Source organism: Brassica napus, chromosome A5 (genome assembly GCF_020379485.1).
Source record: "Brassica napus cultivar Da-Ae chromosome A5, Da-Ae, whole genome shotgun sequence".
NCBI lineage: Eukaryota > Viridiplantae > Streptophyta > Magnoliopsida > Brassicales > Brassicaceae > Brassica > Brassica napus.
The window spans coordinates 23,801,118-24,070,389 of NC_063438.1; the positions used below are offsets into that span (position 1 = coordinate 23,801,118).

Consider the following 269,272-nt stretch of genomic DNA (forward strand, 5'->3'; position numbering starts at 1 on the left):
TCAAGCAAAAATTAAAAGTACACTGATGTAAACAGATTCATTTTTATCTGAAATATTATTTAAACTTAAAAATAAATTTTTTTTGAAAAGTTACACTTCAAAAAAAATTTTTAGTATATTATAGGATGCATGTCTTCATAAGAAAAAAAAACTCTTCAATAAACAATGCATTTTCATGTAAAATAAAATTTTAAATAGAGAAAAATTGAAAATAATAAAAAGAAGTATTCATAAACTGTTCAATTGTTACGTGAAAAATACCCCATAACTTAAAATTTATAACCAGTTGGTAAAAAAACACACACATTGAAGGTTCTATGCATGTTCTAAGTTATTATCTTGAACACATTAATTAAAAAATATATGCTACTTTGCATAAATTATATTTTTATATAAAACATCTTCTTATTGCTTTAAAAAAGTTTATACGCCACAAAAGAGAGAAAAAAATATATCCTGACTTTCCATAGACTTTTAAAATGAATAATATTAAGTGAAATGTGAAAATAACCAAAAATTATCAATAAAAATATTTAAATGAAAAAGACACATAAATACATATATTATATATTGTTCAACTAATAATATTTGTAAACAACCTTATTAGTAACATTTATTTTATTTTACTGATTGTTATACCAACAAAATTAGAACTAAAGTCACATGAATTAATTTTTACAGAATAAAAAATTCTTGACCAACAAGATTTTCACTCAAAATGACATTAATAGATTGTTTTTAGCACCATCGTCAATGTATATTATTTTCGTGTATATTATTTATTTAATATCATAAATATTTTTATAAATAGAATTATTATTTTATGTATTCATAATAACTTAGAAGTTCGACTAATTCGGTTAGTGATTTATTTAGAATATTTGAAACATCTTTATTAAACATTATAAAAGAATATTATATAAACCAACAATCAACTCTTCTTGATACCTAATAAATAATCAAATTTAATACTGATATATAAAATATATTTTTCATAGTATTAAATATATTTATATAAAACTTTATGTTCCGGTTATATTTATATTAGAATAAATATTGCATCTTTTAAGGTTTCTTCTTACAATTGTTACATGATCTTTAGTTCCAACCGTTTCCTGAACAAATTTCAATTATTTTTTCATGACATTTAAATAATTTTTTTTATTAAAAGACCATACTAGAATTACTAGTTTGTACTCTTTTTAAAAATTATTAATTATATGTCAATAACAAAATCAGTTACTATTTATATATATATATGTGCTCTTTTTTTGAGAAAAAATATCACGGAAATTGGATACCGTAGCAAAAGTCTGTTGACTTATATTTACTGGTCCCTTCTCATTTGTATGCCATCTAAATTTGTCCAATTCACAGTAACTAAAAGGAAACAATTGTAGTTTTTGGTCAATGTATGTTACATGGATCAAACGTGTGTTCATAATCATGTATATGCACATGGTCTGATAGGAACACCGTAACCGTTGTTGCATAAAGGTTCTGGAAATTAGAAATGTTTCTTCCAATACACTACAAACACACGCTTGAATGTTCTGAATAGATTCATGCACGAATAATATGCTTTTTATATTCAAGAGTTTTAGTTACATGTGCATACGTGAGATAGAATATTATAGATTCTGCGTTTAAGTTGACGGTTTCTAAGTTTTTTTTTTTGAAACTAACGGTTCCTAAGTTTTTAGTATGAAAAGTCACCAATCCTTGATACTAATGTGTGCATGCATAAATAGTTCTGAGAAATTAAATGATATGCAAGCGGTTGACTTTTGTGATTGTTGCGATGTGAAAAGTCACAAATAAAAGTTGTGAGTACCAAGAGTCAGTCGGTGAATTGATTCAACATCAAACTAAATCAAACATGGATCACGATTGCTATCTTTCTTTTTTTTTTAAATAAAATAAAATGTTAGGGTTGAATTAGAACAAGTCTAAGTTAATGTCATGGCTTGATTTCATCACAGGAATCATAAAGTATAATCATCACATCCTTTCTTATGCAGTCGAAGTAATATTGAGATATAAATACTCTGGAGTGTTATCGGTTTTTCAAACAAAATTTACATTTTAGGTTAAGATATATAAGCATAACAAAAAGAGTTCATGTTTATATGTGTTTTCAAAGATCTCTATATGTTCGTTAACAATGAATCTCTCTATTTTCTAGTTTATTTGTGATTTTTGTGATTTTATGGTGTTTAATTTGTTAAAGTCCAAAACTCTTTATATAGAAGATTAAAAATTGCAATGGTTAGTTAATACCAAAAGTTGCAATGATTGATCACCAAGAATTACAATCACCAACAGTTGCAGTGGTTCATCACGAAAAATTGCAATGGTTCATTACTAAAAATTATATGATCAACAGTTGCAATCTTTTATTTAATCAGTTGTAACTGTTCCACCAAATAATTGCAATGATTCACTTAACTAATATAATTATTAAAAAAATCATCCTCATATATTTTAGACATTTAAAAAACTTTAACTAATATAATTATCTATACTATACTAAAAGCAATATATAAAGAGCAGAGAACCTGTCCACGTCATCTAAAAAATTCAACCAATTACAAGTTCCAGTTTTGACATGTCAACTGGATTTACTCAGCAAAATTTTTTGGCGGATCATTCATTTGGGCTAACAAAATATTTAAACGGCCCAAATTAAGCATATAGCCTTCATGTTTTTATTGATATACTTTTCCCCTTTCTTCCACGATCTGCATCCCTAATTGACTTCTTTAGACTCTAACCTCTAGATGACGATTCATTCACTCTTCAGATATTCCTCCTTCGTTATACATACGATCCGACTTACACGATATTTTTAAGTGTTGATTTTGTCCGCGGAGAGGCTTCTCCGTCACTAGATGAAACAGATCTGAGCTTTGAGGTTATAGAAAATATGGCGAGTTAAGAGGTTTCTACGAAAGGAAATCATCGTGGAGGAATAGAGAACTTCTCCACCGCTTTCGCCGGCGGCGAGGCGGAGATAACTCAGTCTAACCGCTCTGTGGGGGCTGAGCGTGTTGGTAAGCCTACGTTTCTGACTTTCATTTGTTTGGTTTTGGTTACAAACTGAGCTGATCTAAGTTTTTTGTTTGCGTAGTCGACCCTGAAGCTGCTCTCTACAAAGAGCTCTGGCATGCTTGTGCTGGTCCTCTCGTGACGGTCCCTCGACAAGATGACCGTGTCTTCTACTTCCCTTAGGGACATATTGAGCAGGTGAGATTTCTTTCCTAGACTCCGATTTGCTTGTGATTTTTTTTTACGTTTGGTTTTAATTTTTTTTGTCGTTTTCTTGATGAGTAGGTGGAAGCATCGAAAAACCAAGATGGCGGAACAGTAGATGCCTCTCTATGATCTTCCTTCGAAGATCCTTTGTCGAGTCATTAATGTTGATTTAAAGGTAGGCTTCACTTTCGTTTGGTAATACGTTTTTTTTTGTTTTTTGAGTGTTTGAATTATAAGCTAACTTTAAGATTTGTCTATGATTTTGCATTAGTGGTGCTTATGCGCAGATTACTCTTTTTCTGGAACCTATTGTAAGTTATATTTTCTTATGTTCATTTAGTTGGAGCGGAGTATAGGATGATCATATTCTTCGAAAATCTGATATATTAATTTTTTTTATCTTCCAGCAAGACGAGAATGCAATTGAGAAAGAGGCACCTCTTCCTCCGCCCCCCAGGTTCCAAGTGCATTCTTTCTGCAAAACCTTGACTGCTTCGGACACAAGTACGCATGGTGGATTTTCTGTGCTTAGCCGACATGCTGATGAATGTCTCCCGCCTCTGGTTGGTGCTTTAGTTATATATTGAAAACCAATATTCCTGAATTTTGTTCCAAAATATGCTTTAATTCAATGTTTCCCTTTGTTTCTTCTTTCAGGATATGTCACTTCAGCCTCCTACTCAGGAGTTAGTAGCAAAAAAATTGCATGGAAATGAGTGGCGTTTTAGACATATTTTCCGAGGTAATGGGAATTTGTATGAGTTGCATTATTCTTTATCTTATTTAATTTTCGTTCCCTTAATCTCTTGCGTCACTAAACTCATACCAGGTCAACAACGAAGGCATTTGCTTCAGAGTGGGTGGAGCGTGTTTGTTAGTTCCAAGAGGCTGGTTGCAGGCGATGCATTTATCTCTCTAATTTTTGTTGGTTTTTGGTTCATGGTATTCTTGATTTGTATCTATATGTTTAGTTGATCTGTAATATCTGGTTCTTCTGCAGGGGTGAGAATGGGGAATTACGTGTGGGTGTAAGGCGTGCAATTCGACAACAGGGAAATGCGAGAAGGTAATGCCTACTCTTCTGAATCCTGTATTTTTTCTTGCTCTGAAACTCCAGTATATTCTCAGTTTATTTGGTTCCCTATATATACGTGGCAGGAAGGCACACAGGTTACAAAGAGAACAGTTTCCTCTTCTTTGTTTCTTTACCAGGAGCGTTGAGATCATATATGATGCAATATTACATATGGTAGCTCAGAAACATTTCCATGAGCTGATCGAGGTAATGAGTTCACCTGCATAGCTGCTAAACCTACCATTTGTCTACTTGCTAACCAAAAAGAGTATTAGTCCTATTATATCTGATGTTGTTTAATATATATGCCCCAGATACAATGGTACCTACAGATGATGTGTGAAAAGCAACTAAAGTTACAAGATACCAGGAGCTCTTCCTCAATGCCTTAATCAAAGCAATGTAATGGCATGTTTACCGCATCAAAATTTGGTTTCAGGACAAACCGTGAACCAAACTGAATCTGCTTTTATATCAGTGAAACTAAGTCCATTTAACCTTCTTTTCTTTTTCAATTCGAGTACAATTAAGAAAATATTTATCTTCGAAAAATGATTACACATAGAATACAGCGAAGAACCTATATATTTTAGATGTTTCTATACTTAGAGGTGATATAAAACGCAAAAGTTAGGAATGTGTAAGAGTTTCAATAAGAGAAAATTTTGTTTAAACAAAGAAAGAGAAGACTACTACAAGAAAACAAAAATAACAAGCCACCACAGATAACCATGAAAGTTTAGTAGAGTAACATATAAGGTTATTTTCGTTTGGCTATACATGTTACGTGGGAATTAGTTTGGGTGATTTGTTGCAACTCAGAGATACAATAATGCCAAATGTGTTATAAAAAAAATATCGTTTCCTTGCTTTAAAGTCCAGAAACACATAGTGAAGATGATTACAAAAACAACTGAAACTTTATATTTATTATAAATATCAAAATAAGTCATTGTTTTGTTTAACACATTGTGACATGCATATCTTAACTTATAAATAATATTAGTTTCATTTACTATACCAGGTAATTTTCTCTTTGCATGTACATAATCTAAAATAAGAACATACAGTAATTGATTAATATTTTACTTAGTTATAATATTTGTTATTTTGGTTAGACATGTTACTTCCATATAAAGTATCTGTCTGGTTTGGTTATTATAGTGTAATGGATTGTATAGACTTTTCTGAGAAGAAAAAAATGAACAGCAAATTAAATTACTCCCTTTTAGGGTATTAGTAATCAAAATCAATTTTTGGTTTCATAATTTCACAAATCCAGTAACTAAAGATCAACGAATTAAATAAAATTAATATATCTACATATTTTTACAATCTTTTACACTAAATTTTAATCCACAATAATAATTTAACTATAGCTATATTCTAAGATATTTTTCTGCTTATAACTAAACATATAAAATAGTAAATAATAATATTTTCCTAAAATTTCAGTGTATTTAACACATACAACTTTATAAAAAAAAATTTTATTTAAAGCAATGAATATTTTAATTATTTTTACTTATTATAATTGTAAAAATTGATTTATAATCGTAAAATAATATATTATACAAGATTAAATACCATATAAATACAAAAATTAACATGATATAAATAATACATATAGCAAAGAAATATGTGATGTTGAGATTAATAACATTTTCTCATAATAATCTAAACATATTTAACAAAAATTATTTCGGATCATAACTACGGATTAACAAATTCTTCATTTATTTCCCATTTGTTCACCATCTCATACATATTTTAGATAGTAAACAAATGTGAGTTTTATTCATTTCTATTCAATTTACTATTTATATTTTTTATAATCTAGAAGCAATATATTGTAATATAGATATTACATACAATGTTATTGGTATAAATCCCGGGCGTAGCCCGGATAAAATTTCTAGTTAAAATAAAAAGACATGATGTTAAGATGAAAAGATACATACTTATATATTTTGCTAACTTCTTTTACATCAAAGCAACTTTTAAGATGGAAAAAAAAACACATTTAAATATGAAAACAGACAACTTTTAACATTTTTTTTTAATTCAAGAATGTTTAGTTACTATAAAATAGTATATTTACAATATATTATGAATAGACAAAACATTACAAAAGACACTCTATTGCATATGAAAAGACACATAATTATAAAAGAGACACTTATTGAGATATTTTAACAACTAATTGAAAATTAATTTGTCTTTTATAATGAGATGACACAATTCTTAACACTGAGAATTGTATAAAGACACTTGTTGATTAAACCAAACCGGTTAACTATGGTGGAGAAGGAGATCGTTATCTGAGAGCAGTTATTGGCGATCATGATGGCGATTGACACAAGGCCACTTTTTCTGCAATTCTCAAGAGAGATTTGACTTTACATATCTCTTTCTGGTTATTTTTTTCTTCTTTTCATGATTCTCAACACCTAAACAATTATTTTTCTCTTTTAAAGATCAAAAGAAACGTGAGTTTCCGTTATGGTATTTCACGATTTTGTTCTTTGTGTTTTGCTCTTCTCTTTGTTAGTGGAGAAGTTCATATTTATTCACAGCGAATGGGATGATAATCACTTCTTCCAATTTGTTGTTACAATCTCCGACATGGTTTTTATGGTCATGGTCGATGACAACACAAGACAAATATTTGTGTTGAAACCAGATTCAAGCGGTAAGGAACTCATCCTAATCGCTTTACTCTGGAAACAATCGCCCTGGAAGCCACCATGGAAAAAGTATATCAAAGATGGAGAGGTACAAAATGATGAACATTCTCATAATCATAATTGAGAATTGTTTATGGTGATGCAACCACAAAGGTATTCAATGCTCGTGAAAGTTATAATTCAAGATATTTATGGGTGGTTTTTCACTGGAGATTCATTTTCTTTGGTGTATGGCGATGTTCTTAGAATCGTTGAAGATTGGCAGATTTTCTTACTATTTCTTTTCAGAGAATCAGTAAAGAGGATTTTCTCTGGCAGAATACTTATAGATTCTATTTGGAATCTGGCCAATGTTATACATCAAAGAAATCTTCAAAGAAGAATTTGGAATTTCATCAAAAAGATGGTAGCCAAATACAAATGGTGTTACATGAAGAGAAACAAGATGGTTCAGAAGAAAATTTCTTCAGTTCTTACTCTTTGTGTTGTAATGTTTTCTAGGTTTAGTTTTGCATTTAGTTGTAATTCTATTATTTTATATATTCTTGTTGTAATTTTACATTTTATTTAAATAAAATAGTTGTTAAAAACAAAATACACTTGTTGATTGAGATTTACCTACTTTGAAAAACTTTTTTTAATAGATGCATTTTGGAAAAACATAATTTTTTAATGAAAAGACACACTCTTATAATTAGAATCCATGACTCTCAAAACTAATAAAGACACTTATTAAAATATTATATATAGTTTTAAAGAAAATTTCAGTAGTTGCATTCCGGAAAAAGTAGAAAGACACTTCTTGATATATTTGTAACTACTTTTTATTTTTACTTTCCTATAATTGCATACTAGAAAATAAATTAATCTCAATTATTTTCCTGAAGAGACACACCTTTTATAATGAGAAGACATGACTCTTAAACCTAATAATTTAAAAAAGACACTTATTAAAATATTATAACTATTTTAAAACAAAATTCCAATAGTTGCATGTTGGAAAAACAAAATTAATTTCAGTTTTTGATGAAAAGATACAACTCTTAGGAATTAATTTCTGCCACTTTTAATTTGTGTTAATCTTCCTCCTTTTTTTTGAAATACGTATTTGTCCAAGAACATAAATCAATGTCTTGATGTCTTGTTTGATGTCCAGGAACATAAATCAATCTTTCTCTTGCACGTGTTTGATGTCTGTTTGATATCTTGTTTGATTTCTGCCACTCTTAATTTTCTTTTCACTGCTTGCTCCAGGAACATAAATCAATCCAATTGACGCTATTTGAATGTCTCTGTAATCCAATCTCTTTTTGAATGGTTAGGAATGTGTGGGTTGAGATGGAATGAATTGCGTTTTATTTTTTGGCCAACGAACAATCCACTTGAACACTTACACCAGCAACTATTGTAGGTTCTGATACCCATCTGTAACCAAGAATAGCAGCAAAGTGTAATATACCTTGGCCACCTTTCTTCCAGGGCTTCCTGCATAAGTTTGTTTTTCATATTCTCTTGGGAGATTCCATTCATTAGCGTCTGATCCAGTTGGTCGTCATTCTCGAAAAGCCGTAAACTAATCTTCTCGCTCACTTGGGACAATAAACTAATCTTCTCTCTGGGTCTAAGTTATCATTAATTGTTTTTATGTCAAAGTTACTAATATGGTAGATATATCCTTCTTTGAAAGTGTATATTGTATTAGCGGATGATCAATAGTAGCTTTTATCAAATCTCCTAAAAAGGATAAAAAATTAAATAGATGAATAAAAAGAATCAAAATTTAAAATAATTATTTAAAGCTTACATTTTTATCGACAAGCAAAAGTTCTTGGCTCAGTGAAATGCTTCATCTCCTTCAAGTTTGTGATTCCCATTTTTGAATCAAGCGAGCAATCAATTCTTGCATTAAATGTTATTTTTTGAAATCCTTCGGTTTTGAATATGAATGTCTAAAGGTAGTGATGTATGAGTCCTGGGGTAAACAAAATTGATTCTAAATAAAATTAAAAAACCAAAATTGATTCTAAAATAATAATGCTGTTGATGTTTTATTTCGATGAATTCTTTTCTACCGTTTTTTAATTTAACGGGGAGTGAACAGTAACAAAATTATAGGTGAAAGGGCAAAGTCAGTCACTTATATAATTGCTGAAGGGCAAAGTCAGTCACTTATTTAATCACCGAAGCATTGTAATTGTTTGTGAAAGGGATGCAACTATTCATCACATTTAGAACGGTTCCTTTATAGTCACTTTTGGATAACACATAATTTTATGGCTTTTATTATATGACCACAATTTTAATCATCTGTAGATAAATATTACATATTTTTCAAGCTAACTTTAAACCATATTTTGCATCAATATTTTTATATTGAAAAGATACAACTCTTAAACCTAATAATTGTAAAAAGACACTTATTAAGATATTTTAACTATTTAAAAAAAATCCAAAAGTTGCATATTAGAAAAACAAAATTAATCTTTTTTTTTTAGAAAAGATTAAGAGATGCAACTTTCATATAGATGAATAATCACATTTTTTCAGTTTAAAGGTGGTTATTTTGAAATAATACTTATATGAGTAGTCACAACTTTCCAATTTAAATAGTCACATCTTTTTAATTTAAAGGTAGTTATTTTTAAATGATACATATATAAATAGTCACAATTTTTCATTTAAATAATTACATCTTTATAATTTAAATACTAACTAATACACAACTCTTGAAACAAATAATGAAATGACACATCTTAATATATAATGAAAAGACACAACTTTTAACAAGAAATAAAATTCCTATTAAACACACAATTTTTCAACATTGTTTGGGTTTGCTATTATTAATTGTTTTTTTCTTTGCCATTTTATTGATTAGTAAAAATTATGCTTTGAGAAGGCATGGACATTGGACTATTTATAGATTTTCAAAAATTTGTTTGAAGAGTCACATCTTTTGAATTAAAAGGTTGTGTCTTTTTGTAATAATACTTATATGAAGAGTCACAACTTTTCAATATAAATGGTTACATTCTTTCAATATAAATAGTTATTTTAAAATTAAAAAACACAACTTTTAATTGTTCAAAAGACACAATCTTTCAACATAAGTGGATTCACAATCTTTGGAATTAATTAGGATTGCTATTATTAGTAGATTACATCTTGTGCCATCGTCATTAAGAGCTTGACTGGTTTCTCCGCTACCACTCGCAAACGCAGCTTTTGCGGTTGGTAGCGGTTGACAGCGTTTCGAAACAATCATACAAACCGCTACAAATCGCTTCAAACCGCTCCGAATTTCTTAAATTCAAAAGCTAGTTCCAGCTAGCGTTTGCGGTTGCGGGCGGTTGCGGGAGGATAATTTTTTTTTCTTTTTTTTTTAAAACCATATAAATACAAAAATAAAAATATTTAATAAATTTTTTAAAATGGAATTATAAAAATACTAAAATATATCTATTATATTTTAATTAATATTATAAAATTTAAAAATAAAAATATTTTCTATAATTTTAAAATTTTAAAACTATAACTTTGAAAATATAATTTACATATTTATTATAATATTATGATTTTTGATATTTTTATAATTATATAAAATGTAAATATTGTTAATTTATTATTTAACCGCTGCTGTATTTGGTAGTTAACCAGTCATAAGTATCCCGCAAACGCACTAATTTCTAACCGCAGAACCAGTCGTACAAATCTCTTAAAACCGCTAGAAACTGCAACCACCCGCATCCGCAAACGCCCGCAGCCGCAACCGCAACCGCATCGTTTGAACCAGTCAGGCCCTAAGTGCAGTTATTTAGTAAATAATTAGGTTTTCACGTTTTTTTTACCAATCGGGCTTTACCAGCCCAACTCGAAAACCACTATAAATAATCATATCTTTGAACCTCAGACCAGGCTACAACTCGGTTCAGTTTACCGCAGCTACCGCATTTTTCATTTCTTTGATATTTTATAACATTATAAAATACAGTTTGTAACTTAAAACACAGAAGCATTACCAAACCTTCGTGTAACATTAAGCACATTTAGCATAAGAATGCATATTACAAATTTGACTCGGTTTACATCCAATTGTGAAATTGAGTTCCGGTTTTGTGTTATGTTTTTTTTTTTGGTAAAAATGTAAAGATATCATTACCAAGCTTTTAAGTTTTTGACAGAATTACAAAGAATAACAAGAAACAGAAAAACAAAAATAAACCTAAACATAACTCTATCTAGCTAAACAAGGGCATACACAAGAAACCAATTCAGCTATGTCCACACTATCCGCTTGCCGCAAAAAAAAAAGAGCCATGTTAAACCGAGAGTCGGAACCCGGTAATTTTGACCTCTTCGATGATCCGCTCTTAAAAATGATGATTTTTCCGAGAACAGCTTGTCGAGGGCTTAAAAAATACGGACTTCCATGGAGTTTATTTTACTAAGTGTACTGCACTTAATATCTTTGTAGTTACAAAATATTCCTAAAATCAATCACCTACCTACTAACTTAGCTTATCACGACCCTAATTTTCAGCTACCACATTAACCACAAATATATCCCCGAATTTTTATTTTCCATATAGTATCACATAGATAGAAAATAAATAATGAATAATTCAAAGAGTTCCATTCTCTTTTTATGATATTTTTCTCTATAAAAAGATAAATAACATTTTTTCTACCGTAAAAAGTCATACAGATCCATTTCATAAGAATATTTTTATTCATATTATAATTTACTTAAATACTCTATTTTAAATATAGAAATAAATTATAATAAATATATACATTAATATAATTACATATATAATTTGATAAAAATATATAATTATAACTTCAGTTATTTGATAATATATATAATAATAAAAATATGATTTATAAATTGATGGAAAAATCTTATATTCGTAATTATTATTTATTTATTAATGTGACATATATTATTTATATATATATATATATATATATAAAAAAGAAATAACTATTACCATATTTCTAAAATCATACCAAAATAAATATTTATGCAAAAAAAATATTTTTGATATAAAATTTATTAGTCATTATTATATTATGAAATTTTGCAAAAATAAAAAATCTGTATATAGAAAATAATCATTGCCATATTTAATTACCAAAAACATAAATTTTAATATACAAAATTTTACATGTCACCGTTAACTTGATGATGTGTCATATTTTTCTTAAACTATGTCATTTTTTCTGTTATGAATATAGTGATGACACATATACAAATCACTTCTCAAATAATCTTTAAGAGATTTCTCCATTTGTGACAAGAGAATGGTCAAAAAAAAGTTTATTTGTTTATATAATCCGTTAGGCATAGATATTCGGGTACCTGTTCAACTACGAATTGTATCTTTTAAATATCAAATTTTTGGATTACAAAATTAGGCTTCATTTGGGTATTATAAATTTTTATGTAGGTTTCGGGTCGGATCTTCCCAAGTTCGTATAGATTCAGTTTTGATGTATATTAAATATGTTCAGATATTTATACTAAAAGTAACCTATTAACCGATTCAGTTTGAATATTTTAAATTCAAATTAAAAATAATCTAAAATAATCTAATAACCAAAAGTAGCCATATTAGCCGATTTCACTTGGGTTCGATTCTGATGAATAAAAACTTAAAATTATTCAAATACTTATACAAATATTTATATGATAACACATATAAAATGTATAATACTAATCAAGAAAAAATATTAAAGTACAAAAAAAAATTCAACACCCGCACTAGTTCAAACGTTAAAAGAAAGACAAAAACACTGCAGATTAAAATGATCAAATCATTATTACAAAAAACAGATATGAACTCGTTTATGTACAGAAAAAAAAAAAAGAAAAACATCCATGCAAGCTCAACCTGTAGAAAGTAACAAAACACACACAACAATGTCTTATCAAAACACACACAAAACAGACCAAACAACTGTCTTCAAGCAACTTTGCGCAGATCACTAGCCCATAAAAAAACATTAACGGGGTTCAAAAACTTTACCTCATCCTGTAATTTGTGATAGTTTCGTTACAATCCCTAACTTAAAAAATTTGGCACACTAACCCCAGTTCAATTGATGATTATCAAGTAGAGACTCGACAAATAAGCAAAAGCGCCATTAGGCTTCTTGAAAACATCCCAAAGCTTTAGTTCCTTCGTGATCCATTGGATGATTCTCCAGATGTACTACCGAGTGCACCAACATTTCCAAGTCTCTCACAAGAATGTGTCGCATCATTAGTTGCGTCTTCATATCTTCGAAAGAACTACTGATCCTCCTACCCATTTGTTCTTTAGAAGCTTCATCGGCTTCTGGTACAACCTCAGCCATCCATTGAGAGTGATCTACGGTTGCTTCGTTTAGCCTGCAAAGAGAAGTTAACAAGAGTGTAATTCAACAACAGCCTTCAAAGATTCTAAATCAAGAACCAAACATCTTCAGTTCCAGTATAGAATTTGCTTCGTTCATGCTTCTAGCTCGAAAGGAAACTTCAACACTGTCCTCATTAATCCTAGCAAGCCCTTCGAGAGAGCCAATGGACAAGCACTTCGAGTGTATCTCTGAATCAGTTGTTTCCGAGTTTAGATTACCAATCCTTATAACCAGAACCGAAGATGGATGGTTTGGTTTCGGGGTGTATCGGAGATAGAAGAGCCAGTTGAGCTAGTTTCCTTTTCCTCCTGGGCCTTGGATTCGTGATCTGGAATTGGAGAAGATGACTCACTCGGTTGGCTTGGAGAAGGAATCCGTAACAATTCTTGCTGGGGAAGAGGCATGTTCTACCATCTTGCCCTGGCCATTAGTCTTTTGATAAGAAGAGGTACGAAGGACAGTTGAGAGCTTTCAATCATTCTTGAATCAAACAACATTTGCTGCTCAAATAAATGACAGGTGTGCTCTCTTAAACTTGAACCCCAAAAAAAGTTTGAATCAATATGTCACACACACACAATCAATTCAGTGTTCTAGTTAAACTCGGTAGTGAAGAATTGATACACTCCCAGAAGCTAAGGTGCATTTTCTTTCCATACAGACAGGGAAAGGATCATGAGCTGAAGTTATCATGTAATCTTATGCAGCATTGCTCCCTCCTGAAATTTTAAAGATCTTCAAAAACATTTATTACATAGTGGAGAAAATGCATCGTTCGCTTCTGGTGCATTTTCTCCTCTATGTAATAAACCTTGTATTTTGATTAGAGGATGACTCTGCACTGTTTTGGTTAGAACAGAAGACTAAACAGAGATTTTTCACAACAATTTGAGTCATCCAATCTCTTGAAACTCCATTGTAGGCATCAGAGAAAGTATAAGAAAAAGATCGGATTCAAGGCTCGATCGTGACTGTTCGAATTAAGAAGGGATTGAACACGAAGAAGACATAACTGAGAGCGTTTCAGTGATACTAAGGAATATCAGAAGTCGCTGCAGACCAAAGAGAAGTGACAAGCCTTAAACTCCATTCTTCTCGTCAAACAAAAATTAGGGTTGAATCGAATCTATTGGGCTTTCGAGCCGTAACATAAGCACAGACAGATCCCATAAACACAGCGTAACGAAGATAACTAATTGAGCAAAAAAAAACACATTTAGGGGGCGACTGGTTTTCCCGCTACCATCCGCAAACGCAGCTTTTGCGGTTAGTAGTGGTTGTCAGCGGTTTGCAACAATCACTCAAATCGCTCTAAACCGTTTTAAACCGCTCCAAATTTCATAAATTCAAAAGTTGGCTGCAGCTAGCGTTTGCGGTTGCGGACGGTTGCGAGAAGGTAAATTTTTTTTTTAAAACAATATATATACAAAAGTAAAAATATTTAATAAAAAATTTAAAATTGAAATTATGAAAATATTAAAATATATCTATTATATTTTAATTAATATTATAAAATTTTATAATAAAAATAATTTCAATAAATTTTAAAAAATTAAAATTATAACTTTCTAAATATAAATTTTATATTTATTATAATTTTATGATTTTTGATATTTTTATAATTATATTAAATGTAAATATTGTTAATTTATTATTTGACTGTTACCGCATTTGGTAGTTAACCAGTCATAAGTCACCCGCAAACGCCTCAATTTTTAACTTCAGTACCAGTCGTACGAATCTCTTAAAACCGCTAGAAACCGCAACTGCCCGCATCCACAAACTCCCGCAACCGCAACCGCAACCGCTGCGTTTGAACCAGTCAGCGAATCGTTGAAAGATGACAGATGTCGCCTATTTAGAGTATGACTGGTTTTCCCGCTACCACCCGCAAACACAGCTTTTGCGGTTAGTATTAGTTGTTGGCGTTTTGCAACAATCGCTCAGACCGCTCCAAACTGCTTCAAACCATTCTAAACCTCTTAATTTTAAAAGCTAGTTTCAGCTAGCGTTTGCATTTGCGGGAAGATAATTTTTTTCTTTTAAAAAAACAATATAATTACAAAAATGAATAATAATTTTAAATTCGAATTATAAGAATACTAAAATATATCTATTATATTTTAATTAATATTGAAAAAAATTAAAATAAAAATATTTTTATAATTTTTAATCATTTAAAACTATAACACTCTAAATATAATTTTTATATTTATTATAATATTATGATTTTTGATATATTTATTATTATATAAATGTAAATATTGTTAATTTATTATTTAACCGCTACTGCATTTGGTAGTTAACTAGTCACAAGTGTCCTGCAAACGTATCAATTTCTAACCGCAGAACGAGTCGTACAAATCTCTTAAAACCGCGAAAAACCGAAACCATCCGCATCCGCAACGCAACCACTACGTTTGAACGAGTCCGGCCTTTAGTGACGTGTCTTGACCGGAGTGAGAGAATATATGTGTTAATAGCTCCGCCCCTGAGGGTTGGAGATTGTTTTGACTTTGTTTGTAATATACTCTCTTTGTTCTTAAACGATCAATATTCTAGTTTTTTCACATATTTTAATAAAACACATTAAATTTGCATAATTTTTTGTGTTTCTCTTCTTTCCACAATTTTAAGCCAATAAAAAATTAATTAGTGCAATTAAAATTTTTGAAGTTTGTAATTAGTTAATAAAACATGCATTGAAAATGTAAAAAATAATTTTTTTAGAAACAAAATTTTTATCTAGAATATGTATCTTTAAGGAACGGAGGGAGTATGTGTGTGCAAACAGCAAGGGAAGATTGGTGGCTGGATCATTTCAAAGTAAAATGAGACATGCTGATGGAAAACATAGCGAGGCTCGTTTTAATCATCATAAAACTAAAAGGAGTCAGAATGGATGATAAAGGGAATGTTTATGTTGCTGACTTTGAACCTAGCCATAATTGGAGATTCAGGTATGCATTCTTATTTTTTGAACAATTATCAAACTTCAATGATGTAAAGAGTCCTTTTTGAACATATTTTTTCACAGGTGTCACTACTATAGCTGGAGGGACTATGCTCAGTTCTGTGCCTTGGAAGAGAGATCAAGGCGTCACCATAGACAGAACCAAAGACAGCAGCATCAGATACGGTGAAGCCTGTAGAGTACAGTATAATAAAGAAGGATTGTTGATTTGTTTCATACTCTAATTTTCTTTTTGTTGCTGTTAAAGAGATTTCTCTCTGTGTTTCCTTTTAAATCCACAGCTTTACTTCAAAATATATATCTAATCCCCAGAAGGAAAAGATGACTTCCTTTGGTAAGAAGATCTGTGGCTGATTGTTTCCTGTTACTTGTTGCATAAGTGAAAGCTGAAAACAAGACGACCAGCAAAGAGTTTTGAGACCATGGTACAGGTATGACACTTGTAGCTCTTCTAGAATTGATCTTGCATTCTAACATTAGGATGTACAAATGAATATATTCAGGGGACTAAAGGTAGAATGAGCAGAAGACAGTTTCGAAAGGGAAAAAGAATAAAAACATAAAGGGCCCTACGGGTTTGAACCGGTGACCTCTTGATCTGCAGTCAAATGCTCTACCACTGAGCTGAGGACCATTTTTGTCGTATCTGTGATAGTTTATATTTCTATTACTTAGAATTTCACCGTAAGAGATTAGGTGATCATGCAAAGACCATTGTGATTTCTCCATGGTTGTCTGGCTTTGAGCATAGCTAACGCATGAATATGATTCTTAATTCACGTTCAGTATTCCATTGTTATCTAAGTAATGTAGAGATTGCTTGAAAATTTTGTAATTTCATACGTGTTTTGTTCGTAATGGAAGTTATTAATCTAACGAATTCGTAGTTTGCCTGTAATCATCCGATTTACTTGCTTGGGTCGCACACCATCCATCCCCTTTCTCAACCTCACTACCCCCTCTTTGATTTCACTCGTCGAATGCATATTTTATATTTATTTGTTCCTTAATAAGTCGAATTATGGAGTCCTACTTAAATGTAGAATCAAACACAATAACAAAAATGTAGTCTATTAGAAACGGACCTTTATTTTATTCAGATTCAAATGTAGAATCAAACACAATAACAAATATGTTATAATGTTGTTTTCCTATATTTAAATGTTTCTTACTAAAGCATATAATTGTAAAGAATCTCATTCCAAGTATCTGGTACGCCAGAGAGACACCAGTGGCTGCAGTCATTGCCGGTTCGGCCGCCTATACCGTAAATGGAAGGGTGACCATCTTTGCGAAGCAATGAAAGCATAGTAATGTCTAGCAATGTCACCGGTTTGGTAATTTTCCCGAGTGCTCTCTTCAAAACTCCAACTTCTGGTGGCAATCCGCCTGGATAACTTGTCCCCCAAAGTGGTTCCGTCTGTCCCGCGCAACTATGTGCCGCTGGTTCACCCCATAGAGATCCACTACCAAACAAACAAAATGAAAGTTTAAAATATCTGATTGATTGCCGATTAAGAAAATGTGTATAACAACTTACTTGTAATGAGATGGTGAAATTCCTTGGAAAAATACTCTAGTTTTGCTAGTATCTACCACGGTATCGACCCATTTGCCCCAAGTTCCAAGTGCGATTTCGAATGCCGCCATGCGGTCCATGTCTTTTGTGAAGTTACTTCCTATTTGAATATAATCCCATCTGCCCAAAACAATTCGAACATAAACTTCTAGTGATTTAATTAAGCCAAGAATAGGCAAAGGTGAAGAATTACGATTTACGGCTCCACCAATGCCAAGTGTTGAAAATCAGTGTATCCATTCCTAACCAATTCTTTCCATCGTTGATCGAATCAAGCTTCATTACGCTCCCAATCTTCTCACTCACTATATCTACCAAATACGGATTCCTATCAAACTTTATTCCAACTCCATACTCCTGAATACATTAAGCATTTATGGTTTAGTTTGGTTTAACTCATCCCGGTTTTCTATTTGAGAGATATATTTTACGTAACCAGAACGAGTGTATTATTATTACCTGGAATGTGAAGGTTGAGATAGTGCCTTCTGTGGTCATAGTATAGGGAGACTTGGGAACAGAAGAGTGTAGCATACATGTCAAAGACTGCCATTGATTTAGGCTAAGAGAATCACCTACAAACATTATCTTCTTCCCTTTATTTTTCTGCAAAAAATCTACTCCATTGAACCTACACAACAAAACAGTAAAATAACGGTGGCTTCTTAAGGCAAGTGTGATAAATGATAATTAACGTTAAAATCAAGAAATTTGCTGGCTTGTGTGTGTGTTATATATTCACAATGATACATTTGATGCAAAACATCTAGAAACAACAACAAAGAAAGAATTAAAAAGGTATTATAGATTAACTGATGATACCATGCTAATTTGCATCCCTGTGGTTGCCATCTGAAGGTAGGGTAGTCGAGATCCGGCCGTCCATTTTTCTTGCAACCGAATTCGCGTCTTATGAATGGACACGTGGAAGGATCGTAGAGAGGGTAGGAAGGATCCTTCACCCACTGTCCCGTGAACATATCACATCCCTTTGCAAGAAGAGGAAGAAGGAGGAGGAGCGACAACACTAACATAGAGCCATAAGAAATGGCGTTATCCTGTAACCCATTTCACCACAGACGAGAGCGAGAGATAAAGAGAGATTCAAATACACACCTGGGATTTTATACACCCATATGTATATATATAATTTTGTTGTTTGTTTTTTTGAGTCAAATACATGAACTATAATGCCATATAATGCGATATTCGTTTTGGTAAGAAATCTTAAAATCAAATATGAACAGTTGTTTGTGTATATCTAGGCTATCAATGCTGACAAATGAATGAAGATGAATAATGCATTCATAATAAAGTTTACCATTTGTAGGAACAATTATTTCTTTTTATTCTTTTTATTGTAGAGAATTAAAGAATAAATTTGTTTCTCACTAAATTTCATATAAAATAGCCATTCCTCATCATTCTTACATAATTTTATTCTTATCCATTATTTTCCTATTTATTTTTAGTATTCATGAGATAGTTACCAGTTAGACCTGTATTCTTTAGAGACATGTATTCTTTAAAGACGTGAACTTTCTATAATGTTTTTTCAGATGTTGATTATAAAATTATAGTAACATAATATTCACGGTCAACAAATTTAATGATATTACCTTTAGTGCAAAATTAAATCATGCTCTGATCGGTTTGTTCGCACCATAAATATTTTGTGAAGACGTTTCTTTGTGTTTTTTTTTTCAGTTTAAAAGGATTTCAATTTGTGCCACCCCGTGAAAAAACTTATTGACCTGCATATTAATATATTTAATCAATTCATTAAGTTTAGTTGAAAATAGTTTTGTATAGAGCAATATTCTAAACGGCAGTATAGATGGATCTTATTAAACAAATACAAGCCAATCATTTGTGAACAGATGTACAGATGTTGTAAGAACTAAGAACTACAACAATATTTTCGTATAACTTATATAATCCAAATTAACTGTTATGGTTAGCAATCAAACATAGTTCCATAGTGTCTCCATGTGGGGTTAGTTAGACTTCGGTCTAAACAGCCCTAGTTAATAAAAGAAACAATAATTTATCTTCACTGGCATTATTTCATCTAAAATTGTCTTGGACATGTTGATTCCCTTCAGCAAAAATATATCTCATATTATGCTTCAAGAAACATAACCTTGTAATTGTCTTAAATACAAATTTATCACAATTCAAAAGTAAATTTTACAAAAAGGAAAACAAAAAGAAAAGACACAATTACTTGCTTCATAGTGTTTTTTTTTTTTGAACATAATACATAACTAAACGGCCCTACAGTTCCAATAAGCAGAATCAGGCTTAAGAGGGTAAAGATCGCTGGCGTTGGCCGTGGAAGTAGAAGACGACGTGAATGGTCCGTCGGTGCTGATAGTCTGATCCAACATATTCATCTCCTCTTCATTTATCATCGCGTACTGCTTCTTCATCGCCCTCACGCTCTCATTATCTTTCTCGCTTCCTTTGTTGAAGGAAGCTTCAAGAAGCTTCTCAACATTCACCGTGGAACTTCCTTCTAGTATGCTCACCACCGTACACATTGACAGTCTTTCCGACGAAACTTGACTGGTGCAGAGAATCCCTATCTGGATCATGGCCATTGCTTCTTCTCTGTTGTAATCTGTTCCAAGCCTCGGGTCTACTAGTTCCACCAGTTTGTCTTGCTCCCTTAGAACGTGTACCTTTGGAAACATACTGAGAGATTCATAGTCATCTTTTTTGTTTCAGAAAAGTATTTAGGATTTAGGGTTTAGATTCGAAAAAATAATAACTTACCTAGTCAAGAAGGTTGAAGGTCTCGACTCTGGATCGTGTGATCGTGTTGCTTCTTCCGTGAACGATTTCTAGGGCAACGAATCCGAAACTGTAGGCATCTGCTTTTATCTGTCAAATGACCTCTTATGGCGTATTCTGGAGCTATGTATCCGCGGCATAAACAAGTTTGCTTTGGTTACAAGAAATCTACATATATAAAGCTGATGAAACTTCTTGTTTGACTCACTATGTTCCTGCGACTCGTGTGCTGATGTGTGTGTTTTCTTCTTCATCAAGCACTGAAATCCGAAATCTTAGCGTTGAGTTCCTTATCCAGCAAGACATTAGTGGCTTTGCTGTCTCCGTGTACAATCTTGAGTCTCGACTCCTCAAAAGTGTGCATAGATTTTTATTATATAATTTGTGTTTAGAAAAGTATTATTTCCTTTTTCTATTTCCTTAAAACGTGTGTAGATGGTATTATCCTTTATATATATATATACATAGAGTCAGGCATGTCAAAGACGAAACTAATAACTTCTGCTTTTGCTTGAACGAGGAAGAAGAATAAGAAGACGAAGATGTGTGGGATATGGTCGTTACCGCAAGAAGTGGCTATGAAGTGCTTGGCTCAGGTATCGAGAGTAGACCTCGCGGCTTTGGCTATGGCCTCCAAGGAACACCGATCTCTCATCGTTTCCCTTGATTTCCGGCTATTGAGATTCCAGATGCGTTGTCTCGAGTCAAACATCTACCTGTGGTTGCACATCTTACCAGAACCGACCCCACGCTGGTTTATCCTCAACCCCGTGCACCGTCGTCTGAAACCCATCCATCTAAAATCCGACAAGGCTCCTCCGGAATCATCGTCCGCTTTCGTGTTGAGGAGTTTTGGGGTGTTTGTTGTCGGTGGACTCGTAAACGGCAAACCCACTTCGGATGTCTCCTTCTTCGATTGTTTCGATAACACTTGGCAGTCTCTTCCGCCCATGAAGATATAGAATCACAAAGCTTTAAGAATCACAATCTTAATAAGAAGTCCCTCTCTTATTTATTCAATCACAAGCTCAAATCACAAGTCACAATAATTTTATGCAACACAATATGCATCTCCGTATATATAGAACTAGATAACTCCTAATTCTATTAGTATTATCACAAAACCATATTCCTAATCTTATAGATAATCATAACACAATAAAGAAAAGGAAACTTATATTCCAAGCTTATCCAACATTCTCCCCCGTAAGCTTGAGCTCATTTTCATTCACGTTCTTGACCCCGATTAAGTTTCTCATTTCAACAAACTTTGTTCTTCCCAACGATTTAGTCAGTATGTCTGCTCTCTGTTCAATGCCCGGTACATGTTTTACCTCGATCTGCTCCTTCTCAACACACTCGCGAATAAAATGAAACCTTCGATGAATGTGCTTGCTTCGGCCATGGAAAACAGGATTTTTCGTAAGTGAAATTGCAGACTTATTGTCCACCTTTAATGTCACCTTCTCGCATGCCTTTCCCATGACCTCGCCAAGCAACTCTTGCAACCATATCGCCTGCTTTGCTGCTTCTGTGGCAGCCATAAACTCAGCCTCGCACGATGACAGAGCAACTATCTCTTGCTTCTGTGAGGACCATGTGATTGGACTATCATCAAGATAAAATACATGACCCGTTGTGCTTTTCCCATCATCTTCGTCAACATTATGTGAACTATCACTGAAGCCAACTATTTCCAGCCTTGAGGATCGAGTGAACATAATACCGTGAGACGTAGTCCCTCGTATATACCTTAGGATTTGCTTCAAAGCTGCACCATGTGACTCCTTTGGTTCTTGCATATATCGACTCAAGAGTCCAACACTAAAGTTCAAATCTGGACGAGTGTGCAGTAAGTAGCGGAGACAACCTATATTTCTTCTGTACTCTGTCTCATCGATGCTTCTTTCAGCCGGTGACTTTGATAACCTCACATTAAAATCCATAGGCACATGACTTGAATTACTCATACCCATACCACTTTCCTCAAGAAGTTTAGTCGCATAACGGCTCTGCTTCAGCGTAATACCACCATCAAATTGATATACCTCAATACCCAAATAGTATGTAAGTTTACCAAGATCACTCATCTCAAACTCAACTGCCATGCTCTCTTTAAACTTGACTATGGCTGATAGAGACGAACCTGTTATGAGTAAATCATCTACATAGACCACAACGATTAACAGGCTTGTTTTGTCCTGCCTTCTGTAGAGAGATGGTTCTTTAGAGCATCGATGAAAGTTCAGACCAACGAGTATCTTGTTAAGCTTGACGTTCCACGCCCGGGGAGCTTGCTTTAGCCCATACAGAGCTTTTCTTAACTTGTACACCTTTCCTTCTTGTCCTGCCACCTCAAACCCTTCAGGCTGAGACACAAATACCTCTTCCTTCAAGTCACCGTGTAAAAAGGCAGTTTTCACATCGAGGTGGTGTATTTCCCAACCGGACGCTGCGGCCAAGGCAATGACAAGACGGATGGTTTCCACTCGAGCTACCGGAGCAAATACTTCGTCATAATCAATTCCATGCTTCTGAACATAGCCTTTGGCTACTAGTCGAGCTTTGTACTTGATAATACTCCCATCAGCGTTCCGTTTCAGTTTAAAAACCCACTTTAATCCGATAGGTTTCACTCCTATAGGCAAGTCAACAAGGATCCATGTATTGTTCTTCTCAATCGAGACTATCTCGTCTCTACAAGCATCGAGCCAGACTTGTAGCTCTTTTGCTTCCGAGAAGCTCCAAGGTTCATCATTGATGATCATAAGAAGCCGTTCGTGTTCTTCCTCAGCAAGAAGAATGTAGTCATCTAGATAGGCGGGTTTGCTACCTATTCTTGTTGATCGCCTTGGCGCAAGCTGAGGCTGCTCATCCTCTGTTTCATCATCATCATCATCATCCTCCACTTCGATTGGAGTGTCATTACCAAGCAAATCTCCTGATTCCTCCGTACCTTGCGCCTCAAGGGAACCCTTTAGTTTGAGTTCGAACCCTCCAAGGTTCCTTTCATTACTCTGTTTCTCTGTATTCCATTTCCAGCTTACATCTTCTGTAAAGATCACGTCGCGATTCACCACAATTCTCATCTTCGATGGGTCTAGGAGCCGGTAAGCTTTGCTCCCGGGTTCAATCCCGAGATGTACTAGACGTCGTGAGCGGTCATCAAGTTTCTTTCTCCCAGTTTTATCTGATACTGCATAACACACACATCCAAAAACCCTTAAGTGATTAAGGTTTGGTTTCTTGGACCGCAAGACTTCATACGGTGTCTTCTCACTAAGTGATCTTGTCGCAAGTCGATTAATCAAATAAGTAGCGTGTCGTACTGCCTCTCCCCATAGGTGATTAGGAACATCCATATGCTTTAATATGCTTCTGGTCATCTCGAGTAACGTACGGTTTCGTCGTTCGACAACGCCGTTTTGTTGAGGCGACCAGGGTGCTGTAAGATGTCTCCGTATACCGTTCTTGTTGCAGAAGTTATCAAACTCGTGAGAGGTGAACTCACCGCCTCTGTCCGTTCTCAGTGTTTGAATCTCAGTTTTTGTTTCTTGTTCGACCATCGTTTTGAACCGCTTGAAGCTTTCGAAAGCTTCACTTTTTTCTTTCATCAAAATAGTCCACATGTAACGGGAGCAATCATCAATAAGAACAAAAACATAACGTTTCTGTCCTGGTGTAGCAGGAGTAATAGGACCGCAAAGGTCTCCATGGATGAGTTCCAGAAGTTGTGTTGCTCGGTATTGAGTTTTCTGCGGAAACGGTTGTCTACTCTGTTTTCCAAGCAAACAGGATGTACATGTTTCTTTCTCGACCATAATCCTTGGAATGCCAGTGACAAGCTCCTTATTTATCATTAATTTCATCGTCTCAGTGTTAACATGACCGAGTCTCGCATGCCACTTTGATGATTCACTCGATGCTATTTGTAAGCATTGTATTTTGTCTGTTTGCAAGGTGACTTTGTATAGACGGTTCCTTGATCGTACAGTCTCGATCATGAGATGTCCATTGCGATCATATAGCATTAGCGTGTCACCTTTTAACCGTACCTCACAGCCAACTTCAGTAGCTTGTCCTAGGCTTACAATATTGCTCTTTAACGCCGGGATGTAGTACACATCGTTTAGTATCTTCTTAGCGCCTCCTTTGAATACAAACCGAATGGAGCCTTTTCCCTTGATATCGACACGGGAATCGTCTCCGAAGCGCACTTTACCAGTTATTTTTTCGTCAATCTTATCAAAGAAGGATAGGTTTCCACTCATGTGGTTGGAAGCTCCGTTATCAAGGTACCACAAGTCTTGATTGTCGAGGTCAGAGTCGAAGATGCTTGGGTTAACCTTTTGTTCGTTGAGATAGACTACCTCATGCATCATCAACTCATCGGCATCTTGTGTATCATCGTCTTTCTTTTCCGTGGTCTCTTGTAGTTTAAGCAGTTTGTCTGGACAATCGTTTGCGTAATGTCCAAGTTTGTCACACTTGAAACAAGTGATGTGAGAGACATCACGTTGAGCACCTTGTCGATAGGCTTCCCGCTGTTGTTGGAAGTTGCTGTATCTACCTCGACCTCGTCCTCCCCGTGAGTTGTATCGACCTCCACGTCCTCGACCTCCACGTCCTCCATACTGTTCGTGTTCTGCATTGGAGTATAGTAGTTTGCTTCGATCATCTTGAAGCTCCTCATCTTCCTCTCCTATTCTTTCTTCATAAGCTTTTAACCTCCCAACTATATCTTCAAAGCTAGTGGCATTGAGATCAAGGACTTGCTCCAATGAAGCAACAATCTGAATGTATCGTCGTCTTGGTAAGCTTTTAAGAAATTTCTTTACGATTTTTGGTTCTTCAATGATCTCTCCAAGTGAGGCAGACTTAGAGGTGATTTCTGATATTTTTCCAACAAATGTATCGATAGTGTCTTCGTCTTTCATCTTAAGTCTATCAAATTCCGCCATTAGAGTTTGTAATCTTGCTTCCTTTACTCTCTCTGCTCCTACATGTCTAGCCTTTATTGCATCCCACACTGCTTTCGCTGTATCTAAATCCCCCACTTGAAGGATCAAAGCTTCTGGTATAGACTGGAATAAAAACGCTATTGCCATATTGTTTTTCTTCTCGTCTTTAACTCCTGGATCAATTGTTTCCCACACTTCGCTGACTTTGAGTGCTATTTTCATTCTCATGGACCAGACAGTATAGTTCGAAGAAGTTAGCATTGGAAACTTTATAGAGGCAGGCCCCTTCTCCTTGTGTAACACGATTTCATCCTTAGCTTCGCTCATGTTTGCTGTTTTGTTTTCTTCAAGCTTTTGTTATATGATGGCTCTGATACCAAATATAGAATCACAAAGCTTTAAGAATCACAATCTTAATAAGAAGTCCCTCTCTTATTTATTCAATCACAAGCTCAAATCACAAGTCACAATAATTTTATGCAACACAATATGCATCTCCATATATATAGAACTAGATAACTCCTAATTCTATTAGTATTATCAGAAAACCATATTCCTAATCTTATAGATAATCATAACACAATAAAGAAAAGGAAACTTATATTCCAAGCTTATCCAACAGAAGATGCCTCGTGCTTCAGCGTCGGCAAACATTATAGACCAGAAGATGTACGTGCTTGGAGGGTGCGGGGATGACGCTGATTCCTCGAACTGGGCAGAAGTGTTCGATCTAGACACCGAAACCTGGGAGTTCTTGTCTGTAACTAGTCCGAGGAAGATGCCCCTCAGTATCCGACAAAGCATGTTGATGTTACAAAAGAATGAGGTTTACGCGGTGGATGAGGATGGTCAAAGCTTCTCCTTCTCACCAAGTGATAACAGTATATCAAACGGAGTAGCAGATTCTAAGCCAGGGTACCGAAGCGATTGGTGTTGGATTGGGGGATTCTTGTTCTGTGGTAGTTCCCGTGGGAAAATACTGTGGTGTTCCCCGTATGAGTTGAATTGGAAGGAAGTGAAGGGTTTGGATGAGCTGTCCGAATATGATATCAGCAAACTCTGCAGAAAGTCTGATAAGAACAAGAACATTGTCGTCTTCTGGAACTCTAGCTCTCTAGGCTCTGAGCCTTTGGAGATTTGGTCTGCCGAGATTTCCCTGGAGTTACGCCACCCACACGAGCTTTGGGGGAAGATTGAGTGGTCTGGTTCTGTCTTCACACTTGATCCTCTCTCGCACTCATACGGTGGCATTAAGCTCTTGTATGCTGTGTCTATCCGTGCCTGAAATTCCTCAGTCCTTGTTTAAAAACTAATCTATTCATTTAATCGCTTTATTTATTTGCTGTCTAATGTTTTTATATAATTTGCAATCCACTCACAAAGCGCTTTTTATTTTGTCGAATTTTCGTAATCTCACTCATCTCTCTCAGGCTCTACTTGAGAGAAATTAGCTACCTTGTCAGTGATTTCTGTTGGAAGATAATAATAGTTAGTACGTGAAAATATATCTGATTAGTTAACACCATTTCGTTAGTGGTTTAAGACTTTAGCTAATAATCTGCTTTTTACATGTTGTAAGAAGGGACTATTGTGTCTTATCTTGTGATGTGATTTGCTTAATACCATGAATGGTTGATGGTTTAAGACTTTAGCTAATGATCTGCTCTCTGCTGTTTATATGTTGTTGGAAGAGACTGCTACCTCTGTCTTGTTTAGTTTGTAGATACTTTCTCTATTGGCGATGGTCAATCTTTTAATAAAGCCTGGTCGGAACGGTGGCTGAGTGCTACCTCTCAAGAACAACCTATGGGACCAGCATCCAAATCCGGCAGTTCTTTAATGGTTACTGATCTATTGCAGCCAAGCGGAGGAGATTGGAACAGAGCCGTAGTGCACCAACTGTTTCCACTTGAAGAGTCAAAGATATTAAGCATAAAATGTCTTGGAACACGTTTTAGGCCGGTCCAAGTGAAATGTTTTAGACCATCTGCAAGAAACATAACCTTCTAATCGTCTTGTTTTTTTAACGCTGGGTAGTACCTTCTAATTATCTTAAACACAAATTTATCACAATTCAAAAGTAAATTTTACAAAAAAGAAAAACAAAAAGAAAACACACAGTTACTTGCTTCATAGTGTTTTTTCTTTTAACATGATGCATAACTAAACGGCCCTAGAGTTCCAATAAGCAGAATCAGGCTTAAGAGGGTAAAGATCGCTGGCGTTGGCCGTGGAAGTAGAAGACGACGTGAATGGTCCGTCCGTGCTCATAGTCTGATCCAACATAGTCATCTCCTCTTCATTTATCATCGCGTAATGCTTCTTCATCGCCCTCACGCTCTCTTCGTCTTTCTCGCTTCCTTTGTTGAACGAAGCTTCAAGAAGCTTCTCAACATTCACCGTGGAACTTCCTTCGAGAATGCTCACCACCGTCGACATGGATGGTCTTTCCGACGAAACTTGACTGGTGCATAGGATCCCTATCTGGATCATGGTCATTGCTTCTTCTCTGTTGTAATCTGTTCCAAGCCTCGGGTCAACTACTTCCATCAGTTTGTTTTGCTCCCTTAGAACGTGTACCTTTGGAAATATATTGAGATTCAGAGTCATCATTTTGTTTCAGAAAAGTATTTAGGGTTTAGAGTCGAAAAAATAATAACTTACCCAGTCAAGAAGGTTAAAGGTCTCGACTCTGGAACGTGTGATCGTGTTGCTTCTTCCATGAACGATTTCTAGGGCCACAACTCCAAAACTATAGACGTCTGCTTTATCTGTCAAATGACCTTTCATGGCGTATTCTGGAGCCATGTATCCGCTGCATAAACAAGTTTGTTTTGGTTATAAGAAATCTTCATAGATCTGAAACTTCTTGTTTGACTCACTATGTTCCTGCCACTCGTGTGCTGATGTGTGTGTTTTCTTCTTCATCAAGCTTAGCAAGACCGAAATCCGAAATCTTTGCGTTGAGTTCCTTATCTAGCAAGACATTAGTGGCTTTGATATCTCTGTGTACAATCTTGAGTCTTGATTCCTCATGAAGATAAGCTAAACCTCTAGCTATTCCAACGCAAATCTTCTGCCTAGTTGGCCAATCTAGTCGTATTTGAGTCTCTTGAGGTCCTTTAAGAAACAAAAGAAATATTTTTACAGACTAACATATGCATTTTAATGCTTTTAGAAAGGGTGCACTAACCAAAAAGTGCTCGAGCGAGACTGTTGTTTTCTAAGTACTCGTAGACTAACAAGAGCTGGTCACCTTCGACGCAACATCCATATAGTTTAACCAAATGTGGATGTTGTAGAGCAGAAATCATAGCAATCTCGTTCAAGAACTCTCTGTTCCCTTGTTTTGATTTTGATGATAGCTGCTTCACCGCCATTACTGTTCCATCTGTCAACGTTCCCTGGGTTCATACAATATACAAAACCTTTAGACAACTACTCTCTCTGTTACCCGAAGATAACTGTTGCAAAAAAATGTATACTTGTTTATGTTTTCAATGCATTTTATATGAATAAATAATAGTAAATTATATTGTTAAAAAAATAATTATATCTATTAATATTCGATTGATTTAGATTTTTAAAAATAGTTAATCGCAAAATAATATATTATTATCAGATTTAATATTTTTTAGTATGCATAAAAGCACACAATATTTATTTTATAAACAAAATATTGTTCATCATTCTATTTTTCTCATAACAACTAGGTGTTTTCCTGCACTATGTGTAGCAATAAAATTTTAAATTTAAATTATATTTAAAAATAAAATTTTGTTAATGTTTTAGATTTTGTTATTTTAAACCAATATTTTAATATAAATACTAATTTAGTTAAACATAAAATTAAGATAAAATAAATAATTTAATTTAATTAAAATTATATTTAAAATCATAATTTAGATAGATTTTTATTTGTTTATTTTGGTTAAGATATATTAAATTAACTTGTATAAAATAAAGTAAAATTGATATAATTTTTCTTGTAACTATCAAAATATAAAAATAAACAGAATTTCTAAAATCTAGATATCAACAAGAAATAAATGATATTACGATTAAAAATAATATCTTTTTATAAAGATTGTATAACATTTCGAAATTTTTAATAATAAAAATTGTATGATTATAAAAATATACTTAAATAATATTTCAATTTTTTAAAAAATATTTCTTAGTTCTATTATCAAATTATTTAATGACATATGTGAATAGATTTATTTTAATGATGATTTATTAGTTATTACCGTATTATCAAAAGTTACAAAAAAATGAGATTAACATTAAATGTAGTATACATGTCACATTTAACCATAAGTCATGTCATCAATTTTAATATCATGTCATATTTTTTGGTGAAAATAATTGTGGAAATGACAGGTGTGAAATCACTTCACAAATAATATTTAAAAGATGTCAACTACTTTATGATACTAACCTTGTGTACAGGACCGAAACCACCTTCTCCAATCTTGTTTGCTGGATCAAAGTTGTTTGTAGCAACTTTGATTTGCCTCAACGAAAAGGAACTTATCTGGAAATCCAAGTTCTTGAAATCTGTTGGTGAAGAAGAAGAATAAAGATATTTAAGTTTGAGAAAAACATATATAGACTTTTAACTCAGTAAGTCTTACTAAGTACTTCCGTTTTTTTTATAGATGATATTTTAATAGTAGATACATAAATTAAAAAATATTTAGTTCTTTACATTTTCTAAACAAAAATATCAACAACTATTCAGCTAACCACAATTTGACCAATATTAAAATAAACTGCATAATATCATTGATAATAGAACATTAATTGTTATTAACTTTTACTTTGTTGAAAACATCATCTAGTTTGGAATAAACAAATTTTCCTAAAACTTCATGTATTTAAAAACAGAAGGAGTACCTTTTTCCATCTGACTCTTGGGTCTTAAGCAACCTCTCCACCATAAAATACCACCGATTAAAAGCACAAGAAACAACGTCGAAGCAACCACAGCACCAACCAACGTGCCAATAGAGCTTCCACCACCACTTCCGGTGCCAGCTTCCTTAGGTGGAATGAAATCTACAACAAGATCATTAAAGATAAATACAAAAAACACTCAAATAATTCTCTCTGTCAGATAGTTTCAAGTTTTGCAAAGTATACTTGGATCTACGGATATAGCTGATATGAGAGCACCATATACACCTCTTGTAGGAAGACCTTGAGTTCCTTTGCCAGCCCAGAACAATCTTATTTCAAGTTTCCCATCTGTAATCATGACCGGGAAACGCATAACCACAGCTCTTCCAACACCTTTTGCCTCATCTACTATATTGAAATCCTTAAGCACAAACTTTCCCTGCACATTACCACACACGCCAGTTGATTTAAAGCATTACAATCTTTTCAAACATTTTTTAGAAAAGTAAAAAGTAAATTACCTGAACGTATATGTCAAAGAATCGTCTCCCCAAACTGCTAAATGTTTGGTTGCCAGTGAACACAATTTCAGCAAAGTGGAGATTAACAGTGTAGTTTCCTTGTCCAAGACAAAATGCGTAGTAAGTGAGGGAAATGGCAGAGAGACGTGCATGTGTATAAAGACTAGGATCTGCTATACTAAGCTCTGACGTATTTGCCCATAAGGTTACTTCATTGGGAGACCGCTCATCATCCAAGAACTTCCCGGTGTTGCTTGAAACCCAACCGTTTCTACTGTCGTAGAAGATTGGTCTATCCGATGTATCAGCATCATACTTAGTCCCATTGATTGTAAGTTCAGAACCACCACAGTTTATATGAAGTCCATAGAAAGCTTAAGAATAACAAAAGTTAAGTCAGATGCGCTACTAAATTTTTAGCGATATGGTTTTGTGCAAAGACTTACTTTTGGGACATTTATAGCTACTCAGACACGAAACGTTTGAGCTGTAGAAAAACATAACAACATAATATCAATATTCTAGTCAGTGTTGGAGAGAAGTAGCCATAGTCTTATGAAATGAAAGTTGGTCTCACTGCTTTAACCATGGCAGAATATTTCCCAGATGTTAATGAGCAAGACGATTTTAAAATAGAAGAAAAAAAGGCTTACTGGTTATTCGCCACTATAGGGCTTGTGCTTGAAAACATATTCCTATGAATGAAAAGAAACAAGAAAATGTAAGATGTATATTGATATTTTAAGGCACGAGAAGTTATGGAATTATATTGTTCTTCTTACACAGCATTCTTCTGACATTCTGCGGTTCTTAGATCATTGGTAAAGTCATTGTAAGTTAGATCACTGCAATATAAATAACGAAACAAAATATTATTTGTGTCACTACAAAATATTGTGTTATATATATATACATATCGTTGAAGAAAACTCACATCTTATCTCCATTGTCTACCATCCAAGTTGGCACTTCCCCACTTAACATGTTACTTGTAAAATATCTGGAAGATTAGAAAACAAAATTCAACTGATCATTTAAATTTCATCCATAGATAGATTTTAAACCAAAAAAGAAGAGAGGAGCAGAGAGTCATACATGTTATCTACGTTGGAAAGAGCTCTATATGTTACTGGAACCCGTCCACTTAGCTTATTAAAGCTAAGATCTCTGAAAAATGAGTCTCGCAATGTCATCTTGAATTTTTTTTCTTCATATTTTATGCTGGGCAAAGGATAAAAGAGTTTACTTACAAGAGCTTTAATGATGTGATCCGTCCAAGATACGCTGGTAACTCTCCTGGAAGATTGCAGTTCCTAAAAATCCTGTAAAGGAACAGCGAGTGGAAGTAGAAGTTAAGCTCAAATGAAGTGGAAAGAAACTATTACTGAATTTGTTTAGTCTTAGACTCAAACTAACAATGTCTCCAACAATTTCATGTTTTGTAGTGGCGGAAATGGAGACTCTGGTCCGCTCAGGTCACTGATCCTCCTACAAAACAAAATTAAGAAAGGAAACAATAAATACTATTGATAATGATTCTACTAAAGGTGACAACAACGAATCACACACGCAAAGTTGGTGTACTTACAAGTCTGTTAACTTTGTAAGAGAACCAATGGTACTAGGAATTGGTCCGGCCAAACCACTTGCTTGAATAACCCTGTTGCATGCAACACAACAACATTTCACTCATTTGTAAGTCACCAATACCCATACAAGAAACTAAAGAATCTGATTACGCAAAAAGAACTGCTTACAGTTTTCCAAGTTTTGTCCAGTTCTGGATCAAATCTGGTATAGTTCCAGTGAACTTGTTGTCACTTATACGGCTACAAATCAAGGTATAATATATGTTAATATTCATATATATATATATATATATATATATATATATGTAATATGCATTACGAAATGAAAGAAAATTAGACTAAGTCTTACAAATCAGTCAATGTTGTAAGTTTGGAGAATGTACTTGGGATGTCTCCACTCAAGTAGTTCGAGCTAAGAAGCCTACAAAGATAAAACATAGCCTCAACACTAGTAAATTCTCTGAAAGTTTCTGTAGCCTGTAAAAGAACTTGGACAAATATTCTTACATTCTGTTAATGTTTGATAGATTCCCAAGCTCTGAAGGTAATTTACCTGAAATCTGGTTGAATTCCAAGGTACTAAAAACCAAATGTTCCACAAAAAAAAATCAAATCAAGACATTATCACCAATGTATGAGTTATCTAAAAATTTTACATTTTTAAGGAGAGAGAGCGATCAAAGAAGTGTACAGGATGATAAGGCTTGTGATGTTTCCAATCTCTTTTGGGATTGGACCAGTTATTCGGTTTCCAAGTAAGGAACTGCATTTCATCATCCAACAAATCAATCTACACATTTATGCACAGATTTAAAGTGTATATGGACAGAGACAAGCATATATACATACAGTTTTTCAAGTGGCAAGGCTCCCCATTCGGGAGGAATTGAACCATTGAGAAAGTTTCTAGACAGATCACTGCAAAAAGAAAGAAAAAAAGTATCAATTAAGTTAGTTAATAAAAGATACTAGTAGTGGCATATATTGTAATAAAGGAAGTGTTCGAGGGATAATATTTGCTATTCTTACATCTCCTGCAGAAAAGGAAGTTCTGCAAACTCTTTAGGAAGAGATCCATTTAGGTTTTGTCCCTTGACAACTCTGTCCAAGATTTAAGAGGAAAAAGAAAGAAGAGCTTTCAAATACTGTTTGCAAAAATATAGGCCTATTTATTTTTAGCCCACTTCTGTTCAGCACGAAAGTTGAAGAAAATAAGTTAAAAATCTGCACCATTTTAATTTTTTTAATATTAAAATTTAGATGAGAAATATATAAAAATTGGCTTTCATTTTATTATTTTTGTATTCCATTTTTATGTTTATTAAAATCTACTTCTCAAAATTAGTCAATGGACTTTCATTCCCATGTTGATAGTGTTAATAACATAATTTATAGAAATTTTGTTGGTCGAAACTTTAATTCATACAAAAATTGCGGGTGACTTATTCTAAAAAAGTTATTTTATATTTTTAATATATTACTTTGTTCAAGTTGTTTGACATACAATAGTGTTTTATTCATGTAACTGACAATCATCTTTCTATTTAAAAATAAATATAAATAACATTTTAGCTATACAATTCACGAATAAAAATTATTTGGTTCGATTTTCAAGATTTTCATATTAAGTGTCGTTTTGGATTTGTGCATACAGATTAAAGAAACAATTAATTATGTATATTTCATATATATAAACATAATTACCAATATACCTAGCCATATTCAACCAATAAAAAAATAAATTACTAAATAAAACTAATAAATTTTGCATTGAAAGTCGAAAAGAACACTTATTTTGTGACGAAAAAAATTTTTTACAGCGACACTTAATATGAAACAGAGGAAGTATTATTTTTTGGTTATATAGAAAAATATGAAGCGTTCAAATATTTATAGAATTTGGTTTGTTTTGAATTGGTTTTTCTGTTTCAGGTAATATACTTGGAAAATGAGACCTCGTACTTCATAAAGTCGAACATGTAGAATGTCAAAAATCATTTATTTATGCTTGATATTAAACCTGATCATGGAAATGGAAATTTTATAAACAAAGATCAGATATTTATTTTTTTTACAAAACAAATATATTTTTTTAAAAGGGAACAAAGAGAGAGAGAGGAACGCACATGTTGGTGACATGGCAAACGGAGGAGGAGCAGTTACAAGTAACATTGTTTTCGAAGTTCTTGTCTGTGTAAGGAGTTCTCCATCCTCCTACGGTTGAAGCGACGTCGCATGGATCTACAGTGAAATCCCAGTTATTTTGGTGTAACCCCTTCGCTACGGCTCTTAAAACGTCCACTGCGACACAGAAAACTAACATCATTATACCAGTGACGAGTGGCGAATACATACGTACGTACGTAACGTGCACCCACTTTAAAATATGTATACCTTCATCTTCAAATCTCTTAGAAACACAAAGAATTATAAGAATAACTTTTCTTATTAGCTTTAGAAACTACTCAAAACTAAAGCTCTCAATATGTTTCACTTAGATCATATGGAACACCTCTCCATTAGACCTATATTTATATGAAAGACAATTCCCTTTAACATGTGTGATATGGAAAACACAACCTAACCTAAATAGAAACTTCCTTTTCCTATTTCTAGGTTTCCTTATTGTGTTTATCTTAACATATTAAACATCTAATAATATGTTAAGTTTCCACAAGCTTGGAATTATCCAACATTCACCCCCTTAATTCCAACTTGAATTAGGGAGATCAATTTCTTGAACTCCGATTAAGCTCCTCATTTGCTTGAACTCAATCATCAAGTAATCATCCTCCACCACACCATGGTGTGCGAATCCACCCATTGAATTCACATCTTTCTCAAGGTTAGACCGGATGCTCTCCTTGCTTCCGTACCGCTTCTTCTTAGAATCGGCCCAGTTCTTGTAGAACCTTCTCATGACCTCTTCACTTAAGTTGCGATGAATCTTGTGGCTGAAGCTCACTGCGATGATAACTCTGGTCACATCTGCCATCTTGCGTACGTGAGCTCTGGGAAGGATGTCAGCCTTCTGCTCAACACCCAACTGATTTATCTCTGGTTCATCTTCAGCCTTTGAGAACCTTGACTCCATTGGTATGTGCGTTGTGTCACACGCTTCCACCTTTGTGTCACACACTCCTCCGTGAGTCATGTTGCACATTCCTACGTGAGTCGTGTTACACACTTCCATCTTTGTGTCACACAGGATTCCTTGAGCTGTGTTGCACACTCCTACGTGAGTCGTGTTACACACTTCCATCTTTGTGTCACACATGATTCCTTGAGCATACCTCTCTTGCTTTATTCTGATTCCGTCGGCTCCTTGAATCACCTCCATGCCAAGGTAGTACGTTAGCTTACCTAGATCTGACATCTCGAACTTCTTAGACATCTCCTCCTTGAATTGCCTAATCATCTTAAGCGAAGTTCCTGTCACAAATAGATCATCAACGTAGATGGCTATGATCAAGACGTCTCCTCCTTCAGTCTTGCAGTACACTGATGGTTCCTTCGTGCACTTCTCAAATCTCATCTCCTTGAGAACCTGATCAAGTTTCACACTCCATGCTCTGGATGCCTGGCGTAACACATGCAACGTCTTGTGTAACACACACACTCGATCCTCTTCTCTTTTCTTCTCAGAACCAGTCGGTCTATCTACAAGCTCCCATATCTTGTTTCTTGTGATAGACTCCAACTCGTCTTCCATAGCTTCAACCCAATCTTCTTCACATGATAGGTTGAACTCATCTGAGGCAATTTCTCCTCCTCTATCGGTGCATCCTAGATTGAACACATCTGAGGCAACCTCTCCTCCTCTATCGGTGCAACCTATATTGAACATAGCTGAGGCACGCTCTCCTCCTCTATCGGTGTGAAATCTTTTGAACCGATAGAATGCCTCACCATTATCTGCTGGCGTTGGTGGTGCACTTATTCCACACAAATCTCCAAGCAATAATCCTAATGGCTTTGATGTACAAACCATGGCCTTAGTCGGGAATGAATCTCTGATTTGCTTCCCTGCGAAACATGTGTCACACACGCCTTCTTCGTGTGTTACACTTGGGAATGAGTGTCTCATTTGCTTCCTTGTGAGACATCTGTCACACACGCCTTCTTCGTGTGTTACACTCTGCATTCCTACGACCATCTCCTTTCTTACCATGTTCATCACTCCATTGCATATATGTCCTTGTCGAGCATGCCACCTCCATGTAGCATCATCGTCCCTGACATGTAAACATTCCGGGTAGCTTATCTCCATAGGGGTCTTGTAGAGACGGTTTGGAGATCTTGTCACACGAACTAGTAACCTTCCATGCGAATCTGTGAGCGTTAAGTAGACATCTTTCATGTTAACCTCACATCCGTTCTCTGTTGCTTGCCCAAGACTCAATATATTGTGCTTCAGATCGGGTATGTAGTATATGTCCTTGAGTGCCTTCTTCTCTCCAGTCTTGCACACAAATGTAACCACACTCTTTCCTACAATGTCAACACACGATCCATCACCAAACTTCACCTTCCCTTTGGTGTTGAGATTCAAACTCGAAAAGAACTCCTTATTCCCTGTCATGTGATTGCTCGCTCCATTATCCAAATACCAGACACTTGCATCGCCTTTGTTGATATCAAGATTCTTCGGAATCACTTTATCTTCGTTCAAAAACACCACTTCGTGTACATAGAGTGCATCAGCCTCTTCTGTCTCGTTTAGGTTGGTTTCTTGATCCTTCTCTATCTTTTCGGGACAGACAGTTGCGTAGTGACCAGGCTTGTCACATCTCCAACATATCAGCTTTGAATGATTCTTCTTCGAGTTGTTATCTTCGGTGTGTGACGCACGGTTTTGGTTGTGTGACCTACCTCGACCTCTGCCTCTACCGTTCCTTCCTCTTCCTCTACCACGAGAATTCTCATAGCCCCTCTGACTATGCTCTTCATTGTTCGAAAACATCAGCTTCCCTTGGTCTTCTTTCTGAGTTTCTTCTCCTACACGCTCCTCGTACGCTTTAAGCCTTCCAACTATGTCTTCAAACCCCGTCGAGTTGAGATCTAGGACTTGCTCAAGTGATGCTACGATCTGGATATACTTGTGTCTTGGAAGACCCTTCAAGAACTTCTTGACCATCTTGGATTCTTCTATGTTTTCTCCCAACGAGGTTGCTTTGGATGATAGGCCCGATATCTTCCCCGCGAAGTCATCGACCGTATCTGCATCATCAATCTTCAACCTATCAAACTCTGTCATCAACGTCTGAAGTCTCGCCTCCCTTACACGATCAGCTCCTAGGTGTCGCGACTTGATGGCGTTCCAGATCTCTTTTGATGCGGTTTGTTCTCCCAACTGGAAAATCAAAGTCTCTGGAACAGATTGAAACAAAAGAGCTATCGCAACATCGTTCTTCTTTTGATCATCTGAACCGGGTTCGATTGTGTCCCACACTTCATGAACACGTAGTAGAACCTTCATCCTCATCGACCAAACTGTGTAGTTTGTCGATGACAACATCGGACATTGGATGGATGTAGATCCAAAGTCCTTCGTGCGTGGAGCCCTAGTCACGTCAGCCATCTTGCCGTCGCGATCTCTTGTTCACAAGCACCAGGATCTTAAGCTACAACTTAAGCTTAGATCGAGTCTCCAACCTGAGGCTCTGATACCAATTCAAATCTCTTAGAAACACAAAGAATTATAAGAATAACTTTTCTTATTAGCTTTAGAAACTACTCAAAACTAAAGCTCTCAATATGTTTCACTTAGATCATATGGAACACCTCTCCATTAGACCTATATTTATATGAAAGACAATTCCCTTTAACATGTGTGATATGGAAAACACAACCTAACCTAAATAGAAACTTCCTTTTCCTATTTCTAGGTTTCCTTATTGTGTTTATCTTAACATATTAAACATCTAATAATATGTTAAGTTTCCACAAGCTTGGAATTATCCAACACATCTTTGGCTAACTTTTGAGAGGAAGCGGAGCCGGAGAGGATGAGAAAGACGAGTACGTAATTGAAGATAAGTTGAGTTAACGACATTTTTCTTCTTCTTTTCTTTAAGACTGTAATTAATTTGGTTATGTGAGGGAAGATAAGATGCGATGAGAGTGAGGTATAAGAAGAAGGGGTTTGTGTATGTGACGACGAATTGGTAAGACTCCAATAGAGACTTTTACTCGCAAAGACATTTGGGGAATAGAAGAGAGAGGGAGAGGGCACAAGAAGATAAGCAAGTCAACATTGTAATTTAATAGGTTAGAGGATTTAAATTTGCAACTTGCACATAAAAATAAGCAAACCTGGCCAGACTGAGAAAAACCAAGGGCCCAAAGCACTAAAATAATTCATTGCTCTTGCTCTGTAGACCGTAGATACTTCTTTACAGATACATTTCTTTAAATTCCGGCAGACGTCTAAATTATTAGGAAGAAAAACACAACAACTATAAAAGGTTGTTTTCGACTTTTCGTTTTATTTTCTTTTGAGACAGACCTATGTGAATATAACTAGTCCACGATTGACTTTATTAAATGTATTTGTTTTTTTAAAAGAGAAAAAGACCAAAATAGCACTAAATCAAGTTTTTGTTCTCAAACTAGCACTCAAGGCCAAAAGTCACAAAAATAGCACTCAAGGGGTGGGGTTTAGGGTTTAGAGTTTAGGGTTTAGAGTTTGATTTTAGGGTTTAGAGTTGAGAAGTGAGGTTTTGGGGATAAGATTTCAAATTTTGAAAAATAAAAAAATTTAAATTTTTCAAAAGTATAAAATGCTATTTTGGTCATTTTAGTTTTTGAGTGCTATTTTTGTGATATAAACTTAGAAAGGTGCTATTTTGGAGATTTGCCCTTTTTAAAATCAATACTATTAAAAGGGAAGAAGTCTAAAAAAATCTACATATAAAAGTTGTTTGGACCATTTCATTTAACTCATTATTTTTTGGTCTTACCTTAAATTTACACTAACAATATGTTACCATATATTTCTCTAACAATAATTAAGTCAATTCTTTTATTTATTTAAATCTCACTCCTAAGTCCTAATTTACTATTACTATATTTATCATTTTGATTTTTAATCGTAAAAGCATTGAGACTAATGTTTTATATTATCACTTTTATCATATAATATATGATTTAAAGCAAGATAAATTACTTATATTATCAGTTTTGCGATAGTATCCGTTATATATTTCTGATAATATATTAATCATTCTAAACATACAATATTTTAAATAATTTTAACAGATCTTAATATTATTTCTTAACTTTTTCTCAGAAAAATATTTCATCAACCATGTTTTTGTACAATAACATTAAAAATATATATCAAAAGGTTGTTGAACATGATATGGACGTAATGGGTCCACATCTGTTCGAGTATTTAAGATCCTAAAAGAATTTGAAATATATGAAAAATCTGAAAAAATCCGAAACACGAAAAGTATTTGAAACTCCAAACAAATACCAAAAAAATTCAAATACCTAAAAATTTAAAATCTTATTCAAAATCTGACACGATGAACTGAAAAATACCCAAAATTTTATCCAAATATCCATTTTTTTTTAATTTAAAAATTTTACCTGAAACAAAACTCTAATTGTATACCAAAAACTTAAAAACAATATCCATAATACCGGAAACATATTCGGAATATCCAAATATACCTAATATACACGTATTTATGATCGAGTTTAGGGTAGGACCCGGACTCAAACAAAGACCTGCAGGTCAAAAAAAACCCAATAGATTATCTTCTCTAGACCTAAACTAAACCTATAATTTTGGGTCGGTTCGGTTTGTTTTTTATCCGGATATAATTCTCATGTCGAAAAGAAACTTACGTAAAAGTGTACATATAAAATCTCAAATAAACTAATTTGTAGATTATAGAGCTGTTAAAAATTATGTTTTTCGATATAATAAAACTTTGTATTATAATATAATCCAACAACTCCGCGCTTTCCAAGCGCGAATCAAAATCTAGTAAAATGTTAAATTTAATACAACTTCTTACATCATTATCATTTGCTGATGTAGAGGTATAGCATATATTTTATTAAATGTATTTGTTGATGTAGACATGTAGTAGTATATGCATTTTGGAGTTTCATAAGAAAAATGATATCCAGTAAAAATATATATTAAGGTGGAGACACAATATATCCCATCTATTAATTAGCCTATAAAAATTTCTAACATGTATATCATAGTTTGTATTTACCTGTTTCTATATTTTCTAAGCATTTATCATATCAAAGAATAGATTTGTCGAAATAATAATTCAAGTTAATTTGGTATGAACCAAAAATTAGAAAATCATCAACACAAAATTATGTTTAACTAGTTTAACCTTGTAATCTTGAATTCTTTTAGTTTCATTGGAAATATTATTGTAATATTATTTTCTATTGTTTCTAAAACTTAATAATTTGAAGAAATATTGCAAATAGTATCAGAGTCATTCAGTGAGCTAAAAGTTTGTTAACATCAGAGTCATTTATTATTAAAATATCACCTTATCATAATTAAAATACAAACGAAAAAATATAATGATTTTAACCATAAAATTCATTAAATAATTTATAAAAGTGGGTGGAATTATATATATACTAAAAAGAAGAAAAATAAAAGAACAAGGACTGAAAAAATAAGAAATGACAGAAAATAATTTCTGGAAAAGTCATTTCAAAATAATATTTAATAAACAATAAATTTTAAGTTTTGGTGTCTGATAGACCGTGACCACTTACCAGTATTGTTATCATCCAGAAATGAATGATGTGAACCAAAGTTCAACACTTCAACTATTATTTAGTAATATTAAAAGAAAAGGAAAATGTCTAACTATCGCTTCTATAGTTAAACCCTTAAAAAATGCATGAGACTTTTTTACGTTAACATTCTAACTTATGTGTATAGTGGTTGATGTGTTTTGAGTTAAAAGTATATTCACTGTCCAAAAGTGATTTTGATATTATGTGATTGAGGCTAAAGTAAAAAAAATTATGTAATAATTGCATATAGTAAGAGTCGAATTGATAAACCATCATATGAATATTAGAAACAAATAAGAAAAAAACAGACACAAATAAAATTTTAAATTGATAAAAATAATTATTCCTTATCAAATTTAGGGAAAAACAAATTTTTATATTATTCTACAATAAAAATGAGAGAGACTAGAAAGAAAAAGTTATTATTTATAAATGATTAAAAATAAGCAATATTGAAGAATACATTATTTATTTTCATTCTTTAGCCACCAATTGGATCCTAAATAAGTTTTTTTTAATCTTCCTAAACTTAATACATTGATTATCATATTGAATGATACCTAACCGTAGGCCTGAGATTTATTATCCGAAATCCGGATTCGATTCGAGATACGCTCCATATTCGTTCTGAAAATAGGATATCCGGGGTGCCCGGATCTGAATCCGGATAGTAAAATCTTGGATCCGTCCAAACCGAATCCGGATCCGGATATCTTAATTTTTAGGTCCGGATATCCAGATCCGTATTTTTAAAATACATTAATTTTTAAATTTCATTAATATTTATATTTTATATCTTAATATTTTTATTTTACATATTAATATTTATACATAAATTAATTTTATAATATTATATTTTAGTTTTTACAATATTATAGACATATATATATTTATAAATCTTGTATTAATATTTAATTTATGTATTATTTTAAAAATTTAGTAATTTAAAAATAAATATTTTTAATTATTTTTACGGATCCGGATCCGAATCCGAATATCCGCGGGTAATAGAATATAGAGACAGATATCCGAAATCCGGATATAGAAAAACTACAAATCCATATTCGGATATTAAATCCACGGATAAAGATCCGAATACCTAAATTTCCCGAATATCCGGATTCGTCCCAGGCATACCTAACAAGAGATGAGTAGATAGAATCGTCGGTGTGTTTGACTTATGAGTGGTACCATAGTGGACTGGTAGTCTGGTATCCTAATTCTTTTTTTCTTTTTGAAACACTCCTAATTCTAATTGTAATCTAGATAGCGCTTTTATGTGTAACAAAAGTGAAGCGTTCTATACTGATTATAATATTTGATTTATTGTATATAGTAGCTTAAAATGAGATTATATTTTGAAAAGTAAAAGTCCAATCATACATCGAATGCAAGGGGAGCAAGGGGAGCAAGGGGAGCGAAAAACAAGATGCTAACAGAAGAACAATAATTTGTCTAACTCGTATCTCTTACAGTGGCGGAGGTAGCATGTTGTGAGGGGTGTCAAATGACCCATGTGGATTTTTGAAAAAAGAAAATTTTACATGTATTTTGAAGTTAATAACTAAGAAAAGGTTACAAATTTTAGCTATTGACCCATATGTTATATGCTTATAATGTAATTGACCCCTCTAGAAAGTCTGGCTGGCTCCGCCACTGCTCTTATCATGTTTTTTTAAACAAACACCTGTTCTATTCAAAACGGTTCAGCGAATCGATCGCCAAACGTATTAGATCGGACATGAAACATTTTTAAAAGGAAACAGCCTAAGAAACAATATGTGTACTATAAAATACTTATAACCCCCACAAAATTACATAAAGGAAAACAGACAAAGATAATTATTTCCTCCATAATTATTATATATTTTGTTTTGCAAAAACATAATTCATAACTAAACTCTAGAGTTCCAGTAAGCAGAATCAAGCTTAAGAGGATAAAGATCGCTGGCGTTGGCCGTGGACGTGGAAGAAGACGTGAATGGTCCGTCGGCGCTGATAGGCTGCTCTGTCATCGCGTAATGCTTCTTCATTGCGCTCATGCTCTCTTCGTCTTTCTTGTTTTCTCTGCGTAAGGAAGCTTCAAGAAGCTTCTCAACATTCACCGTAGAACTTCCTTCGAGCATGCTGACCACCGTTGACATGGACGGCCTTTCCGACGGAACTTGACTGGTGCAGAGAATCCCTATCTGGATCATGGTCATTGCTTCTTCTCTGTTGTAATCTGTTCCAAGCCTCGGGTCAACTACTTCCATCAGTTTGTTTTGTTCCCTTAGAACGTGTACCTTTGGAAATATATGGAGAGTTATGACTTGTTTCAAAATATGTTTAGGGTTTTAGAGGTGTAAAGATAATAACTTACCCAGTCAAGAAGGTTGAAGGTCTCGACTTTGGAACGTGTGATCGTGTTGCTTCTTCCGTGGACGATTTCTAGGGCAACGACTCCGAAACTGTAGACATCTGCTTTGTCTGTCAAATGACCTCTCATGGCGTATTCCGGAGCCATGTATCCGCTGCATAAACAAGTTTGCTTTGGTTACAAGAAATCTAAACAGAACTGAAACTTTTTCTTTTAACAGTAGTTGAGGGACTTACTATGTTCCTGCGACTCGTGTGCTAATGTGTGTGTTTTCTTCTTCATCAAGCTTAGCAAGACCGAAATCCGAAATCTTTGCGTTGAGTTCCTTGTCCAGCAAGACATTAGTAGCTTTAATGTCTCTGTGTACGATCTTGAGTCTTGATTCCTCATGAAGATAAGCTAATCCTCTTGCTATTCCAACGCAGATCTTGTGCCTCGTCGGCCAATCTAGTCGAATTTGAGTCTCTAGAGGACCAAAAAGTGCTCGAGCGAGACTGTTGTTTTCTAAGTACTCGTAGACTAGCAAGAGCTGGTCACCTTCGACGCAACATCCATACAGTTTAACCAAATGTGGATGTTGTAGAGCAGATATCATAGCAATCTCGTTCAAGAACTCTCGGTTCCCTTGTTTTGATTTTGATGATAGCTGCTTTACAGCCATTACGGTTCCATCTGCCAACGTTCCCTGGATTCATACAATATACAAACTTTTAGACAAGTACTTTCTCCGAAAGAATTGTTTTACAAAAAAAAAACCTTTTAAAATTAGTGTTTTTACGGTTCAATGCATTTTATATGAGTTAGTAATACTAAACTGTAATTATTAGAGATAGTTAATCGAATAGAGTTTTATTTAGTAAGCATAAACCACATAATATTTATTTTAGAAACTTATCATTCTATTTTTCTCATAACAATGTCAATTACATATATGATGCTAACCTTGTGTACAGGTCCAAAGCCACCTTCTCCGATCTTGTTTGCTGGATCAAAGTTGTTTGTAGCAACTTTGATTTGTCTCAACGAGAAGGAACTTATCTGGAAATCCAAGTTCTTGAAATCTGTACGTGAAAAAGAATAAGAAGAAACATCATTAAGTTTGGGAAGAAATAGAGACTTCTAACTCAAAATCAATTAATTATTGCTAACAACCTTTTTCCATCTGACTCTTGGGTCTTAAGCAACCTCTCCACCATAAGATACCACCGATTAAAAGCACAAGAAATACCGTTGAAGCAAGTACAGCACCAACCAACGTGCCAATAGAGCTTCCACCACCACTTCCAGTGCCAGCTTCCTTAGGTGGAATGAAATCTACAACAAGATCATTAAAGATAAATTTCAAGAAGCAACAACAAAAAAAACACTCAAATAAATGTGATCTCTCTGTCAGATAGTTTCAAGTTTAGAAAATTTTACTTGGATTTACAGATACAGCTGATATGAGAGCACCATATACACCTCTTGTAGGAAGACCTTGAGTTCCTTTACCAGCCCAGAACAATCTTATATCAAGCTTCCCATCTGTAATCATGACCGGGAAGCTCTTAACCACAGCTCTTCCAACACCTCTTGCCTCATCTACTATATTGAAATCCTTAACCACAAGCTTTCCCTGCACATTACCATGCACACACGCCAGTTGATTTAAAGCATTACAATCTTTTCAAACATGTTTTTAGACAAATTTTAAGTAAACTACCTGAATGTATACGTCAAAGAATCGTCTTCCCAAACTTCTATACGTTTCATCGTCACTGAACATAATTTCAGCGAAGTGAAGATTAACAGTGTAATTTCCTTGTCCAAGACACAATGCGTAGTAAGTAAGTGAAATGGCTGATAGACTTGCATGTGTATAAAGACTAGGATCTGCTATCGTAAGCTCTGACGTATTTTCCCATATGGTTGATCCTCTGGGAGACCGAGCATCTTCCAAGAAGTTCCCGGTGTTGCTAGAAACCCAACCGTTTCCACTGTCGTATAAGATTGGTCTAGCCGATGTATCAGCATCATACTTAGTCCCATTGATTGTAAGTTCAGTACCACCACAGTTTATATGAAGGCCATAGAAAGCTTAAGAATAACAAAAGTTAAATCAGCTGCGCTGCTAGATTTTAGCGATATGGTTTTGTGATATGTATATTAGCTTCAAAGACTTACTTTTGGGACATTTATAGCTACTCAGACATGAAACGTTTGAGCTGTAGCCAATCATAACAACATAATATCAGTATTAGAGAGAAGTAGCCCTAGTCTAGGTTCAGAAGAATGAACTGAGAGTTGGTCTGACTGCCTTCACTATGGCTTACTAGTTATTTGCAAGTAAAGGACTTGTGCTTGAAAACATATTCCTGTGAGTGAAAAAATCCAAGAAATTGTAAGATGTATACTGATAATTTCTAAGGCACGAGAAGTTTGAATTTATTTATTTATCTTCTTACACAGCATTTCGTTGACATTGTGCGGTTGTTGGATCATTAGTAAAGTTATTGTAGTTAAGATCACTGCAATATAAATAACAAAACAAAATGTTATTCGGGTGTGTCTCTACAAAAAAAAAAAATATATATATATATATAGTTAAAGAAAACTCACATCTTCTCTCCTCTGTCTATCATCCAAATTGGTACTTCCCCATTTAACATGTTACTTGTAAAATACCTGGAAGATTAGAAAACGAAATTAACTTTCATTCACAGATAGATTTTAACAAAACAAGAAGAAAGAAGAGAGGAGCAGAGCGTCATACATGTTCTCTACGTTGGAAAGAGCTCTATATTCTACCGGAATTGGTCCACTTAGTTTATTAAAGCTAAGATCTCTGCAAAATGAGTCTCACAATGTCATCTTGAAATTTTTTTTTTCATATTTTATGCAGGCCAAAGAAGAAAAGACTTTACTTACAAGAGTTTTAATGATGTGTTCTGTCCAATATACGCAGGTAACTCTCCTGTAATGTTGCAGTTCCTAAGAATCCTGTAAGCAAACAGCGAGTGGAAGTAGAAGTTAAGCTCAACGATAATGAGAAGAAGCTATTACTGAAATTGTTTAGTCTTAGACTAAAACTAACAATGTCCTCATCAGTGTCATGTTTTGAAGTGGCGGAAATGGAGACTCTGGTCCGCTCAAGTCACTGATCCTCCTACAAAACAAAATTAAGAAAAGAAACCATAAATGTTATTGATAATTTGGCGAAACACGCTTTAAATTTAGAAACTAATGTAATGAACTCCACCCTTTGGGGGCTTTAAGATTTGAATAGAAGGTTGTGTTACAGAAAAAAAAAAAAAGAATCTCACACGTTAAGTTGGTGTACTTACAAGTCTGTTAACTTGCTAAGAGGACTAATGGTACTAGGAATTGGTCCGACTAAACCACTAGCTTGAATAACCCTGTTGCATGCAGCAAAACAACATTTCACTCATTTGTAAGTCACCAAAACCCATACAAGAAACGAAAGAATCTGATTATGCTAAAAGAATTGCTTACAATTTATCAAGGTTTGTCCAGTTCTGGATGAAATCTGGTATTGTACCAGTTAGCTGATTGTCACTTATACGGCTAAAAATCAAGAGAATAATATATATTAATATTCATATATATATATATATATATATATATAAAGTCCGGATCTCCAGCAAAATATGCATTACGAACTAGAAGAATATTAGACTAAGTCTTACAAATCGGTCAATGTTATAAGTTTGGAGAATGTACTTGGGATGTCTCCACTCAAGTTGTTCGAGCTAAGAAGCCTACAAAGATAAAACATAGCTTCAACACTGGTAAATTCTCTGGAAGTTGTGTAGATTGTAAAAGAACTTAGATAATGATTCTTACATTCTTCGAACATTTGGTAGATTCGCCAGCTCTGGAGGTAAATTCCCTGAGATTTGGTTGAATTCCAAGACACTAAAACCCAATTGTTCCACAAAACAAAAACAAATCAAGACACTATCACCAAAATATGAATTATCTGAGACATTTACATTTTTAAAGAGAGAGAGAGATCAAAGAAGTGTACTCACAAGCTCACAAGGCTTGTAATGTTTCCAATCTCTTTTGGGATTGGACCAGTTATTCGGTTTCCAAGTAAGGTACTGCATTTCATCATCCAACAAATCAATCTACACATTCATGCACAGATATAAAGTGTATATGGACAGAGACACGCATATATACATACAGGTTTACAAGTGGCAAGGCTCCCCATTCGGGAGGAATTGAACCATTGAGAAAGTTTCTAGACAGATCACTGCAAAAAGAAAGAAAAAAAAAGTATCAGTTAAATTAGTTAAGAAAGACACTAGTAATGGCATATACTGTAATAAAGGGAATGTTCAAGGGATAATATTTGCTATTCTTACATCTCCTGTAGAAAAGGAAGTCCTGCAAACTCTTTAGGAAGAGATCCATTAAGGTTTTGTCCCTTGACAACTCTGTCCAAGATTTAAGAGGAAAAAGAAAGAAGAGCTTTCAAAATACTATTCATCACGAAAGTTGAACAAAATAAGTTAAAAATCTGCACCATATTTAGTTGTTTTTTCTTTAGTATTTAAATTTAGATGAGAAATAAATGTAAAAATTGGCTTTCAGTTTCATTATACTTTGTTTGTTTTTTATGTTTGTAAAAGTCTATTTCTCAAAACTGCGTCATGGACTTTTTTTATCCTATGTTGACAGTGTTAATAACGTAACACTTAATCATTTATAAGAAAAATTATATTGTCACTCACAATTTTAATTTATACCAAAAATTTGTTTACAAGTCGATGCGAGCAATTTATTATAAAACACATGTAAAATATATTTTAATATAAGTAATATTCTAACTAAATAATTCATGTATTAAAGTATTCGTTCGATTTTCAAAGTTTTTATTTAGTATAACTATTTTGGGTAAAGAAAAATAAAAGTTGTTCAAATATTTATAAATTTTGATTTGCTTAGATTTTTTTTCTGTTTCAAGGTAATATGCTTTGGAAGCTGAGACCTCACACTTAAAAAAAGTCTTTATATTTTTTAATGAAAAATCAACATGTATATATAATGTTCTAAAAATAATTTATCAACTAGATAATTTTTTATACTTATGTATGGATATAAATATTTACAAAATAAATACATTCTAATAATTTATGAATATATATTTTAAATTTAATTTTTGTAATATATGGTAATTAAAATGCATAATTTATTTTAAATAATATTATGTCTTTTACTGACAAAAAAAATTATGTCTTTTAATTAAAAGAATGATTTTGGATATATAATATCTCATCTGTTTGGTTATTATATGGATATATTATGTAATGTCTATTTTTTTCGATGGCAACATTATTTTTGTTCTATATATATTAAAATTTTGGTTAAATTTGTTATTTACATTTAATTTGATTCTTGTCTTAAATTTGTTAATTTATTTTGTTGATTATTTATAATTTAATATATGATTTTCGAGAATAAATTAGTAAAAAACAACTAAAATATATATTGATTTATAAATTACATATGAATGTAAAAAGGAGTTTGAAACCTCATGTACATATATATATGATGTTTTAGCTTAGTGCACAAAGATTAAAAAACTTATTTTTCTCTAAAAACATTTTTAAAGATAGAATTTTAAAATAATTCAACCAATTATAAAAAATACTATAAGATTTAATTGGTTAAATAGTTTCCAATAGAGATAAAGTTAATTTTAAATCTCAAAATGTCTTATATTTTAAAATAACATAAACCTCCTAAAACATCATATAATTTGAAACTGAGTATATATAAAATAATTTAATTGTATTAGTTGGTTAATATTTTTAGGATATTATTTGAGAATTTTATCGTTATTTATTAATATATTGAGTCGTTCAATTATTTATGTGTAGAAGAGGGAATAATAAAGAGGTAGGAACGCACATGCTGGCGACATGGCAAACGGAGGAGGAGCAGTTACAAGTAACAGCGTTTGTAAAGTCACCGTCGGCGTTAGGTATTCTCCAACCTCCTACGGTTGAAGCGACGCCGCATGGATCCACATTGAAATCCCAGTTATTTTGGTGTAAGCCCTTCGCTATGGCTCTTAAAACGTCCACTGCGACAGAAAAAAAAAAACTAACCTCATTATACACTGACGAGAGACGAATACAAAAGTACGTAACGTACACACTCATTAACACATACATATAAATCTTTATACCTTCATCTGTGGCTAACTTTTGAGAGGAAGCGAAGCCGGAGAAGACGAGGGAGACGAGTATGTACATGAAGATAAGCAGAGTTAACGACATTTTCTTTTTCTTTTTTTAAAGACTGTTATTAATTTGTTTGTGTGAGAGAAGATAAGATACGATGAGAGTTAAGTATAAGAAGAACGGGTTTGTCTATGCGACAAGGGACGGTGAATTCAGAAGTCTTGAAAAGAGACGTAGGGGGTCTGAACGGTGACAACATATATTATTTAAACATTATTTGAAAAATATTTTTTGGAAAAATTGTTTAACCGTCATCGTACTTTATTCTCATGAAAAATGATATGATTTAGTACAAAATATTACAAATTTTTTTTATCATGAAATATACAATTTTTATGATGAAAACTTGATTTATGATAAAATTCTTAAATAAAGTTAATGAATAAAATTTTAAATTATGTCAAGAATCCTAAATAAAATATAACTAGTGTTGGCTAATTTTTTTTATTGTAACACATAAATATGTGGAAAATTCTAATTTTACCACAAATTTGATAACGCTTTTCAAATTTACGTTTAAAAATAATTATTTTCATAAATATTTTAAATTTTTGATGAAAAAACTAAATTAACCATCTTAAGCTTGAAATATTTTAAAAAAAATATTTTTGAAAATTGGTAGTCAACTTCTTGTTTTCAAGCAATTTTCTAAATATATTAGTGATGAAAATTAGTTATGGAAATATTTTTAACTGACATATAATTAAATCTGGCTCTATTCCATAAAAAAAATTAATAAAACCAAAAATTATATTAAAACATTGGAAGGGTATAAAGGAAACAATTAAACAACATATCATACGTGTGTGTGATTTTTTTTACCAAAAAGAAACAAACGTGTGTGATCTTTTGATAACCACTCTTATTAAATTACTGAAATTCTACGAGTGAATCTCAATTCTTTTTTTATCCCATTTTTTAGAAAATATCTTAAGATAGCATTAAAAAGAAATATATTTAGCTTTTAACATTTAGACCAAAAATAAATAAATATATATTAGCATAGTACTAAAAATATTGTATCACAAAAACGTCTTCAAAATTAAAATGAGTAAAATAAGTTTCATCAAAAACAATAAAATATACTTATAATCCGATTATTAACTAATGTATATTAAATTTTATATTTTGGAGGGTGGGACTTAGGATTTAAATTTAAATTAAATTTTTTTTTTTGCAAATAAAATTTTAATTTTTTTTTTAATTTTTTAGGATTCAAATTTTCAAATAATAATATTAAAACTTTTAGTTTTTACTTATCATCTTTGAAAATTCTATTTTGTTGTTGTGTAGCTTACTAATCATCAACATGTTTTTTGAATATCAACATTCTAATTTTTCAACCCAACAATTTATCGTTTGATCGAATACTACTAAATCTCGAGGACAAGTCAAAGAGGCCACCTTATTAGACTCGAGACTGAAATAGACTTATTCAAAATTACGAAGAGGTGACTAAGACGATTCTCTTAAACTTTAGTCATTAATTTTTGGGAAATTTGGAAATAAGGAACAGAAAAACTTAGCTATTGTCCCTTTTAGTACAAAATCAAATTTTGTCACTTTTGGATTTTCACTACACTTCTTGTAAATAAAAATTCATATCAATATATTTACAATACAAAAAAATAAAGAAAAATATAAACCATGAAGTTATCAAACATGTGCATATATGAAAAATATTTTTGGATTAAAAAAATATTTAGAATAGAACTTTAAAAATGGACTAAATATGTTAGAATATCAAATCTTCATCTACGACAATTTAGAATATGCATTCTACCTAAGACAAAATGATCTACTATACGTAGAAGGCACAATACACCTAAAAAATTTTGACCTACTAAAACAGAATAACAAATCTGCATTTCCTTTTATGTTCTGTATAAAACAAAAATTTTGACCTACTAAACCAATCTAGCTTAACATGGTATCAGAGCCTGATCCATACAGTCCAATTCGATCCATTATCGATCCAGCCCAAAGTCAGCCCATCGATCCTTGTCCGAGCATTCCGAGATTGATACTCAAAGAGCCATCATCTCGAGGAGGCGTATTAGGGATAAATGTCCCACATCGAATATTGGAAGGGATCCTTAGCAATATATAAGATGGATGGGCCACTCCACTTAGTACCAATTGGTTTTAGGTTGGAAGTCCATCTAGCTTAACATAACATGATGGTCGTTAAAAAAAAAGGGTTTACCTGGTGATGTTCGCAGAGAGCCTGGGTTCAAAAAAAAAAAAGGGTTTATCACGTACATAATCCAAAACACCAGAAAAAATGGTTTTATTGGGTCAAATTTCGTCAAGTTTATAAACATTATTATAAAACGAAATGCTTGATACTACTATATATGTTTTAAATGTCTATTAATTACTATTTACTTTAACCATTTTTATTGCATGACTTTGAACTGGTTTCCTGACTGAAACTGTAAATTTGTGACCACAGTTTTCTAATTTGAAAACCCGACAATATACTCAATATTGAACTGTCTTCTCTAATGTTTTTACCAAAAAAAAAAGTGACAATGTGTATTATTCTACATGCAGACAATATAAACGTGGATTAAAAATATTGTCGGGTTTTTAAAAGAGTAAATTGTAAATTACAGTTTTCATCAATACCTATAAACGTGACAATATTGAACTGTCTTCTCCAAAATAATTTGAGTTTTATATTGTTGATAGGCCCGGCTCAAAGAGTAGTTGGACCACATGCTGCTTGGAACAAGGAGACGCTACAAGCTGGCCTCGCATGGACCTTCACCGGATCCGGATTCAGTTCAGCGGTGGAAGGATCAAGCACCCAAGACTACAACAAATCACCACTGGTGGCCGAAGACTTGCTCTCATCAAGGCAGCGACCCTCGAGATCACTTCTCTAAGGATGTCCTCCGATAATCTAACGCTCATTCGAGCTATCAACATGACATGCAGATTAAGGAAATTCAAAGAATCGTGTGTGGTATCCAAAAAATTTCCTCTGCTTTCGTCAAAATCATTTTTTCTCACATTTCTTGCGACTTTAATAAAAAAGCCGATGCGTTGGCTAAGCAATTCCTTCTTTGTATTTCTGTAGTGGACCTTCTTTTGGGTTGACTTGGGCCTGAAATCTTTCTCTATTAATCAAATGAGTTGTGCACAAAAAAAAAAAATACCTCTGATATAAATTTACCGGATTAAGCTTCATATATCTATCTTGAAGTTATGTTTGTTCTCCAGTAGGCTTTTAGCCTCTTTTTTCTTTCTTTTGTCTCTTGAGCCCCTGTAGACTCGGTTCTAGTTCAAGAGTTTGTTTCCGGACGGTACTTGTATCACATCAGTTTGTGGCTTCATAAAATTAAAGATTATATCTTTGATGGTTGTATTTAAAGAACGGTTGCAAATCTATCCTTAATCTAACAAATTAAGATCTTATTATGTATTCTACTAGATTAAGATCCTAACTTCTTTAAAAATTGGAAAAAGGGCCCTGTGGAAAAGCACTCTCAGTATATGTTCACAACCAACTGATTTTTGATAAAAAAAATTAACACAGTTTTGATATAATTTTTTCAAATTTACTCTTAAGATAATTATTATCATCAATGTTTTAAATTTGTAATAAAATAATTAAATTAATTCTCGTAGATCATTTATACAATGTTTTAAAACAATTTATAAAAAATTTAGAAATCCAACCTCAGCCATTAAATATTAAATTTTAAATAGTAACCATTAAACCATAAACTCAAATGTTAGTATTTTTTAATTAGTTAAATTTCTAAAAATGATAACCAACTTAAGATATTTAATTAATTTCTTATTAAAAAGATAATAAATTTTACAGGCTTATTTTATGATTTTTTAATATTTGGTGGGTTTAAAAACACTATAGAACATTACCAACCCCCATTCTATATTTTCTTTTAAATAGAGTTTAAAATAAAAATGCTTAACAATCATTTTATTTTCTACCTTATAATTGAGTAACAAAAAAAATGATCTGAAATAAAGTGGATCTATTAATGATTGTCTAACTTGCGGTATCTAATTTTCTTTCACACATGTACATGGAAATGTGGCGAAGCAGTCTTTTCACACATATATACATCAGTACATGGGAATAAACTTTGCCTTAGTATGTGTATACAAGGAAAGGGAATCAGAACTCAAAAGAGTTATTAAGCTGGACAGAGAAAGAAGGCTGGCCAATACTTGCTGCAAGAGGAGTATCAGCTCTAACAACTATCCCCGTGCGTCCGTTGTTTCCATTCCATTTCGACCGACCAAACTGCAGTTTCCATCAGAGAAACACAGAGTAGTTAAGTTAGGGTCGTGAAGGAGACAGAAACGGTTCAGGCTTTGACTTCACATAGCAATAAAAAAAAGACAAGCTTAGCTTACAGATACAGAGGCAAATGCTGAAGGATGTGCGTTGAGTGCGTAGCCATATATCAAGTTCAAGTCATCCCTCAGCGAGTGTATCACTTCCGCTTTCACCCCGGGGTTGCTTCCACCAAACGTGGGACATACACTGTTCCGGTTCATGAATCTTGTATTCATTCTTGGTTTAGAGGGGCACATGTTTAGTAAAGAAAAAGCTTTACCTGAGTTGAAGTGTAGGCTTCATTAGTAGTCCGGATCTACGCCATGCCAAGCCTTGAGAAACTTCCAACGCGAATGATTTGTCAGGCAAATATACCATTGGTGTGATTCTAGTTCCACGTTTGTTCTATTCCACGAACAAAGAGGTTTTAAAAAAAAATGAGAATAAGCTCCATCCACAAGGATCATGATGAGTTTTATGATCTCTATACTAACCTTACAAGAGTAACTAAACCTCATATCGCCTGGATACTGACCCTGTGCTTGAAGAAGACCTCCACAGAGAGGCACAAAGGTACTCACTGTCAACCCCTCGCCGGATACATAAGTCAGTTGCCCGTTTGGGAACTGCAAATCCATAAAGGACTGTCCAAAGACAACAAGTTCAGGAAAAGTAAGAACATAACCACACCTCCAAGGAACAAAAGAGTGGCTTACGCAAGACAAAGGGTTGAGACATAGCATTGACATCATAAGCCATCTTCTATGCTTTGACCATATAGCTGGGCAAAGTGAATGCATACCTTTCTGCAAACAAACTTAAGTAAGTTTTGGGATAAAATTCGAAAGAGAGAGGAACTCTTACTGAAGTGTGTGAAGTTTATTAAGCATATACCTTCCTGTCATATCCATACCAGAGCAAGTGTTGTTTTGATAAGTGCAACGGTAAGAGAAGAGTTGAATCACGTAGGAAGAGAATCGGTCCAAGCTGGAGAAGAAAAAGAGAGGAAGTCCCATCACTTGCAGTAGAACTCGAACTCGAGGCTTCAAGTCTCCATATGTCTCCCCTGGCTGCCAATGAATGTTCCATACCATTTGTCCTACTATCATAACTTGATGATATATCAATCTTCCCCTGCATTCACCGAGAGAAATCTACAGTTACTCAATCAAGAAGCAGACAAAGAGAACAAAGCAGACAAGTATACCTTTGATCTTCCAAGGAAACCACCTGTTCTTAAATAAGAATCTGCAACTTCCTCTTCAGACATGGTAACAGAATCATCCGTCTTAGAAAAACCTGTCTCTTTCAACCGTTCTGCAGCAACATAAGCCCTATGGCTCCTTATACTCTTACCACTAAGCTTGCTATCTTCGTGCACAAACGGTATAGGTAACCTCCTAAAGAACTGCTGGACCATGAGGTTCAAACCAGAACCGAAATCAACACCAGCTTGACCTATCTTACTCCCAGCATCAAGAACCGCCGCAACACCGTTGATGGGTTGGTTAATAATACCGAAACTATAATCTCTAATAGCGTCGAAATGTTGACTCGGGAACTCGAGATCGAAAGGTTTCGGCTTTTGATGATGGTGAGGCCACGGGAAGGAAGGTGGGCTAATCTGAATCAAACCCGTGAAGCCCTGAGCGAGCCGGTCGGCTAAATCTAGCCCTTGTCGTTGAACCTCTTCCCAAGCTTCGAAAGATCTCTCCACCGACATGTTTGTTTAAATCCTCATGCGAATCAAATCAGTGGGAGAAAGGTTTGAACTTTACCTAAGGATCGAAAACAGGGGAAACAGAGCAGACACAGATTCACCGCTTTGAAAGCAATAAGCTTTGGCTATTGATGATGATGATGATAGGCTTCCTTAAAAAGATCAAATCTTTTGTCCCTTCGTTGACCAAAACCATACGCAAGTCTTCTTCTTTGTTACGGAACCATTTTTTACTTTATGATATAACCGGGATGGATTCGGGTGCAGGACCGGATCGGTTTGCCAAACACAATTGAGATGTTTGAGATCATAACAAAATACTACTTGAGATTTTGAAAACTGTTTTTTTTTTGTACATACATGTATATTTTGCTTTAGTACTTTACAAATTCTTTTGTAGAATTTGATCTTTTTTTTTGTATTCGAAGTGGACATAAAAAAAAAAGAAACAATATTAGAATCGGTTTGGTACGGTTTAGCCAAATCCGAACCTAAGCTTCTTTTGGCCCTTTGGCCGCTGATTTATCCTTAAGATCTCCGACACTGACCTATATAAGACACATGTAACCAAGACTATAAGGATTGTGTTTTACCTCGACGGCGTTGACAAGTGTAATATACACAAGGAATGTTTATGAGTATAGTGACGTCTTAACTAATATAACTATATTTTTTTTTCTATATTTATTTTAATTTGTACTCTAAGACCTGAGACAAATAAAAAAAAAACTCAAAACTAATAGTGAAAACATAGATTTCTTATTGTTTTGTTTTTAATAATTAAATTTAGTTTACTTAATTATAAACTTTTTTGATAATTTTAACAGATTGAATGAACCTTTAAAACAACACACAAAAATTATAGATCCATGGATCCGGTAGAGTAGAAGATGAATGTAACCGTAGTCCAGAACCACATTTTTTTGTAGAGTATCTATCATATGCATGTATATCAAACTATATGTGGACATTAGAACATACTTTAGAATGTAACCGGTTTTTATCGGTTCTTTTGTCCACCCTTAGTAGTAGTAAGCAAATACCGGTTTAACTAGCCTAAACCAATAGAGAAATGTCAGAAATTGGAGTAAACTGATTAAAGGAAATTATAAACAGACAAAAAACAAAACAAAACAAAAGAAGGAAATTCAAGGAATGTTTACATATTTCATTTTTATGTACCAAACTATATTGTAAACTTCCTCCATGAGGATCCCCTTGCTTCATCAATATAAAGGAATCTTTGTCGAAAAAAATAATAAGTAAATTCAAATTATCAGCTGATCCTAATTAATATTGAAAAAATAATTTTCATAAATATAAAATTATAGAAAGGAAAATTATAAACCGATAAAACAAAAAGAAAGGAAAATTTTAAGTTTAATCATAATTAATATTGGGAAAAGAATTCTCATAGATATAAAACATTACTCCGATCCGACCAAACTCTTTTTAATCTTTTTTTTTTAGCAACCCGACCAAACTAAACTCTTTTAATCAAATTGAATCAATGGAGGAAGAAAGATGGGAATCATCGCCACCTCCGGCCAAGAAGATGAAAGTGTCTCCGTCGTCGTCTGGGTTATGGTCGCTGCCAGATGAGGTGGCAGTTAACTGTCTGGCTCAGATCTCAAGATTCGACCTGGCGGCCTTAGCAATCGCCTCAAAGAGCCACCGGTCTCTCGTGTCTTCCCCTGAGCTCTTGGAACTGAGACGGCAGAAGGGTTGCACCGAGACGTGTTTCTACGTATGCATGCGCGTCTCTCCCGACCCGAGCCGCCCACCACGTTGGTTCATCCTCAGCCCTCACCATCGCCTGAACCCGATCCCGTGGAACCCCTCCCAGGCCTCGGAATCGTCCTCCTACGTGGCGGTGGACGGAGGGATCTACGTTTTGGGTGGACTCATAGACGGCCGCCACCGCACTCGAGATGTCTGGTTCCTAGATTGTTTCTCCCACACGTGGACACGCGTCCCGTCCATGAAGATGCCTCGTGCTTCCGCATCAGCGAACCTCGTCGACGGGAGGATATACGTTTCTGGAGGGTGTGTAGAGGAGAAAGCTAATCCCATAAACTGGTCAGAGGTTTTCGATATAAAGACCCAAACGTGGGGTCACTGGTATCTCCCCAAGTTGCGATTCAGTATCTGCCAGAGTGTGGTGATAGAGGAGGAGAAGAAGGTTTACGTTGTTGACGAGGGGCGTCGAAGCTTCTACTTGTTGCCGAGTGAGTGTTTGTTTTGGAGGTTAAACAAAACAATTTGCGACTTTATTCCGGGAACCAGAAACGATTGGTGTGCTATAGGGAAGCTTTTGTTCTGTCGTGGTACTACTTGCGGGAGGATACTGTGGTGTGAGCCTAATGAGTTGCGTTGGAAACCAGTCAAGGGTCTGGAGGTATATGATATATGCAGACTCAGCAGCAACTCTGCTGGAAACATTGTCATCTTCTGGAACTCCCATCTTCGTCAGACTTGGCTTTGGTCTGCTGAGATTTCCTTGCGGAGGGAACAAGAAGAGATTTGGGGTAAGATGGAATGGTCCGATGCTGTCTTCAAACTTGATACTCTCTCACCCTCATCTGTCTTATACTCTGCTTCTGTTCTTGTGTCGGCTAAATGAATCTATGCATTATATTGATTTAACTTATAACATTGTGTAACAAACCTCAAGTTTAAAGCAAAGGGTTAAAGCATCAATATTGTTTTTTTATTGTTCTGTCTTCATCCATCTTCTTTTATCTTGACATGAAAACAAAAAGAATTACAATAGGAACAGGAATCTATAGTGATATAAAATAAAACTCAGATAAATCTGTAATAATATTAATGTAAACAAAGATGTGTTTTGTCGTAGAGTACCAAAAAGGAGTAAATGAATTACATGATAAATCAAATCAAATTATAGTAGAATCATGAGATACAGTGAAACTACCTGCAGGATAATATAACAATGAACAGAGAAAGATGAAGTGTGTAGTGTATTCTTAACGAGAGGCTCTTACGTTCTCTTGTTGGGTTCGAAGACGTATTTGATCAACGAATCTTTGATGGAAAGCAACTCTGGAAACTCCTTGCTGAGCTTAGCACCATCCATCTCGTTGTTGCTCCGTGGCGCAACAATGACCTTAGCCTGTTCTTCCAAGGTGAAGTTGGACCATTTGAAACCAGGCTCGATGTAGCTCTTGTACATCTCTAGTATCTCGTTGTGGCTCACCACTCCTGGATTGGTGAAGTTCCATATTCCCTTAAGGTTCCTCTTCGCCATCTCGATTGAGATTGGTAAGAGTTCGTCTAGTATGGTCATGCTGTTCGGGATGTTCACCACTTTGTTGTAACGAGAGATCTTGGTGATGAAGTTTCGTGGGTTGTTCAGGTCGGATGAGATTGGCATACGCACTCTCAAGGTGCATACGTTGTCGAATTCTCTTAGAAGCTCTTCCACCTGGTGAAAAATGAAAACAGAGAATTTTATAGACAGAGTTTCCAGAGATTGAGGATGAAAATGTGATTTGGTTATGTGATAGTTTATTATTACCATTGCCTTTGTTTTTGAGTAGAAGGAACCGGTGAAGTTCGGTTTGTCTTCTTCCTTGAAGCCAATCCCTGAACCTTCTGGATGTGCAGCGTCATACTCAAATATACAACCGGTGGCAAAGTTCATCATCAACAGACCATTCTCTCTGCAAACATCTGCCAGAGTCAAAGTACCAGCAACGTTCACTCGGATGGTCTCTGTTTTGTGAGACTCACACCAGTCAACATTGGGTCTGCCCGTTAAACCGGCTGCATTGAAGACATGAGTAGGTTTGACTCTACGAATATCCGCCACAAGAGAAGCTCTGTCCTCTAGCCTCCCTTTCCCATACTCGTACGCAATCCCTTGCTTCTCACAGAGCTTTCCTAGAAGACCACCGAGCCACCCAGTTTTACCATAGATGAGGAACTTAAAGGACGTTTTGTTGTCTCCAGAACCACCAGTCTTGGGGGGAGTAACCACCGTGAACGTCTGATTACCATCAGCATCCTTGCGCTCGTCACCACTATCACAGAGTCTATCACCAGGCATCATCAGCATCCTTGGATGAGGAAGCAGAGCTCCAGAAACATCTCCCCACCACTCAGGGTTCGCAGTGTACCACTCCATAGTCTTCTTCAACCCTTCCTCCCAAGTGGTTCGCTCCGCCCACCCCAGTTTCTTCAGCTTCTGGTCATCGAGGAAGTACCTCTGGTCATTAAAAGGCCGGTTCTCCACAAACTGAATGGTGGAGTCAGGGTTAATCCCAAAGAGCTTGGAGATATCATTAGCCACATCAATCACTCTCCTCTCTTTCGTCGTCCCAATATTATACACATGGTTAACCTCCCCTTTGTGCAAAACAACCTCAAACGCCTCAGCAACATCTTCACAGTATAAATAACTCCTCACATTAGACCCATCTCCGTGAATCGGAAGCGGCTTCCCACTCATAGCCAACAGAATAAACTTAGGAATCAACTTCTCAGGAAACTGATTCGGACCATAAACATTATTCCCACGAGTAGTTATCACCGGCAACCCATAAGATCTCCCATACGCCATCACAAGCATCTCAGCACCCGCCTTAGTAGCAGAATACGGATTAGTCGGAAGCAACTGAGAAGCTTCATGATTCCCCACGGAAGCATCCTCATCAGTCTCTCCATAAACCTCATCAGTACTCACATGAATAAACCTCCTGATCTGCCCAGTGACTTTACAAGCCTCCAAAAGCACATGGGTCCCGTAGATATTGTTCTTGGTGAACTCAAAGCTGTTACCGAAGGAGTTATCAACATGGGTTTGAGCTGCGAAGTGCATGATGGTGTCGATGTTCTCGGTGATGAGAAGGTAGTTGACGAGGTCGGCGCTGGCGATGTCGCCCTTGACGAACTTGAAGTTGGGGGAGGATTTGGAAGGGTTGAGGTTCTTGAGGTTGGAGCAGTAGTCGAGCTTGTCGAGGACCACGATCTTGTAGTCGGGGTAGGTGCGGACTAGCCTGTTTGCCACGTGGGAGGCGATGAATCCCGCCGCTCCGGTGATGAGGATGTTCTTGGGCTTATATGTAGCCATTGCGATGTGAACAATTATAATAATATCTGCAACATCAGAAACCATGTAATTTCATCGAACAGGTGGAGTGCAAACATAATCATCATGATCCATGAAACAGATCTATACTCATTAGTACGAAAAGATACAGCTAATAGCGAAATCCAGATCGGAAAAAGTTAGATCCAGATCCACAAGTATGACGAATGTAGTAATCAAATGAGAAGCAGATCCAATGGCAAAACGATTAACCAATAAAAAATAGCATCGATAAAAGCGGCACGACGTCGTACGTTCACGAATTAGCTCAGAGATCATAGAGAAAGAGAGTTGGGGGGGACGTACCGAGTCGATTCGGATCAAGATCAACCTAAGCTTGAAGAAGAAGAAGATCTCGAGATGTGGAGAGATGAGAGGAATAAATATAAGAGTGAAGAAGAGGAGGAGGAGAAAGGATCTAACGAGCGTCTCAGAAAACACTGTGCGCCCCTTCTTTTTTTAATTTTGAGAAAGTTACGGAGAGCCACCGACAAATTACTAAATTGCAATTACTAACTACGGTTCAATTTTTTTACGCCACGGTCAATTTTTTTTTCTCTTAATTTACCATCCGAAAGTATATAGGCAACGCAGAAATTTCAACGTGTCCGCTTGAGTTCCGGTTTCCCATGCAATTTCTCGTCTCTTTTCTTTGAATTTGACTACGAGTCTTATCTTTGTTATGTTACGTTAAAAAATTAAAGAGAGGACTTTAAATAAAATGGTATAAGCGTAATGTTAAACTAACAGAAAGAAGAAAAACAAAATGCAATAACATCACGTTACGTAAAAAGTTTGATTGGGCCTTTAGATACTCAACCCTAACGATAACGAGGCCGTCGCCTTCGAGGCTTATTTATCGCTGATTAATTTGACGTTCATAACAAAACAAAAACAAAAGAGAGTACACTTTTTGTCAACGAAAGCAGAGTACATTAACAGTTTGATGTTTGGGAAGATATATTTGAAACGGGCTCAAAAGTAGACCTTTTATTGTCTTTTTAATGTACCAAAAGAGAATTAGTTGAGGATCATTACTGGTGGCCCAAATGGCACATTACGCATGAAGTTGAGCTTTCTTCATTTCCCTCGTATCCATTTAAGTATCTTCCACATGTATATATGTGTTTTGTTTTCCCTTATTACGGATGAAATTAATCGTGAGTAAGAAGCACTATGACGTTTACAAATCAATAATATATTAAGAATACATATTCTTGATGTTACGTACCGATCCATATTTTCCTCTTAGAGCATCCGCAATGGGAATCCTTAAGGGGAAGTCCTTAGGAAAAAAATAATTAAATAATCGGTAGACCCCACCAAAAGCTAAGGATTCAATCCTTAAAATTCCTAAATAAGGACTCTTTCTTAGTGAATCCTTGCACTATTTGCGGGTCCCGACGACATGTGGCGACCCGCAATTGGTTGATATTTATTTTTTTTATTTAAAAAAGAAAAAATAAATAATAATATTTAAAAAATCAAAATACACTTTTTCTAAGGACTCCCCTTAGAGTAACACCATTGCGGGTGCTCTTACAGTTGCGTAATGTTAGCTAAATCATATTTATATGGTATTAAAAATGTTTTTGCGTAAGCTGACAACTAAGACCTGATTGTTTCTCTGCTTCTGCATTTTTGCCTTGCGTTTCTAAGTGATGATAGTTAAAGTATTAGACTCACACAAAATTGCAAACGAAAATGCAGGATATAAAGCATGGGACTACTTCGTTTGCTGAAGACTATGAGTTGCTAAATAAAGTCAAATCCACTGAATACATACATCACAGTTGCAAAGATATTTGATGAAGAACAAAAGAAGAAATATATTTGATGAATTAAATTATTAAAGTACTCGTAATATTTGCGTACAGTCTTAGATTTTTGAAAGAAAAGATTAACTAGTTGTCCCACGCTTTGTATATAGATAGCTTGATTCATGAGCGACATTGCTTAGTCAACTAGTCATTGATTATTACATGAGATAATTTTATACTTTTCCTATTTCATTTTAATTGTTATAAAATATATTTTTTGTTTTAAAATAATTGGTATTTTAAAATTTCAATGCAAAATTATGAGTTTTATATGTTATATGATTTTTTATTCGTTGAAATGTTGTTAGGTGCATATGAATATTATTTTAAAAATATAAAAAAAAAAATATTTTTTTAGTATGGGTACAAATCGAAAACGATAATTGAACTGAGAGAATACTAATTAGTTTTGTATTCTTTAGTTGGTCAAAGAATTATTAGCTAAGACGAAAAGACAATAATCTGATGATTTATTGGATAAGGATTAAATTCCGACTTTACACGTACGGTTTTATCCGAAAGAAAAACAGCAAGTCTGCAACGTTCAAATATACATGCAAAATGAATTTATTCACAAGTGGGCGTTTTCTAAACAATTGTTTTCTTAATATTTTATTTTATTATATTATGCTTAATATCAATAACATCATCTCCAACCCACCTCTTTTTTTTTTTCTATACTAAGTGTTTTGCCCGCACATGCAAGCAAAAACTTCTTATAAATACTTATTAGTTTATGTTTTATTAATCTAAAACTAACATAATAAGTTATTATTTATGGTTTTAAATAGTTAAATCAAACATCAAAGTATTTATATATGTCAAATATTTTTTTATCAAAATATATGCTTACTATTGTGTTATTTTTTTTTAAAACACTCATATCTTAAAAATAGTTTAGAAAATATATTTATATAATTTTTTTGCTTGACTAATATTTAATTATCAATTGTTTTTTTATCTTAACTTTTTTAACTTTTATAATAAAATATTGTTTTCAGATAGCAACACAATATAAATAAGAGTAATATCATATTTTTATAATTCTATTATATTATTTTATACTCAATTATTTAATGTAACATATAACATATAAACTTTATACTATTAAAATAAAATTCATTTTTAATTATATATAAAATTCAGTAAAGATATTGTTTAAAATTTGTTTTTAATATAACATAGAAATTTAATATTATTAACATTCGTTTTTAATTATATACAAGATTCATTAAGAATAAATTTAAATTAATATATTAATGACTCATCTAATAATAAATAATAAATCAATGATTTAGCTAAAACTTAATAAAAACATGACAAATAAGCAAAATTACCATAAATCAAGGAGAACATGACAAATAAGCAAAATCACTTCATAAATAAGTATAATTTTTTTTTTTAAAAGTGAGAAATTCTATTATAGAAATAAAATGCTCCAAAGAATAAAATATATAGATATGTTATTTTCACTTTTAAATATAGAGACAAAAAGTAATTTTTTTTATTTTTCCTCTAAAATAGAGAAATTTTATTATAAAATTATACATTGGAGAAATTTTACTTCTATTATTGATATATTTATTTTAAAAGAAAATATAGAAGTTTACATTAGAGATGTTCTAAAAACGTCTGAAAAATCAAAAGATGGTTAGATAAACGCCGCATATATATGAATATGATATTTTTCAAAAAAAAAATACCGAATATGAATAATTAAGTTCAAATATGAATATTTAGTTTTAGAAAATATATATTCGATAACGTGTTTCAAGTATAGTTTTTGTCAGGTCAAAAGTTCATAAACGCAATTGATTTTGTCGTAGTTATACACTTTTATGTCCATGGGCCATGGCTGTGTGATTATTAAAGTCAAGAATCAAATTCTTGTATAACCAAAAAAGGCTATAAGAGATAAGGTCAAGATTCAAGAAGAGCATTAAAATGCTAGTATTTAATAAATAAGCATACGTATGAATGGCGTTTGAGTACAAGCTTTCAATCATATTACTGCAGCTGATCTAATATTCATAAACTCAGTGTCCTATTTTACCAAAAGAAAAAAAAACTCAGTGTCCTATTTTCATATTCATCAACCCTCGTCACGAAAGTATGTTAACAGACTTGGTCAAGATGTTCAAGCACAAACTTTCAAACCATAGACAAAATGAGTAGTAAAGATAAAAGCGAAGCCATTGAACTACATGTTCTTACACCTAGTTTTAAACGATAAAACATAACATGTGGTTCTATCAGATTATTCACTGCATGCTCAATCATAAAGCGCGTTCTAAAACTTGTCACTCGGGTCTTAAGTGGCCTCGGATTACTAGATATATAGAATTGAGAATTTGCACTAGATAAAAAAAATGAATATAAATTAGCTAACAGGTAATGGCACTGTATAAATTGTGGTAATACCAAGCGTGTCCCTAATATAAGACCTGTTACACGTTACACGTGAGCTGAACACACTGTTTATTACCACAAATGCAAAAAACTGAGGAGAGAAAGAGAGAGAGAGAGAGTGTGATAATAATGCAAAGAATCAAGAATGCTCAACTACTATTTTTCTTTCCTGCAAAAACCCAAAGCGCTTAGATACATTTTATATGTTAAAAGATCGTCTCGTTTTAAAAAGTTAAACTCATTCTCTAGTTGTGTCTAAAATTTATAGAATTTATAACCGGTTATAGGTCTGATGTTTCGGTTTTATAGAATTTATAACCGGTTACTGATTCCAATATGAACTTCATGCAACATATGTGTCTAATATAGGATCGCAATAAATTATTGCTCTTAAATCCGGTTTCAATATGTATGTACGCCAACTATGTCAAATTATAACCGGTTGCCCCTAATATACGACCTGTTACACGTTACACGTGAGCTGAACACACTGTTAATTACCACAAATGCAAAGAACTGAGGAGAGAAAGAGAGATAGAGAGTGTGATAATAATGCAAAGAATCAAGAATGTTCAACTACTATTTTTCTTTCCTGCAAAAATCCAAAGCACTTAGATACATTTTATATGTTAAAAGATCGTCTCGTTCTAAAAAATTAAACTCATTCTCTAGTTGTGTCTAAAATTTATAGAATTTATAACCGGTTATAGATCTTATGTTTCGGTTTTATAGAATTTATAACCGGTTACTGATTCCAATATGAACTTCATGCAACATATGTGTCTAATATAGGAGCGCAATAAATTATTGCTCCTAAATCCGGTTTCAATATGTATGTACGTCAATTATGTCAAATTATAACCGGTTGCCCCTAATATACGACCTGTTACACGTTACACGTGAGCTGAACACACTGTTAATTACCACAAATGCAAAGAACTGAGGAGAAAAAGAGAGAGAGAGTGTGATAATAATGCAAAGAATCAAGAATGTTCAACTACTATTTTTCTTTCCTGGAAAAACCCAAAGCACTTAGATACATTTTATATGTTAAAAGATCGTCTCGTTCTAAAAAGTTAAACTCATTCTGTAGTTGTGTCTAAAATTTATAGAATTTATAACCGGTTATAGATCTGATGTTTCGGTTTTATAGAATTTATAACCGGTTACTGATTCCAATATGAACTTCATGCAACATATGTGTCTAATATAGGATCGCAATAAATTATTACTCCTAAATCCGGTTTCAATGTGTATGTACGTCAACTATGTCAAATTATAACCGGTTTTCTACATATATTGCTCTTCCTCTCCACTTGCAATCAAAATACATTTTGTTCTTCAACCCCGGTAACAGGTAAACATTTTCGTCTCAGTTCGAGGAGAATATTGGCAGCACAACACAATGGTTACATGGTTATGCAAATATTTAAAAATAATGCATAGATCTGCAATCATTTGAACCTGGCTATAAATTGTTCATTACCTTTCACAAAAATAGATTTTTTATATTTTTGTATAAAGTTAATCAAATAATATAAAATACTGACCGTTAAAAACAAATGTTAACAAACTTTCTAACTTTATTGCGAATTTGTATTTATGGATGGAAATGTTAAAAACAAAAACAAAAGTTTTGTTTACGCATCCCCTTGGAGTTGTCATTCTCGGAACTTTATCAAGTGATTCAGAGCCAGACACACACATGCATTGGATCACTAATAGAACACATCAACAGACGAGCCAGCAAATGTTACTATTTTATTATTTAAGAATTATTAATGTGTAGGAGAACGTGACTGTGGAATGTAAGCCACAGAAAAAACTCTCAAAACACAATCCAAGGATGGAAAATTTTGAGTGGACAGCGATGATCATAGATAAACGAGTGGGGTTCAGCGTCGACAGAGAGCAACTTTTTGAGCTCAAGTTCAATCGATAAGACATTTACTTTAAGCGCCCCTTGGACATCGTTTTCACATGTTGCAAATCTAGCGATTTCTAAATATTCGTGAAAATGAAATATCCAAAGACAATATGACAAAGTAAAATCAGTACGAACGAGTTACCTAGCAATCACACAAAAGCAGTTATTTTATTTTAAATGACTGAAACCAGATTTATATAAATTTTAATCTCAAAATAAACATATACATAAATGTTGTTAACCTGCTGTCATCTTCTCTTGAAAAATCATCCCGTTTATTTTACAATGTCGTAATTTATGTTTTCGAGAGTAGATAATTTTCTCTAATTATTGTAATCAATCAAGTTGAGAAGTAATTAAAAATAAGTTGTGTTAAAAAAATGAGTAAGCAAGTAACATGATGTAATTTTTTAGATAGTTTGGGGATTTGAAACCCTTAGCCCGTCCAAATCTTTTACATTCTATTTCTAACAGAGACAAATTATATTTGAAGCATAAACAATCAATGAGATCAAGCAGGTGTTAATACTCAAATATCAATTTATACAGTAGAAATATTTGATAGATTATATGAACATGTTTATAATGTTTGTACTTTGTTTAACAACTATGCAACTTCACGTCACTTTTTAGTTTTGTTTTAATGTATCGCAAGATGGTAGAAAAGTACACAGCTAAATCTGGACCGCATATATATAGTCGTATGCATTCAATCTTTTGGTCCTTACTCAAGAAACTCTTCTTCCCTCTACAAATCTTATTTATTACTTCTGACTCCATAAGAGCAGAACAGAGCAAAGAATAAAAAGCTGAAGCTTTGATCTTCTAAAGGAAAATCAAGGGGACTTTGACAGAGAAGCTTTCCTATGGATGTCTTTGCTTTCCAAGGTTCTTTCTCCATGTGGAAAGATGTTGCCGGAATCGCAGGTAAATACTTTAACCAGATTTTAATTGTGTCCACTGTGTTTCGTTTTGGTAAGTTTTAAAGCTACTTTTTTTTGCTGAACAAAGTTTTAAGCTACTTTAGGGACAGGAACTTTTTTTTTAGTTTAGTCAATATGTAGTCAATATGTATATTGGATCTGGCTTTATTGCCATGGATATGCCCAAATCAAGAGATATGTTTAACCTTTTGTTTTGTCTTTGCTTTTTCTTCTTTCTCACTGAAAAGATCCAAATGTTGTCTGTGATCATTTTCCTACAAGAAAAAAAAAAGAGATATGCTTATTGATGCTTTGCTATATTTATTACTGTTTTGCATCTGTTACCTCACTTATTACTGTTGCATCTTTGTTCTGTTTCAGGCAACATATTTGCATTTGGACTATTCATTTCACCAATGTGAGTTCTTCTTCTTCTTCATTTACTTATCTTGTTCCTTCCTTGTAGTAAAACATTGTTTTCCTTGTAGTAAAATATTGTGCGTGTGTTTTTAATTCTCAGGCCAACGTTTAGGAGAATATTGAGGAACAAATCAACCGAGCAATTCTCTGGTTTACCATACATTTACTCTCTCTTAAACTGCTTGATCTGCCTTTGGTACGGCTCACCTTTCATATCCCAAAGAAACCTCATGCTTGTGACTGTGAACTCCGTTGGAGCCACTTTTCAGCTTTGTTACATTATCCTCTTCATCATGCATACAGACAAGAAGAATAAGGTTCCTTGATTGACTCTTCACACAAAAAAATCTGACTCGCTTTCATTTATCGTTCTAATCAAGATCTTGATCATGGCAGATGAGGATGCTTGTTCTGCTTCTTGTGGTGTTTGCTGTGGTTGGATTGATTGTAGCTGGAAGTTTACAGATACCTGATAAGCTCGCACGATGGTACTTTGTTGGGTTCTTGAGCTGCGCTTCTCTTGTCTCCATGTTCGCCTCGCCTTTGTTTGTTATTGTAAGTTCACACAAACGTCAACCAAATATTTTTCATGTGTTCAGCTTTCTGACTTGACTGGTCTTTTGTAGAACTTAGTGATTCGGACTAAGAGCGTTGAGTTTATGCCGTTTTATCTCTCTCTATCAACGTTCTTGTTGAGTGGTTCCTTCCTCCTTTACGGGTTATTCAATAGCGACGCCTTTGTTTACGTAAGTTGTGCTCTTCAGTAAGTGAGGTTGCAACTTGTGTTGTCTCTCTGAGTAGTATTAACGAATCTTTATTGTTTTTTTTGTTTGAAAACTCAGACACCAAATGGAATAGGAACGATTCTTGGCATTGTGCAGTTGTCTTTGTACTGTTACTACCACAGGAGTTCTATAGAAGAAGAAACAAAAGAGCCTTTAATTGTTTCTTATGTGTGAGATCAATGGTGGGAAAAAAAGAAAACAAGAATGTGGATACATACAAGATTCTTTGTTGTTTTATATTATTGTCTATACATTGTCTAGCACCTTGTGTCTATATCTACCGGCTTTCGTTATCTCATGGCGTGAAGATGTTTATCCTCTCGGCTTCTGTCATGATCGAAAGATGGAGATCTCTTCTCAGTTTTGATGGCTCATTTGCTGAAGATTATCTGAGACCACAGGAAAGAATTTCGTTTTTTTTTGTGTGATGGAAATCTCTGGTGCTTGGTATATAATATATCTGAAGAACATTTGTCCATATGATTTTATTTGTCTTAGAAGATTATTCTATTTGTTTGTCCATACGATTTTACATCTTTTTGTCAGAAATATAGAATAAACTTTGCATATTCTTGTAGAGAAAATTGTTTTGTCCATAAGGCCATCCGAATTGGTGAATTTCTCAAATGATAGATCCTGGCATGAGTCTCTCTGCTTTTATGAGAAACACCATAACTAAATATTAATATAACTGATAAGAAATTTTAACGAGAGATTCACCAATGCGAATGTCCTAAGATTTTGTTTTGCTTTGGCCTATACACACAAAAGGATTAAGATTTCCATCTACATAACATAAGACATTGTTTACACAAACATGTAATGTTTCTGCGTTCTCGAAATCTTACATTTTCATGGGGTTTAAACTTGTTATACACAAAACTCAAGAGACTTGCATAGAAAGCAACTATCAGAGCAATTGGTTATGCACGAAAGTTCAAGAGACTTACCATATAACTCTGTTTAACCTGCAAAATAGCAACACGTTACAACGCATTAACAGCTAATCCATATATCGCATAGAACATTACTGTTCTTAGTTGTTAATGCGTTGTACTTGTAAGTGAGACAATATGAAATCGATTTAATCATATGTTAAACTTTTTTTTATTTAGCTAAATCATATTTCTGATGATAGTAGTATGTAGTACTGCTAATCTGTAGTGTTCATCTTTTGATTTACTTATATCCTTCTGGTTGTCTACGATAACTAATCATTTTGTATGATTTCATTAGTTTCAGGTATCGTTTGTGTCTGGGAACATGATCAAGTACACGCGAGGTAATTAGCAGCTTGGTCTTTAGATATGAACATGTTTATTTGATTATACTTGTTTCTGAAGTTCCTAATGTCTGTTATGGTTCTTTTCCAACAGGCTGCGGGTCACAACGACTCGCTTCTTTGGAGACGAATCTATTCCCAAGTGGTATGATCAGATTCTACAATGAGCATAGACATATGAGGCTTGGCACTCATAACATGTCATTTAGGTTAGATTTGCACATTTTATATTATGGTTATGTTAAGGATTCAGCTCAGAGATTACACAACAACTAAAAGATATTACATGGTTGTATATTTGGATAATCAAGATCCACCCCTCTGCTCTCACTCTTTTGATCTTTCCCTAATGCACCTAGATTAGTTTATAAACTTCTAATGCAGATACTAGAACTTGTAAGGAGCTCTATGGGAAATTTATGAAGTTAATCAACAAGAAAACAACCTGTCCTGAAGAGAGTGCAAGTATGTGACTTCCAATTTCATGCATCAAGATTGTTCTGTGTTGTTATTTGCTTACATAAATCTGTAACATGGTTTTTCTGTGTTTTTGTTTTCTTACAAAAACTGATACTTTTAAATTAAAAATGTATTAAGTGAAAGAATACATAAAGACTTTACAGCATATCTTTAAGAATGAGTATTATAAAAATGTGTTACTAAAATCTATTTGAATGTGTATAATTTTTTTTATATCGGCTAGAAGATATATTGTCTGAGTTTCTGTAAAATAAAAACGCACATAAAAAAATTGGGACCGAACTAGAAAACCAAACGATCATATCTAAACATATTATCATTCAAGAATTCATTCACTTCCCTTAACTTTATAAGGCTTTCTATAAGAGGGGTTCCTCTTTCCATTTCCATCAAATGATCCGGCCTTCCATAAAGAATTAATAAATTGAACATCAAATAATTATGCGCTTTCAAAATGCGGATCAAAATCTAGTAGTTGTATTTAAAAAGCACGAAACATCACGTATAAACTAAATTGGTTTGTTTTATCTTATGAAATAAATATAGTACAGAGTACAGTATCTTGTAGGGAACTAGGGATACAAAGTTTTAATAAGATCATCACGAGCCACACAAAGTTTGTTCAAAGATTTTTATGGACCTATAGTATCACGAATTAAAAGATAAAGGATCAATTTGAAAACCTTCCGAAGTAAGGGGGTGAAAAAGGAAAATACGGCGATATAATTAGGAAACATTACTATTTTGTTAAACGACCTTCGCTCGATCCCACACTTCCGGCGAACTAGAATCTGAGCAATCGGAGTTCCTAAACACTTCTCCGGAACCCTAATTTATTCTCTCCAACGAGACAAAGCCAGCGCGTGATTTCGACTCTCCTTTCGCGAGATCAGCAATGTCCGGTAGAAATCGCGGATCGTACGGCGGCTTACAACCTCCGATCAACCAACCGCCTTTCGTCAGAGGCTTAGGAGGACACGCACCTCCTCTTCCTCATCCCTCTCGTCCCTTAGACGACAACAGGGAACTCCCCCAATTCAGAAACCACCATCCTCAACACCATCATCACTCAATCATCGAAGACCGAATCGCATCCCAAAACCAAGACGTGCAAGGCCTTCTCGCCGACAACCAGAGGCTCGCCGCGACGCACGTGGCGCTGAAGCAGGAGCTGGAAGTAGCGCAGCACGAGCTGCAGAGGATGATGCATTATATCGACTCGCTGCGAGCCGAGGAAGATATAATGATGAGGGAGATGTACGATAAGTCTATGCGGTGCGAGGTGGAGCTGCATCAGGTCGAGGCCTTGCGCGCTGATGTTCAGAAGGTTAGGGCGGATATCAAGGAGTTTACTGCGAGCAGGCAGGAGCTGACGAGTCAGGTTCATTTGATGACTCAAGATTTGGGGAGGCTTACGGCTGAGTTGCAGCAGATACCGACTTTGACTGCGGAGATTGAGAACACTAAGCAAGAGCTGCAACGCGCGAGGTTTGAAGTTTCTCTTTTTAAAGTTGATGCCTTTGTTCGTGTTTTGAGTTAGTGTTGTTTTGTAGAGCGGCGATTGATTACGAGAAGAAAGGGTATGCGGAGAATTACGAGCACGGGAAAGTTATGGAGCAGAAGCTAGTTGCGATGGCTCGGGAATTGGAGAAGCTTCGAGCTGAGATTGCTAACTCGGAGAGTAGAGCTCATGCTACTGGTCCTGTTGGGAATCCTGGTATGGTAAACTTTGAATAACTATGAATCATCACAGTGTCAGTTGGTTTCAGAAGCTAGAAGGAAGAATAGCTACTAGCAGTCTACAGTTGAATGCGTTAGTATTAATACAAAAATGTTGTTTTTTTATATCAGGTGGAGTTGGTTATGGTGGTGGGTATGGAAACCATGATCCTGCTGGGTATGCTGTGAATCCTTATCAACCTAACTATGCCATGAATCCAGTAAGTTACATTTTTTTTATACATTTCTTGTGGGAATCGCTTGTTTGGTTTTTGACCAAGAGAGAGCATTGCTTGGGAGGGTATAGTAACCTTGAAGATAATATAGCTGAATTTACCATAGTTCTGTTTAAGCAGTTTAATACATTTGTTTGAACTTTGGATCCTTGGATAAGAACAAAGGTACATTAGCCCTAAGGTTCAAGCAAGTCAATCTGAGCTAACCAGAAGTAGCTCAATGTACATATTAGACCAATCCCGAGTCACTCATCAATGGAGATGTTGATGAAACGTGTGACAGAATATCTATCTGAACGACCGCTATCTTCACATATCTCATGTTCTTGTAGTTCTAGGTGCAAACATATTACACACACACAAATTTATAGTAATGTGCTCATATGATGGTTCAGGCACAAGCACAGGGAGGCGTGGAAGGCTATTATCCTCCTCCATATGGAGCAGCACCCACTGCCTGGGCTGGCGGCTATGATCCGCATCAGCAACAACAACAGTATTATCCACAACAAGGACAAGGACAGTGATGAAAATGTCAAAGTCGTCTATTTCCCGACAACAACTCATAAATTTTAAAAACAAAGCAAGCCTCCCTTTTGTAATCTTTCCTGTGTTATTTTTGGGTGTATAAGCAAAATTCAGAACAAACCAATGTATTAAAGTTTTTAATTATGAAAAAAAGAACGAAATCCTACAGTGTTTTTTTAAACAAGCCCATTAGTATCTGAAAAGGGCCCAATTTAAAGCCCACTGGAAATCACCTCCCCAGTCCGCACATTTAAGTTTGGCGGGTAAATTTCTAAATTTTAATTTCGGTTTTATGAGGAAAACAATTTTCAAAGGGAATAAAAGTTTCAGAAAAGTGGCGGGTATTTGTTTCCCACTCACGTTTCATTAAAACGCCATAACCAAAAACAATACAGGCGGCAAAGTAATGATTTCGATCTCCCTTTTTAATATCTCTGCGATCTACCAGACTGTTCACAAAACACAATCCCTAATCCTTCATTAGAGATCTGAAGCAGAAGAAGAAAGCAATGGATGCTCAGTATCAGAACTTGCCTCCTCTCAAAAGGCTAAGATTGATGCAGCGAGATCTCGAACTTGCTCATCAACAACATCAGCTACAAAGCCAACCTGAGGTGAAGCCGTCGCAGTTACCGGCGAAGAAGAGGAAACACTCTCGTGTTGATTACGACGACGACTGCGAGAACTCCTCCCCCGCTTACCGTTGTCTCCCGGCGAAGAAGAGGATCTGGGCGATCGATCCAGATCTGCTCTCCGGTACTCCCTTTTCACCTTTCGATCTGAATGTTGAGTATACGCCTTGCGTAGACGAGGACGGAATCGAGAAGAAGAAGAATCCATCTCCTTTGGTTGAATCCAATCCACAAGAGGATGATGATGATAAAGAGAATATCGATCCTCTATCGATACCTGAAGACGAAGATGGTATCATGTGTGGTGTATGTCAAAGCACAGATGGTGATCCCTCGAATCCAATCGTCTTCTGCGACGGTTGCGACTTAATGGTCCACGCTTCTTGCTATGGTAACCCTCTGGTTAAGGCCATACCGGAAGGCGATTGGTTTTGCAGTCTATGTACCGAGTCAACGTCATTGAAGAAGAAGAGAGAGAAGCCTTTTTTCTCTTGCTGCTTGTGTACGACCAAAGGTGGAGCCATGAAGCCCACTAAGGATGGTCGTTGGGCCCACATCACTTGCTCGCTGTTCGTGCCGGAGGTTTACTTTGAGGATCCTGAAGGGAGGGAAGGGATTTGTTGCAGCGAGATTCCGAGTAGGAGGTGGAAAGAGAGGTGTTATTTGTGCAAGGTTAGGCGCGGGTGTGTTATCGAGTGTTCGGAGATGAAGTGTGAGTTGGCGTTTCATGTTAGTTGTGGGTTGAAGGAGGAGCTTTGTATTGAGTACCGTGAAGGTAGGAGGAGTGGTGGTATTGTTGTTGGTTTCTGCAGTGAGCATACTAAACTTTGGGAAAGGGTAAGACTTGCATCGTATTTATCTGTTCTGTTGAGTTGTGTGTATCTATGTGTAGGGCTTAGTTTTGATGATTGTTTTTGTTTGTCAGCAACAGGAAAGTGGAAAGTACAAGATTGTTGCCAGAGATTAAGATAACAAGTAGGAGAATACTGGAAGGCCAACTCTGAGAAGCCTCATTTGATGTTTTTGATTGTTTTAGAATTTTGTTTTTCTTGTTTCATAGTTATCTGATCAGTGACTAGCTGGTGTTCTTCATGCTTGTCAAGTTTGTGTTTTTTTCTTCTTTTTTTTTCTTCTGGAGGCTATGTTATGTTCTGTGTTGACTTGTTTTAAGCTGCACAAGGCTAAAACTTGGTCAATCTATTTATACCTCGTTGTATCTTTTCTCGTTTATGTCATAATAACATTTTCTTTTGGAAGATGGATCAGGATGTTTGGTCATGTTCTGCTCTTAACTCAGCTAAACAAAATCATTGTGACTGTACATCAAAAACACTTTTAATGAAATACATCCTTATTATTAAACTGAAAATCAAAGTACAAATTCTATTGTTAAGGTGTTTAGGTATGTATATCTATCAATTTTCTTAGTGATAATTTGGTAAGCGAGTTATATCTCTTCTGGTTCTTGTCATGAGGATCATAACCAGATTCATTTCGAGTTTTCGACCAAATAGATGAGGATATTGACTATGTTCTGCTCTTAACTCGGACTCAACTTGATGGAAGTTCAGTGACTTTGGTGTCCTAGTCAAGTTTAGCAGATTGCACTAGGCCTTAGATCTTGGCAAGCAAGTGCCTCACAACTCAAAGAGGTAAGGTAATGTATCTTCGAGAACATGTTAGCCAAATTAAAACTACCAAAAGACCTCTTTATTCAAATTTTCCTACATAATGGCTACAATAAATCTTCTGAGCAACTAAACGGCAATGTCAAAATTAATTGCGTTGGTTTACCCGAAAACTGATAACCTAACCGGAATCTCGTACCGATAATGCGTTTGTGCCGCCGTCTTTAAACAAAGAAAAACAATTTTCTCCGACAGAGCTGCAACACCGAACTAATCTGATTGTCTTAGCTACGCAAAGTTCAATTCCAGTAAGATTAACTAATCAGAACCCTAGTATAACAGGGTTTCAATAAAGCGTAGTAGTGTTGACAAAAGCAATAGAACCCAGAAGAAACCGATCTAAATTTTTTTCAAAAAGCTGGAAACTTTCTCTTCCACGCAGATTTGTTTCCTAATCTTCTCATTTACGGTTCCCGAGAACTTTCAAGAACCCTAAGAAACGAAAACCCAGAAGAACATAACGGAGGAAACCCCAAAAAACGAAAACACAGAAGAACAGATGAAGAAGACGAAATCGATTTTGAAAGTTTTTTAGAAAAAAAAAATTTGGACCATTTCTCGATTTGTGCGTGTCATCCTTGCGCAGGGGCCATGCTAATCTTCTCTGTATCGTTCCAATTTTATCGGATGTCCCCGAAGGGACAATCACTCTTGTGACTCCATCGCTATATAAACGCAGCTCCTTCTCTTCCCCTGAGCGATGTGGGACTTTTAAGTTGTTAACTGTCGTCTTATACAGTTTAAATGGGCCTATTTATCATAAGTCCTCTCTTTCTATTAATTGTACTAAGCCCATTAACGTTATCTTCCATATTCTCTTACCACCTTGTCCAAGTAGATTTTATGCTGTATAGAACGCTCAATTTCAAATACTAGAATCTGAAACTAGTAGTCACATGAGCTCAAGCCAGAGCATTGCTGCGGTTATTATGTATTGATGTCTAATGTATATGTAGATGCTGAGAAATACGAGCAAGTTTTGGACGTTAGAGACATGATGAAACAACGGAATGTGAAGAAGAAACCAGGTTACATTTCACATGTAACGTAGTAATAGTGGCCTCGAAGACTACAACTAATTTTAGGTAAGACATAAGATCCTTATGTCAAAGCATCATAACCATAAGATCAACCTTTGAGTTATAATATATTTACTAATAATGTTGTGAGATAGACAATCGTTTCCGGACTTGAGAGAATCCAGGAACCAACAACAACTTGAGGTCATGCTAAAAATTGTTTGGCCATTACTATGTCATATGAGAAAAAGGCACAAGAGCACTGAAACTTTTTTTTATTACACAATCTCTCAAATGTGTTCAAGTCAGGGCTTGATCGAATAATAATTTACATTATACAATGACTAACATTGGGAGAGAGTTTCTGAGCAATCAAATAACCTGAGACACCCAACAAATCTGCTAAGTTCTTTAAGACATGCCGTACCCAACCGTGCCTACGCTCCGGTGCGCTGCAACTGCAACCGCGGCGGCTCCAGCAGGACCATACTGGGATTGTGCATGCAGCAGCTTAGCATCAATACCCACCTTATGCTGTGTTTGTTGCACATAAGGGTTTGGGTTCAGCTCAGCTGGCTTGCATTGGGTGGGAACAAACTGCGGTTTTGCTTGAGACGCAGCAGCTTCTGTACCAAGGCGCTTCTCTTGGTTCATGGCGGTGTTGGGATTAAAGAAACAGTTAGGAGATACGGTCTGTTGTGGAGCGGTTCTGTAATAAGATGTCCTTGCATCATAGGAGGACAAGTCTTTGAGGTTCCTGTTATTCTCATAAGTTAGAGATGATGACTCCACAGCACGGCCTGGTCTACCTGAAGGTATCCTTGGAGGAGGTCCTAAAGGTTTAGATGAAGTGGACGGAACTACATTTCTTGAAGGCTCAAAAGAGACACGTCGACTCTCTGGAGGTTGAGCATTGGAGGTCGTCACTACACCAGGGTGAACTGTAGACCTACAGAGATGAATGAAGATGCAGAGATTAAATCACAAGCCCCATACTAAATAAAAAAAGACCTATATGGTGAACGTACCGTGGAAGTGAAGCATGCTTTCTCTCTGGAGGTATGATTGGCCCACTTTTGCCGCTATTTTCTTCTAAGTAAGCAAACTGTTTCCTCAGATGACCAATGGCGCTGCCAATATCAGAATCAATCGATCAGCCAAGAAGATAACTAAGAGAGAGTTTAAGGTCTTAAAAGAGGAAGTAAGTAAGAACCTAGGGTATAAGAAACTTGAGCCTTCAGAACCGTTCATATAATCCTTAAGCAGCTGAGGATGGTACTCTAGTATCTCCCTGTATATCAGCTCTCTAATGTCATCCTTTGTCAACCTTCTTCTTTCAAACTCAAACTCCATCTTCGATATTGGCTGACAAAAAGGCTCTCTCTCAACCTTTGCTAGACCCTTAAAGTAAGGATCAGCCAGCGCCTCTGTAGCAGTGGGCCTATCCTTTGGATCAAAAGCCAACAGTCTTTGCAATAGCCGCAACGCTGAAGGATCTGCATTAGGAAACTTTTGAGTAAAAGGGACAAGACTCTTCTTCCTCATTTCGCCCAAGTATTTTCTAGCTTTTTCGTTTCGAACCTGCGTCAAAAGAGCCATCATTAGTACTACTTCTACATTGCATTCTCTCAGCAAACAAAAAAAAGAAGGAAACATACTCCTGCAATGGTCTCAGACTTTGGTGTCCCGAGAAGATCGGTAATCAGCTCTAACTGATGGACAACACTTTTCCCAGGAAACAAAGGCTTCCCTAATAACACCTCGGCAAAGATGCAACCAATGCTCCAAATGTCAATAGCTGGTGTATACTGCAAATGGATACAAAACTACAATGAGCATAGCCTGACACAAAGTGGTAGTTGGCAATGGCCACAGCTCTTAACTTATAGAGTACCTTAGAACAGAATGAGCCACAAAGCTCAGGAGCCCTGTACCATCTTGTAGCAACATAATCCTGAAACAAGAAAGAGAAGGAAAAATTCAAACACACTGGAGAGATTTTACCAAAACTGAATATATAATTAAGAGAAAGGTGCAGACCGTCCAAAAGACTGTTGTGGGCGTATCATTAAACGACACTCTCGCTAATCCAAAGTCACAAACTTTCAACTTGCAATTAGCATTAGCCAGAATATTCTTCGGTTTAAGATCACGATGATAAACATTAGCTGCAGAACACAAAAACAGAATCCAGTTTAATTAAGTTTTTACTTAAAAAATAGTCCAAGAAAGAATCAGACAATCCCCATCCCCACCTGTATGCATATACTTTAACGCACGAAGCATCTGATAAAGAAAAAACTGATGATGCTCCTTAGTCAAGTCATCATTAGCTTTGATGACTTGGTGCAGATCCGACTCCATGAGCTCGAACACGACGTAGATGTCTTTAAACTCTCTCTTGGAAGGCGGAAGCATGATGCTTTTGATCTCGACTATATCCGGATGCCTCAGGAGACGGAGAAGCTTCACCTCGCGGAGGATGCGGAGCGCGTCGGAGATGTGTTCGAAGACGTCGTTGATCTTCTTTATCGCGACTTTCTCTCCCGTGTGGGTGTCGATGGCCGCGCAGACAACTCCGTAGCTTCCTTTCCCGATCACTTCGAGGGTCTGGTAACGGTTCGCGTCGCCGTACTCGGTGAAAAAGTCCACCTCTTTCATGTTCTGTAAGTAAAGAAAGTTAATCAAGAATCCAAGAAAACAACTCGAATCCATCAAAAGGACAAAACTTGAGAAACCAACCTTCTTCACGTGACCTTGTTGCATCGTTCTGAGCAGACAATTAGTATAAAGGTGAGAACTTTGGACCGACCCAGATGAAAATACAGCTCAACAACCTTATCGTCTTCCTCAGATTCAAAAACCCTTTCGAAAATGGCAATTCTTGGAATCACACAAAACCCTAACGATGCTCAAGATCCAGAGATTGGAGAAGAAGAAGAGACGATAGAGAAAGGCCGAAGATGAGAGATGTTTGTTTGGTTTGGTTTTATTATAAGTAACAGATTGTGATTTTCTGTTTCCGTGTTTTCTAATTATAGCAATTTTCGTGGTACTTATTTGCGTACGAGAGGACAGGTCACGCTCACGCGGAACAGACAATGGTATTCTTGTAATTTTGTTGCAACTCTGAGCCGTGTTTTGTTTTGGTTTGGGTAGGTCCACTGTCGGTGATCTCTTCCGGCAACCACCACCCCCCATGGACCGTTTTACTATTTAAATATTTCTCTGTTGCAGCAACCCTCAAACTATTTATTAATCAAAATTTAGTCTCTCTTTTTATCGTGTGATTAATTTAGTCCCTATGAGTTTTGTTTTAATTAATTCTTGGTAATATATTGCTTTCCAGCTATTTTTTTTACCAAAAAGTTGTTCGCTTGATCTCTGTCATTGATGATGTTTCAGTCAATAAATTTGATGTGTATACCCGTAAGTTTTACCTAATCATCGTTAACGTTTCACGTGTGTACACATGGACATGGTACTGTTTATATAGAATAGCATAAAACATAAACAAAGGTTTTGTGTTTGCCAGAAGTCGTCTAAAAAATATTATAATAATACTAGTAATTACGATAATGACTAATGATAATGAGTATTGCAAGCGACCTGCGGTTTTTGCCGCTAGAACGTTAAGATCAAATAAAATAACATTGCAAATCCATTGGTCTCTCTGACTCTCTCTCTCTAAAGAAACAAATGAATGATAAAAACATTAGAATACTTGTGAAAATAACAGATTTATTGATATATAAGGTCAATTATGAAAATTGTCGTTCGTTTCTAACTTTTGTACTTTTACTATATCTGATAAGTGTAGATATAGAGCCGTAAAACTTGCCTAACCATCATTAACGTTTCATGTGCATATACATGGCGCTCTTTATATATCTATATATATCATAAACACATAAATAAACGTTTTGGGTTAGCCTGAAGCTGTCTACAAATTCTATGATAGTGTTAGCAATTACGATTGATTTCATATTAAACAAACGAGAAGACTTGAGTGTCAAAAAATAAAGTAGGATAATGACTATCGACCCTGCCTCCCATTGGTCTCTGACTCTCTCCCTCTTTCTTTCTCTCTTTCTATAAGGGAACAAAATGAATGATAAAAACATTGGAATAAATAATATATTAATTGATATATAAGGTCAGTTATGCATACTCATTTCTATCTTCTTTTTTTTTCTATCTTTCTTTTTGCGTAAAAATGTTTCTTTGATTGATCGGAATCAAAGAAATATGCCTGAGTTATCTGTTTTATATATATTTGTACTTAATTATATAATTTCAGGTATATTTTAACATATGGGTGAGATGCAAAGTCGGTCCATTAGCTAAAAGCATGAGAAAGACAGATTTACACAGCACGGATGAACAAGAATCTCACATCTGTAAGCCACACAAAATTAGTATCATTTAAATAACAATGTGGGGAGAGGTGTCACAATATTTATACATTTAAACTAAAGTTTATCTTTCATTTTTCATCACACTTTCTTCGTTGTGGTGACAATTTCTTTAATAATATAAAATTTACCAAGTCCACTGGTCTTTATTTGTTTTAATATGTCAATAAGCTATTAATATATTATCATACTATACAGTATTGGAAACGTGTAAAGTCGGTCTCTCTATATCACTGCAAAAAGAAACAAGACATGATAAAGCCTCCCTAACCAAAAATGTTCCATACATTTAATAATTTCTTTTGAAAAAATGTCACGTTGATACTAATTAAAATTTTGAGATTTTCAAGTTTAGTTTTCAACATGACATATAAGTCAATCCAAACATTTTGTTGACGACCTGACATAATATTCTTGAAGTTCTTTTAGTACGGCTTTTGAAAAGATAGATTGTGTCGCTTCACATATTCATTTTAGGGTAACCGTGAAGTATTTTCAGATTTCTATTTGAAACAGATAAAAACAAAAATAAATCAACAAGTAGATCAGAAAATTCTCTACAATCGAGAGTAGTGCCGTTTAATTTAAACACTGCAGAGGACAGGAATTTCTCCGCCGTGCAGATTTAGTTTTTTTTTTTTTTTTTGATAAAAGGCTTTTAGTGCAGATTTAGTTTCTTGATTTGTTTGGTAGCCTTCAAAAAGAATCAACGAACCTAATTTGTAGTTCAATATTAAAAACACATCCTTCTCAACACATTATTATGCCAATAAGTTTGTGTCACCTATTACATCAAATAAAGGAGAGTATCTTTTAACGCATAACACCAAAACAACTTTTCGATATTTTTAGACCAGAAAACAGAGGACCATAAGTTTAATATAAACAATTCTCTAAGATTCAGTCTGATATTGTCTTTTATTATACCAAATAAATATGATAGAGTTGATAAAAGAAGACAATAGAGGATGCTGCATCATCCAAATAAATAATGCATGGTATAGTGGTCCAGTGGGAGTGGCACAAGAAGTTGCATGTGGTTAAGGGCACATTCACACTCGTGTATGTCTTTAGCTTGTCCAAAAGGCATATTCGTTTATTAAACAGAGAACCCCACACAAATGCATATTAAAGTTCTACTGAGAGAATCAAAACACATTAAGATGATGAAATGTTGACGTGACTAACAAGGAAACGCGGGCCTCAGAGTATGGGTGCCGACTTGAGGAAGTGCCTGAATAGATAAAGGTCTATCATGTCGTATATATGTAAATCATCTTAAACTCCCTTCTAATCTAAGGATACCAAGATAAAAGAGACGTGAGTCCACGAATTCAATAAATTTATTATACCTTTCTGGCTTCATGCCTTTGATAAAACAGGGTCCTAACAGCTTCCAGAGTTGTAAGATGACTCAGAATTACGTTAAGAATGCTCTCAGGCAATTCACTGAAGTTGTCCCTAAGGTTCTCACTACATAGCTGAGTCTTCGTGGAAGATGGAGGAACCGTCTCTACATGGGATGATGCATTGAATTAATTCCCTGATACAGTCGAAAATAAAAACATCAAAGAAAAATGCAAAAAATGTTAGTGAACAAAAATAAAAGAGAAACAATGTAGTTTTGATGTAATTAAAAACATGCAATGTAATCTTCAAACATCATGCAAAATACCAAGTCTAAAAGCTATTGTAAAAGCATATGAATCGAAAGAGACTTTAAAGATTAGAGAAAAATGTACGGACTCTTCAACTCGGCATGAACCTGTCTCATTCTTTCCACAGCTCTATCTGAAGACTCCAATATATTTCTTGAGCTGTCTTCATATTTCTTCATCCGTTTCTCTTGCTTCCTCTTCCCAGGTTTCTTCCCATGGAATCCATGGCAAAGTTTCTTAAACGCTTCTTTTTCAGTCATTATCCTGCCACATTCATCCACCCTATCAATCCTAATATCCTTAAACGCATCTTTAAATCTGTTATCCTTACCATGATTAATGTCTCTAACACGTACATGGTGCTTGCTGCTGCTTTTGATCTCCTTGAAAGTTCCTTGCTCTCTGAGAAGCTTTAACGCGCCAGATAATCCTGTACCGACATCAACCTCACGCATCACTCCGTCTCCAACCCTAGAATGATCATGGGAACCATGATGATCGATCTCTTCATCAGGTTTAGAACAAACCCTTTGATCAAACACATCTCTTCGTCTCTCTGATGATTCAAATTAACCTCTTTTTCTCATCTTTTATTGAAGAACCAAGATCCTGATGATTAGCTTCAAATTCTTTCTTCCTAGAAGCAATATTAATAACCAGTTTCTTGTTCTTCCTCATCGAATTCTTCTTCATATCAATATTGAGATGAGACATTCTTATGAAAATCCCACACAATTGTGAAATAATAATCCCCTATAGAATCCAAACCATAATTATTCTATATGCCTTGTGACATATATATAGAGACCACAAGAAAGATCTGGCTAGGTTACAATCCTGATACGTATCGAGAAAGGAAGATGAGAGAAGAGGCAGTTATATATACATGAATTGTTGAAGAAGAATGGTAGAGAACTTCCGAGGTGGGTGGGCTGCTGACTAGAAGAATTATTTTAAGTTTCTTGCACCGCACGAGCGGAAGCCCTAAACTTTTATTGGTCAATCACTCTAGCAGATCCATATTGACTTTTCAACACCTAAATGGCCCAAAATTGAATAAAAAAATAATGAAAATATGAGGGTTTTAAATAAATAAAGCCCATTAAGAGGCTTTGTTTGAAGACATTGGTGGTTTCTTTCTTTCTTGTTTGTTCTTCTAGTTACTTTACGAATCAGCAGAACTAACTGAAGGTAAAGAATCTGAAATGCGACATCCCTTATATATTAATTGAGGAACATTTGAAAAGATGTAACCTCAATTTTGTATTAATTAAAAGAGGCCCCAATGCATAGGTGACACTCAATTAGGTAGTCAATTACATTCAATTGAAAAATAAGTAGGTCCACATTCGATTTTTATATGTTGTTAGATACATAAGTTGGTCAAACTATATGATATAATGATATGATATGATATTTTCTTTCCTTAAATAAAACCTACGGAATTACCATAAATGACTAATATATATATGACAATTAATGAGTTTAATAATAAAGATTTGATAACAATGTATATCTTCTCCATCATTTTTTGTTTAATTTTATATTATTAAAATAAATTAAACAATCAAATTAGCTATAAAAATAAAATTTAGATTTTTTCGTATATGTTATATTTTGAATTTTTAAAAACGACAATAAATGACTAAAACTATTAAAATTATTATGTTAAAAATTAATGATCAATGGTTTAACATTTTTATTATAAGAAGATACACATTATTTTAAAACCATATGAGCAAAAAATATCATTTAATAATAAAACATATATATTTATATAGATTATACTATATACCATAAGATTACATAAATATTTTAATATTAAAACTTTCAATGAATTTTCAAAAACATTTATAAATTATAAACTTATTAAAGATTTCACATTGAAAATTTTGTTATCGATGATTTAAATATTCAGTTATAAAATGATATGAATGATCATAGAACTGTATGATTATAAATTCTCATTTAATAAATGACTATATAAAATATACTATTCTTAGAAAAATAGGTTGGTCCATCTTGACTTACATTATATTTTTTATTAAAATAACTATCGAATTGATAAATAATCTACCAAATTTTTTTTTGCACTTTCCTTAATTAGAAGCTATGAAATTACCTAATATGATTAACGTATATATGAAAATTAATTATTATGAATAATAAATATTTGATAACAATTTTGGTATCTTAGTTCTTTTTTTTTAATTTTATATTATTGAAAGATATTAAAAAAATCACATTAAATATATAATAAAAACATTTATATTTTTTCTTATATGTTATATTTGAATTTTTCAAAACGTCTATATATTATTAGAAATTTGAATATTCCCACTCTGAAAATTTTGTGATCAATAGATTATTTTTTTGTTATAATAAATTACAAATGATCATAAAATATAACGCATATGAATTTTTATTTAATAAATATTCAAACTAAATATATATATATATATATATATATATATATATATATATATATATAAACACTAATGATTTAAAGCAACAAGATTGGCTAATCAATTTAGTCGTCCAGTTGAAATCTTTCAAAAGTATGTGAAAGACTAAAGTCAAAGTAAATATGGATTTAGAATAATAGTTATATTTTACTAACCAAATACCGAAAAAAACCGAACCGAACCGAAACCAACCCGATATCCGGATTGAACACCCGTAATCCAAATGAAGCCAAACTATTGTTTCATTCTCCAAAATATAATAAAAATAATAACTTAATCCCGCGCAAGGCGCGGGTCTTATCCTAGTACTACATAGTCCATAGATATCATAGGTGAAAGCATGTAATGGTTAAGTATCATCAGGGGCTGCTTAGAAATCAAATTTAAAACATATAGTAGGTACAACCACAAAAGAGATGTTATCAAGTTTTTAAAGATAGAGACCAATGATTTATAAAAAAAGAATTTTTAATTTTTTTAAAAGCACTCAAGGATATTACAAAGAACTTGAGAGATTTTTTAGGACTTAGCTCACTCAACTCACTTGGCTTGGATCACAACACACTCCAAGCTTCCTTATTTATAGTATAAGACCTAAAGATATTTGATATCTTATATTACACACCAGATATGTCATATCTTACATTACACACCACAGATAGTTGGTGTTGATTCTTTTGACTATTATATGGCATACATAATTGATGGTGAGAGGAGGGCACGGAGTGCGACTGCCCAGGGTCCGAATTCAAAATTTTAACTTTTTGATAAAATTAACATGTTTTATTTTATTAATCTAGGGTATCTGAGATCTATGCAAATGCTCACCCTAATTCTTAAGAAAAATTGCATCTTATGGACAAACCCTTTCTTTCAATATGTAAATGGGATGAAAGCATAAGTCTATTTTTATAAACAAAAAATAGGTATAAATAAAATTTTAGCTAAATTTAGCTTTACTTGTTTAAAGTAATTTTTTTAATGAAAAAGGTCTTATACAAAATCCTAAATCAGTTATATTAAATACCTATTTTTAACTTTTAATTAAAAATTTTAATATACAAAACACCTAATATATATATATATATATATATATTTTGTCCAACGAGCTTTACAATTCTTGAACCAGTCTGGGTTGGATCACAACACATTCCAAGCCTCCTTATTTATTGTACAAGGCCTAAAGATATTTGATATTTTACATTACACACCAGATATGTCATATCTTATATTTCACACCGCACATAATTGTTGTTGATTCTTTTGACTAATATATGGCATACGTAGTTGATGTTGAGAGGAGGGCATGGAGGGAGACTGCCCATGGTCCGAATTCAAAATTTTAACTTTTTGGTAAAATTAACATGTTTTATTTTATTAATTTGGGTATTTCAGATTTATGCAAATGCTTTCACTAATTCTTAAGAAAAAGTGCATCTTATGGATAAACCCTTTCTTTCAATATGTAAATAGGATGAAAGCATAAGTCTATTTTTTTTTATAAACAAAATAGGTATAAATAAAATTTTATCTCAATTTAGCTATATATGTTTTAAGTAAATTTTTTAATGAAAAAGGTCTCATACAAAATCCTAAACCAGTTATATTAAATATCTATTTTTTAACTTTTAATTAAAAAATTTAATATACAAAAGATCTATATATATATGTATATATTTTGCCTAAGGGACTTTACAATTCTTGAACCAGTCCTGAGTCTCATCAAGTTATGATAGTAGAACAAAATGGAATGTAACGTTATTTGACAGCCAGGAAAGATCTCTGGTAAGTAGTTTGAGTTCTACATCTACATCTACTGCTCTGGTCTGGATATGATATGCTTTAAAAAAGTAAAATTTAAATACTGGGGACACATCCAGTGTTTTTATTCTTTGTGTTTATGAAATTTATAGCTTGTGCAGGATAAGATGAGCACCAAACTGTGGGTGAAGGGTGAAGACATTGTAAGGAGCATGAACATAAGAAGGTGAAAGCTCAAATGAGAATCTCTGTAGTATCAATGCCATTGCCATCTTTGCCTCCAACATTGCAAAGTTCTGTCCTATGCAGATCCTTGGTCCCCACGCAAAGGGAATGAATGAGACTTGGGTCTTTGTTGCCTTTGAGACACCATCTTTGAATCTATCAGGCTTGAACTCCCCTGCATCGTTTCCCCACAGGTTGGTATCTCGTTGGACTAGCATAACAGGTAGACTGATGTGAGTGCCAACTGGCAGCGTCAGGTCACCGAGCTTCATCTCTTTGTGGATGGCTCGTGTAAGCTGGATAACTGGAGGGTATAGCCTAAGGACCTCATATAGTATCATCGTCATCTGTAATGGATTAAAAATATTCAACAAAACATAAAGTCACATGAAGGTTTTTGATTTGGTATTACTTACGATTTTGAGATGGTTAAGACCTTCTGTATCAGGTTCTTTATCACCAAAAACTTGCTTCACTTCTTCTCGTGCCTTAGCCTGCCAGTCTTGGTGTTGGCTTAGCATAACCATTGTCCAGACAAGAAGTACTGAAGTTGTCTCTTGTCCGGCAAAGTAGAACAACTTGCACTCCTCTATCACATCCGCAATGCTCATTCCAGTTCCTTTAGTTTGTCCTAAATTTGATTCAAGAAGTGTACCTAGCAAGTCTTCGCTTGGTGCTTCACCAGATTCTCTCGCCCTTAACCTTTTGTTGACTATCCCTCTCAGTATATCTTGGACTTCTCTGGCTGCTGCTTTCATCCTTCTATTACCCTTCGTTGGGTAGTATCTACACAAAAGAACAACAACATGGTTTATGTCTCCTAATAGAGCAAGTGGTTACATGGTCAGACCATGGTTAAAGTAGGTTTTATTACCTGTATCCAGGGATGAAAATTCTCCTAAAAGCTTGTGTAAGGAGCAGTGCTAGTTCAGCTTGGAGCTCAAATATCCTCTGCCCTTCTTTGTAGCTGCTTCCAAAAGCAGTACGAGAGATCACATCAGCAGTCATACTCACAAGTCCTAGCCACACGTCCACCTCACATGATGATCCTTTGTCCGAGACTAACTTGTCCCATTTGCCAACAACCTCGCTGCAGCTCTGGTGGAACGCAGGTACCATATTCTATACAGAGAACACACAAGGTACATATTAGAATATACATACATACATAAAGAACGGTAAAGTAAAATTCAGGACTATGAAATAAGGAGCCTAGACCTTGATCTTCTCAAGGTGGAAGGCAGGGTTGATGATTCTACGGTGTTTAGCCCATTTATCACCATCATAACTAAACAGCCCAGTGGCTATCAATCTTCCCAAAGGGAATGAATGAGGCTTCTGGAAATCATAAATTTTATTGAACACTTCTTTGATTTGCTCAGGATCCGTAATGGTGATGGTTGGTATAGGTCCACGCCATGTAAAGAAAGTCCTTCCTGTTCCAGCCACATAGAGAGATACAATACTTAGAAACCTTTTTGTCTAGTATAGGAATCAAGAAACAAACATACCGTAAGTCTTGAGCATGTGCGAGGGGAAAGGCACAACACGTGGGATGATATCATCCGTTATTTTGATGGGTTTGGACCTTGCCTCCATTGACATGGTATAATCCCTTCTCACATCACCAACGAGTGGCGTGTAAGGACTACCGGAAAGGCCTTGTCTTCTCAGGTAACTCTCAAGCATCTTTGGTTTAAACCAAACCCAGTTTAGAGTTCTCCATACCCACCACAGCACAATAACTATAGCTACTGAAACTGTAACGGACGCAGCTGATGTTTCCATTTTTATTTCCTAGGAAAGAGAATGAGAGATATGGATAATCTGCTGATATTCTTGGGATCTAAATATATATATGGATGTGGTGATGACATCACCACTTATGTCATAGATAAGATATTATTTTGCGTCTCCGATAATGATTCTGTTTTGACCGTTTATTTTTTGCATTATTTGGAGCCTCAGAGTCATATGCCACGAGGCAAGAATTAAGAAGCAAATTTGGACTTGTGTGGAGATTGGCTATGACTTGCGTAGGAGAAAAGAGGCATGACTTGACGTCAACCTTTTCACATTTCTTTGTCACTCCATCAAAAGGAAGAAACATTAGTCCACTAAAGTCTAAAAGTGATTGCCGTTGTCTATGCAATGACGTATTTTTTCCTCTTTTCTTCTCTTAAAAAGCTATGGACTATTATTAATTTATACTATATGAAACGTTAAGGACTTTGTCCACTAATTGGTTTTTCTAATGTCACATATCCTGCTAGATACTGTGAGTTTGGGGCATGTTTTTAAGGTTACAGGCATGAGACGTTGGATAATATGATCCGTTAGGCTGATGGGTTTGGTTCTTGCCTTCTTTAAAACTATGAAACTTCTCAAATCTCCAAAAAGAGACGTGTAAGGAGTTCCTGGTAGATTATGTCCTTTCAAGTAACACTCCAACATCTTAGGTTTTAGCCATTACCACTTCAGAGTTGTCCATGTCACGAGAAAAATAGTTATTAAATATAAAACAGAGATCTCTACTATGTATGTAAGAGGCATAGAGAAGCAGACGCATATAATTTTCAAAACGTTATTGGTCTTTTAAATAATAATAACTGAAGGTGGTAATGTATTGGATGGTTTTAATATGTACATCTGTCTTAAATACATAAAACAAGATTTTATTCGAGTATTGTATTATGATCTGGACTCAGTTTCATCTGTGTATTACAAGTTTCTTTTTATAGGATTAGGACTAGATCTTCTTCAGGATAAGATGAGCACCATACTGTGGGTGAATTGTGATGACTGTGTAAGGAGCATGAACGTAAGAAGGAGATAACTCAAAGGAAAATCTCTGCAGAATCAATGCCATTGCCATCTTTGCCTCCAATAAGGCAAAGTTCTGTCCAATGCAGATCCTTGGTCCCCATGCAAAGGGAAAGAAGGAGACTTGGCTCTTCGTTGCCTTTGAGAGACCTTCTTTGAACCTCTCTGGCTTGAACTCCGAAGCATCGTCCCCCCACAGCTCGGTGTCATGTTGAACTAGCAGGATAGGTAGACTGATCTGAACGCCGCCTGGTAATGTCAGGTCTCCTAGCTTCATCTCTTTGTGAATGGCTCGTGACACCTGTGTCACTGGAGGATATAGCCTAAGAACCTCATACAAGATCATCGTCATCTACAAGGGATCATCAAATCATTCAGCCAAAAAAAAAACAAAGAGTACTTGAGTCACACGAAAGGTTTATACTTACAACTTTGAGCTGGTTAAGACCATCTATATCAGGTAATTTATCGCCAAAGACTTGTTTCACTTCTTCTCTTGCCTTAGCTTGCCAATCTTGGTGTTGGCTTAGCAGAACCATTGTCCAAACCAGAAGTACTGAAGTTGTCTCTTGCCCGGCGAAATAGAACAGCTTGCATTCCTCTATCACATCCTCATTGCTCATCCCATTTCCTTTAACTTGTCCCAAATTAGATTCAAGAAGTATACCAAGTAGATCATCGCTTGGTGCTTCACCAGCTTCTCTAGCCCTTAACCTCTTGTTAACTATCCCTCTCAGTATAGCTTGGACTTCTCTGGCTTTTGCCTTCATCATTCTATTTTCCTTTGTTGGAAGATACCTGAGAGATTATGACAACATAGATCAAGAGTCAAGTTCTAAGGTCCTTGTAATAACATATTAATTACCTATATCCAGGAATGATGTGCTTTCTAAAAGCTTGTATGATGAGCTGAGCTAGTTCAGCTTGGAGCTCAAATATCCTCTGCCCTTCTTTATAGCTGCTACCAAAAGCAGTACGAGAGATCACATCAGCAGTCATACTCACAAGCCCTGGCCAAACATCCACTTCACAGGACAGCCCTTTGTCCGAGACCAACTTGTCCCATTCGCCAACAACCTCGCTGCAGCTCTGGTGGAAAGCAGGTACCATGTTCTATACATATAAGCACAAGTGTCACAAAATTGTGTCAGCCTAATTGTTAGGAGATCTCGGAGATTACAAAATCGCCTAGAATATTTTTCCATGTAACTATTAGAAAATATAACTTATGATACCTAACACTTTTTTTTTTTTTTTTTTTTTTTTTTTTTATGATACCTAACACAAAAGATACACAAACCAATCAAAACTCTTCATGGAGCTAATACTAATACCTTGATCTTCTCAAGGTGGAAAGCCGGGTTAATGATTCTTCGGTGTTTCGCCCATTTATCACCATCGTAGCTAGCAAGTCCAGTGCCTATCAACCTGGCCAAAGGGAAGGTATGTGTCTTCGGGAAATCATAAACTTTGTTGAACACTTCCTTGATTTGCTCAGGGTCCATTATGGTGATGGTTGGTATAGGTCCAAGCCATGTAAAGTAAGTTCTTCCTGTTCCAACCACATAAAGATTGAAAACTGTTTTCTAGACAAAGAGGAATCAAGAACTATAAGCTAACCAGGAAACATATATATATACCGTGAGTCTTGAGCATTTTCAAGGGATAAGGCACGAGACGTGGTGTGATATCATCCGTCAGTTTGATGGGTTTGGATCTTGCCTCTTTCAGCAAGCTAAAGTTCCTCTTCAAGTCGCCGACGAGAGGAGTGTAAGGACTACCGGAAAGACCTTGTCTTCTCAGGTAACTCTCGAGCTTCTTTGGTTTAAACCAAACCCAGTTTAAAGTTCTCCATAACCACCAGGACACAACAGCTATAGCTATTGAAAGTGTTGCTGATGCAATTGAAATCTCCATTTTCTCTCACAGAGACACAAGAGAGACGTAGGTTAGAGAGATGGGTAATTTGCTAACATTCTTGGGATTTTAAAGATTTAGAATATCGGAGAAGATATTGCTGTGGTGATGACATCACCCTGATGTCTTAAAAACTTTATTTTTGGTAATAAATGTTAAATAGTATAAGTATCCTGTGCATCTCAGCCGGTTGTTTTGTTTGGCCAATGATCTTTTGACTGTACTTGGAGCCTCAAAAGTCACATGCCACGAAGCTCCAAGAAGTACATACACATTTGGATTTGGGTAACAGGTGACAAGTGTATTTGTCATAACTTAAGTGGCAGGTAAGGTGCGAACGTCGTCAACTTTTTTGACGTTTCTTCGTTAATAATCTCATCCATTCAAATTACTGTTTTGTTTTTGTTCTTTGAAACATAACGATTAAATATTTTTGTTTTCTCAAGAAATAAATAATAAAAATGTTATTATCTTTCTCTGGTTCAAATCTTAAATGTTTTTTCAGTTGATATTAGCGTAGCAAAAAATGGGATGGAAACCTATGGAGTGCAGAAACTTTTGAGTTAGAGTTCTAGGTTTACTACAAGCGAGAATAAGTTCTTGTGTTTTATATCTAGAAGCTTTGATTAGGACCAAAGCTAACGTGTGTTTTGCACGTTTATTCTCTCATATTGGGTCTTATTTTCACAACAGAGAATCTCTATATGGGACACTGTGTTCTGACTTAAATACATTAACACCATAATGAGTTGTGTTATGACCTGGACCCGCTTCTTCAGTGAATGATAAGTTCATTGGACTACATCACACATAATTATAGCTTGCGCAGGATCAGAGGAGCACCGAACTGTGGGTGAAGTGTGATGACAGTGTAAGGCGCATGAACATAGGAAGGAGATAGCCCAAAGGAGAATCTCTTTAGAATCAAAGCTAGAGCCATCTTTGTCTCCAACAGAGCAAAACTCTGACCAATACAGATCCTTGGTCCCCACGCAAAGGGAAAGAAAGACACTTTGCCGTTTGTTGCCTTTGAGACACCGTCTTTGAACCTCTCTGGCTTAAACTCCGCGGCGTCTTCCCCCCATAGCTGTGTGTCACGATGGACTAGAAGAATAGGTAGACTGATCTGAGCACCGCCTGGTAGTGTCAAGTCACCTAGCTTCATCTCTTTGTGAATGGCCCTGGTCAGCTGAGCTACTGGAGGGTATAGCCTAAGGACCTCATATAGTATCATTGTCATCTGCGAAGCGTCAAATTAATCAACAAAAATTACTGGAGTCGCTCATCCTACTACTACTCTCGTCCAAACATGCTTAACTGCATCAAGAGTAGTACTAAAATTAAAAAGTTAAATCAGCTAACGGTTTTTGATTTGGTTCTACTTACAACTTTGAGCTGGTTCAGGCCTTCTGTATCAGGTTCTTTATCACCAAAAACTTGCTTCACTTCATCTCTTGCACGAGCTTGCCAGTCTTGGTGTTGGCTTAGCAGAACCATTGTCCAGACAAGAAGTACTGAAGTTGTCTCTTGCCCGGCGAAATAGAACAACTTGCACTCCTCCATCACATCCTCAGTGCTCATCTCATTTCCTTTAGCTTGTCCCAGATTAGATTCAAGAAGTATACCAAGCAAGTCATCGCTTGGTGCTTCCCCAGCTTCTCTCGCTCTTAACCTTTTGTTAACTATCCCTCTCAGTATAACTTGGATTTCTCTAGCTGCTGCTTTGATCCTTCTATTACCCTTTGTTGGGAGATAACTACACACACACAAAAAACACAGAGAACTTGACAAAACATGACTGCCATCTTCAATGTAATAGAAGCAGACAAGTTGAGGTTTGTTTCATTACAGATATCCAGGGACGAAAGCTTTCAGAACAGCTAGTATGATGAGCTGAGCTAGTTCAGCTTGGAGCTCGAATATCCTCTGTCCTTCTTTGTAGCTGCTGCCAAAAGCAGTACGAGAGATCACATCTGCAGTCATACTCACAAGCCCTGGCCACACGTCCACCTCACATGATGACCCTTTCTCCGAGACTATCTTGTCCCATTTGCCAACAACCTCACTGCAGCTTTGGTGGAACGCAGGTACCATGTTCTACACATATAAACATAAGGCATCAACACAACATACATACATAAATAAATAAAGTTTATAAAACAAGAAGCTTAAACCTTGATCTTCTCAAGATGGAAAGCCGGGTTGATGATTTTTCTGTGTTTAGCCCATTTTTCACCATCATAATTAGCAAGTCCCTTGGCTATCACGTTACCTAAAGGGAAGGTATGTGGCTTCTGAAAATCATAAACTTTGTTGAACACTTCCTTGACTAGCTCAGGATCCATTATAGTTACGGTTGGTATAGTTCCAAGCCATGTAAAATAAGTCCTTCCTGTTTCAACAACATAACTAAGTTGAGATATTTACTTGATCAAGGCTAACAAGAAAACATTTTAACATACCATGAGTCTTGAGCATTTCTAAAGGAAAAGGTACGACACGTGTGGAGATATCATCAGTTAGTTTGATGGGTTTGGATCTTGCCTCCATCGCCATGCTAAAAGTCCTCTTCAAGTCGCCGATGAGTGGCGTGTAGGGACTACCGGAAAGACCTTGGCTTCTCAGGTAACTCTCAAGCTTCTTTGGTTTTAGCCAAACCCACTTTAAAGTTCTCCATGTCCACCACGCCACGACACAACAACTGTAGCTACTGAAACTGTTACTAACGCAACTGTTATCTCCATTTTTGATCTCTCCGAGAGAAGAAAGGAGATAGAGAGATGGAGACTTTTAATGATTGAGAGTGTCGGTGAAGATATCAACGTTGCTTTACTTGGAGAGCTTCACAGTCACGTGCGACGTAGACGAAAGAAGCAAGTTCCTATTTGTGTGAAAAGTCTATAGATAGAGCCATAAACGGCACGGGCCATTATTGTCTTGTGGGGGCGGGAAAGGCATGGACGTCAATTATTGTACGTTTCTTTCTCAATCATTTTCATATGCGTTCATTCATTTCTACCAAAACGTTGAAATCTTTTGTTTTTTCTTTGTTTACATTTTAATGCCACTGTATATTCTTATCTTGTTAATGAAATTATACTGATTACGACCTCTCCACTAATTCACTTATCTATTGTAAGTGTTTGATATGTATAGATAGAAAAGATATGAATCATAAACAAACAAAAGAGTGGATGGAGTGATAATGTTTTTCTTTCAATAAATAAAATGCAAAAATGGAAAACGTTAACTACTGCATCGAAATTTAAATTAACTATTTTAAAGTAAATTTCTTTTTTTTTGCCTTTCCATTAGGTGAATGTAAATTAATTTATAATCTATATCGATCAGCCAATATAATAAATTAAATTTACTAAGTTTGCCAACAGAAAAAATTCACTGGATATTATGTGATATAAATTGGAATCTAAAATAGATATATATATATATATATATAATATGTATTAATAATACTATCCGAACTTTAAAGTGTACAATGTCCCAATCATAAATAGTTTAAACTTTGAAGTACACTAAAATGATGGAGTGTTTATCAAAGAAGATTTCTAGAAACATGGTTTTATGAATGTGACTTTGATTCATTTCTTCTACGCAATCTTGTCTCCCTTTTGTATAACAAATTCATTTGATATCATCACAAGTCATAGCTTATGTAGTATAAGATGAGCACCAAAATGTGGATGAATTGTTATAACTGTGTAAGGCGCATGCACATAATAGGGAGATAACTCGAAGGAGAATCTCCTTAGAATCAAAGCCAACGCAATTTTTGCCTCCAACAGAGCAAAGTTCTGACCGATGCAAATCCTCGGCCCCCATCCAAAAGGCAAGAAACAAATCTGGTTCTTTGTTGCCTTTGAGATCCCATCTTTAAACCTCTCTGGCTTGAACTCCGCTGCATCATCTCCCCAAAGCTTATTGTCGCGATGGATTAGCAGAACAGGCATATTGACTTGAACGCCAGCTGGTAATGTCAGATCGCCTAGCTTGATCTCTTTGTGGATCGCTCGGTTCATCTGGATGAGTGGAGGATATAGCCTAAGAACCTCATAAACAATCATCATCATCTACAACACACATTCAACAAAATCATCATTAATGTTATAACACTTCTTCAACTTTTTAGTAGCACTTTTTGATGTGGTTACAAGAAATAATATCAACTTGAAATAGCATTTTGCTTTGGTTTAATACTTACAACTTTGAGTTGGTTAATGCCTTCGATATCCGGTTCTCTATCACCAAAAACTTGAATCACTTCCTCTCGTGCCCGAGCCTGCCAATCTTGGTGCTGGCTTAATAAAACCATTGTCCAAGCCAAAAGTACTGAAGTGGTCTCTTGTCCTGCGAAGTAAAACAACTTACACTCTTCCAAAATTTCTTCGGTGGTAAGTCCATTGCCTGTAGCTTGCGCTAAATTTGATTCAAGAAGTAGACCCAACAAGTCGTCACTTGGTGCTTCTCCAGCGTCTCTCGCCTTTTCTCTATTGCTAATGATCCCTTTTAGTATAACTTGTATTTCTCTAACTATTGTCTTTATCCTTCTATTATTCCTTGTTGGGAAATGCCTGCCGAATAAAAGAAGAAAAAATCACAGTTCTACATTGACAAATCTCGAGTAATAGTATATACAAGCCATGGACCATCATTACCCTCTTGACTTTGAATAAAAAAACTCGTTAATATATATATATAGTCTAACTACTCTGTCCAAAAGTGACATTTGCAAGATGAATCTAGTGTGTTAGAAATTTCATGTTGAAAATAAATAATTACTAATCAAGTGTAATGGAAAGCGACCAATCATGCTAGTATTGGACCAAGACAAGTCAAAGTCAAGTTTATTACCGATATCCAGGGATGTAATTCTTCCCTTGAGCTTGCATGATAAGCTTTGCTAGTTCCCCTTGTAGTATAAATATCCTTTGTCCTTCTTTGTAACTGCTACCAAAAGCGGTACGAGAGATCACATCCCCGGTCAAATTCACAATCCAGGGCCAAACGTCAACCTCACAGGAGGTCCCTTTGTCCGAAACTAGCTTCTCCCACTCGAACACAACCTCACTACAACTTTTTTGGAACGTAGGGACCATATTCTATACACAAAATACAAAGATCATAATCAAGGCACAAAATGGAACATGATCATCTCATCAGCCTAAATAAAATTTAATGTTAGTTCTGACAATATTATAAAAGATAATCTGAAACCTTGATCTTCTCAAAGTGGAATGCCGGGTTGATGATCTTCCGGTGCTTAGCCCACTTATGTCCATCAGCATTAGCCAGTCCATCAGCTATCAACGCAACTAAAGGAAACGTGTGCGTCTTTGGGAAATCATGAACTTTGTTATACACTTCTTTGATCAGTTGTGGATTCATTATTGTGATGGATGGTACGGGTCCTAACCATGTGAAAAAAGTTTTTCCTGTTGCAGCCACGTAAATATATTATTACTTATTAAAAATAATTCAAATTATATTAGCCGAAACAATATATACATATATATACCGTAAGTGTTGAGCATGTGAAAGGAGTAAGGCATGACAATTGAAATGAGATCATCCGTTGCTTTCATAGGTTTTGATCTTGCTTCGTTCAACATGCTAAAATTCCTTCTCATATCTCCGACAAGGGGCGTGTAACGAGTTCCGACAAGACCTTGACTTCTCAGAAAACTCTCAAGCATCTTAGGTTTAATCCAAACCCACTCCACAGTTCTCCATATCCACCACAATACAGCAGCTATAGCCAACGATGAAACTAGTATCTCCATTTGCTTAGTTGTCTTTAAAGTTTGAGAATCTTGATGAAGAATTGCATGTGGCGATATGTCTTTAATACTTGTAGAATTTGTGTTTCGGTCAATAAAATTATATTCTTGTAACCGTCGAACTTTTGCCTTTACTCAGGAGCCTCACGAGCTCTGGCCACATCTGTCTTCCATGCCTTAAGTCTTTATTCTTTGGAAACAATTAATTACGATGCCATAATTGCTACAATGTTGATTTATTACTTGAAACACGCAATCAGATAATGTTGACTTAATTTATGAATCTAAGCTATTAAAATAGGAGTACAAATTTGAAATAACCATAATTTTTTCTATAGAATTACAAGTGAATGCCACTCTTATTTTTACTCTTAACAATAAATTAGATTTTGACCCGCGCTTAAAAGCGCGGGTTATTTTTCAGTTGATAAAAATATATGATATGAATTAGTATTTTAGTCTTGTTATACATTATTATGTTACAAAATTTTATTATGTCAAAAAAATTATTATTATGTAATTATATTTTTAATCGTTTGATTACTTTTTTCAAAAAAAATTATATGGATTGATCAGACTCAGTGCGTCTATTATTTTAAAATAAATTATTTTCAATTAGATGAGAACAATACTTTTATATCAAGTTTGGACCCGTCGTCGAACCAGTAAACACAATGACTTGTACATAAGCTGGTTTAGATTTAATGAAAACTCGTTAATTTAAAGCATGCAAACTTTGAAAAAACCTGCAATCAAGTGTGACCCGGCATTTGGTTTACATGGTAGGAAAAAAATAATCTTCAATAATATTTTAAGAGATGAATGAAACTTCTAATATATTAATGTAATAAAAAATAATTTAGCGTAAATATATATAATTGTGTTTTAACAAATGATTTGCTAAAGTGTTTTTTTATTAAATTTGATTTTGTAAGTATTTAGAATTATATAATGTTAGATGACATGATATAATATGATGTATGATATATGCTTTCGTTTTAATAATTGATATCTAAATATTATATATCCATCTTTGAGCATAATATATGATGTATATAACGTTATTGAATAACAATAATAACATTGGATGATAATAAGAAAAATAATTAGAGAAGTGTATCATACAAAATAAGAAATAATAATTTTATTTATTTAAATTATTTAAATTATTTAAATTTATTGTAGTTAATGGTAGGATAAAAAATAAAGAGTTTTATATAGATGTTATAAATTCTTTTATAAATATTTTTAAAAATATTTTCTTTTAATAATATAAATTTTCAATCGCATCTATAATATATTCTTATCAAAAATCATCATAACAATATATTTAGAATATATATATATATTTAGAATATATTGTTAAACTAAATTAGAGAAATATAAGGTAATTGATTATTGCATAGTTAAAGAAATATAAGATAATTGACTATTGCATAGTTAGAGAAGTATAAGGTGAGACCAAAAAAATAGTTAAGTCTAATGAAAGGGTCCAATAACTTTTCATAGGTAGATTTTTTAAAATTCCTTCCCTTTTAATAGTATAGATAATTTTAATAAATAAAATTATAAAATACATAATAGATATTGTTTCCTTCAAAAATCTATACTATTAAATCAGGATCCTATTTTAAAAATTTAAGATTTTGCCCTTAGATTTTCATCATATTTACAAAATAATAGAGATATCCTATATTTATGGTAACAAATAAATTTTCTTTCGGTAAATAATATTTATGGTAACAAACCAAAACAAAACCATAAATGCTAATTAACTATTATCATTTGACCAGATTTTTTTGTTTTGAAAAATCAGATATTTCTAATCATATGAAGTATACTTAATTTTGCGGGTAATAAATAAATTAAACTAATATAATTTATTTATGAGATACAAATGAATTGATGTGTTTTTTTTGTAGTGTATTTTCCTAATTCTGAGAAATACAAAATCATTAACTTTATTTTTTACAATTTTTATAGTTGAGTTTATTGAAACAAATATATGCATCTAAGTAAATATGTAAATAAATAATCACTAAAAGTTAAAATCTGCAAAGGAAAAAAAAAATCTGCAAAGAATAATATTAAAATATGTAATGAGAAATATCTTTCATTTTTTCAACTTATATAGTAGTGTTTTTATATAATTGGAACAAATATATGCATCTAAATAATTTAATAAAATATTATCATTAAAAATAAAATTTGCAAAAAATAATATTAAAATATGTAATGAGAAAATATCTTTAGTATATATATATAATACTTTTGAATAAATTAAAATTAATACAATATTTTTTTCTAAAAAAAATAACTTCTTTAAAAATAATTTCATAAATATAAATATAAAATTTTAATAGCATATCTAATATCTATAATTATAACATAAACAATCAATAAATTTTAAATGTATATAGTTATCATATATAAAAACACATAATCTTATAATTAAAAAATTTATAGAATTTTAAAAGAAAATTAATCCCGCGCTTTAAAAAGCGCGGATCAAAATCTAGTTAAACTATTAAAATAGGAGTGCAAATTTGAAATAATCATAATTTTTCCTACAGAATTACAAGTGAGTGCCACTCTTTTTTTTTACTCTTAACAATAAATAATTTTAATAAATGAGATTATAAAATACATAATAGATATTGTTTCCTTAAAAAATTGTATGTGCTACACCAAATTACCTAATATTTAGCTAATATAAAAGATTGGAATCTTTCATTTCCTAAACAAATATAAAATATAAAAGCAAAAATCTGTGATAAATTTATGTTGTAGGATATATTTTTCAATATATTGATTTTTTGGTCAATAGTACTTACTTTAATTTTGGGTGTACTTACTTTAATTTTGGGTATCTTTTATCTGTTTTTTATACCATGAGTCGGTTTGAAATGTATGTTTCCAAAATATTGATTCGAATATGAATTAAACATGTTAAACGTTTATCAAAAGATTTAGAAGTGTGTCTCTAATCCTTTCATTCAACCAAACTAATAAACATACGTGTCATTATTAACAATTTTCAAAATTTATTTTTAATCTCTTTATTTTCAAATCATATGAAATTTGGAGATGAAAGAAAGTGAGACATGACAAATACGAACAAATATTTAGAAACAACATTATGATACATCTTTTTTCTATTGTTTTGATATTTATAATATTTTATTTAAAACAAAAATTCTTAACTGAGTAGTTTATATATGTAAACATGACAAAATAATTTGGAAGTAAATTTAGAAATCGTAGTCTCAATAAGAGACAAAGGCATAGATATCATAAAGGGAGAAACTCTAACATGTCATTGATCAATAAAAATCAATGTCTTATTTTTGAAGTTAACAAGGGGAGGACAAAACAGAAAATATGAGATTGTAGAACTAATATTTGACATCTATGCAAAAATGAAAATAACACATGCACAAGTGTGTGAGTCAAACTCTAGTTTGTGTTTGAAATAGTAAGAAGTACTATATTTCATGCAAGTTTATGTAATAAATCTCAGGAATTGAAAATTAACAGAAAATGTTGACTACATAACAATATTACATAAATGTATATATATATATTTTTTATGCTGGTTATTATATTATTGTAAACTATAAGAAGCATTACATTTTTTTTTTGGGTAAAAAAAAGCATTACATATATGATTCTATAAATATTATTTTATATGATTTACTAGGATTCAGAGCTGATTGCATCACCGTGAACCATCCTATAAAATTTATGTCTAACTGTATTTTTTCACAATGTTGAAAATCTTTTGTAAGCATTTTTATTTTATAATTTACTTTTTTGGGATTCAAAACTTAAACTTCATAATATATATAGTTAATGAACACTTAGTAAAACGAATAGATTAAAGAACTTTCACAAATATGTACTTATTAAGCAACTAAATTTTTGTTTCATATAAATCTCACGAAATACATTAAAAAGGAAATATTAGGCAACTAAATTTCTCGTCCAAATTGTTCATGAACGTTCTGAACATGCACTTATAAAGTGAATTTGTGACATTAAAATTAATTTAAAATATCTCTCTGTAGAAATTTAAAATACCTTTAATATTTTAATATATTTAAAATACACCTGGGGCTCAATTTGCATGGTGAGCTTGCTCAGGAGTATTATTATTTTTCTTTTTGTAAATTAATTTCGATAAGTTTTTGGGACGACGATGTCACTGTTCGTGATCATCTTGAATGGCTTCTTATTGGTGACAAGAGTGAAAATAAGTAATATGTCATGTGTTTTTTCTCTTCAGAAGGTGGTCACTTAATTGTCGAGAAGTCATATGAGGAATAGTTCAAACTTATCCACAGCCACAAGTCTTTGTCCGTTTACTCGGATTTTCAATCAAGTAAGGTGAGATTGATGAAGTATGTGTTCCTATCTTATCACCAGGTACTTGTCACACTAATTAATGCAATGGTAAAGTACGGTCTAGCATTCATCCACGTTACTGGCCCTAAAATATCTTATTTCGGAAAAACCAAAAGGGGAAATGCTACTATCATTACACTTTGATAGTGCTTGAGAGGCAGAAAGGCTCTTCAAGACCCTATCTTCAGCTTCTGTCATACTCTCTTGTAAGTTTCTGCTTCTGGTTCTGGATGCATCACATTATGATATCTTGGTTTTACTTTTTATTAGGAATGAAGGAGTTTGGAGTCAAAAAAAGAAGGAAAAAAAAAACATGATCACATAACATGCGCTAGACCAAATCGATATTTGTGACGCCATAAGAACACATCCGCATATTTAACCCGAAATGCATAATTATTGTTGTACGTGGAAATCTAGAAAAGCATGATCTCTTGTCTTTGTCCACGTATAAGTACATGCATACACAAAGTTACATGCATAATGTATTATTTGATGCGCTCTCATTTTGAAAGGTCCCTGGTACATAATAAAGCTGCATTTCCTTTCTTATTTTTGGTTAAAGAATATATTACATGCATAGATGCTATTCTTTATGGAAGAATAATTCATGAAAATTTATCAGTACAATTCTCATGAACTTCTCCGTGTTATTATTTGGGTATTATATGCTAACAAATCTTGAATCTTGATTTAAAAAAACAGAGGATCTTGGAAACCTAGTTTACTGATCTTGGAGCATGTGGAAGATCAACGGAGCACCAAACTGAGGATGAAGTGTAAGAACAGTGTGAGGTGCGTGAATGTACGATGGAGACAGCTCGAACGAGAATCTCCTTAGCATCAAGACAAGAGCCATCTTAGCTTCCATGAGCGCGAAATTTTGACCAGGACAGAATCTTGGTCCCCATCCAAACGGTAGAAACGAGACTTGGTTCTTCGTGGCCTTTGCGATCCCATCCGCGAATCTCTCGGGTTTAAACTCATGAACATCTTCTCCCCAAAGCTCAGGATCACGATGAACCATAAGAGTAGGAATCACTATTTGTGCACCACCTGGAAGTATCACGTCCTCATCTAGCTTTGTTTCTTTCTCTATGGTTCGACCAAGTAGAATCCCTGGTGGGTATAGCCTCAACACCTCGTTCAAGATCATGCTCATCTGTTTAATAAAAACTAGGAAACGTTAGTCTGAGTTTGGGACACAAAGTAGATAAAAAGCACACAAGATTTAAGAACCCTAGGCAAAGCTTAGAGGTCACAAGATTGAGTAACGATTGTGAAGAAACTAATATTATATAGATGCTGTGATTTCGACTTAAAAATCTCTTGGTATTCAAGAAAAAAAAAGGTTTATGTTGTTACTATTTTGAGTCGAGAGAGTGCATCAAAGTTTGGTTTGTTGCTCTTCCCAATAACTTGTAATATCTCCTGTCTAACTTTATCTTGCCATTTCTGGTGATGGCTAAGCATAATCATAGTCCACACAAGTAGATCAGCAGTGGTTTCTTGGCCCGCAAAGTTAAACAGCCTGCACTCTTCTATCACATCTTTGGTACTCATCCCATGATCTCCCGAGTTAGATTCCAAAAGTATTCCCAGCAGATCATTCTTTGGAGCCTCTCCTGCTTCCATAGCTCTCTGTCTTTTCTTGATGATCTCTCCCAACCTAGACTTTACTTCTCTGTCTATTTGCTTCATCCTCATGTTGTTCTTTGTCGGTAGAAACCTAAACAATGGGAAGAACACTTAATATCTCCATGTTTCTATGAACATGAATATTGAGATTACTTAGAGATTAATGAGTTGATGAATTTTAATCTCCAAAGTGTGTGTGTAATAATAATATAAGCTTCGATGGAATATGACTAATACATTAGTGATTTGGACACTTCGCCACTTGGTTTTAAGTTGGAAGCCAAAGAAACTTAACAAGGAAGAAGATCGGTTACCTCACTCCAGGTATAAAAGCCATCTCAAGAGCTTTTACAAGTCGTCGGCCTTGTTCTTCTTGAAGCTCAAAGATTCTCTTACCTTCCTCATAGCTACTACCAAACGCCGTACGCGAGATTGCATCTGAGGTTACATCCTCAAGGTATGGCCAAACATCAATCTCAGCTGATGATCCTTGCTCCCTCACCAACCTCTCCCATTTGCTTATTATCTCGATGCAGCTCTCGTGGAACGCAGGTATCATAATCTACACAATCAGAGAACATAGGAAAACTCAGCATACAGTCTAAGAACAAAGGTTAGAAGTTAGAAACATGAGAAATGATGTAAGAAGAAGAAGACCTTGAGCTTTTCTAGATGAAAAGAAGGGTTTATAATCTTCCTGTGCTTAGACCATTTCTCTCCACTATACAACGCAACTCCAGTCGCAAAAAGCTCAACGACTGGGTGCACTGGCGGCTTCGGAAAATCGTTAACTCTGTTTAGAACTTCTTTGATGTGTTCTGGTTTCGTTACAATAACACTCGCTGTAGGTCCCATCCACATGTAACATGTCTCCCCTACACAAACACCAAACCATAGATAAAAACAGAGGATCTCTGTTTTGAGATCAAATCAAAACGTTAGCTTACCATGATCCTTAACGGTTTGTAATATCATAGGCATGACACGTGGCGTGTAATCATCGTTTAGACTGATGGGTCTGGTCTTTGCTTGCTCCACCATACTAGCTTCCCTTAGAGCGTCACCGACAAGAAAGGTGAAAGGAGTTCCAGAGAGACCTCGTTTCTTTAGATAAGCCTCATGCTTCTTTGGTCTAAACCAAGCTAGGTTCAGACCTTTCCATATCAATACTGTTACCGCCACGACTACAGCCGCAACTGCAACCGCTGATGTATCTGGTTTATTCATAAACGCTTCTTTGGGATATCGTTAGATGTGTGTGTGTTTTCTTTTGTTACTAAAATAAGTTACCAGATGAAGATGATATGTATATATAAGATAAGTAATTGCTAATTTGCGTATGCGTCAAGTAAATCATATCTGAGGCAGAGGAAAATTCAAAGACTGTTCTATATTTTTTAAGTCCAGATAATAATTTTTTTTTTATGTTATACTTTTCTCATATTCTAGTTTTCTTTCTCTATGGTTGGCTCCTTCTAAAGCACATCCAAAAGAAGGTAAAGTTGAAATTGGCTTTGTATTATAGACTTTTCAAGATTAATAATGCAGTCACACTAGAAAATGACCTTAGACTTTGACTGAAGAAGACATTTCCCATAAAGAGACTAACAAGTCTTTGTAAGATTTGCTTTTGTTACAGACTTTATACACAATACACTTGATGACAACACCCTTAATCAAAGCTTGTGGAGAATAAGATGAGCTCCGAACTGAGGACGCGTGGTCATGACTGTTTGAGGCGCATGTACATATGAAGGAGAGAGTTCAAAGGAGAATCTCTGAAGAATCAAAGCCATCGCCATCTTTGCCTCCAACAGAGCAAAACTCTGGCCAATACAGATCCTCGGTCCCCATCCAAAGGGGAAGAAGGAGACCTGGTTCTTCGTTGCCTTTGAGAGCCCGTCTCTGAACCGCTCTGGGTTAAACTCAGCTGCATCATCTCCCCAAAGCTCAGGGTCGCGATGGACAAGTGCAGTTGGTATATAAACCTGAACTCCAGATGGAAGAGTAAGCTCTCCCAGCTTCATTTCTTTGTTGACAGCTCTTTTAAGCTGAGCTACGGGAGGATACAGCCTCAAAACCTCATTGAAGATCATAGTCATCTGTTTCAAAATCATAAACTTCAAATGAATTTGGTAAACTATGGATGCAGGAGAAAGTGGAAGATGTTTTTTACTTACCACTTTGAGGTTGCTAAGAGAATCTATATCTGGTTTAGTATTATTACCACCGAGTGTTTGCATCACTTCCTCTCGTGCCTTAACTTGCCAGTCCTGGTAATGGCTCAATAAAACCATGGTCCAGACCAAAAGTACTGAAGTTGTCTCTTGTCCCGCGAAGTAAAACAGCTTGCACTCTTTCATCACTTCCTCTACGCTCATTCCATTTCTCTGAGACTCCTCTGAGTTTGATTCAAGTAGTATCCCTAACAAATCGTTGTTCACCGCCTCTCCAGCTTCTTTTGCCTTCTCCCTTTTGCTGACAAGACCTCTCAGTATTGTATCTATCTCTCTGTCTATTACTTTTATTCTTCTATTGCTCTTCGTTGGGTAAAACCTACACCAAACAACAAGTTCTCATACGTCCCACAGTCTTCAAGTTTTTAGTTTATTAACTAGCACTTGTGTGTTTATGTAACCTCAAACCAGGGATGTAAGATTTTTTAAAAGCTTGTGCGACGAGCTCAGCTAGTTCCCCCTGGAGTTGAAATATCCTCTGCCCTTCTTTGTAGCTGCTTCCAAAAGCAGTATGTGAGATCACATCTGCAGTCAAATTCACAAGCCAAGGCCATACATCGACCTCACAAGGCGTTTCTTTATCCGGAACCAGCTTCTCCCATTGGCAGACAACCTCGCTGCAACAATTGTAGAACGGAGGGACCATGTTCTGTAAAACCAAAACCAGCAGATCTTTAAGTATCACACACATATATAGTCTAACTTGATTCAGACAAAACACAAAACCTTGATCTTCTCTTGATGAAAAGCAGGGTTGATGATCCTCCTGTGATTAGCCCATTTATCTCCCTTATAGCTAGCAAGCCCGCCTGCTAACAATCTGAACAAAGGGAACGTAGCAGCTTTCTCAAAGTCGTAAATCTTGTTGAAGACCTCCTTGATCTGCTCTGGATTGGTTATCATAATAGCTGGAACTGGTCCTATCCATATAAAGAAACTCCTTCCTGTTCCCACCAATCAAGTCAACTTTAAACTCTCTCTCCAAAGAATCTCTCAAGATCTAAGAAGAAAGACGAGGGAGAGAAGAAGAAGCAGTACCGTGAGAGTTGAACATCTTCAAGGCAAGAGGAAGGAGACGTGGAGTGATGTCATCAGTTATATTGATGAGCTTAGATCTGGCCTCCATCATCATATCAACATTCCTCTTTATATCTCCGACCAGAGGCGTGTAAGGAGTTCCGGCAAGTCCCTGTCTTCTCAGGTGACTCTCCAGCATCTTGGGTTTTATCCAGACATACTTCACGATCCGCCATGTCCACAAGGACGCAGCTGCTGCTGCAACCACCACCAAAGCTGCAACCACTGAAAAAGACATCTCCAGTTCAGATCCTTTCTTAGTTTCTTCTATCAACTGAGCTTTACAGTGAAGATCCTTTGCCGCCAAAGGGTCTTTGTCTGTACTTGTCGTGAAAGTGGTTTCCATCTGTTCTTATCTAACCGCTATTTTTTTAATCTTAAAAAGACACATCCACTAAGCAGCATTAACAGGCATGCTTTGGCAGGTGAATGGTAAGCGCGTATGTTCCAGACGCTTATTACTCTATGGACATTGCAATAAATACCAGACTGCGAACAAAGCGTGGCCTGTTTTAGAACTCTTTGAAGCATCAAAGCTTTGAATATTTTAAACGAGGCCACTGAATATTGCATCATATCTAGAAAACAAAGTTCATAAAGATGCAATATTTTAAGATTCAAAAGATAAACTCCAAATGGTGTGTTTGATCAGACAGAGGAACAAAAGCCTAATCTGATAGTTGAAACGGACAAGGAGAATCATGTAAGATTTGGTTTTATTACATGAAAAGGTTGGGCTTTGAGGCCTTGTACGTAGTCTTGAGCTTCCTGGTTGGTGGCCTGACCTTCCTGAAAACAAGAGGGAACTTGATCTTGGAGTTGTGGAACTGCTTGGTGCTCTCTCTCTTGCACAGCTTTGCAGGGACTGTAGCGGTCTTGATGATCTGAATGCAAGGGAACCTCACTCTGTGGCGAGAAGCCATCTCGGTGTACATCTGCTCCACAGCACCGTTGAGAGTTGTGTCACGGAACTCCTTGTACATGTTGTGGTATCCAGTTCTGCTCTGGTAACGAAGCCAGATACCGTAGTTCTTAATCTTCGTGGGGTTCTTCTCGAAAATCTACAAGACAAGAACACAGTCATATATAATATACAAACTATCCAGCATTGGTTGAAACTGAGCTGTGAAATGTAAGTCATACCTCATTGATGGCAAGCATTTGTCCGTTGCTTTTCTTAACCTTCTTCAGCTTCCTCAAGAAGTACCTAGTTACAAGAAAATGCACTTAAGATTAGTAAGGCAAAACTGAGAGTTTCCATTAACAAAACGGGCATCAAACAGGGCAGGCATGACTCACCAAAACTTGGACTTAGCGCGGACCTCATTAGTGGCCCAAAGCTTCATACGGTAAATCTTAGGCTGCACATCTTTCTCTGTTGGAAGTGCTCTCCCAACCACTTGGTACTGGTGAAACTGCTCAAAATAAACAAAGGTGACAATGAATCAATACATTATGCAATTAAAAGAGATAAGCTTTTACAAACACACAACCTTGGATTATATCTCCTACACTCTAACTCACAATGACAACACCAATCTAGAATTAAAGATAGCTCATAAAGCTTAAAATGTCACAACAGATCATATTATATACAAGTATGATGAGGAACAAAATGGACAAAGTTTCGCACTTTCTCCTACAACACATTCTCCCGACCAAACCCAGTTCATTACTATCCAAGATATAATGTTTCGAAACAACTCAAAAATTCTCCAAAGATCAAATGAAGAAATGATCAAAACCGATAATTACTCAGTAACTCAGCTTCCTAAGCAGTAGAATGAATAAAACTAACCCGGAAAGCGACCATTTCAACGGAGAGATCAAAGCTCCAACGAAATCAGCCGAAAAGGAGTCAGAGTGTGAGCTAGAGAGAGCTAAACGGAGGCGCCGTTTAGAAAACTATAAGAGACCTTCTCTACGACAAACCCTAGACCGTTCTGTGGGCTTTTAGTTTTGTTTCTACTTGGGCCTTGAATTTTTTTTCTTTTTAAAACATGTACGATTTTACCGCGGTGAAACTATTTTTTCGCGGTAAAACTAAATTACTTACTAATATCACACCAAAACTGATAAATCATCTGCAACTTTGGAAAAAAAAATATTGACAGCCTTTTACATCAAAACTAGGATAAGACCTAGTTTATATAAATAAATAAAATTATAATATAACATGAATATATATGGTTATAATAATTTTTCTAGGGAATATATGGTTAAACTAACATTTCTTCGAGCTCATTCTAATGATGCCACATAAGAAAATTGGTGTATTAAGGAGTTGACACTTTATCGAATTTATTTAGTAATTAATACACAATTGATGTTATATTTTTTTTAAAGATCATCAAATATTATATAGAGGATATTAACAGTTCTTTTACCATTGTATAATCTCCATCTTTGATAAACAATTTTACAGAATGTAACACTTTGATCGATAGTCATTATGTACGAGATTTTCGATAAACATGTTAAATGGCTCTTTTTGTGACACTCTAGAAGTTTATGTTAAGCTTGTATGATTGTATCCTATAATCTGAAAAATGTTATATTGTCTAAAAATTAAACTATGATGTAAACATTTTTAAATTTGGACCGCTATACTATGATCCTTCTATGAATATTCACGATTTAGCTGAAGAGTTCTCGTCGTAATATTTGATGAAGACCATTAAACTACTCATTTTTCAGCTGTACATTCTAGTTGTTTTTCTTTCCATAATCTTTTGAAATTATGAAACACGTACAGAAAAAGTTAATAAAACATCCATATATAAACGTAGCGAACAGATGTTCGTACTCAATGCCTAGCAGCTAAAAAACACTTCATCAGAAATGTAAAGAGTCTAAACGTATAGAAAAATAATCATCTCGATTTTTGAAAAACTCAACGCCTACGTCACACAAATCATATGTATATATATAATTTTAAAATTTAAACACATTACTACGGTTTGGAGAAGAACATTTTTTTGGTAAGTAAACAAATGCCATGGTCGACTGTAATCTTTAAACAATATACATTGAGGTCTTAAACACACATGTACAATCTTCTTCTGCAACAACAGTATCTCAACGCTCTAACCGGTCTCCACCGAATTAGAAGCGTCAAGTCTTCACTTTAAGACCAGGCCCCTGATCCTCTTACAGCTCCAATAACGATGAAAATCGTAGCAATAACAGCCTATTGGTCAGAATTAACTTAGTGTCTTCATCAGAAAAATAAGAAAATATGTATTGCCATGTGAGATATATATTATGGACTTACTCCAATTGCACAAGCTATGTATCCTGGTTTCTCACGCGGGTTTCTAGAGAATAGGAAAAGGAAAAAGCCGATGTACCAGGGGATGGCACCGAAGAAGAAACCAAGGATGAATCTTCAAGAAACAAAACCAAAAAACATATGTGGGTTTGTGTTTTGTTCAAAGCTTGACAAGAATGTAAATGATCAGAAGATAAGGTAAAAAGATCAATTAGACTTACAATAACCAACCAATGCCTATTCCACAACAAGGAAGACGATCGTGCTCTGTTACTCCATTAACAGCATAACCTAGAGAAACCATAAGAGAAACCATAAGAATCATTAGACCAAAATGACACAACCCTTTTTGAGACAATGAGATTTAATGTGTACTAAGAAGAAACATTCAAAGGAAAATTTTACAACATTCAAAGGAAAATTTCATTTGTCAGTTAAAAACGTAAACGCTAAACCAAAACAGAACCTTCCATTGCGTTTAACATTTTCTATATCAAAAACCTTTAAATCTTTCTTACTTTTGAGACTCAATATATCTCTTCAATCTCAAGCGATCTAGCATCTATCTTGATTTTTCTCAAATGTTGACATACGGTAAAAAAAAAGAGTAGTAAAAAGGTAAAAATTCTCTTTTAGTTACTGGATCAGGTTCGAATACAATATAATACTACAAAGGATCTCACAAAATTCTATAAAGAGTTAGATTCTAATCCAATGCGAATTTTGGCGGCTTTAGTGGAAGTAAAATATCAAAGATCCAAACAAATTAATCATCAAAAGGATATTCGATAGAATATATCAAGAAAAAAAAAAGAAACCAACAGCTGATCTGATCATTTCAACATGTTGTCCATTGAAAACATGAAAAAGAAAGTTACCGGAGACGTAGGGCTGAGCTGGCTGTGGATAACCGGGGGGAGGTGGCTGCTGCTGAGGAGGTGGATAGTTGGAGACACCTTGAAACGGCGGAGGATGATGAGGAGGCTGCTGCTGGTGTTGATAATCAGTCGCAACTGATCTGTTTTTCTCGTCTTCTACTACGCCGCCGCTAGTCATCTCTCTTTTCGGATCAAATGAACAAAAACAATCTTCCTCTGATTATGGATTTGTTCTTTGATCTGATATGAGACGGTGAAAACAAGATTTCAGTTTTTGTAAGGTTATGTATTTGAGGTATGCGCGTGCCACGTGGCTGTTTCCGTGGTTGGTCTGATTTCTCTATAATTTGAACTAACGTAACCCGAGGGGAAAGACTTGCTTCGCTGTATATACCTTTTTACTTAAAAAAATATAACACCGACGGAAATAAAGCAAAGAAACCATCATTAATCACGTTTAAGCTTCATTTTTTCTCAGATCCATTTCAAACTATAGTCTATAAATTAATACTCCACTAGGCTAAGATCCGCGCAATTACGCGATATGAATATTATATATAAAAATAATTTTATATATTACTATTTATTTGTGTTCATTTACGTATTATATATATAATTAAATTAGAGTAAGCATATAAATCAAAACAATAACTCTTGTTTATTTATAATATTTTTTTGATAAATAAATCAAAACAATCATTTTATTTATTTTATATGGTATATAACTAAATTTCAATGACATGAATATATATATATATATATAATATATTTTAATATAAACATTTATTATTGAGAATTCATACTCATATGATAAATAAAATTTTTAATGTGTAAATTTTTCAATACAAATTTCAAAATTAAAATATTAAGGTTTCAATTTTTTTTAATAAAAATTTAGAAATTAACATATTTATGTATTTTATATGTTATATAGTTTAATTTTAAACTATATTAATATATAATATGACTGTATATTAAATGAGACTCATATTCATACGATTTATGATCATTTGTATCTTGTTATTACAAAAAAAAATTAAACCATTGATCATAAAATTTTAATGTGTTCATTCAAAAAAAAATTTTTTAATGTGAGACATTTAATGTTTTAGTAATTTATAGTCGTTTTAAAATTCAAAATATTACATATAAGAAAAAATATTTTTTATTATATGGTTGATGTGATTGCTTAGTATCTTTTAATAATATAAGATTAAACAAAAAAGAACTAAGATGCAAAAATTGTTATCAAATATTTATTATTTATAATCATTAATTGTTATATATACGTTAATCATATTAGATAATTTTGTAGCTTTTATTTAAGGAAAGTGCGAGAATATTCATTTGTACATTATTTATCAATTCGATAATTAGCTTAAAAAGTATAATATAAATTAAGATGAACCAACCTATTTTTCTAAGAATTCTGAATTTCATTCACGTATTGCTGACACATGGCTACAAAACAATGTTGTAATGTTTTTCAATTAATATATAAGGGATTTGTTTTATTTTGAATGTCGTGCTTAATATGAAATGGAGAGAGTATATGATGCAAGGTTAGAGGTGTAAAATGTTTTCTATGACCCACCCCACTTCTTCAAACACAGAGTGCTTTTTTTTTGTATTTGGTAAAAAGTGTATTTTAAAAAAGTGTATTTGTTTCTTAATGAAATATCTACCTTGCTAGTTGCTATACATAAATTTAAATGGTGTAAGAAAAAAATATAGATAAAATCATAATAAAAATTCACAGATAATGTTATATGGAAACATATCAAATGTGAGTCATCCATAGATTTATGAATCTTGAAACAATGACTAAACATATATATTTTTAATCATTTAGGAATCAGATGATATGTTACTAACTATTAATATTTTGGAAATTATACCAACATTTCATCTTGTTATGAACTTATGACTATGACCGGCTCCGTGTCGGTTCAGATCAACTACTTTTTTTTTAAATGGCACAGTAGGATCTTTTTAATTCATAACATGACATCATTTGGCATGAAACATCATAGTAAATCTTATTGTATATCCTCAACACGTGCCTTACACGCTTGCTCACTTTCAGGCGGTTGACGCGTTTCTCTTTCGCAGAAGATGACGTTTTTTCTCCTTTCCAAACAAGTCTATTGTTTCCATAGAACCCAAAAGGAAACGATAACGTTTTGAGCTTAGCGGAAGAGAGAGGAAACATCATAGTAAGTAGGCTTTCGTTGTCCTTGTCTCTCTCGGTCCCACTTAACTAATCAACCACCAGAAGAAAGAAACATATATAAAACTGCAACCGTTTCTTTCGTTGACCTTTTTTGTTCGAACCAAAACACACTCCATCATCATCATGAATAACTTCGAGTCGATTCAGAAGATGGTTTCGTTTCATGAGATTATAATTTGATCTCCTTGGTTAACAAGACAAAGCAACCATCTTCACTTGTGTGTTTCGTGGAACATATGGAGTGTTCTGTCTTCCATCATGTGGTCATTGTGTTGATGTTCCTTTGGATTCTTTCTTACTTGAATCGATCACACTCCCTTTTCTATCTCCTCGCTCTGCTATATCTCTACTTGGTATCGTTTCTTCTCTCTCTCTGGTTGACTTATGTTTCCTTTGGGTTTGTTAAAGCCTTTAATTTTTGCTTTGTTTTGGTGGGTGGTTTCTTTTAGGTTCATGAACGTTATGTGATGAGATTGAGGAGAAAGTTTCGGTTTCAAGAGACGAGGAAAGCTAACCAGAGACGGGTAGTTTTGCCTTTTCTTCCTTGGAGAACAAGATACCTAGTGTCTTTAGTGCCTTGTGAAACTCATTAGTTAGGTCTTGTATTGAAAGATGCTGACTTTGGCTTTGTTAGGTCTTGTCCGACTCAGAATCCGTGCGGTGGCTGAATCATGCTGTGGAGATGATATGGCCGATTTGCATGGAACAGATTGCGTCTCAGAAGATTCTGCGTCCGATTATACCTTGGTTCTTGGAAAAATATAGACCTTGGACCGCGGTAAACCATACATTTGGAATACTTCTATGGGTTCTAATGAAATGACTAGGCCATTTATTGTGCAGTCACTTAGTAACACTGGTAGTATGATTGTTTATGCAGAAAGAAGCACTGATACAACATCTCTATTTGGGAAGAAACCCACCTTTGTTGACTGGTATAAGGGTGTTTCGGCAATCTACTAGTGATGATCACTTGGTACAATTTCAAAAACTTTGGTTTTCATCATTATCATGATGACATCTGGTGTTTAATATCTAAATAGAGGAAGTAGATCAACTTATGCTGGAGTGTATTCAGGTACTGGAACTTGGTATGAACTTCCTCGCAGCAGATGATATGAGCGCAATACTGGCAGTGAAGCTAAGAAAAAGACTTGGTTTTGGAGTGTGGACAAAGTTACATATCACAGGAATGCATGTCGAAGGAAAGGTACGTAATGACTTCACACATCCACATTTTTTTCTACACTCTCTCTCTTAAGTGGAGAGTACCTTGATTCATTCAGTGTACCTTTTAACTAATGAAGGTGTTGATTGGAGTGAAGTTCCTTCGTAGATGGCCGTTTCTAGGGCGTTTACGCGTGTGTTTTGCTGAGCCACCTTACTTCCAAATGAATGTGAAACCAATTTTCACTCATGGACTTGATGTCGCTGTGCTTCCAGGGATTGCAGGATGGCTAGTAAGTATTGACTCCTGATGAGCTTGTAAACTTAAAGTAGTGTTTCATCTTCTAATAGCCTCACCATCATTATTATTTTTTCCCATTCAGGACAATCTCCTGTCTACTGCATTTGAGCAGACTCTTGTTGAGGTAAGGTTTCCCTCATGGTAGCTAAGCAAAACATTATCATTACAATGAAGCCAAGTTTTAATGAAGCTTATGTCTAACTTTGCAGCCAAATATGCTTGTAGCTGATATGGAGAAATTTATTAGCCCAAGATCAGGAGGTAGGATGTTCAGAATACATAACTTCTATCTTGTACTTCTTTTGATTGGTTACTTGATGTTATCAACATTCTCTGTACAGTCCATATGATTACAACTTTGTGCATGTGTTTACTTGCAGAAAACTGGTTCTTTTTTTATGAGAAAGGACCAGTTGCACACGCTCTTGTTGAAGTTGTTGAAGCATCTGATGTTAAACCATCAGATCTAAATGGTTAGTTTCATCCACTCTTAATTAGTAAGTTTGAACGGCATTTTATGAACTCCTTGGGTTTGGATGCTTCAGGTTTAGCTGATCCTTATGTGAAAGGGCAGCTTGGCGCTTACAGATTCAAAACCAAGATAATAAGGAAAACGTTGGCTCCCAAATGGCAAGAAGAGTTCAAGATACCAATCTTAACATGGGACTCTCCAAATGTACTTAACATTGAAGTACAAGACAAAGACAGATTCTGCGATGGCAGGCTTGGCGATTGTTCAGTAAACATTGCAGAGTTCAGAGGTGGGCAAAGAAATGATATGTGGTTGCCTCTTCATAACATCAAAATGGGGAGGCTGCACCTTGCCATTACCGTAACTAAGGATGAACCAAAGGTTAGAATTGAGCTTCTGTGTTATTTTGCCTGAACACAGAGTTTCATTATTAAGTCTTAACTCTTAAGCAATGTGCATCTGATTCTTTTGCAGTGGAGTGATGACCCGTTTGAAGGAGTAACAGTAAGTAAAGAAGATATGTGGGCTTCTTTTGCTTTAGAGAAAGCAAGCAAATGCTTTGTCTCGTCAGTGACATCTGATAAGTCTCCAAGGGTTCTTGATAATTTGGAACCAATTAACATTGAAGGACAAGAAGAGACAGGGATCTGGATACATCAGCCAGGAACTGAAGTCTCACAGATTTGGGAGCCAAGAAAAGGCAGGAGTCGATGCCTTGATAACCAAGTACGTGGAGTTCCTCATGATGCTTCTGTAGCAAGTAATGAAAGCAGCAGCCCTGATGAAACTCAAGAAGGTAAGAACACAGTGAGGTCTGTTGGTCGTGGATTGAAGAAAGTTGGTTTAGTGTTTCGTAGGAATGGGAAAAGGGAAGAATCAGGGAGCATGGAGGAGGATGTCAGGTCTCCTCGGATTAATTTAAAGGCGTTGAATCGAAAGGATGTTGGGGTTAAGTACATCACTGAAGACCGTTTGTCAGGGCCTCTCACAGGAAGAAGTCTAAAAAGTGAGAGCTTTGGTTCTGAAGACAGTCAGAATAAGGGGCACATGAAAGATGTTGCAAAGAGCATTCTGAAACAAGCTGAAAAGTCTGCAAGATACCTAAAACATATGTTTTCGCCTAGAGGGTCAAGGAAATCAAGAGATAATGAGTGTTTAACCGTGTCAGAGGAAGATGTTGTTCCTGAATCTGTGTCTGATTCAGAACGTCAATGTGTATATTCGAATTCTGATGATGAATCTGCAGTTAGTATTGTGCAGGACCTAGGATCACCAAAACCTGAAGGTAAAATTGTCGGATCAGGCTAAGATGATCATGTAAATACATCAGTAAACTCCAAAGAAGATTTTAAAGGTGTTGCAGACATTCCAAAAAAATAAAGAAGCAAAAAGTAAATCGAGCAAACTTGGAAACAACATATATGGATGCCAAGAACTCCTCTGCTAGGCTGAGAAAGTCGCCACACCAAATGGAAGAAGAGAAAATGGATCATAGGTAATCAAGGATGGATATTTGAGTATGTTCAGTCAATGTAGTTGTAAATTTACGACAAAGGGTTCGCGTACACCTTTTGAGTTTTGAGCCTGTGTCTTGTTCAACAACTTTTTGAGTCTCTGTCTTTGCTTCTTCCACTCAAAGAACTGTGCAAAGCATGTGCTATCTTTCAAACAAATGTACAAACATTATCCACTTGTTCCCTGGCGATCAATAATGCGATCCAAAACTCTTTGAGAGTCCTTATTCTTCACAACCACACAACCCACAACTTTCCACCACATCCCCGTTTTCGGAACAAAACCATGACTCACCATCTGCCTCAAAACCCAATCCAAATCCACAACATCCTTCGTCTCACAAAGCCCCAGAACCATCTTCTTGTACGACAAGAAACTAGGCCTCATCCCCCAAGAAACCATCTTCCTCATCATCTCTCCAGCTTCCAAGTTCCTCTTCTTATCCAACAAACCATACAACACCGCCTGATAAGTCCCACTATTCGGCTGACACCCTCTCACCTTCATCCTCTCCATAACCTCAACCCCTTCTTCAACCCTACCTTTCCTCCTCAACCCCGAGATCAGAATATTAAACGTGATCGCATCCGGCTCGATCCCTTCCTTCTCCATCCTCTCCAACAACCCAAACGCTCCCTCAAACTCGCCTTTATTACAAAACCCACGGATTAAAGGAGAAAACGTCATCACATTAGGACGTGATTTTAGTTTAGGAAATTCGTCGAGCACTTGGAGTGCAGCTTCAAGATTCCCACTCTCGCACAGCCCCTTGATGAGTATATTCAAACAACAACCATCGATCTCAACGCCGAGCTTCGGAGCGCTCACGAAGATCTCATGAATCTCGTCGAACAGCTTCGCCTTCACGAGGAGGTTCAGTATAAAATTGAAGCTTTTAACGCTCGGCCAGCACCCGAACTCGGGCATGGAGAAGAGGATCTCGATCGCTTTATTGATTCTCCCCGCCGAGTTCCCGTAAACCTTCATGAGGCTGTAGAAGAACTCTTCGGAGAAACGGCACCGTTTTGCCTCGACGGTTAGGGATTTGACGAGGCGTTCGATTTCGTCGAACATCTTGGCGTGTCCGAGCTTGTTGATGAGGAGGGCGTAGAGAGGCTCTGTGGGTTGGTAGTCTTTGCGTTTGGAGTAGTGTCGGTAGGCGGGGATGAGGAAGGTTGGGTCTTTGACGGTTTCGAAGATTTTTAGAACCTCGTTGGGGGCTAACCAGTCCTTGTGGGTTAGCCTGGCGAGTTTGGTGTCGTAACCCGAGGGAGTATATCTATCGGGAGAAGATGAGAGGAGGCGTGTAGCGGAAACAGAGAGCGGTTGGGTTCTTGTGAGATTTGAGTTCGATGTTGCAGACAGAACAAATCTCCGGAGAATCATTGTTTCTTTTTTTCTTAGAGACAGACGCCTTTGAAACTCGAACAGTTATATGTATTGGCGGCGACCCAACAATAACTTGAACCAAGTGGTTTAAATTTTTTATGTTTTATATAGTTTGGACCAGTATTATCTTAATTCGGCTTTGTTACCTGGTTTGTGAGGGTTAAATTGATTTTAGTTCGGTTTATCCAGGGTTTGAGAACAAAAAAAACAATTAAATCATACAAAATGTTGATTGAGCCTTCCTTATTAAGGGCCTTACTGGTTCAAACGCAGCGGTTGCGGTTGCGGGAGTTTGTGGATGCGGACGGTTGCGGTTTCTAGCGGTTTTAAGAGATTGTACGACTGGTACTGCGGTTAAAAATTGGTGCGTTTGCGGGTGACTTATGACTGGTTAACTACCAAATGCGGTAACAGTCAAATAATAAATTAACATTTAATATAATTATAAAATATCAAAAATCATAAAATTATAATAAATATAAAATTTATATTTAGAAAGTTATAATTTTAATTTTTGAAAATTTATTGAAATTGTTTTTATTATAAAATTTTATAGTATTAATTAAAATATAGTAGATATATTTTAATATTTTCATAATTTCAATTTTAAATTTTTTTACTTTTGTATATATATTGTTTAAAAAAAAAAAGAAAAACATTTTACCCTCCCGCAACCGCAAACGCTAGCTGGAGCCAGCTTTTGAATTTATGAGATTCGAAGCGGTTTGAAGCGGTTAGAGCGATTTGAGTGATTATTGCAAACCGCCGACAATCGCTGCCATTGCGGGTGGTAACGAGAAAACCAGTCGCCCCCTAATACATCAGAAAATTTTGGAATTCGAATTAAAAGAAACAATTTATTAATATTTATACAATTATGTAGACTAATAATATAAATTAAAGAAGATCTTCTTTATAGTACAAGTAAATTTGTCAGTAGATCTTCATAAAACATCAAAATGGTGTAAATATATTAAATATTAAGTGCTGGTTTCTGTTTTAGAATAAGCTCGATGTCTTGTTCAAAGAAATTTTCTTCAAGCTTCCCCATGTCCCATGTGTTTAGTTTGAGGATTAATCACAAACCCTCAGATCCAGATCAAAAAGACTTTGTTTCCTCAGTGGAGCAACCAGAACAGAACCTAACAGCCACTTATCCGTCTAAACAAAAATGTGTTCTTCCGGTCCAACGTTTTTCGTAGACCTTTTGCTAGCAATTCTCATCCAAATAAATACTCCTCCTCCATGCAAAAGAAAGCCGTGATCCAAACGAGTCGATAGGAAATCTCCCTCCGGGTAGTCTCTACTCTTCACTACCTTCACACATAAAGAATCATCAAACATAAGTAGCCGCCATCCATGTTTGACCAAAAGAGCTTGGTTGAATTTTTCTAAATCCCTAAACCAAAGACCTCCATTCTCTTTATCAAGACACGTCTTTTCCCATGAAACACAATGCATCTTATTCTTCCCCTTTTGAGCGTTTCAACAAGAATTTTCCATCGCACTAGTGAAATTCTGACAAGTCTTCTTTGGTAATTTAAAAACCGACATAGCAAATACCTTCATCACCATTGCCACAAATTTAAGAACTTCTTTCCCTCCTGCCGACAGAAAACTCCCATACCAGCCATTGACGCGATGTCATCTTCTCCTATATATATTGAAGCATTTCAATTTCTGACCCTCTGAAACACTAAGGTAAACCAAGATACTTCCCAATACTTCCTTCATTCACAATTCCTGTGATATCTTTGGTTTTCCTTTTGCGTTCCTTTCCAAAAGTAATAATTGGTTTGGTAAAGCTAATCATCTGGCATGAGGCACCTTCATACTCTTTCAGTACCTTACAGACCACCACTGTCATCTATATTCTTCTTAATCTTAATGGTAGTGGCAAAGAATACACTATTAGATGAGATTGTCATTTCTCGTTTATCTTTATGTTTCTTTTCTAAATATATATTATATAAATTTTGAATCTGCGACTAATCGAATTTGATTGTTTATTTATATCACAAAAAATTAAATAAATTTAAATATAAATGAGTTAAAAATTATTAAAAAAAATAAATAGAGATTATGATTTTGGTCAAATTAGATCCTTTTATATCGGAATCTGAAAATATACATAGCTTAAATTAGATATATTTTAATTTTTGATTCATCTATAAATGTACTTCTCTGACTTTTTAACTTTTAAAACACCATTATTTCATTATCGAAGATGAAAGTTGCTTTCAAACAATGGTTTATTAGTTTCGTTATCCTCACAATTCTTCTGTTTGGTTTGTATTTACATTTACAGCTTTATTAATATATTATATAATCATTCTAAAATTATTTGATGCTGTTTATTTTATATACCTGCATAGATTATATGTTTAATTTTATAATATTGAGTTTAATGATTTTCCAAGAAGATATTTAAAATTTCAGTTTTTCTTTTATTTAAATATGCAGAAAACTCTCTAAACATATGTTTCACAAAAAAATTATTTTCTATTTTAAATATAAAAACTAAGATTATGTTTATTACAATAATAGGAGAAACGACAATTGCTCAGAAAGGAAAAGGTGTCGACCAATGTAATGAAACATTAACAAACAAAAAAGGAACATGTGATGCCAACCAATGTAAAACCGCATGTGCCAAAAGACATAAAACAGGGCTAGGTATGTGCACAAATGGCGAAGACAACAACAAAGGAAAAGTTATATGCATATGTCATTATCAATGCCCTCGCTGATTTTTTTCATCTACATCGAAAATCTAATAATATTAAGTTTTTGTCAAAAAAATATATATATTTTACAAATTGTTGCTGGTTTTTTTGTTTTGTTTTGGTAATCTTGTTGCTGGTGTTTTGGCATAATAAGATGTATTATGTTACTGAATACAAATATAAAAAACAAATATTGATATGCCCATCTTCATTTTTTTTTGTGCAATTGAGTAAATTAACAAAAAAAGTTATATATTGGAATTTGTTGTTAATTTCATATATATTTGAAAAAAAGGTAAAAATGCTACACAGACTTCTTCCTCAGATGTTGTTCAAGGAAGAAGAATAAGAGGAGGAGACATTCGAACTCGGACGATCTATGGCGGCTTGTTTCGTGGATCCCGTCAGGAGAGAGAACTCGGTCGAGCTGTCTTTGGATTCGTCTAGGTACTTTGTTAAATGTATGGACGACAGGTGAGGGAGAGGAACAAAGCCATTTGATTTCAATGTGGCATTGTCGGATCATGAGAAGTACGTGAGGAGGGAGAAAGAGTGAGAGCCACGATCTCATAATTTGTAACCGAAGAAATAAGAATAGCCTTCAACTAAGGGCCTGACTGGTTTAACCTCAGCGGTTGCGGTTGCGGTTGCGGGAGTTTGCAGATGCGGGTGGTTGCGGTTTCTAGCGGTTTTAAGAGATTTGTACGACTGGTTCTGCGGTTAGAAATTTGTGCGTTTGCGGGATACTTATGACTGGTTAACTACCAAATGCAGCAGCTGTTAAATAATAAATTAATAATATTTACATTTTATACAATTATAAAAATATCAAAAATAATAATATTATAATAAATATAAAATTTATATTTAGAAAGTTATAGTTTAAATTTTTTAAAAATATAGAAAATATTTTTATTTTAAAGTTTTATAATATTAATTAAAATTTAATTGATATATTTTAGCATTTTTATAATTTCACTTTAATTTTTTTATTGAATTTTTTATTTTTGTATTTATATTGTTTTGGAAAAAAAAAAAAAATTTATCCTCCCGCAAACGCCTGCAACCGCAAACGCTAGCTGGAACCAGCTTTTGAATTTATGAGGTTCAAAGCGATTTGGAGCGATTTGGAGCGGTTTAGAGCGGTTTGAGCGATTGTTGCAAAACGCCAGCAACCGCTACTAACCGCAAAAGCTGCGTTTGCGGGTGGTAGCGGGAAAACCAGTCATACCCTAAGTCACTTTTGGTTGGCTTCAACCGGTTTAAATAACCACCCTTGATTTAAAAAAAAAATCGTGAATACCGGTTAAATATTTTGTATTCAATTTGTACAGAGAGCAATTAATAAGTGAAAATATAGTTACAAAGATGTACAAGGCAAAGGCGTGGAAGCAAGGAAGAGAAAGTCTTATTTCTTCTTCTTCCCAGCAAGAATAGGTTGAATCTGAAGCCTCCTGTTAAAAGCTTCGTTGAAGAGAAACCTTGTCTGAAACGCAGAGATGATAGGAAGCCATGCTAAGATAGCCATTGGTGCAAACAGAACCACTCCCATTCCGTAATCATAAGCTCTAGCTAGAACCTGTGTGAACTCCCACAAGCTCGTCCCTTCTATCTTTGGCCTTACAGCTTGTGCAATCTGCCAACAATTAACTCCATAAGAATCTAAACGTGTCGGCTTTAAAAAAAAAAACAAAGAGTGGATTGGTTACCAGAATCAGACCCCAACCGGTAGGCAAGAAAGCTAAGCAAGAGACTATAAGGTCCTTGATAGAGAGGTGGCATATGTTTGATAGCGTGATAATGACCGTAAGTATGCTAACGAAGACGAAGACTTTGAAGAACCTATACACAAGATGCTTTCTCGTGCTGAACAGCTGCCTCCCTAAGTCAACGGCCTTGACCGTGAGGAACGTGGCGAGGATCACGACCCAAGAAAGCGCGTAGACTATAATATTAGTGCTGCTTTGAGTGATGTCAAGGTGATAGACCAAACCGTACTGATACAAAAAGAATCTGAGAGACAAAACTATCTCCAAACAGCGAGCGCCAACGCCAGAGCCACGGAGATGAGCCTGCTCATCGTTCCACCAAGACTGCCAGCTCTTGTCTTGCTGTATCCCTATCCCGCCTTGCTCCTTGATCCACCTGTTCCAATCTCTCCAGTCTCCGACTATTATCTCCCATGTAAACCCCGAAGGGTTGAAGAGAAACGGTGCGCATAGCCAAGTGAGTGACATGAACCATACTGAGAATGTGATGAATGAGTAAGCCATGTTGCTTTGTGATGTATGCTTGAAGAGCTCGTAGACCACCAGGAGGATAATGAGCTCAAAGCCTTTGATGAAGTGGCTACGTGAATATAACCTGTAGTTCTCGCTGAAGTTGGCGTGGAACACCACCACTTTACGTCCAGTGGGTCTGTACTTGGCGCCGCCGTGGAGGATCGTTCTGCCGAAGTAATGCGTTTTGGTTCCTAGGGAGAAAGTGAAGAAGAAGGCAGCGAGCTGGAGCTGCATGAGTATGAAGTCTTGGAAGGCTATGAGGAAGCCTTTCTCTAATCCAATCTCCATCACCATTGGTAAACCGGTCAAGAGGCCTAGCTGGAGAAATGACTGAGAGGCAAGGGCGGTTTCTAATGATTTTATGTTCTTCACCTTGGCTTCGAGAATAAGTGTCTTCTGCAAACCACTGAGGACTAGGTAGAGTTGACCATAGAGATAGATGTAAATCCCGATCACGGAGATCTGTTCAAACATCAACACAAAAATTAGAGCACATTCACAAGTAGGACTAAGCCTGCGGATTTTGTCTGAACCGGACCAGTCGAACCGAAATTTTCGGTTTTGAGTTCGGTTTAGTTTGATATGATTTTGAAAAATAATTCGGTTTTCAGTTCGGTTTATGTTTTCTGAAAATAAATAAAAGCCGAAAATAAAAGAAATTACTAAACCGAATTAACCGAAAAATAACCAAACTAAACAAAAATAACCAAAAATAACCGAATTTTCTTAAGATAATTATACCAAAATCTAACTGAAGTCCCCAAAATCAGATATTTTCCGAAAAATTGTAAAACCAAAAATAACCAAAAATCGAACCGATTTTATTTTTGGTTCATTTCAGTGGGATTGTGACTGAACCGAATTAACCAAAACCTAAAATACCCGAACTGAAAAAAAAACCAAAAAAAAGGAAAAACTAAACCGCAGGCCTAATTAGGACAAATGAAGCGTTATTACTCGGCTGAAGTTTCATAGACGTTACCAAGCTACTGAAGTAGAATCCAATGGTTGTGAAATAACAAGACAGCATTCTGAAGAAATCAAAACGTTGTCCTAAACGGTATATGTCACGGCTAATAGTCTGCTCACTGTTTCCGTTAGCCACCTTGGCCTCAAACTTGGAGATCTGATTGAGGCCAACATCACGACCTTTTCCGACTTGGAGGTACTCATTGTAGGTTATGCATCCACGTCTTAGGGTGGTATTATAACCTGCACAATACAAGGAAGAATGTAATTACAAATAAAAACCTTACCGAATGTCTGAGAAACGAACTTCTTAATGTGAGATTTTCATTACCGGCGAAAACGTCCTCACTTAAGTTAATAGTTCTTGATGCTTTACTGATACCACCCCTTGTTATGTGAAATATTCTATCAAAGACATCAGGATGCCCATAATGAAACCGGACTCTGTAAATCAATGAAAGAGAAAGTTCAGTATCTGTGGTCTCAGCAAATGGAAACTGTTATTTTGAAGAACTAAGAGATTATTGCCTGAGAGGATTAGCAAGAAGCCTTTGACCGATTGTGACAAAACTGGTTTCTTGATATGACATGAACCATGCTAGAGAAGAAACACTGCAATGTCATAAAACTCAGTAAAGTCCTTGCTTATGACTGTGGAAGATATTTATATGCATGTGTGTACAAACCTTCCAGTGAAGATGTGTTCTCTTAACCCAAGTATTGTTGGAGGTCTTCTTCCACGGTTCCGAAGAAACTCTTGAAGGAGGTTTCTCATTTTAAAAGCCTCTTCCAGGTAGTTATCCTAATGTTAATGTGAAAATCTTTAGAGGAAGAAGAGCTGGTTCACTAATTGTATGTACATCCAAGATGAAGAAAACTTACTTGGTTCATGTCAATCGTCTGAAGTGCTTCACCTCGAGTGAAAATAATAGCGTGGTTTTGATTCTCAGGCTTCCCCTCTCCGATGTTAGGTGGTCCAGGAAGCTTGACCCGGTATATTTCCTAAGTTACCACAACCCAAGTTACCAACGTGCACATCAAATTACCAAGAATGGTTGAATAGAGCGTTTGATACCTGATCGAAACCGTTGACAGCTTTCACCAATATAGAGTAGTAAACCTTCTCAGGGTTATCCGACACGATCTCTTCCCTCTCCTCAACGTATGCAACTCGGAGAGATGGGTACCTGAACGCAAGTCATGTAACATGGCTTTAGGAAATCATGTACTACCTTTGTGTTCTGAATCTATCTGACATCATGTCTAATGAATGACAGCTTACTTAATCATCAGGTCGAGTATGTCTTGTGCGTGAGGATCCCCGGCTGATTTTTGAGCTCCAAACATTTGGCAAGAGACAACATATGTGAATTTCATATCTGCTAATGCATCAAGTTGCGCGGCTAAAGGTCTGTTACTTCGCTCCACGTCGTCATATCCTTCAAGAATATCTAGAGTAGACACAAATGTTTAGTTTTCCAAACATTAATTTGCAAAGATCAGAGAGGAGAGTCAAGATGACAAACCCTCATCATCTGCCATGTCAAGGAAGGCCTGCAATTTCAGAGCTTCTCGGCAATACATCATACCACGAACTGTGTTCATGCATGAACACAACATAAAGTTTGTTAGTTCCCTGTATAAGGCAATTTGCAGATACTGTTATAGTTTCTCACCTGTTCTACTCAATGTTTGTCCACGAAACGATGCCCACTTTCGAAGCTCTTCTTCTTTACCCTCTCTCTTTAATGCCTCCAGATTCTCACATCCCATTCGCTCAAGAAAGTTTTTCCACTCATCTAACAAACCAAAGATTAGACAAATTTTGAAATATGAACAAGAGAAAACATTCATCAATCAGAATGAACATTGATTTACCTGGAAAAATCTTCTGCATATAAAAGATGATTGACACGCTGGACTTTGCGGAGTGTAGTTCCTTGGTTGAAAAGTTAATATCCTCCTGATAATGCGGTGTCAAGACACTGCAACCAAAGTGTTAGTCATCAGTTGATGATCCAAGAATCTATATTTTTTTTTTTTTGAGAGAAAGTTGTGAAGGCAGACCTGAAGGACATCATATTGCGTACTTTAGGAGCGTCTGGCATATCCATGAAAAGCGAAGTAGCAAAGAAAGATATGCGTCGTCGAGCGTCTAAGTTCTCTGGTATGTCCATTGCACTATCTTTGACGGTTAACAACAACAGGAACCGCTGGATCTGCCAAGAACAAATTAGAAAGATCAGCATTTTTTTTCACAGGATTGGAACATTTGAATGAAGACGATCACAGTGTACGTACCTGTTCACTCAACGAAGTACTATCTGGCAGAGGAAAATGAATGCATCTCCTTTCTCCATAGGATTCAAACAACTGTGGTTCTATAACCCTCATAAAAATTCCTGTGTCCTCTTCTGAATCCTCCAGAGGTTCAAGCAAATCCAGAATTCTAAACATTTAAAGAATTATTAAGCAAGTTCACCTTTAAAACTTCACAGATAAAGGTTACAACAGCTTTGAAATTCACTAACCTGTCACCATGTACCATCATATCATTTGTTACAAGCTCAAAGATATCTTGAAGAGCCTTTACAAGTTTACTATGCTGCTCTTCAATTTTCTCAACAGGGAGTTTATCTTCACTCCCCTCAACCTGGAAATGTACAGAAGAACCATTGGTACTAACTATAAACGAAACAAATATAAAATCTTCGCCACACCACAAGATCAATTACCAGAAGTTGAACCAACTCAATACATTTTTTATGCAACGTTGGAAGCTCTTTCAACTTAAATTCTTCAAGCAAACTTGACTGTCTGATGCTTTCCTCTATCTCGTTTATTATGCCAGATATGATCCTGAGCCAATGCCAAAGGCATGAGAAAATGAAATAAAACTTGAAACTAGAGGAGGTATAAGGCCTTACTTTTTCTCGAGATCACCAACAACAAGAATCTGAAGGATGTACTTCAATGACTCATAACATTCTTTTACTGCGTAGTACATGTACTCGTCTCTCCGAATCCTTCGATAAAGAGCCTCATCCTTCTCCTTAAAATCTTTTGCAATGCTCAGAGCTGTTGAAAACTACTAAAGATGGGGTTGCTATATTTACCAACAAACCCAAAATTCCAACCAAAAACAAATTGTGTAGAAACTTTTTAAGCAATGTACCTTATTTGCAAGGAGGAAAATGGGCCAACGGATGATCCCTGATAATACCTCCGATGACATTGGCATCGTCATCAAATCTAGTTCCCTGATGATATAATATTAGACTATATAATATCTATTTATTTATGCCAGAAGTGTACATACAAACAAGACAATGGAGGGAAATTTACTTGTTACTTATCAGATCTTCTGTTCTGAAACTGTTAATGACTTGGTTCCATACCAACACAAACTTGGCCATACTATTTTTCTGGCCATCAGATCCCTGGAAAGGAAAAAAGGGTACTTCTTAATACGGAACTCAAATATACAATTTAGTCCCTCGGCATATACATGTGATCGATCTCTTACCCTGCAAAAATTGAAGGGGAAAAAGCCTCTTTCTTTTCTCTTTCTCTCATCTTTCATTGAGTGTGGAATAAGGGATGCATTGAAAGCTGATGGTAAAGTATGAAACCGGCCTCTCAACATGCCTAAAGTTCGAATCTAAATAGAAACAATGGAACATATTAGCCTGGAAACAGCAACACCTGGCCAGGAACAACACAAAATGACAATAGTCGCATCAAACCCATGTGTGCTTACCTCACCAAGGTGGTGCAGAACTCCATACAGTCCACCAAAGATAGTACAGAAAACTGAGTACCATATTTGTGTATCCATGAAATAGACCTGAAAGTTCGACATTTGTTTCAGAATACAAGTAACGCGACAGTTTGTCATAAACACTCAATCTCTAGTAGATGCATGGAGCTAGAAACTCACCACCATGATTGGCGCCCATACTGCAACAATTGCAGCAGCATTACTCTTCACTATCAGAGGAGAACACAAAAGTTTCTTTAGTGCTCCACAATACATACTTTAAAATAAAAGAAAAGAAGTTAAAGGTATCAGAATAAACCTTCTGGAAAAATTTCATGCCATTCATAGTTCCGCACGCCAACTTTCATAATCAGCCGTGTAGGTTCTATTAAAGGCTTTATCTGCATTTTCAAATCATAACGAATGTAAGATACTGTTTGAAATGCATACAACAGCAGTTAATAGGGAGGTCTATTTGGAAAAGGCATCAGTTTCAGCTACCTCAAATGCATAGCTGAAAGCAAACTTGGTCAGGAGAACCAGAATCCAAAAGAAAGTGTACCTGAAAAGGAAGAAAAAAAATCAAAATCACTGAAAACTAGAAAAGATATGATTAACAGAAGTAGTAACACTGTGGACGACATACTTGAATTGTGATATCTGAGTTTCTTGCACTCCTCGCCCAATGAATAACCTAGGCTGCAGGAAATAAGTTAGCACTTTATAAAGTAATCGGATGATACCTTTTAAAGTGAGTTTATACAAAACTATAGTTTCTGAGATAGAAGTACCTGTCCCCACCAATACAAAGTTTTGAAAACGCGATGATTCGAGGTCTCAATGTATTTGCTGATGGCAGGGACGAAAAACAAGACCAACTCAACCGCACTTCCCGTAAGGTATATAGTGACCGCCACCATATACGGAGAAAAACACCACTCACCAAGCCAAGTTTTGTAACTTGTGAAATAGCAAATGTACTTCCTTCTTGAGTGAGAATACAGAACTGGTAGAATAACTGTCCACATCGCAGCCAAACCCAACCTCGCCATCTGTTTCTTTTTTTCATTGATTGGCATTGTGGTTCTGGTTTTCCACTTGAAGATTATGTCAAGAATACCTGCAATTAATACCCTCAAGTGTCAGCAGTAAGTACTGTATGTCTTATTTTATACATTAAGAAAATTTCTCTAAATAACCTTTTATAAGCTTTAGAAAAGCAGAAGTGATGAAAATGCTCATGACATCTTCAAATATGTTGGCGTTGAAGATTTGGAGTGGAGATCCCACATCGTGACAAGCCATAATGATTAATGCCTGAAAGGGAAGTAAGAATTTTCATAATCAGTAAATGTATATACTTGAATATAATCTGAAAGATAAGAGCAGAAGAAGAGTAACCTGCAGAGACAAAACAAAGAAACTCCACATTCTGTCAAAGCTCCTGAATATCTGCCAGAAGGAACGAATCTCTACAAAATTTGTCTTCCCCAGCCATCTTTGTGTTGGTTTAATTTGTTCCTCAGTGATAGGCTGCAGTAACAAGAACATCATATGTCACAAGAGAAGTTTTGTATTATGATTCTAGAAGCAATGCAGTTTGCTGAACCCCAAAACGTTATTCCTAGCGACAACCTAAGATTATTTTTCTGAATTTGGACTCTGGAAGCAGTTAATAATGTGCTTACTTAGATTTTAAGCGATAATAAGCTCTGTAGTCTCTTCAATAAGCTAGCAACACCATACTGCTATGACACAATGTTTCATTATCCTTTTAGATTACTTAGTGTGTGTGTATATGCAAATGCATAATCAGGGGAAGAGATGTCTCCATAAGTTACAAGGATATGTACCCCAAGTTCTTCGTCATCCTCCATTTCTTCATCTGTTTTCTTCGTCTGCCTGCGAAATCTAAGCTTTTCTCTCCATCTCCGTGGTTTACTGGTATCTAACGGTTCTACACAGAAAAAGTCATGTTCTGAACGCATTGGCCAGCCTAATTCGAAGCATTCAATAGACCTGTGGAAGATGTAACAAGTATGATTAGTGATGCTCCAGGCTAAGAGTCATAAGATAGTGAATGTTCTGACCAGAAAAACTCGTTGAGATCATCGTAGTTTCTCCACATAGAATGATCAGCAGTTCCATTCTTGTTCTTCTCAGCTTCCTGCAAGCATAAATCCATAAACTTTACAATTGAATACTCATTTTTAAGTTGAGCCAAGCACTCCATCAAATAGAAAGATCACCTTTTCGATAACTTTGTATATTGGAGTAACTACTTTCTCAAGAAAAGTTTCGTGAGACACTCCACGATATGCTGGAACGACCTTCTCCCCGGTTATCATACTAACGTCACCAGCTAAAACTCCATGTAATTCATATGCCATCTGGATTAACATCAACATCCATGTTGCAGATAATGATCAGATTGACTGATAAACTTTTGAAGAAGACGTAATAAAAAGCATATAAACAGAAGTCTTTTCATCATACTTGATGGAATATATAACACAGGCACTCTGGCATGAACCTCAAATTCGAAGCTTCTCCCCATATGAGAAGGTAGAGTCCTATGTACAGTGTTTTATATTGTAGGGCTTCCTTTTTCACACAGGGCAACCTGCAGGTAGATTGTGAGGCCATACAGTTAGACATAAACACCGCCCAAAGAGATGAGACGACACAAGATGTCAATAGAATACCTGATGTTATTTTTTCTCCCAAGAAACTTACACCAGCTTGTGTAGTTCTTGAAAAATTTCTTCATCAATGCATCTACTGCTTCATCACCAGACTGATCACAGGAATTAAGATTATTTCCAATTTAAAAGATGGAGGAATAAAGAGGGGGAATAATAACAACACCTTTGGTTGTGAAGACTGTTTCTGAGGTTGCCGTATAATGGTGTTACTGAGTAGTAGGATCATATGTTCTCTTTGATTGGCTACATTACCACTCTAGGAAGAAGATAAAACCGAAAGTTTGGTTACCATATCTGATTACAGTCTTCACAATACTTTTATAAAGTTCCTGACAAGTACCTGGAAACCAAATGCGTACTGCAGAAACTCAAATAAATCCACAAAAGGCTGGTGTCTCTGAAAGTCCTCTGGAGGAGGCAACCCACGAGTGTTACGTACAATCGCAACAGCAGCTTTAATCTGTAGTTTTGGAACAGAAAATAACATTTTACTATGACATAACCAATTCATACTAGTACATAATAACTCGTTCTACACATGAGGCCTTATGTATGTTTAGTATACCTCAGGCAGATGCATAATTGCTTGGTGTACCCCTCCTCTGTCAAGGGGAAGAATGTTATACGGCACATAGAATTCAGATTTGGCCCGAATGCTTTCTCTATCCGCAATGGCCTATACATCAGAAACCACAATCTCAAGGTTAGATACACAAAACAGATTCAAGTGGAGAGAGTCCGAAAAAAAGGAGAGCAGAACCTGAGGGCCAGCGCCACTTGTGACAGTCTTAAGGACTTCATACAAAACAGAAGCAATTCTGCGTGCGTTAACCAACTTCTCTCTCTGACTATTTCAACATCAAAATAAGATTAGTGTTGAGTTGACTAGCTTAAACTGAACTACAAGTATAGTTAGTGAGAAGCTGAATAATTACCTATGATCCAAATTGAATGTAGCACCATGTTTGATAATATACTCTTTGTAAGCATGATAAACACGCTTGAGTTCTCGTACATCACTCTTCTCCTTTCTTCTTATCACAGTAAACTCTTCATCCTATAATAAAACCAAAACCAGTCAAGACTAAAATACTCTCACCCGTCATATCTTTGTCACAAGAAGCGTAAGACTTTGCCTGTTCAAGCCTTTGGAGAAGAGAAGTCTTGAACTGCCGCACACCTCTTCCCGTTGAGTTTCTGTCCATGTGGTGAGCTATCTCAAACGCATGGAAACGGCCTAAGAATCAAAAGTTTCAATTTTTAGACTGCAGAGCGTTTGTATTCATGGAAAAGTTTCAATTTTTAGACTGCAGACCGTTTTGTATTCATAAAAAGTTTCGATTTTTGGACTGCATAACGTTTTGTATTCATAAAAAGATTCAATTTTTAGACTGCAGACCGTTTTGTATTCATGAAAAGTTTCAGTTTTTGACTGCAGAGCGTTTGTATTCATAAAAAAGTTTCGATTTTTAGACTGCAGAGCGTTTGTATTCATGCAAAGTTTCAATTTTTAGACTGCAGACCGTTTTGTACTCATGCAAAGTTTCAATTTTTAGACTGCAGAGCGTTTGTATTCATGCAAAGTTTCGATTTTTAGACTGCAGAGCGTTTTGTATTTATGAAAAGTTTCAGTTTTTAGACTGCAGAGCGTTTGTATTCATGGAAAGTTTTGATTTTTAGACTGCAGAGCGTTTGTATTCATGAAAAGTTTCGATTTTTAGACTGCAGAGCGTTTGTATAGAGAGAGATGGGAACTCACAAAGGTAAGCGATGCGAGGTTCTTCAGACTCAACCAAGTTTGCAATACGAAGAAACCTCTGAATCTCTGAGGCTAACGTCGCCGGAAGCCTCTCGCTGTCGAACGGCTCCGACACGTGTTCCCGGAAAGTGAGGGATCTCGTGTACTGGTGTTCTCGTTCCGGCGAATCTTCTCGGCCCTGAGCCGGACGTGAGTAGCTAGTGCTCGGGACGTCGATGGGGTCCACGGGGACGATTTCGTGAGACATAGTGTGGGAGTAATCGGAACCAGACGGAAGCTGATTCTGCGACTAAGGGTTTTGGAGGGAAGCATTCGGGAGGAGGAGGGGGGGAGATGAGTGGAGAGTGATGGGGTTTGTTTATATAAAGCGGTTAATTGCTTAGCGAGGTGAGTTTCCATGGCGGAGATTTTTGAAAAAGGGATGATTTTTATTTTTTTGGGGAGAGAGGTGATATGATGATATGATGATGGTGCGATTTCTTTTTGCTTTTCTTTATTAGTTGGAGAGACGTTCTTTTTTTTGGAGGGAAAAACGGTGATTAAAAAAAAAATGAATTGCAAAACAATATAGGATTTTTTTTTTTACAATATAGTTTCAAAGGCTAGAACTAATATTTTTAAAATAAATATATAAAAGTAACTCTTTGTTTATCTCTAGTTTAATATCACTCAATCACACACATATACAAGTATATTTTAACATGCATATGTGAAATTAGGACACTTGGTAACCTGAATTTTCAAACAAATCAAAATTAATGATTCTAGAAAGTATGTCCAGAGATTGGTTACTACATGTTGGGGATTAAATCAATGAGATTATTATCATGTACAAGAAAATATGAGATTTATATTAGAGTAGAAGTGTGAATTAGCTTGCATAATTGGTCTTAGATATCATAAAGATTAAAGTGGAAATGACTTTTTAATTAACTTAAGTAAGCTTTTTTTCTCCAAAAAGAAACAAATTAAAGAAAGGGTTAAAGTGAAAGGTAGTAGGATATGCAGAGACAGAGATTCGGTGTATGTAGTTTTCTTCAAAACAAAAATTGTTTTATACTAAATCCTTGCTAAAGAAACTAACAATGGGGTATCACTGGAATAGTTTACACCATAATACCAACGTGCATGGAAAAAGAAGAAAGAAAAACATATTAAAAGTTGATTGACTGTAAAGCAGCCAAATCTTATAATATAAAAATAAATTGGAATGTAAAAGCATATACTTCCGGAGTTGATGTGCATTTGTATCTATTTCTTAGTCACTAAGAATATACCAAAAGATCACTCACAATATAACTTGGTGATCAAATCAAACCGAATTGTTTGAACTAAGTAAAACAAATTAACAGAAAGATACAAAACAAAACTTTCTATTTTATTGACTGGGTACGAATGTATTTTAGAGAAACAACAAGATTTCGGATTAGAGATGTAGTTAGTTCTTTTTGTTTGGTACTATTTGCATTAGCGAGGTGTATAGTCCTTCTCTCTAGAGTGTAAGAGCAATATTATTGGTGGGACAAAATTTTGAGTTCTTAGCTTTTTTTATTATTATTTTTATACTAAGAAACAATGTTAAGAAACAATGAGCGGTAGTTTTTTACCCAAAAAGTCTAGCTCGTTTGTGTGATGATTGGGCCTAATATTTTGAAGAGACTGTTAAAGCCTATTCGCTAAAATTTGTAGAATGGCTTATCTAAAGCCCATGACCCATTGGCCCATTGGCTTTATGTCATACATGCAGTTTGAAAGCAAAGTTATACCAAGTAAGCAGGCCATATTTTACGTTTCTTAATTTCTGAACTGTATAACCCGGTTACTTTCCCCCTTTTAGAAAGTTTTCAAATCTCAAAACCACCTCTGCTCCATTTCCGACGAACTTCGGCGGCGGAGGCCGTGTAGGCCTTTCCTCTGTATCTCAAAACACTCGTGAGATGGAAAAGAAGTTTCTGAGACGTAATTTCATAGTTCTATACCACAGGACTTTTTGAAGAAAGGGTAGAGTCGACAGTTACTCCTCTACCAAAAGCCTCCACGAGTCATCGTTTCAGATTTCCCCGGTTCGCTCGTCTACAATCAGCATACACAGCACTTACAACTCGGCATATTCAAAGTCACTCTCAGTTTCTACGGTCTAACACAAAAGCTTCACAAGACGGACATAAATACTCTGCTCCTTGAGTATTTCAGCAAGATGACAACAAGATATACGGCAGCAGAAAAGGGTAAAGCCCTTGCTAGTAACCCTCCATCTCTAGGACCACCACGACTCCGCATGCGAGCTCCCGACTTTGATCCTACAGACCTAATCAAGGAGAACTCTCTGACCTTGGTGGGACGATTGACAAATACAAGGGAACAAAGGATGAGTGCTGTTCTACCTTACCTTGCGAGAAAATGGAACTTGGACGTTTCTTCAGGCTCAGACCTAGGCAACGGCTGCTTCCAGTTCCGTTTCAACAGAGAGGAAGACTTAAGAGACACCCTCCACAACAGATCATTTCGGTCGACGAAAGAAAGATCTGTTCACAAGTATAGTGGACCGGATCAAGATCAAAGGCGCGAGTTGGGCATCTAAACACCTCTCGAGTGCGGGTAAACTTGTTATGTTAAAGGCGGTACTTACTGCAATGCCGTCCTTTGCCATGTCTTGCTTTCTCCTACCAGTAAGCTTGTGTACTCGAATTCAGTCCGCTCTTACGAGATTCTGGTGGGACTCGTCTCCGGAGAAGAAAAAGATGTGTTGGGTAGCTTGGGATAGAATTACCGCCCCAAAGGCACTGGGAGGTTTAGGGATCAGAGACATCCAAGCCTTTAACAAGGCCCTGCTAGCGAAGCAGGCCTGGAGGATCATCACGAAGCCGGAGTGCTTATTGTCAAGAGTTTTACGAGGTAAATATTGTAGTAAAGCCCCCTTCCTACAAGTAGATGCACCGAAGACTGCCTCACATGGATGGAGAGGGATCCTGGTGGGGAGAGATCTGCTTGTAACCAATCTGAGCATAGCCATTGGAGATGGAGAAACTACACGGGTGTGGAAAGACCCTTGGCTAAGTATGGACAAACCGGTGAGACCAGTTGGCCCTATGCAGGAGCAACACCAAGATCTTTACGTCGCAGACCTCCTTTGCAGAGGAACTTTGGAATGGAATCTACCAAAAGTAATGGACATCCTTCCCCAACACGTACCAGAGATATTGCGCATCAAACCGAGTGTCACAGGGGCGACTGATTCCTATATGTGGTTGGCTTCCAAATCAGGAGTGTACTCAACCAAGTCTGGCTATTATGCAGCAACAGCAGCGGAAGCAGATGCAACAGTTGAAAACCAGCGGACCTTTAAAGCAATTTGGAATCGCAAGACCTCGCCAAAACTACAGTTGTTCTTATGGAAGGTAGTCCAAGGGGCCTTGGCCCTAGGAGAGAACCTGGCAAAGCGCGGCCTCATGGCTAATGTGCAATGCAGGTATTGCGGTGAGTTAGAAACTGCAGAACACATCTTCCTCCACTGCCCCCGTACGAGACATATATGGAGTAACACGATTTGGTCCTCAAATTTCAACCCTGCAAACTGTGACTCCTTTAGTGCAGCTCTCTTGGCGTCGGTCTCAGGTATCATGCTACCACCGTGGGGACTGGCCGGAGACATCTTTCCATGGATCGTTTGGGGCATATGGACAGCAAGAAACCTCTACATCTTCGAGAACAGAGATTCGACGCCTGTGGAGATCCTCACTAAGGCCATTCGAAACGCAAGAGAATGGCACCAAGCTCAAGCATCCATCCTACCGCAGCGGAATGTACTAACACATGCTCCGATCCAACCCATAGACCCCGCAAGTATTCTCTGTTTTACTGATGCAGCTTGGCATGCTACCTCATCTAGAGCAGGATGTGGCTGGATCTTCTTATCACAGCAGAACGACCAACTGCACCAGGGAACAACGTCTTTTGAGAATACATCTTCAGCCTTGGTAGCGGAGGCGCTAGCTATCAGGTCGGCTCTTCTCAATGCCCTAGAGGCTGGTTTCACAAGAATCTGGATTAAAACAGATTGTCAAGCACTTGTTGCTCTTATCAACTCGAAGAATCACCCGAAGGATCTCTACGGAATCTCCCGGGACATCGAGCATCTATCCCTTTCCTTTGATTGTATTGCGTTTTCTTATGTCTCTAGAAACTTAAACTCCTTAGCTGATTCACTCGCTAAATCAGCATTGTATTTGGCTACCACCAGCTACTCTTAGTTGGGCTGCAAGTTTAATATATGGTTTGGTTGTGTTCAAAAAAAAAAATTTCTGAACTGTATGTCATGTCATCTGATAATTTGATGCTTTGTTAAATTTAATATCACAGTAACATTGCCTCTCTTCTTAGATCATACTGTATTTTCTTCCAACCCATTTTCATTGCTGTTAAAAATATATATAAATGAGAGGTAACCAATTACAATAGTAGATACAACTGAGTTAGCCTTGGGATACAAGTTAATCCATTAAAGGAGATAAATTATGTCAAACCACCAGGTACTAATTATCAGTTACCAGGTAATAACAGTTCAAAATTCAGAACCGTAAAACAAACCAGAACCATTAAATTTTTATGTCTAAAGCAAAAATGATTTGTGGAAACATTAATAGACTTCAACGGAGACTGTTGGAGATTATGGTAAATCCCAATCTAGAATATGGCTTTGTATTACACGGATCGTTTGTGGACAAATAAAGTTAATTATGCGAATATATTGGAAAAAAATGAAAGTTGATTATGCGAATACGCATCTATATATATGTAGGGTTATTTATGAAGTCCAGTAAATTTATTCTTAGTGGAAAATGCTAAGTTCATGTTGATGTTGTTCCTCAATCATATTCCAAGGGCTTTTATGTAATACTATTCCACAATATGTAGAGAAGTATGTATATCTTGTTAACGTCAACGACTATTCGTTAAATCATGAAAATTCGTGTGACCGAATTATATATTTATATCCAACTCGGTTGATACATATGCTAGTTTTGTTAATTAGTCTTCTCAAGTAATCATTACATTTTTTATATAATCAACTGATATTGAAACAGCTTTTCTTAAATTAGGACTTCATGAAACCAATCAATACATAACTACATCATTATTATTCTCTTGCCACAGAGAAAGACTTGGTTCCTCAAATGTAAGTCCGTAGTTAATATGAGAATAATAATCACTACCTTCAATCTCAAGAACACTACTATCCACACCATCCATGTACGAAAGTTCCGTACACCATTTCATCATCTCATCATCATTTTCCGACGAAACCAGGCCAATATCAAAGTCGTTAAGCCACCCAAAATCATCTTCGAGACCGGGTTTTGTGATCTCTTGCAGATCCGTTTTTTGAGATTCTATGGTCGGAGAACTCATGTTGATCTCCACTTCTAACGATCTAATCACACGGTTTAGTTTCTCTTCTTCCTCTTCGGTAACGCTGATATGATTTTCAGCTGGCGATTCTTCTTCTAAGAACGACATGATCATAAGCTCATCGTTGAAAGTCTCCATGCCTTGATCCAAACCATATTGAACAGACGCCATGAGAAGAGAGAAAGAGTCTGAAAAGAGTAATTATATATCACTTAGAGAATGTATTATAACTTGAGCCAAAGCAAGTCTTATATATAGGAAAAAAGTTAAAATTAATTAATTAGGCATATTGGTGTATAATATAAGATGTCTCCCCACACTACACGACCAATCATGTGATCATATGTAATGTGATATGATGATGATAATAACCTTTCATAAAAAGAATGGGATGCCTAACTTATAATGGACCATCGAGGAGACATGATCACTGAATGAAATTAAATCATGGACATTATATTATAATTAGAAAATTAGTTGAATGTCAAATGTCAAGTGTCAAGTGTCCAAGTGGAATATCCGTATAGGCAAGATATTACAAGTTTGGTATAATGCGTAGCCCACTAATAGATATGGTTTAGGATAGGCGAAGAAACAAAGCCGAAACATCTACTTTTATCGTGTTTGCATTTAATTTGGGAACAAATCAATGGACGTAAAAGGAGAAATTTTAATATGCTACCGATAATACTGTGTAGACAAAGAAAATACCACTACTACTATAACATGTTGATTTATGAAAACCATTCATCCACTTTCATGGTAAAACTATTCAGATAAAGAAAATTCCACTACTATAACACATCCACAGAGTAATTGTATTTAATAAAGATTTTATTCTTGAGTAATTAATTTATACTGGAAAATTAATGAAATGTCGAACTTCGATTCATGATTCTCTATCAATAGATTTTCTCAAACAAAAAATTTAGTAACTCTTAACATCAGAACTTACACCAAAAGAACATCTGAACTATTTGATGTATACATGAAATATTTTGAATAACTAGAAAATTCTGGACCTTTTTTTTTGAACAACAATTCTTAATATTAGATAATCAGGTCAAAGTCCAAGAAGCATTCGGATTACAAAGAGATATTTTTGCCAAAGAACCAGCAGGCCTATTTCGTTCTCTAAGTATAAAGGAAAAAAAAAACAGAAAGTGAAGTATGACGATGGAAGTTTGATATCCGCGAGGACTCTGTAGATGTTCTTCGGTTTTGAGATCGAATTGATAACTCTGACGAGTCCTAAATTTTTTGATATAAACCAGATTTTGGTGTAGCCGCGTAATTGAGGACAGTTCTGATATCTAGAGCTTCAGCAAGGAGGGCTGAATGTACTTAAAGTTGCGTGTATATTTTTGGCAAAATTTTGGACCTTATACTTGTATATGTTTTAAAACGTTAACGAGGCCAAAACTATTTTAAATTTTTTTTTTGCTAAACAAAAACTAGTTTAGATATTTTTTTTGTAGAGATAAGACCCTTTTTAACATAACTTGAACCTATGATTCCTTAAATGCTTAGTAGATAATCTAAGAGTTCTATATATCTATTATGCCTAACACATATTGGTTAAAAACATTTTGAAGCGAAAACCTCTTTTGTTTTATTCAATAAAGTCATGAAACGATAAGATGACGAAACTGTTCAACATAATTCACGAATCTACATGTGATTAGTAGTAAAATGTAGGAATCAAGTTATTTTATTAGTCAATCTATAGAGCTATAATAGCATATCGAGGTGGTTATATAATATGTGTGAAATAAAAGTTAAATACCAAAGGTATGTACAGTGGTTTATCTTAGTTCTATTTGTGCCCCAAATTTAAATCTGAAACTTATTTACGTCGTGTCGGGGCATTTCCAATTTTATTCTATTTTTTTTTCTAAAATAGAGTAAAAGTGAATAAAAAATGTTCCGACTCAATTATATATGTCATTTCATAATACAGTTTATTCCATAAATAGAGTATTCTATTTTTTGTTTGTTTATTACTCCATTATAGAATGAAAAATGAAATATGATTGGAACATTTTACTCTATATTTACTTTTATTCCATTTAGAAAAAAATAGAATTTTACGTTAGAAATGCTTTTATAGTATTAAGAAAATTAGTATCCACCATCTAGTTTTTTCTTATCTCGTTCCCAAATCAAAATTATAAAAATAACATGTTTTAACATAACGTTGTCATATTTTGTAAAAATACCGTATATACATCTATTTTTATGAAATCATGAAAAGTTTATTTTTATGAAATAGTTTCTTAGCATTTATTTTAGAGGACGGAGAAAGTATATAATGTCTTTATATATAGTTTATTTTTGTAAAAAAATTGTATGAATGCAAAATTTACACGCCTATAAAACGGTTCGGTGTATAGTGGTTGGAAGTACATAATATAATGTAGGGTTGTAATGCAAATGGATGTCACACTTACGGTACACGTACCGACACTAAATTTATATTAAAGATTTAGCTTTAATTTCGGGGTCGTTTTACGATATGCTATGATAAGGTACGTGTCACATGTGGGTGTTGGACGTTGGAGAAGAGATGATTTGACCGAATAAATGAGATTCGAAGCATTATAGAAGCATTAGCACGGGTGGTGGACCGACCCACCCCATTTTCATCGCATCAATTATCGATTGGTTCACATGCTTCCACCTCTGCTTGCGTCTTCCTTAATGTTCTCCAATTATTCTCCAGGACTTGTTGAACTATTCTACAATAACCTTTTGTATTTTGATGATAATTTTTTCATCAGTTTTCATGAACTTTTTCCGTTCGTAGTTGTTAGAGGCCAAATTCATATTCGTTTTGCATTCGTCAGCAATGATGCCAACAGGTTATAGTGATCATCAACAACAACATCTGGTTTGATTATATATTTATATTCGAACAGTCACCAACGGCATTAACAGACTTCAAAAGTAATCGCTGATTCAAATTTTGATACAATATATACAATGTAACTTATGAAATTATAATACGAATTATTATTCGAATCCCAAAAAGTTATGTATACCAACACAACACGAATCTTGAGTTGATGGTAAAGTCGTTCTGTATAGATTTACAAGCATATATCATATCGTCAAACCACGTCAAAGCTATTATCGTAATCTACACTCTTGTTTTGTTCCCTTGTAGTCTCTCCTAATGACTGTATAAATTATGTTTCATTTATATTCTCTCTGTTTCTAAATAATGCATATTTTAGATTTTTCACAAATATTAAAAGAAATTTATTAACTATCAATGCATTAACTTATAAAGTTATAACAATTTCCTATGAATTTAATTAATAGTAATTCAATAAATCCAAAATTGTTAATTAACATTTTTTGAAGTTCACAATTCGTTATTAAAATCTAATACATTAATCTTTTAGAACCAAGTAAAAAGTGATAGAACATTGATTATTTAGCAACAGAAAGAATATTAATTAAGCTGATATTGTTGCACTATTGGAAGCATCCCAGGTTAATCAAATCATTAATAGTAGTAGTTTTTTTCTTGGGATAAAACCTTGTCTATAGTTTACAATTCATTATTAAAAATACATCAAAATCTAAAACATTGATATTTTAGAACCAAATAAAAAGTGCTAGAACAATGACTATTTAGCAACAGAGAGAGTATTAATTAAGCTGATATTGTTGCACTATTGGAAGCATCCCAAGTTAATCAAATCATTAATAGTTTTTTTTAGGATAAAATCTTTTCTATAGTTTACTCTAAAAACTTTGGCATATAAACAAATTTCTTCTTTTTGGAGGGCTCAGAAAATCTAAAAGAAAAACTTCTAATATAATTTGACAAATAACTATCATTTTTTAACACAAGACAAAAGAATATTTTATAGACATTTTTAATGTTGAAATATAATAAGCAACTAAGCAAGTATCATTTCAGGAAAAGAAAACTAGGAAAAGAGTAAGACACATTCCGTAGAAAGGAAAGAAGGGAAAATTCCTTAAAAATACACAGACTAATTTTCATTTGCTAATAAAATACACAAACTATTTTGACTCCCCGTTTAATACACGAATTAATTTACGTTGCCTATTAAATACACAAACTTTCGAAATTTGCAGGTTTTACACATAGTTTTAGACGGTGTTATCTATATTTAACGGAGGTGAAGACGACGTTAGTGTTTAATTAAAAATGTGCTTAATTTATGAAAAGAAAATTCCTTAAAAATACACGAACTAATTTTTATTTGTTAATAAATACACAAACTAATTTTCATTTGTTAATAAAATACACGAACTATTTTGGATCCCCATTTAATACACGAATTAATTTTTGCTTCTCATTTAATACACAAACTTTTAAAATTTTCAGATTTTACACATCGATTTAGACGACGTCAACTATGTTTAACATGATTTAGTGGATGTCAACTATGTTTAACAAAAGTGAAGTAGATGTTAGTGTTTAGTTAAACATGTGGTTAAACTGCGAAAGGCAAATTCTTTTAAAAATCCTTCTGATAGATTATATTGGTAGTTTTCTTCTTCATAACACTTGCATAGTGTAAATTAACCTTGATTGACAAAAAATAAGAATCGAAAACTAATTCCAAAATCAGAAACTCGTTTAAAATTACCTAGTTTTCTTCGTCATTTTTCATGACATGGAAATCATCTCCACTTTGAAGCAATATAAAATGAAATCAAAGCGAAGAAGAAGAAAAGGAACAGAGTTTGATAAGTAAAAGAGGTTGGAATAGATTAGGGTGTCAAACTTGAATTGAAGCTAGCTTGAATATAAGTATCAATCGATTCGAGAGGTTTTGGTTGAGGGTGAGCGTGCTTTTCACTTTTAACCATACGTTTAGTTAAAACTAAAGTCATTTCTGTTATACGTAGTTGACTTCGTTTAAATCGATGTGTAAAATCTACAAATTTTAAAAGTTTGTGTATTAAATAGAAAACAAAAATTAGTTCGTGTATTAAATGGGGATCCAAAATAGTTTGTGTATTTTATTAACAAATGAAAATTAGTTCATGTATTTTTAAGGAATTTTTTTTCATAAATTAGACACATGTTTAATTAAACATTAACGTCGTCTTCACTTCCGTTAAACGTAGTTAACGCCGTCTAAAACGATGTGTAAAACCTACGAATTTTAAAAGTTTGTGTATATAATAGACAACAAAAATTAGTTTGTGTATTAAACGGGGATCCAAAATAGTTCGTGTATTTTATTAGAAAGTGAATAGATGCCATGCCTTGTTGAAACCTTCTAAAGCAGCTGGAAGGTTTCGCGTTGATAGAGCCCTAAACGCTTCCCGCCATTTCGTCCTCAATAAGGTCACGTGACTAACTAACTTTTTTTTTTTTTTTTGAAACACATACGGGACTAACTAACTAATGTGGGAGTTTAAACGACATGGCTTTCTCTGCAGATACATCTTCTCTGGCGTTTTTTCTTCCGAACCCCTAGTTTCTTTTCCTAAGCTCAAGTAGGAAACTTAGAACTCACGCAATCTTCCGAAACATGTGCTGTACATCTATAACTGATATGGTTGTTTCAAAGATAGGTTTGGTTTTGTTTCGCAAAAGTTGAGACACGAGGAGATGTCAGTTTGTCAATTCTAGCACCTTCGCTCGCTCTTATTACATTGTGTTTATGCTTCAGTTTCCAGCTTTTTTGGACGTTATCTTATTACATGGTGTTTCTCTCGCAGACCAAGAGCTTAGCTTGGTTTCGTGCCTACAATGCCCCTGAACGTATTCTTCTAGCTAGAACAAATCAAATTTGATCTGTGTGTTTACTTACTTTAATCAGCTAGCCCAGAAGTTAAGACACTCTTAATAATCTAAGATCATATCTTCACATATTTTTCTTATATGCTCCTTCACAATGTCTTGACTAGGATTGGGAAAATGCCTCATGATGCTCTATGATCAGACTTCACAAACTCTGTATCTCAAAAGTTAATTTTTGTTTTTAGAATTTCCTGTAATAACTAAACACTGGTCGATGTATTTAGCTATTCAAATTATTATTACAACTTACCTTATATATATGAACATAGATCGTGACTTTTCATCCAACGATTTGTTGAATATTCATATTATCTTGTTTATATTAAAATAACAAGAAAGACGTTGACCTTCATTGCTTCCAGTTCCAAGAAACCTATTAAGATTTTCACATGCTCTTAATGGGCAAAGCCAATTATAAAATTGTATTAGAGAAAGTGGATCAGCAATGGCGACTGTTCATCTCAGCTCATCCTCCCTCTTCATACAATTCAAAGGAAGAAGATACAACTCTATATCCACTGTCAAGAGTCTTCAAAAACGCAACGTTTTGTCTATCTCATCTGCTCTCACGTCACGAGGCGGAGACATGGTTACACCACACGGTAAAGGCAATGATCACAACTCCTCCATCTTTGACTTCAAGTCATATATGATCCTTAAAGCGGAATCTGTGAACGCTGCTCTAGACGTTTGCGTACCGCTTATGAAACCCCTCACGATCCAAGAGGCGGTGCGGTACTCATTGCTGGCTGGTGGAAAACGTGTGAGGCCTCTTCTATGTATTGCTGCCTGCGAGCTCGTGGGTGGCGACGAGGCTACTGCCATGTCGGCAGCTTGTGCGGTGGAGATGATACACACTAGCTCTCTGATTCATGATGACCTTCCCTGCATGGATAATGCTGATCTCCGCAGAGGCAAGCCAACCAACCACAAGGTGTGTTGTAATTTGTAAATCATATGAAGGCTCGAAGAAAAGCTAGTGTATCATGTTAAGTTAGATGAACTTGCAAACTAAAATCAATTGGTGATAAGTGGATTGACATATATACTAGTTAATATCCCTTGCAACTTTCAATGCCGGACCCTTGTCCCTAATATATCTTTCCTTGATGCTAATGTTTGGTATTGAACCATTTTATTCTCAAACAAGTTATTTGGAGAAGACATGGCGGTTTTGGCGGGTGATGCACTTCTTGCTTTGGCTTTTGAAAACATGACGGTTGTGTCAAGTGGTTTGGTCGCTCCTGATAGGATGGTTCGCGCGGTAATTGAGCTGGCAAAGGCCATAGGGACAAAAGGGCTTGTGGCTGGGCAAGTGGTTGACCTACGCAGCGAGAGAATAAGTCCTGAAGACGCTGGAATGGAGCGTCTAGAGTTCATCCACCTTCACAAAACAGCTGCATTGTTGGAGGCAGCTGCGGTTATAGGGGTTATAATGGGAGGCGGAACGGAGGAAGAGATCGAGAGGCTTAGAAAGTATGCGAGATGTATTGGGCTGTTGTTCCAAGTGGTTGATGATATTCTTGACGTAACAAAATCTACCGAGGAATTGGGTAAAAGCGCCGGGAAAGACGTCATGGCTGGGAAACTGACGTATCCTAGGTTGATTGGTTTGGAGAAATCTAGGGAACTTGCGGAGACATTGAGCAGAGAAGCAAAGGAACAGCTTCAAGGGTTTGATTCGAATAAGGCGGCGCCACTGGTGGGTCTGGCTAGCTACATTGCTAGCAGACACAACTGATCTTTTGCAATAATTGATCTTACCTCAATGTATCTAATGTCCAAAGTCCAAACAAGTCCGTTTTGTTCGCTTTCTGGTCTTCTTTCTTAAACTATTTATGTTGTGACTTCTCTGTGTTTTCAGGTCGTAATTTGTCTTTTGAGATCTTAATGTCATGTCTCAACAAATATCATGCGCACATGGGAACAAAGCAAGTGGGTATACTAAGAACGAGGTTATATATGTGGATTCCCCGTTTAAATGATCGTCTGACGTTTGTATATAATTTATGTTTTAGGCTTTAGCTACATGAGTCGTTGGGTTGTATCTCTGTGTGTGATCACTGATTAGTTAAAATCACAGTATTTGTATTTGTGAAGTTAAATTCTCTTTTAAGTACCCTTGTTTTGTATTTAATTAGTACCTATGCTTTTAGACGAGAGACTTTGTCTAATCTTCATATTCAAATTTCAGCTAATTTTAAGTATGCTCCTTGTTTTTTTTTTGTCTTAAACTCTATCTAAATGAGGAAACATACACTAATATGAAAGGGATGAAAGAGAACAACTGAAAGCAAGGTTCCTTATTTCCCACGGCAATGGGTTATATCATGACTTTTAAGTCAAAAACTTAGAATCTTCAGATTTAAACTCGGTTCGAGGAAGAAGAGTGCAGATTAGGGGATGAGCCATGGTCAAGGACAATCCTTCAAGAGTCTCTTCCATGCTAACTGTTTTATCTCCACTGATTATCCAGTCAGAGCACTGCACCATCATTCCAACTCCGGTTTCAACAAAGATATATCCAAGATTTTCTCCAGGACAGCCTCTCCTTCCGCTGCCAAAAGGAATGAACTTAAGGACTTTCTTTCTTTCATCTTCTTGCTCAGAACTTGAAGAAGCAAGAAACCTCATTCTATGTAAAAAGTATTACTTAGACAAACCATGAATTGTAACAACAATAAAATCTTGCATCATCCATCATTCTATGTCAATGTCACCCATCTGGTGCACTTCAGATAATATGCAAAAGGAACTAACAGGCAAGAAAAGAACAGAAAACCAAGTCAATCCACAAAACAAGAAAGAAACAAGTAAAACATCTAACTTTACAAAACATGAGTAAATTGTTCATCCTGTTGGCAATCAAGATACTTAATCACCTCCGCATCCGCCTCCACCACCACCATCTCCACAACCGCCACCTCCTCCCCCTCCTCCACAACCACCACCACCACCACCTCCTCCTCCTCCCCCACAACCACCACCTCCTCCACAACCACCACTTCCTCCCCCTCCCCCACAACCACCACCTCCACCTCCACAACCACAAGAACTACCATAGATAACGGCTCCAGCAACTGATATGGCAGTGCCAGTGCCTGTCAGAATGACAAGATCTCCATCTTTGGTTCTATACACAGGCGTCTGGAGCTGCAGTGGCTGTGGTGGCCGTGGTAGAGGCGGCGGTGGAGAAGGAAGCTTAGTATTGCGGGTGATCATCCAGCCTATGATGATAGCCACCACTGCTAAAAAAGCCCAGGCGACAAATCCGATGACCAAGTTCCACATTTTCTTAAGTTTCTTCCCTCATTTCTTGAATGAAACTAATGAAATATTGACGTATTCTATAAATACTCCCTTGTAATTTATAAACTCATTTTTATATAGAAAGCTTGACCAAGGTTATTTAGTCTAACAAGACACTCGTAACAACAATAAATGGAGACTCATTCTCCAGCCTCATTCATAACAATCTTATATCTAGGCAAAATTATTGACCATTGGCATATATAGTCTAGTTTATCATGACCTGGCTTGAAGACGAGCAAGCTTTTGACAAAGTGTAGTACTCTTATACAAAGTGTAGTACCCTTCCACATTCTGTCTACAGAAGAACACAACATATACATTACACAATTAGAAGGGGAAGAAAAGCCAAGGAGATATATGGAACAAATAGAATATGTTTTTGACTGATGCAAGCGAATCAGGGTTTAATCATATCTTGAAGGTGAACGTGAATCATATGACCTGTGTGAACCATGAGACCTCTGTGAGCCTGAAACGTTTAGTCTTGGAAGATGAAACTGATGATATTGAGGCTGTGGTTCCATCGGCTGTCTGAGATTCCTGCAGTTTGTGACCGAGACCGTGACCTGTAAGTTCAGCTCTGGAAGACGCTGCAGATTCTGACAGTCATTGATTCTCAGATTTCTTAGAGCGTTCGGACCATACGAATGCTCCTTTGAGAGCTGCAAAGACTGCAGAGATATGCAGTTATCAAACTCAAGCGCGTGGAGGCTGGCGAAATGGCCTAAAGGAAATGTAACGAGAGAGTCACAGCTGCTTTTTATGCTTAGCCTTTGAAGATTCCTGTAGCTGTACTCGTTGTGGTCTGGCTGGAAATCTAAGACCCCACATTTATGGATATGAAGAGATATCAGAGAAGGAAGAAAAGTCGGTAGATTCCCGGTTAGCTCCGGACATCTCAGTATGGAAAGTTTCTTGAGAGAAGGGAATAAGTCTCCTTTGGTGACCCTTATGTCTGACCAGTCTTCCAAATCCGGCAGATTATCAAACCGCAGCGTTTCAAGTGATTTAAACGGCTGTTGGTCTCGATCGCGCAGTGATGGACTTAAGTAGAACTCGGAACCTATGCTTCTGAGCCCGACCATTCCTGAAATGTAAAGCTCTTTGAGACCTGGGAGTTGACCAAAAGATGGCAACGAGGAACGGTTTCGACATTCTCTGAGGCGTATGCACACAACTCTTGAGAACGAGGAATCACATAGCCAATCTGGAAACTTTTTTCCGTTGTATCTCTCAATGGCGAGCTTCTCGATACGACGATGTGGGCGTAACTTCTCAAAGACTTCAGCTTCGTTCTGCGTCCGGTGAGGATTTGTATTGCTCTCTGAGCTACTAGATCCAGTTCTCCAGATAAAATCAATCTCTTTTAGATGTTTCTTGCTGTCTAAATTTGCTCCTGCAGCATCAGCAACATCCACAACTCGCTGTAGCTCGACTATTCTGAGTTTGCCATGGAGTTCATCGAGTTCTCCAAGTTCACAAATCCTTGCCCCATCACTAGCACTCACGAAAAAAGTTGTTAGAGTCTGGAGGCTCTTCAATCTACCAAATCTTTTCGGCATTCGTTTTAGCTTCGTCCCAATCAGATCAAGATACCGCAGATTGATGAGGTTGCAGATGTCTGTAGGTAGGTCCTTCAGACTGGAACAGTAGGCCAAAAGAAGTGTCTGGAGGTTATACATATAACAAAGGGACTTCGGAAGCTTCTCGAGTTCAGTGCGAGAGAGATCCAAGAACCGGGCATGGCTCAAGTTCCTGAAAAAGTCTGGAGGCAGCCTTGAGATCTTGTAATGTGACAAAGACAAAACACGCAAGCGGGTAAGCGTTGGAAGTAGCTTCTCGCTGACCATTGTATCTAAGCAGCATGACCGCGAAGAATTTGTGAGGCTGAGTGGTAGAAAAGTTCTGAGAAACTTGACCTCACGAAGAGCTTCAAACCTCATAGGTTCACCATAATTATCTCGTAGGTAGGATAGATACCTAGTCTTTTCTGAAACATGAAGTTTCCAACCGTTTTCAAACTTGGAGCTGAACTCTCCTGAAGCAAATTGAGAAAGCTCATTGATAAAGTCATGCATCATGTAACTCGTCTTGGTCTTTTGGAAAAGCGACCTTGATTCTAGTTCTGAAAAGTACTCATCCCCAAGCTCTTCTAGGTTCTTACTGCTTCTCGTCTGCTGCAAGAAACCTTCTGCCATCCACAGAAGAACTACCTTTTCCTTCTCAAACGCATGCCCTTTGGGAAATATCGAACAATACGCAAAACATCGTTTCAAGTGAGCTGGAAGGTAATAGTAGCTTACCCGTAAAACTGGAAGTAGATTGCTCTTATCAGCTGGAAGATCCCAAATCCTGCTGCTTAGAACTCTCTCCCATTCTACGACGTTACCTTCAAACCGTAAAACACCACCAAGTGTTTTCGCAGCCAAGGGCAAGCCGTGGCACTTGTACACTATCCTCTCCGCAAGATCTCCAATTTCTTGATCTAAGCACGGATCTTGATTAGGAAAAACGGTTCTCATAAACAACGACCAGCAATCTCCATCAGATAATGGCTTAAGGTTGTGTACATGGACAGAACACATAATGGTTGCAACGCGTTGGCTTCTTGTTGTCACAATAATCCGGCTCCCTCGAGCAGCAGATGTGAAGGGTTGGCGTAGAAGATCCCAATCCGCAAAATTTTCATTCCACAGATCATCTAGAACAAGCAGAAACGGTCCTATTAACCTCTCCTTCAATTTGACTTGAAGTACATCCAGATCGGTGAACTCGCAAGGCCGGGAAGTAACAGATTCATAAACCTTCTTGGTGATCTTGAAAACGTCAAACTCCTCTGAGACATGAGCCCAGACCCTAGTTCCAAAATGACTCTGAACACGCTGATCGTTGTATAGGAGTTGTGAAAGTGTGGTTTTGCCAACCCCACCAATTCCAACAATAGCTACAACGGCTGTCCCGCTATCCTCCCCGTTCTCAGGAATCAAGAGTCTCATGATCTCATCTTTATCATCATCTCTACCAAACACTTCAGATTCATCCACAAGAGATGTCGTTGGCAACCTTTGTTTGGGTGTCATTGCAGTTATCTCTTTCAAACCCAAAACATTTCTTTGTGAGGCTAAACGCTCAAGCCTTATCGTGACCTTCGCGAGCCTGGTCTCCAAATGATCACTGCTCCCATCCAAAAGATCTCCCAGGGTTCTGATACGAAGCTGTCTCAGCATATTGGAAGACGATTCAGCTCCTATGTTGAGACGCAGAGCTTCTGTAGCAATATCATCAAGAGCATCCTCAGCATGGTAAACAACATCCCTCAGTTCGTTGACCCATTTTTCCACCGCTGGGTTTGTAATCTGTTTCTCCTCCGCATCAATCAGCACCGCGCTTATTGTCAACAACGCAGTGTTGAGCCTCTCTAGTACACACTCGTTCAGTTCTCGCCTCTTGAAGAAGGACTTGAAAGGACCAGACATTAACGTCTGAAAGAGAGCTTGTAGAAAAGCCGAGAGAATTAACTCTCCTCCAGTCATCTTGTCTGTCTCTGCACACAGAAAGCCCTCTGGGGAAACAAAACAAACAAGAGAAGAAATCAAGAATTTGAAGCTTTATGTCTCAGGAAATCAATAACTTCACAGCAGGATATTTATTTCTTCAGTTTACATTCGCAGAATCAAATATTCCAATAAGTAAGAAATTACAAGGCAAGTGGTAGGAAAAATCAGAGAAACTAACAATAACTAAACTTGATAAAACACCGAAGTATATTCTACCTTCACCAAGTGAAACTACCACGAAAATGACTAGAAGTTGCCTGCATTTTCATAGAGAAACTCGAGGATGGAATCAAACGGACCAAAACTTATATGAAGAATGAATTAGTCAGAACTTATAAAGAATGAATTAATCAAATTGTTTACTTTAGATCAAAATGGCAGATGAATTCGCCGAGTTGACTTGAAAAACTACTCAGCAAATTCTGTTAAGCAACATAACTGTAGCAGTTTAATAAACAGGTAAGAGACGACTTCAAATTAAAAAAAGTGCATCGTCCACAAACGAACAAAATATTAAATTCGAGAATGATTCTCTTATGAGCTGGCACGAAACTGTCTTGGTCTACCAACTGAGACAAAGTCAATCTTACAAGGTAACACACAAAAATGCAAAACCGTGTGTTAAATCAACGGATGTACATTTTGGAGTCTTCGTAAATGATTTCTTAGGCCTTTAATTGTTTTTGTCTTCTATAGGGTCAGGCGTGAAGGGTCTACAGTGTCCTTCTGGAGCGCTATTGGCTTAAGCACAACCGAGATTAGACATGTAGATTTAACGGATTAAATTTGTTAAAATTGTGAAAAACATCATGAACCAAAATATTTTATGAGAAAAGTAGTTTTAGTTTAAATTTTCTATACCATCTGTCAAATCCGTAACAGATCATTTACATCAATTAGAGAAGGTAATAAAATAGATTGTGTAAAATACAAGAAAACTTACATCTTGTGGTATTTATTGGTTGAAACGAGACATTGGCAGGACCTTTTCTTCCCTGAGCTTTCTTAAGGCTGAATATTATGCAGCCAAACCCTTTTTCGCTTCCTACATAGATCCAAAAATCCAGACACAAGGCTGAACATAAGAGAAAGAAAAAAAGTAAGAATAAGAAGGCAAAGAAGCGTGAAAATTCTGCTTCACCGTGTGTTTGGAAATAGGGAAGAGGACGGAGACAACACAAGATAAAGATAGAACTCATAGTGCAGGTCAGATTCACCTTATTTCTTCCTTAATTTGTCCTCTTTTTCTGGAATGTAACTCATTGAATGCTCCATGTCAATGAGCACTGCAAGGAAATTTTAATAATAGTTTAGAAAATGGAGATGTATTATAACAGTTCTAGGCAAAATGTCTGTAAACTTGTGGATCTCGTGATCAAGTGGAAGACAATAATCTCTAAAATCTTGACACTATTACCACTTGCTGCAGGCCAGCTGACAAATTGCATAAGGAACAGCAAGTCAATAAACCCTTTCCGCTTTGCTTATTCCAATAACTGGCTTGCGATTTTCCTGAGTTGCATCTCCTTGGCTCCAACAAGCTACGAGGGAAGACATGGCGAAGTTCTATTCCTCAAATGGCGCGAACGTGATGATTGAACGGATTAACAATTCTCAAGAATTGGTCGAATTATGCAAAGGAAAGTCCTCCGGTGCATTGCTGAAGAGATTGAAGGTCGCTTTGGCCACTGTCCACCCGGTGATTGCGGACGCTGATCAGAAAGCAGATCATGTCCGAGAAGTAAAACATTGGCTTATAGGACTCACAGATGCTTTCTTCCAGGCAGAGGATGTTCTTGATGAGTTACTAACAGAGGCTTTGAGAAGAAGAGTAGTAGCTGAAGTGGGAGGATTCGGGGGACTATTCCAGAATCTTATGGGTGGTAACGAAGCCAACAAGAATAAGATAGAACGAAAGATGGAAAACGTAGTAAGACTGCTGGAACATCATGTGAGACACATAGAAATTATTGGATTAAAAGAATATAGCGAGACTCGGGAACCACAGTGGAGGCAAGCGTCACGGTCCAGACCTGATGATCTTCCACAAGGCAGAGTGGTTGGGCGAGCAGAAGATAAAGTAGCATTACTCAACTTGCTGCTTTCTGATGATGAAACAGGCATTAGGAGACCAGCTCTGGTTTCCACTGTAGGTATGCCTGGGGTTGGAAAGACAACCTTGACGCAGATAGTTTTCAAGGACGACAGTGTGACCAACCACTTTGATGTTAAAATGTGGGTTTCTGTTGGGCTAAACTTTAATGTCTTCACGGTTACAAAAGCCGTTCTGCAGGAGATCACTTCAAGTGCAGTTAATACTGAGGATCTACCTTCACTTCAACTTCAGCTGAAGCAAGAACTATCAGGGAAGAGATTTTTACTCGTTCTGGATGATATTTGGTCTGAAAGTAGCACAGAGTGGGAAAGCTTCAAGGTCGCCTTTACTGATGTAGAGGAAGGAAGTAAGATTGTTATAACAACACGAAATGACATTGTCTCCACAGCCGCACAGGCTGACAAAGTCTACCGAGTGAAGCTGATGACCAATGAAGAATGCTGGGAGCTGATCTCTAGATCTGCTTTTGGAAATATCTCAGTCGGTTCTATCAACCAAGAACTTGACGGGATTGGCAAAAGGATTGCAGAACAATGTAAGGGCTTACCGTTAACTGCAAGAGCCATCGCATCTCATCTCCGGTCAAAGCCAAATCCTGACGACTGGTATGATGTATCAAAGAATTTCTCGACATACACTAACAGCATCCTTCCAGTTCTTAAACTGAGCTTTGACACTCTCCCTCCTGTACTCAAGCGATGTTTTTCACTCTGCTCGATATTCCCCAAGGGTTATGTGTTCAAAAGAGAGGAGTTGGTGCTTCTATGGATGGCAATAGACCTCTTATACCAGCCAAGGAGTAACAAAAGATTAGAAGAGATTGGTTACGATTACATTGATGATTTAGTTGGTCGATCTTTCTTCCTGAGGTTGGACATCACCATGAAAAGCTTCGTGATGCATGATCTCATGAATGATTTGGCTAAAGCTACTTCAGGAGATTTTTGCTTCAGACGGGAAGATGACAATATTGCGGAGGTGCCAAGCAAGGTTCGACATTTTTCCTTTTCCAGAAGCCAGTGTGATGCTTCCATGGCTTTCAAGTCCATCTCTGGAGTTGAGTTTCTTAGAACCATTCTTCCCTTCAATGTTCCAACCGGTCTTGAATCTCTCCAACTCACAGAGAAAATTTTGAATCCATTGCTTCAGGCATTGAGCAGCCTGAGAATTCTCAGCTTGTCTCATTATCAGATAACTCGCTTGCCTAAATCATTAAAGGGTTTGAAGCAGTTACGGTATCTAGATCTGTCAAGCACCAAAATAAAAGACCTCCCAGAGTTTGTGTGTACACTCTGTAATTTGCAGACACTGTTACTATCAAACTGCCGTTACCTGACTAGCCTGCCAACAAACATAGCCGAACTCATCAACTTGCGCCTCCTCGACCTTGTTGGCACTCCCTTGGTAGAGATGCCACTAGGAATAAGAAAGCTGAGAAGCTTGCAGAAGTTATCTAATTTTGTTGTAGGAAGGCTGAGCGGAGCCGGACTGCACGAGCTCAAAGAACTTTCTGATCTCCGGGGGACTCTTCGCATCTCTGAGCTGCAAAATGTGGCCTTCTCCTCAGAAGCAAAAGACGCTGGTTTGAAAAGGAAGCAATTGCTTGATGGGTTAATCCTGAGGTGGACTGTGAAAGCTTCTAGCTTCGCCCCTGGTAGTCTTAGTACATTGTCTTGTGACCAGAAAGAGGTCCTCAAGATGCTAGAACCTAACCAAAACTTGAAAACGTTCTGCATTGAGTCTTATCAGGGTTCAGAATTTCCTAAATGGTTGGGTGATTCTTCATTCAATAGTATTGCATCTGTCACTCTCAGTAGCTGCAACCTCTGCATATCACTACCTCCACTTGGGCAACTGCCTTCACTCAAGTACCTCAGCATTGAGAAATTTAACATTCTGCTGAAGGTCGGTCAAGACTTCTTCGGTGAGAACACCTCTACCTTTGTACCGTTTCAGTCCTTGCAAACTCTGAAATTCTATGCCATGCCGAGATGGGAAGAATGGACTTGTCCAGAACGAGAAGATGGGATCTTTCCTTGTCTCCAGAAACTCATGATAGAAAAATGCCCCCGCTTAAGGAAAACGTTTCCAGAAGGACTCCCTCCTTCAACTGAAGTCGCCATCTCTGATTGCCCCCTAAGAGCAGTTGGTGGAGGAGAAGGTTCCTCCCCAGGGAATACGAGCATAACGGACCCACCACCTTCCCCTGCAGAGAATCCACCGGCGAATCCAAGTTCTCAATCAGATATAGGTACAAGTAGTCAGAGTAATAATGACACTGAAGTAACTTCAACATCAAGCATGTCTTCTTTGCCAAAGAACCAAGAGGTGGAGCAATATATAACTCAACTTGAAATCCCACATCAGCATAATGAAGAAGAACCTGCTGTGATATCGGCAAGGTTCTCAGAATTCATCTCCACTGATCCCGGCTCCCTAAGTCCATATCAGTCAGGATCATTATTTCTTCCAGATCTCAGAGGTTTTGGAGACCCTGGAAGTAGTAGCAACCAGAACCAGCAACAAGGGAAGGCGGTTACTCCAAGTGGACAGTCTAGTGACAACGGTCTAACCGGACCTCCGCAATCCAATGATGACACAGATATGGAATACTTAAAAGTCACAGATATCTCTCACCTCCTGGAGCTTCCCCAGAACCTGCAGTCCCTCCACATCGACACCTGCGACGGCCTAACTTCTTTACCAGAAAGCCTCTCCGAAAGCCACCCAAATCTCCACGAACTCCTCCTCGTCGCCTGTCACTCACTAGAATCCTTCCCTCCAACCACATTAAAAACACTCTACATAAGAGACTGCAAGAAACTCAACTTCCAAGAAAGCCTACAACCAACACGCAGCTACTCACAGCTAGAGTACCTCTCCATCGAAACCAGCTGCAGCAACAACCTCATCACCTTCCCTCTATCCCTCTTCCCAAAGCTCAAATCTCTTTCAATCACAGCCTGCGAAAGCTTCAGAACCTTCTCCATCCACGCCGGACTCGGAGACGACCGAATCGCACTCAAATCCCTAGAAATCAGAGATTGCCCAAACCTAACAACCTTCCCACACGGAGGCCTCCCGACGCCGAAGCTCTCTTCGATCCTCCTCTCAAACTGCGAGAACCTCCGAGCGTTACCGGAGAAGCTCTTCGGCCTCACGTCTCTCCAATCGCTCTTCGTAATCAAATGCCCAAAGCTCGATTCCATCCCCGGCGGAGGGTTCCCGAGCAATCTCCGAACGCTCTGCATCAACCTCTGCCCCAAGCTGACGCCGCGGATCGAATGGGGGTTGCGAGATCTGGAGAATCTTCGGAATCTCGAGATCGAAGGAGGTAACGAAGACATCGAATCGTTTCCTGACGAAGGATTGCTGCCGAGAGGGCTATTTTCTCTGAGGATAAGCCGATTCGAGAATCTCGCCGCGCTGAATCGGTTAGGGTTTCGAGATACGAAGGGCTTGGAGACGATGGAGATCAACGGCTGTGATAAGCTGAGGATATTGGAGGAGGATCTCCCTCCTTCCTTGTCGTGTTTGCGGATAAGCTCTTGTTCGTTGTTGAGTGAGAAACTTGCTGAGGAAGGAACAGAGTGCGTCTTTAGTATTCCGCATCTGGAAATAGACGGCGAGATCTTCTCTTGAGGAAATGTTTTTTTTATGTAAAAATTTAGATACTAGTGACCTAACTTGATGCGCACGACTTGTGAAAATAAAAGAAAATGCTCCAAAGAAAAATCCTTTTTAAGACAATGATGATGAAATAGAGAGAAGTATCTCAGAACCTAACAAGAACACTCCAAATTCGGAAGCAGGAACATAGTGTTTCCAGCTACTAACATAACTGGAGATAAGTGTTCTAAAACTTAAAAGATAACGAAAGAAATAAAGAGGAAACAAAATGTTTGCAATCATCTCTCTTCTGGTGTCGCTCTAACTTGTGGATGGTGGTCGAGTGATTCGTGGCCTTACTGGTGTCTTTGATGGACTTACCCTGAAAAGAGAAAAGAAAATTGAGTCAAATATTGATCCAACTGAGATAAGTTAAAATAAATAAATAAATAAAAAAGCTTTTACTACATTGCATTGATGAAGTTTTTACCTTATGGGTTGGGATCCAACAACCATCCCGCTGCAATTGAGCGCCCTAGTTGCACTATCCGCCTGTTCGTTTGAAAATAAAACAAATACAAGTTTCTGAAGTTGCATGTGAATACACAAGTTCAAGCATGTCAAAGGGAATAGACTTGCAATGTGATAAGCAACACCCATGAAGAAAATTTACCCTTGGTGGATAGATAAAGAACTCACCAGAGCAAACTCAACAAAAGCAATGCGAGTTGAATGCAGTTGATCCCCAAGAAGCCTTAGACGAGTTACCTGCATATATTTGGAAAACAACTTATGCATCATCACTCCTTAAAATAAAATTTTCAGGTCATTTAACAACTTATAAGGAGAGAGAGACAGAGAGGACGAAAGATTAAGGTCTAGGTTCTGTTCTGACCTCACCACATGCTGACTCAAAGAAGTTTCTCATGTCAGCTTGAGAAACCTGCAGTTTTCAAAAAAAAAAATATTAAACCAGGAAATACTAGAAATAAAAACCTGTTTTTCAAAAAATGGTCAGCATTTTCACCTTTTTGTCAATGTTTGTGCAATAAATTGTCCTTGAACACATCTCCCTTTCATCTTCAGACTGAATCAACAGTAAACATGGTTAAAGTAAATTCAAAACTGGAAACTCAAACCAAATTTGACTAATGGAACATGTGTCCTTTACCCTAGGAAGAAATGTGGGATTCACTGGAAGAATAGCAGTTTTTGAGGGTAAGACCCTCACAGGGTAGTACCCGAGCATCGTTCCACCCAGGCTTAAAGCTTCATGTGCGCCCTCTGTAGAAACAATTTTTACAATGTAAATGGTTACAGTGAGATGGAAACTTTTTGTTATGGCATTTTAAGATTTCAGAAGCTGTACTTACGGTCATCAGCAAACTCAACAAACGCAAATCGAAGAACTGAATGTGGATCCCCACAAATTCGACAGTCAACAACCTTCACAAAAGAAAAACTCACAGAGTTACTTCACATACCACCAAAGAAACATTTAGATCATAAAACGTTAGCAGTAATATTTTAGCACATAATCACAGATAGGCATTTAAATTTCAATCTACCTTTTTTATAGACTCAAAAACTTTGTCTAAACTAATCACATTGCCCAGTAACCACCAAGGGGTAAAAGATATAACAAGCATTTAAAGCTTAAGGGATCATTCTTACTTGTCCACAGTTACTAAACAAAGCAGCAAGACCCTCCTCAGTCACCTAAAAAACAAACCAGCTTTACGTTACACTGATACAAATTAACTCGAATTCTCTGTATAACCATGAAAGACAATTTAAAAGGAAACTTACACTCTGGTCAATGTCAGAAACATACACTGTTCTTCTAATACTATCCTCTCTCTGAGCTTTTGAAATTCTTCCAGTCAACCTCTTCCTCCCTTGGCTATAATTGTTTCTTTTCTGTAATCACAAAACAGAATAAAAAAAATGTTTGCACAAAACAAACCTCTTCAACCAAAGTTTACAGATTTACAACAACAAAAAGTAAGCAGATCAATCTAAGATTATCTAATCATAATTTATTTTTTAAAAAGAATGTTTCAGATTATACCTTCCGGTTATTGTCATCCTTCTTTCCATCAGAATCAAATTCTTCACCAGATTGCTTCTTAGCCGTTGGTAAATCGTCATCAACGGACAGCAATTGATTACCTTCTGTAGTTTCACCATTCTTCTTGGGACTGTAGTAAGAGGGAAAAAACTCCTTAGCCAAAGGATTCAGTTTCTTGAACATAGCCACCAGCTTTTGCATATCTAACTCGGATTCAGGTTTGAGCTCGGACTCGGTCTCGGGTTCCAAGCCCGTGCTCTTCTCAGTTTTGTCATCGATGATCTTTTCAGCATCTTTCTTGATACATATCTCATGAACATCTTTGACAACAACATCAGTGGGATTCTCAGTGATGGCAGCCATTGGATCAAATGATGATGATGAACAGCCAAAAGTTCTCCTTAATAAGAATTAACACTTTACAGAAAATGATGATCAAAATATAAAAATGTTATTATTAATGAAACTCCACCAAATTAACGTAAGCAAACGCAAGAGTGCATGATCTGTTAGATATTATATGGATCAGAAGGTGAGACAAAAATGTACTAATCAGCTCATTGAGAGACAGAGTTTGCAATTACAGAAAGAGAAACTTTTCTCTGTTGTGTGGTTATGGCAATGAGCAAAGGGAGGAGATTGGAAGTAAAAAAGAAAAGAATGATGAGACTTTTTTTGCTTCCGTTTTGGCCGCTCTCTGTTTTGGCCTTTTCTACGTGTTACAAAGATGCTAAATTTCATAAATGCTTTTTTTTTTATTTCTTGTGAGGACTCATATTTTAATTGTCTTTGCAGCCCTGTATTTTCTTTTTCTTTGTAAAAAGGTCTTTTAGTTTATAATTCTCTCAAATTTCGATGTAACTCGAGTCAATTTAAATTTATATTTTATTGTGTAAGGAATCATATAAAGTGACGAAATGGACCACCAGCTTTTATTTTTATTCCATTTTCTGATTATATTCTTCTTCTTTATTTTCTTTTATAGTTCCATTCTGTTGTTCCACATTTTTGCATTTTAAAAAACTTTTTTTTTGTGTCGTAGACTTGTTAAATAACTAATAAGTCCGTTGCCTGCTACTACTGCTGCATAAATCTTTGAGTTTGTTAGGATTTCATTTTCTCTTTTGATAAGTTTCGTGTCTGGTCTCCCTCTCCAGTATTTTTAAAATTAATTTATATGTTTAATTGTGAAAGAATATAACAAAAAATCTATTATTCAGCAACAGAATCCACCGTCTTCGCGGTGAGTTTATAAATGTTTATGTAGTTTAAAATTCCATGATTTTTCTTTAACAAAACAAAAAGAAAAAAACTTCGTTGTGAGTTTGTAAAACTTGTTGGCTACATTTGCCGACAAGAGATGAAATTTGTCATAATTATTAAAAATATTATATTTTTTGTTTGTAAAACGTGTTGTGTAAACAATGTTATCATGTTTGTTTGACTGCACAAGGATATGTTATTATTCTCAGTTACAAAAAAAAAAGGATATGTTATTACAACTTTGCAAATAATAGATGGTTATAACGAGACACTATTAAATTTAGTTTAAGAAATAAAAATGGCAGGTCAACTTTGATAAGGTACCAACTTGTATTTTATGATTGAAAACATTTAGCACGTTTTCCCCCGGCTGCGAACAAACGACGCGACATGTCACAACACTAGTAGGATCGTCCTTCAAAGATATGATTACGCGCTTTGTGCGAGCCCGACTCTACCCATTTTTCCGGCACTTCCAACGTTTCAGGCCCATCTAGACCCATCGGTGTTTCTACGAAACTCATATGAACAAGGAACTTACTATATATATGCAGGATTTTAATAGTTGGGCCTAACGATATGTACATCGGCCATTTCCCACAACAACGTCGTGTTATCGACTAATTGACAAACAACAAACAAGTATTGTCGCAAGTTGTTGCGGGATTATATTACAGGGCGGAGAGGGATTAAATCAAATATGAAAATTCTTAAACATAAATTTTTTACTTTATTTTTTCGATAAACCCTATCGGCTGATTCAATCGATTTTGGAAGGAACGCACTTAAAACTAGTGATTACAATGGCTCATCGATAAAAATTATATCCACCAACAGTTTCAATGTTTCATTTAAGAAGTTATAACTATCCATCAAACACTTGCAATGATTCACTTAAACAGTTACAAAAATTCACTTAAGTTGCTAACAATTCTCTCTCTAATTTACGTGTACTAATGATTCACTAAATATTGAAAGCACTGTGGTCTAGTGGTAAAGGTTTAAAGGCTTATACACCCCGGTCTGGGGTTCAAACCTCAGATAATGCAATTTCCACAGGAATAGGTTTGGGCTTCAATTCCCGGAGAAGGCGAATTATACAAAAAATTAGAGAAAAAATGCTTACAAGAGATCTTCAACATGGCGCAAGGAGTACCGTCAAGAATGGATCTCATAGAGCTATTCAGAGTGATGCAGTCAAGCGTGAATCTTCATAAAACAGGTAGAATTGTCGGTTGTAATATCATCTATGTAATGGTTCTCATAATTTGTAATAGCATAATTAACCAGACAAAAAAAAATGATTCACTAAATAAATAGCACATACAACAAACTGATGCATAAAAATGTTTTAACCATACAATTATTAAGATGAAAACACATGAAAAAATATGTTGTTAGGATGATAAGACACATTTTTAGTTATGAAATTCATGAGAAGACACGTTCCAGGATGATAATATTTATACATATATAAAAACATAAAACATTTACTAACCGCTTGAATACCAAAACAAGTTTTATAATAAATGTACACATGTTAGACAGTGCATAACTCCTAAAACCCTACACAATTAATTGGATAACTAGATTTTGATCCGCGCTTCAAAAGCGCAGGTTTTTTTGGATTGTATACAAAATTTGTGAATTAATATTTTGAAATTGTTTTATATTATTATGTTACAAAATCATATGATATCGAAGAAGATAATTTGTTTACCATATATAATTCATGAATTTGTTTATTTAAAATTTGTATGTACACTTACAAAACTCTCCCTTGGACATGAATATTTTACCAAATTCGGAAAACCAAATTGAAATAGACCTGGAAATATAGGTGCAGTTTGGGTCCAGGTTTACATATTAAATTTTTGGATCCGCATGTCTCTTTTCGAGTCCAAATCATACCATTTACCTGATCGGATACCCAAGTGCCTAAAATGTTTTGTGTATATTAGGTATATTTGAGTATTTTATATATGTTTTAGTATTACAAATATTGTTTAAGTTTTGGGTTCAGGTTTTCGATTTTAGTTTCGGGATTTGGGTAAAAATTTCAATTTATTTTAAAAAATATTTTGGGTATTCGGAAAATTAACTTTTTTTTAATTTCTCGGATCATAACGGATCGGTTCATTTTGGATCTTTTTGGATATTTCAATATTTTCGAGTATTTGTTTGGGGGGAGGGGGGGGGTTGGCAATTTATCTTCTTCAAAAGCGCATGTTTTTTTTGGATTGTATACAAAATTTGTGAATTAATATTTTGAAATTGTTTTATATTATTATGTTACAAAATCATATGATATCGAAGAAGATAATTTGTTTACCTTATATAATTCATGAATTTGTTTATTTAAAATTTGTATGTACACTTACAAAACTCTCCCTTGGACATGAATATTTTACCAAATTCGGAAAACCAAATTGAAATAGACCTGGAAATATAGGTGCAGTTTGGGTCCAGGTTTACATATTAAATTTTTGGATCCGCATGTCTCTTTTCGAGTCCAAATCATACCATTTACCTGATCGGATACCCAAGTGCCTAAAATGTTTTGTGTATATTAGGTATATTTGAGTATTTTATATATGTTTTAGTATTACAAATATTGTTTAAGTTTTGGGTTCAGGTTTTCGATTTTAGTTTCGGGATTTGGGTAAAAATTTCAATTTATTTTAAAAAATATTTTGGGTATTCGGAAAATTAGCTTTTTTTTAATTTCTCGGATCATAACGGATCGGTTCATTTTGGATCTTTTTGGATATTTCAATATTTTCGAGTATTTGTTTGGGGGGAGGGGGGGGGGGGGGTTGGCAATTTCAAATCTTTTTGGTGTCCTAAATAATCAAACCAATCCAAATCTGATACGTACCCAAATAGTACATTGATTTTATAGATATTTGAATTATGGATTCAAACCGACCCGGATCCAAAAGGAACCAACCCAAGCTTGAACCAAAAAAATACCTAGTTATGTTCAAAATGTCTGAACCCAAAATAAAATGATCCGTACCTACCCCAAAACCCGATGCTCAGACCTATTCTCTTTCACTAACTTTTTTGTGTATTTTAAAAATGTTATATTTGCTGAATTGATGAGACTTAAGAGTTATTTGACATATTTTTGGCTAAGTTAATAGTATAAATTTGTAAGGTTTTTAATAGTTTTAAACTTATTTTAAATAACAAATTTTATTATAAATGATTTTTATAAAAAGTTAATTTAAAGTAAAAGAAAATATAATTTTGTTTTTAACAGATGGTTTGATTTATTAAATTTAATTTTGCAAAAATTTGGAACTATGTGATACGTTACAGATATTGTTCTACTATACTAATAATATATTAAGTTGATCTACCACTAAACTTGATATAAGTCTGGGTGTGGCATATGTCCATTGCATGTCATAGATATTATTCTACTATACTAAATAGTATGTTATATAAAAGAAATGTTATATGTCATGAAGAAGGTGATTAATTAGTTGTAGTTGTTATATATATTGTAGTTGAACATGTCATGATCATATTATTTCACACGTACAAATATATAGTGTAACCGTAGATTTAGTTATTAAAGATAGAGATAAGAGTCCAATATATAAGGGATGAAAAATAAAGTTGTAATATATTGTAACAGATAAAATATGGAGAATAATAAAATTTTATTTGATTGCTATAAGATAGGTTATAGTTATAAGATATGGTTATATATAATAGGTTGGACTAAAAAGTGAAAGGGTCCAAACAACTTTTTTAAGTAGATTTATTAAAACTCCTTCTCTTTTAATAGTATTGATTATGGGATTATATATATATAGACATTTTAAAACTTCTAAGAGCCTATTCTTTTAAAATCATCACATATATATATTGGTTATTATATATTTGTCCTATTGAATTTGCGTTTGATTACTAAAATAAAGTTTTTAATGCATCAAACAACATATACGAAAACAATTTTGTATTTAATTTATTATAATTATGATCCGTAGTTCAAATCGCTAGATTTTTTTAGTAATTTTTAATGTTTATTAATTTTATATAATAAATTAATGTATATTAAAAAGTTTAAGATAAGTTAAATTTTTATACATGTATTATATAGTTTACTAATATTAACCCGTTCTACCAACATATTATGTTTTTAGCATAAATATTTTATATTTATGAAAATAAAATATGTTAACTTATCAATTTAAAATAATTTTATCATATTTTGTTCAATATAACGTTTTTTTAAAAATGATAGATTTTTTTTTGAAAATAAAATATAACGTTTTTTTAAAATGATAGATATTATTATAAAATTGATAAAATATGATATAATTTTATTCTTTTAGTAACATTTCATTACTAATTACAAAATTAGTTAAAAATATTTATATTCAATTTATGACAATTAAGATCTTATTATAATCTTTTTCAAGAAATTTGTTAGAATTTTAATTTTTTTAAAAAAAATTAAAAGATATAAAATATATCTTATATATTAAAACAGAAGTCACAACCTTGATTCATGTGTGATTTTTTTTTAAAATGGACCTAATGGACCTATTCATAGAAATTTATACTACATTTTAATTTAGACTAATAATAAGTAGAATTTTTAAAATATTTTAATAATAATATCTTTTGATATCTTTTCATTTTAAATATAAATATATTTATTTTAAAAGTCTAACAAATCTGTTTGAAAAGATTTTTACAAGATCTTCATTTTCAAAATTATATTTAAATATTTTCACTAATTTCAAAATTAGTTTAAAATATTATTATACATTAATATATTCAGTTATATAAAATGAAAAATAAAAAAATCTATAATATTTTATTTATTATATAATCATAATCAATCATATTAAAATAAAATTATTATATTGAGCTAAATATAATAAAATTGTATTAAATTTATATATTTATATATTTTATTTTCGTAATTATAAAATATTTATGTTCAAAAATAAAATCTAATATGTTGGTAAGATGGGTTAACATTATCAAACTATATAATACATGTATAAAAATTAACATGTATTTCTATAAAGTTAATAATATAAAATCTTTGTAACTACTTTAATCATAATATATTTTCATTTTAAATATAATATATATTTATATATTATATTTTAAAAATTCTAATAAATCTGTGTAAAAATATTTAAACAATAACTTAATGTATTTTAAGTTATCGTTTAGAAATGAAAAAAAATAATTATATCATATTCTATCTACTTTTATAGTCATGATCATGTTAAAATATAATTATTATACTAAAATAAATATGATAAATTATATTCAATTGATAAATTTATAAATGTTATTTTCATAAATATAAACTATTTATTTAAAATATAATATGATGATAGAACGGCTTAAAATTAACAAACTATATAATACATGTCTAAAAATTAACATATCTTACAGTTTTATATATACAATAATAAATTATCTAAAATAAATAAGATTAAAAATATTGGTAAAAAGAAATCCAGTTTTGAAATTCGGGTCAAAATTTATTCTAAATTAAATACAAAATATTTTTTAAAATATATTTTCTCATGAATATATTAATTTGCTTAATAACTAAATACAAATACAATAAGATAAATATATAATAAGAAGTGGAAAATACATAAGGTTTAAACAATTAATTAATTATAACATGTAAATTATAAAATTATTGTATTTGAAATAGTTATATAAATATTTAAGTATATGATTAACATTAAAAATATATACCACTTATGTTTTAAAACAATAATTTATCTATAAAAAAGTGAAAACAAACACCCGTGCGGTTGCACGGGTCAAAATCTAGTTATGATTAAAGTAGTTAAAAATATTATATATATATATATATATATATATTAGCATTAGTGATATACATTTAATAGAAAATTTAAATGATGGTCCAAATAAAAATATCACTCATCAAAAAATCATGATTTTTATTTTATTCAAAAAAATTTTGAAAAAATTAAAATAGAAATAAATATTTATTTCTAACAAAATCTTTAAAAATATTAGTAAATGTATTTTTGAAATTAATAAATTTTATTTTATTTAAATTTTCGTTTATAAACCAAAACTATATTCAATTTTAATTTCTAATTATTTTATGATAATTTAAATTAAAACTAACAATTTTCGAAAGTAAATTTAAAAAAGATTCTAAGAAGATTTTAAAAAGATTTTGTTAGAACATTTTAAATATATTCATTTGTATTTCAAATAAAAAGATAAAGATATTAAAAGATATAATAATGAATTTATGTAAAATATGATATTTTCTTGGAACGGTCTAAACTAAAAAAAATCACACATGAAAATAAGTCATGACTTCTGTTTTAATATATAAGATGGTACTTTTGTTTTCTATGAAACTGTAAATAAATAGTTTGGGTTAACCCGATAATTAGAGAAGATGTCATATTAAAGGATTCCGTTTATCACATAATTAAAAGAATTTTAGGAGCTATTTTGGAGACTCATATAGTAGAGAGTAATAAAGAGAGAATTTTAGGAGCTATTCCAAGGGGTTGGAACTTCTTTGGTAATTTTGAAGGAAATGATTATGCCAGGGTGGTAGTTGTTTGGGATCCGAAGGTTACAATGCTCATATATGATGTGTCAGCTCAATCTGTGACTTGCGGGGTTACAATTTTATCTGAGAATATTACCTTGACGGTAACTTTTGTGTATGGGTTCAATTTGGAGGAGGACCGTAGGAGTTTATGGGACAGTCTCGTTGTGATGCAGGACACGACTCCTCTGTCAAGATCCCCTTGGTCCGTGGTAGGAGATTTTAATCAGATGCTGAGGACTTCTCATCACTCTAACCATCTACTATCTCTTGTTGATGACTCCGGTATGGATGATGCATGTATTGCTCTGCAGGATGCTCAGCTCTTTGAAGCTCAGGCTAAGGGATTACCTTATACGTGGAGGAATGGCCAAGATGACAATCCGATTTCTACAAAGATTGATCATGCTTTTATTAACCAACCTTGGTCTTCAGCTTTTCCAGATTCTTTTGCAGAGTTTTTGGATCCCTCTCAATCAGACCATGCTCCATGCCTATTCCGAATGCCATCTATCAGGCGCCGGGTTATTAAACCTTTTAAATTATTTCACCATGTCATAGATCATTCTGAGTTTGCTGAGACGGTAAATGGAGCATGGAATTATGAGCATATTACGGGAACCTCTCAGTTTAAATTGGTTCGCTCCCTGAAACTTCTGAAAAGGCCTTTGCGTAGACTCAACAAACAACACTTCAGTGGTATTTCTCAGAGAGTTCAGGCTCAGAAGAATAAGGTTGATGATCTCCAAAGACGGTTACATACTTTACCTGATTCTGAAACGGCCAGGGAGGAGCACAGTGAGAGGGCCAACCTGAATGTGCTTCTAAAGGCTGAGGAAAAGTTCTACAGACAGAAATCAAGGGTTCGATGGGCAGATGTTGGGGACCGCAATACACCTTTTTATCATCGGACAGTTTCTCACCATGCTACGAGAAATCATATCCACTTTTTAAAAGATGGTGATGATCATTTTTTCTTCTCAATGGACGATATCAAATCGCATGCTGCTGAGTATTTTCAGGGAATTCTCGGAGCCACAGATCTTCCTTTATCATCTGCCTCGGTTGAGAATTTACAGAATTTACTCCCTTTCCGGTGTACTGAGCTCCAGAAAAATTATTTGAAAAGGGAAGTAACGGAGGCTGAGATCAAAGCAACAATATTCTCCATGCCACTAGATAAGAGTCCGGGTCCAGATGGATACTCGGTCGAGTTCATTAGAGCATCTTGGGATATGGTTGGCTCTGACATCATTAGTGCTGTTCGAGAGTTTTTCAGGAATGGAAAACTACTTAAAGACCTGAACACAACGTCGATAGCTCTGATCCCGAAGAAACCTGAAGCCTGTTCCCTGGGTGATTACAGGCCTATCAGCTTCTGCAACATTGTCTACAAGATCATATCCAAGATCATTGCAAATCGCCTCAAACCAATCTTATCGGAATGTGTCAGCCCCAACCAGGCAGCTTTCCTGAAGGGTCGCAGCCTTGGAGAGAATGTTTTACTTGCGACTGAGCTTATAAAGGATTACAATAGCTCCTCCTGCTTAAAGAGTGCCATGCTTAAGATTGACATACGTAAAGCTTTTGATACGGTGTGCTGGGATTTCGTGATAAAGGTTCTTCAAGCTCAGCAGTTCCCTCCTTTGTTCATCACTTGGATCACCGAGTGTATTACTTCCCCAAGGTTCTCTGTCGCCATTAATGGAGAGTTAGCGGGTTTCTTCGAGGGTAAGAAAGGTCTCCGGCAAGGTGACTCAATGTCCCCCTATTTATTCATTATGCTGATGGAAGTTCTTTCTCGCTTACTGGACAAGGCTGAGGTAGATGGGGCGTTTAGACTTCACCCTCTTTGTACTTCTCCGAAGCTCACTCACCTCCTGTTCGCTGATGATCTGCTGGTTTTCTCTGATGGTTCTCGAGCTTCAACTGACGGTATTAAATCTGTTATGAGCATTTTTAAAGATTGGTCAGGTCTTGATACAAATGAATCAAAGTCAGAGATTTTCTACGGTGGTTACTCCGACATTCAGATCTCGGTTCTTAGTGATCTCTCGGGCTTTAAACGAGGGGCTTTCCCTACAAGGTATCTTGGTCTGCCTCTGTCACCAAAAAAGATCTCAGCTGCAACCCTCCAGCCCTTTTTGGACCGTATAACAACAAAGCTTCACTCCTGGACAGTTAAGTTTTTATCTTTTGCTGGTAAAGTAACGATGATCTCTTCGGTAATTTACGGCATGGTGAATTTCTGGAGTTCAGTCTTTGTGTTACCTAAGCGGTTCTATGCGAAAGTTGACTCTCTCTGCTCAGCTTTCCTTTGGAAAAACAGCACAGCCTCTGCAACGGGAGCGAGAGTTTCATGGAGTGACATCTGTAAACCGAAGAAAGAGGGGGGCCTTGGCTTGAGAAAATTGGAGGAGTTTGAGATGGTTTTCAGGTTGAAAAGATTATGGCAGTTCTTCTCATGCTCAGGCTCTCTTTGGGTCCCCTGGCTCAGCAATAACAGATTCGGTGGCATAAGTATTTGGCTGATAAATGATTCGCAGAGATTCTCGAAGACTGTGAGGAGTATGCTTGAGTTGAGGCAGGTGCTTCACTCCTATCTCCGCTGCAGCATTAGGGATGGTACTACAGCTTTGTTTTGGTTTGACTATTGGACTGAGTTGGGTCCTTTGTACTTAATGTTTGGAACTTTGGGCCCTAGATCCCTACGGATTCCTCTTAATGCAACTGTTTCACAAGCAGTCTGCAACGGCCACTGGAATCTACCTCCAGCAAGGTCAGATTTAGCTGTGACACTCCAAATTATTCTCTCTACAACGCCTGTACCAAGTGACTCAAATGGGAACGATGTTTACTTGTGGAAGCAACACACTGGTGGGTTTGGTAAGTCGTTTATATCTAGGGTGACGTGGGAGCGGTTACGCATTCCATCCCCGTTAGTCCCGTGGCACCCTGTTGTTTGGATCAGAGAGGGGATACCTCGATGTTCCTTCATTGCTTGGACCTCATATTTGGGGAGACTTCCAACTAGAGATCGTCTGATTTCTTGGGGCCTGGCTGTTCAGCCGGTTTGTGTTCTTTGTTCTAATGCTGATGAATCCCACAGCCATCTCTTTTTTGAGTGCTCTTTTGCAGTTGCTGTTTGGTCTCATTTTTGTGGCAGGCACTTAGCAGCTCCTCCAGCTGCTTTATCATCTGTTGTTGATCTATGCGCGCATCTTCAGGGTCCTCATGCTTCCCTGGCGGTCATTGTCTTGAAGCTCATCAACCAAGTAATCATCTACCATCTATGGCGCGAAAGAAATGCTCGTATCTTCCAAGGCGCTTCAATGTCTCAACCGGCTTTCTTCAAGGTGGTCGATCGTGCTCTGAGAGACAGGCTCTTGTCTCTTCCCTCGGTGTCTGCGTCCTCGCCGTCCCTGCTTGAGTTGTATTTTTGGTTCATTTCTCCCTTTAGTTAATGTTGCATTTTCTCTTTATGCTCTCTATGTAATAAGTGGTTTCCACAACTTTGTAAAATTCAGAAAATGGTATAAATCTTAACATTTAGACCAAAAAAAAAAAAAGTTTCAACTCATCGAGTGCGGTTGGTTTAAGCACTTGGATTGACCGTTATAAACGCGTCAAATCTTGCCACGTGATTGTATTTTCCATGGTGACTTGGTGAGACGGACACGTTTTCGTCACCGTGTCTTTTTCTATCGGAACGATGATGTGTCTTTTAACTAACGGTATCGTACATATGGCGGCAGTTTTGAACCTTCATTTAAAAAAAATCTTTTATTCTTAGTTAATGGGATATTCAATCACCATATGTAAAATGCCCTTTTCGTCAACTTTCGGTTTTCCCGCGCTAAAGTGATGTTACTTATATCTAAATAAAATCAGGATGTACACTTAATGTTTGTTCATAATTATCCATATAACGTAATTGTTAAAAAGTATATTAATTTGTGTCATCTTATTTTGAGATCGTCTCAAAATATGTTTTTTCTCCTCCAGTATATAGGAATAATTATATTAAGTACTGTATTATTTATTTTGAAATAGTCTTTATCTTATTTATTTTTCCTTTAGCTTGGAATCTTTACTCATCTTAAAATAGGTAGATATTCAACGGCATGCATTGATTGGACAAGTTGAATGCAAATATATTTTTAAAATAGTTAAAACAAGAAGAAGATATATGGAGTGGGACAAAAAGAAAAGGAAGTTTGATTGGAAGAGAGCTATTAAAATGAAAGGAGTGCATGAATCAATGAAAAGTGAGGTAGTGAATGTCTATATCTGTTATTTTCAGAGGCGTGCCTACAGTGTATTGAAAAAGGCATTCGCCTTAGGCCCCCGATTAATATGAATTTTTTTAGGGCTCCAAAATTTAAAATAAATTTATAATCTAATGGTTTAGGCTTATTTTTAAAAAACCCTTTCCACATAGTAGACTAATATACATAAACTTATTCTTTTACAGGGTTAGATTTGTGTATTTGGTGAAAACGATATATCATATTACAAAATTGTTTTCATTATAGTTGTAAATAAGTTTATTTTTAAAATTTGCCTTAGGCCCCTGAAACTCTTCTCACGGCACTGGTTATTTTACGAACTTTCTTTAATCATAACTTATTTTGTCATCTCTCTATAAGAAAAGTCGAAACAATGCGGAGGTTATGTTCGTTTATATTTGTTAACAAAGGAAAAATAACTATATGTATAGTAGTAATTAATAAAGGATCCAGTAGAAACTAAAGTCCTCTGAAACAAAATTAGCCGAATCCAAAAAGAGATCTATTTGTTTGATTGATATAGTTACAAGCTCTTATACCACTAATGTATTCAATCAACTAAACATACTGGCTTTTGTATGCTTATATCATTTTTATCATTTCTTTCGGTAGTTTGTTTTCGATACTTTTATGTTTAGTTTTAGTTAGAACGAAAAACTATCATTGATTATATCATATTGAATGCATAGTCATTCCTAAATATAGACTAATGAAAGTTATGAAACATTAGCCTATGGCTCCTAAATTTTAATATCAGCTGTGATTTGGATGGGGTGTCCATCTCTGGTCCAGAAGGGTTCTCCATAAAAAAAAGGTGTCAAAATACAATCTTATATTTAAGAAAAAAATGATATTATCACATGCCTTATTTCTTATATAAAAGATAAGTAATAAACGAGTCTAGCACATGAAATCTGTTGTATAAATTAATTGGTTGTTTATCTGGATTTAGAAATAACATAACTGTTGTTTGGCAACAAATAAAAAAAAAACATAAAACGGAGATCCACATTCGAAAATGGTCGATTCCACTTGACTTTAAGAATTTGACGTTGGACAAAAAGTTTATGGAGATATAAAATATAACAATTAAGCCAAAATATCTAACAAAAGTGATTTGTAACTCAAATAGAAACAACACACATGTCTTTTGATGTGAATAAAGTAATAAACAATGGTCTAGATATTTATTCGCTTGTTTGAAGCTACGTTTAAAGATGTAGATTGTTGGGGGCATTGAAGAAAAGAAACAATACAAGTCAGTGAAATTAGGAGCCAAGCCCACCCACCCCACAAAAGCAGAAAAAAACACCCAAGGAAAAACAGCATTTTTTTTGTTTCGCTGATAGTAGCCCTGCGACTTTTAACTAGAACCGTTTATCCGAACCGGATCCGACCCGAAATGAACAGGTTCGAGACGGTTTTAGTTTTCATCAATTTATCCGATGAATAACTATATAAACTAGATTAAGATCCACGCTTTGCGCGGAATGGATATTATATATATAAATTATTTTATGTATTATCTGTTTTAACATATTATAAAATAATAAATATATATATTAAATAATTAAAAGTCAGTAACTATTACATATATAATTAAATTGATACAAATATATAAATCAATTTTATTAATCCAAACAATTTTTTTTATTTGATAGGATATATAATTAGATTTAAATGAAATTCATATTCATAGTACATTTTAATATTAATGTCTATTAAATAATGTTTTCTACTCATATGGCTTTTTGATCATTTGTATCTTTTATACCACAATTTTAAATTATTGATAACCAAATTTTCATTGATTCATAGTCTTAGTAATTTATAATTTTTTAAAAAATTAAGTTGTCAATGTTTGTTCAAAGCTTTTATTTAAAAAAAATGGTTCAAAGTAAATTTTGAAATTTAAATATTTATGTATTTTATATGATATATAATTTAATCTAAAATGATATATATATATATATCTTCTAATCTTAATAATTAATTAAATTAGACTTTTTACTTATATGATTTTGTAATCATTTGTATTTTGTCATAAAAAAAATTTAAAACATGGATCACAAAATTTGAATGTGAGACTTTTAATAGTTTTAGTAATTTATAGTCATATTTAAAAATTCAAAATATAACATATACAGAAAAATCTTTTTTTTATTATATGGTTAATGTGGTTGTTTAATTAATTTTAGTAGTTTAAAATTAAACAAATATGATAGAAGATACACTAATTTTTATCAAATCTTTATTATTCAAAATCATATATACTTTAGCCACATTAGACAATTTCGTAACTTTTATTTAGTGAAATAATAAAGAACATTAATAATAAATTTATGGTTAGTCTAATATAAAAACTTATTATATAAATAGATGGACCAACATATTTTTCTAATGATTTTAAGAATCATCCTAGTGATGACATGTAGCTACAAAAAAAAAGTTATAATGTTTTCAATTAATATATAGGGGATATATAGGGGATAACCACGGATATCAAGTCATGTTCGGTTTTGGTTTTTACCCGGAACCAAACGGATATTCGTTTTAAATCGGATTCTGTGTAAAAACACACAGAATTGAACCCGGGTTGAAAAGGGACAAAACACTTGCAATTCCACTGGGATACACCAACTTTTTGTAATTCCCACATATTACTATTATATATTCGATTTCAATTTATTTTATTTTCTAAATATAAAAAGTAAAAATAGATAAAAAAAAATATTAAAAATATTATTTCGGGTTCTGAATTGTATATCCGAACCGACCCAGAGCCGGATAGAACCGAACCGAAATGAAAGTCAACCAAATACTCATTGGATACAGTTTCTAAATAACCGATTTATCTGGAACCAAACGGTTTTTACCCGAAACCGATCTGAATATTCGAAATCCCAACCCTAGGTGATAGTATACTGAAGAAGAAAATCTACGCATGGTCACAATAACCGAATTATCATATTTGAAAAACAAATATATAATTTAATTTTCCCTTTCCAACTAAATATAAGTGTATATATATATGATACAAAACATCATGTTAAAAAGGAATAACTCTTAAACTATAAGCTTTATCAACATATTTTTTAAGTAATTTTGTAATTTGAAAACAATTAAACCGTATCATAGGAAAAGTAGTCTTTAATTATTCAGATAGTCTGATTAAGTACACCGAACCATAGAATACAAAAGATCAAAAAGGAAATAAGAAAAAAGTTTACAAAGATAAGGCTCCTCTAAATACTATATTAGGCCAAACAAAGGAATATTACATACTAACTCTATAAGTCAGTCACTCTTGGCTAGCTACGAATAAACTAACGACACCTTAGCTTTTGGAGAATGAAGTCTGAAGATCTTAATTTTGTCACATCTCTTATAGTTTGGTTGCTCACGCATACAAAAAGTTAAATCAGTTATACATATTCTACTTATATTTTGATTGAACGGGTTTTACGATAAGGCAATTCCAATCAAATTAAAGAGTGTCAACAAGGTTCAAAATCGAATTTTGAAAACTGTTTTTTTAATCTAAGGAACTTTATTAAAGAAGCAATATATACAATAAACAACAAAGACCGAATTAAGCCATAAAGAGAACATTGATCAATTATGACCTGCAATAGAGTCCCGTGTTGATCATAATACCATTCGAGGCTTGTTCCAAATCTTTCATTCCGCACAACTTGAACACGAGACGGGCTTCAGTCACATATTTAAACCAGTTTTTTTCCAGTATATACATTAAACGGTTCTTTGAACTTGCAAAAAGACCCGTTCCAAACTAATTCTGATTAAAAGACCAGATTTTCTTACACCTTACAGCGTTTAGAATAATTTTTAAAAAAAAAATTAGAAAGGAGTGGAAGTTATGTATTATCTTGATTAATGTTAACGCTGCTACTATTATAAATAATTGTTATTAGTGACATCTACAAGTAATGCACAAAAACCTTGTGGTTCAAAACATTGCGCTCGTCCCCCAGCATTAACCGAAAGTATTAAATAAAAAGTAAAGTTAGGTATAAGTGTTGTTTGAGTAAAATAACAAAATCAGGAACTAACTAATAAATTATTTCGATGATGTTTTGTGACTCTTGAAGTGAACGCGGTTTCGAGTGAGGTACCTAGCTCACCATGCATGTCTCTAGAAAAACAACGATTCGACGGTGGGAATATCTTTTAAAATAGAGATGATATAGTGATTTATAGTAACTGACCAACACCGACTTACTAATATACTATTATTCATTTTAGCCATTTCAGACAAAGGATATTGAATGATAATATACTTAGTAGTAGCCTGTAGCCATTTACTAATTATTTGCCGACATTTAGTTTTGTTTTTAGAAAGAAATTGTGACAATCCCTTCTGTAGTAACTATTTGTTGGTGACAATTTATTTTGGAGGAGTGTTATTAAAGGGTGAAGTCATAGGTTCGAGACTCACCAACAACCTAATTATGAAGTCAAAGAGAACTCGTAATGAAAGAGTTGAGGTAAGTGCGCTGCAGCGATGTGAACCTAGGGCCCACGGGACGGGTTGTCACAGAAATAATGAAAGCAAATTATTTGTGTTTTTCGCTCTCGTACTTGTGGAATTGTGGTCGTATTTACTAATTTCCGCAACGGTAAAAGTGAGTAAATTCTCTTTTCTTAAAAGATGCAGTAATTTGTGTTTTTGTGTAACAAGGCTTGGATTCGCATGTTTTATTTGTCGACTACCTTAGAGCATCATTAACTCAAAAACCCACTTTAGGTCTTTTAATTATTTTTAAGTATTAAATGTTACTTAAAAGACCTAGTTAAGAGACACCAATATTTATGTGCTCCAATGAAAATATCTTATTTGGGGGTTCTTAAAAAAAAATAGAAAATATGGAGTGAACAGAAATATTGTTACCTCTAGGCTTGAATCCATAATCAATCTTCTCTGAGGTTTTTCCATACGAAGGAGCAGGAACTGGGACGGAGGAGCCATTGAAATAAAAACCATCATCGAGGTCTTCTCCACTAGGCTGTTTAGCTTCTCACCACGGGCTAGAACGCTATAAATAGTTTTATGCTGTAACAAAGAAAATATTCAGAGTTTTGGAGAAACGACAAACATCTACGATATCTGCAAGACTTTCTCGTTTTGAAGTTGCAGAAGAAACGAAGCTCATTGATAGAACATCGTACTATTTAGGGACATAAACTTAGGCAAAGAGAGAGTGCACTTACAAGGATAATGTTGGTCTCATCCAACTCCCTCTGGATTTTCAACAGCTTATCAGCCTCTACTGGGTCCTGAAGATCACAAATACAGGGGAAGAACAGAAGAACTTTAAACCGAATATCACTGTACAAAACCTACACAATATCAAATTAAACTAGTTAAAGAAAAAACACTGTAAAGTTGGATTCTCTGTTATATCCAATCAATATAGCTAATTAATACTGACAATGTTTTTAAACAAGTTCCACATGAAAGAATAGAGTTGCAAACCTGAAATTTGGTAAGAGCATTGTCCAAGTATGGCCAAGGCTGAGCAGAGTCTTCTTTAGCAGACTTCCATGTCTAACCAAAACTTTTATGGTACTCATCTATAACCTGACAAGTAATTGATTTGTCAAATATATTTCCTCATGTTCTGATACAACCAAATTACACAAAGGGGTAAATTTTGAAGACTTGTCGAGCACAGAAAAGGCAGTACGAGCAAGGTAATGATCGTCCACGAATCCCACCGCGCAAAGACCTGATCGAGCAAAGAAAAGGCACTACAAACTAGGTTATTGCTTTTCCTGAAAATTGAACCTAAGAACTATGAAACAGAGCAGATTAACCGAGCAGAGAAAAAGTACTACGAAAATTAAACCTAAGAAATCGCGCTGACTCACGATTATGCTCGGAAGCTCTTCTATTACTCCGCCGCCTTTCCCGCTATGATTGGATGCTCGAATCTTCTTTCTCTCTGTCTCCGATTGAGTTGACTCAAGTCAAATCGGAACCCTAACACACAAATGGAGGAAGAAGAGAATGGGGGCGGAAGCAAGCTTGGGAGGAATTCATGAAGAGGAGAATGGAGGAAGCAACCTATTGTCTCAGCTTTGTTGTTGTTGCAGAGAGAAAAGAAGAAGCTCTAAGAGACGTCTTCTATTCAGGAGATAGAAGAACGGTCTTTTTTCTTAATGGTTATTTTTTTAAATTCTAATGATGCTAAGATACTCAGTTAAGAAACTGGGTTAATGATGCTTTTAGTACCTTTCGATATTTATTCCTCCAATAGCGTCAAATAGTTACTGTATACAAATTGTATAATGCATAATACAAGTGTCCTTATTTAGTGGATTTTAGTAAAATAAACATATTGCTGTTTTCCTACTAATTTGTTGTTATTCAACTGTTAGTTTTATTTTCATACCACGTATTTTGCTCATGTGTTATTGAATAAACCAAAATTTAAAAGTTCAATATTCCCTTAGTTTTATTTTAATTGTTGTTTTAGATTTAGACACACATATTAATAAAATATTTCATTTTGTATATTTACTAAATAAAAATATAATTACCAATACATCTAACCACATTTCAACCAATAAAAAATATATTATAATATAAAGTCAATAAATTTTGTATTGAAATTATAAAACAACACTTAGTTTTGAAACAAAATTTTTATTTTAAAACGATCTATTCAACATATAATTCAGTTCAACCCCCCTAATCATTAATGGTCTTATAATGGAGCTATGGTTAATCAAACATTATTTTTACGAAAAAAATGATTCTGTTTTATAAAATTATATTATAAAAGATGATACGAGTCATAATATTCTTGATAAGTTGACTTGCTAATGCCTATCACTATAAGAGTTTTTCACCTCTATTAATTTGTACTGACATGTTATTGTAACAAACAAATTATGGAACGTCGAGCTTACTGTTTAAGGTTTCCGGATGGAGTTATTCTTAGGTCCACCTGTTATGGTGAACCAGGTTCACCAACCAATAAGATTTTATTATTTTAAATTTGATATTTTTTAAAAATGAAAACAAAATATTATCAAATTATATTATGTTTTTAAAATAAAAATAAAAAAATAGTAGTTACAGAAAAAAAATTAAAAAAATATTTATAACGTCGTCAAGAAAAAGTCTAAACCCTTGGGTAAACCCTAAACCCTTGGATAAATCCTAAACTCTAAATAAAAAACTAAACACTAAAAACCTAAACCCTAAATCCTAAACCCTGAACCCTTGAGTGTTTTAGTGTTTATTGATTTTGATTTAGAGTTTAGGATTTATCTAAGGGTTTAGAGTTTACCCAACTGTTTAGAATTTAGGATTTAGGGTTTAGAGATTATGATTTAGGGTTTAGTATTTTGCTGACGACGTTAAAAATATTTTTTTTGTAATTAGTACTATTTTTTAACTTTTAATTTTAAAAAGATAATATAATTTAATAATATTATGTTTTACTTTTTAAAAAATATTAATTATAAATAACACAATTTTATTAGTTGATGAACCTAGAGGTTCACCCTAAAAGATGAACCAAAGAATAATTCTTCCGGATTTGCATATCGATAACAATAGCAAGATAGCATCAACTCGAGTTCATTATCTTTTAAACATTTGAACAAACTAAAAGGAAATTGTTTGACTTGTATATCTTTTGGACATTAAGACTTGTATATCTTATCCGGAGAAGACAATGACTAAATTGTTCGATGCTGTGAAATTAAAATGATTAAAGTTAAATACTAGTATCAATTAGAACTAGTGCTCTCTATAAGTGCGTTGAACTTTTAGCAACTTTAGCGACTGATGGAAATAATGTCGTTGCCTCGAATAGCAAAGTTAGTTAATACTAGTAAGCTAATTAACTAATTGATGTTGATAAAATCTTCTTTTGGTAATTTCAACTAAAAGCCTTTATTTCCTTTTGACTAATTTAACCCTGCAAATGTGGAAGTCTAATCACAGTTAATAGTTCAATACATATCGGTAAACAAAACATAATGAACCTGTGTACAGTGTGCATATACGCACAGCTACTTCAGGTGATATTCAGATTTTTATTAATCAATCTTACTGTTTTAATAATAAAAGCTGTATATCAACTAAAAACGTAATTTTTTGATCAATTATGAAAGATACATTAATAATAATTTAATCAATTATGAAAGAAATTTCAAACTGGTTTCCCTTTTTATACATTATCTATATCATTTGAGAATGATTTCTAATTTTTAAATTAAATGATTTATATTTTTACTCAAGAGTTTTTAAATGGTGGTGGAGTTGGACTATATAAATGGTTATCTGGTAATTAGCTAAATACTTTGAACTCTTAAATCTTTTTTTTTTTGTTTATAAAATGGGGTTAATGTATCTCCGTGATTTCAACGGCACAGACAACTTTCTTTCTATTTGCATGCATGTAACCGAGACATAAAATGTCCGGGATAGTGTGGTTGGGTGGTAAGGGGAACGGGTTGGGATACTAACATATTTCAAATTCGATCTATCTATTGCGCAAAACTAAGTCACATTGTTACACGGATATGGGTTTATGCTTTTGAGCCTATTTGCATATCCGTTGAGAAGATCTATCCGTAGACTGCACTTCAATTTAGAAATTAGTTTAGACCCTTCCATAAGTCCAAGATACCCCAAATTGAAAAATGTCATACCATAAATATTTTCCAAAGAAAAAGACACGTGCACGATAGCTAAGACACCTGAAGATTAATTTGAACCTTTCCATAGATTCAAGATACCTCAAGTTGAAAAATGTTATAACATATATTTTCCAAAGAAAAACACATGCGCACGATAGCCAGGGCCGTGCCTGAATAAAAGCTGATAAAGCATATGCTTGAGGGCCGGTGAAGATATTTATTTTAAAGGGCCAATATTTTCAGAAATCTTATGTAGCTTAACTGGTTGTGTCATTGGCTTGGGTGTATACGTACCTAGGTTCGACGCCTCAAAGCTTCTTTTTCTTTGAATTTTAACAGATTATTTAGAAAAATTGGGACAAAAAAACATTTCTGCTTCAAGACCAATATATCTCAGGCACGGCCCTGACGATAGCTAAGACAGTGTTTGGAATAGGACCCGATATTGTGGCCTTTTCTCTTCAACTCTTAGTAATAAAAGACACTTGATTTGTCACCTGCCAAACATGTCTTCAAGTCTTTTCCCCGTGCTCCTCTCTCCAAGTTGGTTTTGGTCAAACTTCCATTATTGTCATACCAACATATTTTGGCTCCAATTATTTCCATTTGCATATAAACATGTCAAAGATTTAGAAATTTTATCCATTTAATAATAAAAATAAAAAAATGAAACTGTAGACATGGTAACCGAATTTTATTAGATATTAAGGTTCTTTTGATTGATAGCATTACAAGGTGTTTTTATCCACCATGTGTAGCAAAAAATAACTAAAACTAAAATTATATTTTAAATTAAAATTTTGTTAATATTTTAGATTTTATTATCTTATACTAATATTTAAATACAAAAATTGATTCAGTTAAACATAAAATTAAGATAAAATAAATAATTTGATTTACTTTAAATTATATTTAATTTTAGATACGTATATATTTAAAATTATAATCTTAGATAGATTTTCATTTACTTCTTTTGGTTAAAATATATTAAATCAACTTGTTGAAAATAAAAAAAATGATAAAATTGTATAAATATCAAAAATAAAACTAAACAGGATTTATAAAATTTGTATATAGGAAAAAGAAACAAATGGTATTACCATTAAAACTATAATTTTTTTAAGAAGATTGTATAAAATTTTAAAAACCTTGTTTAGTAATAAAAATGTAAGATTATAAAAATAGACTTAAATAATATTTTGAAATTTGTATGATATTATATATTTGTATTATTTAATGTAATATTTGAATACATTTATTTTAATGATGATGTATGAGTTATTACCATATTATAATTTTTATCAAAGATAGAAATCAACTTTACATTTAGCCATAAAGCATGTAATAATATGGCATGTCATATTTTTTAGTGAAAAGGATTGTAAATAAATCATGTATTAAACCATTTTGCAAATAATGTTTATGGGATTGTTCACATGCGTGTTAAATCATTGTTAAAATCAGATTGGTTCAATATACACCGCTATACCTGATTCGCAAATCTTATATATTAAAAGAGAAGTCATGACTTCTTTCATGTGTGATTTTTTTTTTATTTGGACCATCACTTTGAAATCTTATTAAATGTATTTTATTAAGAATAATAATACATAGAACCTTTAAAATACTTTAATCATAATATCTTTTGATATCTTTTTATTTAAAATATAAATATATTTATTTTAAAAATCTAACAAATCTGTTTTAAAAGATTTTTACAAGATCTTCATTTTTCAAAATTATATTTAAATATTTTTCATTAATTTCGAAATTAGTTTGAAATATTATATTACATTAATAAATTCAGTAATCATTTATAAAATAAAAAATAAAAAATTCTGTAATATTTTATATATTATATAATCATAATCAATCATATTAAAAGAAAATTATTATATTGAGCTAAGTATAATAAAATTGTATTAAATTTATAAATTTTATTTTCATAAGTATAAAATATTTATGTTCAAAAATAAAATCTAATATGCTGGTAAGATGGATTAAGCAAAATATATAATACATGTATAAAAATTAACATGTATTTCTTTAACGCTTATAATATAAAATCTTTGTAACTACTTTAATCATAATATATTTTCATTTTAAATATAATATATATTTATATATTATATTTAAAAATTCTAATAAATCTGTGTAAAAGTATTTTAACAATAGTTTAATATATTTTAAGTTATCGTTTATAAAATGAAAAATAAATAAATTATATCCTATTTTACCCACTTTATAGTCATGATCATGTTAAACTATAATTATTATACTTAAATAAATATGATAAAAGTATATTCAATTGATAAATTTATAAATTTTATTTTCATAAATATAAATTATTTATTTTAAAAATATAATATGATGATAGAACGGCTTAAAATTAACAAACCTTATAATACATGTCTAAAAATTAACATATCTTAGACTTTTGTATATACAATAATATATTATCTAAAATGAATAAGTATAAAAAATATTAGTAAAAAGAGATACAACTTTGAGACACGGGTCAGAATTTAGCATAAATTAAATACAAAATAATTTTCAAATATGTTTTCTCATGAATATAATAATTTGCTTAATAAGTAAATGCAAATACAATAAGATAAATATATAATAAGAAGTGAAAATACATACGGTTTTAACCAAATGATTAATTATAACATGTAAATTATAAAATTATTATATTTGAAATAGTTATATAAACATTTAAGTATATGATTAATGTTAAAAAAATATCACTAATGTTTAAAAATAATAATTTGTGTATAAAAAGAGTAAAAACAAACACCCGCGCGGTTGCGCGGATCAAAATCTAGTTATTATTAAAAAAAGCAGGATCACCTAATTTACGTCCAGGCTTTGTATATTGGTTTCAATAGGCCTAAAGTAAAAATAGAATTTACCACAAGAAAGTAGTAAAAACAGAATCGTAAAAGTGGTACACAACTACACACCAAAAACATAGCTCAATTATAGGCAGGATTGTTATATCGGATATAATTGGACCACACAATTATTAATGTGACATGTGACGTGAACGAATCGACCTTTGACTCACCAAAAAATAGTAACCATGTAACCAGCTAGGACCATCATTAACTCAAGTCTTTTAATTAGGGTTTTTAGCTTTGGATAAGAGACAGTTCTTAGCTTTTTTTAGATTTTAACTAAAAAAAGTTAAGAACCGTATCTTAAATAAGAGATATAAAAACCGTTTATTAGCTGAAAAGTGTAAAAAAAAAGTGTCAAATCATAAGTTAAGAACCCCAACTAAAAGATCAGAGTTAATCATGTCCTAAGAGCATGATTAATGGAGAGTTCTTAGGATGAGATTCTTAGGAGATATAAAAAATCATCTCTTAACTTTTAATTAAAAAAACTAAGAACCAGTTTTTAAATAAGAGTTTTTTTAGTTAAAAGCCGGTTCTTAACTTTTTTAGTTAAAAATTAAGAGACAGTTTCTTATATTCCGCTAAGAAACTCTCTAATCGATTAGAGTTCTGACAATATTCCATTTGATTAGAAGGAAGTTAAGATTTGTTTATTTTATTAATAATTCTTTTGATCATTGTATATCAATTTTAATGTTACATTCTTGTTTGTTATCAGTATTCAGATTGTTCCGTTCGAGTATTGTATTATTAATCCAAACTCATCACATGTTGCTTTCGATTGTGTCAAAATGTAGAGCATATAATGTTCCTCTTCTTCTTACTTCTTAGTATCTTGACGTGAACTGAATCAACTCACATTTCTTGTAGAGAAAATGGTTTTCCTATGGTAAAATATTGATGATAAAACCAATTTGTGGATAAAACATCAAATAATCGTTAAAATCGCAACCTATATAAATCAAATAAAAGGGAAAAAATAGATACTTATGAATCATGGTTAAGAACATGCGTACCATCATAAGTATTAAAAAGCTACAATTAACCAAGTTGGCAGAACAAGGATTAACATGATAATATGTATTGTTTAGTTATAAGAAAATCTTACTTCATAATATACGATTACATGGGGTCGTCCGTTAAATGCAACATCTTCGCTATCTTTTCCGAAATCATGTTATGCATACTAAATACGAATCGTGTGTACACACTAAATAAATATTTAAGAGATAAGACACTCGAATGGGAAATGAGGTGTCGATAAAACTGACGTGGAGATAACTTTTTTTTTTTTTGATAAAGCGTGGAGATAACTTATGATATAATTTTGTATGCTTTCCATAAACTAAAAAGAAATTATTAAGATCACGAGCATCTATTATTAGTATAATTCATAAGGATGATCGAATCAACCGTTAATCTTATATTATAAGTTGTAATTCCATTTTTTTCCTCCACTTTTCAACGGCTTTAATTGTGTCATCGATGACTCTAATCAAAGGAGACAAAATATCCCACTTAGACTTATTTGTTATCTGGGCTTTATAATATGTAGTTTTAAAGCACTATTTCTTTCTTGCGACATTACACTGTAGGATTTGGTAGATAAGCATATGTACTTCGTAATGTGCAACTTTTACATTTATATGATTAGGTGCGATCACATAATACGGGTACGTACAAATTATAATTAATTAGCATGATGATTTCATAAATCCTCATATGATGTTATAACATAGGGTCTCATAGACTATATAAATGACATGTTATATATATTTCCGTTTACATCAAAACCAGATCTAATTCTGGCATTAGTGATTATTGAATTATATATTCAACACACAAGTACACTGCCTCTGCATGAAACTCAGCTAATAACTTTAATCGTTTAAAAGTTCATCACTCATTTAACCTTAAACTATATCCATCCTCAATTTTGAAAGTCGTACTTTTGGCCGCTACAAAACTTTATACATGCATGTTTAATTCTTTCTTCTTACATGATCACTACATCTATTGGAGAGAAAATCCCACATCGGAAATATGAAAGGGACTTGAGTAATATATAAAGAACTTGAGCCAATCCACTAATTGCCAATTGGTTTTAAGTTGGAAGCCCAAGAAACTTATTATGGTATCAGAGCGGACCCAATATCTTGATCCATTAATCCGGCCCGAACAGTGACCCGATCATCCCGTTAGCTGATGGCCCATAGAAAGCCCAGTTCCGTCGAGATCGCTAGAAAATAAAGCATGATTTCTGGGAGGGTATGATGGATTCTGCGAAATTAATGGTTATACGCACCATTATCTCGAGGGATGGTATTGGAGTGAAGATCCCACATCAAAAATATGAAAGGAAATTGAGTAATATATAAGGGATTTGGATCAATCCACTAATAACCAATTGATTTTAAGTTGGAAACCCAAGAAATTTATCAACATCCATACAGATAAAAATTTACATGCATGTTCCAATTACTTTTCAAACTCATGCTATGCTTCAATAGCATCAATTTTGGTTGATAGAAACAAATTAAAGAGACGGCCGGCATCGTTTTGACCTTTTTAACATAATAGAGAATGTGGTAATAATACAGTGAACAAGGGAAGGTGAGTGGAGAAGACACTTCACCAGTACTGCACTTCACACTTCCTTTTGGAAACAAAAGGAAGATGTATTTAAGCAAAGTTGAATGCAAAGAATATCTGGAATATCATACGTGATGCACCGTCTAGAGTTGATTGGTATAAAGGGCCGGTCTGGTCGACAATGCGATTTTGCGATGCAATATCAGATTTGTAAATGTTCGAGTCTAGTCGATTACAAAGACTAAACGTTAGAAAGTCTTGAAAATATTTATGATGCGTAGAAATTTGCTTTTAGATAACATAAAATAGACTTTCAAAGTTTATAATGCGTAGCAAAAATGTTTTTTGAGAACATAAGATCGTGTGAAGTCTAAATGGAGTTTTCTCAAAACCTAGTTGCCAAAGAACATAGTTATATATGAGTGGTTTCCATAAAAGAATAGATAACTGAAGATGAATGAAAAGTGTATACCTAACTTTGACGACGGTTTAAGATAATAACTAACTACTCAAAGATAATAACTAACTACTCAAAAATAAATAAAGTACTGATGTTTCTGTAAGATTTATGTTGACATTGTGTTAATTAGAAGTATTATTGAGGTGGAATATGTAATAATATACAAGAGATATGCTAAAAATGATTCTTCTTAAAATTTATTACAATTGTGTATAAGATACAAATTAAAAATTACAGATATAAAATATTAAATGATACTTGAATAATATAAAATCATAAATCAAAGGAAAAGAAATAGTACGAAGTAGTAATAAAAATGAACAAATGCATTAATTACTAATTAACTCTAAAATAATTTCTGAAAAAAACTCTAAAAATTTTAAATGGAAGAAACTATATATTTATTTTTGAGTTATATATTACGTGTGTATAAGAAGAAAATTATAGTACTTAAGATGATCCACATAATCTTAATAAATGTTGGATTGGACTGTAAATTCAGTTTAAAATGGAGTTTGATATATATATTAAAGTACAGCTTTGTGTAACAGTTCTATTAGGTTTTTGAAGAAAAACGTTTGTTGAAAAAATCAAAAAGAAAAAGAAGAAATGATAAATGAATTTTTTTTCAAAAACAAAAAGATAAATGAAGGAGATAAAAAGAGAAACAAATAAAGCAAGCGTGACGGAGAGAAGAATTGAACAAAGCGAAGAGCACCACGTGTTTTATGAGAAAACTTTGTTATGAGACGTGTCCTCTTCACTAATGACGTACCAAAACAATTTGATTTCACTTCTCTAACCAAAACAACAAAAAGGAAAGTTAGACAACATAATGGTCCAATAGGAATAGAAGATTAGCGAGACAATACAGACCCAAATGTCCTTTTATTCATATTTTACGTGTTATTTTCTGCTTATTTTAAGACTTTATTTTTCCTTTTCAAAATGTCCAAATACACTCAATTTTATATTAATGCAAAGTTTTGTTGTTACACGAGTCCATATATATCATGATTATACAAAGCTGGTTTGGTGAGGGGGGATTATGCTTCTTTTCTATTAAACTATTTAGTGGAGTTTCTAGAAAATGTATACGTGAAGTATGCTTTTCCGTTAAATATATAATCTGCGAAGTTTGTTTGGCTAATTTATATATTCAATGATTTATATGTGGTCACATATAATACCCACAAATTCAAGACTTCTAATTCTAGTATAGTCTCATATTAATTTAGTATGACTCGAATCATTAATATAATAGAGTTAAACAAGTAAGTCCATGTTCATACTCGAGGTCTTAGGCTATGGTTATTTATACAAACAAATAAATATGTTGTGCTTGTGACTTTTTAAGGCACTATCCACGTATATCACAATTTCAATCTATAAATGGTGACATAAATAACATATTTAAACAATAAAAATAAAAATACAACATATAGAGGAGACAAAACAACATAATACAATACAACCATTTTTAACTGTGTTTTTCTTAAACAAATAACTCGGTTACTGTATGCTGCCAACAAATATTTGGGCACATTTTTATCAACATAATTGGAAGAAGTTGATGACAAAAGAACAAGACATAAATGTAAAGAAACTCTGTTTGCGTGTTGACCGAGTAGAAAAAGGAGTGGTCGAACATCTAATATAGATCTCGTCAACTAAAGTGCAAGTGAAAAAATAACACTAAGACTTCAGACAATTCAAATTTAATATCTTAGAGACCAAGTCATATGATGTAACACATCTACTTTTAATAAATTGCGTGCGTAAAGTATTAGTGTTCAAATAACTATTTTGTTCATTTCTGTAAGTTGTGATTTTTAGGTAACTGGTTTAAAGGGTAATTAGACGATTGAATGAACTACTAAAGTAGTGGTCCTAGTGGACGATGTTGTTGTTGTCTTCGGAGTAAATATAGAACGACGACACGCAAGGAATTGTCATGTGTGTTGTGTTTGCTAATTTTATTTTCGGTTTTCAGAAGTTTCAAACTTTTCAAGCTACAAAATGATATCGGAGGTTGAATTTAAATGAGATCATGTAATGTTTCTTTGCTTATGACCCTACAATTAAGAGCGGTCGGAGAATTAGATTATATAACGTGGATCAATGGTATGGACACAAACACTTGAGCGAAGCCAAATAATACTCCGATACTTGTATTACTCGTCTTAATTTTAACACCAGTAGAACGTATCATACATAGGATCATAGGAGTATAATGCAGTTCAAAGATATTTCCATGTGGAGATGAATAGGCCAAGTTGGAGTCTCAAACAAACAAACAAGAACCTATTGAATCAAGTTGGTGATTGTAATTAATTGAAACATCGTTTTGCCAATAAATGCATATAAATATTTTGTTAGTTATATAAACATTTCCCTTTTATTTATTGATTTCTGACGACGAATTTAAGACTTACTTTAGAATTTGTTTGCACCACTGCACACCAATCTTTGGTGAGTAAACTTATGCCTTACAATGCTTCGAACAAGCAATCTCACAGGTTTCTCTTTCACAGCCGACGTATCTTCAAGTTGCCACGGTCAGGTAGCTTTTATTAACAGGCATAGAAACCGAAGAAGCCACAGACAAAGGGAGTTAGAGAGTGAAGTGTGAAAGGACTCAACTTTGAACATTAACACATTGCCCTGTTTCTGTGTTTGTTCACTTTTTCTCTTACACACACTCTCACTCCATTCCTTCTCTCTCTGTCAATAATTCAACACGTGGCCACTCATCTGGGACCCACCATTCACCTCCCGGTTTATATAAACCCTGAACACTTCATCCCTCTCAAACCATCTCTCTCTTCTCTCTTCTCTCTTCTCTCTTCTCCACTTCAACAAGAAAAGCAAAAAAAAAACATCAAACTTCACTTGAAAGCACCAATACTGACCAATCATATTTAAAATGGCTTCTTTCACGGCGACTACGGCGGTTTCTCGGAGATGGGTCGGTGGTAATCATACTAAACCACCATTATCGTCTTCTCAAAGCTCCGCCTTGAATAATTCTTGCTCCGTACCCATGACAAATCGTTCCCAACGAAAGCTCAATGTTTCTTCTGCGCTTCACACTCATCCTGCTCTCCATTTCCCCAAGCAATCCTCCACCTCTCCCGCCATTATTGTCAACCCAAAAACCAAAGAATCCGACACCAAACAGATGAACTTGTTCCAGAGAGCGGCGGCGGCGGCGCTGGACGCGGCGGAGGGTTTCCTCGTGAGCCACGAGCGACAGCATCCCCTCCCCAAAACCGCCGATCCTAGCGTTCAGATCGCCGGAAACTTCGCTCCGGTGAACGAACAACCTCTCCGGCGTAACCTCCCGGTGGTCGGAAAAATACCGGATTCCATCAAAGGAGTGTACGTGCGCAACGGAGCCAACCCGCTTCACGAGCCGGTGACAGGTCACCACTTCTTCGACGGAGACGGGATGGTTCACGCCGTGACATTCGAGGACGGTTCAGCTAGCTACGCGTGCCGGTTTACTCTGACCAACCGGTTTATCCAGGAACGTCAATTAGGTCGACCGGTTTTCCCCAAGGCCATCGGCGAGCTTCACGGCCACACCGGTATTGCTCGACTCATGCTATTCTACGCCAGAGCCGCAGCCGGTTTAGTCGACCCGGCTCACGGAACCGGAGTAGCTAACGCCGGTTTAGTCTATTTCAATAACCGGTTATTAGCCATGTCGGAAGACGATTTGCCTTACCAAGTCCGGATCACTCCAGGTGGAGACTTGAAAACCGTTGGCCGTTACGATTTCGACGGGCAGTTAGAATCCACAATGATCGCCCACCCGAAAGTCGACCCGGAATCCGGCGAGCTATTCGCTCTAAGCTACGACGTCGTTTCAAAGCCTTACTTAAAATACTTCCGCTTCTCACCGGACGGAGAAAAATCGCCGGACGTCGAGATCCAGCTCGATCAGCCGACGATGATGCACGACTTCGCGATAACAGAGAACTTCGTCGTTATACCGGACCAGCAAGTCGTCTTCAAGCTCCAGGAGATGATCCGCGGCGGCTCTCCGGTGATCTACGACAAGGAGAAGGTCGCAAGATTCGGAATTTTAGACAAATACGCGGCGGACTCGTCGGGAATCAGGTGGATCGAAGCTCGGAACTGCTTCTGCTTCCACCTCTGGAACGCGTGGGAGGAGCCGGAAACAGAGGAGGTCGTCGTGATCGGGTCGTGCATGACTCCGCCGGACTCAATTTTCAACGAGTCCGACGAGAATCTCAAGAGCGTCCTCTCCGAGATTCGGCTCAACCTCAGAACCGGAGAGTCCACTCGCCGTCCGATCATCTCCGACGGAGATCAACAAGTCAACCTCGAAGCAGGGATGGTGAACCGGAACATGCTCGGCCGTAAGACCAAGTTCGCTTACCTCGCTTTAGCCGAGCCGTGGCCTAAAGTCTCCGGCTTTGCGAAAGTCGATCTCGCCACCGGAGAGGTCAAGAAGCATCTCTACGGCGATGACCGTTACGGTGGAGAGCCTCTGTTTCTCCCCGGTGAGGGAGCAGAAGACGATGGGCACATCCTCTGTTTTGTTCACGACGAGATGACGTGGAAGTCAGAGTTACAGATAGTTAACGCCGTTAGCTTGGAGGTTGAAGCGACGGTTAAACTTCCGTCAAGGGTTCCGTACGGGTTTCACGGCACATTTATTGGAGCCAGTGACTTGGCGAATCAGGTGTAAATATACACAAGAATATACACATAGTACGTGAGATGGGTAAGAAGCTTCTAGAAGATTGAGAGAGAGTGATTTACCAGTGGGATGCTTTGCATATACGTCCCCGGAATCTTCTCCTCTTGTGTGTTTTTTGGGGTTTTGCTCTGTTTTTTTTTTACTCTTGGGGTGCGGTTTCTAGTTCCCTTTTTTATGGGGGTCAATCTAGAAATCTGAAAGATTTTGAGGGACCAGTTTGTAGCTTTTGGGCTGTAGGGTTAGCCTAGCCGTTCGAGCTCAGCTGGTTTCTGTTATTCTTTCACTTGTTGTTGTTCATAGTGAGAAGTGTATATTTATTAAACACAAAACTTTGTTTATATGTGTACTGTTTCTAGCAAAGATTAAGCAGCATTGTAGTCGATTTTAAATACCATTTTGCCTATGTTTTATTTGCATCCTTTTTACTCAGGGAAACGTTTCTGGTTTGTGTCATCATCAAGTGATTTTGTCATTGGTAAAAATATATTTTCAATGATTATATTTCTGAAAAATGAACGAATGAGAGAGAGACAAGACTCAAGTAACTTTTGTACGTCAAAACAAAATTTAATGACCAAATCACACGCCGTATAGGTTCAGGTAGTCAATTTTTGGTATTTGCATGGAAGAGAATCTCCAATTCAGTCAATTTTTTTCGAAATAGAAACCAACGAGTGAAGTTAACCCACGTCAAAAAGAGTCAGTATGTAACTTGAATATGACTTGTTTTTTTTGGGGGCGAACGATTATGACTTCTTGTTATTTACCTAAGTGAAGATTAATTAAAGTGCATTTAGTAACCGGTCGTTGTCATAAACCTATATTAAAGAACGTAATGTTATGTTGGTAAGCAGAACCGTAAACATTGGATGTGTTAATGTGAGTGCCTGAGTGGTGGGTGGTAACACGGTGGAGAGACCAATCAAAACTAGTGGAATTGTGACGAAATTAACGGCATTTTTATATTTTAGGTAATAACGCATGTGTTACTTTTTCTTAGATATATTTAAAATGTAATATTGGTGATCTATGATTGTTTAGAAAAAAATAAATTCATAACCAAAGAAAGCAGAGTCAACTGTCGAAACAGTGTTTCGGTGTGTTGAGATTAAGACATTGCCAAAGTAATTGGTAGGCAATGATTTAACAACTTTTGTTTGGGAAGATTAACCTTAAGTAGGTTGCTTGCACATATTTATTTATTTTTGTGTGTTTTACGTACACGTTAATCATTATATTTAATTTTTTTGGATATTGGCGAAAATATTAAACGGTTATGCTTATCGAAGCACAACATTCAAATATAACAGCCCTTAGATTGTTATTCTAGGTTTGTATTATCCTTTTTTTTTGTTAAATAGCTATAGGTTTATATCGTAAAATAATGGTTGAAACTTGAAAATGTTAAAATTTAGAAATTTCGTGGTTAAATACCAAATAATTAGCTTGTTGTATGTATTTGGGTATATGTGTTTAACATACAGTATAGGATAAGGGAAATCGCAAAGTGAAAATGGTGTGTGAAAGAATCACAAACTGAACATTCTATTAGTTAATGCTATAGGGATCAAAAGCACATAAGTTTGCTTTCACTTTCACATTTACACGAAAATATCTCAAACACCAAAAAGTATCAAGGCATAGATCATACATGATATTGGAAAATGTTAAAAATAATTATTAATATGTGGCCAACTTTGAGATATCTTCACATGGTGTTTTTTTAATGTGTTTGCTTGTTCACGTTCTCTTCCAAAATTATAGAAACCCACTAATAATGTTCTTGTTGGAATCAAATTATAGTATACATTTACACACACACATATATATATGTGTGTATATAATCAGTGTAGCTTTGTAATTTTAAAGTATATATATATATATGTATATAATCAGTGTAGCTTTGTAATTTTTTTAAACTATAGTGCATAAAAATAAAATAAGCTTAATACGATTTTTTCCAAACAAATTTAGGTCAAAAAGTTCGCTGGATGCAAAAACGTATTCAGGAGAACTTCACTGGATACGACGAAATGTTACGGTGGGTTCCAGTGGATACTTAAACCGTTCACTTCTGCCGTCCACGTATCAATACTTTTTAGTGTTTATAATAACCAAAAAACTATATGCAATGGGATATATTGAAGCCAACGAGCAGATGTTCACTATTTACCCAAAGTAGAAGGTGACTTTTCTCCCAACCAATTCCAGCCTAACCACTTTCCTTTAGTGGAAGGTTGGCACCTACGTTTAATATATTGGCAGTAATACTTACTCCTACCTTATTTGGACCGCGAAATCCGGCATTGTGATTCGCAGAAACTATATGTTAACATGTGCTATTTTTTGTTGTCTTATACATAATTTTTTATAACAAAAAAAAACAAACAAATAAATAATTCTGTGAATTTTATCAACAAAAGGCTCTTGGCGAATACAGAAAGTGTCATGCATGTGGTGGTATTGTCAGGTTCCACATATAACATATGTGTGCATTAAAGTTATTCCCATAAGGGTATAGTTTGGGGACATATAGGTCGATAATCAGCAGACTCTGTATCCACCCTAGCATGGCGAAGGCGGACCTTTCCATAATGATGGTCCAATAAAAATGGTATTGCAACTCTTGTTTATTCGAAGGTAAAAAAAAATTAGCTAGACAATTAAATGTAGAAATATTTCATGGAAACAAATTATGATTGAAATCCAAAATGGAAAGAGTACGGTATACCCAAACTTGTATGGTTGATAATCTGAAATGAAAAGAGTCGCAAATCTGCTATACCAATAATACCATTTTATCATTTAATTTGTACCAATTATATATTTATAGTAGCATGGTTTTTCATTATTGATAACGTAGCTATTAGCTAGCTAAATAAGGCTCGAGGTTTATATATACACAACATACTTAGCAAGTGGTGGCAAGATAAAATATAAAACTGGATATCGCTTTGTGATTTGTTTTCTGCGTAGTTGTTCACTCTTGTGAATTGTCGATTGAGTAGTTTGCGGCGCTTTATTTGGCTCTTCGTCGTACAGGGAGACCACAACAAGTAGCTAGTGTTGGAATAATTGTTGTTCTGGACGTTGTAGTCTTTTTTTTGTTGGCAACGACATTGTAGACTATCTTGCTCTTTAACTAATGGAATGACGAATATTAACTATAGATGTAAATAAGACTAATAAGTGATAAGAAATTATTTTAAGTAACTTTTTTTTTTTTGCAGAAAACAGAACGAAACACAAAACATATCTAAAAACCCATGCAGTTTTCCTGGAAAGCGAGAAGGATATGAATTGATGGAAGTTAAGTTAACAAACATAGTATTGTTTATTGTAAAACTTAAATTAAAACCCATGCAGTTTTCCTGAAAAGCGAGAAGGATATGAATTGATGGAAGTTAATTAACAAACATAGTATTGTTTATTGTAAAACTTAATTTTTACAAATTATTTTCGGTCAAATTTGTTTTTAAAAATAATTGTCAAATCATCAATAAAGCATCAAATGATTCGCTCAACGAAATGTCCAAGGATATTCTTATCAACAGTATGTGTTGTGTTATATGCATATGTCGGCATAAATAATAATACTCTTGTCTTTATATGAGAGCAAACCACGTGGCAAATGGCAGCAAATGGTAGTTATGACCAACCATCGAACCAAAACTACCAAATGATCTCAAGTATGTTTTTCTTTTAAAAAGAATAGCTCAAGTATGTTGATTTGTCCAAAGATACAAAAGTAATAATTGCTAAAGAGTGGCAAGAAGTATTGAGGGGACCTCTGTGCTTTTTTTTGGGACCTCTGTGCTTTCTATTTGAAAGATTTAATAATCAAATAATATACAGCGTAAGTTACAAAAAAAAAATATATATATATATATATATATATACAGCGTTTTTTTAGCAATCTGTTTTTTTTTCTTCTTGAAAAATGGCTTATCAATCTGGCTTTTTTGGGTGTAAATTTTAAATCAATCTGTTGTTTATTGAGAATGGGCTTTATCAGTCTGTTGTTTATTGAGCTTTTACATGTGCTGCTATATCGGGAAGTCAAAACAGTTCCATGCTTCGTGAAAGGAATACATAATATACATTTTTTTTATTATCCAGAGGTTCTGGACCAATGCCCTAATCTCCAGGCCCGAGATCCAGCCGAGGCTGATACCATTTTGGCGTAAAGCATTCCTCCTACGGTAAATCGAACCCAAGAACACAACATCACCACTGCGCTAAGCTGCCATGTCTGTGGTTAATATATAATATACATTCACATCATTGAAGGATTTTATATATGCACAATAATCACATATATGTCCTTTGTACGTATAACTTTGTAAATTGTCGAACTATGCATGGTTTATATAATAAACACATACATGTCTATTAACTTGGTCATTTTATAAGTTGGACTCCCTCTCGAATGGAAAAAACTGCAACGAGTATGTGGCCATGCAAAACCGAATTAATTATCTAAATGTTTACTACTGCTGCAGTTCTCGTCGATCAAACTAAGAACTAAGGGCATGTGCATCGGAGGCTTTTAGCAGTTTTTTAGGAGGACCACAAAAACATAAAAATCGGTAACCAAAAGCGCCGGTTAAGGATCAATGTTTGAGTGATCTTTGTACTGTTTTGCGGGTTCCGCGACACGTGGCGGTCCGCGATTAGTTCTGATTTCTTTTTTTTTCTTTCTATAAATCAGATAAGACAGAAAAAAAATTTAGAAACTCATTTTAGGTTTCACCTAATAATCATGGTCTAATAGATTAGAAATTAACCTTAAAATAGAATAAATGGAAAGAGATAATTGCTTGATATTGTCTAGGGCACGTGTTCACACACTGTACGTCGGGCATAAGATCGTTGTTGTGGATAAAAGAAAAATGCCTACCGCAACAAACAGAAAATAAAATTTCAAATTATTGTTTCCTTTTCAAATGAAAAGTTTGGGAAGAGTGACGAACGAGATGATGAATACCACTATAATCGTGCCTCATATATTCTATAAAAGATAAATGCCAATAATGCACGCCACATTACTTATACTTACAAAACTTTATCATACATGTATCCACACACTATCCTAATTCCTAACTAACTAGAAACTACCATGTATTAGTTTCATGGGTCCAAAAATATAGATTCAGATTTTACTTGGATCTACGCTATATATAAACTAATCGATTCATTTGAATATTTGATGCTACATTTATTTATAGATTTTTTATAGTGTAAAGCTCCCCATAAAGAAACCAACAGCATTAAAACCAACAGCATACTATCAGACAATTTGGTAAAATTTGCTCCATTATTTTTTAATAATTAGGCTTTTTCTCAAGCGACAAGAATATCTGACATTGTACAGAAGTCATAACTATTAATTAGGGTTTTAGCTTAAAATCTTCACCCAGTAGACCAGTACCAAAAAAACATATACATATATATATATATATATATATATGAATATATATGAATGTGATTAAACGTTGAACAAAAAAAGGTGATTAAACTTGAATATGCAGAAGATATGCTATGTTTCAAAACTTTATCCAGGACCTTTTAGATATATGTTTACAGTTATATATTATTTAATTAGTTTTCATCTTTTACAATATACAATAAAAATCTGTCTGCATGCAAGCTGCAATGAACGGCTTAAGATGATATGAAAACTTCGCACATGATTGAAAGCCATCAAATGGATAACGGGACCAATTTTGTTTCTTTGTTTCTCCATATTTTTTGGATTTAACGAACTGAAATCATTCAATCATCATCGTCATATTCCCATAAGAGATAAAAAAAAAGTCACAATCAGCCACGCGCAAAAACCTCTGGACGTATTAGAGGTTTCGAGGGTCGAGAAAGACACAACCACGTGACCGTCAACGTAACCACAAACCCAGTCTCATAGGGCATTAACTGATTAAAAAGGAGAACATAACATTCTCTCCACATCTCTTTAATGACACGAAAACAATGCTTCTTATATGCCGCCAAAATCAATCGGCCGCCATATTGGAACTACAGGAGTTCTAATCAGGGATCAGTGACACAAATAATTATCTCTTAATCAAACAACAATGCTACCAAAATCAATATACTACCTAGTGACATGTGATCAAATAACGTAACACAGAGAACATGCTGAACAATCCTCTCTTCTGAATATGCTAAACAAACTAGATACAACAAACTTTCAAAACAAGATTTGGAAATTTATAATTATCTCATTACATGGTCTTTTCACGTAGATATTGAGAAGTTAAATGACAAACAGATCAAATGTTCAGAAAGACCATAAGCTCAAAGGCAGTTACGAACTCCAGCATAGAGAAGCATCATTCTCCGGAAAGAAGACGTTACATATCCAGCAATAAAAGCAATACAGCCAAAGACTAAGAACATAATCTGCATTATAAATCACGAAGAACGCGTTTGTCGTTTCTATGTTCCTCTCTATAAAACGCGCAGTCACCATAACAAACACCTTGACGTGATATAAGGCCCATTTCTGTCCAGGTTCGGCCCATTTTACGATAACGGCCTATATTATAATAAGTTGTTGAAGGCTTTAGTGATATAAGGCCCATTTATGGCCCATGAGAGCCTTAGAAAAGTAAATGCTTATTTTCTTATTCGTTGACAGTTAGTACGAACTCGCCGGGCAAGAAGACTCGAGAGAGAACAAAACGAGGAGCGAGCGACGGTGATCCGTTATCAAAGCCGAGGGGAAGATATTCGAGGATGATCGGACGGCGTGCTGGAACGAATCGAGCTGGCATGAGGAGGGACGACTCCATCCTGACTCGGTTCGTTGACTCAGTGTTTTCTCTATTCCGATTAGCCGAGTTTGAGATCCTGTTTGTGCTATTCTTCGTTATAGCCTACGTCATCTTCAAAGATCTGGTAAAATTCACCTAACGATCGTTAGCAAATTGCTTTTATTCATCTCGCGTTATTTTCTTAATTTGATTGGAGTTGTTTTTGTTAATTTTTTGCAGACGGCGAGGCCGGAGTACAATCGGATTCTTGTTGAGAAGCCTCGTGGATATGACGTATGGCCGTTCTAGCTGAAAAAAATAAATAAAGAATTTGTATTGAATGGTTAGTACAACTCGTACATTGTTTGTGTACAACGCATTTGATTAGCGTTCTTCTCTTGTAGTAAATGTTGTCACTTTGTTTATTTTCTCTATGTAATTTTCTCCTTTGCTAAGAGTATGTTTAATCCGGTGGTTCTTAATTTGGAGTTCTTAACTCATGATTTGACATTTTTTTTTATATACTTATCGGTTAAGACCCGATTCTTATATCTCTTATTTAAATAAGAGACAGTTTTTAGTTTTCTTAGTTAAAAGCTAATAAACGCTTTTTAGTCTAAGAACCTTACCGTAAAGAGTCCGGGTTATTTATGGTCTCTTTAAGTTTGTTTGAATTTTGAGTGATATAGCCATCGCGCTTGGCTTATTGGCGTGTCAATGTTCATACTTAGAGATGGTAATTGGGTTGTACCGACCCGCTTTGTCCCGCCCCGCCGCGGTACACTGTCAATGCGGGTCTTGGCGGTACATGCCCGCGCGGGATACGGTTCATAGAAGTGCTGCCCAATCCCGACCCGCGACTTGCACAAGCCTTGGCGGTACAGGCCCGCGGGACTCCGATCTTTGTCTTACCCAAGCCAAGAGAAGGATTCAACGCCGATTTGGTTAATGCCTTCTTCTTCTTCCTCAATGGTGAATCATAGCTTAGAGTTCCAGAGAAGCTTCTGTTAACCCTTTTGAGAGGTGAAACTGTAGTAGGCTTGTCTTTAGGTTCATGTTTGCATGTCAGTTCACGTGAAGCTTCTTCCTCAAGTGTGATCTTTATATACAAGCATTCATACTTCACACCTTTCCTGCGTGATCCCAACATTTCATATGTGTCATGTGTCTAACCGTACATGTTACATGAGTGAACGATGGCAAATCCAAATAATCAAATCCAAGTAATGTAAATGAATACCAAAACAATATCCAACTAATGTAATGTGGCCTCGGTAAAAACCTTATCGGGAAAATCCATTGGGACAAAACCCGACAAGGGAAAAAGAGCGCCACGAAATCCATAATGTAAATAAAATAAAAACACCAGAGCAAAATAAAAATCAAGTTTCTTCTTCTTCAACTTCATCATCAGACCATGGTACTGTCTCTTCTTCACCAACTATTTCACCTTCTGAAATATTAAAAAAAAATCGAAGTTAAGTAGATTTAAAGAACATGACACCCTAAAATATATAATAATGTAAATAATTTACCATGTTCATAAGCTTCGAATCCTTTTAGCCAATTCCTACTACATATCAGAGCTTGCACATTTTTGGGAAGTAGACGGCTCCTGTATTTGTTCAGAACTCTCGAACCGATGCTAAAAGAGGATTCTGAAGCCACTGTTGTGATCGGAATGCTAAGTAGATCACAAGCCATTGCTGGCAAATCACCAAACCTGTGAGTATTATCTTTCCACCAGTCAAGAATATCCAAACTTTCAAAGCTATCCATATCTAGCGCAGGTTCATCCAAATAAGCTTGGAGAGCTGTCTTTCCACTCGCAGCAACACTACTTTTGCGAAACGCAAAAAAATCCTGTAGAGTTTAAAAAAATATTAAAAAAAAATTTGATGGAACATCCAAACTTTCAAAGCTATCCATAACTTATAGCACATGTTCAGAATTAATTAAAAAAAAAAACGAAACAGGAGACTTACACCATAGTTCTTAAATGTTCCTTTCGGTCCTCCACTAACATTTTGTTGATCCATCTTACGAGGCTCTGCCGAAGGTGATGTTGACTTTGATTTTTTGTCGTATGATTCAAACAAAATTTCCAGCTTCAGACGCAAGTTCTTCATTTTTGCATCACATGTACTCATGAATCATACTGATCTTTATGAATCACAAGAAAAGAAACTGATATAATAAATTCGTAGAGTTTAGCGTATTTGTGAGCTCAATCTACTCATAGAGGACGTGATGATATATAATCTCATGGTTTGGTGGTTTTATAATGTGTGTTTTAGTTTTATATGATCTAATAGATACTTGTCGATGTTGTTTACGCAAGAAGAATAGAATGTAGGTAGAAGTAGCCAAATAATATTACAAGAATCACTAGGCATAGTTTGCGATTCGACATAGGGAGAAACAAGTCTTTAGATAGGGTAGCAAAGTAGCAAAGTGTAGCCATCACATTACATGTTCTCTGGTTGTTTTGGTCTCTCTATAACCTGGCCGAAGGGTGTGGAGGGCGTGGAGTGTCCCACTCGGTGGTGATGTGGTTACGGGTGATTTCCTTGAGAGACCTGCAGCCACTCAGTGCCATTGTCAGCTCGAACTCATCACGTAGCATCTGAAGCACTTTTCTGACTCCAGCTTCTCCTTCAGCTGCAAGTGAGAATACCACTGGTCTTCCAATCTGGTGTTGAGAGGGCATTAGAATATAAGTGTTATTATTATCAACGGTTTTAAGCAGCTTTCTGGTAGATTAAAGATACAATGCTTACAAATATCCCGGAGGCTCCAAGAGCAAGTGCCTTGAAAACATCAGTGCCACGGCGAACACCACCATCCAAGAACACAGGGATACGTCCTTGTGTCGCCTTGACAACCTGAACAAAGGACAACAAAGGTGAAGTTGTTGCTGTACATGAGCACACCAATTTGATATTTATAGGCGAGAATGATGTACCTCTTCAAGGGCTGAGATTGTTGCTGGGACATAGTCAAGCTGGCGAGCTCCATGGTTTGACACAATGATCCCTGCTGCTCCAGCTTGAACCGCTATCCTTGCTGTACGGAGGATAACAATAGTTGACTTAGAGTTAGGTATTTTTACTAAACTTAAGTGAAGAAGACACATTTGTTTGTCAGATGGTAAACTCACCATCCTCTCCGGTGATAACACCCTTGACAAGAATCGGCATTTTGGTAATTGTCTGGAGCCACTGGACATCCTGTTTGTGTAAATGAAAGTTAAGAGTTGTGTGTTCGAACTACTCTGTTTGGTGTTTTTATTGGATTCACTTACCTTCCAGCTCAAGGTACGGTCAATTTGACCAGCAACATATGAAGCCAAGCCAGAGTCATTGGCCTGCAGGTTGAAACATAACAAAAGAATCTTTTAACACAACAGGATTGCATAAGACTTATTCTGAGAAGCATGTTCAGACTATAAAGATTAATAGTATCTGATGGATGCTTACCTCGTCCATCTTTCCGAGGTCAAGACCTTCAAAGTTCTTCAGTGTCAGGTTTGGAGGCAAAGTGAATCTGTATAAGAAGACCACACAACACTTTATGCTTTCTAGCTCTGTATCTGCATCTTAAAATCCAATCAACTATGATCACATTTTTAACTGACTTGGCGTTACCTGTTCTTGATATCAGACTCTCTGCGACCTAGCCTTGGGGTGTCTACAGTGAGAGCAATGGCTTTGAACCCTGCCCTCTCGGCTCTTCTCACCAGCTGCTCAACAACATTTCTGTTCTTGTATACCTACTCAGAACAATCATAACGTGTCAAAAAATCAAGTGTGGCCAGGTCTTAAGACAAGTAACTGAGATTACTTACATAGAGCTGGAAAAAACGAATCCCTGGTCCTGTGGAAGCAACTTCCTCGACACTGGAAGTAGCCCATGAAGATAGTGTCTGAAAGCATCATAAAAAAAAAACTCCAAACACCGATAAGTTTATGTATCTTGCTTTAGATTAAAATGTTTAGTAATGACATAATAACATACCATGATGGTACCAGCAGCAGAAGCAGCTCTAGCCGTAGCATATTCTCCTGTTTTAATTTCCATCATACTCGTTAGAGCAAAGCCTTAGTCTCTAGTGATGCTAACACTAATTTCCACTCTCTACGTTATTTTTTTCTACAGAATGTTTTACCTTCAGGGTGAGCCATCTTCTGCATGGCAGTAGGAGCAACCATGATGGGCATGGAGATCTTGAAACCCAAGATGGTTGTTGTCATATCAATCTTGCTCACATCAATCAGAATCCGAGGTCGAAAGCTGTTTAAACATCCCAAAGGTATCAAATCACATATCTTGTTAAACCATTTAACCAAACAAAAAAATATATTGTCTTAAAGAACAGAAGAAAACTAACAGGATCCTAGCGAAAGCGTTTCTGTTCTCTTGAAGAGTCCATTGGTCTTCTGCACCAGAGGCATAGTAGTCGTATACCATCTTAGGCAACTTCTCCTTTGCAATCGCTTCATACTCGGTTACGTTTGTGATCTCCATTTTCAGATGTTAATCTGTCAAAAGAGCAAAAAAAAAGAGGCTTGAGTTAGTTTATCTGTGGTGATATTCAGACAACGTTTTATCCAAACAAGTCCATGAACGCTGTTTGGTACTAAAAACAGAATCTCTCACTCACTTCTGATGAGAACTAAGCTCTCCGGAGAGAATGAAGGTTGTGTGTAGCAAAGAAACCTTATATAATTTTATATATGTCAACGTTTATATGTTGATTATGTTGTGATGGGTTAACTTAGCTTGTGGATTCTGTAAACAGATGAAAAAAACTGTTGGCAATAGAAACTGATATGGATGAGATTCTAAAGGTTAAGAATGAATAAGGAGATACGGACAAAGATCAGATGGAATCTGTGTGTATCTGATTCATTAAGCAACTTTGTGTGCTCCTTAGATTTTCTTTCCTATTATCGCTCCTAATAATTTGTAAGCCATTTGTTTTTTATTCCTCCTTTTTTGTAAGGACGTAATTATCCAAGAGTTGATGAAAGTAAAAAAGCATCCAGAGGAGGAAGAACTTGATTCATGAGCCGAATGATATAAAACAATAGGCCTAGTTATAATATTCAAGCCCAAAAACTTGTCACACCTCTCTGACCCGACCCTCTGCACTATTGATTGAACATAGGCTTTCTGAGAGGTAAGCTCGGGACCTATGTATGTTACCACATTACGTATATCTATGTTCTTGCATTGTATTGTTTTGTGCTCTTTTGCTTTGTGAACCGATCTCTAGTTGTCTCTGTTGTATAAGAAAGAAGAATGGGACTGAAGGTAGAAGTAGCCAAATAGCATAATAGTGAATCTCTAGTCTGTTTTGAGATTTCGATACGGAGAGAAACAAGTTTTTCTTTGATATAAACAGCAGAGTATGAAGCCAAAGTTGACCAAGCAGAAGAATATCAAGAGGTTTAGCCATATTACATAGCTCTCTCTTGTTATTGTTCTCTGGTTTGGTGGTCTCTATATAATTTAGGCAAATGGCGTGGAGTGTCCCACTCGGTGACAATGTGGTTCCGAGTGATCTCACTGAGAGACCTGCATCCACTTAGTGCCATGGTTAGCTCGAACTCATCACGTAACATCTGAAGCACTTTTCTAACTCCAGCTTCTCCTTCAGCAGCAAGTGAGAATACGACTGGTCTTCCAATCTGAGCATACATATAATGTGTTACTACTGTCAATGGTTTCAAGTGATTTTCCTGTAAATGCAAAAATATATATGATGCTTACAAATATTCCGGAAGCTCCTAGTGCAAGTGCCTTGAAGACATCAGTGCCACGTCGAACACCTCCATCTAAGAAGACAGGAACTCGTCCTTGTGTCGCTTTAACAACCTGCACACATGATGGACATTGATGAAATGTTTTAATACATGAGCACTTCTTGAAACAACACAAATTGATGTTTGTAGTTGATGATAGTGATGTACCTCTTCAAGGGCTGAGATTGTTGCTGGGACATGAGGGCTGTTCGTTTGGTTGCCACAGGTATCGGCGGCAGCGTCAACATTCTGCGTCAACTCTTGTTCGTTTCGTTGACGCAGGAAGACGCCGCGTCCGAACGGTTGACGCCGATAAAAACTGCGTTTGCGGCATAAAACCTGCGGCCAATAATGTAATTTACTATTTTACCCTTAACCTAATTAATTATTTACAAAAATTTGCTTCATGTGGCAGCGTCGGCGTCGACCTCAACTTCCTGCGTCTTCTAAACGAACAATAATCTTTGGCAGCGTCAGCGGCAACGTCAGCGTTAGTGTTTGCAAAACGTACAACAACTGTCTTCATTGGCGCTGCTGCCGCCGCCGATGCAAACGCTGCCGCTGACCGGTAACCAAACGAACAGGGTTTGATACAATGATCCCTGCTGCTCCAGCCTGAATCGCTATCCTTGCTGCACGAAGATAATAATAGTTGACCTAGTTAGGTGTCTTTACAAAACTTAAGTGAAAAAGAGATTTGTTTGTCAGATAGTAGCTTACCGTCTTCTCCTGTGAGAACACCCTTAACAAGAATCGGCATGTTGGTGATTGTCTGGAGCCACTGAACATCCTGTTTATGTAGATGAAAGTTAGTGAAATCTGAATCAAGTTTCTGTTTCCAACGAATCTGTTTTGCTATGCCATCTTACCTTCCAGCTCAAGGTACGGTCAATTTGACCACCAGCATAAGAAGCTAAGCCAGAGTCATTGGCCTAGTGGAAACAAAACAAGTTTAGGAACATAATCAGGAAATAAAACCCTTATTCTTCAAGACTTGTTATATGAGTGGTTCATCGCCACTATATAGAGTATAGTACTGGATAGTATTTGATGATGATTACCTCGTCTATCTTTCCATGGTCAAGACCTTCGAAGTTTTTCAATGCAAGGTTTGGAGGCAAAGTGAATCTGCATTAGAAGACCACATGTCGTTACTCACCTACATGTTTGCTTGCGTGTTCAAATCTAATCAACTGTGATCACATTTTAACTGACTTGGCTTTTACCTGTTCTTAATATCAGACTCTCTGCGACCTAACCTTGGGGCGTCTCCAGTGAGCACAATGGCTTTGAACCCTGCCCTCTCAGCTCTTCTCACCAGCTGCTCAACCACTTTCCTGTTCTTGTATACCTACTCGGAACAATCATAATGTGTCAACCAACAAGCGTGGCCACCTTTGTAATAACAAGTGACATAAATTGCTTACTTGTAACTGGAAAAACCGGATCTGGAAAAACTGGATCCCTGGTCCTGTGGAAGCAACTTCTTCAACGCTCGAAGTAGTCCATGAAGATAGTATCTGAAACCATCATGGAAGAAAAGAACACAAACCAGAGGCATGGTTTTATGCATAGATGGTGGATTAAGAAATTTCAAAGACCAAAAACGTTAATAGTCTTGCTTTGTTTGAAACCATTCGTGATAACATAGTAACATACCATGATGGTACCAGCAGCAGATGCAGCTCTAGCCGTAGCATATTCCCCTGCATTACTTTTTATTAAAACAAGCCTCAGTCTTTACCTCCAGTTAATACTCTAAAGCAAGTTTTCACTCTCTACATAACTTGGTTTCTACAAATGTTTCAGAAATAGGTAGGGCTACAAATGTTTCAGAAATAGGTAGGGCTGGTCATTTTACCCAGTACCCGAACCCATATCCAAATCCAAACCAAAATCCGAACCGAAGTAGCAACATACCCGGACGAATATTGAGTTATGAGAGATTCGATACCTGAAACGAATGGATATCCGAAGATAACCGAATATATGTATACTTAATCCTATATTTCTAGTTTGCTTCTCTCATTTTATTCAAAGTATTTATATTGATACTGCACATAGCTCGAGATAAAATAATATACATATGATTGCGGGAAAAAATAATTACTCGTTTAAAATACATGTCAAGCTTCTTGTTTCATGCATTAACAAAAACTGCATCCAAAATCTCAAAACAACAACAAGATTAGTATCGTTCTATTTTCAAAATTTTGTCTTCAGACCTATTAATTATCCAACCTGTGAAAAGTTAGAAATTCAATTAAGTTAATCGTAAAACTTTAAGTACAAGGAACTTGAACAATGAATAATTTGACTTTTTCAAAATCTAAATATGCAAAACCGATCCGAAATAACCAAATCTAAACTAAAAACATCCGAATCCGATCCGATATGTAAAAATATACAAACGGATTCTAGACTCCAATATCGAAAACCCAAAATATCCGATCCAAACGGGTATCCAAACTCCCGTGCCTAGAAATAGGACCGACCTTCTGGGTGAGCCATCTTTTGCATGGCGGTAGGAGCAACCATGATAGGCATGGAGATCTTGAAACCCAAGATGGTTGTTGTCATATCAATCTTGCTCACATCAATCAGAATCCGAGGCCGAAAGCTGTTTAAACATCCCAAAGGTATATATACATATCAAATCACATCTCTTGTGAAAAGTATAGAAAAAGTATATTGTCTTAAAGACAGAAGAAAACTAACAGGATCCTTGCAAAAGAGTTTCTGTTCTCTTGAAGAGTCCATTCGTCCTCCGCACCAGAAGCAAAGTAGTCGTATACCATCTTAGGCAGCTTCTCCTTCGCGATCGCTTCATACTCAGTAACGTTCGTGATCTCCATTTTCAGATGTTAATCTGTCAAAAGAGTAAAAAAAAACAGGGCGGAGTTAGTTATAGGCTTATAGCTGCGGCACTAAACTCCAAAATTTTCAGACACAAATGTCTCTATGTTTGGACTTAGACACATAGCAATCTCACACACCTTGATGGGAATGGAGGTCTCGGCAGAGATGAAGTGTGACTTGAAGAAAAGCTTATGTTATATATCCAAAACGTTATATATTTAGTGAGATCATAAAGTAATTGGGTAACAGTGTAAAAATATGGATGAGAAGCTGGAGGTGAAGAATGGATTAGATGGGATTTGTCGTGTCTAATCCAAAAGATCAGATGGGTCGCACAGTGCCGGTTCCGAAATTTCTGTGATCCAATACGAAATTAAAGATTGAGGTCCTTAAATAATACATAAAAATTTAATCCATAAAAACTTTAAGGTAAAAACAAAAATTACAATATCAGTGAAACTAGTAAAACTTTATGAATTCTTAACATTTAAGACAAACTAGAAGCGCGGGTTATTTTTCAGTTGATAAAAATATATGATATGAATTAGTATTTTAGTCTTCTTATACATTATTATGTTACAAAATTTTATTATGTCAAAAAAAATTATTATTATGTAATTATATTTTTAATCGTTTGATTACTTTTTTTTCAAAAAAAATTATATGGATTGATCAGACTCAGAGCGTCTATTATTTAAAAATAAATTATTTTCAATTAGATAAGAACAATACTTTTATATCAAGTTTGGACCCGTCGTCGAACCAGTAAACACGATGACTTGTACATAAGCTGGGTTAGATTTAATGAAAACTCGTTAATTTAAAGCATGCAAACTTCGAAAAAACCTGCAATCAAGTGTGACCCGGCATTTGGTTTACATGGTAGGAAAAAAATAATCTTCAATAATATTTTAAGAGATGAATGAAACTTCTAATATATAAATGTAATAAAAAATAATTTAACGTAAATATATATAATTTTGTTTTAACAAATGATTTACTAAAGTGTTTTTTTATTAAATTTGATTTTGTAAATATTTAGAATTATATAATGTTAGATGACATGATATAATAATATGTTGTATGATATATGCTTTCGTTTTAATAATTGATATCTAAATATTATATATCCATCTTTGAACATAATATATGATGTAAATAACGTTATTGAATAATAACAATAACATTGGATGATAATAAAAAAATAATTAGAGAAGTGTATCATATAAAATGAAAAATAATAATAGGATTTATTTAAATTATTTATAGTTATTGTAGTTAATGGTAGGATAAAAAATAAAGAGTTTTATATAGATATTATAAATTCTTTTATAAATATTTTTAAAAATATTTTCTTTTAATAATATAAATTTTCAATCGCATCTATAATATATTCTTATCAAAAATCATCATAACAATATATTTAGAATATATTGTCAAATTAAATTAGAGAAATATAAGGTAATTGATTATTGCATAGTTAGAGAAATATAAGATATAGCAAATTAGCTCAATATACTGAAAAGATTGGGATACCATTGAATTGGGGGAAAATGGTAGTGATGGGGGGAAAAAATTGAAGGGAAATAGGGTATAGAGTGCAAATAGGGGGGAAGTTGTGTGTAGGGAGTACAAATACTCTATAAGATAATTGACTATTGCATAGTTAGAGAAATATAAGGTGAGACCAAAAAAATAATTAAGTCTAATGAAAGGGTCCAACAAATTTTCATAGGTAGATTTTTTAAAACTCCTTCCCTTTTAATAGTATAGATAACAATAATGTAAAAAAAATTAGGCCTAAATATTTTTAATAAATCAGAGGTCCCATTCAATTGTTTTATGGGGATGTGTTCAAAGCCGGCACTGGGGTCGTGTCTAATCCAAAAGCAACTTGTGTGTGTTTCCTAAGCTTTTTCTTTCATATTATCGTTCATGGAAAAAACAAATTATTTCCATAAACCAAATTATTTTTTACTAAATGACACTAAAATCATGAAACCATACAATACGGGAAGAGCATCAATGGGCCTTATAATAAGAGCATAAAATATTGGGCTTACGAAAAGCCCATAACACGTGATCCGTCGAGGAGGATAATAAAAATGGGACCCACTTCTTCACACCGTCGCTCCTCTATATAGACGGTGTTGTTTGAGAAGACGGAAAAGTGAAATGCTTTCAGTGAAGGAGAAGAGAGAAGACGAAAAAGGTAAAAGAAAGCAACCAAGTTGAATACACAGAGGCGACAACTCTTCTTTTTCCCGTGATCGAATCGAAGATCATTTAGTAATCGATTACAATGGCGGATCGGAGCAGAGGATTCATGAGAGATGAATTCGTGACCTACGCTTACATTCTTCTCTACATCGCTCTTTCTAGCGGTCAAATCTTCTTCAACAAGGTTTAACCTAAAACCTCACACTACCTCTCTCTCTCTCCATGGATCTGTGTTCTCCACATCGTATTGTATTCGATTTGTGAAGGATTTAGCAACTAATGATTCACACTGATTGTGATTGTGTGAAGAAAAGGTTTGCTTCAGTGAATAACTTTGTATCTGACTTATTACTCTACTGTGCAGTGGGTTTTGTCATCTAAGGAAATAAACTTTCCTTATCCGCTTGGATTTACTTTACTCCACATGATCTTCTCCTCTGTCTTGTGCTTTCTTCTTACCAAAGTTCTCAAGGTAATGTTTCTTCCTTTATTAGTTCATGAGTTAGTAAGAATGCATAAAGTTCAGTTCTACTCCCTCCGTTTCACCAAGGTATAAGTTTTAGAAAAAAAATTTGTTTCACAAAGATAGATTTTTTTTTATGTTTTCTATACAAAAATTGCAAATTTCAGTAAAATTAATTAGATTTATTGAAAGACTATTAGTTAAAAAATATTGAAATTTAATAATTTTTAAAAACGATGCATACATAATCGATCGAACACTACTTGAAAACGGTTCTTCCACTCAAAAACCAAATGTTTCAAATGCTCCTGGAAATTCTTGCTCCCATTGGACCATTTGTATCTTTTCTTAATATGCGTGAAAACTTCGGAGGGAGTAACTTTTTGGTCTTTACTTGTTTATTTCTCCATGAAGATCGTGAAGGTTGAGGAAGGAATGACATTAGAAATGTAAGGAAGAACGAGGAGTTTGAATTTTCAAATTAGTACTCGATCTTTGGTTTAGTTAATGAACAACTCGCTTTTATGTACTCAGATATGTTACATCAGTTATTCCAATAGGTGCCATGTTTGCGATGACCCTCTGGTTAGGAAACACTGCCTACCTCTACATCTCAGTTGCATTTGCCCAGATGTTGAAGGCTATAAGTAAGTGCATGTTGTCTACTTACACCTTAGTAGTGAGCTGGATTGTTGGATACCAATACATTCTTGGATCATATACTTGCAGTGCCTGTTGCTGTGTTTATCCTTGGAGTAGCTGCTGGGCTTGAAATGATGAGCTGCAGGATGCTTTTGATTATGTCTATCATAAGTTTCGGCGTTTTAGTAGCCTCGTATGGGGAGTTGAACATCAACTGGATCGGAGTTGTTTACCAAATGGGTGGTGTCGTTGGAGAAGCATTGAGACTAATCTTCATGGAGATTCTTGTCAAGAGGAAAGGCATCAAGCTAAACCCAATCTCTCTTATGTACTATGTGAGCCCCTGCAGGTAAGTGAAACCCATCTTCTTCAGTCCTCTCGTTATGTAAAAGCCTATGGTGTACTTTATCTTTGCGTGCCTCCTTCTTTTTGCAGTGCTGTTTGCTTGTTTGTGCCGTGGATCTTTCTAGAGAAGTCGAAGATGGATGGGAATGGCCCGTGGAACTTCCATTTCGTAGTGCTGACACTTAACTCCCTCTGTACATTTGCTCTCAACTTGTCGGTTTTCTTGGTGATCTCTCATACGAGTGCTCTTACTATCCGAGTCGCTGGCGTTGTCAAGGATTGGGTGGTTGTTTTGGTCTCAGCTCTTCTCTTTGCCGACACAAAACTCACAGTCATCAATCTTTTTGGTTATGCCATTGGTAAGTCAAAACAAAAAGCTCCTCATATAACCAATTGACTTCTCTTATAACTGGTGCTTTGTCTGTTTACACGCAGCTATTGCCGGTGTGGCAGCTTATAACAACCATAAGCTGAAGAAGGAAGCATCTCGAGTTACCTCCGAAACTCCAGGAGATGGTGAGTCGATACCGTTGGTGTCACTACCTAATACAGAGAGAGGATGATGTAGTTCCTCTCATTCTTGAGGTAATCTTTTATTGTTTTTTTTAATGAAATGTACCTTCCGAATTATATAAACAACTCATACGAATTCAATCTGAAAGGAAAAAAAAAGAGGATCAATCAATCTGTCCAGTTCTCTAATGATTTTTACTCAAAAACAATGTAATTTTTATGTAGTTGATATATGAAAGCCGAACGAATATTTTATCATTCACATAATAAAAAGTATATTTTGTCTAATTTTTTTTCCTTAAGCAAAATTTAATAATTTGTTTCATAATTCAGCTGAAAAATACACGTGTAAAAAAAATAGCGCCACAAGTCGTATGATTATGCTTTGACCTCCTTATTCGCTTTAAATGGGCCTAAAAAGCCCAGTAACAAGATTTCTTTTTTTAGTCGTATTTCCTTTTCCGTTAATCTACCTGGAATTTATATTTAAAAATGAAAAAAAAAAAAAGACGAAGGCTCGATAGAGATTTATCGGGTTGCTGGGTGGGTCTCTTCCTCGGCAGTTACCACCATCGAATCGATCTCTTCTTCTTCCTCCCGAATCAATAAATCTCCCAGAAATCTCGAGCGCGAGGAACCCCAATCCTCCGAATCATATAGAAATAGAAACCGGAGAAGCCTTTATCGCGGTGGAAGCAGCGGCGGCGATAGATGCGATCGCAGCTAGCGATTCAGCCATGAGCGGCTGCGTCGGTCCTTTTCTCGGGCGGAGAAGAACCGATTTAGATGGGATATAAGCTGCAGATGAGCTGGATGCCGAGTCTACTCAGTCAGAAGCGACGTAACGGTCCGCCTCTAGGGTTACGGAACCTCGGCAACACGTGCTACCTCAATAGCGTCCTCCAATGCCTCACCTACACTCCTCCTCTCGCCAATTTTTGCCTCAGTCACAAACACTCCTCTCACTGTAAGTCTCTCTCTCCCCTTCTCCAAGAAATTAGTTCTATTCGCTTAAGAGGTTTTGATTTCGATAGGTGATTCATTCGTTGATGGCGAGAGGAAACGAGATTGTCCTTTCTGCATAGTTGAGAAACGGATAGCGAGGTCTCTCAGCGTCGATCACGCCATCGATGCGCCTAACAAGATCTCGAGCTGTCTCAAGATTTTCGCCGAGCATTTTAAGTTTGGGCGTCAAGAGGACGCTCATGAGTTTTTGAGGTATGTGATCGATGCGTGCCACAATACGTCTCTTCGTCTGAAGAAGCTGAGGACGAAGGGCGGCGGCGGCCCTGAGTCTGTTAACGGGAGTAGTAGTAGTAGTACTGAGGTGAAGGAGATTTTCGGTGGTGCTATGCAGAGCCAGGTGAAGTGTTTGCCGTGTGGCGCGGAGTCTAATAAAGCTGATGAGATTATGGATATCAGTCTTGAGATTTCGAATAGTAGCTCGGTGAAGGAGTCGTTGCAGAAGTTCTTTCAGCCTGAGATTTTGGATGGGAACAATAAGTACAAATGCGAGAGGTAAGTGATTTGTCTTATGTTTCATTTTTTTTTAACTTATTAACATAAATGTTTTATTTGTTTAGTTGTAAGAAGTTGGTGACGGCGAGGAAGCAAATGTCGGTACTCCAAGCACCTAATATACTTGTCATCCAATTGAAAGTAAGTAGTTTTTGTTTGCAAAAGTTGGGTTCTGTTTTGAGTTGAAGATATACTAAATGTTTGCTTTGAATTTTTACTTTAACAGAGGTTTGAGGGTATTTATGGTGGGAAGATTGATAAGCCCATTACATTTGGTGAGATTCTGTTTCTCTCCACATTCATGAGTAAATCAAGCAAGGTACAAGATTCTGACACTTTAGTTTTTAAAGTTGTTGTCGGTGTCTCTGTTATTTCGAATTGATGTTTCATAGTTTATTTATATGAACTCAATATGATTGATTACTAGTGCCTGCATCTACCTTTGAAACCATCATAGTGCTGCTCTAGCTTGTGAAATCTTTCTCTTGTACTTCCCAGTATTTGTTTTTCTTAATCGTTTCACTCTGTCAAATTAACTGCAGGATCCTCAACCAGAATACAAGCTTTTTGGGATAATTGTGCATTCTGGATATTCTCCTGAATCTGGACACTATTATGCATATGTTAAGGTTCGTTTTCTGTCCCTTCTCAGTTTTCAGTGTGAAGCAAACTCTCCAACTTGCTTACTGACTGTTTTAACTTCTGTCTGTGTAGGATTCTTTGAACCGATGGTTTTGCTGCAACGATGCGTCTGTCACACACTCCACCTTGCAAGAGGTTTTGTCAGAGAAAGCCTACATACTCTTTTTCAGCCGTATCAACCAAAGGCCGGCTTCTGCTAAAAATTTGGTGACAACATCCAACGGGACTACATCTCACGAAGTTAATGGCTCTGAGACACCAAGGCCCAAGAAGTTTATTGGTCCCCTTAATAATGTCAGCATGCAACAACCACGAGCTGAGCAGTCCTTCAAGAAGGATAATAATAACCTGGCTTCTTCAAAGCCCCATCAGTTTATTCGTCCCCTTAAAGATGCTAACATGAAACCACGAGAAGAGCAGCCTTTCCACAAGAAGAACGCTGATTCTCCCCAAGTTGAAAAGGCTCCTCTCAAGCCACATGCAAAGATCAGTATATCTGTCAACCTTGGTGCTAAAAGGGTATCTCCTACTGTCAATGGCAGACTTTCTTTCGACCAAGATCAGGACTTAGCTCCAGAAGCGGACAAAGAGAATATTGGATCTGGTTCGGCAAAGAGGGTATACACTTGTTCGGAGAAAAAGTTTGGTACTGAAAATGGTGGTAATGGAGTTAAAGAAAACGGCAGTGCACAAGCTAGTAGTAGTAGTAGTAACAATAATGAAGTGAGCTTACATCCACATGAGCGTAGTAACGGCTCACGCAATGGGGGTGATCATCATCACAAAGATAGCTTATATTCATGCAAGAGTAATGGTTCACAAAATGGAACTGATCAGGAGGAAATTGAGAAGGACGGTGTTAGCAAACCCCAACCCAAAGCCTTGGAGTCTTCAACAAATGGAGATGAGCGCTGCATTTTTCTTAGGAAAGACAAATCATCTCGTGATCAACTTGAAGCAATCAAAGAGAGGTAACTTTAGTTTGTGCCTTTTGTTTTAAAACTCAAATGTGTATCTGATGACATGGCTAACGTTGAATGATTGTGTTTGCCTATTATCTCAGCCTGCAGGAAGACGTGTCATCATATTTGCGGTCATGCGGATGGTATGATGAAGTACACAAATCGATGCGCGCCAAGAAGAGATTGCTTGGAGAGCTATCAGGGGGAGATGGTGAAGATGGTAACGACTTAAAGTAAGTGAAACCCGATGTTTTCTCATACTTGAGTTGAGCATAATAGCTAGAACTTGCTCAGATTGGATTTTGACCTCTTATAGCTCCGTGCGTTATTATGTTAAATTCATTCCCGTGACTTGAACGGTTGGACCTTGTGGTTTGTGCAGGAGGAGGTTGATAGCAGATGTAGAGTCAAGTTTATCTCAGATCCCAGATGAGTTGAAAGCAGATCTGGTAAACTGTCTCTCGCGAATTGGCAAGAAGAAATACTCATGAATTTGCTCAACTCTTAAAAGTCTTCTACTTGGTCCAACTACAGTCTTCCTCAGTCCTGAGTGTCATCACATACGCACATATTGCTTGTTCCATCCCGTCGGTTGTGATGCAGCGAGAAGGGATCGAGATTTTTCCAGCGAGTGTGAAGTGAATTTTTGTGACATTTTTGGAAGAGAGTTAAAAGTAAATTAACGGTAAAAAGAAAAAAAAAAGAAGCAGCAGATCTCATACTTTGTATAATATTGAGCCTTTCTGAACTTTCTCCCCCCCTATCGATGAACTTTCACACTTTGCATACTTTAGTTGCACTGAAAATTAATATAAGAGCGTTCTTGGGTTTACTTTTGTTACAGGTTTTGTGTGTTATATATTCTTTAAATAAACATTCACGTGGGTTCAAAATAAAATGGATTGTTGGTTGGCAGTGCATAAAGATCGACCAAAGATGTAACAAATGAATAATTGATGAGCAGTGAAAACTGAAAATGAAGATGAAAGATTCATCGAGTAGATGAAAAAATAAACAAACAACTCTTAATGCTGAGAGATTACAAATAGATTCTCATTGGAAAAGTTGATGAACGATTTGGCCAAGAAACGTAAGGTTTCTTTGGTCTTTCGTCTTATTGAAAAAAAGAAGAAAAAATGCAATTGTGGGATAGCAAAGATTAAATAGCCTAAGAAGCAGAGAGACTATTGGTCTTGGCGTAGTGACCAAGAGACCAGGAGGAGAAGCCTGGACAAGATGAAGAGAGTCTCTCTGCAGTGGCTCTGACTAATTCGTCAAAGTCCAACTCTTCCTCGAAGATTGTGGTCAACATGCTCTTAAATGGTTCTCTCGTCGTTGCGGATATCAACTTAGAGGGAGCCACCTCGGTGCTGAACCTGGTGGTCTTAACTGCTTCCATTGGTGATTGAGATTTTCTTGGTTGGGCATGGAAGGAAAAGAAATGAGGAGATTGCAGGGAATATATTTGTGAACGATTTGGGTGAGGAGTGAAGTAAATTTATACAGAGTGTGAAGTGCTTATGAGGTACTTTAATCTTGACTACAAAGGACAACTTATGTGGAATAGTACTTACTTACACTCCCTCACGTCATTAGACAAAACCAAATCTAAGTTTTCAATGTGAACTTTTGTTTCTTTTCTTAAGCAATATGTGAACTTTTGTTTAACCACCAATTTTTACAAAATAAAAAGAATATTGTAGCTCAGGTTAATAATCTTGCAATCCTCAGTTCAAGTAACAGTGTACCAAATAATTAAGAGCCAATGGAGGCCGAATCCTAACTAATAATTTGTACAGAGATAGGGCAAGTTCGTTGGTTAATTCGGGCGAAAATGCATAGTCAACTGGTCTAATAATGGTGAATATCAATAGTAAATTACCACCCGACCATTAATGATGGGTTCCATTGTTTACTTTGAACTTAAAGTTAAAACAAGTTGGTTTCACATTTTGATTTGAAAAGTTCAAACACCAGCAAAAAAATATCAAATCGAAATCATTTACAAACACAGTGTTACGGATGCGAGATCAAGTGCTAGGTAAGACGTTGCTTTCAAGAAGACTACGATGTGGGGGATCTTCATTTATAATCGAAACTTCAAAAGCGAAAATAAATTAAGAACAACAATCGCCTTTTTTTTTTTCTTAACATCTTACCCCCAAAAAAAACAATCGCCTTTTTATCCCATGCATATTCCTATTTTTCAAACGTTAATTTTAATATATAGCGGTAAAATATTCTTTTTAAGAGACTCTGAAAGAACAAAAAATTGACAGCGACATAACGGTAACACATCACAGGATTTGTCAAACTTTTAGCAGTTAAAATCGAGAAGAGGACATATACGTACGTGCACCACTGCTGTACATATATACGTAACGTACCGTCTCTTGACTTACCTCAAAAGCCAGAATTAGGGCTGGACATTTATAAGGGTTTGGGTACTGTTCGTTTGCTCACCTAGGTGATCGATCTGAGTGAAGATGTAAATTAATGTTCGATTTGTGCATTATAATGTTATATCTAGATGGATTACCCAGCTAAATTTTTAAAAACTTATCTCAAATTCTCACCCAAATAAAGATGATTCTTGATGGTTCATCTCGATGCAGATGCATCTAATTCGGTCCAAAATGATAAATGACAAAAATAACATTTTAAAATCAAAATATTATTTTCAAACCGTAAATTCTATTTTTTGCAAATACATTTTTCCGCCAAAACCGAAATATACATTTTCCGCAAAAACTAAAAAACATACTTTCCCGCCAAAACCGCAAAATGTGTTTTTCCTAAAAAAATGTAAAACACATATTTCCATAAAAACACACTTTTCGGTCAACCCAGTAAAACTACACTTTTCGGCCAAAACTGGAAAACGCATTTTCCAGCCAAAACCGCAAAAAGCATTTTCTCGTTAAAACAGGAAAAACGCAATTTTCCTGCGAAAACTGGAAAATGCATTTTCTCAACAAAACCGGAAAACACATTTTCCTGCCGGAACTGGAAAAACGCATTTTCCCACCAAAACCGAAAAAATACATTTTTCCACCAAAACCGGAAAACGCATTTTCCCGCCAAAACCGAAAAAACGCATTTTTCGCCAAAACCGGAAAAATGCATTTCCCGCCAAAACCGTGAAAACGTATTTTCTCGCCGAAACCGCAAAAAAATATTTTTCGCGAAAAACGCAAAAATGCACATTTCCCGTAAAAAAACGCAAAAATGCACATTTTCCGCCAAATCCGCAAAATGCATTTTCATGCCAAAATCGTGAATAAAAAACTTTTCATGTCAAACCCGCAAAACGCACTTTTTTGTCAAAAACACATTTTCCGCCAAAATCGCAAAACGTATTTTTTTGCCAAAACCGCAAAAACGTATTTTCCGCCAAACCCATATAAACGTATTTTCTGCCAAAACCGTAAAAAATGCTATTTTTTCGCTAAAACATTAAAAAAAAAACGAAATGAAGAAACGAACAACACACAGATGAAACATTTGGATAAGACATATAGACGGACCATCTCAATGCATCTTCCATATGTACAAACGAACAGGACCTCGTTGTTCGAATCTAAGAGTAAAATTTATAATTATTCTGAAAGGTTTGGGAACATCCAATTCAAACAAGTTCAATATGAATAGAATTATCTTTATCATATAAATTTTTGTTTTATATACTATTTTATTTTTAATATGAAAAAAATTAGTGTAAGAAGTTTAAAATTAGACATGATTTTTTTATTCGGTTCATTCCTTTGAAGTCAGCCGTTTAAATATTATCAAATCTATTTAACTTGGATCTTAGTTTCTATATTTGGTTTTATTCGGTTGGGTGAAGTGAAATTAATTTGATGGGGTTCTGAAAGCCGCTTTATATTGATGACTAACAAATTTGATTTAGTTTTGATTCGGTTCTAACTCTGTTAAGTTAGGTATGTTTTGATCATAGATCGGTTTAACAGTCTTGTATCATAAATAGAAGTGTAACAGCTAGCTATAATTTTGTTTAAAACAAGTTTGTAACCGGATCCAAATTCCTCATCTTCGGATTGAATAAATATATATATTTAAAAAAAGTGTACATATATTGATGAATCAAATTATAGGCAGACGTTATAAATACTGTTAAAACATATCACACATCTTACATCGTTTTAACTTTGTTAAGTTTGTTTTGATCATATGATGAATCAATCACATATTAAACTATACAATTAGATGCGTCTAGGAAAAATCTATGGAGATATGTATTACCAAACACGAGGCTACCGAACTACTCTTTTGAAGAAAACAACAAAAGTCGACCACGTATTTAATGGCATGATGGGACAATTCATGTAACATAGATGCTATAGACGTCGTACCATATCAAGCATTTTCTTTTGATACGCTTATTACAGAAACCACAGAATCAAAACAGACTAATGGACCACCTTTTATTCTACGGCGGAGAAATGTTGCTGCTCCAATACGGCGTCGCATGGGACCATTTGCCTCTTCAATTGAAGCTTCCCGCCACCGTCTCATTGACATATAAAAAGGTTTATCTTGGAATTTTCCTATAAACTGAACCCTCTAATGCCTTTAGAGAGTATTGTTGACATAAGCTCCACTCTTGCGGACGTTAATTACAGACTCTAGAACTTGTAAATCTTCTTATTTTATTTTATATAGCATACAATCATAAATATTCCAGTACTTAATTATCAGCAGAAAATGAAATTCTTCAATTGGATCTGTAGCCATCTACATATTTTACATTGTATTATTTAGTTTATATGCGATAAAGTAATGGAACGAATTTAAACTATTCCGATAAAATTGGCATTTGAACATTTTGGTCAGCCCATCCTCTAGATTTTGTTCTTTGATCCCAACATTTAGATTTTATTCTGAAATTCGGGTTTTTGTCAAAATTCCCTACCATGCATATGGGAAATGGAATCGAGAATAAAATAATATGCACATATTTATCGCATTATATATACCAATGCATATAAACTAGGATTTACCACAACACGAGAGTAAAAGAGCGAGACAATACATTTGAAATAAGCAGCTCTGGATCGAGAGACAACAACGGGAGTCTCTGGTTGTATAAGAAGGTCTTACATGAAGGAGCGTAGAGTGGAACTGAGCAAAGGATGACTTGCCAACTTTTTGCAGTCTCTAGAAACAAAATGGCTTCAGAGCAAATTCTTGTTCAGGTCTTGTTGTAACTAAACTTTCATTCATTAAATGACATTTACAATTTAGCAAAAAAAAAAGGATGACTTGCTGATTTAAACAGAACCGGTGTATGACTATTGATTTGGTCACATACTTAATCCGTTGTTGATTTGTGTCCGCAAGTTGACCTTAGCTCTGTTTCGTTCTCTATTTCTCCATGTTAGATTCCATATAAACGCATCCATACTCATTTCTATATAAACGCATACTCATTTAGTCATATACAAATATTATATAGTTGGTCATAAGAATGGAAGTGGCCGATCGTATGAAACTTATAATCTAATAACGTCACTTTATAAAATAGCATATTTGTCCTTTTTTCTTAACTATCCTTCAGTTACTCATCAAGAAAGAAGAAGGAAATTCGAATAATGAATGGGTGTAACTGGTAAACATATATGGAATTTGTGAAATTTAAAATAAATGGAATGGTAGAAATGGAATACATCAAAAAATGGAATGGAATTCATTCCATTCTTTCATGATCAAATTTGTTATGGAATGATTCTCTTTGTATTTTCTCTATTTATTTTTGGAATTGATGGAATGAGTATTCCATTCCATTCATGTCAAATGGTAAATTTTTTTATAGAATTAATGGAATAGGCCATTCCACATCATTCCATTCCAAATATGTACACATCATTCCATTCCACATCCACTATTTTTCTTAGTGAAATTAGTTCAACAGTTGTGGTTTTAACATTATAATAAGTGTACTGCTAACAAAGGTTTGATATTCGTATGATGCTTGGATGCGACGTGTGGATAATGCTTTGTCTATACTACAGATTTGATGCCATAACTGGTGCTCGGAATTCAACAGTACTCACATTTCAACAATTTTAGATTCTATGCGGTCTGTCTTTTAGGCTGGTCAAAATTCTTTTGGTCGCGCCAAACAATACGTCCAATCTCTACATAAGCATATATATATATATATATATAGCTAGTTAAAGATGTGATTAATGATTATGGATGGAGTCTCCACTGCAATTACTTCTGAAAAATACGCCTAACCATACAAGTGAATGAATTTTCTTAATTAGTTAGGAAATGAAAATTAACAAAGTTAGATGTTACAAAAGATCTGTTTGAAGAGGGCACGGCCTAAACTGGAAAAATCATAAATGAACGTAGACAACTCAATTTAATAAACACTTTATATGTCATTATTCATTAATTACTTAAGTCTAATCAACTATATAACTTTAACTCATTTCTGGTACGTACTACTAGATTTGGATAAAATGAAATAGAACAAGACAGTTACCTAAAACTGAGACTGGTGGCATCATAATCATCACATGAGAATATTGAATGATTGAGCGGCTGTTTTGTATGTTACGACTTGAAACACTTCACATTATAAGAGGCAAAGATCTCTCTTTCCGCAACACAGAAACAAAGAAAATGGACAAGACTGATCAAAATGTTAACCGAACGGAGAGAACGGTAGAGTCGGTCCTGAGAGTCGCATCAATGGCTCTAAGTATTGCGAGTCTCGTGATCATGATCAAAAACTCTATCGCCAATGACTTTGGCTCTCCTTCTTACTCAACTCTTGGAGCTTTCAAGTGCACACTCTTTCACTCTCTCTCTAGAAAGTAATCAATTGTTGAACCTTAATTTGCTTTTGTTGTTTTCTTATTTTAGGTATTTGGTGACTGCTAATGGAGTTTGTGCGGCATATTCTGTTCTTTCTGCTATCTTTGTAATAGCCATTCCGTGTCCTATAAGCAAGCCCAGACTCTGGACATTGTTCTTGCTTGATCAAGTGGTCACGTATGTGGTTCTAGCGGCTGGGGCTGTATCTGCAGAGACGGTATACTTAGCATATAAAGGAAACTTAAACATCACTTGGAGCTCTGCTTGTGATTATTATGGAATCTTCTGTCACAAGGCACTAGTCTCAGTTATATTAACATTCCTTGTTTCTGTTCTTTACGTGTCACTTTCATTCATCTCTTCCTATAGACTCTTTAGCAGATTCGAAGCACCTAAGCATTGAAAGCAAAGAACACATAAGTAGGAAGGTACATGCATACGAGAAACCTGGTTGAGAAAAGTGAAAGTGAATGTTGAATAAAAGAGCAACTGATATAAATTAAGGTTTTGTTTCGCTAATGTTTACTCCATAGTTTTTTCTTTAACAAAATTATACAACCAAAATGGTGATCAAAACCAAATATGAGCAACCTCAACGGTGAGGAATGAGGATACTCACTTGAATATCTTTTTTTTTAACGCTGATTTATTATGATCTTACAATTATGATATAAGAAATATTACATAGACGATTCGACAACCGACAATACTACCTGTCTTATGAAGACCTACGCCTAACTGCATCACCTGAGCCGTCCTATGAAGATCCACGCCTGACCAGATGTACTTGCACCATGTTGAAGATCCCTTGCAAGCTTTTTCCTCTGTAGTCTGCATAATTGTTTAATAAACCGCTCTCTCCGGGACTTGAAACCTGGATTTCCTGTAATCTGCAATAAATTTGCATAGTCTGGGATTTGAACCCCAGACTTGGGTGTAGAAGCCTTTAAACCTTAACCAATAGGCTACGGTGCTTCCACACACTTGAATATCTTAATAATACTATATTACTAGGACGCACAGGTGTTTGCTTTAATTTGTAAGTACATTATAAATTCATAACTAATTGGTAATTGTTGGATTTTAAAAATTAAGGTCGCGTTATATATTATTGTTTGGCTATTATTGTATTTGTAATACGAATAAAGGAATACTAATACATTCATATATTAATTTTTTTGTTTTATTGTTTCTTTGATATTGTAATCCAAATATTATAGATATTTCTAGTATTGTATATCTAATTTTATTTCGGTGGTCCATAAAAATAATTAGAAAGAAGGTTTACTCAATCTAGTAGTTCCTTTGTATTGTATTTTTATATATATTAAAAATAATTTTATAATGGTTATTGAAAAATATACATTAGTAAAAATCAATTTTTGAATACATGTATATTTTTGAATCAATTTTTGTTTTGAATTTTATTTAATGGTTAATTTAGACAAAATATGTTTTTAGTTAATTAGATCGGACCAGTTGCATAAAAAAAGTAATTAGATTGAGTCATTTTCGTATATTTTAAATTTGGTCCAAATAAATAATTTATAAAAATATAATGGATTTCAATTTTTTTAATAACATAAATCCATTATTTCTTCTTTAATATACTGCTATCCATATTTTCAAACAACATTATATATTTTTTTAATTATGTTATTTTTTGTTTCCAAACATTCCCAAAGGTACTTCTATTTTAATAAGATAGAAGATATAATATTTTCAAAATATGTTGTTATTTATTTTTTCATGTCACTATTAAATGTCATATATGTGTCATCATATAATTAACCGTGTTTGTTACCTACCGTCATATAAGTATCATATAATTAACAGTATTTTATATGTATCATCATATAAATAATCATATATATATATATATTATATTTTTAAAAATTAATATGAAATATAAAAATCATAATTTACGTTGGTATTTGAAATTATATTTTTCTTAAATATATTCAAAACATTTTTATAATGGTTATAAAAACATTTTAGTAGAATCAATTTTTGAATATATGTATATTTTTGAATAATTTTTTGATATAAATCAATTTTAATTTAACATTTTGATTTGAAATATGTATATAAAATTTAAGTTTTGTTTTATGATTATTTTAGACAAAGATGTTTTTAGTTAATTAGATTGAACCAGTCATTTTCGTATATTTTAAAGATGGCTCATATATATATATATAGTTTTAATAATATAATGAATTTCCAGTTTTTCTTGGTAACATAAGTTCATTATTTTTTTTAAATATATTGCTATTCATGTTTCTAAACAATACTATATTTTTTTAACTGCTATATATATTGCCAAACAAAAACTTTAATTATTTCTATTTTAATAAGATAGATTATCTTTATTATCTATTATTTGTGTATTTAAATTTAATTCTTAAAACAAAATTAACCTTCAAAAACTTTACATGCGTGTCTTTATAGTATCTAAAGAAGTTTTAGAGTACGGTGTTTGATACATGTTCTCGTATTTTTTGTCTTTCTCCTGTTTTCGATTTTCTAATTATTTATTTGTTGATATACTTTGGTTAAGAAATCTCCATTAGAAGTGTTCTAAATTTTAACAATACTATGAACATGAATATAATTTTAAAGGGAAAAAAAAAAAAGAATAATAGTGACCGAACCCCTTGAGAAAGAAGAATTGGAAGCGAGTTCGAAAGCAAACCATCACATAAAGCCCATTTACAAGTATTGGACCGCGACTGAATTAGTCAACCGCAAACGTTGACTATTTGACTTGTAGAGTGCAATTGTAGGTTACGATAAGTTCACTACTAGCCTTATAATTAGTCTTTTACCCAAAAATAATAATTGTCGTCTAATAATTTATAGACGTTTCAGGATGTACATGTCCCTTTGTGTGTTGGTGATGTCAATAATTGTTTCGTAAGTTACGTTATTTACATTTATTTCAGGCTTAGTTAGGTTTTTATTAAGTTATTTAAATATTTGTAACTAATAAGTGGGCGTAGTTCAATGTATTTGAAAACCCATATGGTATGCTGTTTTATCCTTTATTTAATACTCTTTCCGTCTCATTTTATTTGTGCACACGGATTAAAAAATATATATTTTGTATATTTTCAAAACAAAAACACAATTACTTATACACCTAACTATTTTTTAACCAATAAAAAAATAAAATAGAGAATCTTATTAATAAATTTTGCATTAAAATTCTAAAACGATACTTATTTTGAAACGGAATTTTTTCCTACAACGACAATTAAATCGAAACGGAGGAAGTAGATTATTGTGGGCTCCAAGCTGATGATTAGGAGCTTCTGTCATGTTTTGAACTCAATGAACATGATATGATATGACCATGTTAAACTTGTTAAAATTAAATTGCTTTTGTACTAACCAGTGAGCTTGATCAGAACACAATAATTATAATAAAGTAATAAATTAATCATCGTATTAACAAAACTAAGCTAAGGTGCAGTGCACCTCAAAAGGAACGTAACTAACTATATGGTTTCCACTCCAATGCGTATTTTGGGGGCATCGACATGACTATGCATTTATAGTATAGTACTGGAAATAAGAATTGCTGAAAATCGCTGAAATGTTGTTAAACTAAGTCAACATTTCATGCAACTCCTTTAATTCCTCACTAAACAACATGATAAAAGTACCTCTAATGTATATTTTCAAAATTTATTTCACCATACTCGGATGAAAATAGAGTAATAAACAAAAATAAAATGATTGTCGTTAATAGAATCAATCTACTATAATGAAAATTGAAGTGAAGTTGAAATATTTACTCTAAATTTTATTTTAGAGTAAATTATAGAATTGGATCGGAGATGTTCTAACAATTTTGTTAAGCTAAAGTGGTTAAGGGTATATGTTAGTTGCTTATAGTAACCCCGCATATAGCCGATGTTGTTTTGATGTGTATTATAAGATCAATAATAAGATAACTTATACATGAGGGGGTTACTATAAGCAACTAACATCTACTCACCTAACAACTCTTAACAAAACTGTTAACTATATACAGAACTATAAGTGACAAATAATTTTGTTTTCTTTCGACCAAGGTTTTTATATCTATATATCTCATGTAAGGCACGGATTAGATTGGTCTCAAAATTAATGTGACCAATGTATGTGTCATACTACACATAGTTATTATATATATATATATACAAATAGACTTCATATAGACGAGTTGGTTTTTTCTTTTTTTTTATTTGATTTAACCTTGGGGTTTCTCAGTGGTAAGTCGGACTAATCTCCGAGAAGCTTTCCATCAGAGTACGCTTTTTAATACACGGGAAGATGGTTAAGGCGACTCGAACCCAAAACGGGTACTCCAGTTGGAGTTCCATTACCAATAGGCTAAGAGCTATTGGTTACGGGTTGATTTTTTCTCTTTCTGTTAGAAGTAGTTGTGACAAAATGCAACTATTCATCACATGAAAGGTTAAGCATTATTTCGTCTTCAAATAATGGTTTCTCTTAATAATTAATACAGGTTGGATTCTTCGCCCCCATCAATTATTTCTCTAAAATTGTTCTTTTTTTCGTTAGCAGTATATCATGCATAGCATTTAAAATTAAAAATTTAAGTATTTTTAAATCGTTACTGGGGGTTAGTTCATTCGATAATTGATATACTAGTAAAATAACTAAGATGTGCATATAAACACACATACATAATTACACTTTTACTCTAAATCCCAATAGTTGATCGTAAACGTAAAGCTACTTAATTATGAAAAAGCTATAAATTATGTTATTATCACGTTCGTCGACCAGAGAATAAATGGCTCGATGATCATTATGCCAAAGCACGTGGTTAATCAACAAAATCTCATTACTTCTAATGCAAATCCTTGAAGATTCATTGACAATTTGAAATTATTGTGTGTTAATTACAAGATAAAACATATACTTAGGGTAAGATCCTCGTGTTTTCCTTTTCCTAACATCTTGGGTTTTAACAGTTCTTGTTTGGCGAATTTGTTTTGCTACTTGCATCATGCAATTTAGGTACCGGTTTGCTCTGGCATATTCACATAGTTTATAATAATGATTAAATAAAATACTATCATATAGACGGGATCGGAATAAAACAAATATGTTGATGAAACTACACTTAAACCAATCATTAATCTATGTCACTTCTCTAGATGGCCGGTTAAGTCATATAACCGTCAAATCTCTCCAATTAGCTTTAATAAGAAGACATGTTATCAGTGACTCCATGTATCAACTTAATTAACGAGCAATCCACGAGCTTATAATGTGACAACTTCAATAATTGACTGAAAAAAAACAAGATGATAGTATTTTATATAAATGTATAATAATTTAGGTAGGAAGTAAATGAGAATTATTGAAAGAATTATTAACCTAATTATATACTGATAGAAGCGACAAAGATGGGTCTTATGTTGGCCACGTGCCAGACAAAGTAAGACTTTTGAGTCGACGTGAGTCCCGCAACGGTAAGAAGCTTTAGTAATGGCCCATCACATGGATCCAGTTCCCATATTCTCTTCAACATGCGAATCCCTCTTAAATTTATGACCAACGACCCAACAAAAAAATAACGATGAGATTATATATTTTAATTGTATTCAGATTGTATCGTTTTAAGAAAATATCTTCTTGCTTCCATTATCAAATTGTTCTTGTTGATTATGAACTTAGTATCTTTAACAGAAACAAAGACCTGTATAAAACTAGTTATGTTTTTAAAACTGTAAGAACCCTTAGCGATAATATGTATTTGTTAGAAACTTGGAAAAAAAGTGAAATACCTAATAAAATTATAGGTGGTGATAAAGTAGTTATATTGATATACTTAATCTGTTTAATACTACATACTAAGTGTCATTCTATGTTTTCAAATTTGTTTCATTATAAGTATTGTTTGTATTTATAATGCAAACATTAAATAAAATTTACTGTTTTTATTTTTGATTTTAATTCAGTAATTAATAAAATCAAATAAAATAATATATTAAATAGAGATAAAAACAGAAAATTGCTATTTTTTTAATTTGTGTGCAAAAACCTTAAATATTAGAGAAAATAAAAACTTATGCGCACAACTAGTATTAGTCTTGCTACGAAAATGAAAGCCTAGCAAACAAAATTATTACTGTATTTTAGCATTAAACATGTGTTGTTGACTCCTTTAATCGATAGATAAGATCGTTAGCGTAGTTTCAGCATACGTAAGAGCGAGGAAGCTAATTTTAAGGAACGTTACTGCCGACAAACTGTTACTGCTTAATTAATGCATATATATGGGCATTTGCTCTCACTGACATGAAGTTTCTTCATATTCACGCACCTATTAAAAATTAGGGTTAAACCACTTGCAAGTTTCGTGAAAGTAAAATATACTTATTTTCCTTCTTAAATATGTATTTTTGTTCTCTAATTCAGTGACTTTTTTTTCTAGAGATATTGCTAAAAGGAATCGTAAATATCATGCATGTATTATCATGGAACAAGCATGTGATTGCAAACCCAAAATTAATCATAATTTCAATCCATGTTTATAAAATTATTTAGAAACCCAAACAAGAAAAATAAATGATCCGTTAATGTCAAAAGAATTACATTCTCTTGTCTTTTCTCCAGGTTCCTCAAGTCAAGCCTTCATCGACCAGACATAATTTTTTTTTCTTTTAATTAATTATTAATTAAACTAATTAATCACTTTTTTCTCAACTATCCTCTTTATAAATAACTCAGAATTGCCCGCCCTTGAAACACACACACAAAAAATCAAGAACCAACAAGAAAATGGAAGAAGAAATATATTTCCCTGACACCGATCTTGATCTTAGCTTCACATCCACCGTCACCGACCGCACATTCGCCTCCTCAAGCGGTCGGTCCAGCCTAACCCTAAGCTTCAACGACAGGCTCTCCACTTCCTCAGCCGTTACAACCTCATCCACATCCTCCTCAACCATCAACCACCGTCGCCAAGATCCTCACTGGTCGGCAATCAAATCAGCTAAACTCCTCTCCTCCGACGGAAACATCCACCTTCGCCACCTAAAACTAATACGCCACCTCGGCACTGGAAACCTCGGCCGTGTCTTCCTATGTAACCTCCGTGACTCCTCCGCGAGATTCGCCCTAAAGGTCATCGACCGTAATAACCTAACCACGGCCAAGAAGCTATCTCAGGTCGAGACGGAGGCAGAGATCCTCTCCTTGCTAGACCACCCTTTCCTCCCTACACTCCACGCTCGTATCGATGAGTCTCACTACACGTGCCTCCTCATCGATTACGCTCCCAACGGAGACTTACATTCCTTGCTACGCAAGCAACCTGGTAACCGTTTACCGCTTCAGCCGGTTAGATTCTTCGCCGCCGAAGTTCTCGTCGCCTTAGAGTACCTCCACGCGATGGGAATAGTCTACCGAGATCTTAAACCGGAAAACGTTTTGCTCCGAGAAGACGGACACGTCATGTTGTCGGACTTCGACCTATGTTTCAAATCGGACGTTGTCCCCACTTTTAAATCTCGCCGCTACCGGAGAACATCCTCTTCGCCGTCCCTTCGTCGGCGGAGGAGCGGCTGCTTCTCCACACCGGCCGAGGAGAAGTACGAGATGGAGGAGATAGTTTCCGAGTTTACTGCGGAGCCAGTGACGGCGTTTTCACGTTCTTGCGTCGGAACACATGAGTACCTTGCGCCGGAGCTAGTCTCCGGCAACGGACACGGGAGCGGAGTAGACTGGTGGGCGTTCGGAATATTCCTCTACGAGTTGTTATACGGAACGACACCGTTTAAAGGAGATAGTAAAGAGCAAACACTGCGCAACATAGTGTCGACCACTAAGACCGTGAAGTTCCACGTGGACAGTGACATGGATGAAGCTAGGGACTTGATTGAGAAGCTTTTGGTTAAGGACCCGAAGAAGAGGCTAGGATGCGCCAGGGGTGCGCAAGATATCAAACGGCATCCGTTCTTCGACGGGATCAAGTGGCCGTTGATTAGGCATTATAAGCCACCGGAGGAAGTTAGAGGGCTTGTGATCAAGAAGTCGACTAGAGCACATGCTGGTCACGTGACCGCCGTTACGCCGCGACGGAGGAAGTCGTTTTTGTGGAGGGCGTTGTCTTATTTACTGCGCGGTAAAAGCTCCAGTGGTGGGAGTAAAAATCAGAGCAATAGTAATTATTATCATTATGTAGGGAAAAGCTACGCGAGTCGCAAACGCGTTTAAGGCTGTCTCACGTTTTATGTTTGCTTTCTTCAATTTTCTTATACGAGTTTAGAGGTAAATCAATACAAACATAGAAGGTGTATATGTGTGTGTATACGATAGGATGTTCAACGATTTTGTATATGGAAATTATACCAGACTGAATACTATTTTGTCTTTTTTTTTTTTGGCATATCTTTGTCTATATACTTGAATGCAGTAGATATGGTGTTTTATCGATTCAAAGGGCTAATAAATCATAAAATACAAATAAAAATCATATTACGAGTTTACAACGTAACTCAAGATAAAATAAAACCTAGCTATTATAATTCTGTTTTCATGTTTATACAGACTAAAACATTCTCTTACATATTTTAGATTTTAGTACTAATTTCATGGCAAGCTATAAATAAATATACGGATTAAAAGAAAAAAGGAGTTCTCTAGAAACTATTGGTAGATGAGTTTACTGAGAAAGAATGAGAGCAAACATGCAAGATCGTTTTTCAGTTGCATTGCACATTAGCACCTTTGCCACCGTGAAAACATCCATAAAATATCAAGTTAAAGGATGTTAAACACACAATAATGGTTGGATACAGATGGGTCCAGATGGTAAGACCGATCATATTAAAAAAATATCGAGGCGGTAGTTAAGACTGGGCTTTACCGTCAGGACTTTTATATCTCCGTTGACTCGGAAGGATGCTAGTAGCCAACGACGCATCCTTCAATTGATTGGAATGTGGTCGTATTGGTTAAGTTATTCAAAATAACATAATAAAATCTCTGATTCTTGTTGGGCTTAGAATCCCTAGACACCCATAACATATATATACTGAAGTCTTCATATCTTAACATGTATGGTTGATGGGGAGTTGAATGTGATACAGATCTGTTGTTATCCCGAAATTGATACACGAAGTAGCGAAGAACTGATTAGAAAATTGAGGAAGAAATCATGAGGGGTGATTTTGTTATACCAGCTGTAAAACTGCAAGGAATGATAGGGATGATTTTGTTTTGAGTAATATAATTATGACAATGGTTAAAGATTATGTTTATAAACACAAGCTGAGATATGGGTTGACCGACCACAATGTAGTTCATATTTGTATTTGTGATTTATACTTAGAGTAACTAAGTACTTACTAAGTTAACGAAGCCGAACAAAATTCAAATATAAATGTAATTAGTTTGGTAGTCGTTAACTAAACTTCAATTATACATTTATACATAAGCCATGTTTCATCAAGTTTACTTCTAGTTTTCTTTATAAACTTCATAACGTTGCAACCTAATAATCAAAATTAGGTTGGAACACTCGTCCGTAGCAATACGAATGCAGTCGTTGAGATTGAAATCAAAGTGATTTCATTTCAATTAGATGGTTTAACAATATAATGTTTTGATCCGGTTTGATTGGATCATTTGATATGCTCTAAGCGAACCAAACAAACCTGCTCAAGTGGAGAAGGAAAAGATAAGATTGCCGGTTGCATGTTCCCCTAAACTCAAATCTCAATGTTTTGTAATCTTTCAACATCTTTCCTCTTCGCATGCCCACCTTTCTCCCCTTTCTACTCTATCTTAGATATTGTTGAAGTTTTATTAATTAAACAATGTTTTGAAGTTAAAATAATTTTCTTAGGGTTAAAACAAATAATATTATTGAACAGCTGTGTGTTACCGCGTTTCTTAATTACATATAAATAAAGTTCCATAAAATAATTTCTTTGTTGAATCTCAAGACAATTAGATTATTTATTTCTCTGAAGAAGTTCATTTTAAGAAGAGCAAATCTCGAATATTTATATACGTGTGCATGTGCATCTTGTTCCTTTCCCTATACAATACAATACCGCATTCGGAATGTTTCTGTATATGTTTTGCTTCATTATGTTAGTTCAATGCATATATATAGACAAACATAAAATGTGGTATTACACGGATTGTTATTTCGAAACCCATAATGTAATAGATTTGACAATGACAATAAAATATTTATGATGTCATGAAAGTGTAGTTCATTGGAGAATTCAAAGCGAGCCATGCAAATCTCAATGTCAATGAACCAAGAAAATCAAGACCATATTCATCTCCTCTTGATTCACTTCCTTTTTATTTACAGCACCTCTTTCTTCTTTTTATTCTCTATATAAACTCTTCAAGTCCTGTTCTCCTTCATCACAAGTCTTTCAATTGCTCTCCTTCTCTCTCTTTTCCATCACCCACAAGGGGTTTTTTTTTTTTCTGGTACCCAAATTCTCAACCTTAAATAACAAAAAAAAAGGTCTCAAAATAGAAACCCTAATTATCATGGCCGAATTCAAGAGAAAGTTCAACAAAGGTCATGCCTTCACAAGCAAATGTGTTTCCTTGGTGAAGGAACAACGGGCTCGTCTCTATATTCTCCGCCGTTGCGCCACCATGCTTTGCTGCTGGTACATCCATGGCGATGAATAGAGAGAGCTCTTTGAGTTCTCATTCAAATGAACCCCCTACATATAACTCTAGATATGTATATATATTCCGCTCCTCCCATCTCTTCTTCTTGAAGCTCCGTTATAATGCTGAAGATCTTTGTTGGTGTTGTTGGCTTGCATGGCATGATCCTTCTCCACGAAATTTTGATTCTCTCTCTTCTATTGATGCAAAACCCTGAAAACTTTGGTTTTTTTTTGTAACCTAAAGAATCAATCTTCTGGTTATTTTTTTTGTTATTTTGCATCAACCAAAAGAGAGATACTTCATCCGCAGACTGAGGTGGCGGAGTTTTTGTTTTTGAAACAAATGGAGAGAGAGACGCCATGGATGGTGTTATGTGACAAAAGGAGCTCATACTATGAAATCTTCAGGATGTTATGGGTTTAGTTTCATTTTAAACAAAGAAGTCTCTTTTGGTTTCATCTTATATATGTCATAAGAATCTTCTTGTGTGATCTTTGCCTCTGGTTGTAACCAATGAAAAAATTGTATGTAAGAGTAATAAAAACTTTATTTTGGAAATTTACTCTTTTATTGGTTCAAGCTCAAAAACTAATTAAAAACAAAAAACAGAACTCATCTTATTCTATTTACAAACCTACATCTTAACCGAGTCCTGGTTCAGTCAAGCTTTATTCCAGGAACCAAGTTCCGGTTCAAAAAAACAGAGCACACTCTTCAAAGAGGAGACATCTGAAGGTCATAGTCTGGTCCAAGCCTAACCGAGTTAACATAATCAGTCGGGCAATGATCCGAGAGACCTGGAATCGTCAGTCCTACGAGCCTAAACAAGATCCTAAACCATCCTTCTCTATAACCCGGTCCATAAATGAACCCCATTATCAAGCCTCTAACCAACTCCCAAACCGCGTTTACATGAGCAAGAACCGCATAACGCATACCGTAAGGGTTCGGATCCGGTTCATCCTCTGCTCTCTGTTCAAACATGCAAGAAGAACCAATCATTAGTTCAAGTCCAAACCTAAAACATGTAAAGATTGTTTTTTAGTGATGAGAACATTACTGTCTCGTTGTAGAAACTGTCGTAGTAAAGACAGACTCCGAAGTGCTTGTAAAGAAACGTTGTGTCGTCGTAAGGCAATCTCGGGACAAGATCGTTGCAGTAGACAACACGAAAGTATCTATCTACAGGGTGATTCAGTTTAGCTTTCATGAAACTACCAATCTCTCTGTTCCCGATCCTAGGCTGTCCGAAAGTGTAAACTCCAAGCAGCCTCCTCATCATCTCCGTCTCCTCTTTCAACACCAGCAATGTAGGAAACAGTATCGCTAACGCGCCTCCTAAGCTGTGGCCCGTGACTACAAACTTGGCGTTTGCGTGCTCCGCAAGCAAACGTTTCAGCGTTTCTCTAACTGCGTAATAAGCGCTTCTCTCTACCATCTCTGGGAGATTCTTTTGGCTATTCTCTTTCTCAGAGGAGTTTAGCTCGACGAGATGGTAATCGAAAGTGGGAGTGTAGTCTCTGGTGCCTAAACCCATTGCTTCTATGAAACCCATGTGAAGCTTACCCACATTGGGGATCTCATACCAAGAATAGTCAAAGTCTGTTCCCCAGTCATCTGCATCAAACGGCTCAGTGCCTCTGAAGCTGATCAGTATCAAGTCTGCATCTTTCTCCTTATCAGTGAGTATAAACACTTGTGTAGACATCTGCTTCTGATAATCTGCAAAGATAAGTGTTTATGTATAAAGTAAAACACTTTCTAATCAAGAACATGTTAAGAACCTCTAATCCTCACCATTCCAACAATCCAAGAACTCAACCAGATTCATCTGCAGACATTAAAACATCAAAACTTTTATAAAGTTGGAAACTTTATATCCTCACAAAGTTTCTATTTTTAGACTAACTTAACCTTCCAATGGAGACTCACAACGTTTTCAACAACTTTAGCGTTCTCATACGCAAGCTTCGACGCCATCACACACAAATCAACAAGCCCACGACTCCCCGGTTCGATTCCAACCCTTCTAGAAGAACCGGAACTAACCGAATCCTCCATGCACACCAACTGTTCGACGAAACTCCAACCTTTGTACAAATCAATCCTCCCATCAAGCTGACCAATCGTACTAACAAAATCCACAGAGCCTCTCTCTGGTATCACCACCTTCGCTGCAAACACAATCAACCCACATCAAAAAAACTCAATCTTTATCCCGTTTCTATCTCAAAGTTCGTACCTTTAATCAACCCAAGAACCAAACCGAGCAAGCCACCGTTCGCAGACAAGAGATTGAGCACAAAGTCAACGACCAAACCCGTGTATTCCATCGGTGTTCGGAGAAGTCCGATGATCTTACGGACGAGGATCGAGACCACGATGACCCAACGGCGATCATCGGCTTGTACATTGATCACCGATGTGGTCCTGTCGGAGTGATCATCAGGTCGTTCGAGGAACTTGTTTTTGCTAGTTTCGTCTCCTCTCACACCGTATTGAAAAAGGTCTCTGTAGCCACCTCGGTGAGGCCGAACGATCAAGTAGTTTGACCCGGGGCCCGGATTCGAACCCGAATTGTCTTGGTGCATGTCTCTTGTTTCTTTTCTTTCTTTGTATCGATCAGATGGTGTGGATAGCTTGTGACTCTATATAAATGTGTTTGCATGCATATATATATATATATGTGTGTGTTTATGCTTTTATGTGTCGCAGAGGCACAATGTTGCTTGTCTAGGCTGAAGTTTGATTTGAGATTTAACTCCGTCAATTTTTTACCCTTTTATTGTTTTTTTTTTTTTTACTTTTGGTTGTATAAGAAATGAGTTTTAGAGTTACTAAAATTAACATAAAACAAAGAAAAAGAAACTAGTTTGGGAAAGTTTAATTCGTGTCCAAAACAAAAACTGGACTACTTAATGCACTTAAAGAGTCATGTGATCAAAAAGAGAAGCTTATTGTTCACATACCGTTTTCAAGTTTTCAACTTTCAGTTGAGTCTCTGTTAAGTGAAGTTTTTTTTTGAGATGTTAATAAATCCGAGTTGTTACTTGTTACGCTTTTATATATTTCCAAACTTTAAATGTATAGTTTTTATTTTTATTAATTAGAAGTTAAGGCCTGCGTAAGTCTTCTTATGAGCCAGGACTAACATGTGCTTATTAGTACCTAAAATACGGCGTGAAGCATTCTCCTGCCAGGACAAATCCTCCCAACCATTTCTTAAGTCTTAATTAAGGGCGTATTCTCCGCTGCAGTTCACATCTAATAGATACCTCTCTACCCTCTTTGCTACTCTAAATCGCTTGATGCTACATTGCTACATATAATTTCAAGTTTTAACGCTATTTGTGTGTGTTCTTCCTAACGAAACTATAGAAAGTCTCGTCATGATCATTGACAAGAGTTTACTTTCTTCACGTTTAGTATAAAGAACACTTATTGGATAACAATAGTTATGTGGAAATAACATGAGCAATAAATTACCCAAATGCGTTCTTTTTGTCTTTTTTTTTTTTTTGAAACACAAATGCGTTCTTTTTGTCTATTCATCGATTTTTTCGTCAGCTATTAATCGATGTACAATGGACTAATGCAAGAATATGAAAAGGACAAAATGAAATGAAATGTTCTGATCTCAAATATAGACACGTGTAGGTGTAAGAAAGTGGGCCTTGATCACAATGGCCCAACAGCTTGTACGTGGCTACGTGTATAAGTGTTCAGAAAGTGAGCCGCCCCTGTCCTCAACGGGCCAACAATCCAACACATGTCGCGGAGTTCACGTGTCCTCTCTTCTCTTACCATATTTTGACAAATGTTCATTGCTCTCTTTACACCTTACCTTAAAAAACAAGCTTTCTAAGCTAAGTCTGGAGTAAATACTGAATCCCGTGTGTTTCGTGTATCACTATGATCAAGGATTTAGGATGAGTAGGAATCTGCCTTGTTATGTTGTACTTATTATAGGACTGTATTAGTTTTTGCAAGTAGATACAGGATTAATATTATCTTTGTACTCTAAAGCTGTAAAGCGGCTCTCTCTTGACTCTCGCTATAGATAGATTTAGATTAGAAAGAACAATTTATATCATTTAATTTGCAAGTCTTGTGACTTTTTGGGACATATACATGTTTCTACTCTTGACATGCACGCAATACGTCGGTTCTGTATGTTATCAGTTCACAATATTAATTATTCCGAAAGAGAAACTCTCCAACAAGCAAAGCATTTTTTTTCTGGTGTGCTTCTCTTTTCTCAGACGAGTACATACTATATATATATATATTACAGTTTCATTTAGCTATTTGATTCTAGAATCTTAGTTGTGAATTTGTGATATATTTGGCGAAAGACATATATCTATGAATATGATATATGAATTTAGTTTTTAATTAAACTTTTTATATGTAATTAAATACTATGGGTCCGATTGGTAATGGCTGTAGCTTTAAATATTTTGCTGTAGAAAAAAATCTGTAGATTTTTTGCTGTGGCTTTAGATTTTATTGCTGTAGAATTTTATTGAAGCACTAAAAATTTGCTTTGGATATTTGGCTCTGCAGAGCACTTGTACAGCTGTAGGATATTTTAAGAGCTGTGGTTTCAAAAAAAAAATTTAAAGCTTGATTGCTCTAAATTTGGTGCTGTGGAAATAAATAGGGTTGTGGACAGCACCTACAGCAACTACCAATCACCCCCTATATTTTCTCTGTTTCTTTCTGTGAGAATTTTTGGTGGACTATTTTATTTTTAACAAGTGGCTTATTTTGATATTTATAGAAATTAGTGCTGGAATAAATTTCAGTGCTTTATATATTTAAATTAAAAGAAAAACTATATTATTCGGTCTGTGAACGTTATTTATCAAAAAAAAAAGTTTGTGAACGTTACGAACTAAGGAGTACTTTATAAGATCCAGTCTATATAAAGGCGTTTGTAGTGGGGGTGATCTATACATATTATGTTATTTTAAATTTCGTGGGTGGAAAAATATACTTAACGTAAACCATAGAAGCATATATACACCATAATTTAATTTTTTTTTTTTGAAAAATGTAATTTAAATATTGTAAAATAGATAAATAGAAAAAATAAAGGGTACAAAATACACACTAACATGCACGCACCGACCGTTTTAGTATGGAAGCAAATAGTTTTCCTCCATCCTTGCGTATGGACCTACCAAAATAACGTAGTTAGGTCGCCTAGCTTTTGTAGAAATCAGAAATTAAAACGACGCGTAGTTTGTCGGCAAGCATATAAACGGCAGCTATTACGTGTAGACTAGTCAGATATCGTGTGACATGGCTTAGTAGTTTAACGGCTTCATTGGTTTTTTTCCGAAAGATGTCTTGTTAATAGCTACTAAACATAACTCGTTTTGTGTATATTGATTCGAACTTCTTCTTTTGCTTATCTATGTCTTAAAACGTATTTATCAAACTTAATAGTCCGGGTCAAGTGTCAATAGAAACGAGAATATACCTAATACCTACTCCACCATACAATCCTACGAACAAAAACGAGAACGATAATAAATAATAAACACTAGCATGATGGGAGTGTTTTTGTCACCCGACGAATATTTGTAGGTAAACGTCAGGTTTCACAGAAGCTAACCTGATTGTGTTTCGTGTTTTTCTAATGTTTTTTTGACATCTGTTTTCAAAAATATATAAGTACTTGTTAAGTTTCAATGAATGGATCTTGAACATAAAACAAAAATTGCTGGAGAGATACATCATATCTTTCCTTGTTTAATATATATTGTCCCTTCTTGCTGGCACACGGTTGGATATATTGAAATCTATTTATCTGTAAGCATGTATAACAATTTCATATTAAATTACATGTATAAACACTATATTTACGAGAAGTTAAGTGTATTTCTAGCTTTATAAATACCTAATTACTAATCTACTATTTAATATAGTATATATTTCCTTTGAGAAAATAGATAGATATCACCAATGCTTTCTGCAAATTGTATATCAATATATAGTTCTCCAATTCTATTTCTCCAGAATGCTAAAATACGAACATCGTATATATTTGTCTCGTCGGTGCATTTAAAAGCTAATATCCCAAACACGTATTTCTGTTGGCCGGTCAAATACTAAGAGCAAGTTAGAAATTTTCAACGAAGACATTGCTATAGGGAATGGAATGAGAGGCAAACCACGTAGAGTGACCGATTAACACGTTATTACCAAACAATTATTTCATTTTCATTGGGATAATCTAAAAACTACATGATTGATGTGTATAACTTTTTGTTTGACATTAAGTTCAAAAGTTAACGAAATGATTGGCATAGAGTATACAAATGCTGAACGAGGATGCACCATAATTCAAGTACTTAACCGCTGATGTTAAACTTAATAATTAGTGGAGTAGTAAATAATTATTCTTTTCGCATACACTCAAACAAGAATCTCGTGAATTTATTTAAGATGAATTTATTAAATACATTGCATACCCATAATTGCGCGTGTTTTAACTCATACTTATTCACTAATCAATCACATGTTATTCATTAACAGAACACACTTACCTTTTTCACAACAATTAAACTCATTACTCTGGTAAAAAATGTTAACATTTTAACACTATTTCCTTTTAAAATTCCACTTAGATGTGAAGGGAAAGTAATCAAATCTTCAAAGCAATGATGGAAAGACCCAATCATGACCAATCTTCGAAGTAAATCTATACTGTATGAAAGCTTCGGTTTATTCACAGAACCAAAAAAAAATGTTAGAAGCTAAAATAATGAAGTGTGTTCAAAAAAAAAAAAAAAAAAAAAAAGCTAAAATAATGAAAATACCGACTAGAAAAGACGACCTTTAAAAGCGCGTAGGGCTTATGAAAACTACAGGTAGTTATTATTTTATTTTATTCGTATTTATATTTTATTTTATTTTATTTGTGGGAATGAGAGGACTGCATAAAACCCCAAAAAAGGACATGCGTCAGACCATAACCATGAATACACCAACCAATATCAATTGTTTTTTAATAAAACCTCATTCATGAACATACTTCAAAGCAAAATTAGCATCTCTTAAGTGTTTAATTAATCAATAATAAATTAAAATTAGGAATAATAATAAAAAATTGCTAAGCTAAGCGCCGAAGGCTATTTTTCAATGGCTCTTGGATTCTTACTTATATAGCAAATCGTGCCCGCCAGCTTTACTCGATTAACTCGTCTTATGGCTGAAACAGTATAAAATCTAGCTAACACAAAAAATAATAATAATAAAATAAAATCTCAGAACACACAAAAAGTCTGAAAAATCTACAAATTCTAACTCTTTTTCCTTTTTTTGGGATTTTGCCATTTGGGTTTTCTTCTGTCTCATCTGGGTTCTAGAGAGAGAGAGGAAGGAAGAGGATGAAGAAGAAGGTGAGCGAGAAGAATCACCATGTGGGTTTGGCTCTGTTCATACTCTGCATTGTAGGGTTGAAGCCAAGTTTCATCCTTGGAGACACCAATGCATCTGATGGTGAGTTTACTCTCTTCCTCCTCTGTTTCTCCCCCAAAAGTCTCGATCTTTTCATGTTTTTAATCCTTTATTTGTGTAAGTTTGATCGGTGATTCTGGGTTTTATGTTGAACTCAAAGCTCAAAACTTTTCTGTTAGTTAATAAAACCCCAATGATCTCTAACGTTGGATCTGCTTCAGAGAACCGACAGAAAAAAAAAGATTAAAGATTCAGTTAATGGTTTGGATAGTTTGCTCATGGTCTTCTGATTCTCAATATGTGCAGCTGCGGCGTTAAACAACCTGTTCAGCTCCTTGAATTCTCCGGGACAGCTATCTCAATGGACAGCATCAGGAGGTGATCCTTGTGGACAGAACTGGAAAGGCATCACGTGTTCTAACTCACGAGTTACTCAAATGTAATTAATCATTATTTTGAATCACTGTGTTTCTATCTTGTATCATTGCTTAATATATTAGTTTATTTTTTATCTACTTGCAGAAAGTTATCAGGACTTGGACTCTCTGGATCACTAGGATTCATGCTTGATAAATTGACTTCTGTTACTGAGTTGTAAGCGTTCATCATCTATGATACAATGCTCCAAAGTTTCTTTTTCTTAATTGGCAATAGCTTATAATCTCAAGGATTGTTTTGGTGGGAACCTGCAGTGATTTAAGCAACAATAACCTTGGAGGGGATTTGCCTTATCAGCTTCCTCCAAATCTAGAGAGATTGTATGTTTGATGATTCTCTCTATATATGTTTGACAACTTTCTTTTTGTCTGTGTTTCTATGTTGATGAAGTTTCTGAATTTGGTTTTAGGAATCTTGCTAATAACCAGTTCACTGGATCTGCTCAGTATTCCATTTCTCTAATGACACCTCTCAAGTACCTGTAAGTCTGTAGTTTAGTTCGGTTATCTATCTTCAGACATCTCTTGGAGAAGTTTGGTTACTTAATGCTCCATTGGCTTTGCACAGCAATCTAGCTCACAACCAGCTTAAGCAACTAGCTATTGACTTCACGAAACTCACCTCTCTATCTATCTTGTAAGATCTTCATTATTCATTATTTCAAATCACTGTGTTAGTTAATGACCACATGTTTTGACGTATTCATGTGTGTGTGTTCCAGGGACCTCTCTTCCAATACTATCACAGGTTCTCTTCCCAACACAATGAGCTCTCTTACAAATGCAAAGTCAATGTAAGTAGCCTCCATGTGCTTGAAAGAACTTACGTAAGCGAACCAGTTAACACTAACGTTTATGTTTACTGAATGAACTTACACAGTTATCTTCAGAACAATCAGTTCACAGGCACCATTGATGTACTAGCCACACTTCCCCTCGAAAATTTGTGTGTAACTTGAACTTTATCCTGTTTACAAATGCATCATCTCTAAAGATCATTTGATGATGTTCTTGCTGAAATGCTTCCTCAGGAACATTGCAAATAATCGTTTCACTGGTTGGATCCCTGATTCTTTGAGAGGCATTAACTTGCAGTAAGTTTTTTCATCAGATTCTTCAGCTTTCTTGAAACTTTTTGTTCTTACCATGAATGATCTTGGAAACAGAAAAGATGGTAACTCATTCAACACCGGGGCTGCACCTCCACCGCCTCCCGGCACACCTCCGATCCATAGATCACCTACTCCTAAATCCGGTAACAGAGGATCACCATCCAGTGGTGATGATTCCGGCAGTAGCAGTGACTCCAAGAGCTCAGGGCTTGGAGCTGGTGGAATAGCAGGAATAGTCATTTCACTGTTAGTTGTGACAGCAGTCATAGCTTTCTTCTTGATCAAGAGAAAAAGATCAAAGCGGACATCGTCATCCACGGACATTGAAAGGAGTGATAACGTTAACCAGCCCTTCACACTCGCTTCAAATGACATTCATCAAGGTAATAGCACACTTAAAAGAATATGTAGAAATGTATATACATTTAAGCATGATTCTAAAAATCGATCTAGGTGGCAACTCGTTCCTAACCAAAACCATTCTCTTAAAATCCGATTTATACGACTTAAATCAGTTTCTAAATCAGTTAAAATCAATAATGTTTGTACATATCACAAATTTATCTAGTCTTTAGTTTGTTTATTAAGTTTTAATAATTCATCAAAATAATTTTTTATTTGAACATAAAAACTAGAATATTTTATAAAATATATATAAAATAAATCAATAATTCATCAGGCCTTTAATAATCTGCCTAGTTACCGTATTTCTTAAACATTGCATTTAAGTGTTCTTATGGGTTTTTAACTTTGTATTGATGTTGGTTACAGAGAACAAGTCTATGCAGACACCATCAGTAGTCGAGACGAAGAAGCTGGACACTTCACTGTCAATGAATCTACGTCCTCCACCATCTGAGCGACATAAGTCGTTTGATGAAGAAGATTCAACACCGATAAAGCCTATTGTTGCAAAGAAACATGCAGTCGTGGTCCCTTCAAATGTGAATGTGTATACGGTTGCAGATCTTCAGATAGCTACCAATAGTTTCAGCGTCGATAATCTTCTCGGTGAAGGCACTTTTGGGAGAGTATACAGAGCTCAGTTTGATGATGGAAAGGTATTAAACTTTTATAGAAATCTATAAATGTAACAGCACAGCTGCTGAGATATTGCGTTGATCTGATAGGTACTTGCTGTGAAGAAAATAGACTCGTCTGCGCTTCCCACTGACACGGCTGAAGATTTTACCGAGATTGTATCGAAAATTGCGCATTTGGATCATGAAAACGTCACAAAGCTTGATGGTTACTGTTCTGAACACGGGCAACACTTGGTGATCTATGAGTTTCATAGAAACGGCTCGTTGCATGACTTTTTACATCTATCTGAAGATGAAAGCAAACCTTTGATATGGAATCCTCGAGTCAAGATCGCTCTTGGCACTGCACGTGCATTGGAGTAAGTCTTTTAAACATTTCAACTAAGATCATTTGTCTATTATATGGCAAGAGGCTCATTGAAAGTGTTAACGTTGCAGATATTTGCATGAAGTTTGTTCACCGTCTATAGTCCATAAGAACATTAAATCAGCAAATATTTTACTCGACTCAGAGCTGAATCCACACCTCTCTGACTCTGGTCTCGCTAGCTTCCTCCCTACTGCCAATGAGGTATGTACAGTAACCTCCAAAGGTGGCTGGGCTTTGGCTTTCGGTTCTGGTTTTTTTTTTCCGATTCTAGAGATTTAGCAATATTTCGGTTATTTAGAAAGTTCGGTCGATTTTTCGTTCAGTTCAGGTATCAAAGTTAGGAACCAGCTAATATACAGACTTATTTTGGTCCAACTTGGTTTGTTTTTTTGGTTCCGCAGATATAGGGTCCGTGTGGTTATTTATGTAATTTGGTTCAGTTTCGGGTTTTTCGGTTGCGGATAAATGTGTCCAGGCCTAGGTGTCATGTTGCTTCCAGTCTCTCTCTCTTGTTTCTCTAATACTTTATCATTCTGATACATTCTGCAGTTACTGAACCAAAACGATGAAGGATACAGTGCACCAGAAGTTTCAATGTCAGGCCAATACTCTTTGCAGAGCGATGTCTACAGTTTTGGAGTAGTGATGCTTGAGCTTTTGACCGGAAGAAAACCATTCGACAGGTACTATTACAATCCATTATTATCCGTCTTAAGAGTGAACTGTGTTCTGAAGTAGTAAGGCATTGGTGATTACAGTACAAGGTCAAGATCTGAGCAGTCATTGGTGAGATGGGCAACACCTCAGCTTCATGACATTGATGCATTGAGCAAAATGGTTGATCCAGCTCTCAAAGGGCTTTACCCTGTTAAATCTCTCTCCCGTTTTGCAGATGTTATCGCACTTTGCGTTCAGGTAATGTATATAGATACATATAAATGCGTGTCTATGCACATGGAAAGAATGAGATCTGAATGTTGTTTTTGTAATTTTTTGTAACAGCCGGAGCCAGAGTTCAGACCACCGATGTCTGAAGTGGTGCAAGCGTTGGTTGTGCTGGTGCAGAGAGCTAACATGAGCAAGAGAACTGTGGGGGTTGGCTCTGGTAGCTCTGGAGCTAATGATTACATGTAAATTCTTTACCTGAGAGACTAAAAACAACAAACAAAAGCTTTACTCTTTTATTGCGCTGGTCTGCTTGGATTCTGAGTCTGACGAGTACAAGTTACAGAGACAACAAAAAATCAACAAAAACCAAAGTTTTCTTCTTTTTATTTTCATAAAAGTGAGAGAATAACAACAACAAAAACAACCTTTACGCATTGTACAATCTCATGTTTCTTTGTAATATCTTCCCAAGTTGTAGCACCTTTTTTTAGATTCCGACAACATGAACAAAACCATGTCCTTTTGTGAGTTCCGAGCTAATACGGTCTTTTTCCGTTTGTATTGCTATTATTTTTTTTGGAATAATTTTCGTGTTAATAAAGAAATATTATAGTACTGTGTCGTCTTTTATTAACCGGGTCGGCTGAGACTAACCGGAACCGTTTCGTAATTCGAACCGGAATACAAGTGGCACGTGGTGTTTTATTAGACTTTTTGAGAGAACAAAGAACACATGAGACACCACGTGGACTTCTTATTGACACGTGACAAGCTGTCAACAATAGCAAGGCACAACTCACGTTATGAACCAAAGTCTTCCAAAACCATAGTATAAGGTCAAGCTTAGGAAACAATAGGGTCGAACTAGAAAAATGATGATCGGAAAGTGGTTGGGATCTGTCAGAAAGACCGGGAAGTGTGAAGTTATGTACTACAGCGTGAGGACGATGGTTGGAAAAGCCTCAAACCGATCGGGTGTTCATGGTTCCAGGCCTCCTGACGCTAAATCACTTGACAATGTAATTAGTAATTACACATATTACCAATTAACTGAGACGACAAGATTTCAACCTTTTCTTTGTTATTAATTTTTTTTTGTCAATTATGAATTTTTTTTCTTGTAATGCATAGCAGGAAGAGATTAGGGAGAGGATTAATAAAGGGAAAGAAGACAAAGAACAGAGAAGAAGAGAGACAGAGAAAAAAGTTGAAGGCTCGCAAAGAGAATCCACCGGAGACGATGATGCATCCTCCTCCGCGCGGTGATCACTGATGCTTCATGGTCTTCTTCTTCTTCTTTTTTATTTTATATAACTTACTGTGTTAGCTCAAAATGTACGAAAAGAAAACATAAACCCCTATAAATTACAGTATCATATGATAATAGTTACTGAAATCAATATTCCAAGGTCATGTTTTTTTCCAAGAAAAGCAAGTTTGAAGGTTAGTTTTAAATTTCGATTAGGATCAAAATGTGAGTTGCTAACAAGCAAAAACAAAAATAGAAAAATGAATAATAAAACGGCTACTAGAGTTTTGAGACATATTGCAATCTTTGGTAATTCTCAAATCTTTTAAGAATCTTCGTAAATTTAATATATATCCAAATAAATCTTACTCATTGATTCAATATTGTGTTTTAACTTTCTAATAAAGGAAAACGAGATCATTGCGGATACACTTAAAAGAGAAAAGTAATGATATAAAAGATAAACAACAAAAATAATATCTATTCGATTATCTAAAATATTATTATTTAAGTAATCATATATAGGCGTGAATATTAAAGAGAAACCTCTCCTTATGGGCTTTTTGGGAGATTGATCAATCAAAACGTTTTCGAAGATGAACGAAGATCAAGAAATTGCCTTATTCATGGCGACTATGGCTACGTTTGGTTGTGTAGTGCTATTGTGTTTATGCTGTATGGAGTCTCGTAGGGGCAACAATAGTCATCCAACTCAACCCCCTCGTAGATTTCATGAGCTAATCCAAGACATCAAACCCACCATCAACTATAAACCTCCCGCTCCTCCACCAATCCCCGTGGTGAATTTCAACTCTCATAACTTCAAAAACGTTGTCGAGTGCGTTGTTTGCCTCTCCAACCTAGTCGATGGAGACAAAGCCAGGGTTATGCCGACATGTAAACACTGCTTTCACGTGGATTGCATCGACAAGTGGCTTAAATGTAATTCCATTTGTCCTGTCTGCAGAATAAACGTTGTTGGTCGTTTGGCCCTAAATGACGGCTCGATTTTTCAATCTCTTCCGAGTATAGGAGCTAACTCTGTGATGGATATGGATAGTTCGGCCGAATCAGAAACTCGAGACGGCCAATAACGGTATCTTACTTAAACCACTTTGTTTGCAGTGTATATAAATGGTACATTCAAGAAAGTTTCCCTAGTCCGGGTTTTTTTTAGTGTCTTATTTCAATTTTTCATTAGTTTAGTTGGTCAGACATTACATCAAATATTAAGAAACTGGTACAGCAATGAAACAAACTCCATTGAATGTCAGACCGCACAGCCCTCTTTGCTAAAACATCAGCACAAGTATTAAAAGATATATTAATAAACCTAAATTTCTATAGAATGAAATGAATTTCGCCAAGCCTAGATAGTGTTTACATAGTTCTGCAGTCGTAGAAACCCTGCAAAGGTAAAAATGTACGTATTTTTTAAATGCAAATGGTATTAAAATTACTGCGGTTTTCTTGTCGGTTAAAATATTAATAAATATTTCAACCTTTTCTTTGTTATTTAAAAAATATTTGTCCTACTAATTCTAAAATTTGTTTCTTCAATGCGTCGTCTGTCTCTCAGAGCTTGCTGATGGAGACAAAGCTAGGGTTTTGCCTACTTGTAATCATTGGTTTCATGCCCATTGCATCGATTTGTGGTTTCAATCTCACTCAACGTGTCCTGTCTGTAGAAACATAGTTGGTTTAGCCGAAAATCACTATTCAGGTTTCGAACCTGATGAGTCTCCGACCAATTCTCTTCCAACTACAAACACGGCAGTTATTGAAGACTCTGACGAAACAAACGAAGTTCAACCAGACCAGATCTGCAGCCGTTGTGTGGCCGACATTCTTATTAGGGTATAATACAAACTAACATCATATTATCATTATTATGTTCTTTTTATTGTTTTCGGTGTTCTCTAGTTCCATTATAAAGATCCATACCACACAAACATTTTAGACGTGGATGGATCTTCTATTAAAATGTCATAGATCTTGGCCTAGTTTCCGGTCAAAGCGAGTTTTGAGACACTTCTCACAGATATTCTCAAATTTCTTGATCACCTCAAAACGTATATTAATTGTGCAATCTTTGTTAATTAAAATCTCTTTAAAATTTTCTTAAATATGTTTGCTAATAAATCGTACTCATTGATTCAATATTGTGTTTTAGCTTTCTAGTTACAAGTATATGGCAATATGATCATAAGCCTATGGCAATTGGAAATGTCTGGATTCAGAATGCCGTGCGATTCATACCCTATCAGGGCCAGTTTTTATATTAGCATCCCGAAAAATGTCTACTGAAAACAACCCTGTCGAAAGTATTTAAGTCTGTGTTTTTTTTGAACAATTTTAAGTCAGTTTCCACCTATTAAAAGAACGGAAAATATTGGAAAAGTAGAAGCAAAGAGACGAGCGGTACAGCTTTGAGAATCTCAAAAAAAAAATAGTAAGGTATTACTTTTTTTAAAGGATAAATTACTTTCTTAGTGGTTTAAATTTGTTTATGGTTTCGAATGTTACGAACCGCTACGTCCTGCACCGCAGTTAACAGTAACAAAAATCTCTATATATACCATATATCTATACGTTTTTATAACTGTTAAAACCGCACCGCAGTTAAACCGCTTGTCCCACACCGCTCAAACCGTAGTTACCATTCGAAGCCTATAATTTAACATTTAACTATTTACTAAATAATTTTAAAAAATATTAGTAGTACTAAATTTGTGAGAACCCCTTGGGAAGATTCCCGATGATGATGTCACGAAATATAAAATAACAGAAATCCTTATAATTACCTGTACATCGATTCCAAGTTTAAATATTCCAAAATTTGATATAAATTTCAGCTGTACATGGATTTTTCCTTTTTTCTGTTCCGTTATAAATTAAATATAGAAAACCTAAAAAAGCAAATGTATTTAAATGATATTCCTTCCGTTTTATTTTTTAGTTGACACTTTAGACTTAGACACACGTAGTAAAAATATTTAATTTTATATATTTACTAAATAAAAATATTATTACCAATACATTTAACCATATTTAAACAATCAGAAAAGCATATTGAAATATAAACCAATAAATTTTGCTTTAAAATTATAAAATGACATTTATTTAGAAATGAAAATTTTATTCTACAACGACAATTAAATTGAAACAAAAAAATATTAAATTGCTTATGTTTTTTGGTCGGTCATTTTGGTGCGGTTTGAACAACTCTACGGCTGGATAATACTCAGGCCCTTTATAGCCAATGGTAGCGCAATATTTGTGAAGTAGAACTGCACACAGATTAGATATTCGGGGTTTGAGAGGTATTTGTGATTTATTTTGTATATCACGGATATCTATTTTTTTTATTTGTTTTGCTTCGAAAAAATATGAATATCCAAAAAATCGGATATCCAAAAAATAAACAGATATTTGCAGATATTTACAAATACTTACGGATATTTCATATGTTTTGATTAATACAAATAATCTTGAAAATTTGATACAAATTTGTTTCATAAAATATTTTTTGCATGATTTATAGAATAAAAATTTAAAATAGTGAAACTACATATTTTGTAAATTTTAAACTTAATTAACAATTATATAATATAAGACAAACTTAAGAAAAAGTTATAATTGTCATAATTTTTTTCTCTCTTTTTATGTAATACTTTAGTATAAGTAATAATGTGAACAAAATTTGTCAAATCATGTTAGAGTAATAATTATATAAATTTATACATTTAAAACCATAAATATAATCAAGATATATATGTATTTATATATTGCCGGATCGGGCGGATATCCACTTTTCAAAATTTTAATATTTGTGTTTGCTTTTATTTTAACGGATATTGATTTTTAGTATTTGATTTACTTCGAAAGTTTATGGATATCCAAAATTTTCGAATTTCGAATAGTGAATCGAATCAAAATTAATGGATAAAATGGGCAGCTCATGTAAGATGCAGCCCATGCATATACCGGGAAAAAAAAACTGAACAGACAGAACTATTATATTTTTCTTGCAACTATTGTTTTTTTCTTGCAAAATATACTGAATCTTGACTCAGTTTGTTATTAGTCAACAAGTCCAGTTGTTATACTAGAGATACAGTAGAAGGTATTTATTGTAGTAGTTTATTTTGAAAAGTTACATCTACCAACGCTCTCTACTGACATCAATTTTAGCTAGATAAACTGTGTGCGCAGAAAGACGTGTAAAGCGTGAACAGAGAGACAAATCTACCACCAACAAACCTGACCTTGCGAAGAATAATTGACAGCTCGTAATTGTAGGAAGATAGAATATTTGTACATGTATTTTACATATTAACTATGATTATTACATTTGTTTATTCATAATTCATAAGCTATGATAGTATTAGTATAGGTTTGGATTAGTTTTGTTTTGTTCAACTTAAACTTGTAATCGACATTAGGATTCTCGAGTCTCGGGCTGAATGAAAAAAGTAAAAAAAAAAAGTTATGATAGTATTTTTTTTTTTAAACAAAGCATGCGAAAATACAACTCAGACATTCGCTTATTACACACAAGTTGGACGCTACATCGGATGTCTTGTATGGTTTGTATCTGCAAATTGTTGTCGTAAAGGAGTGTGCAAGTTGTTTGTTTATTTTACCTTTTAATATCATAACCCACACTATTAATTGTTCTGCTTTCTTTTATACAATAATGAAAGATTGTTGAACAACAACAAAAGATTTATAGTCGATAACGATTTACATGACTCTTCTAACATAACCTTTTTATTTGAAAGAAAAAACGAAAATTTGCCGATAAATAAAGAAAATGAAAGACAAGCTGTACGTGATTGATAGCAATTTACAACGGTGCCTGCTTTTTAATGTCTAGTATCGCAGATAATTAATATTCTTAACTACTAACCTGAAGTGGAAATAATGGTACAAGAAATACGAAGGTGATATTTGAACCCAAAAAAATACGAAGGTGATAGATGGGATCTCTAAAAGACTGAAACTATTCTCAAAATTATACAAATACAAAGATTATATACGTAAAAAAATATTATATACGTTTAACACAAGCTGTTATAAGATTAGTCAAGTTATAAAAATACTTTTATGATGTGTCATCTATAGTAATTTTTGTTTGTCAAGGCTATCATACCCTCTCGAAATACAAACCAAGCATTTTCTTTATACTGGTATGGTAAACAGCATGATCAAAAGAGCAACAGCATATTACCATTGTACATTTCACCATTCAGGCATTCATACATGTTTCTGTCAGTCAAATCTTTTTTTTTTTTGCAGGTTGTTCTTGGAGAGATGCCTTTAGAACATGCAACCTTGAGGAATTTTTGTCATAATGAAGGTTATATAGTTGCTATATAACCAAGCCGGCAATAACATACCTTTATATATAAATATATTGTTTCCTCTCTTACTATAGAAACAAAGTTATTACAAACAGAACTAGGATTTGCGTTATACGTATCCGAGAAAAAACTTGTATATTAAAATATACTTTAATCGAATTAGTTATTACAACAAAACTAGGATTTGCGTTATACGTATCCGAGAAAAAAACTTGTATTTTAAAATATACTTTAATCGAATTAGTGGAACTTTTTTTTTCCTTAAAGGTAGTAAATGGACCCAGGACAGGCTTGCAGCCAGCAGCCTAAATACTTTCTATTTATTATTTCATCGATTTATTCGGTGCCGCTTATCACGGCACAACTAATTAATTATTTTATACTTATATAGACCGAATCATAAACGTTAATACTTTATTTTATTTTTATATTTCTATTTGCAATTTTTTTATTTATGTATTGGAGCTGTTTCATTTCTGTATATTTAATTTATAAAAGGTAGTAGGCAAAAAAAAGTAGTAGGCAGATTGTGATCATTTTAAGATATATTCCAAATGATTGTCATTAAAATATATTATTGAAATAAACTTCAATGATTCTATAAATCTCTACAAAGCATTGATAAATATCTTGCAACTGATGTTATATTTATAATATTAGTCATTTGATTAGATTAATTTTTACCATCCATTCTTAAGAATATTTTGTATAAATAATAGACTTTTCATTTGTAAATCTCCATTATTTTCAGTATAGGAACAATTTTACTACGCTAAAAATTCAAAGATGAGTTTCTATAAATTTAACACAGCAACATCATCGCTGTAAAAGAAAAAAAACACAGCAACATCATCAGTGCAAACTACTACTACGTCGCTACATGTTTGATCAAATACAAAGATGTTTATAAGATTATATAAGTCAAAATCAAGCTATATTCAAATATCTTGTTTTGTAAAGTCCTGAAAATATCTTAAACATTAGTTTCAAACCACTAAATGTATCGTACTTGTTTCGGTCACTGACTAGTTAAAGACCTTTGTATTGGTGTATAGGCTAAAACGAAGTGAGGTGAGTTCTTCACTAGTAAAGCAGTAACTTGGTAAGCATGACAAGGAATGATATTACCGTTAGACTTGTCTTCGGAGAAAATCAAAATCAATTACATAAATCCAAATTTGGGAACACGACAATAGTATTTCTGTGGAACTCAAATAATCGGATTTTAAAACAGATCTTATCTTCTATTAGCGAGGCGGCTCGTAACATGTGTGTGTTTTCTGTTTAATCAAACTCCGCTCAAATAATAGAGTCAAGAAAAGTAAAAGGAAAGAGAAAAAAGAAAAGTCATTAAAAATCTCGTGCATGATTTTAATTTCATCAGTATAAACACCAACTCTTCGGGAGCACATTCACCACTACTCACTCATCAGTGTCAAACAATGGCACCATCCATCAAAGAAATCTTCTCCAAAGATAACTTCAAGAAAAATAAGAAAATTGTTTTACTTTCCGCTGCCGTAGCCTTGCTCCTCGTAGCTTCCGTCGCCGGAATAGCCGCCGGAGCTTCAAAAGCCAACGAAAACGGTAAACGAACTCTATCACCGACTTCTCACGCCGTGCTAAGATCCGCATGCAGCTCCACGCTTTACCCTGAGCTATGCATATCGGCCGTGGCCACCGCCGGGGGCGTCAAACTCACGTCGCAGAAAGACGTCATTGAGGCTTCGCTTAACCTAACAACAACCGCCGTTGAACACAATTACTTCGGCGTCAAGAAACTGATAAAGAAAACGAAAGGACTAACTCCTCGAGAGAAGACGGCGCTTCATGACTGTTTGGAGACTATTGATGAGACGCTAGATGAGCTTCACGAGGCGCTCGAAGATCTCCATATGTATCCTAACAAGAAATCTCTCCGGGAACACGCCGGTGATCTCAAAACCCTAATTAGCTCTGCCATTACCAACCAGGAGACTTGTCTCGACGGCTTCTCTCATGACGCCGCCGACAAGAAAGTCCGTAAGGCCTTGTTGAAGGGTCAGGTACGTAAAACCATCAAATCTTTACCCATTGCCGTTCTCAAGTGGAATTGCATAACAATTGAAAATAAAATAAAAATATGTGAAACGTATAAATCATTATGAAAAATGATTTATTAAAAAAATGTAAAAGTCGACAAATGCAAATGTTTTGGTTCCCTAAATTTATGGAATCTGAAATGGATCAACATAACACTACCACCACTCTGATATATTTCATAGTGGGGTTACAAATTGAGATTGATTATTACAGATATGTATATATAGTAGTAAAATTTATAGATAGGGTAAAAAGGAAACTATCACATCACTTTGACGAATTTAGATTTGGTTTTGTATTTATTCTTCCAATGAAAATGAAATGCTGTTAGCTAGTGTTGGTCTATATGTGTGAATAGTTGCTATCAGTTATTATAGAGTATACATTTAATTACATAAACTTGCTGATAACACAATTTTTTTTAAAAAATATAGCTTTATAACGAAATGATTTTGTGTAGATGCACGTAGAGCACATGTGCAGCAACGCACTAGCAATGATCAAGAACATGACTGATACCGACATAGCCAATTTCGAGCTGAAAGCTAAACTCAGCTCAAACAACCGTAAACTCAAGGAGGAAGAGACTACGGTGGCCGTAGATATTGCCGGTGCCGGAGAATTAGGTGCTGATGGGTGGCCGACTTGGTTATCTGCGGGAGATAGGAGGCTTCTTCAAGGGTCTACGGTGAAAGCCGATGCCACCGTGGCGGCTGACGGTAGTGGTACATTCACGACTATTTCGGCTGCGGTTGCGGCGGCTCCCGAGAATAGTAATAAGAGGTATGTAATACATATAAAAGCAGGAGTTTATAGAGAGAATGTGGATGTGGCCAAGAAGAAAAAGAATATAATGTTTATGGGAGATGGTCGGACAACAACTATTATTACCGCAAGTAGAAACGTCGTCGACGGTAGCACTACCTTTCACTCTGCCACCGTTGGTAAGCAATTTTAGTTATTATTATTATTTTTTGAAATGTTTGACGTAATTTTGCACGATGTGGCCCTTCTTTGTGGTGGAGAATCTTAACTCTTTTCATGTACATTAATTACACACATGCAGAGTCTTAGTCTTAGTACTCACTACAACAGATACTCACACATGTAGCCTAGTAACGAGATGAAATTAAATTTGAATTTGAATTACTATAACTGAACAAAACGCCTTGTAACATCTTCATGTGCGAGTCTCTATCAATCATTTTTTCTTGGCTTTATTCATATACTTTTCCAGGTCACTTAATGTGGATTGGGTTTATCCGTTTATGGCTCATCCACTCGTGAAGAGAGCCTTTAGTTGTATTACCTTTTTCTTTCTTTTCTTTTGTTTTTCTTTTTCTTGTGCCATTGTTATTGACTTTTCTCCCCGATCTTGTCCTTTATTAAATTTGTTACATCATTTCATTACAGTACATCACATTTCAAAGTCTGCATTTCATTTCTTCATCTTTTTAAACGTTATAAAATATTTTATACTAAAGCTAAAGTTATAAACCCCTTAAACTAAAGTGAGATTACAGCAAAACTATTTTACGTTATTATACTTTCATAGCTAATGATCCACTGAGTTAATTAATGTTATCTTTTCTGGGGACCAGCTGCTGTCGGTGAGCGATTCCTAGCTCGTGACATCACTTTCCAGAACACGGCAGGTCCGTCAAAGCACCAAGCGGTGGCTCTCCGTGTCGGTTCTGACTTCTCCGCTTTCTATCAATGCGACATGTTAGCCTACCAAGACACTCTCTACGTACACTCCAACCGTCAGTTCTTTGTCAAGTGCCTCATCGCCGGAACCGTCGATTTTATTTTCGGAAACGCCGCTGTTGTTCTCCAAGACTGTGACATCCACGCTCGTCGACCAAACTCTGGCCAGAAAAACATGGTCACGGCCCAAGGACGGACAGACCCTAACCAGAACACTGGGATAGTTATCCAAAAATGTAGGATCGGTGCCACGTCGGATTTACAGTCAGTGAAAAGTAGTTTTCCAACGTATCTTGGTCGGCCGTGGAAGGAGTACTCACAGACGGTGATAATGCAGTCGGCTATCTCCGACGTGATCCGACCCGAAGGGTGGTCTGAGTGGACCGGGACATTCGCGTTGAACACTTTGACTTATAGAGAGTATGCGAACACAGGAGCAGGGGCTGGAACTGCAAATAGAGTGACGTGGAAGGGTTTTAAGGTTATTACTGCTGCTGCTGAAGCTCAGCCATATACGGCTGGTCAGTTTATTGGTGGTGGTGGCTGGTTATCCTCGACCGGTTTTCCTTTTTCGCTTGGTCTTTGAGATATTATGGGTTGTGATTCTAGACATTGTTGGTTGAATAATCATTGATTTTATAAATAAATCAAAATATGTATCCTTGGCGTTGTGTATTTTTCATTGTTACAGATTGTAAACGAGATAAAACAATTGCGAATTTTGGGTCTTCAGAATATGGATTAGTAAGAAAATAAATGTTGTATATTGACAAGGATGAGGACTAGTGTCGTGGTATATTACAAAACATGTATTTCTCTTAAAAAGTCTATTCACTTTTAGTTGTCAATGAAACATATTTTCATATTTCCGACATGCTACAAAAAAAAAAAAAGATAAAACAATCTTGCTATAATGCCTTCCGTATGACGGGCCGGGGTTCGGGAATATATATATACCTGATAGACTGGGCCTCATTTTATTTTTTAAATTGAATTGAATGTAAAACTAATTCAAGATCCAAAACATATTTTTGTACAGCATCTTTTGCTTTCAGCTTAACTTGGCTTTTGCAAAAAGGATAATCAATTTATTCTAACCAAAATCAGAAAATGTTGAATTACAAAGCAGAGTATTCATCTATGCTTCGAACCAGGTCTGCATTCCATCGTTGAACTTTCAGTCCCCCATGGTTCTAACAGAAACGAGATGGTTTCGTTTCGGACTTGTTTATCAAATATGTGGAACGGCCTTTTTAATTTTAAGATGAACATTAAATTTTTAACCTTGTTTTTTTTTTTGGACAACTAACCTTGTTATTAAGCTTAAAAAAAAAATAACTCCAAAGCCCATTCATGGAATTTTCACTCCTAGTAGTAGGTTTCCACTTTCGTACTATATCATCGTATCAAAATTTTGTTATTACGTACTTTTTTTGAAACTTTTTGTTATCACATACTTGCTGCTCATATAAAATATGAAGATCGTACGGTTTTGATAAGTTAGGCCACCACTCTGCGATGATATAAGTGGAAGACGATCTAGAAAAATGATATACAAAAATAACTTTGGTGACGACGTATATAATCTCCCAACCTCCTGAATCAGAGACCACAAGTATTAGTTATAATTTTTGTATTTAAATTTTCTAAACTAAGTTTTGTGTTTCAAAAAAAAAAAATTTATAAACTAAGTACCGAATAATCAATTAGCATTAATATTATCTAGTAGCTGCCAATACTATAATGTTAGTTTTGGTTTGAGCGAAGTGATTGTGGAAGCAATTTTCTTTTTCTTGTATTGTTAATAGCCATTCTGGAAGTTGTTCTCCAACGTTTTGTGACCTTGACGACCTACCTTGATAAGTTGATAAGATGATTAATACCACCATTTATAGTTTTAATATATATTTTCTTGTTCAGAATGTCCAAAGTTGTTGATGACTCAGAAACTAGTGAACATTTGTGGTTTTCTTTTAAGAAAACAATAAAAAGATTAGTACTATAACCTTATTTAATTTGTTATATATTCTCTAGATAATACCCATGGGCCATGGGATAATACTACTCTAGAAAACACCCTACTGACGTTGGAAAGAGACAACCTTTTCCGGGCAACTGTGCGACGATGTCTCCATGTTTAGCTAACATTTCGTCTAATCATATCATTAACTTTTCACCAATTATTGACATTTTTGAAATAAAACAAAAATTTACATGTCACTAAGATGGACACGTGTCACTATTTAGTTAAGTTAAATAAATATTAAGAAGATGAATTCGTCACTGGGCGGCAGATAAACCATAAATTACACTATTAAGTAGTCATCTCATGATCATATACGTGAAAGCATTCTATCACACTATGTAAACCACAAGTTAATATTTATTTTTCTTTGTTGAACAAAAAAAATTATTTTTCTTTTGAACAACACCAACCAATCATACGGTATGATTCATACCTGAGTAGACGTTTTTGGACACATGCGCATAAATTCAACGATTACAGGAAAAATTTACCGGCCAGCCTTTCTCAAGTGTCAGTAGATGTAAGAAGAAATACAAACCATTAATAGAGAAAAGAAGCTTAATTTTACAATAATGTTTAAGAAGGAACAATTTTACAAGTTAGTAATAATAATATGAGAGTTGACACCACGATAAAGACAATATGAACTTGTTAATAAGATGACCACTCTTATCGGCTATTATAATATGTGCATCTTGTGTCTAAACTATAGAAATCTTTTAAAATAATTAAACGAAGATTCAACCAATCATAGGAATTTATAAGTTTGGGTTTCCCATTATCTTTTGTTAAGTAACATGTGTCCCAAAAAGAAGAGAGATCAAAGTTTCATCTGAAAATTAAAACAAAAAACACAGAGGCTATGGCATATTCAATTAAACTCTGTCTTCCTCTTCAAACACCATGTTCTGCTCCAAAGACAGTAAGATCAAAGACTTTGATGCTTCAACAGAGTCAGGTTCAAGTTAAAGTCAAGCAAGTAACAGTTTCACAGCCTCAACCGATAAGATACTCCACCAAGAAGAACACTGTACGATCATTTCTTCTTTTTGTCTAGAAATTAGTCTTTGATTTTCTTGAGAATTTCGACACAACCCATTTGGGAAAATCTGATTTTTGAAAATGTTTTTTTTTTCCTTTCAAAATAGGTGTTCGAAGATCCAATCCAAGGGATCATATGTTACACAGATGATAATGGAGAAGTTATATGTGAAGGGTACGATGAAGGTCCTCGTTGTCCACTAGACAGCTCAATGGTAGCTTCTCACTCAAGGTATAGTAAACTTCCTAATTGTAAATTAAAAATATAACCAGATCAACTTGTTTCAATGCCTTAACTATTGAATTTGGTATATAAAAAAAACAGAGAGGTGGAGATTCTTGAACTTCTGCAAAGAAGTTATCAGGAACTGAGAGTTACATACAAGGGTGATGGTCAAAGACATGAAATTGCTTCACGACAAGAGTTAGCAATGATCAAATGGATCAACTATGACTTTCTCTAAATTATCTCTCAGATATCAAAATCTGTTCAATTCACAAAGGCCTCTTGAATAAAATAAAGTACAAAAAAGGTTGTGAAAGAAGCAGATATTTGCTTCTTTCTTGTTCTATTTTGTAAGAACACAAACATGAATACATGCATGTGTCCAGATTCTGATTTCATTGTTCTTGAATGTTAAGACGGAAGCAACAACAAAAACAAATGTGAGAGCATCAAACATACAAGAAACGAATCTCATATACACAAGAAAAATATGAAAAAAAATTGTACAGACGAGATAAAAATTGAAATAATCTCACATCTTTCTGATGAAATTATTGACAATTTCCTAAAACTCTATTTGAATGACTCAATGCAAAAAATGATATCGGAGAGAAACCATATTTTCCAAGAGAAAAGAATAAATGAATCATAACCGAAGAATAATGTTCCCAAAATGCACAAAACCAATTTCTATACATGGACAAGAAAAAACTGGACATTATAAGGATTTGTATATCACTCTACTTGCTTACCGGCTTGAGAGGTTTCTTTTGGTTGATCAGACATGGAGTTACAAGTAACGACATTAGAGCATCTCCAAAAGAAACTCTATAACTCCAAATATAGAGTTTTTTGCTCTCCAAAAAGGAACTTCAAAACTTCAAATTTGAAGTTTTGAAGAGTGAAACTCCAAATATAGAGTTTCACTTTTCAAAACTTCAAATTTGAAGTTTCATCTTTTTATTTGCATTTTGGTCCTTACAATTATATGACATATTTATTATTCTTAAATATTTTTTTTTGTTTATTGTTTTAATCCTTAAAACTTTTATATCTTATAAATATTTCAAATTTGTTTTATAAATTTAAGTTTTACACATGAAATTAAATAAAAAAAATTTGAAACAAGATTTATAATATTTTAAAACTAGAATTAAACAACAAGAATATTACCAAAAAACCATGATAAAAACTTATTAAAAAGACATATTATAACAACACTAATAGTCTGGTAAATTTGCTCCGGAACCTCCCAAATCTCCAAAATATTGTCCAAATAAATTTTGTGTAACCGAAGATGATTGTTGTTGTTGCTCTTGACGCATTTTTCGTATGATTCTTTCTTGTTCAGATCGAATGTATTCACGAATATTAACATCATCGACAAAAGCTAAGTTTTTTAGCAATATTTTATTTTCCAATTTTACTTCTTTACAAGCTAACTTTTTTGCTTTATTTTGCAGTCGTAATTCAATCATCTCATGATATTTTTCCCTGCTTGTTGTACTTTCGTTTAAAAGATCAAGGGTTTTTTCGTTTGATGATATCAAACTATCAACAGCCATATTATGAGGATATTCTATTTCAAAAAAATTTGGCTCGTAATCTATAAATAAAAAATAAAAAGAATCATTTCTTACTTCGAAATGCACTAGTTGATCATATATGTGAGCATTATGGAAATAATTTTATGGAATAATGTAGTATTTGCTTGCAGTTTAATATTTAATTATGTACTTTTATTTATAATTTTATATTTTAGTGTAATATTTTTTTAATTAATATTTCTGTAATATTTATATATATGTACTAGTTATTTATAGAAGTTTTATGAATTTAAATCAACTATGACAAATATAAGGACTATAGTGTAAAATATAAATAATTTTAAAGTTAGGTTTGAAGTTTTACTTTTGGAGAAGAACATATTGAAACTTCAAATATAGAGTTTTGGAAACTTCAAAATAGAGTTCCTTTTTGGAGATGCTCTTAGGCGGTGACCATTGATCAGGAGCCAAGAGAAAATTCATCGCCTTCCTAAATATAGCTTGTATTGCTTTGGAGATATTATAGTTGGTGCTTCATTCTTTAAACCTCCTAAAATTCCTGTAAATTTCATCAAGACTCTAGATGTTTGTCCCCATGTGTAATGCGACTCAAGAAGTCGAAAATTCCGATAAATCTTTATCGTTCGTTATTTTCTTCATCCTCGCGTTTATTAGCAACGAGTAATCCATCACATCACCCAACTGCAAACACAAACAAGATCCTTAAGTTTATACACTTAAAGGAAGAATAGACAATAACTTTAAGTACGTTTATTTTCTTAAAATGTAAATTTATTATTCATAACGAAAATTTTCCTACATTGTACTCTAGGTCTCGGACAACTTGGACGAAATCACTAACATAGTTTTTTTTCAAATATGTGACAGTACTCATCAATAAGTGAAATGTGAAAGGTTTCTTAGTTTTGTTTATAACCAAAAGGCGTTTGACTACAACAATTCAATTCAACTGCCTAAGATTTCATGTTCCAATGCTTAATTAAATACTTACTAGTAATAACTATTTATCCTATGCAATTAAGCAGAAAAGACCCTTCGAATACAACATCCAACGCCATTATTTAACGTGCACGAGCCCAGCCATAATTTCAAAACAAAAGAGAAAAAAAAAACATACTAAACGATAAGATGAATGATGGATCGTCCTCATCATCATCAAACACAAAGATGGACCTGGTGGATGTATTAGTAGATGAATCCTACTTCTCTGCTTTATTCGATTACGATGAAGTCTTCCCTATCTCCGACGTCAACTACGCCACAGAGCTTCATCTCCAAGAAGCTCTCTTCTCTTCTTTGATCGCTTCAACGGCTAAGATCAATAAGATACCCCAAATCCAAAGGAGCGTCACTACGCTGATCAAGCAAGAGCCGGTGATAAAAATCGAAAGCGAACCCTTGGAACCATCCATAAGGTTATGTATGATTTGCATGGACGAAAAGCCTTCCTCCGACATGTTCCGAGGATCAGTCACATGCACTCATGCATACTGCACTCAGTGCACCATCCGCTACGTGGCGTCCAAGATCAAAGAACTCAGCGAGGATCAAATGCCCTGACGTGGAGTGCACGCGTTCGATAGAGCCGTACATGTGTAGAGATCTGATCCCAAAGGACGTGTTCGAGCGTTGGGAGAAGATCTTGTGCGAGTCGTTGATTTCTTCATGGGACAAGCTGTACTGCCCGTTCAAAGACTGTTCATCTGTGATGATTCTTGACGATGTTAATAATGCTAATGTGGCGCAGACCGAGTGTCCATCTTGCCACAGAATGTTCTGTGCTCAGTGTAAGGTGGCGTGGCACGTTGGAGTTGGCTGTGAGGAGTTTCAAAGGTATGGGAACACTAAGAAGAAGAGTAGTGATGAAGAAGATGCTCTGTTGGTTCAAATGGCCAAGAATAAGCAGTGGAGGAGGTGCCCTAGTTGCAAGTTTTACGTTGAGAAAGCGGATGGATGTATGCATATAACGTGCAGGTATAAGTGTTTTATTTTGTTTTGCTAACTATATAAGTGTTTTATTATTTGTACAAATCATTTGTTCTAGGACATGTTTTTTATGTATTTATTTTATTTTATTTTATTTTATTTTGTACCATGTTTCAGGTGTGGATTTCAGTTCTGTTATGGTTGTGGATCAGTGTGGGTTTCTACTCACGCATGCCAAGTTCGTACCTAGAGGCCAATCGATGAATAATTGATGTGTGTTTTCTTTTGTTATTTTCCTATCAAAAATAATTATAATTCATCATACTTTCTAAGTTAATCAACGTTATATAGCTTCTCTGCGTAAGAAACTGGGGCCTAAATGTCGATTTTTTCGAATGTATTTAAAAGCATGTTAAACCCATTAACATGGATTTACAGTCGTAAAATGTAACTGAATTATATTTCCCTTTTTTGGTTTAAAAAAATAATAATTTCCCTCTCCCTAAGAAAATAACAATGAGTTTTCAAAGGGTTATAGAGTAGGGTTGAACGTTGATTCGACTTTTATTTAAAACTAAAAGCTGAAGTGTAAAAAGAAACAAACAAAAGAAAAGAGGTCTACTTGTCCCGCTTTAGAGCATCTCCAATGTAAAACTCCATTTTTTCCTTTAAAATGGAGTAAAAGTGAAAATTGAGTAAAATTGCTCCAACCCTATTCCATTTCTCACTCCATAATGGGGTGATGAACAAATAAAAAAGAGATTACTCAATTTATGGAATAAATTTCATTATGGAGTGAGATATGGAGTTGGGTTGGAGCATTCTTTACTTCATATTCATTTTTACTCTATTTTAAAGGAAAAAATAGAGTAGGAATGGAGATGCCCTTAGAAAACTTCCACTCATTACTAGACTTTCATTTGTCACTAATTGCATGACTTTTTTTTTTTTGACAAATCTAATTGCATGACTTTAAGGCTTTAATTAACATTAGTCCCATTTTCTTGTCTACGAGGTGTCTAATTGATGTGGATAATAATTTCAGTAATTCGTCTGAGTAATTTATAAAGTGAATACATTGATCCTACTTATTGTACGTTTCACCGACCAACACAATTGAATGGGTAAATTATTTCTTAAATTTGTTTTTCGTTTTATTATAGATTATGTTCAAGATGGTATGTTCAAGGTGAAAAAGGAAAGAAAAATAACAGAAACGAACAAAAACACGTGAACACTGCTTTCGGCTTCTGTGTTATGAAAATGCTTTTAAAAAGTGTTTGTGATAATATACTGTATTTAGGGAACTTAACAATGGCGTTATTCTCAAACAATAAATATCCACCTACTCAGGTGGATTTCCATGAAAACATGGGCACATCGTAACTCGTATTTACTATGCTTCAAAAAATTCAAAATATGGTGTTGCAAACCATAAATTGTTTTTTTTGGAATGAATGTTAAATGTAAACCAAAAATCTTACCAACAACTATAGTCACTACTCCCTTTGCATTTATTAAGTCGTTCCTAGCATATGATACATGTTTTCTTCTAAAATCATTGTAACCTTAGTGACTTAGTGTAGTGTGTTCAATACATTTAACATGTATCTAGATTTCTAGTCAGCCTTTGGCAGAAAAAAAGGCACATCATAATGCCTGATACTTGTTTTGATTAATCAAGTGAAAGCAACTACCCTGAGATTCAATACGAGCGACTCAAACAAGTGTCGTACAGGAATGAGACCCACATGGCATTTACCACATCACATGACGTGAACAAATCAGCTTTGTGTTTATAAGCTTTGAACTTCGTAATTATTCAAACTTTAGTTACAAAGATGGAATCATAATATCATTAAAAACTTCTAAGACTCTAATAATTGAGACAAATATCCCATTCCAATCTTCTGCAAAGATAAATTCCAAATCCCGTGAACGGAACATATGAATCTGTCACCTGAAACATAATTGCATAACTGGATATTATAAAGATTCTATGTTCATTCATAACTCTTAATTTTCTTTTACTTTTCTTCAAGTACATAGGGGTAATTGAGTAATACTGTAAACAAAGCAAAAAAGACAGTGCCTCCAGCTCACAGACACTAGCCACAGTCTCACAACTTCTACTGCTTGCTCTTTGTTCACACTTGCACTAGGTTTTTCCTCTCTTTCTCCGCTTCCACCCAAAAATCAAAGAGCAATGTGGTACCCTCTACCTCCTCCTTCTTCTTCCTCCTCCACTCACTAAACCAAATCTTGAATCAACAGTTAGAAATAAAAAACCCATAACTTTCTCCGTCAATGGCTTTCTTCTTCTTCCTCTTCCTCTTGACCCTCTTCTCTCTTTCCTCTTCAAACGACCTGAACTCCTTGACTTACATCGTCCACGTGGACCACGAAGCTAAACCCTCAATCTTCCCCACACACCGTCACTGGTACACCTCCTCACTCACTTCCACATCTTCCTCCATCATCCACACATACGACACCGTTTTCCACGGCTTCTCCGCTAGACTCACCGCTCAAGAAGCTACTCAGCTCCTAAACCATCCTCACGTCATCTCAGTTATCCCTGAGCAAGTCCGTCACTTGCACACCACTCGCTCCCCTGAGTTTCTCGGCCTTAGGTCCACCGACAAAGCGGGTCTCCTCGAGGAGTCCGACTTCGGGTCGGATCTTGTCATCGGAGTCATCGACACTGGTATCTGGCCCGAGAGGCCCAGCTTCGACGACCGAGGCCTCGGCCCAGTCCCCACCAAATGGAAAGGCCAATGCGTCCCCTCACAAGACTTCCCGGCGACGGCGTGTAACCGGAAACTCGTCGGAGCAAAATTCTTCTGCGGCGGGTACGAAGCAACCAACGGGAAGATGAACGAAACGACGGAGTTTCGCTCCCCCCGCGACTCCGACGGTCACGGGACCCACACCGCCTCCATCTCCGCCGGGCGTTACGTTTTTCCGGCGTCGACTCTCGGCTACGCTCGCGGCGTCGCTTCCGGGATGGCTCCCAAAGCCAGACTCGCCGCGTACAAAGTCTGCTGGAACTCCGGCTGCTACGACTCCGACATCTTAGCCGCCTTCGACGCAGCCGTCGCCGACGGCGTCGACGTCGTCTCCCTCTCCGTCGGCGGCGTCGTGGTTCCTTACTACCTCGACGCCATCGCCATCGGAGCCTTCGGAGCCATCGACCGAGGGATATTCGTCTCCGCCTCCGCCGGAAACGGAGGTCCCGGCGCTTTAACGGTGACGAACGTCGCGCCGTGGATGACGACGGTCGGCGCCGGAACCATCGACCGCGACTTCCCGGCGAACGTGAAGCTCGGGAACGGTAAAACGATTCCCGGCGTTAGCGTTTACGGTGGACCGGATCTGGATCCGGATAAAATGTACCCGCTTGTCTACGGTGGTAGCTTGCTCGGCGGCGACGGTTACTCTTCGTCTCTGTGTATAGAAGGCTCGTTGGATCCGAGTTTGGTGAAAGGTAAGATAGTTCTCTGCGACAGAGGTATAAACTCCAGAGCCACCAAAGGGGAGATCGTGAGGAAAAACGGTGGCGTGGGGATGATTATAGCGAACGGTGTGTTCGACGGCGAAGGTCTAGTCGCTGACTGCCACGTGTTACCTGCCACATCGGTTGGTGCTTCGGGAGGTGATGAGATCAGGAGGTACATCTCTGAGACTGCGAAATCTCGCTCGTCGAAACAGCCAACGGCTACGATCGTTTTCAAAGGGACCCGGCTTGGGATCCGACCCGCGCCCGTTGTTGCGTCTTTCTCCGCTCGCGGGCCTAATCCCGAGACGCCGGAGATTATTAAACCGGATGTTATCGCACCCGGTTTGAACATTCTCGCTGCTTGGCCTGACAAGATCGGTCCATCGGGGGTTCCTACCGATAACCGGAGGACGGAGTTTAACATTTTATCAGGGACTTCGATGGCGTGCCCGCACGTGTCGGGTCTTGCAGCTTTGCTCAAGGCGGCTCATCCTGATTGGAGCCCGGCTGCGATAAGGTCTGCGTTGATGACTACGGCTTACACGGTGGATAACCGAGATGAGCGAATGCTGGATGAGTCAACGGGGAACGCGTCTGCGGTTATGGATTACGGGTCGGGTCATGTTCACCCGACCAAAGCTATGGATCCAGGATTAGTCTACGATATAACATCTTACGATTACATCAACTTCTTGTGTAACTCCAATTACACAGGAACCAACATTGTGACTATAACACGGCGTAAAGCTGACTGCGATGGTGCTAGACGCGCGGGACACGTTGGGAATTTGAACTACCCGTCGTTCTCCGTCGTGTTTCAGCAGTATGGTGAGAGTAAACTGTCGACACATTTCATTAGGACAGTGACAAATGTCGGAGATTCAGACTCGGTTTATGAGGTTAAGATTAGGCCGCCGAGAGGGACGACGGTGACGGTTGAGCCGAAGAAATTATCGTTCAGACGGGTGGGGCAGAAACTGAGTTTTGTGGTTAGGGTGAAGACGACGGAGGTTAAACTGTCACCTGGAGCGACAAGTGTTGAGACTGGTCATATAGTTTGGTCGGATGGGAAACGAAATGTGACAAGTCCCTTGGTGGTTACTCTTCAACAACCTTTGTGAAGGGGTTTTAGGGTTTTGAGACAGGAAAAACTCTGGTCTCTTTGTTTTTATAAAATGTAAGATCATAAGCTGTTGTTTGTTGTCCTATCTAATGTCTATGATCTTTGTTGGCTGTTCCTGTAATGTAAAATGTATCTTATGCTGTTTTAGATGCATAATCTTAGAATCCAATAAGCCGTAGCGAAAATGTATATTTGGTGATGTGGGCTTCTAATGATGCTTGTAAAGCTTCAAGTTTTAAGCCCATATTATCACTTCTGCTTCAAGATAGTACTTGTTTTCTTCTACTAAAGTGAAATATCATGATTTCATTATTCGTTTTACTCTGGGTTTTACTACTTGGGTTGCTGATGACTGATGAGGTTCTTTTCTATGGTCCATATAAAATTGAACAAAAATCAGTACGATTCTTTTGTCCTTTTGTCGTTTCACTTGAATTCAAAGATGATGGTTCCAGTCGAATAAGAAACAAAACAAAGTAGAATGATGATTTGATTATAGTCTAATTTAGAAGATACGTGTAGTGAGGTGTGTTGGTGTATCTAACTTACTGCTAGAAGTGGCAGACACCAAGATTATGCCTTAAACAAAGACTTTGATTTGAGTTTGAAATATTCGATTCGGAGCTTTTAGATTTTACAGCCATCGAAGATAATCCGGATTACAAATCAAACGATTTAAATTGTTTCATCACTTTTTGAGTATTTAATTCTTTTACATACTACAAATTTTAATGATTTGTTATTACTTATTTGAGTTCGTACAGTTCATATTTAATAGTGAAACAAAAATAATTGCATGAGTACGGGTAGCTTTCAGAAGTTACATCATCTTCTGTTACTTGAGATCAGCTATTTTAGGAGCTTTGTATCAATCCAACCAGAAGAAAATGGTCCTACCTCCTTTTGCATCTTTTTTTTTTTTTTTTTTTTTCCGTCAAGGTTGTTTCATTATATATATAAAATTGGCCCTAACACCAAAGTCAATACCATCAACATACAACGCTTTTCCTCCACAGCCAGACCCACAAAAAACAGAGGAACACTAAAAACAGAGTATGAGATTAAAACAAACCCATCATAACCACACTCCTCGCTCAAACTCTCACACCTCTCACTGGAGCGCCTTCTCCAGGATAGCAATTCAGAGGTTTCTACTTTCATTAACAAAGAATTCAAATAGCCAATCCGGATGTCCTCTGGCTACATAAGAATTGACCAATCCAAAATTAGTGACACTTTGAGCAATGAAAAAAGCCCTCTATTTGCTTCTCTGTTAACCACCAGCAACTTCCACTCTCCGATTCCATTTAGCTCCTTCCTTATACTAAAACTTTGGAATTGGAAAGACGGCCACTCCTCCGGTCTCGTAGTAGCTCCAAACAAATCTCCAAATTCTCCTGCAAAGATTATTTTCGATTGTCTTTGGCTTCGCATACTCTCTATGGCCCACTTGATCACGACCAACTTTGCATCCTCCCTGTTTCCAGAAACCGAGAAAGCTCTTCTACTATGGCATAATACCACTCCCCGCTCGTTCCGCAAAACCCAACCACCCCCAACCAGGCCTGTGATTTTGTCAAATTCCATTCCAATGTTGCACATACCCCATCCCGGTTCCGGTGGGATCCATTTGCGTTTGACAGGCGGGTTGCTTATTCTCTCTTCTCTTTGCCATTCTTCCTCGACCACTTGTGCAGTAAACCATTCCTCAGCATCTTGTCTGGCTTTCAGAACCAATTCCATCGCATTGAAAACTCTTCCTTCAAAAATCACTTCATTCCTTCTTTTCCATAATTGCCAGAGTATCCAAGGCCATATCCTTTTTACTTCAGCTCTTCCCTGACTTCTATAGTTCAGAGTGAGAAGTGTGTTCATGTTGGCAAACAAAGAGTTGTTATCAAAACCTCCCTGAGGATACGGAATCTCGGATAACGCCCAAACTTGTCTTGCCAAACTACACTGAAAGAGCATATGATTAATTGATTCTGGCTCCTCTCCACATGTTTGACATCTCATGTCAACTTTCATTCCCCTTGCAGAGATCAATTCAGCCGAAGGAAGTGCCTCACTTAATGATTTCCATAGAAAAACTCTTATCTTCGGGGATGTTTGTACCTTCCAAACTTTTTCTTTCAGAGTATTAAGAGACGGATTCATCGTAGCTTCAGGTAGATTTTTCTCCGATTTTAGAGATGAAGCAAGCCAATACGCAGATTTCACTGTGAATTGGCCATTCCTATTAAAGTTCCAAGAGAAGAAATCATCTTTTTCTGGCACCGGTTGGTTCCGCATTAAGATCTCCACATCACTTCGCACAAAAACCTCAGAGAGGCTCTGAGCATTCCATCTCTTTGTCTCAGGGTCGATCAGAGAGCTTGCCATCAAGTTAACATCGAATGTAATATTTCTGATCCATGGCGCTCTCAAGCCTTCAACCGGACTCTCAATCCACTTGTCTAGCCAAACTCTCGTGTTTTCACCATTACCCACTCTGTATCTCAAACCTTTTTGGAGAAGTTCTCTGCCATACATCAAGCTTCGCCATGCATAGGATGGTCTGTCACCCATGGGAGCCAAGAGAAACTCTCCATTGTTGAAATATCTACTCTTGAGAAATCTAGAGAGGAGACAGTCTGGTTGGTGAAGAATTTTCCATGCTTGCTTGGCAAGTAAAGCTTGATTGAAACACTCCAGGTCTCTGAATCCCATACCACCTAAGTGTTTTGGTAGACACATTTTTTCCCAAAAGAGCCAGTGTACCTTCGTTTTGTGAGAATCAGCTCCCCACCAGAAATTAGCCATCAGACTGTTTAGCTTCGATATCAGGGTCTCCGGGAACCGAAAACAAGACATTGGATACACAGGCATCCCACCTCCTTTTGCATCTTTATCTTTGCATTTTTTTTCTTCTTGTTACAACTTTTTTTTTCTTTTCTTGTTACAACTTTATCTTGTACATTCATTGTATACGTATATATTAATATTATCCCCTTCAATTCTCCCAACAATAATTTTGAGAAAAAATAATATGAAAAATAAATTTACTTTTAAGAGAGTAAAATTCAGACATAGTGTCAACTATGGGACTTGATTGGCAACTAAATAATATTTGTGTGATTTAAATTCTTTATTATTAGAACTATGGGACTTGATTGACAACTAAACAATGTTTGTGTGATTAAAATTCTTTATTATTAGAACCAAATTACTTTTTCCATAACCTGAATAATCCGAATGCTCTTCCTAATGAAAATGGGCGTCAAGTGTCTGGTAGGTGGGACCGGACAGCACAAAGCCTTGTCGTAATAAGTCCACTTGCCCAACTTGCTGTCTTTATTTTATATATTTCGACTCTCGATAATCTTGTAACACAAACACACGTGTAACCAAGCGCACAAATAGATGATCTCTTTTTTTTTGTATTTCCGAATTTGCGACTCAAGGAAAGCAGGAATGTCATCAGGCTCATACCTATTCTTGCAAATAAAAAGAAAATATCATGCTAGAGATGGTATTCTTTTTTTATTTATTTTTTGCCATCTGATTTTATTAACATGCCGAAGCCCAAAACAAAAACTCATACAAAAGATATAAAAAACATAAAACAAAGACAAAACCGCAAACAAAGGGCAACTCCAACCACGTGTGAAGATCAGAAAGAAACAGAACACGTGTCTGAAACTCAGACCACAAGGGACCACGCGTCCTCGGCGATGCACCGGAACCACCGAATCACACCGGCGTCACACCAGGAACACCACCCTCCATCGTCTTCTCCGACATAAAAGCCATCACTAACCAAACAGAGCAATTAAACACCAGATTCCACCGGACTTAACCCACGACCACCGAAAAGCCACCTCCAACAACTGTATTGGAGGTTTAGGAAATTCAGCGGCAAGCCACACAATCTGAGTTTCAGAGAGAATCAATCGATGAAGATCGAGAGATCTCATCCAAAAAATTCAGACAAAACTCCGAAACCGATCAGTTAACGCCATCGTTAACCAAACTTGAGACAGAACACACCAATCCTAAGACCATACCCCCATGATCTTCTTATCACAGCTTCAACACCAACCGAGATCAAACTACTACGCCGGATGGTTCCACCAGAAGAAAAACGCGAACCACCAGAATCCAAAACCGGCTACACAGTATCACGGAGACTACCGTATACCAGAGTCAGAGCGTACTTGTCAAAAGACCACACCGCGATAAAATTCTCACCGGTAGGGAACCACCGCGACTCACTCTCTCTCACTAGGTTTTGAGAGAGAAGAGAGAGTTTACCATTCCCCCTTTATTTTATTATCAAGATAAAGTACGAGATCCCAAAAAATCTCGTCAACTCTAAACACGTAGGATTGGTTTATCACTTACTTGAGAATTAGAAGTATACGTCTATGCAAAAGTAACGTGTATATGTATACCTCTTACGTGGAAAATGTCATGTTGTCAATGCCTACTGGTTGGACTGTAATAAGTGTTTTTAATTTTAATTCTACCTACAATTATATAAATTATCAATTATTGCTTTATTTATTTTTTAGAACTAAAACAAAAGAATATTGATGTTATTGATATTTCTTTTAATTTTTTTTCTACGGTTACATAAAAAAAATTACAGTAAAATTTTACACCTATAACTTAATCAATCGTCCCCAACATATATTATTCCGTGTTACTTCTATTATAGTAATTTTAATTATCCCCTATATATTAATTGAGGATCTTTTAAAAAGTTATAACCTGAATTTTGTAAAAATTAAAAAAAGACCCCATCCTATGTGGCAGTTGTTTAAGCCTTCTAAAATCTGACGTGGCAGAATTATAACACATTAAGAAATAACATAGTTTATAAATTAACTCCCTAGCGAAATACAATTTTTGACATTCACATATACATAGTCTAAAAATAAGACGGCAGGTGCGCCTATGCTATGTAAAACCATAGTGTAATCAATCAGTATTATTTATTGTGTATGTTTTACTTATCATGTAAGCATAACTATTTAATAACGTCTACGAATACATTTTATAGGGAATAAATATCAAATGTTCCCATTTTACTTCAAGTTTGTAGAAAATAGAACATGTAATTTTCTATGCATTATGTACGAAAATAAACAGACCTACATCACTTACAAAAATTATTGACAGGAACATTATCGTTAGAACATTATCGTCAGTTAATATTATCTACCTTGATTAATAAGAACATTCACCACTGTAATAGAACTATGCTACACAAGTTTCAGTTAATCTTCCTGATTTTCTCATATCCACTTTATTAATTATATTGTATATGTAGCAAACATGGTTTACCAGAAAAATTAAGTCACTTGATAAAAAACTTTATAATCTGTACTATGATATTGTTTAAAGGGTCATAACTATGTCTGTTTGCATGAATGGTTGGGGGGTCCTTTTTTTTTGTAAAACAATGGTTGGGGAGTCCTTCTTCAGTTGGTTCTAGAGAATTTTTGTTC

The 269,272-nt window shown here is 35.2% G+C and overlaps 46 protein-coding genes, 3 long non-coding RNA genes, 1 other non-coding gene and 4 pseudogenes across 66 annotated transcripts; 25 read left to right on the top strand and 29 right to left on the bottom strand.

Moving 5' to 3' along the window:
* Positions 1–2,548: 2,548 nt before the first annotated feature.
* Positions 2,549–4,831, top strand: LOC125609050 (auxin response factor 2-like). 2 transcript variants are annotated; one of them, XM_048779841.1, is made up of 10 exons: positions 2,549–3,053; positions 3,131–3,246; positions 3,334–3,430; positions 3,543–3,566; positions 3,663–3,818; positions 3,913–3,997; positions 4,085–4,153; positions 4,256–4,321; positions 4,414–4,537; positions 4,645–4,831. In XM_048779841.1, the coding sequence occupies exons 3-8, from the start codon at positions 3,371–3,373 to the stop codon at positions 4,285–4,287; spliced, it is 426 nt and encodes a 141-aa protein (XP_048635798.1). In that variant the 5' UTR covers positions 2,549–3,053; positions 3,131–3,246; positions 3,334–3,370; the 3' UTR covers positions 4,288–4,321; positions 4,414–4,537; positions 4,645–4,831. The 2 variants fall into 2 exon arrangements, 1 of the variants encoding a protein (XP_048635798.1); XR_007339549.1 differs by having other exon boundaries at positions 2,583–3,053; positions 3,527–3,566; positions 4,085–4,321.
* A 1,608-nt stretch (positions 4,832–6,439) lies between these two features.
* Positions 6,440–7,653, top strand: LOC125609051. Its single transcript, XR_007339552.1, has 2 exons — positions 6,440–7,170; positions 7,264–7,653. It is a non-coding gene; the product is annotated as an uncharacterized LOC125609051 (long non-coding RNA).
* Positions 7,654–17,464: 9,811 nt separating this feature from the next.
* On the bottom strand, positions 17,465–19,042 carry LOC106423525 (protein trichome birefringence-like 41; the record flags this gene model as incomplete). Its single annotated transcript, XM_048779139.1, has 5 exons — positions 17,465–17,859; positions 17,934–18,092; positions 18,166–18,329; positions 18,432–18,603; positions 18,795–19,042. Coding segments are annotated over 5 exons (1,038 nt in total), but the record flags the coding sequence as incomplete, so codon positions are not given.
* A 2,223-nt stretch (positions 19,043–21,265) lies between these two features.
* LOC125609049 (F-box/kelch-repeat protein SKIP6-like) lies at positions 21,266–27,131 on the top strand. Its single transcript, XM_048779840.1, has one exon. It carries the CDS (start codon positions 26,355–26,357, stop codon positions 27,012–27,014), a length of 660 nt encoding a protein of 219 aa, XP_048635797.1. The 5' UTR covers positions 21,266–26,354; the 3' UTR covers positions 27,015–27,131.
* On the top strand, positions 21,311–21,730 carry LOC125608692 (putative F-box/kelch-repeat protein At4g39600). The gene has a single exon (XM_048779140.1). It carries the CDS (start codon positions 21,311–21,313, stop codon positions 21,728–21,730), a length of 420 nt encoding a protein of 139 aa, XP_048635097.1.
* Positions 27,132–27,776: 645 nt separating the features above from the next.
* Positions 27,777–35,082, bottom strand: LOC125609048 (probable leucine-rich repeat receptor-like serine/threonine-protein kinase At3g14840). 3 transcript variants are annotated; one of them, XM_048779833.1, is made up of 23 exons: positions 34,868–35,082; positions 33,771–33,842; positions 33,591–33,659; positions 33,433–33,504; positions 33,249–33,320; positions 33,091–33,162; positions 32,910–32,981; positions 32,741–32,812; positions 32,569–32,640; positions 32,403–32,474; positions 32,248–32,319; positions 32,087–32,152; positions 31,935–31,997; positions 31,806–31,847; positions 31,599–31,639; positions 31,153–31,526; positions 30,875–31,070; positions 30,629–30,790; positions 30,171–30,289; positions 28,923–29,133; positions 28,612–28,849; positions 28,394–28,544; positions 27,777–28,309 (listed from the first exon to the last, which is right to left on the bottom strand). In XM_048779833.1, the coding sequence occupies exons 1-23, from the start codon at positions 35,065–35,067 to the stop codon at positions 27,893–27,895; spliced, it is 2,997 nt and encodes a 998-aa protein (XP_048635790.1). In that variant the 5' UTR covers positions 35,068–35,082; the 3' UTR covers positions 27,777–27,892. The 3 variants fall into 3 exon arrangements, with proteins under 3 accessions (XP_048635790.1, XP_048635791.1, XP_048635792.1); XM_048779834.1 differs by lacking the exon at positions 34,868–35,082 and adding an exon at positions 34,704–34,723; XM_048779835.1 differs by lacking the exon at positions 34,868–35,082 and having other exon boundaries at positions 33,398–33,504.
* An 8,220-nt stretch (positions 35,083–43,302) lies between these two features.
* LOC106423522 (probable leucine-rich repeat receptor-like serine/threonine-protein kinase At3g14840) lies at positions 43,303–50,233 on the bottom strand. The gene is made up of 23 exons (XM_013864295.3): positions 50,090–50,233; positions 49,810–49,984; positions 48,261–48,332; positions 48,080–48,148; positions 47,922–47,993; positions 47,734–47,805; positions 47,577–47,648; positions 47,383–47,454; positions 47,214–47,285; positions 46,964–47,035; positions 46,798–46,869; positions 46,643–46,714; positions 46,489–46,554; positions 46,335–46,397; positions 46,203–46,244; positions 46,054–46,094; positions 45,593–45,966; positions 45,310–45,505; positions 45,043–45,204; positions 44,833–44,951; positions 44,127–44,575; positions 43,894–44,044; positions 43,303–43,816 (listed from the first exon to the last, which is right to left on the bottom strand). Exons 1-23 carry the CDS (start codon positions 50,178–50,180, stop codon positions 43,427–43,429), a joined length of 3,036 nt encoding a protein of 1,011 aa, XP_013719749.2. The 5' UTR covers positions 50,181–50,233; the 3' UTR covers positions 43,303–43,426.
* A 3,898-nt stretch (positions 50,234–54,131) lies between these two features.
* Positions 54,132–56,352, bottom strand: LOC106423583. The gene is made up of 7 exons (XM_013864353.3): positions 55,667–56,352; positions 55,354–55,593; positions 55,176–55,265; positions 54,954–55,103; positions 54,740–54,864; positions 54,537–54,666; positions 54,132–54,423 (listed from the first exon to the last, which is right to left on the bottom strand). The coding sequence occupies exons 1-7, from the start codon at positions 56,180–56,182 to the stop codon at positions 54,295–54,297; spliced, it is 1,380 nt and encodes a 459-aa protein (XP_013719807.2). The 5' UTR covers positions 56,183–56,352; the 3' UTR covers positions 54,132–54,294.
* A 947-nt stretch (positions 56,353–57,299) lies between these two features.
* Positions 57,300–58,892, top strand: LOC125609053 (F-box/kelch-repeat protein At4g39560-like). Its single transcript, XM_048779844.1, has one exon. It carries the CDS (start codon positions 57,690–57,692, stop codon positions 58,800–58,802), a length of 1,113 nt encoding a protein of 370 aa, XP_048635801.1. The 5' UTR covers positions 57,300–57,689; the 3' UTR covers positions 58,803–58,892.
* A 73-nt stretch (positions 58,893–58,965) lies between these two features.
* On the bottom strand, positions 58,966–61,767 carry LOC125609052 (trifunctional UDP-glucose 4,6-dehydratase/UDP-4-keto-6-deoxy-D-glucose 3,5-epimerase/UDP-4-keto-L-rhamnose-reductase RHM3-like). The gene is made up of 3 exons (XM_048779843.1): positions 61,596–61,767; positions 59,718–61,297; positions 58,966–59,624 (listed from the first exon to the last, which is right to left on the bottom strand). The coding sequence occupies exons 2-3, from the start codon at positions 61,269–61,271 to the stop codon at positions 59,181–59,183; spliced, it is 1,998 nt and encodes a 665-aa protein (XP_048635800.1). The 5' UTR covers positions 61,272–61,297; positions 61,596–61,767; the 3' UTR covers positions 58,966–59,180.
* A 6,360-nt stretch (positions 61,768–68,127) lies between these two features.
* LOC106423480 (bidirectional sugar transporter SWEET2) lies at positions 68,128–70,083 on the top strand. Its single transcript, XM_048779845.1, has 6 exons — positions 68,128–68,372; positions 68,750–68,786; positions 68,889–69,105; positions 69,185–69,343; positions 69,415–69,534; positions 69,631–70,083. The coding sequence occupies exons 1-6, from the start codon at positions 68,312–68,314 to the stop codon at positions 69,745–69,747; spliced, it is 711 nt and encodes a 236-aa protein (XP_048635802.1). The 5' UTR covers positions 68,128–68,311; the 3' UTR covers positions 69,748–70,083.
* A 1,991-nt stretch (positions 70,084–72,074) lies between these two features.
* Positions 72,075–73,999, top strand: LOC125609055 (protein FLX-like 1). The gene is made up of 4 exons (XM_048779847.1): positions 72,075–72,823; positions 72,889–73,052; positions 73,187–73,275; positions 73,686–73,999. The coding sequence occupies exons 1-4, from the start codon at positions 72,231–72,233 to the stop codon at positions 73,815–73,817; spliced, it is 978 nt and encodes a 325-aa protein (XP_048635804.1). The 5' UTR covers positions 72,075–72,230; the 3' UTR covers positions 73,818–73,999.
* Positions 74,000–74,101: 102 nt separating this feature from the next.
* Positions 74,102–75,708, top strand: LOC106423488 (protein Jade-1). Of its 2 annotated transcripts, none has more exons than XM_013864262.3 (2): positions 74,102–75,287; positions 75,376–75,708. In XM_013864262.3, the coding sequence occupies exons 1-2, from the start codon at positions 74,328–74,330 to the stop codon at positions 75,415–75,417; spliced, it is 1,002 nt and encodes a 333-aa protein (XP_013719716.2). In that variant the 5' UTR covers positions 74,102–74,327; the 3' UTR covers positions 75,418–75,708. The 2 variants fall into 2 exon arrangements, with proteins under 2 accessions (XP_013719716.2, XP_013719717.2); XM_013864263.3 differs by having other exon boundaries at positions 75,382–75,708.
* A 970-nt stretch (positions 75,709–76,678) lies between these two features.
* On the bottom strand, positions 76,679–76,781 carry LOC125609769. The gene has a single exon (XR_007339915.1). It is a non-coding gene; the product is annotated as a U6 spliceosomal RNA (small nuclear RNA).
* On the bottom strand, positions 76,679–80,180 carry LOC125609054 (mitogen-activated protein kinase 19-like). Its single transcript, XM_048779846.1, has 8 exons — positions 79,900–80,180; positions 79,413–79,821; positions 79,198–79,325; positions 79,052–79,111; positions 78,816–78,965; positions 78,371–78,738; positions 78,186–78,287; positions 76,679–78,106 (listed from the first exon to the last, which is right to left on the bottom strand). Exons 1-8 carry the CDS (start codon positions 79,921–79,923, stop codon positions 77,569–77,571), a joined length of 1,779 nt encoding a protein of 592 aa, XP_048635803.1. The 5' UTR covers positions 79,924–80,180; the 3' UTR covers positions 76,679–77,568.
* LOC106423479 (SART-1 family protein DOT2) lies at positions 79,904–83,946 on the bottom strand. Its single transcript, XM_048779848.1, is given in 3 exon segments — positions 79,904–82,806; positions 82,925–83,796; positions 83,798–83,946. Coding segments are annotated over 2 exon segments (645 nt in total). The 5' UTR covers positions 83,945–83,946; the 3' UTR covers positions 79,904–82,806; positions 82,925–83,298.
* Positions 83,947–87,533: 3,587 nt separating this feature from the next.
* On the bottom strand, positions 87,534–89,512 carry LOC106423531 (cytochrome P450 72A13-like). The gene is made up of 5 exons (XM_013864302.3): positions 89,193–89,512; positions 88,900–89,117; positions 88,556–88,803; positions 88,098–88,467; positions 87,534–88,028 (listed from the first exon to the last, which is right to left on the bottom strand). The coding sequence occupies exons 1-5, from the start codon at positions 89,467–89,469 to the stop codon at positions 87,603–87,605; spliced, it is 1,539 nt and encodes a 512-aa protein (XP_013719756.2). The 5' UTR covers positions 89,470–89,512; the 3' UTR covers positions 87,534–87,602.
* A 769-nt stretch (positions 89,513–90,281) lies between these two features.
* LOC106423532 (cytochrome P450 72A15) lies at positions 90,282–92,545 on the bottom strand. Its single transcript, XM_013864303.3, has 5 exons — positions 92,145–92,545; positions 91,839–92,056; positions 91,370–91,617; positions 90,933–91,302; positions 90,282–90,856 (listed from the first exon to the last, which is right to left on the bottom strand). The coding sequence occupies exons 1-5, from the start codon at positions 92,419–92,421 to the stop codon at positions 90,431–90,433; spliced, it is 1,539 nt and encodes a 512-aa protein (XP_013719757.2). The 5' UTR covers positions 92,422–92,545; the 3' UTR covers positions 90,282–90,430.
* A 461-nt stretch (positions 92,546–93,006) lies between these two features.
* On the bottom strand, positions 93,007–95,180 carry LOC125574843 (annotated as a pseudogene).
* Positions 95,181–95,999: 819 nt separating this feature from the next.
* LOC106423500 lies at positions 96,000–98,394 on the bottom strand (annotated as a pseudogene).
* Positions 98,395–103,147: 4,753 nt separating this feature from the next.
* On the bottom strand, positions 103,148–105,558 carry LOC106423447 (cytochrome P450 72A13-like). Its single transcript, XM_013864226.3, has 5 exons — positions 105,206–105,558; positions 104,916–105,133; positions 104,573–104,820; positions 103,986–104,349; positions 103,148–103,782 (listed from the first exon to the last, which is right to left on the bottom strand). The coding sequence occupies exons 1-5, from the start codon at positions 105,483–105,485 to the stop codon at positions 103,345–103,347; spliced, it is 1,548 nt and encodes a 515-aa protein (XP_013719680.2). The 5' UTR covers positions 105,486–105,558; the 3' UTR covers positions 103,148–103,344.
* A 197-nt stretch (positions 105,559–105,755) lies between these two features.
* LOC106423549 (cytochrome P450 72A13-like) lies at positions 105,756–108,087 on the bottom strand. The gene is made up of 5 exons (XM_048779849.1): positions 107,534–108,087; positions 107,222–107,439; positions 106,897–107,144; positions 106,439–106,814; positions 105,756–106,360 (listed from the first exon to the last, which is right to left on the bottom strand). Exons 1-5 carry the CDS (start codon positions 107,916–107,918, stop codon positions 105,935–105,937), a joined length of 1,653 nt encoding a protein of 550 aa, XP_048635806.1. The 5' UTR covers positions 107,919–108,087; the 3' UTR covers positions 105,756–105,934.
* An 82-nt stretch (positions 108,088–108,169) lies between these two features.
* Positions 108,170–109,533, bottom strand: LOC106423550 (60S ribosomal protein L18a-2-like). The gene is made up of 4 exons (XM_013864320.3): positions 109,371–109,533; positions 108,872–108,987; positions 108,716–108,779; positions 108,170–108,633 (listed from the first exon to the last, which is right to left on the bottom strand). The coding sequence occupies exons 1-4, from the start codon at positions 109,383–109,385 to the stop codon at positions 108,292–108,294; spliced, it is 537 nt and encodes a 178-aa protein (XP_013719774.2). The 5' UTR covers positions 109,386–109,533; the 3' UTR covers positions 108,170–108,291.
* Positions 109,534–110,477: 944 nt separating this feature from the next.
* Positions 110,478–112,098, bottom strand: LOC106423551 (60S ribosomal protein L18a-like protein). Its single transcript, XM_013864322.3, has 4 exons — positions 111,722–112,098; positions 111,065–111,134; positions 110,847–110,958; positions 110,478–110,762 (listed from the first exon to the last, which is right to left on the bottom strand). The coding sequence occupies exons 1-4, from the start codon at positions 111,897–111,899 to the stop codon at positions 110,700–110,702; spliced, it is 423 nt and encodes a 140-aa protein (XP_013719776.1). The 5' UTR covers positions 111,900–112,098; the 3' UTR covers positions 110,478–110,699.
* A 1,759-nt stretch (positions 112,099–113,857) lies between these two features.
* On the top strand, positions 113,858–117,628 carry LOC106393640 (annotated as a pseudogene).
* Positions 117,164–119,039, bottom strand: LOC106410280 (pentatricopeptide repeat-containing protein At3g14580, mitochondrial-like). The gene has a single exon (XM_048779851.1). It carries the CDS (start codon positions 118,793–118,795, stop codon positions 117,578–117,580), a length of 1,218 nt encoding a protein of 405 aa, XP_048635808.1. The 5' UTR covers positions 118,796–119,039; the 3' UTR covers positions 117,164–117,577.
* Positions 119,040–120,709: 1,670 nt separating this feature from the next.
* LOC111216084 lies at positions 120,710–121,729 on the top strand. Its single transcript, XR_002664813.2, has 2 exons — positions 120,710–121,086; positions 121,346–121,729. It is a non-coding gene; the product is annotated as an uncharacterized LOC111216084 (long non-coding RNA).
* Positions 121,730–122,804: 1,075 nt separating this feature from the next.
* LOC106423576 (putative callose synthase 8) lies at positions 122,805–133,470 on the bottom strand. 2 transcript variants are annotated; one of them, XM_013864345.3, is made up of 40 exons: positions 133,000–133,470; positions 132,377–132,477; positions 132,176–132,297; positions 132,001–132,088; positions 131,806–131,916; positions 131,581–131,700; positions 131,404–131,496; positions 131,241–131,332; positions 131,032–131,158; positions 130,785–130,925; positions 130,626–130,702; positions 130,389–130,554; positions 129,937–130,068; positions 129,735–129,852; positions 129,327–129,655; positions 129,182–129,234; positions 129,037–129,097; positions 128,855–128,936; positions 128,716–128,765; positions 128,536–128,622; positions 128,302–128,436; positions 128,121–128,215; positions 127,951–128,035; positions 127,703–127,863; positions 127,511–127,634; positions 127,307–127,428; positions 127,077–127,224; positions 126,843–126,994; positions 126,654–126,760; positions 126,452–126,574; positions 126,302–126,370; positions 126,058–126,226; positions 125,851–125,962; positions 125,658–125,777; positions 125,462–125,577; positions 125,304–125,387; positions 125,107–125,219; positions 124,789–125,018; positions 123,234–124,268; positions 122,805–123,160 (listed from the first exon to the last, which is right to left on the bottom strand). In XM_013864345.3, the coding sequence occupies exons 1-40, from the start codon at positions 133,244–133,246 to the stop codon at positions 122,933–122,935; spliced, it is 5,925 nt and encodes a 1,974-aa protein (XP_013719799.2). In that variant the 5' UTR covers positions 133,247–133,470; the 3' UTR covers positions 122,805–122,932. The 2 variants fall into 2 exon arrangements, with proteins under 2 accessions (XP_013719799.2, XP_048635807.1); XM_048779850.1 differs by lacking the exons at positions 132,377–132,477; positions 133,000–133,470 and having other exon boundaries at positions 132,001–132,084; positions 132,176–132,290.
* Positions 133,471–137,956: 4,486 nt separating this feature from the next.
* On the bottom strand, positions 137,957–138,579 carry BNAA05G24970D. The gene has a single exon (XM_013864260.3). The coding sequence runs from the start codon at positions 138,577–138,579 to the stop codon at positions 138,115–138,117; it is 465 nt and encodes a 154-aa protein (XP_013719714.1). The 3' UTR covers positions 137,957–138,114.
* A 5,881-nt stretch (positions 138,580–144,460) lies between these two features.
* LOC106409529 (geranylgeranyl pyrophosphate synthase 9, chloroplastic-like) lies at positions 144,461–146,701 on the top strand. Its single transcript, XM_013850148.3, has 2 exons — positions 144,461–145,139; positions 145,356–146,701. The coding sequence occupies exons 1-2, from the start codon at positions 144,651–144,653 to the stop codon at positions 145,944–145,946; spliced, it is 1,080 nt and encodes a 359-aa protein (XP_013705602.2). The 5' UTR covers positions 144,461–144,650; the 3' UTR covers positions 145,947–146,701.
* Positions 146,702–146,874: 173 nt separating this feature from the next.
* LOC106423475 (loricrin-like) lies at positions 146,875–147,518 on the bottom strand. The gene has a single exon (XM_022720187.2). The coding sequence runs from the start codon at positions 147,494–147,496 to the stop codon at positions 147,080–147,082; it is 417 nt and encodes a 138-aa protein (XP_022575908.2). The 5' UTR covers positions 147,497–147,518; the 3' UTR covers positions 146,875–147,079.
* Positions 147,519–147,569: 51 nt separating this feature from the next.
* LOC106423555 (putative disease resistance RPP13-like protein 1) lies at positions 147,570–152,733 on the bottom strand. Of its 6 annotated transcripts, none has more exons than XM_048779854.1 (5): positions 152,292–152,518; positions 152,018–152,119; positions 151,438–151,496; positions 151,291–151,331; positions 147,570–151,079 (listed from the first exon to the last, which is right to left on the bottom strand). In XM_048779854.1, the coding sequence occupies exon 5, from the start codon at positions 151,048–151,050 to the stop codon at positions 147,922–147,924; it is 3,129 nt and encodes a 1,042-aa protein (XP_048635811.1). In that variant the 5' UTR covers positions 151,051–151,079; positions 151,291–151,331; positions 151,438–151,496; positions 152,018–152,119; positions 152,292–152,518; the 3' UTR covers positions 147,570–147,921. The 6 variants fall into 6 exon arrangements, with proteins under 6 accessions (XP_048635811.1, XP_048635813.1, XP_048635812.1 ...); XM_048779856.1 differs by having other exon boundaries at positions 152,216–152,451; XM_048779855.1 differs by lacking the exons at positions 151,291–151,331; positions 151,438–151,496 and having other exon boundaries at positions 152,292–152,360; positions 152,492–152,733.
* On the top strand, positions 152,630–156,940 carry LOC106410593 (putative disease resistance protein At3g14460). The gene has a single exon (XM_022704616.2). It carries the CDS (start codon positions 152,630–152,632, stop codon positions 156,830–156,832), a length of 4,203 nt encoding a protein of 1,400 aa, XP_022560337.2. The 3' UTR covers positions 156,833–156,940.
* LOC106410596 (polyadenylate-binding protein-interacting protein 9-like) lies at positions 156,911–159,578 on the bottom strand. Its single transcript, XM_013851135.3, has 10 exons — positions 158,871–159,578; positions 158,609–158,719; positions 158,474–158,518; positions 158,173–158,245; positions 157,971–158,083; positions 157,827–157,886; positions 157,695–157,742; positions 157,499–157,567; positions 157,290–157,351; positions 156,911–157,181 (listed from the first exon to the last, which is right to left on the bottom strand). The coding sequence occupies exons 1-10, from the start codon at positions 159,231–159,233 to the stop codon at positions 157,121–157,123; spliced, it is 1,005 nt and encodes a 334-aa protein (XP_013706589.2). The 5' UTR covers positions 159,234–159,578; the 3' UTR covers positions 156,911–157,120.
* Positions 159,579–174,474: 14,896 nt separating this feature from the next.
* On the bottom strand, positions 174,475–178,046 carry LOC106423471. Of its 3 annotated transcripts, none has more exons than XR_007339555.1 (4): positions 176,907–178,046; positions 176,512–176,764; positions 176,247–176,312; positions 174,475–176,088 (listed from the first exon to the last, which is right to left on the bottom strand). It is a non-coding gene; the product is annotated as an uncharacterized LOC106423471 (long non-coding RNA). The 3 variants fall into 3 exon arrangements; XR_007339554.1 differs by having other exon boundaries at positions 176,512–176,786; XR_007339553.1 differs by having other exon boundaries at positions 176,512–178,032.
* A 10,397-nt stretch (positions 178,047–188,443) lies between these two features.
* On the top strand, positions 188,444–190,790 carry LOC106423568 (9-cis-epoxycarotenoid dioxygenase NCED3, chloroplastic-like). The gene has a single exon (XM_013864339.3). The coding sequence runs from the start codon at positions 188,575–188,577 to the stop codon at positions 190,366–190,368; it is 1,794 nt and encodes a 597-aa protein (XP_013719793.2). The 5' UTR covers positions 188,444–188,574; the 3' UTR covers positions 190,369–190,790.
* Positions 190,791–197,018: 6,228 nt separating this feature from the next.
* Positions 197,019–197,656, top strand: BNAA05G25040D. The gene is made up of 2 exons (XM_013864290.3): positions 197,019–197,298; positions 197,394–197,656. The coding sequence occupies exons 1-2, from the start codon at positions 197,137–197,139 to the stop codon at positions 197,460–197,462; spliced, it is 231 nt and encodes a 76-aa protein (XP_013719744.1). The 5' UTR covers positions 197,019–197,136; the 3' UTR covers positions 197,463–197,656.
* Positions 197,657–198,377: 721 nt separating this feature from the next.
* LOC125609056 (zinc finger BED domain-containing protein DAYSLEEPER-like) lies at positions 198,378–199,124 on the bottom strand. The gene is made up of 2 exons (XM_048779858.1): positions 198,689–199,124; positions 198,378–198,606 (listed from the first exon to the last, which is right to left on the bottom strand). The coding sequence occupies exons 1-2, from the start codon at positions 198,930–198,932 to the stop codon at positions 198,536–198,538; spliced, it is 315 nt and encodes a 104-aa protein (XP_048635815.1). The 5' UTR covers positions 198,933–199,124; the 3' UTR covers positions 198,378–198,535.
* A 382-nt stretch (positions 199,125–199,506) lies between these two features.
* LOC106423516 (glycolate oxidase 1) lies at positions 199,507–202,156 on the bottom strand. 3 transcript variants are annotated; one of them, XM_013864288.3, is made up of 12 exons: positions 201,817–202,156; positions 201,544–201,694; positions 201,322–201,446; positions 201,171–201,217; positions 201,001–201,078; positions 200,801–200,925; positions 200,633–200,699; positions 200,458–200,520; positions 200,314–200,383; positions 200,119–200,219; positions 199,934–200,038; positions 199,507–199,845 (listed from the first exon to the last, which is right to left on the bottom strand). In XM_013864288.3, exons 2-12 carry the CDS (start codon positions 201,678–201,680, stop codon positions 199,651–199,653), a joined length of 1,113 nt encoding a protein of 370 aa, XP_013719742.1. In that variant the 5' UTR covers positions 201,681–201,694; positions 201,817–202,156; the 3' UTR covers positions 199,507–199,650. The 3 variants fall into 3 exon arrangements, with proteins under 3 accessions (XP_013719742.1, XP_022575427.1, XP_013719743.2); XM_022719706.2 differs by having other exon boundaries at positions 201,813–201,988; XM_013864289.3 differs by lacking the exon at positions 201,817–202,156 and having other exon boundaries at positions 201,540–201,655.
* On the bottom strand, positions 199,507–206,256 carry LOC106423470 (glycolate oxidase 2-like). Of its 2 annotated transcripts, XM_022719708.2 has the most exons (14): positions 205,957–206,256; positions 205,679–205,829; positions 205,456–205,580; positions 204,620–204,666; positions 204,388–204,480; positions 204,187–204,311; positions 204,022–204,088; positions 203,830–203,892; positions 203,681–203,750; positions 203,515–203,592; positions 203,307–203,321; positions 203,129–203,151; positions 202,929–203,033; positions 202,465–202,846 (listed from the first exon to the last, which is right to left on the bottom strand). In XM_022719708.2, the coding sequence occupies exons 2-14, from the start codon at positions 205,813–205,815 to the stop codon at positions 202,634–202,636; spliced, it is 1,161 nt and encodes a 386-aa protein (XP_022575429.2). In that variant the 5' UTR covers positions 205,816–205,829; positions 205,957–206,256; the 3' UTR covers positions 202,465–202,633. The 2 variants fall into 2 exon arrangements, 1 of the variants encoding a protein (XP_022575429.2); XR_007339556.1 differs by lacking the exons at positions 202,465–202,846; positions 202,929–203,033 and adding exons at positions 199,507–199,845; positions 199,934–200,038 and having other exon boundaries at positions 203,129–203,592.
* A 1,718-nt stretch (positions 206,257–207,974) lies between these two features.
* LOC106423515 (probable sugar phosphate/phosphate translocator At3g14410) lies at positions 207,975–210,264 on the top strand. The gene is made up of 7 exons (XM_013864287.2): positions 207,975–208,223; positions 208,404–208,511; positions 208,917–208,951; positions 209,037–209,149; positions 209,232–209,493; positions 209,580–209,848; positions 209,925–210,264. Exons 1-7 carry the CDS (start codon positions 208,122–208,124, stop codon positions 210,050–210,052), a joined length of 1,017 nt encoding a protein of 338 aa, XP_013719741.2. The 5' UTR covers positions 207,975–208,121; the 3' UTR covers positions 210,053–210,264.
* A 216-nt stretch (positions 210,265–210,480) lies between these two features.
* Positions 210,481–213,956, top strand: LOC106423513 (ubiquitin carboxyl-terminal hydrolase 25). Its single transcript, XM_013864285.3, has 8 exons — positions 210,481–210,969; positions 211,037–211,520; positions 211,586–211,661; positions 211,747–211,839; positions 212,063–212,149; positions 212,235–213,133; positions 213,226–213,357; positions 213,507–213,956. Exons 1-8 carry the CDS (start codon positions 210,789–210,791, stop codon positions 213,613–213,615), a joined length of 2,061 nt encoding a protein of 686 aa, XP_013719739.2. The 5' UTR covers positions 210,481–210,788; the 3' UTR covers positions 213,616–213,956.
* Positions 213,957–214,059: 103 nt separating this feature from the next.
* BNAA05G25090D lies at positions 214,060–214,729 on the bottom strand. Its single transcript, XM_013864286.3, has one exon. The coding sequence runs from the start codon at positions 214,521–214,523 to the stop codon at positions 214,293–214,295; it is 231 nt and encodes a 76-aa protein (XP_013719740.1). The 5' UTR covers positions 214,524–214,729; the 3' UTR covers positions 214,060–214,292.
* Positions 214,730–218,122: 3,393 nt separating this feature from the next.
* Positions 218,123–220,492, top strand: LOC106423512 (CASP-like protein 2A2). Its single transcript, XM_022719709.2, has 2 exons — positions 218,123–219,942; positions 220,022–220,492. Exons 1-2 carry the CDS (start codon positions 219,686–219,688, stop codon positions 220,374–220,376), a joined length of 612 nt encoding a protein of 203 aa, XP_022575430.1. The 5' UTR covers positions 218,123–219,685; the 3' UTR covers positions 220,377–220,492.
* A 5,742-nt stretch (positions 220,493–226,234) lies between these two features.
* On the top strand, positions 226,235–228,380 carry LOC106410255 (serine/threonine-protein kinase WAG2). The gene has a single exon (XM_022708501.2). The coding sequence runs from the start codon at positions 226,775–226,777 to the stop codon at positions 228,212–228,214; it is 1,440 nt and encodes a 479-aa protein (XP_022564222.2). The 5' UTR covers positions 226,235–226,774; the 3' UTR covers positions 228,215–228,380.
* Positions 228,381–228,945: 565 nt separating this feature from the next.
* On the top strand, positions 228,946–230,939 carry LOC106423520 (small polypeptide DEVIL 19-like). Its single transcript, XM_048779860.1, has one exon. It carries the CDS (start codon positions 230,516–230,518, stop codon positions 230,660–230,662), a length of 147 nt encoding a protein of 48 aa, XP_048635817.1. The 5' UTR covers positions 228,946–230,515; the 3' UTR covers positions 230,663–230,939.
* A 237-nt stretch (positions 230,940–231,176) lies between these two features.
* BNAA05G25110D (triacylglycerol lipase OBL1) lies at positions 231,177–233,299 on the bottom strand. 2 transcript variants are annotated; one of them, XM_013834283.3, is made up of 5 exons: positions 232,890–233,299; positions 232,580–232,821; positions 232,445–232,478; positions 231,708–232,369; positions 231,177–231,619 (listed from the first exon to the last, which is right to left on the bottom strand). In XM_013834283.3, exons 1-5 carry the CDS (start codon positions 233,236–233,238, stop codon positions 231,362–231,364), a joined length of 1,545 nt encoding a protein of 514 aa, XP_013689737.1. In that variant the 5' UTR covers positions 233,239–233,299; the 3' UTR covers positions 231,177–231,361. The 2 variants fall into 2 exon arrangements, with proteins under 2 accessions (XP_013689737.1, XP_013689729.1); XM_013834275.3 differs by having other exon boundaries at positions 232,562–232,821.
* Positions 233,300–237,847: 4,548 nt separating this feature from the next.
* On the top strand, positions 237,848–242,582 carry LOC106393603 (protein STRUBBELIG-RECEPTOR FAMILY 7). Its single transcript, XM_013834291.3, has 16 exons — positions 237,848–238,159; positions 238,424–238,556; positions 238,640–238,711; positions 238,810–238,875; positions 238,965–239,036; positions 239,123–239,191; positions 239,277–239,348; positions 239,435–239,500; positions 239,586–239,648; positions 239,721–240,049; positions 240,438–240,727; positions 240,797–241,068; positions 241,148–241,280; positions 241,629–241,762; positions 241,838–241,994; positions 242,082–242,582. The coding sequence occupies exons 1-16, from the start codon at positions 238,048–238,050 to the stop codon at positions 242,211–242,213; spliced, it is 2,172 nt and encodes a 723-aa protein (XP_013689745.1). The 5' UTR covers positions 237,848–238,047; the 3' UTR covers positions 242,214–242,582.
* On the bottom strand, positions 242,253–242,498 carry LOC125609057. The gene is given in 3 exon segments (XM_048779861.1): positions 242,253–242,387; positions 242,390–242,446; positions 242,448–242,498. Coding segments are annotated over 3 exon segments (228 nt in total). The 5' UTR covers positions 242,484–242,498.
* A 1,230-nt stretch (positions 242,583–243,812) lies between the features above and the next one.
* On the top strand, positions 243,813–244,310 carry LOC111202666 (putative RING-H2 finger protein ATL62). The gene has a single exon (XM_022695513.1). It carries the CDS (start codon positions 243,813–243,815, stop codon positions 244,308–244,310), a length of 498 nt encoding a protein of 165 aa, XP_022551234.1.
* Positions 244,311–249,836: 5,526 nt separating this feature from the next.
* LOC106423546 (pectinesterase/pectinesterase inhibitor 3) lies at positions 249,837–253,032 on the top strand. Its single transcript, XM_013864318.3, has 3 exons — positions 249,837–250,627; positions 251,125–251,608; positions 252,266–253,032. Exons 1-3 carry the CDS (start codon positions 250,025–250,027, stop codon positions 252,955–252,957), a joined length of 1,779 nt encoding a protein of 592 aa, XP_013719772.2. The 5' UTR covers positions 249,837–250,024; the 3' UTR covers positions 252,958–253,032.
* A 2,049-nt stretch (positions 253,033–255,081) lies between these two features.
* On the top strand, positions 255,082–256,062 carry BNAA05G25160D. The gene is made up of 3 exons (XM_013861396.3): positions 255,082–255,427; positions 255,546–255,670; positions 255,764–256,062. Exons 1-3 carry the CDS (start codon positions 255,260–255,262, stop codon positions 255,900–255,902), a joined length of 432 nt encoding a protein of 143 aa, XP_013716850.1. The 5' UTR covers positions 255,082–255,259; the 3' UTR covers positions 255,903–256,062.
* Positions 256,063–257,564: 1,502 nt separating this feature from the next.
* On the top strand, positions 257,565–259,909 carry LOC106420551 (annotated as a pseudogene).
* A 1,267-nt stretch (positions 259,910–261,176) lies between these two features.
* On the top strand, positions 261,177–264,101 carry LOC106393618 (subtilisin-like protease SBT1.5). The gene has a single exon (XM_013834304.3). The coding sequence runs from the start codon at positions 261,466–261,468 to the stop codon at positions 263,776–263,778; it is 2,313 nt and encodes a 770-aa protein (XP_013689758.1). The 5' UTR covers positions 261,177–261,465; the 3' UTR covers positions 263,779–264,101.
* The last annotated feature ends 5,171 nt before the right edge of the window (positions 264,102–269,272 follow it).

Bases quoted from the DNA above. Each gene is read 5' to 3' on its own strand.
- LOC125609050 (XM_048779841.1), top strand. From the start codon at position 3,371: ATGCCTCTCTATGATCTTCCTTCGAAGATCCTTTGTCGAGTCATTAAT. The intron at 3,431-3,542 runs GTAGGCTTCACT...GCTTATGCGCAG, and splicing joins TCATTAATGTTGATTTAAAG to ATTACTCTTTTTCTGGAACC. The intron at 3,819-3,912 runs GTTGGTGCTTTA...TTCTTCTTTCAG, and splicing joins ATGAATGTCTCCCGCCTCTG to GATATGTCACTTCAGCCTCC.
- LOC125608692 (XM_048779140.1), top strand. From the start codon at position 21,311: ATGTGTGGGATATGGTCGTTACCGCAAGAAGTGGCTATGAAGTGCTTG.
- LOC125609049 (XM_048779840.1), top strand. From the start codon at position 26,355: ATGCCTCGTGCTTCAGCGTCGGCAAACATTATAGACCAGAAGATGTAC.
- LOC125609048 (XM_048779833.1), bottom strand. From the start codon at position 35,067: ATGATGTTAGTTTTCTGTGTCGCAGTGGACGTTTTAAGAGCCGTAGCG. The intron at 33,505-33,590 runs GTATGTATATAT...GATGAAATGCAG, and splicing joins GCCTTGCCACTTGAAAAACT to TTCCTTACTTGGAAACCGAA. The intron at 30,791-30,874 runs GTATACTTTGCA...ATCTTGTTGTAG, and splicing joins AGCTATATCCGTAGATCCAA to ATTTCATTCCACCTAAGGAA.
- LOC106423522 (XM_013864295.3), bottom strand. From the start codon at position 50,180: ATGTCGTTAACTCTGCTTATCTTCATGTACATACTCGTCTCCCTCGTC. The intron at 46,398-46,488 runs GTGAGTTTTCTT...TTTATATTGCAG, and splicing joins ATAGACAGAGGAGAGAAGAT to TGATCTTAACTACAATAACT. The intron at 44,576-44,832 runs GTTAGCATCATA...GTATGAATCCAG, and splicing joins GCTTTGGACCTGTACACAAG to GGAACGTTGGCAGATGGAAC.
- LOC106423583 (XM_013864353.3), bottom strand. From the start codon at position 56,182: ATGTCGGTGGAGAGATCTTTCGAAGCTTGGGAAGAGGTTCAACGACAA. The intron at 55,594-55,666 runs GTATACTTGTCT...CGGTGAATGCAG, and splicing joins GTTTCCTTGGAAGATCAAAG to GGGAAGATTGATATATCATC. The intron at 54,424-54,536 runs GTAAGCTAAGCT...TGGAAACTGCAG, and splicing joins CAGCATTTGCCTCTGTATCT to TTTGGTCGGTCGAAATGGAA.
- LOC125609053 (XM_048779844.1), top strand. From the start codon at position 57,690: ATGGAGGAAGAAAGATGGGAATCATCGCCACCTCCGGCCAAGAAGATG.
- LOC125609052 (XM_048779843.1), bottom strand. From the start codon at position 61,271: ATGGCTACATATAAGCCCAAGAACATCCTCATCACCGGAGCGGCGGGA. The intron at 59,625-59,717 runs GTAATAATAAAC...ATTTTTCACCAG, and splicing joins ACTCAAAAACAAAGGCAATG to GTGGAAGAGCTTCTAAGAGA.
- LOC106423480 (XM_048779845.1), top strand. From the start codon at position 68,312: ATGGATGTCTTTGCTTTCCAAGGTTCTTTCTCCATGTGGAAAGATGTT. The intron at 68,373-68,749 runs GTAAATACTTTA...GTTCTGTTTCAG, and splicing joins AGATGTTGCCGGAATCGCAG to GCAACATATTTGCATTTGGA. The intron at 69,106-69,184 runs GTTCCTTGATTG...TGATCATGGCAG, and splicing joins ATACAGACAAGAAGAATAAG to ATGAGGATGCTTGTTCTGCT.
- LOC125609055 (XM_048779847.1), top strand. From the start codon at position 72,231: ATGTCCGGTAGAAATCGCGGATCGTACGGCGGCTTACAACCTCCGATC. The intron at 72,824-72,888 runs GTTTGAAGTTTC...GTTGTTTTGTAG, and splicing joins CAAGAGCTGCAACGCGCGAG to AGCGGCGATTGATTACGAGA. The intron at 73,276-73,685 runs GTAAGTTACATT...ATGATGGTTCAG, and splicing joins CTAACTATGCCATGAATCCA to GCACAAGCACAGGGAGGCGT.
- LOC106423488 (XM_013864262.3), top strand. From the start codon at position 74,328: ATGGATGCTCAGTATCAGAACTTGCCTCCTCTCAAAAGGCTAAGATTG. The intron at 75,288-75,375 runs GTAAGACTTGCA...TTTGTTTGTCAG, and splicing joins ATACTAAACTTTGGGAAAGG to CAACAGGAAAGTGGAAAGTA.
- LOC125609054 (XM_048779846.1), bottom strand. From the start codon at position 79,923: ATGCAACAAGGTCACGTGAAGAAG. The intron at 79,112-79,197 runs GTCTGCACCTTT...TTCTTGTTTCAG, and splicing joins CCACAACAGTCTTTTGGACG to GATTATGTTGCTACAAGATG. The intron at 78,966-79,051 runs GTACTCTATAAG...ATCCATTTGCAG, and splicing joins GTGGCTCATTCTGTTCTAAG to TATACACCAGCTATTGACAT.
- LOC106423531 (XM_013864302.3), bottom strand. From the start codon at position 89,469: ATGGAAACATCAGCTGCGTCCGTTACAGTTTCAGTAGCTATAGTTATT. The intron at 88,468-88,555 runs GTAATAAAACCT...TCTTTTGTGTAG, and splicing joins ATTTTCATCCCTGGATACAG to ATACTACCCAACGAAGGGTA. The intron at 88,029-88,097 runs GTAAGTAATACC...AATCCATTACAG, and splicing joins GTCTTAACCATCTCAAAATC to ATGACGATGATACTATATGA.
- LOC106423532 (XM_013864303.3), bottom strand. From the start codon at position 92,421: ATGGAGATTTCAATTGCATCAGCAACACTTTCAATAGCTATAGCTGTT. The intron at 92,057-92,144 runs GTATATATATAT...TGGTTGGAACAG, and splicing joins GAAAATGCTCAAGACTCACG to GAAGAACTTACTTTACATGG. The intron at 90,857-90,932 runs GTAAGTATAAAC...GATCCCTTGTAG, and splicing joins GTCTTAACCAGCTCAAAGTT to ATGACGATGATCTTGTATGA.
- LOC106423447 (XM_013864226.3), bottom strand. From the start codon at position 105,485: ATGAATAAACCAGATACATCAGCGGTTGCAGTTGCGGCTGTAGTCGTG. The intron at 105,134-105,205 runs GTAAGCTAACGT...GTGTTTGTGTAG, and splicing joins ACAAACCGTTAAGGATCATG to GGGAGACATGTTACATGTGG. The intron at 104,350-104,572 runs GTAACCGATCTT...CCCATTGTTTAG, and splicing joins GCTTTTATACCTGGAGTGAG to GTTTCTACCGACAAAGAACA.
- LOC106423549 (XM_048779849.1), bottom strand. From the start codon at position 107,918: ATGGAAACCACTTTCACGACAAGTACAGACAAAGACCCTTTGGCGGCA. The intron at 106,815-106,896 runs GTTACATAAACA...TGTTTGGTGTAG, and splicing joins TCTTACATCCCTGGTTTGAG to GTTTTACCCAACGAAGAGCA. The intron at 106,361-106,438 runs GTAAGTAAAAAA...ATTTTGAAACAG, and splicing joins CTCTTAGCAACCTCAAAGTG to ATGACTATGATCTTCAATGA.
- LOC106423550 (XM_013864320.3), bottom strand. The intron at 108,780-108,871 runs GTGAGTCATGCC...TCTTGTAACTAG, and splicing joins CGCGCTAAGTCCAAGTTTTG to GTACTTCTTGAGGAAGCTGA. The intron at 108,634-108,715 runs GTATGACTTACA...CTTGTCTTGTAG, and splicing joins AAATGCTTGCCATCAATGAG to ATTTTCGAGAAGAACCCCAC.
- LOC106423551 (XM_013864322.3), bottom strand. From the start codon at position 111,899: ATGACTAGCGGCGGCGTAGTAGAAGACGAGAAAAACAGATCAGTTGCG. The intron at 111,135-111,721 runs GTAACTTTCTTT...TGGTTTCTCTAG, and splicing joins AGCTCAGCCCTACGTCTCCG to GTTATGCTGTTAATGGAGTA. The intron at 110,763-110,846 runs GTAAGTCCATAA...TCTGACCAATAG, and splicing joins ACATAGCTTGTGCAATTGGA to GCTGTTATTGCTACGATTTT.
- LOC106410280 (XM_048779851.1), bottom strand. From the start codon at position 118,795: ATGATTCTCCGGAGATTTGTTCTGTCTGCAACATCGAACTCAAATCTC.
- LOC106423576 (XM_013864345.3), bottom strand. From the start codon at position 133,246: ATGTCTCACGAAATCGTCCCCGTGGACCCCATCGACGTCCCGAGCACT. The intron at 132,089-132,175 runs GTAATTATTCAG...ATGTTGAAATAG, and splicing joins ACATTCAATTTGGATCATAG to TCAGAGAGAGAAGTTGGTTA. The intron at 126,761-126,842 runs GTCTGCCTTCAC...CTTTGGTTGCAG, and splicing joins CGCAATATGATGTCCTTCAG to TGTCTTGACACCGCATTATC.
- BNAA05G24970D (XM_013864260.3), bottom strand. From the start codon at position 138,579: ATGGCGTCTGTTCAATATGGTTTGGATCAAGGCATGGAGACTTTCAAC.
- LOC106409529 (XM_013850148.3), top strand. From the start codon at position 144,651: ATGGCGACTGTTCATCTCAGCTCATCCTCCCTCTTCATACAATTCAAA. The intron at 145,140-145,355 runs GTGTGTTGTAAT...TTCTCAAACAAG, and splicing joins GCAAGCCAACCAACCACAAG to TTATTTGGAGAAGACATGGC.
- LOC106423475 (XM_022720187.2), bottom strand. From the start codon at position 147,496: ATGTGGAACTTGGTCATCGGATTTGTCGCCTGGGCTTTTTTAGCAGTG.
- LOC106423555 (XM_048779855.1), bottom strand. From the start codon at position 151,050: ATGACTGGAGGAGAGTTAATTCTCTCGGCTTTTCTACAAGCTCTCTTT.
- LOC106410593 (XM_022704616.2), top strand. From the start codon at position 152,630: ATGGCGAAGTTCTATTCCTCAAATGGCGCGAACGTGATGATTGAACGG.
- LOC106410596 (XM_013851135.3), bottom strand. From the start codon at position 159,233: ATGGCTGCCATCACTGAGAATCCCACTGATGTTGTTGTCAAAGATGTT. The intron at 157,743-157,826 runs GTGAAAATGCTG...TGAAAACTGCAG, and splicing joins GCACAAACATTGACAAAAAG to GTTTCTCAAGCTGACATGAG. The intron at 157,568-157,694 runs GTCAGAACAGAA...AAATATATGCAG, and splicing joins TTGAGTCAGCATGTGGTGAG to GTAACTCGTCTAAGGCTTCT.
- LOC106423568 (XM_013864339.3), top strand. From the start codon at position 188,575: ATGGCTTCTTTCACGGCGACTACGGCGGTTTCTCGGAGATGGGTCGGT.
- BNAA05G25040D (XM_013864290.3), top strand. From the start codon at position 197,137: ATGATCGGACGGCGTGCTGGAACGAATCGAGCTGGCATGAGGAGGGAC. The intron at 197,299-197,393 runs GTAAAATTCACC...AATTTTTTGCAG, and splicing joins ACGTCATCTTCAAAGATCTG to ACGGCGAGGCCGGAGTACAA.
- LOC125609056 (XM_048779858.1), bottom strand. From the start codon at position 198,932: ATGGATAGCTTTGAAAGTTTGGATATTCTTGACTGGTGGAAAGATAAT. The intron at 198,607-198,688 runs GTAAATTATTTA...TTAATATTTCAG, and splicing joins ATTCGAAGCTTATGAACATG to AAGGTGAAATAGTTGGTGAA.
- LOC106423516 (XM_013864288.3), bottom strand. From the start codon at position 201,680: ATGGAGATCACAAACGTAACCGAGTATGAAGCGATTGCAAAGGAGAAG. The intron at 201,447-201,543 runs GTTAGTTTTCTT...ATGTTTAAACAG, and splicing joins AACGCTTTCGCTAGGATCCT to CTTTCGACCTCGGATTCTGA. The intron at 199,846-199,933 runs GTAAGCATTGTA...TCTCAACACCAG, and splicing joins TTGGAGCCTCCGGGATATTT to ATTGGAAGACCAGTGGTATT.
- LOC106423470 (XM_022719708.2), bottom strand. From the start codon at position 205,815: ATGGAGATCACGAACGTTACTGAGTATGAAGCGATCGCGAAGGAGAAG. The intron at 203,751-203,829 runs GTAAGATGGCAT...CTACATAAACAG, and splicing joins ACCGTACCTTGAGCTGGAAG to GATGTTCAGTGGCTCCAGAC. The intron at 203,593-203,680 runs GTAAGCTACTAT...ATCTTCGTGCAG, and splicing joins TGTTCTCACAGGAGAAGACG to CAAGGATAGCGATTCAGGCT.
- LOC106423515 (XM_013864287.2), top strand. From the start codon at position 208,122: ATGGCGGATCGGAGCAGAGGATTCATGAGAGATGAATTCGTGACCTAC. The intron at 208,224-208,403 runs GTTTAACCTAAA...TCTACTGTGCAG, and splicing joins GTCAAATCTTCTTCAACAAG to TGGGTTTTGTCATCTAAGGA. The intron at 209,150-209,231 runs GTAAGTGCATGT...ATATACTTGCAG, and splicing joins CCAGATGTTGAAGGCTATAA to TGCCTGTTGCTGTGTTTATC.
- LOC106423513 (XM_013864285.3), top strand. From the start codon at position 210,789: ATGGGATATAAGCTGCAGATGAGCTGGATGCCGAGTCTACTCAGTCAG. The intron at 211,662-211,746 runs GTAAGTAGTTTT...TTACTTTAACAG, and splicing joins TACTTGTCATCCAATTGAAA to AGGTTTGAGGGTATTTATGG. The intron at 213,134-213,225 runs GTAACTTTAGTT...CTATTATCTCAG, and splicing joins CTTGAAGCAATCAAAGAGAG to CCTGCAGGAAGACGTGTCAT.
- BNAA05G25090D (XM_013864286.3), bottom strand. From the start codon at position 214,523: ATGGAAGCAGTTAAGACCACCAGGTTCAGCACCGAGGTGGCTCCCTCT.
- LOC106423512 (XM_022719709.2), top strand. From the start codon at position 219,686: ATGATTGAGCGGCTGTTTTGTATGTTACGACTTGAAACACTTCACATT. The intron at 219,943-220,021 runs GTGCACACTCTT...TTCTTATTTTAG, and splicing joins TCAACTCTTGGAGCTTTCAA to GTATTTGGTGACTGCTAATG.
- LOC106410255 (XM_022708501.2), top strand. From the start codon at position 226,775: ATGGAAGAAGAAATATATTTCCCTGACACCGATCTTGATCTTAGCTTC.
- LOC106423520 (XM_048779860.1), top strand. From the start codon at position 230,516: ATGGCCGAATTCAAGAGAAAGTTCAACAAAGGTCATGCCTTCACAAGC.
- BNAA05G25110D (XM_013834275.3), bottom strand. From the start codon at position 233,238: ATGCACCAAGACAATTCGGGTTCGAATCCGGGCCCCGGGTCAAACTAC. The intron at 232,822-232,889 runs GTACGAACTTTG...TTGTGTTTGCAG, and splicing joins GGTTCTTGGGTTGATTAAAG to CGAAGGTGGTGATACCAGAG. The intron at 231,620-231,707 runs GTAATGTTCTCA...ATGTTTGAACAG, and splicing joins ACAGTTTCTACAACGAGACA to AGAGCAGAGGATGAACCGGA.
- LOC106393603 (XM_013834291.3), top strand. From the start codon at position 238,048: ATGAAGAAGAAGGTGAGCGAGAAGAATCACCATGTGGGTTTGGCTCTG. The intron at 238,557-238,639 runs GTAATTAATCAT...ATCTACTTGCAG, and splicing joins AACTCACGAGTTACTCAAAT to AAAGTTATCAGGACTTGGAC. The intron at 240,728-240,796 runs GTATTAAACTTT...TTGATCTGATAG, and splicing joins CTCAGTTTGATGATGGAAAG to GTACTTGCTGTGAAGAAAAT.
- LOC111202666 (XM_022695513.1), top strand. From the start codon at position 243,813: ATGAACGAAGATCAAGAAATTGCCTTATTCATGGCGACTATGGCTACG.
- LOC106423546 (XM_013864318.3), top strand. From the start codon at position 250,025: ATGGCACCATCCATCAAAGAAATCTTCTCCAAAGATAACTTCAAGAAA. The intron at 250,628-251,124 runs GTACGTAAAACC...GATTTTGTGTAG, and splicing joins AGGCCTTGTTGAAGGGTCAG to ATGCACGTAGAGCACATGTG. The intron at 251,609-252,265 runs GTAAGCAATTTT...TCTGGGGACCAG, and splicing joins CTTTCACTCTGCCACCGTTG to CTGCTGTCGGTGAGCGATTC.
- BNAA05G25160D (XM_013861396.3), top strand. From the start codon at position 255,260: ATGGCATATTCAATTAAACTCTGTCTTCCTCTTCAAACACCATGTTCT. The intron at 255,428-255,545 runs GTACGATCATTT...CTTTCAAAATAG, and splicing joins ACTCCACCAAGAAGAACACT to GTGTTCGAAGATCCAATCCA. The intron at 255,671-255,763 runs GTATAGTAAACT...TAAAAAAAACAG, and splicing joins ATGGTAGCTTCTCACTCAAG to AGAGGTGGAGATTCTTGAAC.
- LOC106393618 (XM_013834304.3), top strand. From the start codon at position 261,466: ATGGCTTTCTTCTTCTTCCTCTTCCTCTTGACCCTCTTCTCTCTTTCC.